This window comes from Glandiceps talaboti, chromosome 5, assembly GCF_964340395.1.
Source record: "Glandiceps talaboti chromosome 5, keGlaTala1.1, whole genome shotgun sequence".
NCBI lineage: Eukaryota > Metazoa > Hemichordata > Enteropneusta > Spengelidae > Glandiceps > Glandiceps talaboti.
Window position 1 is genome coordinate 1,691,608 of NC_135553.1, and position 288,358 is coordinate 1,979,965.

The window sequence follows — 288,358 nt, forward strand, 5'->3', positions numbered from 1 at the left end:
GTTATTCAGACGATTTGAATAATGTACACTATTTAAAGTCGTACAGACTTGTTTTTGAAGTAATGGTGCATATACACTGACGATCTGCGGTTATCGATACTCCAACCACCTTTTAACGTCTTTTCTCAACTACACTAAACAATACTAAAATGCTTACCTCTATACATTACACCTGTTGGCATAGCAACAAATAGCTTTCTGTGTTACAAATGCATCTGAATCATTGAAAAAAATTGATTATTTTATTGTTAGTTCATTACGTAGAATTTATTGCCCGATTACTACCAAATATGGAATATTGAACTGCAACCAGTATCCTCCAGTTCTTTTCTGTGTTATTTTATAACAACGACTACCAGCATCCACGACATGAAATGTATTTATATGATATATTTATATGATATCTTTGTCCTCGATATATGAATGACGTCATAGGCTAGAATTAGTCGTCCGTGGTACACATTGCTCTGACCTGTATGAATATCAATACTCAGAATGAAGGGAGTCACGTGACTAGCCTTCACAGACGAAAACAACATTAGAGTGGAAATATTTTATGGCAAATTCTCCAGTCATAGACTTTTCGTCAAATGGACTCACTATTTAGCAAGAAAAAATGAAAATGAAAAAACTAATGTCTAACAAAAGACGTAATGATCTGACTACTTTCATTACAACTGTTTCATGTTTTAATCACGTGATTGAGGTGTAGAGCTGAGTACTTGGTTTTGCACTATTCTACAATATATTAGTTATTTGTTTGTTTCGAAGACACAGGCATTACAACGCTGTCACGTGACAAGTTGTATAAAAGCGTCCTTTACAAGTGTATGTTTTCATTACTGATTAGGGTCACTAGTCCGAAACGTTTTTGACTGACTGACTTGACTGTCAGACAGACAGTATTTATTCAACAATTTCTTCAGGTAATTAATGACTCGGCAGAATTTATAGGTTTTAAATCAGTTTTGTTGAAGAGTAGAGAATGTTATTAATTATATCATAATTGTTAAGTAACAGGTCAGTTAGAAGCACGTGACCAATTGCGGCCAAGCTGTTTCAGATTTTGTTTGCAATGTACAGTCTGTCAATGGTTGACTGATATGTCAATGTACAGTTTAATGTCAATGGTTGCCTGATATGTCAATGCACAGTCTGTCAATGGCTGACTGATATGTCTTGATTTGATTTGATTTGATTTATTTCAGCACAATAAAATAAACATTCAGTATACAGTTATACAGAAAACAGTTACAACAGACAAAATAAACGTTATTGTGCTGGGATAACACAGAAAAGTTAAAAACTGTGGTCCCACATAGAACAGACAAACTCAACTTTACCAAAATACAGATTAAACTCACAAGAGACAAAACAACAATCAGTAAAAAAGGAAGTCATCCATGTCAATGTACAGTCTGTCAATGGTTGCCTGATATGTCAATGTACAGTCTGATGTCAATGTACAGCCTGTCAATGAGTGACTGATATGTCAATGCTACCGTAGCCGATGACGACAAATCGGTCTTCTAATTCAAGTGTCGGTCTTCTAGTTCAAAAAACCGGTCTTCTAATTCAAGTGTCGGTCTTCTAATTCAAGTGTCGGTCTTCTAATTCAAAAATCGGTCTTCTAACTCAAGTGTCGGTCTTCTAGTTCAGGTGTCGGTCTTCTAACTCAAGTGTCGGTGTATGTGTGTATGCATGTATATATGTATGTATGCATGTATGTATGTATGTATGTATGTATGTATGTATGTATGTATGTATGTATGTATGTATGTATGTATGTATGTATGTATGTATGTATGTATGTATGTGTGTGTGTGTGTGTGTGTGTGTGTGTGTGTATGTATGTATGTATGTATGTATGTATGTATGTATGCATGTATGTATGCATGTATATATGTATGTATGCATGTGTGCATGTGTGCATGTGTGCATGTATGCATGTATGTATGTATGTATGTATGTATGTATGTATGTATGTATGTATGTGTATTATGTCCTCGTGAGCGTGCGTGCATGAAATGTGGGTGGTAACCTTTGACAAAATAATGGCAAAATAATGTTTGAGTTAAACAGTTAACTGAAAAACGGAAAATGACAAAAACGTGATTAAAAGCATTCATAAAAAACTGAATTGTGAATTGTTATTAGTACGACTGTACTTTAGACACGTTCAGTTTATAACTCCATTTACTCACGATAAGTTTGAATGGTACTGTGTAACACAAGGTGACAAATAACCATATAACGAAAGGTTACTGGCGCCAAGCTTTTAATTCTAGTCTCCATGACAACAACTCGATGTGCATTTACTCTTATATCAATCGTACGTCGTTAAAAGTATACGTAGATGTGGTCGAAGACATTGATTTGAAAAGATAACGAGAACTAGCCGTATGTACTGATGCTTGATTACTTAGGGATACGGTGGGGGCGTGAGTCATCGGACTTGATGACCTTTTAATATTGCAAAAGCATTAGATATTTGAGGTAACCTTCAGTGCAGGTTGAATAATGTGGAGACCCGTATTTCTTTTTCAGAACTGTATATTGCTCAGCATGACTCAAGAAGAAAAGTAATTACATCGTTGACATCACCTTGCTGATATGTATATTAGTGAACCTTTGAAGACAGGTGATTTGTTGTATATTACAGTGCGTTACGTTACTCTCAAGATAGGGTGCAGTCAAATCGAGAACGGCTGACCCTTAGATTTGCGTACTTTATCAGTTTTATCGTTTTAGCAATGTGTCACCAAACTGCGATCACATCAGTGTTGTTTATCAAACAGAGCATATGGAAACATATGCCTCATCGATGTAAAATATTAAGTTCCCTTCTTTACAAAATATTTGTAGGGTTATTTTATGTTTAAAACAGGTCCAGTGCCAATCATTTCCTTGACAAATTAGATTATGGTATTATTATTATTATTATTATTATTATTATTATTATTATTATTATTATTATTATTATTATTATTATTATTATTATTATTATTATTATTATTATTAATCTTCAGCAATCTCCTGCACATCTCAGGGCAATTTCTAATTTCAGACAGGTATTAGATATATTATGCGAATACATTTGTGCAAGGATTTTGAGTCATTGTCATTGATTCGTAGTTACTGGAAATCAGTGGCGATGTGATTTCAACTTAAAAGTCGATGTCTCTTTAGATTTGATGAACTATCCAGCAACCAGGCGTTCGTTCTCGTTATCGCCAATGACGTAAATGTAAGGGCAATGCAAAACGAATTGTGGGAATTGTCATAAACTCGAATTGTGTATATTGTCATAAAATTCAACAATCTTACTTGTGAATTTTTATATATTATGAACTCAATAAAATTATCTTATTCTCAGTTTATTAATACATGGAGATTGTCTTTGAACATTTGACTATAATAAAATTGTATGCTTATGAATACGTGGACATCGCCTTTAGTGTAAGTAGTACCTGCTATGAATACGTGGACATCGCCTTTAGTGTAAGTAGTACTTGCTATGAATGCACTGACAGCTGTTAATCTTGCAGTCAAGTGTACGAAGTGTGTGATGTTTAAGAAGGTTATAGAGTACCTAATTAAGGGTGTGGCCTCGCTCCACATTTAATATTTAATGTTGCTGTCTAAAAGGGAATTAATATCGTTCCTGCACTCTAACTGGTTTCCTACACTAACTCCAAATTCAACACTTTATAACTTAAAATCATTATTTTACTATGAGTATCAAGAACTGTTAGCTTTACTTTCATTTTATACGTTTGTCTTTTTTCTCTTGTAGGTTGTTATAATTGTATATTGGACTGACATATAACAGAGCACAGTAACTGGTGTTATCATATTATTGTCGGTGACTACTGGTGGACGCTATCTATAGCCTTCAAGTTCAACCATTTTCAAGAGGATCGTCTCACCTTATGAAATGTCCGTATTCATTTAAACCGATGTGTTATACAGTGCTCTGTTATACAGGCGACACTTATAAAGAACAATTCTGAATTATATTCTTTCTAAGAAAGAACGCAGAACGCCAATTCTTGATACGTGTTAAGCCGATGAATAGACACATTAGTGACGAATGTAAAGCCGGAGCAAAGGGTTGTCTTTGTTCTGCATCAAATGGATAGAAGCAAATGTGAAATATATTCATCAACACCAACAGCCAATTAAGTTTGACGAGCAGATAAATGAGAAACATGAACTATGCGTCGTGCAAACTATCTGATCACGTGTGTGATAAAATGCTAACTTTAATTCAAGTTGATGAGTACTACGAAACTGTCAAAGAGTTGGGACGAGGTACATATGGTCGAGTTGATCTAGCTATATATAAAGAAACGGGGCTGGAAGTAGCACTAAAGCACATGCCAAAGAAGTCCACGAAGTTTAAAGATTTCCAGCGTGAATTTACATTGGGACATTGTTTATCAGTACATCCTAATATCATTAACTCTTATGACGTTGCTTTTGAAACTGCCACTACGTACACATTTGCTCAGGAATATGCTCCATACGGTGATCTATTTGAATCCATACCACCCCAGAAAGGTCTTCCTGAAGACGTGGCTAAACAATGCATACAGCAGATTGCTTCGGCTATTGACTTTATCCATGGTAAGAACATTGTGCACAGAGATATCAAACCCGAAAACGTCTTGCTTTTTAGACAAGACTGTTCCAATGTCAAACTAATGGACTTTGGCATGACGAGACGGACAGGAACACATGTAAGGAAAATTAGTGGTAGTATACCATATACTCCACCGGAAATTTGCGAAGCAGTTAAAAACGAAGGATTTTATGTGGAATGCAGCCAAGACGTGTGGGCATTTGGTGTTCTCTTGTTCTGTATATTGACTGGCAACTTTCCATGGGAAACTGCTGTTACTGACGATCCCTACTTCTTAGAATACTCACAATGGCAAAAGCGTAAAACTAACACCGTTCCTACGCAGTGGAGAAAATTTACTCCCCGACTTATGCGAGTGTTCAGGAAAATCTTAGACATCAAACCAGAAAAGCGATGCTCTGCCAGAGAAATTTATAAATATCTTTCTGACGATTGGATACAAAGGGAAATGGAACCACTTCCTCAGCAAGACACGTTTCGACGTTATAGTAAGTCCATGGATGAATTGAGTGTGCTGTTAGAAGCACATGGTGTTAACACCGCAGCTGATCCCAAGGGTAGAGAAAAAATGACAAGTGAATGGGTGTTATCGACCATGGAAACAAACAATAAACGCGGTGCTGAAAACATTGTAGCCATCGGGACACCACCTGAATATCGTCATCAGTATAGGCCTGCTTTGGCCGAGCTAGACGATAAGAAAGATAGTCTTCCGAGTGAAATGGAAAGAACTGGCCAACCAAATGATGGACATCGATTCGCTAGGAAAATACTATCTAAACTAAGACGATCTAAAGAAATCATATCTCCATCTTGACGTTCTTCGAAGTTATAATTACAGGACCTGTGTTCCACACATTTACTGCCATGTTTAACCATAGTATTGAAATTCTTGGGATGAGCAAGGAATATCTTAACCTTGGCAACAAATTCGAAACTTGTTTTTCTTTGCTACTCGGATGCAGGTGATTAGGGAAATCTTATTACATTTCTTGATCGGCCATTTGAGTATGAACACTGGACAGATGGCATTGGCGTTACCATGTCAACCACATACATCCCACGATGTCCTTGAATTTGCCAAGTTTATATAGTAAAGTCGGTGACTATGTTGTTAGTAAATGTTTACAAGTTAATAAAGCAAAAAATCCAAACTTATCTTGAAATTCTTCATTTATAGTTACTGTACTGATTCTTCTACACTGATATCGTAACCATAGTAACACCTGTGATGTCACTAGATTCCCGTTACTTTCACCAATAATTCATGAAGTGATGTCACCCTCAACATCAATTATAGTTACATTGACTATCTTTGGGGAATACGCTGCTCAAATATTGATAAGATGTAAAGTGCTTTGTCAACTTTGCCTATCTGCACGATTCCTCATACGCTTCTCCACTTTGAAAGACAACTAAATATATATTATGGGAAATTTATGTCAAGTATGTGACCATTTAGATAATTTACATTTCAATGAAAAATACGTTTAAAGTCTCTCTCGCAGACTCATTTACACCTCTTTCCAAAACTAACCAAACACACCATATATAATTTCAATCTCAATCAAACTGTGGATCTAAATAAACGCCTATTCCCAACTGTAGACAAGAAATACATTGGTATTCAATCAGTATGGCGATAATTTCAATTCAAGGTCGACGTATCTTATATCTTGGATTCTACTGACTTTATATCAATTAAGTCAATTTATGTTCATCTATCCTGATATTATTGAAGTATTAAAGTAACCTCTAAATTCTTCATAATGAATCTATTTTGTGATTGCATAAACATCTACTACTAAAACAATCACAATACTGTTGCGGTGGGTATTCATGCATAATGGATGACAGCAATTGACATATCTTCATGACTAAACACAAACACGCACATACACATACATGCGCGCACAGACAGACAGACGGACGTACAGACAGACAGACGGACAGACAGACAGACAGACAGACAGACAGACACACACACGCGCGCGCGCATACATACATACATACATACATACATACATACATACATACATACATACATACATACATACATACATACATACATACATACATACATACATACATACGTATGTACATACACACAAACACACACACACACACACACACACACAAGTATGATCTTGTTAAGTGAGTATGACTAGACTGATCGTTGTATAGATCCTCATCAAACGAACGAATGGTTGTACCAACCTCAACCTGCCTATCTCAGGTAGTTAGGGCTTAAGCAATTAAATAGGAGAAAGTCAAAGGGCGTAGACACTTCACAGTTGTGACTGTGTCGTAATTCGTATTCAAAGGCAATTCATAATCTTTGGTTGCTTTCCGTAATGAATTTATAACAAATTGAATTTAGATTGCAACAATCTCAGTGCGTTCCGATTTGGTCCAATACTGATGACAGTGATTGTCGGCTAAATGTTCAAAGTATATTGGAACAGTAATACTAGACATTTTTAATTTTGATCAATTTCATTAGCGAAGTCATTTCCGTTGACTGCAAACTGATATCTGTCAATGGAGAATATAAAATCATCAGTACAAAAAATCATCAGTACAAATCCACGGAATTTATAACAGGCACGATGTAATCACATGGGATTATTATTATGACATTCTTACGGTAAACTGAGGATTGTTGGGAGGTTTATACTATTTCCGTGAACAACGACAACCCTACTTTTGCTGCAGACTTTGCAATTGTAGTTTCTATGGGCGTATACGTAGTCATAGTTATAATAAACTATCTATCATTAATTAATTAATACTATGAGATCTAGTACGACCTATAGCCAGCCTTGTTCTGAGCCCAACACCCAGAGTTTACAATTGCTATATAATCTATTCGTTATTATCATGTTACGTTTGTCAGGGGCGCGTCAAGATTTTGAATCGCTAATTCCCTAAACACCTAAACATAAAACAATTATCACAAACATCCGTGGTTAACTGGGACATTTCTTCCTGATTTTGAATACTCATTTCCCAAGGCATCCATTTGCGATATTTACTTTGGTCTTGCATTCATCACCTGTACAGTTGCCGTAGGCGTTGTCATGGTCACTATCGGAATTTTTATCACAGTCGAGAGCGCATTTTACATTACACACTCATCTCATTGGTGCTACCTATAAAAGCCCATTTTTGTAGTTTCTATGTGCGTGTTTAGTATCGTGATTTTCAACACTCATATTATATCTGTAAACATAACCCCCCCCCCCTCCCATATAACCCCTTATTTATGCAGTTGACATAGGCGTGGTGATGATTGTCAGAGGTTTTAAATACCATTTCACCGAGACATTTATACCGTGTTTTAATTTGATTTCATTTGTTTTGTTTTAAACCTACCCAGTCATGCTTTAGGCTCATCATAGTTACACAGGTCAAAGGACTGTTACAAAGGACTGCACTAGCAGCAACTGGCCATGGAACGTTTTTTGAAACTGTTTTGATAGATATGACTTTACTCATAATATCGTACGCAGTACAGTAGTATTGAATTACCTGTGGGTAAATATACTGTGCAGCTGTACACAATGTAGTGCAATACAGCCAATCAAATTAATGTTTGGGTCCGCACCCAAAAAATCGGCGCCCAAATGCCATCACGTGATCACGATTTGAACCTGTTACTGTACTACTTATGCATACAGCCAACATATAATTAACATTTACAATGTCTAATTATTGGTATTTTAACAATTTTCGGCGAACAAATTGTTTATTTTCTGATCAACAAAATGATAACCAAGTTACAGCTAGTGCAAGTTTAAAATACTATTAGGTAAGCACAGAATTACTATCAATCCTATTCAATACTTAAAATCCTTGTACTGACAACAATCATCTCAATTATAACACGATTTCCGTGGTAAAGTTTATCTAAATTTGCCATTATATTTGTTGTTCTGACTTGCCTTCATTATAAAAAGCAATGCATATAATGTAATAATATATCTTTGATGAAGTTGAACCCCTTTGACATACCAACTAGTAATCTGACTAAGTCGATCTGTGATAAAATATAACCTTACATACATGTATTTGTCATCTGACAAACGTTGCTGCAAGGCATACTTAGGTTGGTATGACACATTGCTGCAACATATGATCAGATTATTATAAATAGAAAGAACTTACTAGACTGTAGAAAACACAGAAATTCAATCAGAACGCATGAATTATAAATTACATTTTGAACTCATGATATCATTGGTATTTGTGACTGTTCAGTGCCAGACAAATCCCAGTCTGAATTATTTGAGTGAAATTCTTGTTGTTTTGCATCCGTTTGATGGCAAGAATTGAAGAATTCAAGACTAATAGTAGCTTTTCAAAATGCATTTATGTGTAAATTATGAATTGTGTAAAGTTTAACATTTACAAAATAGATCATTATAGATATAAATCGGACCTTCAGATACCTGCCAATTCCCTTGCTATACTGGAAGTGTAAATATATCGACTCTGAAAGAATAAAGCAATGGCTGCAAATTGTACTATTTTGTATTGGGGTAGATTAATACTTTCAAATTGCATTTGAAAGAAAGGTCACTTCATTAATTGAAGGCAAATGAGTATTTCATTGTATTTAGGCAGTAGAAAGCCGATATTCGTTTTATTATAGGCATCAATTATATATGGAAATATCCCAGTGTCAGATTATTACGAATCCAGGAGGACGGGGTCAATTATACAGAAATATCGTGTTCTAACAAAACAAGGAGGGAAAAATAACGACAGATGATAACACGTGATGGCAATCATAAACAGCAATGACAGTATCAAGTGGCGTCAACATAATCTGCCTGTTCACATTAGGATTCTGTGCTGGTCTAGTCTATGATCTAATACTGCCAGCTGTACTTGATATGCTTAGCAGTATTTGATAGTTAACTAGTTAAGTTGAATTCATCACAAACAACATGCATTTTATGTCTCCACGTGTTACTTAAGAATACGAGAATGTGTCCGTGGCACCACTGCCATTGAAATCTCCCATTCACTTATAATTGCCAATTTGTAAGCAATAAAAAATATACAATTTCGCCACATTTTCAATATTACTCTAACAATGCACTGCTGGAGAGACATGTCAAATGTGATATATAAGTTGATTTTGTTGTTGTGGGAAAACGATACATGTCCTTGTTGTAACCTTTACGATTGAACTATTCATCATATGTTTTGTGTTGAAGGTAGTATATACACCGTTGACAGACAAGCCTAATCAAACTCCGAGTAGACCCCCTGTGATTTGACGTGAACTACTCACCTTCTGGACAGAATGCCATTAGGAATTCTACTCTCCTCGTTAAACAAGGGAACTCTACTAAGCATTGAGAATGTTGTTCTATAGTGATCTGTATGCAACATAACACTGCCACATATTCCAAAAACCTTTAATGAATCCCTTCAATTGTAAATATACAAGTAAGCAATACTGACAGCGTCTACAAGTGCAACAAGACATACATACAGGATACTAGCATCTAAAACAACATGATGCACAGCTTGCTAAAGCAAGGTTAATATCAATGACATTTTACTTGTATATCACTTCTTGTGATTGGCAGACTACATAACATTTCAATTACCAGCTTTGTCTAGCGGCTTCACAGCATTTCAATATCGACAATGAATAATACATACTCACATCAAGCTGAATAAAAACCTATATACACATAAAGTAGACTTTATGCAATGCAGTCAGATGAATTAATGTGAAACACTGAAATTATACAAAACTATGACGGCCTCCCTAGGATAAACATCTGATTTAATTCACATAAGCACAACTAGTAAAGTCAAAATTAGAACTCCAAAATAACAAATGATAAATCTACTGTCAATGACAGCCTTGCTGCAAAGATACATTGGTGATGAATAGATTGATTTGTTAGTTTGCAGTTCATCCGGGGGATTGACTGTATGCATAATGTTTACTTAAATGCATTCGGGATTGGACAGCGTGCATATTTCCAGGCACTTCGACACCAATTCTGTTGAGATTTGTAAAATGTACGTGAGAATTTAAGAAGGTGTAGTCATAGTATGATAGGAGTCGGTAAATTTGGATTAATTTTTCATGAGAGTATTGCTATAGCAATCGACTAGTTTCCAGTATATTCAAACAGGGGTAGTTCTCTTTTTGAAATGATGGGGTGTTCTTTAAATCCAGGACAAACCTTTTTCAGAAGTGACATGGAATTATTTTACAAATGGCCTCTGAAGGCTCTCTATTATCATACGACATTTAAAAACAGTGAAGTTGTACATGAATTAACATATAAACAAGCAGTATTCATATGAAATTAACAATTTAAATGGCATTTACGTGTACGTGAGTTTTTAAGGATGAAATTGCTAAAAATGGAACTATTTTAAATTCAATTTCAGCTGCAAAATATTGAAATACTTGAACACAAACGGTTCATAACTGATCAAGTACTATCAATACTGAAGCAAACTGTATTATATTTAATATCGTATAATTAAATGTAACTGATATGTAGAAATAACAAGTACTACCGAAGCTGTAATTGCAGCTGCAAGAATCTCAGTTAAGTTATTATTAGGTTATTAATTTAGAATTCCCCTTTTCTTCTTCCACTTTTGTTCAACATACACTTCCTATTAAACATGGGTTATGAGTTCCTTTTCACTTTAGCAGTGTTTTCAAAACAGTCCCCGAACAGTTTGTAAGCTAGGAGTGTTATGCCTGTAGACATCCTTATGGACCCCCCCCCCCCCCCGCTTCAAGGATAGCACTTAGGTTTATACACAGTCTGTGTTTTATATAACGTATATAACTCATACGCCCACTCTTTGCAAACAGCACTTATACTTGTGGCACAATAGGGAACTTGCAATCCAGACTGAACATGCTCAGATGCAAAGGACTATGGGATTATCTGTGGTTATCGTAGTACCTAATCTGGAGCTACTGATAAAAGAAACCTCCCACAATTGTCAGGGTAACTATGAATTGATTATGTGTGGTTACAAACAATGTATCAACATTGTTTACAATACTAATTGATTGGTATTTATTATCCCATGTCCCATGATGCAACATTCAACATGGTGGGTTTGCAAGTTCCCTATTGTAATAATGCCATGGTATTACTCCGAAGTAATCAATGTGTAGTTCTAGCTAGCTGACTGCTTGGAACTACAGTCGTGACTTTGGAATGTTTGTGTTCCAGGAATGCCTATTGCTACGAATATCTTAACCAAATATTGGCATATTGGAACAATGCCCTAGTAGTTACGAGATATCGTTTTTAGACCAGTAACATTACTTTTTTGAAATATTTAAAAAAAAACACCCAAATTTGCATACCATTGTCCCTTCAGTGTTTTTTCCACATCTGATTCACCTGGGATCATCCTAAATTTATATTGGCCAATGAACAGATACATTCTTAGTTTCAACCTTTTTGAACTGAAGTTCATTAATCACCTTTACTGGAAATATTCCTTCATCTAACAATCTCTGTTAACTTCTCTGTGAAATATCGGACCATTTTTCCTTGGTATGTATTTGAGGTTATGATTTCTGACCAATTGACGCTTCCAATTCTTAGTGTGGGCAAGATCCCCTTACTTAAAGTATTATTTTATTAAGACATTCTCATGGACATCCTTATGATTGATATAGGTATAGGCCCATAATTAAGGAAGTTTTTTTATTGAAGTCTTTTGACATAGCATTTAAAATCACAATGTTTGGCCAAATGTGCATTTCACTGATTGGTTTTTTGGAGCAATTTTTTTCATTTAGATGTACTTAGTAACATAGCAATCAGTATTGAATGAATCAACCCTGTATATTTGTCGTCGTTTGACCTATCCAGTTGTATAACTAAAGATCAAAGCCTGGCTTCTTTTCTTCGACACCTCTAAAAATATGCAAATCAAACATTGGAACATCAATACATTTTAGCCCCCACCAGACGAATTCCAAAAAGGCTATAGGAATAGTTTCCATCAATGTCTGCACCATACAAAGTGGTTACTTCTAGAATGTAGTAATCTTCAAGATTATTGTGAAAATATTTCTCTTTATGTGTGCATGAGTCATCAAATGTTACGTGTTTTGAATTCTGATGTTATACATAAAATATCATTAGCACATTTCGTTTGTAAAACATGCATTTTTATAGCTTGTCTTTTTCATTCTTTCATTCTTCTTCTTATTTTGTCAAGGTTTCACAACTCCACACCTAATGTGACCTATGGCTAACACACACCAGAAGTAAACATATCACATTAAATCATTTTATTGGATACAAAATTTAGAAGAATCACATACACTTGAGCAAGTCCAATAGTTACAAATAAAAGAAAAGATGGTCTTGTCATCCTCTAAAGAGGGCAGTCATTCTTCTGGATGATGTCTCATTCCACTGTCAGTATCAGATTCAATGATCCACCATCATCTACATCTTTTTGACACAATGAAATATTTCTCAGCATACAAAAGGATCTCATCAAGAGCAATTTTTCCTTGAGCATCTTGACATAATTAATTGCTCAAGTTTCATCTAAATCATCCAGATACTATGGTTGCCATGAGAGATAAAAATGGCAATTGAAACAAGATCACATGAGATTCATCTATATTATCCAGATACTGTAGTTTCCATGGTGACTAGAGTCCTAAATTGAGTCAATATCACTTAAGATTCATTGCCATTATTCAGATAACTCTGTTTCCATTGAAATTATATATAGCCATAGATTCAACACCATAAACAATTAATCTCAATCACCCAGGTCATATTGTTGCTATGGGGATTAGATTCAGCAAATGATTCAACATCACTTGAGATTCATCTCCATCATCCAAATACTATGGTTTCCAGGGAGATTTGAGTCAGCAATGGAATCACCATCAGCTTCGAAGGATGACAGTGTTATATGTTTGCATTCAAGCTTCCACTTATTAAGTAGGGATTCAATTGACCAATCAGAGCTGAAATTAGAAATCATGTGATATTCCATGATTCATGCATTAATAAAAATGTTACAAAGTAATATGTCTATTATGATGCACAATGAATACTTTTTCCTGAAGCACATCTGTAATAGAAGACAGGCTGACAGGTTGCCATGGTTACAAACAGCAATGATCACTTGTTTTCCAGGAATATAATCATAGGATCATAGAACATTTACATAACAAAAGAATATATTGTCATGTTAATTGCTTTATATTATTTTCAAGGAAGAATAGGGTGGAATACAATCTAAACATGCCAAGGGAGAATCCTAGTTTGTGCATAAATGAATTACATGTAGTGTTAGTGAATTTAGTTTCAAATTCATCATTTGTATTTCCAAGAATCAAGTAGATAATGAAATATAGTAGAAGGTACACATCAGGAACAATTCATGGTATCTACCAGTGGCACATTAGCTCAGCTGTTTAGAGCATTCTGACTAGTGTTTAGGGGATGTGTGTTCAATTCACGGTATCTACCAGCACTCTGACTAGTGTTTAGGGAGCGTGGGTTCAATTCACGGTATCTACCAGTGGCACGTTAGCTCAGCTGGTTAGAGCACTCTGACTAGTGTTTAGGGAACGTGGGTTCAATTCACGGTATCTACCAGTTGGCACGTTAGCTCAGCTGGTTAGAGCACTCTGACTAGTGTTTAGGGGATGTGGGTTCAATTCACGGTATCTACCAGTTGGCACGTTAGCTCAGCTGGTTAGAGCACTCTGACTAGTGTTTAGGGGACGTGGGTTCAATTCCTACATATGTCACTTTTCTTTCCTCATTTATAACAAATTTAGTTACTTTGGAATGAGAAATTAGAAAACATTGAAAATGAAGGAAGAGATGATAGATAAATCAATGCAGGACTCATCATTGATTTTTACATATTAAAACAAACTTACTTTCGTTCCTGATAGGTACACCAGAATTTGGCTCGAGGGTTTGATTTCAGCAAAAAATTGACGCTAACAATCACATTTTCAAAATCTGAAAGGCAAGAAAGAATTTTATAATGAAATTGACATGTAATGGTTGACAATGATCACTTTTTTCTTGTTGTTGTGATATATATATTTCTTTTAGTTCTAGTGTTGATACTGACAGCAGAGTAATAGTTGTTTTGTATCAACTTATTACACTGTAACAGTATTACCCATTGTAATAAGTTGACACAAAACACTACACTGTATTACCCATTGTAATAAGTTGACACAAAACACTACACTGTACTACCCATTGTAATAAGTTGACACAAAACACTACACTGTATTACCCATTGTAATAAGTTGACACAAAACACTACACTGTATTATCCATTGTAATAAGTTGACACAAAACACTACTGTATTACCCATTGTAATAAGTTCACACAAAACACTAACTCTATTACCCATTGTAATAAGTTGACACAAAACACTACACTGTACTACCCATTGTAATAAGTTGACACACAACACTACACTGTATTGCCCATTGTAATAAGTTGACACAAAACACTAACTCTATTACCCATTGTAATAAGTTGACACAAAACACTACACTGTACTACCCATTGTAATAAGTTGACACAAAACACTACACTGTATTACCCATTGTAATAAGTTGACACAAAACACTACACTGTATTGCCCATTGTAATAAGTTGACACAAAACACTAACTCTATTACCCATTGTAATAAGTTGACACAAAACACTACACTGTACTACCCATTGTAATAAGTTGACACAAAACACTACACTGTATTACCCATTGTAATGAGTTGACACAAAACATAATTGGACAAATTCAATTTATAAAAGGTAACAATTTCATTTGGCAGATAGAACAAAAAACCCTGACTTCAAATATGTTTGATATTGCATTATTAGTAAGAATGAATGTTCCTATAGTCTACAAATGTTGTTGGTTGGTTGGTTTCTACACATGTATATGTGTTGATCATTCATCAATACCAGAGATGCACATGTGCTTACCTTTTGTGTCATAAAAACAGTCAGCAGCTAACAGTAAGTCTATTGCTGGAAGTGTAAACATATTTGGTGAAAACTCTCCCCATGTGATGCCTTCAACAGAAACATCCTGCAAATCATTGACCTCACAACTTCTTTTGCAATTTTGCAAACACTGTGGTAACTGTGCAGCATCTGAGAGAATGACTTTGGCACCACATTTAGCAGCTACAATGCCAGGTAGACTAGTCCCTGCACCAAGCTACAAGGAATGAAAAGATTAAAGACACACACATTTGGTTACTGATGGTTAACATATTTTGGATACATAAATATGATATGTTTTAAGTGATATTTCATTCATCGTAATCAACCTACCAGTACTTTGCATGGCGTAAATGCACTGGCAATACAGGTAAGTAAAACATTATACTTTCATACCATTTACTCATCAGCAAGACATGTATTCTGAATTGTACAAAACATGGCTTTTATACTTCCTGGTCCACTTACAAACTAATAGAAGACCATACTTACCTCCAATACATTTTTTCCAATGACTTGATTTCTATGATACCAGATGTATTGTGCCAAAACAGGTGCACTAGGCCAAACATACATCCCATACTGCCCATCAAGAACCTGCAAATGACATGAAAGTTTCATCACAATGGTACATATACTACATTTTGTAGTCCTTTTGTAGTTATGCATCTCCCATTATTGACGATAAAAATGTACATTTTACAGGTAGATAAATGGCAACCGATAGCGTAGAAAGTTAATGTATGAACTAACAAGTCTATGATGTGATGTGATGTGATGTTAATTGTTATAACATGTATAAAAAAACAGGTGTCATACCTCAGGTATTGACACTTCCAAACACTCTTTGTCACTATCTCCGTCCCCTATACCTGTAAATGTAAATTTTCGGAAACTAATTTTGGTTTCCATTGACGATGACCGCAACCCAACCCATGAACACACATCACAATAAGTTGTTATTGGTTCGCCCCCTTCTCCATCGCCTCTCTTCTGTCTCTTTCCTCTGTTAGACGCTGTGTAAGTTCAATCTGATATTCAAGTTCTTTGATATTCTGTTCTTTTCTCTGTCTTCTCTCTATATCCCTGATGACTCCAGCAAACATTCGCTCCCGTGTTGATGACTTATAATGGTGTACCCCGGCGACGATTCCAACCGAAGCAGCAACAGATAAGACAAGAACAACTTTTGATGCCTTTGACATTGCAATACTGCCGTGGATCGATCAACCTACATCGATTTTCAATGCACTCGATTTGTTTAAACAGCTTACTGACAGATTAACCTTCGAATACGGAGAAAATATCGGAATACTTCAAGAGATCACGTCGTTTTGTAACAAACTCATGGACTGCGCCATATTGGTAAAACAATGCATTATGGGTCAAAACGGAAGCTGTGTTGTTTATCTCCAACATGGCAGCGACGACGTTGCATGTGATATATTTGTTGTGTTTATTGAATTGTTTCAGTCACTGTAAGTATGAATCGTTCGTATTTAAAATTACCATGATATGTTTTATAAAATATAATATCAATACGCTCTATGTATGATATTTCATTCAGAATAACCTAGTCACGTGCTGATCATGAGTATGTGTCCTGTATTTACTGATTTCCAAGTCAGGTAGAGCATGGAGGTATAAAAAAATGTATACCTCCATGGGTAGAGGGGTCAGATATCAATGGACAACGATAGAACATACCGTCTGTACTGCAGTATGATGTACTTTGCTTGCAATTTAGTGTGTTCCTTCATAACATCAGAGTGAAGTAACATTTGCATAACAAAGAGTGTAGTGTTATGTTTATAATTCACATACATGTATATGTATTTTGTTTCTCAAATTGGAAAGTGGTGAAACATGATTATCATGAAAGCCCCATCGAACATTTTCTAACAATGCCATTGGTTAAAATGTTTTCTGTTTTTAGTTTCAGAAAGTGAAAAAGTTTCAATGAGACTAGTTGAAGAACCATCTAATTTTGGGTAAGTATATTTATTTATTTATTTATTTTCTGCATCCCTTTTATATCAGGGGCTCACTAAAAACATTAGGAGCAGCATTTACATAGAAGTCAAATACATACAAAAAATGTAAATATCATGTTAAAATAGCAACTAATAACTTCAAAGAAATAATAAGAGAGAAAGAAAGAGATAAAAAATTACAATTCTCCATCAGGTTAAACATGTTTTCCTATGTTCCATTGCACTAATTAGAAATCGCTGGATAAATTTGTCAATTTTTTGACAAATAAATAAATAAGTATATCATACCAATACAAAATTGCCTTGATTTAGTTTGGCGCTACTAGTCCTCAGTGGTGATTTGTATTTATTATCACCTATAGGTACAATGCAGACACTTATCAGCAACCAACTACCCTTACAGCCAAAGTGAAAGCTTCTAATGTGACAGGTAATTATGTATTCTTCTCTATCATGATACAAATAAAGCACACACAGGTATACACAGTACAGATACAGATTATGATATAGTACATTTTATAGATTATACTTTCATATTGTACACTGTCAATCAATCAATCAATCAATCAATCAAACAATTTATATAGAACCTGAATCCATTACTCAGAATGTTCAAAGGCACTTTACAGGACACTAAAAAGAGTTCACTAGTACTGGCAGAAAGTCACCTATTGCAAACACTGGGTAGTAGTAGAAGTGATAAGTAGTATATTCTCATTTTAAAATGAAATTACAATGTCATTTAGTATAATGATAAATATATCTGATAAAAATTGCATAATATTTTTGTTTGTTCTTAGGACCAGTGTTGTTGAAAAATTTAGCAGGCAAATGTTTTGATATGGTCAATGATCAGTGAGTAATTATTTTTTCTTTATATTTAGCTCGTTCCAACAAAAATTACAGCATTATATACATGGTAGAGTGTATGTATCTGTGTGTGTCTGTGTGTGTGTGTGTGTCTGTGTGTGTGTGTGTGTGTCTGTCTGTCTGTCTGTCTGTCTGTCTGTCTGTCTGTGTGTGTCTGTGTGTGTCTGTGTGTGTGTGCGTGTGTGTAGGTATGTGTGTGTGTGTGTGTGTGTGTGTGTGTGTGTGTGTGTGTGTGTGTGTGTGTGTGCATGTTGATAGGGAAATGTTGTTATAATACAGTATTTTCAAATATTGTATTGCATGCATTGTTGTATAGATTTACAAACTCTATATAATTACAGTTTACTCATAAAGTAAAATCTATCAAAGACTATTTTATCACTAGGTTTGAATATTGTTCATCACATTACTTTATTCTGATTCCATTTTAGGTACAAATATATGTTTTGTCCCTTTCATAATGTCACACAACATGAACAAAGTTTACGGTGGAATCCATACAGTGGTATTTTAGGGTAAGTCTAGTCTTCAAAAACTCTCAATAGTGGGTTGAGATTTGTCTTATGCATAGATGAATATGTAGGCTCTCTCTCAAAATGTTGAGATTCCTCAACATTTGTTTCTAAAGACTTATTTTCAGTATAATGTGTGTGCGTTCATTTGTCTTTAGTGAGATAGCAGCTAAGCCTGGCATGTGAACTAATTGCAGTATCTACCAAATTGATTCACTTGGTATCCCATAATTGTTTACAGAAGTATCAATCATACACCATGTTTAGTGGAACAGGGGTTTTCAGTGGCCAAGTTTGCCTATTACCACTGTTGTCAAGGTTTGAACACATTCAGGGTTTGATTAAATTTACCATGCTGTAAGAGTAAGAAAGAGTGTCATTCAGTTTGACTCTACCAAACAATGCAGGTTTTTCTCTGGGTTCTCCAGTTTCCTCCTGCACTAACACTGAACCTTCATCCTGTTATTGGGCAATGCCTGTTGGCTGGTATAAAAAAATAATAAAAAAAATAAAGTCTATCAGCAACCAAACATTATTTTCATTTCAATTCTACAGTGTTTATCAAGAATGGAAGATTATAAACAATACATTTGTAGCCATGATTTTCAAAGAAGGTGATGCCTGTGGAGAAAAGAAACGACAAGTTTCAGTAAGTTGACAAACTTCAATGTCAATAAATCTATATTTAGACTTTTGAAATAGGCTCATCTTCACATTTTGGTACAGTACAAGTTTAACCACTGTTATCTGTGATGTCACATGGTACAGATATAAAAATTATGATGAAATAAAATGTTGGTACATCAGTCATTAAATATGACACTTTCTTTAGATATTTCAGAAACATAACCAGTGTTACATCGCCATACTTTCTCTTTTTCAAATTTCAAATAAGTGATGCAACTAGATATCTATATCTATATATATATATATATATATATATATATATATATATATATAGACCCCCTATATTAAGTCATAGATAAAGATAATGTTTCATTGCGTAACTTAGCAACAGGCTACTGTAGTTCAGAGGTCATTAGTCTCTATTGTACTTTGTCATGTTCTTAACAATTTGTGGTATATTTTTTGTAGGTATATTTTAAATGTAATGACAAGCATGATTTGCAAAATGTATCCGAACCACAGACATGTGAATACCAATTAACATTTGCTACACCCTTAGTGTGTCATCAGCATTCTATGATTGGTAAGTCAGTCTTTAATACATGTATGCCTTCATTTATATATTTGATCAAAGGTCAAAGGTTATTGAATAATTAAACTTTATAAAGTAAAGTATCACTTAACTTCTAATGATAAATTTCACATATAATGGTAGATTCAATGGTTAGTAACACACATACACACATGCACACACTCACAAGCACACACACAACACATACACACAGAGACAGACACAGTGTAGGCAGTGAAACACATGCTTTGAGTAAAAACAAGGTTTTCTGTTCTTTGTCTTAGTTTATCCAACTTTACCAGAAACACTGCAGCAGAAGTGGGATGAATTAGAAGGAGAATTAGTGGAAGAAGAAATAACTGAACAAGTAAGACATAACTGGTGTGACACTTAGTTTTTTGTAATTCATGTAATACAGAATGATTATTTAATAAGTGTACCAAGTAGTGATTTCATAAGACTTTTGTTTCAGTGAATTGAATAAAATAAATGGCTTGTCATCACAAGTTAAAACCAAGCCACAACATTATAAAGTCATGCAGATTTCTACCAATAATTATTAAATTTATTCTTCAGTAAGAAACGTGTTGCAGATAGGCTTTAATTTAAAACTACAAAAAATCCAGAATAAATGTGACATAAGTGCATCCTCATAAGTGATCATATCATACAATTAGACATTTGTCTTAGCATACACAGTCTTCGGTGTCACTGAAACGCCATATTCTGGTTACTGAAGGTCCAGCCATTTCTCAGGTAAGGCTGGAGTCAGAATTTATGGGGGGGGGGGTTTAAGGGGCCATGAAAAAAATTGAGGGTTCAAGGGGGGGGGGGGTTGAAATATTTTGCTCATAATTTGAACCAAATTAAACCTCAACAGTGGTTATTTACTGAGTAAATTAAAAAAATTCTTGCAGAATATGATGTATTACACCAAGTCCTTGTTTGGTGTACTTATTTCATTGTACTTGTCTCAATAATCTACTGTGCTGTCTTTAATACTTATTTCAGGGTTACCAGAAAAGACTGCATAAAATCTTTGAAGAAGCAGGGTATGTTCTGCCTCCAAATAAAGCACTACAGCCAGCTCATTCTAGTATTCAAAATGAACAAATAGAAGACTTTGATAACTTGGCTACATGTAATGAAGTAAGTAGTGATATGGTTGGTTTGTTGTAGAGACTGTCAAGTCAGTGATTTAGTCAACAATTCTCAGGCTGTAGTATAGTGTCTTATGTACTTGGAATTTTAGAAATACAGTTATGTGTGTGTGTGTGTGTGTGTGTGTGTGTGTGTGTGTGTGTGTGTGTGTGTGTGTGTGTGTGTGTGTGAATAATAATAATACCGATAATGTTTGTTTGTATACAGTGCTTTCCCTCTCTTTGCTCAACTCCCTGGGGAGCATACAGTCCATTACGGCCTCTATATAAGTGCATAGGATTAAAGCATTCACATTATAACCCTCTATCCTATCAAGTCCCCAGTTATACTGCTGGGTTGACTGAGGCACAATCATGGTTCAAATTTTGCCCAAGGATTTTAGTCATTCAAAACAATGAGCCACAACAAGGCTTGAACCTACAACCTGCACATTCCAAGCTGGCCACTTTAACCATTCAACCTTTATAACTCCACAACCAGCAATGTACAGATTCAAAGATGGTTACTCTAACCATTTGACCATCATGACTCCACAACCTGCAACCTGCAGATTGAAAGCGGGTCACTCTAACCATTGGATCTTCATGACTTCACAACCTGCTCATAACCTGCAACCAGCAGATTCAAAGCTGGCCACTCTAAACATTGGGTCTTCATGACTCGATAACCAACAGTGTACAGATTCCAAGCTGGTCACTCTAACCATTGGATCTTCATGACGCCATGCACTCCATGTACTGGTGAATACTTGAATCAGTGCACAACCATACAGAACTGTACAATGTATGGCTATATGTAAATAAATGTGCACATAGTTGTACCATGTATACAAAATCATGTGAATATACAGTTGTATTTTCCTACAAAGATTGCTGTTTTGGATAAACATTTGTACTATGTAATAACAGAACTCCATGGGTATTTTGGGTATCTGCATTCATGCTTGCAGTATTTTCTGCTGCACCACACTTGTTTTGCTCATGAAAGTATGGCCTTAGAGAACACTGAAAGTACTCATGTAAATACCCAAAGTAGGATTTACTAGTTCTTTGTGTCATTGAATTCTGTCATATTACTCTCCATGTAACTCATATAATCTATGTCCTTTATAGGAATTCAAGAAATTAAAGTTAGAATTGGAAAATCTTAAGCAAATGGTACCACATGAGGCAAAACCAGAAATAGGTAAGTTGATTTAGCACAACTGAAACACTGTATTGTAGTGCAATAGTGTGTGTGTGTGTGTGTGTGTGTGTGTGTGTGTGTGTGTGTGTCTGTCTGTCTGTCTGTCTGTCTGTCTGTCTGTGTCTGTGTCTGTGTCTGTGCGTGCATGTGTATGTACAGACAGTTTACAGTTATTGTTAAAAGCAAACTATCATCCATGGGGAACAGATTGACATAATGGAAAGCAGATGATCTATAACATAGCAAGTATTATTACATGTACCACAGATTACTTGCACCTTTGTGCACTCATAATAGTAGTACATGTATTTGCACTGCAGTGCATTATTGCATACCTGCATGCAAATAATGATGTGATTGTTCGTTCTACATGAAATCGTGTGGTTGCATAGTGTCATTTTTATGGAAATTTGTTGTTTTGGATAAACATATGTAAAAACAACAGAACCCTATGCCGCTTGAGTGCTAATATCGGTACTCAGGGGTATTTGCACTCATGCTTTACAGTGTTTCTGATATACTAGCTGTCACAGAGCACACAGTAAGCACTAATTCAAATACCCTGAGTATGCCATGGGGGTTCTGTCATATAACTTTTACTCTATGTGTGTGAAACATGTACATGTCTAATTACCAGCACTGTTGTAACTATTTATTTATGATGTGCTTTCATTTATGTAGATCCCGTCAAAGACGATGACTTTCCATTCAAAGAGGAAGATTTTGAACATTATGCTGCAGCAGCAGATGGAGACCGTCATCCCTATGAAGATATTTATGACTACAGATGATAGCTTAGTTACGAAAACTAGTTATAAGCAGTAGTTACAATCATTACAGCATGAGCATACAGTTTTAATGAAATGAGATATCAAGTACAACGACACTGGCTACTAAGTTTTGTGTTGAGATAGGCACAGTAGAAACACTGGCTACTAAGCTTTGTGTGGAGATAGGCACAGTAGAGAATGCAGAGCTTCACATTAAGTACAGCGACACTGGCTACTAAGCTTTGTGTTGAGATAGGCACAGTAGAGCTTCACCCCTCACTGGTGAAGGTTATTTTTTGCATGGTCATTGTAGATATGGATATTTAAATGTTTAAACAATCTACCCACGTCTACCAAGTGTTTATTGTAATAGTAGTAGTGTGTATACTGTTACTGTTTACATCATTAACTAAATACAAAGTAGACAATTCAGATTAGCATTGATTATGTGCTGTCTACATTGTGATTATTTTAACATGAAACCTTCTTTACAGTCTCACTGAACTTGATAGTAGTATCTTGTCTAGTCCAAACTGCATGCTCATCCTGTAAAGGATGTAACATTAAACCTTGCGGCCAGACTGACTGAACTTGATGTCATGTCCAAACCAAAGTACATGCTCATCCAGTAAAGGTTGTAGATATCACGAACTTTCCTACTTTGGGACATAGACCCTTTCATTTGTCTAGTAGTCTATCCCCATTATTCTACATCTTGTGTACATAAATTGGTCATTCAAGGATTGGATGAGGTCGGGGGGGGGGGGGGGGGGGCTTACAAAATAAATTTCAGTGGGTTTTCATATTTGTGTGATTATTTATTGAGTAAGAGTTATCATCAAAATAATTGATTAAGTGGGAAAAAGAAAAGGTGAAGAACTTTTATATCAATATCACTCTGATAAAAAAACTTTACTCTGGGAGATTAGTTACAGTGATTTGACAAAGATCATAGTATTGGTTAGTAGGTTTGCATGTTTGCATATGACCATGTCTAGTCTTAAACCAATTGGAATGGTGTATTAAAAGTCATGTGATTGATATTATCCAATGACATGTATAAATAATGAGAGAGGGGTGGAAATATCTCTTGTGTTTGTTAATTTTTAAATTGAGGTAAACTGGATAAATAAACTTTCATATTTTCTGGAAAGAAATTTAGCACATGCTTGATCTTATTGGTATGATGCGAGTTGTACAAGGACCAATATGTAAATGTGACAGGCTCAACTAGGTTTCACAGAGATGTAGATAAGGGCCAGTAACTGAAAAAAAAAAACTTGCTACTCCACAATATTTTGTCTGCTACTTTTTAAGGAATTAAAAAAAAATCTTTGTTTCAGCTTGTACATTTTCATTGGTGGACAGATATATGGTTCCTTTTTGTAGATATTACTGCCTACTTTTCGTATTTGACTGGCCACTATAAAAATTAGCTACATCCCCGTTTTATATACATTAATTTTGTAAATCGTTTATCAGAGTAATACTTCAGGTCCAGGTCATGCAATCCTGAATAGGAATAGTCTGACTATTAGAATGTCAAGGAGCTTGTTGGACATAAACGTGGTATTTTTTTACATGTAAATACAACTCAGTAGAGTCATAGTACAAATAATATAGTATCGACTTTTTCTCGTATATGGTATAAAACGGAAAATTTCTTGCTTTTCACAAGTTGTATTCGTGAATTCAGTAAAATGAGATACTTAAACAATTCTGTTTGGTCAAATGAAGAAAATACCATGTATGTTTCTCAAGATTATTCTTTTTTTCAAGTGACTTTAATACAGAACGTCTAAACACTCTTCTCGCACTGGTGTATTCCCGGGGTATAATAATTAATATGCATGAATGTACACAAGAATCTGGGTGTGCCGTAGAGGGCGCGAATATCTAGGGAGTTTTAGGATTCAGACATGCGCCACCAACGATACATCGACCTAACAAAGGTCCTTAGGCTTGAAAGTCTGTGCAAATGTGATGTCCTATCCGTTTCTTTATTTTTCAAAACCAGATGAAAGCCGCATGTATTTACTTTCATGACACTTATTTTGATATCTTTGCACCTTGAATGAGCTGTTACTTCACATAATCAGATTATGTCGGTACGGCTCACAGGAATCAACTTTAAAAATACCAACTGTGCGTTGTCTGACATCACTAAGCTAGAGGTGCCAGTAAAATATTTTGTAGTTGTTACAGAAGCGGCGTTCGTGGTTACAATTTTAGTTGAATATTATTTTTAACTTATGGGTATTCTCATGAATTAACGATACGGGTGTGACTTTCACATTGTGCATTCTGGAAACGGACCAACGGTTATATCTGGCGAAAAGAGTAAAGGTTGCTGTCGAACTTGTCATGAGACTGCAGCTGGTGATTCACTGCAGTGTTTACGTTGATTCAAACGTACGTACGTGAGACCTAATTTAACCCAATTTAACAACGCAAGAACAGAAATGGCAGAAGAGACGTAAGTAGACCGTTCCTTTCACCAGTATGTACCCGTGACAAAATTGGATTTATCAGCTATTGTTTAGACACTCTGTTAACATATACTAGTATATTGTACTGCAGTGAATGATCCTCAAAAAAGGTATCCAGTCAAAACGTCCCCGGGTCAAAACGTCCCCGGTTTCCATAAGTCAAAACGTCCCCTGGTCAAAACGTCCCCGGGTCAAAACGTCCCCGTCTTTCCATTTTCCTCGACCCAAACTATTTGTGTGTGTGTGTGTGTGTTACATTATATCCTTATTTCTTACTATTTCTTACATCACAATACAGTAATGTGACTGCGTACCCACCTCAGGTGCCCAAAATACGTTTATGCGGCTCCCATGGATCGGCTAAGCATCACGTGATAAAAAATCTACGCAAAACCGATACCTTCGTACACTTGTATCGAATTATCGACAAGCGAGCAACTTTACCTTATCTTCCTAAACGAAATTTTCAACGTCATCACTATCATCATCATCATCATGAATACCAGACATATCAACAAACGCCGTTTCGTAGAACCTGAATTCCCGTGTATCAAGTGCAGTTTAGAAGTCACCAAACATCAGCCGGCTTTGGAGTGCGATGTGTGCCAACATTGGCAACACAGAAGATGTACTAAAGGTGACCGTACGCGTGTTTTAGGGAAGGAACGGAAACTGTTACACAGTCAAGTCTCTTGGTTAAATTTTGGTCATACCCGAGGACGTTTTGATCCGGGGAGGTTTTGACCCGGGGACGTTTTGGTCATACCCGGGGACGTTTTGACCCGGGGACGTTTTGACGCGGGGACGTTATGACTGGTAAGCTCAAAAAATACCCCAGTAACTTGTATTGTAATTGAAGTTGTAATATAAATACGACATTACCGTTACTGAGATGATGAACAACAGTTGATGAACGTAATTCTGTTACTGGAAAATATTTAAGGGGGTTGTCATTTTATATAGCTTTTTATAGCTTAATACTATTTTGTCGAAAACATACATGATATTGACGTCACAAACGGTGAAACCATTGAAATAAAATCAGTTATGGTCAAGAATGTATAACAATACACCAACTGTACAATAGACAATTACATTCAGGCACAGACAAGTAAGAAACTTGTCTGTGATTCAGGTTAGTGAGTCAAGGCTATATGTATGTTTTGGACTGGTTTAATTTGACCTGGTATACTGTTTTTGGCAATAGTGGTACACTGTTTATCTCTCAAACCACCACTAGTGCCATAAATAGACTAGTTAGGCCATGGATAGTCTCGCACAAATAGTAAGTAATAGTACGTAATAGTACACACAAACTGAACACAATAGACAGTATATACGAAAAATGGGGGGGGGGGGGTAAGATCACTATAGAAATCTCATGGGAGCCCACAATCTGATTAAAATCCGATGTGGTGAAAGCGGCTAGATGTCCTTATTTACCTCTATTCATCGTGTTGTGACGTTTGTTTTGTTCGGAGTGATCGCCGCCTTCCCAAAAGACTTGGCTGAAATTGTGTACCAGGATGAAAGAAAGTCTGGTCAGAATTTAAAGTTCATTCACTAAAACTTTCAAATGTTTTGATCTCTCACTGGGATCTACTCTCACAATGAGAACAGAATGATAATGGTGGAAATTGCAAAAACTTACTATAGAACAGAAAATGTAAAAAGGGTAAACTAAAATAATGTAACAGGGGCTATTTAAAGAGTGATAAAAAGAAAACACTCTGACATGATGAAAAAATACAGAGGGTAAAACAGGAAAAAATGTGGTTACAGAAAAGCTTATGATTAGATGAAGAGTACTAAAAACCTTAGGGGGTTTGAGAATGGCTATGGTAGAATTATAAGAAAAAATGGTAAACTTGTGATTTAGATTACATTCTCAGGTAGAGAATAATAAACTGGTATGTATCATGTCAGTCAGTCATTTTAGAAAGCTGGTGCTAGTCTCAAATCTGTTTGCCCTGAAAGTTGTTTGGTATAGAAATTATTAGAAGTTCACTTGTAATGTAGCCAAACAGTACTGATAAATTCTTCTGAAAATTTCAGTTTCTACAGTTGTCAAGGTCTAAATACTAGAGTGTCAACTCAGCATTGATCAAACAAATCATCCATCAAAATGTAGAAAAACTATGATATGTATTGGCTCTTCTTGTCAAACCCTTTTGTAAAATTTACCAACAGCAGTGCTTACTGAATTAATGTTAATACTATTTGCACAGAACTTTGGTTGCCAAAATACGAGATAGGCGAAAGAAGCTGAGAGAATCTATGACAGATACAACTAGAGGTAGTGAAGGATCAGATATGGAGTTGACATCCAGAAGACATGGTACAGAGGTATGTTTAACTTGGAATGTTTGTACTATTGTAGGGATCTCTCCATAAGATATGTTTCACATGGAGTTGACATCCAGAAGACATGGTACAGAGGTATGTTTTGTACAATCTAGGGATCTCCCCTTTAGATATATTTCACAGCAGAGATTCAAGACACACGAAAACACCATTTAAATATTTCCACAGCTATTAAAACCACTTTGTAATAACTCAACATACAGTATTCATTATTCGACAAGATGTATGACTTTGACTTTGTGATTTTGAATTTGTTTATGATTCCAGGATACCTTTATGGAGGATAGCACATTGCTTGGTGATCAGGCAGAAACAGGATTATCTTCATCTAGAGAGGTAAAAATATATGTAACACCACTAGCACTATACTACAGTGTCTCAATTCTCGGTACCTGAAATAGAATATTACTGCCCAAGCGCATCAGAACATTTGATTGCTTGGTCGGCGCCATTAAACTTCTGCTCCACATACATCACATGCATTACTATAGGTGCATGCATGAAAATAAGTTGACATTTTCGTTCAGTTCTATTTTGACCCTCTAGCATGAGGTAAAAAGCTATTGCAGGTACCAAGAATTAAACCTTAATATTTGAATTCAACATTTGTTTGACATGAGAAGCTGACAGTGTGTTAATGCATACTTGCTTGTTTGCATAAACTCATAGACATGTCTCTCTCCAGTGTCTATGCATAACTTCTTACCATACATGCACAGCCATACAGTTAAATTTTCATTGAAAAGATAACATCAATGATATTGGTTGGGTAGCTGTAAACATTCACAAAAGATTGAGCATAATTTTTTCTTTAAAAAACCAAACTCCCTATCTTTGATTATTTCTCCAATCACAGACAAGTGTCTATGCTCCAATCTAAATAGAACTTTGACCGTGTCTGATTACACTATCCAGGGGAAATCACCACTGCTTTAATCTATGAGGTAGCAATATTCTAACCATAGAGAAATTGAGTCTATCCCCTTTGTAGAGTTAGACTGGTTATGTGACTCATGGATTGACTTTTCTTTTCTCTTCAAGGCAATTGATGATCTACTGGAAGCACAGAAACTGATTGATGACTTGGAGGAAAGAAGAGAAGAAACTAAGAAAGAGGTTTGTAAAGATACTAAAATCAAATGTGTACCATACAATACCATGGTATTACTTATGACATGAATGTATGCTGATTAAAGGCATTGTTATGTTATGTCTTGGTTTATTTCATTTACATTGATTACTGAAATTGAAATGTAATTCCTACACATAAAATGCAAAAAATTAATTCCAAAAGTTAACCAATAAATGTGAAATACACAATTGTAATTAGTGGGCAAGATTTTGTTAACACATTAAGTCTAGCCACAGTCTACTGTCAGGTGATTCTACTAGGAGATCACCTGACCAAACAGCATAACATCATTACACTGATGATGTCTGACTGATTTGGATAAAAGCTATGTAGTCACTTCAAAAACTAGATTCCAATAAAGTAACTTCACTATTACTACAATGTAAAATGGAGTCAAGTATTAGTTTCTATTCTACTAAATCTAGCCACTTGTTATCCAGTTTAAAAAAATTGACAGTGTCCTGTAAAAAAAATTGACAGAGTTCTATTAGAATAGTCATAATCTTATATACAGGTTGTTCTGTATTTTGTACTAAATATAATTCTGAATTGATTTTGAAATTAGCCGAAAATGGCAATAGGCAATGTGGAATGTGTTTTGAATCATTTGACTGGTATATACTTGGCTTTGCTTTGCACACTACATATCATCATTATACTAATACCCTGTAATTATTTTCTATAGTTGGAACGTACTTTAAAGGAAGATGAGAAACCTAAACCAGCTAAGAGAAGCACCAAACTAAAACCAATAGCTCCACCAGCAGAGGAAAAACCAGAAGATGAACCGGAAGAAAAAAGTAAAAAGAAAAAGAAAGTGAAAATTAAAAAAGATAAGAAGGAGACAAAAGAGATGAAAGAAGAAGACAAAGATGAAGACAAAGAAAAAGAAGATAAAAGTATGAGTTTTGCCATATTTTATTTTTAAATATTATGTCGGGGGTGGGGTGGGGGGCTGGCAGCCTTTTTGAAAATCCACCAACAGGTTATTATTGATAATAATAATATTGTGTTCTTATATAGCGCTTTCCCACACTGTGCTCAAAGCGCTTTACAATTATTACCCGTGGCTCGGATCAGAACGGCACAACGGCCCTTTAGTCTTCCTCAACTCCCCGGGAATCATACAATCCATCACCTTATTATAGAACACTAGGCCTAGGATGGACCTGTAGGATGCATGTTTTGACATTAGTCTGAGAACTAGAATTGTTTCTATAACTGTTATTTATTATACATGTAGGGACTTAATTTCAGTGTCACTGTCAGGAATCATGTTACACGTAGTAGGGATAAACATGACCTTGGAAATTCGTTTCAAAATCAAATAACAGAATCCTGCCATTAGTACACTGCATATATGAAATAGTGGTAATGCATGTATAATGTGTGATTTGTATATTGTTTGTAGAGCTGATGTCAACTGAGGAGGCAGTGTTAGCAGTCTCAGCTGGTACTACAGATACTGAAACTCCTACTCCTGCCAATCTCAACCAGTCAATCAGAGAAAGACTCAGGAAGAAAATGTCACAGATAAAGGTAAACATAGAATTCATTCATTTATAAATTCAGGTTGTCATACTTGATGTATGATTATGATGTGTAAATCCCCAAAACAATAGCAAGGTGACAGCTGATATAGTAATTTTGAGCTAGTTGGAATAACTGAAACTTCAGAAGAACCTTTTATTTCATACCAATGTACAAGTAAACAGTAGTTATTGTATATCTTTTATATTTGCCAGCTTCGAACATGCACAAAAATAATGAAAACACAGTTAGCCTATATGCAACAATGAAAGCTGTATCTGTCAACATTTGATTTTTAAATTACAATGTACTAGCAAACAAAGGCTGTATTGGTACATTTATTTGTCTCCATCTTATCATTCAGGAACAAGCAGAAGAGGAGAAAAAAGATGAAGAAGAGAAAGAAGCTGGTAAGGTGTCTAGTAAACCACCAACTAGAAGACTACGTGGTAAAAGAGGAAGACCCTTGGCTACTAGGTTTGATGAACCAATGGTAAGAATTACTGTGGAGTTGTTTTCTATGTCACTTGCACTCAAGTAAACAGGATGGTAAGAATTACTGTGGAGTTGTTTTCTATGACACTTAAGTAAACAAGATGTTACCCATTCAGAAAATGAGATGCAAACAAGCACAATGGAGATATAGAGCCTTTTTCCTTTCAACTATCATGATTCCATTTGTTTTGTGCCATTCCCATATATGATACTTACAGACTAGTTTTCCCTTTGTCAGTTCCCCTCAATTCTTAGTGTTAAGTTTTGTCGCTTTTGTTTCAGTCTGAAGATGAAAAGAAACTACATGAATCGATAGCAGCTAAGACACAGTGGCAGAAGGCCTTCAAAGCAGCAAAGAAGAAGGTATGCATCATATATAAATTAACCCTCTGTACATTTGTGTTCAGTTTTGTTTGCATGTGCATTTACTGTTATGACTAACCTTGGCCAAGCAAATCAAGGCTGTATGAATGATATGAGAAAACCTAAAGACAAGTGTATATTGTTTGCAAAATGTCATCTCTATTTACTAGAAAAGTACTTGACTTTGATAAATTTCTGTAACATAAGTCAAACTTTATTTTAGGAATCTGCCATGCCATCAGAGGAAGAAGCCCAGGATTTCTTTCTGAAAGTGTATGAAGCTGAACCAGAAATGCCAGGTAAACCTACAAAAGACCCAGCAGTGGCAGGACCCAGTGGAGAACAAGAAGAATCTCAGAAAGAAAAACAACGGCAACAAGAAGATGAGAAGGTTAGTGTACTGTCTGATTATTGTCTGACAGACAAAGAGAGACAGAGTAAACCATGGCTTCCTCGAAAAATGACAATGAAACAACTTTCAAAGCAATTTTCTAACAAAATCAGAAGACTTTGTAGGACAGAGTGGTCATGGGATGCATGCTCTCTATCACCTGGTTTAATTTTCTATGGAGGGAGCTTGTTTTGTTACTGGTATGTTTTACTGTTTGTGTGTATGTGTTTGTCTGTCTCTGTGTGACTGTCTACACACATGACTATTTGTACTTCAGTTTGTGTGTTGTAATGATTTGGATGGAGTTCAGTATTATTTCAACATATTACACTTGTATGATGAATTCTTGCTACCATATTTCTGTTTTCACAGGAAGAGGAAGAGAAGCTTCCAGAAGAAGCTAAGGAAGATGAACCTTTGTTGTCAGATTTCTTTGTTGATCCTGAAGAATGGAAGAGCCAGCCCTATGTGATGTCTCGTGCACAGTATCTACCATATCAAAAAGTTGTCGATAGGGAGCTCACAATCTACTTTCGGCCATCAGTAGCCCTTGGTAGGACAATTTCTATTGTGTGTATCTGTCACATTGTAAACAAATGACCTTATGAATGATGGTTTCATTCAAACACCTATCATTTGTAGTATAAATAATAATAATTTTAATAATAACATTGGTTTTTATATTGCACTTTCGTGCTCAAAGCACTTTACAATTACAACATGGATCTGTAGTGGCACAACAGCCCTTTATTTCCTCAGCACCCTGGGGAGCATACAATCCCTGCAGCTTCTATAAGCGCATAGGATTAAAGCATTCACATTGCAACTTCTATCCTACTAGGTCCCCAATTATACAGCTGGGTTGACTGGGGCACAATCGTTGTTCACGGCAGCGATGGGGCTCAAACCTGCAACCTGCAGATTCCAAGCCAGCCACTCTAACCGTCACCCATCATGACTCCAAAAACCATTACAGAATGCAGTATGTATTGTATCATAAGAATGATGAGGAGCAGAGAATCAATACAGAGACTTCAAGTGTGTCCTAACATACATGTACTGAGTTATGATGACAGCTGACCCAGATTACAATGACAATACAATGACATCATAGTTTGGTAGGGAAACCCAATAAAATATCTTGGGAACTCAGGTAGATTTACCTGCTTACTACTCTTAAGGAAAACAGTTGAGACATTAGGTACTAGAAATGTAACAATCTTTTGTTTGTCTGTAATGGTATAGAGATATGTTGAGTTTTAGCACACCAATTTGAAAATCCCATAGTTTATGCTGAGTAGAACTGTGAGTAGAACTATGCTAGTAGAAATAAAACCTTCATTTGTACATCTAAGCTTACATGACTTTCTTCTCTTTGTCTGTATACAGCCCCAGCTGATAAAAAGATCCCAGAGGGCAGAGAACCAAGGTACTTAGAAGATGAAGGTTTCTATGTTGGTATCAGACCACCAGTTGAACCACGTAATGTAAATATTGAAGAAAATAGACTATTGATGAGAGAAGACAAGGTAAATAGAGTTGAAATAACTAATAGGTTTTATTACTTGAACTCAAATCACCAGTAAAGTCATAACTATTACCAATCAAGAAAGATACAAGAGGTGTATGCGTTGTAGGACAGAGTGGTCATGGGATACATGCTGTCTACACTATTGACCAACCAGGAAGTCCAGGTTGGAAATATTGAAATTAAACCCAAATGTTTGAATCCAACAATATTTGATTACTAGTATTTAATCATCTAGTCATACTGATGAAATAGGATTATTCTTTTGTTCAGGACCAACTTTTTCTATAGCTCTGCAAGACAGCAGTTTTTTCCATGTCCAAATTTTAACCAACATTGGTCTTTACGAAATTAAAATTGTTGTTCTTACAGGGTCATAAATGGTTTGGTGATGATGGCAGAATGATAGCATTACCTGATCCACTTAAAGACAAACCAACTAGACCACCAGTGATTGAACCAGAAGATATTGATGTGTATATGCAAACTGATTTCAAAAAGGTTAGTATTAGTGTCCAAGACAGATTGGTGTCAGAAGTGAAATGTGTCATGGATGTCCTCTTCAGAACATACATGTATATCAACTGTTTGACACCTCCCACATTCAAATACAAGTATGGTGACTCAATTGTCTGGACATCATCCATATTTAGTAGTTACTGGTATCTAACTAGTTTTATATCTCCCAAAATAGCACTATTCTGTGTCGAACACTTGAATCATAATCTGAACTATCTATTACCCAGTATGACAAAGATGTACTGAAAAAGAAATGTTAAAAAGTGTGGTTTTGAATGTTGACATTTTTATTGACATGTTTGTTTTCAAGAATTGATGATGTTGTTGTTGTTGTTGTTGTTGTTGTTGTTGTTGTTGATGATGATGATGTTGTTGTTGTTGTTGTTGAAATCTCAGACAGAAAGACCTTGCTATCATTGTGTTAACCGATGTTTTTTCTCTTTAATCTCTTTACTAGGCGTATGTAGTTGACTTTGATAGTAGATTTATTGATGGGTTAGGTGAATCCTATGGTAATTATCAAATAGACGTTGATGTCAATTCTATTATCTTTACACACCATTCATTGTTCAGTAAAGAACATGTCCTGGCAGCCAAAATACAGCAATTATACAGTCAATATCTGATAAGAAGTCAGAAAGATATGACAGAGTTCTTAACAGACAAGGTAAGGTCTTATCTATTCATTGACACAACTGGTACCCTTCATTATCTCCACTGTGATACAAATAAGAATTTTAGAAACCATAGACGTTAGAGAGAGAGAGGGACAATAAAGTGCAGCATTTCCTTAGAAGCAACGTGGATTGGAATACATTACTTTTTAATCAAGGCCTGGTATTGTATCCCAATTAACACAAGCCAGACTGGTAGGCTGATGTTCAACTGCCCTTGTGCCGAATTGACACTGTGTCATGTTTTCTCTCTCTGTCTAACGTCCGTGTATAAACATGCAATCTTCATGAACTACCTACTCTCTCTTCAACGTCTGTGTACAAGCATGCAATCTTTGTGAATTACCTACTTCATATAAAGTGTATAATATTATCGTTGGATTCCTGTGGTTTTAGTTGTTGTGTAGATGTTTCTGAGATGGTTATGTCTTAGACTTAAGGTGATGAAAACTCAAGATATTTTTGTTATCCTTGTTACACAGTTACATGCATTGAAGGAAGCCATAGCCCATGTAAAGAAACAATTAAAGGTCCATTCTAAAGATACCAATACAAGTATTGGTGAAGATCTCAACATTCGGTATCAAGATTACAAGTATGAAATCAGGTTGGTATACATTACATTCTGTGCAGTATAGTTTGAAATGGGAGCTTGTTGAATTCACTTGTAATAATGACATGATACTATAGTATACTGAAAATGTTTTGAAACCAATCTCACACAACTGCAAATATGAGAAAACTTTCGACTTGACTAGAACCTCTAATAATGTTATATTATGTTCCAAAACTGTGCTCAAAACACTTCATAGTTATTACCCCTGGTACTGATGTATAGTAACATAAAGGACTTTTATTATTCCTCAACTCCCTAGGGAGCATACAGGCCTGCCTTTATTAGTTCATGGCATTCACATTGTAAAATCCTATCCTACCAGGTCCCAATTATACAGCTGGGTTGACGAGGGCCCAATCATGGTTCAAATCTTACTCAGTACTTTAATCAATCTGAAACAAGTTCAGACTTGAACCAGCATTCTGCAGATTCTAAGCTGACTACACTAACCATTCAACCAGCATTCTGTAGATTCCAAGCTGACTACACTAACCTTTCAACCACCATGACTCTCTGTAAAAACTTAATGTTTTTATTGTGTGATTTGTATTTCAACAGACAAACCAGAAAATTGAGGGATACAGAAATGAACTTTGATAGACAACTATTAAAGAACATACTAAACACATGGAAAGATATCAAAGCATTGAGAGAATCACAGGGATGTACCAACACACCTGTTAAACTCAGTGTCAGGAAGTAAGTTACATTTATTGTGAAAACTTGGTGAAATGTAATGTTAGTATTGGATGGAAAATGTTATCCATTTAGTTAGCCTTATATGAAAGGGGGTTACATCATACATGTTGGAGAGAGATCTCCATGGTTACATATGGTTGTGTCAATTTTTAGAAAAGGAGCTAGAATTGCATAGTATTCTGAAATCAGTATTATAGTTACCTGTAAAGCTGAAAACTGACAAAGGTACATAATATTGTGTAACAGTAACACACGATCTCATTCAGTACCTATTTATAATGCAACAGTCCTGACAGGTACAATACCCAGAAATCAATACCTCAACTTTGCCATTATCCAAATATACATATATCTATGTTTGTAATCAGGAAAGTTTCACAGGTGTCAACCTGTTAGCGTATTCTTGTGTAATGCCAGTATAAAGCTGCCACAATTATCAATAGTGTAATATGCTATGATCAATAAGAGTGGCAGTGTACGTCCACATATTGTCAAAGAGTATTCCCTCGAAATGATTGTGAATTTGTACTCTTTAGAAACTGTATTTAAACAGTATAAACTAATCTAGTCTTCTCTAATATCTAGTCCTAGCAGCATTTCAAATTCTATTATATGTTTTATGCTGTTGTAAAATTATTTTGACAATACCCAAATCTTTGACTTGTAGAGATGAGATGGACAAAGATACAGACGTGGCACATTGGAAACAAGATATTGAAGATGAATTAAATGAATACAGAGAAGAATATGAAGAAAAGTTTAACCAACAAATGGCACAGTATAACATAGCCAAAGAAGACTATGACAGACAAAAGAAAATCAAGGTATGAGCTAAAACTGTCTTTTGGAATAATTTTAGCAAGTGTATAGTGTTCACTTGAATGTGGACATTGAGTGACTGTTGGTAACTGTACTTGATTTAATACATTGATTTATTTACCAAATTGTCAATAGACAATCCTATTACATTGACCTGTCCTAAAGCTTGCTGGGAATATTATGTACTTTGCACTAACTGTCACAAATGCATCAAAGATGTTGAAGAAACAAGGAAAATTATTGTTTTGTGTTTTTGAAATGCATGTCTTTTCTTAAAAAGAAAAGTAAATTAGGTTTTGTTGGCAGATGACATCCAGTGAACCTTTCCTTTATTTGGTTTTTCATTCCAAGTGTCATTTCTTTTCCTTTCACTTATAGTCTTTGGCATTTCTTGGTTTAACTATACATGTACTAAAACCTGGTATAAACCAATTACACTTTAACCTATGTAGAAAAAACTCAATATGAAAAACTTTCATGATAATAAAGTGTTCTTGATAGTCCTGAAACATGTATTCTATTGTAAATATGTGTTATGGGGCATGAATAGGTGTTTGTTATAACAGAATGTTCACTATAGCAGAGTTCATTATATGGAGATTACCTTGTATTATTCTTGTAGTAAGACCTCAGATCTGTGCTTGAAAGGTTGCCAAACAAAAGTCACGGATGACAGTACCTCTTGGACAAGCCTTCAACAACACCTTTGGCATTATGTGACCTGTGGTCACTTTTACAGTAAAGTTAATAGAATTGCCCATTATAGGTTAGCTAGACTAATCTTGTATATGCTAATTATATCTAATAGATTCTATGATAATAATTTTTACCTGTAGGATGCACTTAAAAAGAGAAAACTACTTAGGAAGAAAAAGCGTCAAGGATCAAGAGAGAGTCTTACAGGTGAAATGAGTGATGCTGGTGACTCACAGACTGAAGATGAAGCCTTGGCAGTACCACAAAAACCTAAATATGAATTTGATGAGACAGAAGTCAGGAGTAAGATCAAAGAACAAGCACAACATATTAAAAGAAAACCAGGTATGTGATTTGAGATAGAACCTGAATGATAGCTGATGTTGACTTGTTGTGATCTCTGAACAAGGTAATAGAAGCATAGACCATTCAATCTAAATACTCACCTTATTCTATTAGTAATCGTTTAGTTTGTAAATGTTAAAAGTCCTACTCTTGGATTCTTCTCCTTCCCTTGCTCGGAAGCAAACACCATAAACTCTGTTTATATCCACTTAGCTAGGGAGTGCTGTACACCTAAATATCTATATTGACTGAACTAAGTAGTGCTGCAAGGTGTATCTATTACCTACCTGACTAGTGAGTGCAAACCAATGTACTTAATATATGATCATATCAATCAAGCCCAATATTGTCACTTCTATTTTTTTTATCAAATAATTCAAAGTGTTTGTATTTCTATGCCTTGCTTTACTTATTGTGATTATGCTTACTGATTGTGGTTTGACATTAATATTTACTTTACATATAAATCCTTTTTTTGTCACTTTCAGGGGAACCTAAGTTGACACCAGAATTAACCAATGCAGCAGTAATTACACCAACACATAACTGTCCTAAATTAGAACAAGCCAGAAGACGTGATCAACAGAAGTGTCAATGTTTTGTACGAGTTCTCTTCAACAACAAGGAGGTTTCTAGAACAGCTATTAAGTATGTGTAATTAAATTGTACTCCATGTGACACTAACAAGTTTTCAATGTTTCATCAAAGGTTGAACAAATGAGGAGTTTTAGAATGTGTGACAACCAGTACCTGACACAGTCATTGAGCTTTACATCTGTAAAGTTGAACCACAGAAAAGTTACACACATGACCTAGTCCAGGTCAATTATTTGTGTATGTGTTTCTGTTTAAGCTATCTGTTATGTTTGCTAGGTATAACTTTTTCTCATTCTTTGCATGTGAATTCATATCAAAATATTGTAAATAATATTATTTTTCTTGTTTCATTCCTTAGAACTTTGACATCAGATTTCACTGTTCATTTTGGTAATATTTTCAACATCCAGATTGTACAGTGGCCTGAAAGTATCAAACTAGAGGTAAAAACCATCAATGCATTTCTTTATTTAAATCTACACATTATAGCTACTGCCTAGTATCTAGGGTTTGTTGTATTTATACAAACATTGTAAAATTGTAAACTATGCAATTTTGAAATAAGTGTTCTTTCGGTTTGTTATTTTGATGGAATTTAATTCACAACTGTCATTGCAAGTAATTTTTGTACATTTTATCTGGGCTCTCCATGCATTACAATACTGTAACAAAAATATAATCAAAGTGAAGAATTTGATCTCGGTCTACTGAAAAGAATCTGTTGTGAGTGGAGATTATGAGACACAATTTATATTATTTGTTGTAGGTGTATGAGAGTGGTACTTTTCAGAGTTCATTGCTGGCAGAGGTTTATGCTGCAATACCTGAAGCACAAATGACATCATCCAATGTACAAATAGAAGAATTAGATTTCAGTAGTGACCAGAAGGTGACATTTCATCATGAAGGTGTTGGAAGTGGTAAGTGTATTCTTGTAATTGACTCTGTGTCTCCATACTGGTTGTAAGGCAGTAGTAAAAACATATATCTCCACACTTACAGCTAGAGACTTCATCTAACCCTCACCTCCATGCTTCCAGCTACAGAGACCCCACCCCACTTCCCTGCTCACATCTAGAGACTTCCACCACCCTATCTCCAGGCTTACAGTTACAGAAACCCCACTCCCCTCTCATCTCCATGGTTATAGGAGTGCATGATGTTCTTCGTACAATGTCGTGAACTTTGTGAAGGAAACTTTGTTAGTGTGAGTTGATCATTGCCTGATGACATGCTATGAAATGCTGTAAAATGAATCAAAATATTATGGCATTATGTAAAGATGTGTAATTTGTATTTCCAAATATTCCATCTCAGGTTCTAAACATGATCATTTACAATGCACTTTAAATTACAGGTTACACATTCAAGATAGGAGATGAACTCTTGGCTCAGGAATACACCTTATTGACGTCAGGGTGTTTATTAGCAAGTGTAGCTTGGGCTGTGAGTGAAGATGGTAGTACATTGGTACCACCAATATCACAGGGGTCTGGATACACTATGGGGTAAGTCTATCTGTAATGATGGTAGTTCATTAGTTATTTATCTTGGCTCAAAGTGTTCAATTTCATGGAAAAATGCATTGAGTTGGCTATTTAGTATGCTCTGTACCTTGGAAGGTGTGATGGTGGTTCATTTTGTAAGACAATCATAGATACGTTTTGTCAGTAAATGATCCCCATTATTATCCTTTCATTATAACAGTTCAGTAAAGCAGTTTGATGCTCTAGCTGCTATTGGTGCTACAGGTATGGTAGACATGGAGAAATTGTCTTCATGGATTGCTGAATCTAGACTTGACCCCAATGACCCAGCCAATGCAGCATTACTACATATGATCAAGGTAAGTGTATGTGTTGTATATTAGAATTACTTACTACTAAAAACATGACATAATGCATGAAGGATTTTATAAAAACCCAGGTCATATGTTATTTGTATCTTTAATATCTTGTTCTCATTCATTAATGTGGGGTGTTATATATTTATGAATAAAATGGTATGTTGGAGGAATGAACTGTTCCCAATGCAAATTATTTATGGAGTTTTCACCACCAGGGAAAACTTGTTGTCTCAGCTCCCAGGATTTGAAATCACTGTATGTCAGAGTTTGGCTAAGATTTCATATGTCTTGGTTGTTGACTGTTTACCTTCTCTTCATCTTTACCTTAGTCTGTGAGTGGTAGTGATGGACATGGTGGTGATATCAAAATGCCAAACTATTTCAGACTGGAACAACTACAAATGGAATTCAATTTTTGTACTGATGAAGAAATGGCCAAATCTAACAGATTTAAACTGTTGGAGTTGCGACACAAAGAAATTCCTGAGTTCAGAAATTATACTCAAGTACCTATCAAAGATAAAGAAATCTTAAATGATGTGTTTTGGGTAAGTTTTTTTTTTATATCTGATTATGAGTTTTTTGTAAGCCTTCTATGTGAATAAGCAATGTGATTATCCTATTCCTACATTGATATTTCACATACTGTACAATTGCTATGATGGTTGTTTGTTTCTTTCCCCACAATGTTGTCTGTTTTATTACAATCTGTCAGGAATATGAGAAAAAGAAGAAAGCTGAGCAGGAACAACAAATTGGGGAAGATAAAGATCCACACAGAGCTGCTGTAGCTAGGTTCCTTGGCAAGGTAATACTTGAATCTTGACTTGTCAATGTGGTTGTATTATTGTGTTTACCATTTCAAACTAAAAGTAAATAGTAGATTGGTGCCCTGTAATGGATGTTAAGAATTAATAATACCATCTTTGTGACTGTTGTAAATATGCCCTTGTTGAATAAAATGGCTGGAAATGAATGTTATCAATTATCACTTTTTCTTGAAGCATAAAAGTAATATATGGTTTAGGTTGTAAGTTACATAATATAGGATTGAAATGTGTTTTTATTACAAGTGTCTATTCATTCCATACACAAGTGTCTATTCATCCCATACACAAGTGTCTATTCATTCCACACACATGTGTCTATTTATTCCATACACAAGTGTCTATTCATTCCATACACAAGTGTCTATTCATTCTATACACATGTGTCTATTTATTCCCTAGGTACGTGAACAAGTCATGGCTCGTTTCCGTGCAGCTCAACACCAGTATTCACTACAAGATGTCGTGGCAGAAGAACCAGTACCTAATATTACGTAAGTCTTGGTATTTGTATAGCACTCATGTAATCAAGTGTCATCTCAATGAGGTACTGCAATGAGTTTCAACTGTTTGTTTGTTTGTTTGTTTGTTTGTTTGTTTGTTTATGTGCTTGTATACTGTCATGTCAACTTCACTCATCCCAGATTGCATTGTACAAAAGGAAAATACCATGATGGTTTAATACATGTCTCTTTCCTAATAATCAATCTGAGTATAAAATACCTAGTAACTAATAAGATTAACTCTCTTCAGGTCAAATTCTTGTAAAAAATAATGACTGGCTGTGGCAGGATTAGGGGAAGAGAAAGTGGCAATGATTTCACTCATAACTTGTTTTCATAGTCATGTGATGTTAAACTATTGTTATCTGTACATTTACAAAAAGTAATCAAACTTTCATGACAAGTTCTAATATGTTTCCATATCTTCTTTCTAGTGATGGTTAATTATTTCATTGTTTTGGTTATTTATGACTGTTTCATATTGGCTGAACACTGTCATATCTTTGAAGATAAATATACTCTAGTTATGCTTTCCAGACATTCTGTGCAGCTTGACGTCCGTGTATTTAACTTATTCTAAGATAGGTGTGACAGGCACCTATTTGCTAGGAATATTGAGAGACAAAACCGTAACGTAGTCTGACTCACAAATTGTAAATGATGAAGATGAAATGATATTGTAACAATGTGATGAAGTGGAAATCCAGTAAGATTGACACTATTAATAAATCATTAAAGAAGACATTTATTAAATAATATGGTTGATTCTATTGTCATTTTGAAAATATATCCCATCTATTTTCCTGACAGATTGTTGTCAGCAAACTTACTCAAGTTAGCAGAGCCTAGACGACCATTGAAACCAACCAGGAAAGAAAGAAAAGTTGTCAGCGCTCAAAGTTTGGGTCAAGGAGAGGTCAAGATATTGGTCAATATTGAGAGAGCGTTTGATGTTCCAGTCAGGAAGGAAGCCTTGACTTTGACAGACATGACTGCAGCTGTAAGTACCCATAATCTAATTATTACACAATGTACTGACTATTTTGTTACCAAAGATAGCTGACCAAAGTTCTCATCTTTTTGTAAGTTTTTATCACATCTTAACATTCTATTGCACTAGAAATAAAACTCATGGTTGATCATTTCAAGGCAAAGATTTTCATTAAAAGAAATGATCTTAGTTAAAAAAAAAAGTTCATATGAGACTCCGAGGTTAGTTTCAAGTGATTTATACCCACATATTGGGTACCTGTTACTGTCCTTGTGTGAATGTAGAATGAAGTAGTGAGACTGGCAAGTATGTCTAGAAAAACTTTAATGTCCTAGTAACAAACTAACTTGTTAAATCAATAACAAAATACATACACAAACTTTGGCTATCTTGAGGGCTACTCAGCACCACTTGCAGCTGGGAAGATCACCAGCAGGTGTAAGGAGTATAGGCTACCTGGGGAGGTCCCAGCAGATAGGTCCTATGTGTGCTCCTGAATGTAAACATAAGTAAACCGAAAAGATCACCCGGGGAGGACCCGGCAGGTGTCGTAACCATAGCTACCTGGGGAGGACCCGGCAGACATAGCTAGGTGGTGAATTGTACAGGGGTAATTTGCAGTAAGCCGAGAAGAGCACCTGGGGAGGACCCGGCAGGCGTCTGTATACTAGCTACCTGGGGAGGACCCGGCAGACATAGCTAGGTTGAATTTGTACTGGGGAGAATTTACAATACGCCAAGAAGAGCACCCGGGGAGGACCCGGCAGGTGTCTTATCCTAGCTACCTGGGGAGGACCCGGCAGACATAGCTAGGTGAATGAATTTGTATTCGAAATGAGCTGATTGATTAGTTTTCAGCTGACTGTAAACTGTATTGGGGTAATTGAACAAGGGGAAAAGGCCCGTCACTGTGGTAGTGCTGAGTAACCAAAGAAGATTTACAGAACAGATTGAACGTATCTGCAAGAAAACAAATGGTAATAACATTAGAACAGGTTATGTCTGGCCTGTATAGCGCCACATGTTGCAAGGATAAAGAAATGCGATTAACATGTCTGAGAGAACTGCCTGATTTAGAACAAGTAAACGAAGGTGTTGATGGGGATGGTGGGTGGGATTGACTCGGTAGGCAGAGACAAATTTAGCAATGTTCTCCAAACGCAGCTTGAACTAGACTGAGGCTAGAAGGAGCCTAAGTAGAAAATTATGCATAGTACAAACATTCTGACAATTTCCTGTGCTCCCCTTACGTATACACATGTAATCTGGTGATGACGTACATCCTCTGATATTTCCTGTGAGCATATTTGAACACTGGTTTGTGAACTAGATGCCAGGAGGAATGGAATGTTCAGGCTTATGAAAATATTCTGTATAAACTAAAATTAAATAAATTTTTAATTTATACCCACATATTGGGTACCTGTTACTGTCCTTGTGTGAATGTAGAATGAAGTAGTGAGACTGGCAAGTATGTCTAGAAAAACTTTAATGTCCTAGTAACAAACTAACTTGTTAAATCAATAACAAAATACATACACAAACTTTGGCTATCTTGAGGGCTACTCAGCACCACTTGCAGCTGGGAAGATCACCAGCAGGTGTAAGGAGTATAGGCTACCTGGGGAGGTCCCAGCAGATAGGTCCTATGTGTGCTCCTGAATGTAAACATAAGTAAACCGAAAAGATCACCCGGGGAGGACCCGGCAGGTGTCGTAACCATAGCTACCTGGGGAGGACCCGGCAGACATAGCTAGGTGGTGAATTGTACAGGGGTAATTTGCAGTAAGCCGAGAAGAGCACCTGGGGAGGACCCGGCAGGCGTCTGTATACTAGCTACCTGGGGAGGACCCGGCAGACATAGCTAGGTTGAATTTGTACTGGGGAGAATTTACAATACGCCAAGAAGAGCACCCGGGGAGGACCCGGCAGGTGTCTTATCCTAGCTACCTGGGGAGGACCCGGCAGACATAGCTAGGTGAATGAATTTGTATTCGAAATGAGCTGATTGATTAGTTTTCAGCTGACTGTAAACTGTATTGGGGTAATTGAACAAGGGGAAAAGGCCCAAAAGTAGTGGAATGGATGCTGAGCAGTGAATGTAACGAATGCCCCCAAGACAGTTAAAGTTAGTGGAGACCAAATGAAAGTAGATTAGAAGCCTCCAGATGCATATAGAATACTCTATGTGTGTGCCATGCTGACTTGTGCTTGCTGAATGTCTTTCTTAGCAATCCGTATATATCGAGTATAGCAGTTTGATGACCACCTGCCAAGATTCTGTATCATGTGATCTTCGATTCCGATTGCCGCAGCTGATGTAGCTGCCCCAATACGAAATGAGTGTCCACAGAATTTGGACATGTCCAGTCCGATTGTACTTAGTATGTGGCGTAAGTAGCCAATGAATTGTCCTCGAGTGAGAATTCCCTTATCTTGATCAAAGAATAGAGGTGATAAGTTCGTTCCACCTTGACGGCGGCGAAGAAGTAGTAACTGTTTCATATAGCCCAGTGTGTTTAGCGCTGGAATGTTGAATATATGGATTGGTGTCCCATTGCCAAATGGGTCAGTTTTTGACCTCCGCAATATGACTGTATAATGGGAATTATCCTGCGACCACACAATGTCGCACAGTCGTATTACAGATGATGTATCTACCGTGTTCCTGACTGTAAATTCTCCACAGCGTAGGAAACCGAAGAAGGCCATCTGGCATGCACATAGCAGAAGCAGATCGACGTTGAAAGAGAAGACTTTGTTCTGTAGTGCAGAAGTGATACTACATAAGATATTGTATGTGATTGGAAAACGTTTTTCAGTGTTTGTTCCTGTAATTGCTTGACTCCGTTTTACCCCCTTCAATATGTACTCCAACCTCTCTGAATTGGCAAAGGGGTTAGTATTTCCTTCCCGTAAGTAATGGAAACGTATCCCTGCTAGGTACAGCTTAATAGTATTGTATTTCAAGTCGAGATATTGATGACAAAAAGTAACAAAACGTATAAGTATGGTCTCCGATAGGGGCGGAAGTGTGCCCGGTCGAGTGATGACACCACACATAGTGCTGAATTGGATTAATCGTGTCATCGCAGTCTGATATGCTTTGGCTGTCTGGTTGCTAATAGCATACGTCCACAATTTGTTTACCTGCAGGTCTATATCTTGAATAGGTCCTCTGGTGGCAGGATTTGGTGGGGTAGCATGTCTGCTGTAGGCAGCATTCTGCGGAACTTCTGCATCTGAAAACGAGATAATGCATCAGCAATGTCATTACGTACACCGGGGATATGCCGTGCTTGTACTGTAAAGCCATGGAGTGCTGTGCACCAGGTCAATTTGCGCATAAGTTTCATTATTATCTTCACTTTGGATCGTCCTTTGTTGATGATATCGACAGCACTCATATTGTCGCAATGGAATAAAATCCGTCGGCTTGTCCATGTGTGACCCCATAGAACAATTGCCATCACAATGGGATAGAGTTCCCGAAAAGCCATTGATAACTTGTCACCATCTGAAATAAGGTTGTCGGGAAAACTACCTTGGAACCACTTATTGTCGTAGTAACCCCCAAAGGCTTTATCGGTCGCATCCGTGTAAAGATGCATATCTGCTGCAATTGAATGATTGTCATCTAAGAAAAAGGAGATGCAGTTCCACTGTGAAAGGAATTTCAACCACATATGTATATCAAGTCTGCACTCCTGACTTAAGCGTACGTGATGGTGAAGTTCTTTAACTGTAGTAGATAGGGAAATAAGATATGACACGAAAGTCCGTCCTGGGCGTATGATGCGACTGGCGAAATTTAGGTGGCCTAACAAGCTCAGCAGTTCTCGTTTTGTGCATGATTTCCTGTTGAGAAATGATCTGAGAATTTCACAGATTCGATTCACTTTTTCTTTCGGCAGTCTGGCTTCCATTTTGTCAGAATCTAGTATAATTCCCAGGTATTCAAGGCATGTAGAAGGGCCTACTGTTTTGTGTGGCGCCGTAGGGATGCGGAGAGTATTGAACATTAATGACAGCAGCGCCATAGTTTTGTCTGCGTCGGAGTGTGGTGGATCAATTGTCAGGAAGTCATCTAGTAAATGAAGAATGTCACGTATTTCGTATACATTTGAAGCAATCCAACATAGAGCTGTAGCCAGGGTATCAAAAATCTTTGGGCTAGATCGGCTACCAAAGACTAGTCTTGTGAAGAAATAGTATTTGTTGTGCCACTTTATACCATGATAAGGCCACATTTTTGGGTGTAAAGGCAGTAATTTGAAAGCATCTGAAATATCTACCTTGCATAGCCAACTGCCCCGTCCTAATTTCTTGATATGTTTGATTGCCGTATCTATGGTGACGTAATGTAGAGAATATTGGTCTTTGTTTATCAGCTCATTTAACGAAGAGTGCGTTTCGTTGCCGTGGGGTGCCGATAGATCAACGATTAGCCTTTTCTTTTTTGAATATTTACCTTCAGCTATGCCGATTGGATTAATGCGATACACTGCAAATGGTATAGTGTCATATGGGCCTGATAGAAAACCTTTATTGATTTCTTTTTCGATCAATTCTGATGTAGGTATTTGTTGGAGGCGAGCGGAATTGAGATTCTTACATTCATAAGATGTGTCTGGGAGTGGGTGTATTCCAGTGTGAAAACCGTGTCTTAGTCCATCAATGAGGTAGTTAACAAAAACTTTGTCTGGATGATCAGCTAGATTGGTTGATAGTCTCTCAATGTTAATAGGAGTTGTTACTGCCAGGGGGTTAATGACTGTGTTCATTGTAATGTCTTCCCCCTGGCGGTCCATCCGTTTTTTGTGTCATTACACACTGATTTGGGGTGATCTTTTTTACATGTCAAACAAATGTGAAGGTGGGAGCATCTTGAACGGTTGCATCCTGCATTGCTGTTGAAATTGTTACAAATTTCGCGTCCCTGTAGGTACACACGGGCCCTGCCATACGTATCAAGCCCTTTTTCCGGTTTCTTGCCCTCAAGGTTCTTTGGACAGAAATTGGACGTATGGCCCACTGCTTGGCACGAATTGCAACTTAATGGCTTGTAGTTGGCAAATATATTACAAAATAAGGTGTTACTCCTGACGGACCAATCTACTTTGACGTTGTGGTACTTTAGATGGGCTGCGGCTTTGGCACTAAACTGCTTGTGATATTCATAGAAACCTTTACCACCATATCTGTTACCCATGTCGATCAAGTCCCTTTCGTATAGATCTAGTTCTAATCTGCGTTGTGGGAATGCGTCGCTCATCACGTTTTTATAGATGCCGAAGGCTTGAATAAAGTCGCTCAATGTGAGGTCTTTGTTTAGTCTGCCGTCTATCTTATCCGTCTTGTCGTTAGGGTTATAATAGGGAATGAGTAGGGCAGCAAGGTTGACATCCTTACCTTCGATTATCTGTTTACGTAACTGGGGAGTGATGGTTTCGACGAACGGTAGCGATTCAGCTGCCACACCAAACTGTGTTCTTGTACCCCCTGTCGTCATCGGAGTTGGATGTGGAGATCGCATAACGGAATCAAGTGTACCCGCGACACCATCATCGTTGTTATTTGGCATAGGTGCTTGTCCTGACTGCTCCATCGTTGCTATCTTATTCGTCAGGACCGTTAGGTTTGCCTGCATCTCCGTAACCGTAGCGGTCAGACCTTGGATCGCTGACAGGAGGCCGCCATTGTTGTTTACGCCCATTGCATGATGGTTGAATGGTTGTGACCCAGCTTCCTGTTCCGGTAGCTGCGCCCGTGAACTTGGATTGTTCCCTGTCCTGCCACGAGGCGCACGGTCGTTGACCCTTTGTTTGTACAAGTCAATAAGGTGGTTCTTTTTAGCGTTGCTGGGGTACGGCACTTGTAAGTTGGATAGTTCAGAACGGAGTCTAGCATTCGTCCAATTTTCCGGTAGCATGAGATTGTATACTTCCCTGTTGTTTTGTGACCGTGATCGACTCGTAGATCTTCTTACTGGTGGCATCGTGATGTCCGTTACTATGTTGAGGATGGGAGCAGATGCAGTAATGCTTGTCGATCCCTAACCGTGTAAGGGTTACCACGCACAGTAGAATGAACCGTAGGAATAAGAGTGTCGTACGGAGTTCGTGGGAAGTTGTTAAATAAATGGAATAGATTGACTCGGTAGGCAGAGACAAATTTAGCAATGTTCTCCAAACGCAGCTTGAACTAGACTGAGGCTAGAAGGAGCCTAAGTAGAAAATTATGCATAGTACAAACATTCTGACAATTTCCTGTGCTCCCCTTACGTATACACATGTAATCTGGTGATGACGTACATCCTCTGATATTTCCTGTGAGCATATTTGAACACTGGTTTGTGAACTAGATGCCAGGAGGAATGGAATGTTCAGGCTTATGAAAATATTCTGTATAAACTAAAATTAAATAAATTTTTAATTTATGTTGTATAACAAATGTTGACAAAATGATCAGATTTCATGATCATCAAATCTCTGTTTCCTTTCACATAAGAGTGATTGTGAAATGGCTAAACGGCACATTTCTTGGTATGCAATCATAAATTAATCATAATATATATATTTTTCTCTAATAAATGAATTTCCGTAAACGATGTTGGGTCACATAATATTTCATTTCAGGATAAGGAAATGTATGATGCTGTAAGTTGAAATCTTGGTTGGTTTTTATCCAGGTTCTGTCAGAATGTGTGACTAACAAACAGTGTGCCATTGTTTGTACTAATTTAAAGATTCCTGTTTGAAGAGATCTTTCTACCCCCAGTTGAACAGTTTTCAGAGGAATTTCAGGACATTTCATACCATTACAATTTTAGCTATGTTACAGCAGTGTAGAGACAAATGTTGTACAAAGCTAAGATTATTTATAGGTATATCACTTTATTTTGCAACCCGATCAAAGTTTCACTGCCATGATGAGAATTAATTACGCAGACATACTCTCTGTACATAGAAGTCTGTTTGACTGAGAATTTGTGTGTCAACATAAAGGTTATACATTACAGATGCATTGTCTATAAATTGTGGGTTTGGGAAATTACTTTTTTGTTTTTGTTTTATAAATATGTTGTGTCATGTTTGGCAGCTGGTAGAATTCTCACCATGAAGTAGTCTCTTATATAAACATGATGTTATGACTCTCCAGTCTAAGTTACCAATCCTCCTTGTGCATATAACCTTCTCTATCACACAGTCATCTCAGATTTCCTTCTGATAGGTTTTAGTGTATATTGTGTATTTTTGCTGATCAGATGATGCTCTGTTAACAGGGCAAACACTCATGTCAGATTTTTGGAAACTCTTTGAGTTGTGTTGAGACCAACCGGTTTTCATTTGTGTATTTACATTTTATATACTGACTGACTCAAATTGAAAATTAGGCTTCAGTCATAGATTGGACCCCTTTGAATACTAGTGCATACTCTGTACTCTGATAAATTTCTAACATGTTTTCCTTACTGAGGATGTTGTAGTGATGTGTTGCATTTACTAACTCCATTGTTTGCTGGTTTTATGCACATTTCAAATTTCACTACCATGTTCAACTTTAGCAGTATCCAAATATTTCATGATACTAGCAGTTTTGGTATTACACTTCAAGTATCTACCGGCACATTCTCACATTGTTTTATAATGCAAATATGAAGTATAAATAGAGTGTCAGTGCTCAGAAATTGAATAAAAATCTTCTTGATACACCAAAATATTGGCATATGCCTTCTGTGACATGTATAGAGGGATGATAGTTTGTCCACTTCAACCAATATTATGACATAAAACCAGCAAATTACCGTACTATCAAGAGTGTTTAATTTCTCATTAACTTGTCTTCCTTTTCTCTTTATAACTATTTCCATGCACTCCACAGTTGATAACTCCAGGAAAGGTAATCTTGTCTTTATGTACCGTGTAGACTGTAAGCTATGTAATGTCGCTTCACCCTCACCGGCCTCCAAGGGGTTGACTGATGTGTGAGGGTGCCCTGTCATGGCATACTTCATAGACTATGTACCATATTATCCTGGCTCTCTAACACCAAAAGAAAACCTTACACCTCCGACAATTAATATTGACACTCAAATAAAAAAAATGAATGATATTTTTGAAAGATAAAATTGAAACAGTTAAGGAAAAATTCTTATTGCCATGGAAGTGCATGAGATTGAATTTCTTTGCACTACTGACTATTGTAATCAAATTGTCTCTCCTAATGTGTAAAACTTCCATCATATTTCTTCAGTTCTTGTGTCTTGACTCTTGTGTTATGTTGTCTTGTAATAGTCACATATGACTGCTTTCACATCATTGTCAAATTACATATATGTGTCAAACTTATACAACCAAAGAAAAAAACTTCTTAACAACTTTTCCTCTGTTGAGGAAAGTATTTCAAATCACTCCTAATGCAGTTTTTTTGTTTTACCATTTTGAAAGTGCTATTAAAGTGGTTGCAATTATTTTAATAGCCATTGCTTATTTACCATGTTCAGTGTATCAAGTCACTGCCCAGCCATTGTGTTATTACCATGTCCAGTGTATCAAGTCACTGCTCAACCATTATGTAATTAACATGTTCAGTGTATCAAGTCACTGCCTAGCCATTGCTTATTTACCATGTTAGTGTATAATAAAATCACTGCTCAGCCATTGTTTAAATATTATGTCCAGTGCACCAAGTTACTGCCAAGCTATTTTGTTATTCCCATGTTCAGTGTATTAAGTTACTGCCAAGCTATTGTGTTAATACCAATGTTTTGTCCAGTGTATCAAGTTACTGCCCAGCCATTGCTTCATTCCCATGTGCAGTGTATCAAGTTACTGCCAAGCTATTGTTTTGTTACCATGTTCAGTGTATCAAGCCAAGCTATTGTTTTAATACCAATGTTTTGTTCAGTGTATCAAGTTACTGCCCAGCCATTGCTTCATTCCCATGTTCACTGTATCAAGTTACTGTCCAGCCATTGTTTTGTTACCATGTTCAGTGTATCAAGTTACTGCCAAGCTATTGTATTAATACCAATATTTTGTTCAGTGTATCAAGTTACTGTCCAGCCATTGTTTTGTTACCATGTTCAGTGTATCAAGACACTACCCAGCCAATGCTTATTTACCATGTCCATTGTATAAAGTCACTGTCTTTTCATTTACCATGTACATGTATGTATCAAATTAATGCTAATATTGTAGTTTCCATACTCAGTGTATCATGTGGCTCTAATTGACTCCATTATTTCATTTATAACACTCCTTGATTACAGATTACCGTCAGACCATTTGTAGAATGTGTATTTCAACGTAACACCAGACAGTCCAGTATAGCAGAAGGTCCTAATCCTAACTGGAGTGAAGAACTCTCCTTACCATTCATGTATGTACACTTTTCTCATCGTACCAAAATCTCTCCCTTTCCATACTCAAGGTAACATGAAGTAACACTGTAAAACAACCTATTACAAGATTTCCACATATTTTACCATAATCCTACAGAAGCAAAAAACACCAACTTTCTATTTGTATATCCAGATTTCTCCAAACATTTGAAGAAAAATCTTGGTTCTCATATAAGAATGAATTTGATAAATCAAGAACTATTTGAGACATTGTTGATAAAGCATAGCTTTTACTCTGCCAAATAGTGATATCAGCTAAACCCCAGTATTTTAATTTTATGGTGTTGGATTATGGTGTCAGTGGATCATTGCATACATGGGGACTAAAAGAGGATCATTCTTTTAGTCAGGAGGGATTTTTTTTGACTCTCCAGACAACTGTTTCTAACACTCAAAGTTTAATCCTAATTCAAGGTTTGCCTGAAAAGCTTAACATGGCTCTCTTGCATGATTAATGATGACAAGAGGGGGAGGGGAGGGGCATCTAAAACTCAAAAGGTTCCACAACATTTTGTATTTCTTCCAAAGATACTCTATGGATAGAACTATTTGATTAGATGTCAAAATCAGACTTTGAAACTTATCACATTTATATGAACACCTTCAATAACTGTATATAATTCATTTATACTTTTTAGGGCTCCAAACAATGACTACTCATCAGGCTCTTTACAGACATGTAGAGATTTGATATATCTCAACTTATTTGATGAAGTTGTGATTGATATGTTGGATGATGACAGAGCCAGAGCTACTAACATACATCAACGGTTAGAGAGGAAATGGTTAGGATCTCTGAAAATACCATTCTCTACTGTGTACTTCCAGGGCCAGGTTAGTCTAAACACTAGTAGCAAATGATACGTACAAAACTACTTATACTATGACTAGTTCCACACCTCAATAGGGAACAAGCCATCCAGACTGAGCATGCTCAGATGCAAATGACTATGGGATTATCTGTGGTTATCGTAATAACTTATCTGGAGCTACCGATGAAATAAACCTCCCACACTGGTCAGGGTAAACATGAATTGATCATTGGTGGTTATAGACAATGTAACAATATTGTTTACAATACTAATTGATTAGTATTTATTATCACATTTCCCCATGATGCAACATTCAACATGGCAGGTTTGCAAGTTCCCTATTGTTTTTTTCAGACATAACGCTCTTACTATTATACTAGTAGCAACTGGGTAGCAACATACTGTTATTCATGTTCTGATATCTACATAGCAACTGGGGTAGCAACATACTGATATCTACATAGCTGAGTTTGGGCTCATGTTCTTCAAACACTTGTTTATGAACACAAGGAGTTTGTGATAGTTTATAGTATACCATCTCACTATGTGTTAGTGTTAACAAAGTGTATGCTTGTTTTAAGTATGTAGTTTGAATTAATTTCAGTGAGTGCTGACAATCATAATTTATATTTCTTTGAATTTTGAAATAGATTGAAGGTAATTTCAGGCTGAAAGCTCCACCAGTGTTGCTAGGTTACCAGAGAGCAGGACCAATGGAGTCGACCACAACAGCATTTGGTCCAGGTAAACGTGATACAGACAATACGTACCTACAGGTCTTCATAACCATAGAGCCTGCATTGTCTACACCTGACCCTGTCAAAGAGAAGGTAAATCACTACTACTTTACATATAGTGTATACTCCTTGCATCTACATGTATGAAATATAGACAAACATAATTCATATAACATAGAACTGCAATAAAATAAAATCAAATTACTTTCAAACCAAGTATGAGTTCTGTTTTGCTGATCTACATATAATGTATATATGTTGACTGCTTTGTGAAATTGCTGATCTACATACAATGTATATATGTTGACTGCTTTGTGAAATTGCTGATCTACATACAATGTATATGTGTTGACTGCTTTGTGAAATTGCTGATCTACATACAATGTATATGTGTTGACTGCTTTGTGAAATTGCTGATCTACATACAATGTATATATGTTGACTGCTTTGTGAAATTGCTGATCTACATACAATGTATATGTGTTGACTGCTTTGTGAAATTGCTGATCTACATACAATGTATATGTGTTGACTGCTTTGTGAAATTGCTGATGTACATACAATGTATATATGTTGACTGCTTTGTGAAATTGCTGATCTACATACAATGTATATATGTTGACGGCTTTGTGAAATTGCTGATCTACATACAATGTATATGTGTTGACTGCTTTGTGAAATTGCTGATCTACATACAATGTATATGTGTTGACTGCTTTGTGAAATTGCTGATCTACATACAATGTATATGTGTTGACTGCTTTGTGAAATTGCTGATCTACATACAATGTATATGTGTTGACTGCTTTGTGAAATTGCTGATCTACATACAATGTATATGTGTTGACTGCTTTGTGAAATTGCTGATCTACATACAATGTATATGTGTTGACTGCTTTGTGAAATTGCTGATCTACATACAATGTATATGTGTTGACTGCTTTGTGAAATTGCTGATCTACATACAATGTATATGTGTTGACTGCTTTGTGAAATTGCTGATCTACATACAATGTATATATGTTGACTGCTTTGTGAAATTGCTGATCTACATACAATGTATATGTGTTGACTGCTTTGTGAAATTGCTGATCTACATACAATGTATATATGTTGACTGCTTTGTGAAATTGCTGATCTACATACAATGTATATGTGTTGACTGCTTTGTGAAAGTGAATTGAGATAGCGTTTATCTGATAGCCTCACCCCAAGATGACAATAAATTAGAATGACACTATTAAAAATAGCTACAGTGTGTAAAGTTATAGTCTGCACCCAACATCATTGTAAAAATGTACCTTTTTACACTCTTGTACCAAACTCTGAAAAATGATTTAAAAATGAAAATTTTATTACTTTCTACTGAAAGCAAAGTTTGCTAGAGTGACAAATGTTGTTTAACTATTTTATATGATTCTGTTTACAGTTTGATACTACAGAAGACGAAAAGTTGATGTATCATGCAGAAACCTTCCAAACAATGTTTGAGAAGAAATACCCCAAAAGAGAGGTGCTCACGACAGTTATGAACATAGATGGCAAATCAGTTTTTGTAACCAGATACTTCAAACCGATAAAACCACCAGATGAAATTTTAAATACAGAGTCTGACCCCATGAGACAAGCTGTGAGTATTGTTTGTGTTTATGTGTGTGTGTGTGTTTGTGTTTGTGTTTGTGTTTGTGTTTGTGTTTGTGTTTTTGTTTGTTTGTGTTTGTTTGTTTGTGTGTGTGTGTGTCTCTGTGTGTGTGTGTGTCTGTGTGTGTGTGTGTGTGTGTGTGTGTGTGTGTGTGTGTGTGTGTGTGTGTGTGTGTGTGTGAAGACTTAGTCATTATGTATTGATAAAGAATACACTTACCAAGTACTAAGTATCTATTATCTAATCAAACAATACATATATCGTCTCTTACAGGAGCTGATAGCTAGATTTGTCTCCCTCATTCCATTTGTATCTGACAGTGTTGTCTTCCCAGGAATGTGTGATATATGGAGTACGTGTGATGTAAGTATACCACATATGTTACTGACAACCAGTACTGGTGCTTGTACATCTACGATATACAGATATGTTATATAGTTGGCCATATTGGCCATACCAGCATGGAACATTCATTAAGAATTTAACATATCAAATTATGATGTCTTGGAAAGTATCAAGTCTCCCTTCCATTGGATTACAATCTGTTTACCTTTGATCACTCTCTTTCTCTCTCCAGCAATTCCTGCAAATGTTGCAAGGAGATGAGGAAGAACATGCCGTCATGTTATGTAACTATTTCCTAAGCATTGGTAAGAAGGCCTATATACTTGTTGGTTCAGCCATACCAGAGGGTTCTACAACATATGTACTTACAAGAGAAGCTGACCACAATTTCTTAATCTGGAATCCTAGCAATGGAGAACACTATCAACAGTATGATAACTTCTGTCCTTTGAAGAGTGTAGGATGTCTTATTAATCAAGACAATGTAAGTACAAAACTGGTTGTGTATGGACTCACTTTCTACAGTATTTAGATTGGGTAGAAGTCATGTTTTGTTCACTTCAAGTTACATACCATTCTTTGTTACATTCCATGTATGGTTTATGAAAGGAACCGTATATCAGTTTACACATATATAGATTCCATACAACTCAACTGGCATGTGTAATCATAGACCCTCCACTGTCTATGGTATAATATATGGAACAGTTAGATGTGAACTGTTAACCAGTGTTGATATCATATATTGCTTTGGAGTAATACAGACTGTTTCACACAATGTTAGATTTGAACCAGTGAGCCAGAATATGTCAAGTCATGTAGTATATCTTTTTCAACTGTAGCTAAATTATTGTTACTTTGTTTTCAGATCTGGGCTAACATTCAACCCCAGGATGAACCATACAGAATAGAGTTTGATGTGACCAAGACTAACATGTGGAGACCTCTGTTTACAAAGAGTTATCCCAATCCTAACTTAACAAGTGTACAGGTATGTATAGGCCAGCAATCATACTGTGTGTATGTGTATGTCCTCATCTGTCTGTATGTGTGTGTGTATATATCTGTCTGTCTGTCTGTCTGTCTGTCTGTCTGTGCATGTGCATTTGTTTCATGTTGGTATGTTTATGCATATGAGTGTGTCTGTGCATATGTATGTGAATGTGTTTTTCAATGTGTACATATGTATATGTGAATATGTGTGTGCATGTGCACATACGTGTCTGTGTGTGTGTGTAAGTATGACTTAAATGGAAATCTGCTCGATGTATATTTCAGACAAACATATTTGATTGGTCTATAGTGCTAATACCAAATATGACCTATTAAATGAAAGCAGTGCTTGTAAAAAATGTCACTATTTGTCCTGGGTATGAGAGAAAGTTTTAAAAGAGCTAACCCCCATGTATATCTGGTAGTGACATGTCATCTGTTTGAATATTTGTAACTTGTATGTGTTTGACCCCCTAGGTTGATGAACTGAGGTACTACCAGACAGATAGACACTATGTGTCTGATTTAACTGACAAGTAAGTACATCCTACATCTCACCTTCTATATAAAAATGTCAAAGGATATAGTATAATGATGTTTATTCACCGTCATGATAACAAGACCCATAACAACAATGCATACATTACTGTATATATATGTTTGGAGGGATCACGATAGTATGATAAAAGCAGATCTGTGCAAACGTTCAGTCTAAGTTCATAAAGTTAACTTCATTTTGCACCAAGAATGACTAGTAGCTCACCATGATAATCCTGCACTAGACTGACAGATTCATCATTATGTACACATATTTGGTGTACACAATGACAAATCAAATGTATGGAAAACTTAGTAAATTAATGATTCTTCTGAATGTTTGGACTCATATTTCAAGCACTCAACAATCAATGTTGTAAGTGTACATTATCATGACATAGAAAAACCAAAAACATGAAAATATCTAAATCTTGCCATGCACCTGGTATAATGTACATTGTAGTGCATAGCATTGGTATGCATGGGAGATATTCATAAATATGTTATGTCTGTTTGTTTTGTTAACAGAATAGAGAAGAAGCTGAGAGAGAAATTGATGGAGTGGAGACCTAGACATATTACTAGGTTCAACAGATACTGTACACAAGTCTTCCGTACATTACTCAGGAAAATTGAACAAAACAGAGGAAGATCTACGGTTGAAGAACATCGCACTGAATTAGATCAAGTACTGGGATCATATGATGTAAGTAGTCATAAAAGTCCATTATGTCAAATCTATGTTGTAGGAAACATGTTGAATGTTGTCTGCTTATTGAAGGTGATACAATCAGGGTTATGCTAGGGAGTCTAACACTTGTCCTATCCTTAACCTAACCGTTACTGTAACTCCCTAGCTTGAATACAAATGTGTATTGGTTGTACACTGTTGGTACATAGTTCTCTGATACCATCATATACACTGTTCTCCAGATTTGATCCCATCAGTTGCCCAAAACACAAGACAATCTTGATCCCTACAACTCATTGAGCTTATAGAAGTACTAGAATGCCTGCTACAACTTTTTCCACTTCCAAATGTTCTATTTACTTGAGACAAGTTCATTCAAACTTTTCATACCAGTTGATCACCACAAAGTCAATTTTCTATTGTATAAGTTGTTCTCAAATAACTGACACTGTCTTTCTCTTTCAGATGAGTGGATTTCCATTGAACTTGACATACACCGAATTAACACCAATAATTGATGCAGTATACAGTACTGGTGTCCATGTCAATGAATCTCCTGATGTCGAGTTTGCCCTAGCCGTCCATATCCATCCATACCCTAATAATATCCTATCAGTTTGGGTCTACATAGCAGGTGTCACTAGGAAGAAATAGAGAAATTAAATCTCACATCTATCAGTCCATGTCTGTCTGTCTGTCTGTCTGTCTGTCAGTCTGTGTCCATCATGAAATTTCAAATACCTGAATCTTTGTACATATATTTTAGAAAGGATTTGATTAGTTTCTGATCTAGATTTATAAATCTGTCAGCCTTGTTTGCAAATTTCTCAGAAAAACTTTGGCATACTAGTATATATACCCCTGTATATCCATCAGGTCATTTTATGGAAAATGTAGATAATTTTTCTTGGAAACTTATGAATTTTATTGTCTAGAACAGCAGCTTGTGTTTCAGACAGAGAGAGAAATTGATGGAGTGGAGACCTACACATATCAGTAGGTTCAACAAAACATATTTGTATAGATCACTTCAGGAAGAGATATTTATGAAAATCAGTTCATGTAAATAAACAAACTTTATTACAACATCTTATATGTTAGTCTGAAAGGTCCAGCCATTGGTCCACTTATGTAACCACTCACTACCTCACAGGGTGATCTGGATCTTTCAGGCTACTTATATCATGTCAATATCGTTATTTTGTGGTCAGACAGGTTGAAGTGCCGGTCAATTTGCAAATCGTTCAAAGCAAGTCTTCTTATGATATGAAATGCTTCTGGTAGTATTAAATGAAATAGAATTGAGAATCACTGACAATACACCAGTATTTGATTGATTTCAGAGTAAATCTGAAAGATGGATATCTTTTTAATTAGCATCATTGTAGATGTGTGGTATATTTCATTTTGTTGACAAAATGACACATTGGACCAAATTAACCACACATTGTCACAGACTCAATAAGCAGTACTTTACAACTGAAAGGGGGGAGATTTATAACTTGGATCTGGTATTTGATTCAGATTGTACAGCTAGGTACACCGTGTGGTGTATATATCCAAACACAACACCAAAGTCATCCAATCTCCAATTAAGTTCATCGTTGATTTCACCAGTATGTTAGAGGTACTCTTGTCAAATTCATTCTTATTTCTATGTGTAATCATAGCCATGCTTCTTAGTATTAGTACCCATAAAATGAGTACGATAATAAACATTTAATTATTACATGTAGATATATAGAAATTATTTGTTCAAATTTCGAATTGTTAATTTTCCATATTGTAAGTTATAAGTTTTATTTATTGGTACAAAATGAAACAACTAATTGAAACATGATGAAAAATTGATTATTCAGTATTTTTGTTACTTGTACATAGTTCATGATCTATCAGGTCGTTTTGTTGAAAATGTAGATATGAAATGTGTAGTGAAAGATATCAATGCTTCAAGATATTTTTTAATATGTACATGCAAGTCTTTTGAAGTTTATATTTCAAAGGTGTAATTTCTAATGGAAAGCGAGACTTAATTCTTCAACATATTTTAAGTATTAATTATTTTGTATACAAAAAAGGGGATTTTAAAATAATTTTAACTTGAATAAAATCAAAGAATCAGTATTGATGTGAGGTTTTCATTGTTTATCTTTTGGCCATTTGTATTGATTACTGGAATTGATCCCCTCATTACGATGATCAGCACTGTCCATAGACTATAAGATATGTTGTATCACTCTGCTGTCAACGGCCTTCTCTACTAGGGGATGACTGATGTGTGAGGGTGCTCCATCATGGCATACCTTATAGACGGGGTTAACTAGTGTGTGTGAGGACACTCCACCACAGTGTGGCATACCTTTCACACTATATTCTCAATAGGTATTGTGATGGAGCACCTCAAGTCTATGACAGCATATTACAAGTACTGCCAGAATGCGTGACCTCCAACAGGCAATTTTTTTTCTGTTTTAAGTCATGATGATTCTGAAAAAAACCTAGGGTTTCTTACAAGTTATCATATAGTATTAGTAAGGGATAGGGGAACACTACATTTTTATGCATCATAAGAATTGAAGTGTCAGTGACACATCAGATTAGCTTTGAGGCACACTGGTACCATTCTGGTACTGGCTACACTCACAACATGGGGGGGGGGGGGGCACTGAATGCTCTCTTTGGTTACATTGTATCATGCATATCAGATAAAACCAACAATTAGTGGGTTAGTAGGGCGCCCTCAACGTCTTTCTAGAGGAAATACTGAATGAGCATCAATTCAGTTAGTCTATCTGCTAGACCTTGGATGTTCTTCCGATACAATACGACACACGACCGAACATCGCTATCGAGGATGGAACATCCAAGGTCTAGCAAATGTCATCAGGATATAAATAACTGCCAATCAGAGAACCGCATTAGCGACAAGCACAGAGGATATTCATCTTAAGGAGGGGCTTGTAAAAATAACCACCAATGCGTTAACTGAAATGTGTGAATGACAACGTCTACACACTCATCAAACTCATAATTACCATAAACCGATAAGACATAGTAATGACATATATGTGTTTGTCAACACCTGCATGCAGAGATTGAATATATTAAAGTATATATATGCATACATGGCCCAACCCACCGCTTAATGTAATCTCAATGGAATGTCTGGTCTGAAAATGACATTTGCTAGACTGTTCGGGCAAGCCCTCACTGCGAACTTCGATCTCTTATAGTATCGAAAGAAAGCCCGAACGTCTAGCAGCAAGACTACAATTCAGTAAGGTATGACAGTGACTAATGATGACTTGTCCATTGGAAGACATAAATTAATTAAGCTTGATGACTATCATAAACTTTCACACAATGTTTCTGGATTGTACAAAACAGAATATTTATTACAAACTTTATCATATTCATTGAAAACTTGATAACACTTCATATATATATTTACATAACTTTACATCTATGTAGACTGTGCTTGCTACATCTTGCACATTATATCACAGTTGAAACTATACATAAATAACAAACAGCATGATATGGTTACTACGGGTACCTTGTACCAGTACAGTCTCTTTTTTTGCATTATGTATCTATAAACGAGAGTGACACACAATTGAATTGCTCATATTTAGATGCTATACTGTTACAAGATGACATGGTTCATGTACATGTCGTTTTCAGCTCAAAAGCAAACCAATATCAGAACATTATTTACAGACTTGTTTGTAGATGTATGTAATCAAAAACTGTCTTGGATTCTTGGTAGATGATCAAATGTTGAATGCAATAATGGAAATTTGACAAGATTTCCCCAAAGTTCTAAAGCTTGGCAAAAATACTGTACAGTTATTATTAAGTACATGAAAAAGACAAGGTTGATGACAATAGACATGTTGTACTCAATGTAAAGAAACATAATTTAAAAGTCATTATCACTATCATTAAGTTCGTCTTTTCTGATGTCTTGACGTCGCCCTGCATCCACCTCTAAGTCATCACTGCCAACATCATCTCCATCAAGAAGGTCATCATCATCCATGTCTATACTATCACCAGATAAGTCAGAACCACTGTCATCCTGCAAACAACAACAACACATATATGGTGAACTGAGATCTTTTGACATTTACATTTTCATTTCAGTTAGATTAAATCAACTGTAATTGACTACTTCTTGTACTGCCATGTATTTGGTATATGGGACAAACAGCTAACATCATTCTCACAAACCAGAGTTATTATTTCTACCATCCTCATACAACTTTCTACAAAAAAGGCTGAAAAGTCAGTGATTGGGATAAGGCATTTGGCACAGAACAGAGAAAGGTAGTCTGCAAGGTATGCCATGACAGGACGCTTCACACATCAGTCAACTCCTCCCAGAGAGGAAGCTGATGAGGACAGAACAACACAACGTATCTTAGTCTGTGAAAGATATGGCAAGTATACCAAAACATGTTAAGGCACTTGTAATACGCAATGGCTGAAATGACATCAAAATCAAGTACAAATGGGCAGTGAATCATTCTCATTCCAAAGTTTACCCTCTTTCATCAACACAGCCATATCAGAAATCCTAGCAGAAGCCTCTACAGGCAACTATAAATGAACCATACACACCCTAAGTAACCAACTGGTACACCTCAAAGTTATATTTCAGACTACCATATACAGAGTAAGAGTCTCAAAGTAAATTATCTACCTGAATCATCAAACTAACAATAAGATAATACTATGTATATTCAATATAGAAGCACTAATATTACGCGAGGCACAACATGTCTGTTTCTCAATAAAGAAGAGAACTTGTGTATGAATAACAATATGTTTTCCCACTTACGTCATCATCATCATCGTCGTCGTCATCATCATCATCATCTGCCCCCATACTGCCAAACACACGAGGTTTTCTCTCTCCTGAACCAGCTGAAATGTAAATTAATCAAAAAGACATTTAATATCAGGTCATAACTCCCACACACTACAACAGAGTTGAAATAAATATTAGTTACCGTAGCAATAAGCCAAGACACTAAATTATGGGTGTTATTGGGACCCAGTTAAGGTATATTGTATTTATATGAGTATGTAGAGTGTTCAGCCAGAGACACAAATGCAATATAGAAATTTGACTACCTTGAGGCCTGTCATGTTTTTTGATATGTCCAATATCCTCATCACTGGCACTATCACTCAACCCATCATCATCTTCTACATCTAGTCCAGCAAAGTCATCATCTGCACCAAGTACATCTGAACCACCACCCATCTGTAAACGTTTCTCTTCATCTTTCAACTTGTTCTGCATTCGTTTGAGTGATGATTCTGTTTCCTGTTAAGAATGATAGACAAAGATTTGTTTATTTCTGATCTATTGTAGTAACTATCTACATACTCTACATCAGTATCCCGTACTTCATACATGATACCTTAGTACTCCAGATAACTTGGTAGAATTCCTATCAAGCTTCTGTTTTACTGGTTATTTTATAGGAAAACATCTTTCAGTTTTGAGGTAAGCGACTTCCCAATACCAACCAATGATGTGGTTATGCCCTGTCTAATCCCTTGAGCACTAAATACTACTTGAATGACAACAAATAAGATCTGTCTATAACAGGGAACTCCCCATGGTGGACAGCTCTTGTTGATTATTTTCCATGGGTGACGGAAAGCTCTTGTCCACCACTCATGGAAAATAATCAACATTAATTTAATAACAGGCTTACAGCATGTTATGTGAAATTGTCAGAATGTCATTTTCACAGCTTGACATGATTTATGAAATCATCTAATGAACCTTGTCCAACACCATATGTCTGTTTTTGTATGGTTACATCGGTTGATCTAATGACTACATTACCAACTTACCCATGCTATGTATAGACTAACAAGACAATTACTCCAACCTACCTCAAACCTGTCTTGCTCTGCTCTGTTATATTCTTCAAGTTGCTGTTCCAAACTTGTTAAATTACGGAACCGTTCGATAAACAACTGGAAAGGTATAAAACACAGTATTATAAAACTTCGATGATGCCAATTATGGGTAGACTTAGTACATCAAAAAAGCCTAGCTCCATCAAAGATAATGAGATATTGAGTTTTATTCTTGTTAAACAATGGGTAGAACATTTACAGGTGATTGCCACAACCCAAGACAGAATGGCTGATGAAGTTCACAAAGGTCAAGAGAGTATTTACATGATGCTATGTATGATATGAAATGAATAAATTTGATATTGTTTCCAGAGAGTAAACTTCCATTTTTTTCTCCAGTCATACCATAATATTCCATGAATGAATCAGGCCCATGTCATATTCTAGATAATGATACCATAGTTTATTTTCATTTTATCAACTTTATTTGTAAGTTATTGATAAGAATGTAGTCATTCATTTACAATGTCATTGATATTTACCTCATATTGCTTTTCTAGATCTGCTTCAAGTTTTTCATATTCATCCATAAATGCTGGTCTGTAAAATCAAAATAATTTTATGTTATGTATGATGATATAAACAGTTTCATGACATAGTTGATGAAAACAAACTTACAGAACATACCAAGATAATTAAAACATCCAACAATTGAATATCAACAAATCAAACAAAAAGAAACTTTAAAAAACTAAAACAGCTTACAAGACAAAATAATTGCTTAGCCTTGGTGATAGTTTAATTTTCATGGTCTAGTTTTTGATCAACCGTAGATGAAGACACTGATGAAGCATCTTATGATACAAAACTTAGTCTTGTTTTCACATTTATTGTTGATATTGCAGTCAGTTTCTGTAGCACACAGCTATGTATTTATATTATCAGCTGGAGTTTCTACAACTGCCTTTAATAATCTACAGGTTAGTGCTTGGTGGTATTATTGTAAGTATACTCTTTTCAAGTGATAATGTTATTGATTTAATTCACACACACACACACACACACACACACACACACACACACACACACACACACACACATACACACTCTCTCGCTCGCTCTCTTTCTGTCTGTCTCCCTCTCTTCCACCCTCCCCTCTCTTACATATACACACAAGCACATGCACACACATATATATATATATATATATATATACACACACACACACATATATACATACAATATCACAAAAGGAACAAAGTGGAACATTACAATCAAGAAACACACAAATAACATCTAGAATTCCTTGATTGTACCTGACACTTTGTAACGTTCGCAATCTTTTTTGATTTCTCTCTAATTCACTTTTCTTCTTCTCAATCTTGGCTTCTAAATTAGCTTCATCGGATGCTACATTATCTAACATCTGTTGTGTTTTTTTGATCTGATGCTGTAAAAGAAAACTATTGTGTATTAGTGACTGAAATTATATAACTTTCATTCAAAATTGATTTTTTAAGTTTCCATAGAGATGTCAAATCGAGTCAAGTGAATGTTGAACTTCATGGGTTTCGGTGTTAATACATAAAGGCTGTAACTTGGGTACCTGGAGACAGCATGAATTATGTTGCGAGAATGAATGTTTATAGACTCTGGGTTCACACTGAACATTTCTACTCACAGAGTCAATAAAATTCTTGGCAGCAAATCCCAAAGTTTTGCTGACATTTCATCACCATCATCAAAGGTCCATTGTAGTACACCTCTGATGATGCTGACAAGATGGCAATGAAAATTTGGGATTTCACTTCCAAGAAATGTTTTCACTCTGTGAGGAGAAATTTTCATCAATAAGTATAAATTATGTTGTACTTTTTTGGTCGCATCAAAATGACAGACATCCTTCCTACTAATAGCTATTTGTTCAAACCCAGTTAGATATCAGCTGCTTCCAACCCACATGTAGATGTCAAAGATAAATGAGTTATTCTGTATAATGAATTAATGAATAGTCAGCAAGTATTTTAATTTATTTTTAGTTCATCTAGTCAAAGGAGTTCTAACTGACAAACTAAAAATAATCATCTTTTTATAGCAAAAAAAAATTTATAAAGGTATGATGAGAACCCAAGGTCCCCTGTCAGCTAAAATAGCAATAGAAAAAAGACAAGAACACAGGGTTGGTATAATATAATATCATTAACTATGCATGGATGGAAATAATTAAATATCAATACAATGTATAACAAATTGAAATCTAATACAACATGGAATTAGCAGTAAGATGTTTTAGACGTGGGAATACATCTATTGAAAGATGACTTACAACTAGAATAAATATATTCACTGAATTATAGAAGATGAATATTTATCATTAAATAAAATACTGGCTGTTATCAATCATCTGCATGCATGCAATCTCATGAAGACCCCCTAGGCTATCAATTGTTTATATGCATGCAATGCCATGAGACCCCCTAGGCTATCAGTCTTACCTCCACTGCTTTAACACTACCCCGCAATCCTTTTTCAATTTCATTTATCTCCAATGGTCTATTTATGGCAGTTGTTCTGGCTTCCTGCAAACAAAAATAAAATATGAAATGTATACTCAGTGTGTCTGTGGGATAAATCCTGAATGTAATCAGTAGTCAGTGATTATCTATAAATTAGAGGTATGACACATAGAAAGATTTCTACTAGGAATTTATCTAGCCAAAATAGCGATACATGTAATGGGTTACCTACTCTCTATTACTGCAATACAGCCGTTGAAAAATGATGCCAATAAGTGAATCATTCTGCTATATACTTACATAATGTTACACAGTAAAATACTTTTGAACACTTTGTGAAAAGCGTGTTGCCTGCCTAGCCTATGTTATATTTACAGTACTAGAATCTAGACAGACAAGTCTGTTGATTATATTGACAATTGACAGTTCCATTCAGAAAGAAGTCTGAAAGCCAGGTACTTATATATTTTATGTTGTACTGGTATATTTTAATGTTTGCATGACAGTTTTTTCTTTTTCTTTTCATATTTGCTCCCAATACTTCTACTTTCACTATGCAGCAAATCAACAGTTGTGAACGTGTGTTATTGACATGGTTACCATGGGCAACAATTCACGATTATCTTTGATCTCATCATTTGAACTTTGTTTTTTCTGTTTTTATTGTTTTGTCAGCTGTTCTAACATATAGAATGGAAGTGAAATATTATACTTACTCTCAGTTCAACTTCTTTACCCAGCAAATCATACAAAGATGCTCCTTTACTTGTGATCTCTGATGCCAACTGTCTGGTTGCTTTTAGGTCAGATATCTATAACAAAGTACCCATGGGGTGTCAAACAAATATACAATGATGTCACCTATAACTGTGATACTACTGTAGAAACTGAGAATTCAGCTTTACATGTAATACTACAGACAGACACAAACTAAAACTTAGGGATGACTGCACAATGTCACATAAGCTCAATAAGTGAACTTCCTTCCTTTAAGAGGGGTCTGGAATGTAATTGCTAAACTTCATTTTCGCACTTCTAACCAAATTTCGAAAACTTTCACGCCTTCAATGATAACAACTTTTGTATTAACTACTGAGATGTTGATAAGTTGATTACAAATTACTTCTAATGTGAGATATAGTTCTGAGTTCCGGTAGTATTTTGATAATAAATAATAATAATAATAATATTGGTTCTTATATAGCACTTTCCCACCCTGTCTGGGTTCTCAAAGCGCTTTACAATTATTACCTCTGGCTCAGATCTATAGCAGCACAACGGCCCTTTTTTATGTTCATGTAGGGGGGGGGGGGGTGAAGGGTGGGGTGGGTGACCTAAACAAACAATGTTTGTGTGTTGAGCTTGTGCAACATTGTGCAATCGTCCCTTAGTGTTGTTTGATATGATAGAATATATAAGTGGGTAATAGGGATATAATCACCCTGTAATCAATGATAATGTAAACACTGGAAGTTCCCAAAATGTACACTGCAAGATCATAGAAGTCATCAAAACATGTCCATTCAATAGCTTATATCAGCATATCAGAATATTTTTTAGTTTGTGTCTATTTCATTTAGCTAAGATCTGGTTTTCCACTGTTGTATCAGAGTTAACAGAAAGAAAAAATAACACAATATATTATACACAATGTCTGTGTGCTTTCTTTTGTCACATATCAATGCATTATCTTCTTTTACATTCATGTTTCACACACTATCATTTCCCTGTAATGAAAACACTACATGGTGTAAATATGTGCTAGGACCTACCCTTGATGAAATATCAAATGAAATTGAGGCACCACTATCATCATCTTCATTATCACCCGATTTATTAGTTTTCACTGCATTGTACAAGACTGACGTCACTTTGAGTAACTCTTTCACTGCATAACCATCAGCCATGTATAGTTTCTTGGTGTTTAATTTAATATGTGCTTTTACAGCCTGAAATATAACAAGACAATAAATGAGTGAAACACATACATAGAAAATGAAACAAAGATACTAGTTTTAGAGATGACAATACTGTATATCCGATTATATCATAAATCCTTGTTGATAACCTTTCAGGTCTGAGGTGCAGAACTAGTTATAAATTGAACACTGAAACTAAAAGTGTTGCATTCTTACCATAAACTGTGCTACTGCTTTGATGAATATAACTCTGTCCTGTTCAGTATCTGTATCCATAGGTAGATCAGTATTGGGATCATACCTGTAAATATGAAATACCAATATTTGTTAAATTTCACAGTGTGGGTAACCTGAGTTAGGAAGAGTTATTTGAAACACAAATCACAATCACAAACTTAAAGCAGAATACATTGCTATAATGTGAGTTTGACAATTATGTTTCTAATTTGTAGGACACTGTCTCACCAGTTACAAGGTTCTGTTACCAGTGTTCTCTCATCAAAAAATGTTCACAACGACTGTTGTAATGACCTGAAAGCAGATTCTTGGGTCTATGTTGCTGTGTTTTGATATAATACAGGCATTTCTGCATGAAATGAAAAGGCTTGTTGCATGTTTTTCAGTATATGAAAAGGGTACTCAGAAATTACATGAGAGCTCATTATTCCACTTTGTTCCTGAAGGGAGAACACTGTAGGATGGATACATCTATTCTCAGCTACAATATACATTGCTATATAGTATTCATTCTATTTCATTCCTAAATATGCAAATATCCAAATGCTAAAGTCAACTCACCTCCTCACTAGCCATATCAGAACTTCTGCCACCAAAGCAAAATTTGGTGTTCTGAAATTTTCCATTGAAATGAGGCGTGGATAACCCAACGCCCTCATCATTTCAGTGAAATCTGCAGAAAACAAGAAAATATATCTAAAGTATACACATGATATGCATCAAAACATCCTCAACTTCATATAAATTTGAATAAATGTCATATGTTTACTAGTTTGTTTTTAGCACCAGATACTTATTGCAGAAAATCCAATGAATAAATGCAGTTTTCTTGACAGATGCAATAAAGATTCTCATTTCTATTATATTTTATAATATCAGACTGAGAGCTACACTCTTCATCTATAATTAATTTTCATATTGTTTTAATGACACATGCTTCACGACAATTTCCAAATTCTCTAATGGCTAGTAATTGGCAGACATCAAATCCTTATGTATTAATACATAAATGTGACATGAAATAAATAAAATTATATTAATTATAACCCATTCACACCTCACTGTCTTACTAACTGATATTGAATATTGTTTCTGACATAGTCTTAATTTGTCAATTGCTAATGGAGAGCTCAAATGGTACCTAACAAAATAATTTGTTGTTTACTAAATGTGATATATAATTAGAGAGGGTACAGTACAGCCAGGTAAATAACATCTTGTTGGCATGGTACATATTGTTTGTTTTCATTAAAATAAGTGTAAATTCGAAATACTTTGTGCACAAAATTAAAACAATCATAGTTTAAAGAATTACAATTCTATCAGCAAAACACAAAATAAGACGAGATTTAGTCGACTAATTATGTTACACTACACTATCTTGTTTACCCCGGCGTTGTTAAAAAATACATAATTACAAATATGAAGGTGACACTGACACAGTGACGGTAACATTGGGATGTCAGATTACCCGGCCATGTCTGTATAATGTCTGTTATCTACTTTATCCAACATTGCATGATTGTGAAGTGGAAAGTTAGGACCAATGTCTTTCAGATGAGTCGAAAATGACATAAAATAACACCTATATCACTTACTTCTTAGATCACGGTACGACATCTTTTCGAAGCTGATGCGGAAAAATGTCCGCATGCGCAGTTGATTTAAATGCAAATCTCACTGATTCTCGCCAGATCTCGTAGTTACCAGGTGACGTCGTCATGGGTGGAGCGTTCCACGATGCCCATGGGGGAGGCGGAGGGGAGTCAAACTTATTACATCGTCGCAAATCAAGCCTCTTTTACGGCACCGTCCAATACGCACCGCCAAGAGAGGTGTCGCGGAAGAAATAACAGCTCAGAATGACTGTTTTCGAATTCGTCTTTTGTTTAATAATAACAAGTGAATAGATGAAGGCCTCTCATTGATCAGTCTATAATAATAATAATGATAATAATAATAATGATAAGTAATAATTTAATTTCTTTAAAAAGCGCACTAAACTGCGTCTCAGTGCTCCTTACAATACTCAAAACGTGGTTAAAAGGTAAAACAAAATATTACAAAGTAAACAAGGCTAAAATGGCAACTACATGTATAACGTGAATTTACGTCCAAAAAATGATAAAATTACAGTTTTCGTTGCACGATCGTACGAAAATCACACATGGTAATAAGTTGAATCTATGCTTTTGTCATAACTGTGTGAAATAAACTTAATGTAAAGTGATCTTCTCTGTGTTGTAGCGTCAGAAGGTTTGTTTTTCTTTGGACCGATCTAATCCGTAAAACTCAAAAAATATTAATAACGGTCAATTATTGAAAGGGCAACTTTGCGTTGGGAAGTAGGACTACAGAAGTAATCAACATTGATTGAGCTGACAACTAGAGCAAATAAATAAACTTATCGACGAAGAAAAAAACATTTCAACACATACTCAAACCCCGACACAGACACACCTGAAAGCATGTTTTATCACCTTGAACTTTCATAGAATATCAACATCGACCTTTTTTGAACTGATGTATTAGTTGTGATTTGTTTGATTCTGCTGATTAAAACATATTTTGAACATGTTGCTGAGCAAGAGAAATGTGACGTCACACAATCTGTAATTAATGTCATTGGTCATTGTATATAGGATTGACACGACCAACCTGGGTTGAGAAAGACAAACATGTAACTTCCCCTACAGCTAGACTGAAAACTTTGCAAGAACGTATGAGCATAAGCAGAGCTGAGCATAAGCTTACTTTTAAGTCAAAAGATTAAACTGCAAGTGACGTTTGAATGGGCTTTGTTTACGTATAGTATATTATAACAAAGCCTCATCTTACTCATTAAAAAAATACAGTGTATAGGTACACGATTTCATTGTATAGGTTGCCTGACTATTTACCTGACCCGTCACTTTTATCTTAATACCCCTCTCCTCCTTTCGCGCTGCATTATAGGCCCATGTGTATACTAGTACTATATAACGCAAACTCATACCAAATCTCTGCGCGCAGGCCTCTGGTGATGGTGGTAGAGTATAGTAGAAAAGCTGAAGGCGAAAACATTTATTATAGCACAATGAAGACCAATCCAAAGTACCGTCGTATATATATGTTGGTCAAATGAAAAGTAAATCTGCGTGTTCGTATAGTTAATATAAATATAGGCCTATATACTTTGATGTTTAAACTATGATGTAGACTGTACTGTATGTATGTTCTATGTAGTATATACTAGTTATTTATTCTATTGTCAGTGTGCTGTCCAGAGATTGTATGTTGTCCAAATACTGAAGTCAAACATGATAAGTTTATACATTCATTTCATACATGTTCAGTAGTGACGAAATCTGACTACTTTACATTTTAGTTACGTTATTTCTACACACCATGACATTTTCATAGCCGATATACAAAATGTGGATGTGGATTGCATGTACGTACGTCCTATTATTATTTTCGACATCGGATATGTGTCTTTCACTTCACCCTAAGACACAAAAACACTATTTGGGGAATATGGTGGAAAATGAAACTGACACTAAAAGTGATTCATGATATAATACATTAAATACATAATTTATTTTAAAAGCCTTCCAATGGTTATTTGTAGGGGTTTACGATCCTGAACTGACAAAAGTAGTTCCTGGCTTCTTTTTTCCTCCGGTATCAAAACCCTACACTGCCTTCCTGTAGGCCCATCCCTAGGCCTATTAATTACATGTATTTATTTATGTGTTCTTCCAACTCCATGTAGATAAGTTTACAGAAATACTAGTATATTGGCTTTCAACGTTATATTTTGGCTATAGCTGTATTTTACGACATCCCCCGGCTTACAATCAACCTCAGACCACTTACGGTCTATTTAGTGGTCTGAGAATGAACTTTGTTCAAAGAATAGGCTATCGACGCATAGGCTTAGAAACATTATTACAAGTAATAAAATGTTTACTATTCAATCACATTATTGGTAAATTACCACGTTGGGCACTTATAAATAAGGTGTATATCCCGTTGTATACATTTCTGTCATCGTCAAGATCATGAGGATGGGTGTATACCGACGGAAAGTTAAGTTCAAAGGCCGAAAAATAAAACTCGTATTTTACACGCATGCGCACAAATTACTACCAAAATGGCGGCAATCCCACGCGTAAAACCAGTGGTGGTCAAATTTGGTTTGAAAACTCAGTGATGTAAGTTGGCAGAAGGTGTATGGCCACTGACGGAATACCACAACATCTGTTAAACGTGTACGGGTAGGTGGTGTTACAATGCTTGCATTAATATTGGTTTTCAACATACATTTTTGTAGGCTGCACCCGTAGCGCAGCTGTCATTTCTCATTTTGTGGAATGTACAAGGTGCGTCCGCCCAGTCCCGTTCTGTATCGTATAGCACTTGAAGACCCAGAGCTACTGTTACAAAGTTTACTGTTATCTGCAACTAAAAATAGGTATCACATCAGATTATATCTAATCGACGCAATTAGCCGAAGCCACCGAAAAGGTAGGCCGCTTGCAACTTTACAAAGTTAGAAATACGTACAACACATTTAATCTTGCTCTTGGTTGGTAACTTGGCAGTGGACACGCCCAAGTTACTATCTCGATCTGTTGTAATAGACAAGATAGGTCATTCGTACCTATCAAAAAACGTCTTCACGATGTAATCATGACAGCAGTAGGCTTCACTCTGTTTAAATATCTGTCGTTTTATAGACATGGACGAGATTTTGTGCAAATAGAATATCCCGTGTAAATTGTAATGTTTACATGCTGTTGTACGTCGTGTGAATGGTAGTAAAAAGTAGACAATCGTCAACATTGCATTCAATGGCATTTAACTGCAAACGAGTCCCAAGTGGGGAAGGGGGGTGCAAGACAGTCGTGTAGTACACTGTATTGTTTATATTTTTGTAAAATCTATTGTCGTATATGATCACACAGTGGTGTTCTGTTGTGTTGATGTTTCATGACAAGGTGCAGGCATAACGCTGACATGTATGTATTGTATACATGGGGTATTTATATTGACAGGGTACACACATGAACCCCTGTAATAGAAAACCTGTATACAATCTCTCATCTCCAATCTCTTAGATTCATAATGGTAACTCCAATGACATTTAAATAAATAGTATGCAATATGAAATATGAGTTTGTCATTGAAATTTGATAACACAGACATGGTACATGGTTCTTGAGAAGTTTACATGTAATATCAAAACAAGCATGTATATTTTGTTATGTAAACTGTATACACCACAAGTTAATTGTTTTAGTTATATGGTTGTATCTAGTCTTACAAGTCACTCACCAGTTTAGTCTTCTTCATTGTCTCATTTGCATGTTTCATGTGTGAAATTTTTAAGAGAATAATTCAATATTGTTGTTCTGATGACAATCTTTGTGACATAATACTGGCATATGCTATAGGGTGATTTACATATTGGCCTTGAAATGTTACCTTATCTCTCAGATAACTTGCATGGTCATGTGATTAAATAATAGAATGTTTAACACCCTGTGATTATGTTTTAAGTTCTCAGGTAAGTTGGTTTCCTACATGTATTATAGGGTCTCCTAAAAGTTATGGTTAAATAAGTTCAACATGAATTTTTAACAGATGTGGATTCTAGTATTATACTGTATCAAAACCGTGGTAACATATCATTAGACATTATTTACATGTAATGGCTAAATAGTTAACATGAAGTATAGTAACTGTAACATATACTGTAATTGGATATGACAGATTTCTGTGTGTATTCAACATTTAATGTTTACAAGGAGAGGCATAGTTAACTGAAATCTAGACTGAAATGAGAATGAATGTTCATAGATTCTAGGTTTGTATTTAAGAAATAAATTTTACACTCACAAACTGAGAGACAATTTTTTAGGAAAAACAAACTCTAACAGTTGAACTCTCAGCTGATAATGTTGGTGAAACTGTGAAAAATTGGGATTCCTTTTCTGCAAACTGTTTTGAGTCTGAGTAGAAATTTCCTTTGATAATGATATATGGATCTTAGCAACCTTTAAAAGAACTCACTGTTAACAAAAATTATAATGTTTGAAAGATCAATGTATTGAAAACCCTATTTATATTCAATGTATTGTTAGCATGTCAGAGCTATGCTTTTCTGTCATAACTCTCATGATGTGAATGATGACACTACAAATTACAATAGAAATCCCTTCCCTTGATCATGGATTACTACTATCTTATCAGTTGAGCCATACATGTAGGATAGATCATTCTTTTGTTCACAACCAACTTTGTGTAAATCTGTCAGATAACTATTTTTTCACACACAGGTTACTCTATATCTGACATTGGCCTGTAAATTAACATGAATGAATCAAATTCTATAGATCTTTCATGCTTGTGCCATGCACACTGAATATAAGAGTTTATCATACAAAATCCTCATTTTGTATTTATCAGTAGAATATCAATGAAAATGTAACAGAACTTTGTATTTCTAAAATACTATTTTACCTGTCCAGATATGTTCATTCTATAGCCCATGTACATGTGATTTGGATACATGTACAGTTCCCTTTATAACAAACCACCATATATTATAACCTTACCCCCTATAAAGATAAACATATTTGTACAAGAAAATTATAGCTAGCTTGTGGTCTCAGGTATGCAATTACACTCATATTTAATTGTGTTCTCTGCTATTAAATTTGATAGAACTTCAGGCTAATCTTTTGATTGATGTAGGACTTCTCTATTAGTAACTTGTAAATGAATAAAATGTTGGTTATGTAAGTTTGCAATAATTAGTTCTTGTATCACAACTAAAGGTTCTAATTAGTTCTAATTAATATTTATTGGCTATGTTGTTGGACCGTTCCATTCATTGCAATGTTTTTAGTGAGTAAGGTGTTAAGCGATAATGTAACTTCTTAGCCCATCAGAATGAAGGTAACACTCCAAGCCATTTCATTTTATGTGAAAATTTCAAAACAATCACCAGACCTCAGGTAATCATTTGCTGTGTTACACTAGCAACTATTGAAGGTGTTAATAGTTTCTTATGAAATACAAAATCAAAAAAATATTTGAGTTCATATGTTCTAGTGTAGAGCAGTCATAATTTCTGACTTGTGTGTCTGACCACATGTTCAGGTATAAAGAATATTATATTATATTTGTGTTTGTTTGTTTGTTTGTTTGTTTGTTTGTGTGTATTTGTCTGCATTACAGAAAATCGCTGGGAGGAATTCCCAGCACAAAAATTAAAAAAATAAAAAAATAAAGAATATTACAGGTGACTAGAAAACAGTCTTCCAGTTACATTTATATTGAATAAAGAATGTGGTATATTACCACGGTGTACATGCTGTATTATCTTAAGAAATGTTTTGTAGTACCATGTGGGTTCCAAGATTGTGTTCATGACTGAGTAGAAAGTATAATCCAAACAATAAATAAAAAAAAAATAATAATACACTTTCTGAGCATCAGAATTAAATATAAACAAGGCTTTGCTACTTTAGGAATCCAGTAACAGAGGACAATTTAATAAAAACTTGTACTACACTGTAGTGTACATGTATATAGATTTCTGTGTTGCATAAATTGATGTAAATTACCATAATTTGATGGCAAACCTGGATTTTAACTTCTTACCAACCTTATCAAATTGTTAAATACACAGTAGCTATAAAAGTCACATGAATTTTCAATTTGACAATCTACAAATACCCACTGAGTGGGATTACTACCATCATTGACATAAACAGGTAAAACTGTGTGTATTTAAGGAGGGGTCTCTTTTCAATTCAGGTTTGTTTGACTACTTGCTCCCCAGTAAATGGTATTTTAAACAATTAGTTTTCATCTACCTGGACTGTGATTTCAGAATGTGTATGTACATACAGACATGCAAAGTGACTAGCAGTGTCAGACTACACCTACAGTAATAATGTCACCTGATTGGTATTGTTTTATCCCTTCTTCCTGGTACACAATAGTGAACTAAAAATAGCTAACATTGTTTTCATGCAATAGTGAACATTGTATGTAATACAAATATATATGACTGTATAGGAATGTGTAGTGACAGGTCATACAAAGACCTTATTCAGGGTAAAATCAAAAGTTGTATTTGACAAGTGATAACTATAGACTTGTCAAATGCTATTATTTGATTTGATACTTGGGGGAGAAGGCATGTTTTTTGACTACTCAGTGAGCTGTGTGATACTAATAATACATGTATAAGCCCATTAGAAGATGATGATAGATCAGTTAATATACACTACAATGTATTGGGTCATTATTGCTAATGGGTATATTTTGAGTGTATAAGCTGTGGTTTTACTTTACAGTACTAAAGGTAAAATCTAATAGCATTCCAAAGTCAATACCTAGAGTTTTGCATTGCCGGGGTTGCCAAACACAAGAAGATGTTATTTGTCACTGCTGATACTGTCAAATGTGACAGTTTGAGTTATTTATTGAGAACAAATGGTACTACAGTACAGTACAGACTGAGACTCAGACAAGCTGTGAAGTATAGTGTAAAGTAGTAGTTAATATAATTGCTATACAAACAAGACACATCCTTAACAAGTTTATGTAATGGACAGAAAATTAACTATGTCACCAATTTATATCAATTATAAGTGTACAGGTACTGTTTATTTATTATGTATGCACTATACTATATTTGATGAGAAATATGATTGAATTGTCAATACAAGTACAAAACAAAAATGAGTGTAGTAGTTGTTTTGTTGATACTACAAGAAGTGTCTTTTTCCCCTGATGGTTGTACATTTAGAATACATACAAAACTATTTGAACTTGTGTTACTTGTAAATCTCTACTAGTAGTTTGACACACAGTGTAACACACAGTTGACATACACAGTGACAGGCAGACATACATACATACATACATACATACATACATACATACATACATACATACATACATACATACATACATACATACATACATACATACATACATACATACATACATACATACATACATACATACATACATACATACATACATACATACATACATACATACATACATACATGATACATGGTACCTTGCATTACATATACATGATACTGTCACACACACACACACACACAGACACACACACACACACACACACACAAACAAACAAACAAACAAACACAAACACACACACAATGACATTGGCACACATACATCCATAAATACAATATAATACTCACATTCCACAAGTAAATCAAATGTTCATGATTTGATAATGTTGTCTCATCAACTTATGAAATCCACCACTTGAACTGCCACCACAAAACCACAATGATACAATGTACTACATACGCATACATATCAACTCAATGGACATTGTTTGTGTCAAGGAGGGTGGGGTCAGACCAATCAAGTAAGGTTTCTAACTAAAGCTGATTTTAGGACCCCTAGTAACCTTGGTAACATGGGAGAAATCTTGTAAATTTCATGTCATTTCTTATTTGTTAAACCATACTTTTGATTCATACACAAGTTTTCTTCCCATTTGCTTTAGAAACAGGCATGTTTAAAACAAATCACATCTCTTTCTGGATCTGACAATGATTTTGATGATGAACTTGTAAGTTCAACAAAAACGAAAGATTGAATGCAGGTAATTTTACCAAGTACTTACTGCACTGATTGGTGCATGATGTTAGTACTAAGATGGTGTGGTAGTAGGACTAATCAGTAAGCTAGAAGGATATATAGTGTTAGTACATGTAAGTACAAAGTTAGAAAATGTAATCCAGTTATTAAATGTTATTTTCATTTCAGTCAAATTGAAATACAAATGGAATCACTTGTCACCTCAAATTCCATATCTAGCTAACTAGAATTCAGTTATTTGTATTTTTGCTGTAGAATAAATTAAATGTTGATATATATTTAATCCTCATTATTCCTGTCTATCTTTCCAACCTTAATTTTATGCAAGCTTTTCACCCAATCCACCTCCACTCCCAGCCCAATCTGAAAGTGTTTTTTTCCCACCTCTCTCAGTTACCAGGGTTCTATCACCTTAGGTCAAACACTGTGGTGTGTCTCAACACCATGTAGGGAACATTAATTTTGTGAAGTGTGACGATATTGTAGTCCAAATAGATGAAATGGACCATGAGGTAAAACTACTCTTGGTTTGATGCACCATTGCACACACTGGTGGCTGCCCTTAGTATACTTGCAATCCAGATACAGGTGTGTTTACTTGATTGTGCTGTGTAGGAATGAGACATGTTTCATACAAAGCGGCATAAAATGTCATTAGTGTTGATAACTTATCAAAGCATAAAAACCACAGAAGCCGGGATCCCATAACTGTGTTTACTGATGGAATGCTACATGTTAGAATGATAGAATATGATAGTGTTAGTAGTGTTGTATTATAACGTCCACAGATATAAACCAACTGATGCATGAACCCACATGTACATCACAGGCACCAATTGTTGTTATTGTTGTTTTTACCCATTTTCAATGTTGTATGAAATCTTTCCTTAGCGCTTGCGTGTTCCCACAATAGTGGGAATCAATGGTGAAAGGGTTAAGTTAGTTCACTTCATTCAAGTAAACTCACCATTGCTTTTTCAAGGGTTGTATAAGACACATACACATATTGTCCACAGACCCATGAGTACTTGTACATTATTCACTAGTCTAGTTCCTAGAATGACGCATTACGATTACTACAATCATCTCCATTCACGTATAGGGAAAGTCCTTATTCAGGCACAAAAATCTGTGCTACTCCCACTGGGCGAAGGGTAAGTAACACATGTCAGTAGTAATCCGTCAAAAATTGACAAGCAGTTGCAATTGGTTAGTTCCTTTTTAGACAATTGCTCATTAACCAAACTCCACCTCTCCAGTCTGGAACTAAAATCACATGGGGATGCGATAACACCATCACGTTTATATGAATGTAGCACAGATTAGATTTCTGTGCTAGAATAACGACTTTCCCCTATACGTGAGTTTAGTAATCGTAGTAATTGTAACAGTTGTAACATTATTTACATGATACATACATCATGTATAGTATGTACCAGTAAATGTACATGTATTTCTGTCATTCTAGCAGATTGCAGCTCATTATTAAGTATGTAACTGAAAATGAACATTGTTAGCCAGACTTAGCCAACCAGAATTAGTTATTTCATGTCTACCTAAAATGAACAAATCATACAATTTGTCTATTTCACACAAGTTTTCTGTTCCAAAACAAATCCATACAACTTCCAAACTATAATCACTACATTGCATTTGTCAGATCACTGTGATATGAAATTCAAAATAAAATTATATAATGTATTGGGGTAAATTTAGACAATAGCCCTCTATTCTTTACTGTTATCATTTCATCTCTCACTCTCTCTGATAAAATGGTTGACAAAAGTATTTTGTCATTCTCAATCTGAGACTTGCCATTACAGTTTTTTGTTGAGCGTCAGCAGAAACACTACACTTGCATCATTCATATATACAATATACATAAATTCAGATTTTGACAATATGTCCACCCCAGTCTTTGTTAAAATGACTTTCCATTTATATAATCTTTTCAAATGTCATATATGCTACTGTTAAGTTGTTAAAATCAATCTGATAATCTCCATGGAATCATTTTATCATTGTTCCCCACTTATTGTAGCCTAGAATACAGGCGATTTTGAATTTTGATTTCGGGAAATCAAAATGCCCAATCACCTGTATTCAAGGCTATTTAGATTATGATACAACATGTACATGGATATGATTTTGGGCATCATGCATTGCACCAGGTTTCTTTACTTTCTCTTTTGAGGGTTCCCTAACTATGTGATAATAAACAATATCAGAATCTCTGTCAAGACATATCACAAATGTCATTATTACAAATTCAAAAATATATTTGGTAACCTTTGTGATCCTTGTAATAGAAGGCGAAATTCAGTAAAACTTGCGTATGTTTCGTACCTTGTTCGATAAAGTTGGTGGTGAACGCTGGTAAAATATTTGGGTTACTCAGGTAGAGTTTACCTACATACCACCCTTAGCAAAAACTCTTTAAACTGACAGTCTGTGGGTAACCATGATTTACTGTATGTTTATATACTAACTAGTCGGCTCCTTATCCAGTAGCTTGTCAGACTCTATAAGGAACAGAGGTACTATGTAGAGGACTCTTATCAGAGTCAGTTTTTATTGAATGGTCAGTGTAATATAATTGTTAATTTTAGGATTTCCAGTCATATCTGATAAAACTACCACATAACTGTTCAATCAGGTTTCCATCTATTCAGCTAGGGTGGTATTTCTAATGTCAATAGAAACAAGTCCAAAGTACATAGTCCAAATTCACCTGAATGTTATCTTGTAGGTTATGTTGTGGTAGATAGAAAATATACCTTGACCTCTCACCTCCTATTGAGTTCTGCCATGACAAGTATTCAACCAGAGTTTTGAAGTGAGGCTGTTTTCAGTTTACCCAGTCAGTCTCAATGAGTTTGTCGTAGTCAGAGAGTGGTATTTTTGCATTCACTCAGTTAGTACTTCTTTAGGAAATGGTGAGCAGAAGCACAAACTATGATATATCTTAGCCAAGCCTACAACCCATACAGCCTATGGTAGAGGATATTTTGGGTAGAATGCATTGAGATGGATACCATAGTTGGTTATCACTTAATGCCTAGTGTGATCTCCAGGTAAAGCCAATGAGATTGAAGCCACAGTAACTTGTGGGTAAGCTTTTGGACATTTGGGTCAGTAATGAACAGTAACTAAATGCTATGGCCATGAGAGTGAAACCACAGTACTTTGAGGATTAGCTTGGAACATGTAACTTGGTCAAACCATTACATTGTCACTGAGATCAAAACCACAGGAACGTGTGGGTTAATGTGGAAAAGTCAAAGAAATGCCAGTGAGATCAAACCACAGGAGCGTGTGGGTTAATTTGGAAAAGTCAAAGAAATGCCAGCAAGATTGCAACCTTTAAGTTAGTAAATAGTGGATTGGTTATCTTGGAATAAACGTCAAGACAATGCCAGTAGGATTGAAATCACAGTAACTTGTGGGTTAGTTTAAAAGACAAAGTCAAAGTAATGCTAGCACTAGTAGTTAGGATGGAATGAGATCTATGTTGCAATTTACAAATTTGCAATGTGTAACAATATGTTCTGTTTCTGTTTTTTTTTCTCCAGAAAATGTCCAAAGGTGTATGTGGTGAGCAGAAAATAGAAAGCCCACCCAAAAAGAGACCCAGACTATCATTGAAAAGTAAACGACGAGATACAAACTCTACAATGCCATCACAACAGAAGATTACCCCTATGTTTAATAAGGGAGCTGGTTCTAAAGAAAACCTCAAGTAAGTTTATACCACAGAGGTCGCGTTAACGCGTTATTTGTGCGTATTTGACGCACTATTTGACACTTGGGATGCCTTTTTTTGGATGTATGCGTCACTGGGGACGCGTCATAAACAGGGGACAAATGGAACTTACTGTTGGCAAACGTACGGTTATCATCTTTGCTTCGAAGTTGTAGAACAGACATCGTGGAATTAGTCAGTTCTGATAGTAACTATTTATATGTGCAGTGTGACCTGTGAAATTTGAATATGACCCATCGTATATAAAACGTTCCAACAGTTTCATGTGCCCCATGACCATTTCCTGACGTGCCGAGCACGTCTTGGGTAGTTTAGAAACTACGTAATATTATAATTACTTATCCACGTGATTAGTTACTTATTAACAGACATGGTTTGGCAGAGTTTCCATCGATAGCACGGCCTTGAAGCATCTTTCCTCACGGGCGAAGCGATGATTAAATAGACCACAGCGGTGGACAGTAATCTATGCTGAAGCCTTCACGTTGATAAATTTATACTGCCACGTCACCATTTCATTCTCATTAAAACTGAAAATTATTTTGAGCTTCGTTACGGGATCGAACGCATTACGTGAATTTACAGTGAACACGGCACACGTAAAGGCGTCGTTCAAGAATAAACGATTGCAACGTAGCGACACAAAATTTGTATCGAACTTTTACAACTGTGTCTCTGTCAAATTGAAGTTCACGCTGTCGTTCATACTTCATCATTCATGTCATGGAACTTAGTTTATGCATTGCGGTTTTGTATCATGGGGTAGTTTTATGGTCCGACTCCAAGAACCGCCCTACCATTAGCTCTGGATTTATACGCTATGGGGTTTCGACACGTCTTCTCCCACTCCGGAGTTCTTTCTCGGAGCACATATTTTTAGAGAGTGATTACCATAGAAAATCGAAAGTCGAGAAAGATGAAGTTAAACCTCTGTATAGCGTATTCTTGCATATAAATATTTTCTTTTTGGAAGTACAAACTATGTACTTGTAGACAGTGAGCGGGAGAATGACACTGATGTGTTCATGTACATGTACAATGTATTTACATTTGTAACGTATTTAGTGTACATCTGAAAGACATGTAGTGACTGTGTGCATGCAAATTTGGAAAAGACACACCGTAATAGGATTTTGACGCTAATTTTGGCAGGAACGCGTCCCAGCGACGCATCAGAAAAAAAGCTACCGCGACCTCTGTACCAGCAGTACATTACTGTTAGTGTAAGTTTATACCAGCAGTACATTAGTGTAAGTAAGTTTATGCCAGCAGTACATTAGTGTACGTAAGTTTATGCCAGCAGTATACGTACTTCTAAGGACTTGCAACCCTTGGTAGCAGAGTGGATGAAATCAAGTAACTGCTGTGTAGTGCCCCAATTCATGAAATAATGATTTTCACAGAGAACTACAATAAAATGCCTAGGGAACAGGAAAACCTATTGCTTGAGAACTGCAATAAAATGTCTTAGGAACTGGCAAATCTCTTATTTCCCAAACAAAACCATTGGACCAGGTGTTTGCTACAACTTATCAACATTTAGAGTAGCCAGCCAAGGTTTGTTCTTGTATTTCATGACATTGAACTCAGAAACATATAAAAGAGATTATTATCAGGATAGAGGAATACATGAATGGGATTTAAATAACAAAGGTGTGTAGACTTAATAGGGGTCAGAGGGTCATTTAAAAAAAGAAACAGTGTACCCAGTTTTATATGCAAAACTTTAATGTGAGCTATAAATTACATTAGTCACAATTACTTGTCTGATGGATGGCTTTCCTGTAAAGGTCATTGACCTTAGTAAGGCTAATGTTGGATGAAGTCTAAACTGTGAGTGTTAAAAATAGATGTCTGGTAGAGCTGTAGAAGAGTTGGTCTGGAATGAAAGGGTGGTTGTATCTAATCCTTATAATGAGTAGTAATCCATGGCTGTAGGATTCAAACGTTGGGGTTTAAACCTGACCAAATTTCTATTATAATACTTGAGTTCCATGGAATTCAAACATTGGCTTTTACTGCACTAACATGGCTGACTTTTACTGCACTAACATGGCTGACTTTTATTACACTAACACGGCTGACTTGTGTCCATTCACAGAACTGATGATGAGAAAATTATTAATACAGAAGAGAATGGTGAGAGAAGCAAGGAATATGTTCCTCCTTTCACTGGCCTGTACAACTTAGGCAATACTTGTTATCTGAATAGTGTGATTCAAGCACTCAGATACTGCCCTGAATTCAGTCCTGGTATCATGCATCTTGGCAATGACATTGACAAGTATTACGTCAAAAGTGATGACAAAACACAAGACAAATACTGTGGCAAAGGGGATGACAAAACCCAGGATGCTGACAAAACAGAAGCAAGCCCAAAAGATATCCCAGCTCATTTTCATCTCGTAAAGAAAACTAAAGAGGTAACAACCTTCTGTTCTTTGAATCAGGAATGTTGTTGTAACTTGACACTGAGCCCATTGTCATGTAATATACAGCTTCATACAGATGCTAGAAAATAAACTGTGTTTCACACAGGATATCCACATTTTGTTCGGTAAAAACTAGCAAATGCCATAACCACAACTTAAGTAAGTCAAAACATTTTATATGAGTATCGCCTGACACAAATTTCGTGTAGAATTATTTTAACATAACTCATAATGTTTTTCTAATCCATTCTGCCGAATCAGAAAATACCCCCAGAAAAAACTCTTGCTTAGTATTGTAGTTGGTTTCAATATTTCTGACATAATGATGGTATCTGTAAAGTACAACAAATCATTTTAATGACACATTTCACAATTTTATTCTTCAAATTTTCAGTGGAATGGTGACAATATGATGGCACTTGTGATACCATTCAAATAAAACTGTCATAACCATATGCTGTGTTTAGTGTTTGACCTAGTTTTGGTACTAAACACTTTTGTTCAGGTTATAAATGAACTTTGGCACTGTTTGATCAGATGAATTGTGAGGCTGATTAGGTGACCCTTGACACTGATATTACTTTATTCTTTAGCTACTGGATTGCATGCTGAAGAGTGAAGACACTTACACAGCTAAACCAGAGGTTGATGTTGATGTAGCTGTCAGACCACATGAATTATTGGAAACACTCAGGTAGGTGAACAGATACAGAGCTTTCTACTTGTAGTTGTGAGGCTGTGTAATCCTGTTACAGCCAGAGTTGCAATAGATTTTGATAATACACCCAAGTACAAAAAGACTATACATAAAAATAAAATTATGCATGTTCAAAAGATCACTCCATTTGACTCAGAAAAAATTGTATTTATTGATGACAAGGGCAGTCAAATAATTGAAATATGTACTTACTATTTTGTCATGATAAAGCAAGCCTCAACAAGCAGTGTATTTACAATATAGTGAACGAACATTTTTACTCAAAATGAAATGTATTTATTGATTGAGTGAGGGATTGATTGATTGATTGGTTGGTTACAAAAGCAGTGAAGTATTTGAAATAGTTAGGTGAAGTTTTGTCAGGATGCAAGCAAGTCTCAATGAGCCATTTATTTGTGAAATAGTGACCTATATACTGTGTTTACAGAATCAAAGTAATCATTTGAACTATGACCTAGCAGTAAGTCATTTGTTCAAGTCACATAATACAAATAATACCATGTGACAATGGTGAACTGAAATCTTGGAACAATGAGTCAAAGAATACAACTACATTTGTACTCTGTGACTGAGCACTCTAAACTACCTACTGTGTAGTCAGATATTTCATGTACAAGTATAATTTCAGTTTGTGTAGCTTTGTTGAAGTTTATAATTTCTGTGTTTTGGTAGGGATTTGAATCCAATGTTCCAAGGCTATATGCAGCATGATGCACAAGAATTATTACGATGTCTGCTGAGTCACGTACAGGACGCAAGTCAACATTTGGGAACCAAACTACAAGAAGAAGCCAAGAAAGCCAAACAGTACCAAGCAGGCAGTGTCAATGGATTCAATGGCCATCGACTAGAAACAGTCAATGAGGATGGCAATGTTTGCAGTACAGACAACGTTGAAGAGAACGGATACTGCAATGGAACCGAGTCTGTGTCTTCATGCAGCACATCGGTCAATGGTGAAGGCAAGGAGAACATACTGAATGGTAAAACCAGTAAAAAGAGTAAGAAACAGAAAAAGAGCAAATCATCGCTATCTAAGAAGGATAATGGTGATACAATATCGTACAGCAGTAGTGCAAGTTCACCAACAAACACAATCAAATCAACGAAGAAGAAGAAAAGACTTGGCCTTGGTCGGATCAAACAGGCGTTCTTTGGTAAATCCAAGAATAAAAACAAGAATGGTGAGGTTGAAGGAGTGAACGGAGAGGAAGTGGTCAATGATATGACAGGTCGTGATGATGTCACCAGGATTTCAACATCTGGAAAAATACTACGTCATGCCGAATGTCAGACAACAGACGAGGATGAACCACTGGCGGAGAAACCGGTGACAAACGGTGAAATGTCTCTCCAAGATGTCAATAAACTCAACTTTAACAGGAACAGGTCACGCAGTAGCAGTTGTTCTTTATCTGAAGTTGATTCTCTTGTTTCCATGGAAACTTCAAAGACAAGTGAGTCTGAGACCATGGAGTGTGGCAACTCAGAAACTGAGACTGAATCAAAGACGACAGTAGTTGACATTGTAGATAAACTGTTCCAAGGTTCTCTTGTATTACGTACACGGTGTTTGGAATGTGAGTGTTATACAGAAAGACAGGAAGCCTTTCAGGATATCAGTGTACCAGTGCAGAGTGACAATGGCAATAATGACGAGGATGATGATGAAGGTAAGGAACTGTCACATGTAAACTTGACATAAGTATACTGTACACTAGCATTGTCACATATACTGCTCAGACTAAACTGGAGGTGTAACACAGTTTCATTTCACCAGAATTGCTCGTCACTTGTGGAATGGAACAGTAAATAAACTCTTATTCATTACTGTTCCATGTCATCAGTACATGACATATTATCTACAAATCAATCATTTAAAAAAAGAACATATATAAACCTAAGTAACAAGATACATGAAAACCTAAGTAAACAAAACTATTCACCAACTTAAAATTTTGTCTCTTCCAAAAATAATACAGAAGCTGTATTTTCTTGTCAAGTATTCATAATTGGAAATGAATGTATGTTTCTTTAGATGTATTCAAATTACATACACCACCTGTCTTGCCAATAACTTCATAAATATTCCGATCTTTGTAGAATGTATGATTTCATATTAATTTCTGTTTTCATATACAGGATCTCCCAGACCCTCTAATTTGTCACTCAGTTGGGCCATATCGGAATTTGCTTGCAAAGAAAGGCTAACAGACAACAACAAATACTATTGTGAGTCTTGTTTAAGGCACACAGAAGCTGAAAGAACCCTACACTTTGATAAACTACCTCAGGTGTTCACTGTTCATTTGAAAAGATTCACAGCTACATCTAATGGGTAAGTACCAGTCGTTTAGTGTGTGTGTACATAGTATTAGTAACTACAGTACCATACTGCAGTGCAATTCCTGAAACATTAGATTCACTGCTACATCTAATGGGTAAGTACCAATGATTACTTCCATTAGTGTGTGTGTACATAATTAATATTAGTAATTACACTACCATACTGCAGTGCAATTCCTGAAACATTAGATTCACAGCTACATCCAATGGGTAAGTACCAATGAATACTTCCATTACTGTGTGTGTACATAGATAGTACAAAATGTATTGGTAATTACACTACCATGCTGCAGTGCAAATCTGAAAATATTGTTAAATATCAGTATGCAAATGAGCATGGAATCATTCGATATGTACCAAAGCATCTGAACGCGGTTACATTTTTATGAACTTGCAGTTTTGGATAAGCATATGTGATGGTAACAGAAGCCCATGATCCCTGAGTGCAAGGGTACTAACATGCATATTTTATGGTGTTTTCAGCTTTCACTTACAATACTATGAGAACACTACAAGCACAAGCAACTTGTCTCACTCCCTTTCAAAATCACATAGTAAAGCAGTGTTCTCCAAGAAGGGTTTTTGAGGGGTGCACCACCCCTCTGTTTGTAGGGCAACCCCTCTGTTTTTGCCATGATGATTTATGCTGTTAGTTTAAAATTGTTAAACTGAAAACAGTATTCAGCTTGTAGCGGTATTTATTACATGTAATTACTGTGCACACAGTTTACTAATCACTATTTTTCTCTTCATTTTTTGTCCAGATGTTATCCAAACGGTACTGTCTCTAAAGTGAACAATCCCATCGCCACGCCGACGGAATTGAGTCTAGAACAGTGGTGTACAAAGAAGTGTCCTCAGAGTCAACAAAAGTACCAACTATTTGCTGTTGTTATGCACAGTGGTGTATCAAGTTCAAGTGGTCATTACATCACCTACATCAAGCTGCCAAGGACAGAAGTACCAGTCACTAAACAAAGCAACGGAAAAAGTGAAACCAACAGTGTGTTTCACAACGGACATGTCAATGGTATGGTCAACGGTGGTGTTCATGATGATTTATGGTATCAGTTTGATGATGAGAAAGTACTACCAATGACAGATGACAAATTTGAACATCAGATGTCACCAGCTACTATCTCAACCTGTACACCATATCTCTTATTTTACAAACAAATCGATGTTTAGTATGTCAATGCAGGTACTAAAAAAAAGACAGCTATGCAACATACACTATTGATTGTCATTTGTTATTCAACAGGGTATGTCAGAATTAATGTGTATGAATTCAGTGTCATCTGTGCAGATAGCACCACAATTAATTGTACATATATAAATATCTATAGATTTATCTTTCTTGTCAACATTTATGGGGAGGGGGAGGGGGATGCACCTAACCTTTGTATCTACTGTGAATGCCCCCCTTTCCTGATAAAATGAATACTTCTAATGAAGCAAACTTAGGTTAGTAGTCACCAAACTCCTGAGGCCACTGAAATGTTGTTATGTCAACCTTCTAAGGGGGATCCACTTCCTAGTCCTACTTGGTCTCAGACCTGAGGCCACTGTAATGTTGCTATGTCAACCTTCTAAAGGGGATCCACTCCTAGTCCTACTTGGTCTCAGACCCGAGGCCAATGAAATGTTGTTACGTCAACCTTCTAAGGGGGATCCACTCCTAGTCCTACTTGGTCTCAGACCCGAGGCCAATGAAATGTTGTCATGTCAACCTTCTAAGGGGGATCCACTCCTAGTCCTACTTGGTCTCAGACCTGCATCCAAGGAAGTTGGTATTGCTCCTTAAGTAAGCCCTTTCATAAATAAAACAAATTCCAGGGAGAACCTTCTTGTGCCATCATCTCCCAACATATTAATGTACAATTTAGAAAGTACTTGATGACTGAACATTTCATTTTGTTTTATTTGTGGTGAATGAACTGTTATAGTCAATTTTGTCATTTTTTCAGACTGAATTTTGTAAATTGAAATTTTTCTTTGATATTGAAGAATGATTCATTGTCACACTTTTAGCAAGTAATTGACTCAACCTTGCTAATAGTTCTGTCCGGTTTGTCACCATAGTTTTCCATTTATAATTTAAACTTTATAATACATAGTAGAATTCTCATGATGTGCTGAATAGCAGTATGAAACATAACTGCAAAATTTGGCTTACTTTGATTTTTATTTTGACCTTCCTTTCTCATCACCATAATTTATTTGTCATTAGGACAATGTGTATGTATGTATGTGTATGTCTGTCTTTGTTTGTTTGTTTGTTAAGATGTCAAGTAAGGTGGGGGGAGGAGCATTGCATATCTCTGATACTGATCTGACAATCCATATATGTTCTAATAATATATCAAATTCACAAGATAGGTATAGAAATCCATTAAAGTACATAACAAATGTGGAGTCTGAAATTAATGGACAAACAGCTTCGGTTTAGGGTCAGTTTTTACAAAGGATTGCTTGGAATTATAGACCTTGTTAACTCCAGTGTCCGTACTTGAAGACAGGGAAGCAACTTGTCTAGTGTATGCAAATTAAGCATACAAAGGTAAGACGCTTGGCAAATTTTATAGCTAAAAAAACTTCCATAGCATACCCTCAGTTTATATATTTGGAGTAATCATTGGGACATTGGAACTAGAAAATGATTCCATGGCAAAACTCTGTCCATACCTACAATCACCACAGAACATTGATTGTAAATAGCCCTAGCAACCATGAACTAGCCCCTAACAACCAAAACACTGACTGTGCAGACCCAAACTCACTGCAAAACATGTGAATGATTGTAAGTAGCCCTAGCAACCATGAATTAGCCCCTAACAACCAAAACACTGACCGTGCACACCCAAACTCACTGCAAAACATGTGAATGATTGTAATTAGCCCTAGAAACCATGAAAATGCATGCACACCCAAACTCACTGCAAAACATGTGAATGATTGTAATTAGCCCTAGAAACCATGAAAAAACCCTAACAACTAAAAAACTGACCACGCCTAATTCATGTACAAAAAAAAATTATTACAAAAGTCGATAAATTTTCAGTTATTTTTCAGCTTATTCCCAGCTGGTATTATGAGATACATACTATTGAGTACACGTCTGAAACTGAATTTTGTAGTTTTTACGTTTTAATTATTTCTTGTCTGGGAATGTCACTGCCTTTGTTAGCAATGTTTAGGAAAACAAATACTAGTTAGGGTACATTTTGATTTGTCTGCACAGTTTGTATGATTCACAGGAATCGGAATAGTTCATCCCAATTTGTAGTTTTCTCAGAAATTGAAAGATTAATGGTACACCAGGTCACGGAGACCCTTATACCTCCATGACCAGTCGTACCAGATCAAGATGGCTTAAAACGAACTTACCTTACTTCAGAGTTGAAATGAATTAGTAATGATAGTAAACCCATAAAAATTGAAAGAACCAGATCAACACAGCTGAGAAGGGATGTACCTGACATCAGAGTTGAATTAAATTTGTAATAGCCCATGAAAACTGCTTTTTCTATCACGAATATTACACATTTGTTAATCAAGAATGCTATAATATTACTATCAAAGCTTTCATTTTATGATAGTGTGAATCTAAATGTTAATGATTATACCATACACAAGCCAAGTTGAACAAAAAATATGGAATTTATACCCTGGTTGTTCTATGTAACGACAATGTTCATCTACATGTTTCTGCTATGTTTGAAATACGAGTCCAAATGTTCGCAATTGCCATTAATTTTTCAAAAATATTGCTTGCACTGGTATAATTATATTATTCCCCCATATTTTTCTGCATTCAGACAGAAAATACTTGTGACCTAAGGGTTTTGTCTCTACTTGTCTATCAACTCATAGTGACAAGACCCCATAGGTCACTCATACTTCCCATAGCTGAACAAAGATAGATATTGGGGAATAATTTGTAATTGTCGTGGATTTAGAAGATTTGAATATTGGTATTTGTTTTTCTTCCATTATATTATTGTTATATGATGTCCACCATTGTAACTCATTTATAGAATATTTTCCATTGTGTAACATTACATGTAAAATTGATGAATTCAAGTAAATACTTCATTAACTAAACTAGTCCAACTCAGCTCCAGATGAGAGCAGCTGAATCGTATATCACAGTTTTATAATCATATAATCCCCAATATCCAATATAAGAAGAAAATTTGCACTTTCCACTTGTCAGAAATTTTGTTTTCACTTGAATTTAAAAATTATAGTATGTATTGGAAAAAAACAAAAAAGAAGTTTTTTTGTGTGTGGATCTTGTGAGGAATATGCATATAATATTAGGATATGTAATCACTGTGCTCAGTTCAAATGTTGTTATGAGTGACAAAATTTTGATAGTACACAGTTCAAAGTTTTGCACTTTTTGTCTGATTTCTCACAGAGTGTGGGTACTTGCAGCAAGAAAGTCTTAGTGTGGGTACTTGCAGCAAGAAAGTCTAAAGTGTGGGTACTTGCAGCAAGAAAGTCTAAGTGTGGGTACTTGCAGCAAGAAAGTCTTAGTGTGGGTACTTGCAGCAAGAAAGTCTAAAGTGTGGGTACTTGCGGCATAATCTGTAGTGTTACTGCTGTATGTATAAACTTACAACTCGGTGACTCTTCACACCATAAAATATCAATCTACAAACAATTCTTCTTGTACAACAGTTAAACTTAGATGCAGGGACACTGGGAATTCTGAAAAGCACTTTCAAGGGGATGCTTGGGGACTATTAACGCACTTACAGAGGGAACACCTTGGAAATGTAAAACATTTACAAAGGGAACTCTTAAAGTTATATAAAGCACTTTGAAAGCCCAGGAACACAGACTATATGATGCTCACTGAAAGAGAGTACAACTTGGCCACTATTTAGCACACTTACAAGATTTCTGATTGGAAAAGTATGTAAACATGAACTCATGAATAAAGTTAAATTCACATGTAAAACAGACACAGAGGCAAATGTTAATAACCAATCAGTAGTAATGTTGTAAGTGCTTCATATCTAGCGACCAATCAGGCTGAACCTTTTAAATGATTGACATGTTTTTAACATTAAATATGTAATTAACCTTTGACCCTTGTACATATTCCTATGAGTACACATTTATACAAGAGGATGGTATTTGTAGATCAATTTATCTTTCTCAACTACAGTCTCTCAAATTGTTTGTTGAATTGAATGTTTCAAAAAAAAATTGTTGGTTAACTCTACATTCTGATGTCATCATTACAATAGATTTGCTTATTGAATTAAAGTTTGTCATAATTTTCAAAAGGAAAAAGGTTCAAAGGTGAGAAGGCTACAAGTAGGAGTAAACTTATAACATTTTTGTATGTTGGTTAGAAATCTTTTCATATTTGTATAACATGTTTATTGAATCATGACTTATTCTTCACTTTATTGATATATGTATATATGAATGTGAATGTCTCTTTGCCATTGGTAAGAGTCAACACGAAATGTCCTTTCTAAATTGAAGATTTTGTGATTCGCACAAAAGCAATAAGAATGTTTTGCAAGTATTGTTTTGATTTGAATGACATGCTTGCAGTTCACAAAGTGGTTGAACTCACTATGGAGTTTAGTATGGCATGAAGACAATTGTGTGTATCATAGATTGAAAAGTGATGACCATTTTGGATGCTGTTGAGACAGTTAGCACACTCATACATACATACATACATACATACATACATACACACACATACATACGTACACACACATACAGACAGACATACATACGTACATACATACATACATACATACATACATACATACATACAGACACATACATACATACATACATACATACATACATACATACATACATACTTACATACTTACATACAGACACATACATACATACATACATACATACATACATACATACATACATGCATACATACATACATACATACATACATACAGACACATACATACATACATACATACATACATACATACATACATACATACTTACATACTTACATACAGACACATACATACATACATACATACATACATACATACATACATACATGCATACATACATACAGACATACATACATACATACATACATACATACATACATACAGACATACATACATACATACACATACATACATACATACAGACACATAAATACAGACAGACATACATACATACATACACATACATACATACATACAGACACATACATACAGACAGACATACATACATACATGCATGCACGCAGACATACATACATACATACATACATACATACATACATACATATATATATACATACATACATATTACATATATACATACATACATATTACATATATACATACATATGCACACATACATACACACACATATACAGACAGACAGACACAATACATTAATGCACACATATTTCTCTGTTCTTTACTAAAGTTTGTTACAAATACATAAAGAGTGTTATTCTAAATGTACATTCTGATCAACACTGGGAGTGTGTTCAGTTTGTATCTATATGTACTTTTAATAGAGCAAAGACTTGCTTGGTTAGACATATAGCATTTACCTTCCAAGTACTGGGGAGAGGGTTTTGTCCAAGAAGTTGATCATTTTAATAGTTCATTTACAGTTATTGTTTAAACTCTAACATCTTTTTGTTTCCATTTTGAATTTGTGTCTCCACATAGTTACCATATCAGGTACTTGGCAATATGAAGATTAGTAGTGTGATGGATGCTATGATGGAGTGTTTTCAGAGTGGTGTGTAGGTCATGTGACTATCATGTGACCAATGTTGACAAGTTAAGAGTAAGAATGGTACTAGGTAAACACATCCATTGATGTCAGTGCAAAGAGTATTCAACATAGATGCAGAATTGATGAGTTCCTGTATTTTCTGTAATTTGATATGTACTTACAATTGTAATAAAAAGTTATAATATGAAACCAATACATTACTCGTGAAATGTTCTGTTTTATTGAGATGGGAGTACAGGAGACATTCATGCTAATTATGCCAGCATTTCCATTTATCAACATTCTGAAAATATAGACAGAGATTCAACCCTTACTCAAAAATTGCAACTCTTAGTCTTAGTCCAGTAGATATATGGAGAAATACTAGTATACCTCGGTCTACCATTGATTGCAACACAAGGTCTAACTGTGATCATGTATTCCTTGGATACCATCCCTTAATAACATACTAAGAGTAAGATATTTTACATTTTTGTAAGCACACTTTTTCTTAAAAAAGTCTGCCTGGGTTTTCTTGTCGAGAGTTACAACTGCATTTATAGGCCTATGCAGTTATATTTTTATACATCTGTCAAATCTGAATAAAGATTTCGTGATTTGGAAATTATATTTTACATTTTGTCTCCAAATATGGTCTTTGCCATGGAATTGGAGTTGGGGTGTGGGTAATATTATGAATCATACCTGTACCAATAACATGAGACCACTATCCCACTTTTGTTAGTGCCCAGATTTGGACAGTGAATGGCGCCCTCTATGGTCAAGGACGGTGTCTGTATACAGGTACTACACTCTGGGACTACAATATGTTCTTGCAAACTCCATTGACCAGACTAAAATATCTGTCATTGTGTATATATTCTTGCAATCACTGGTTACACCCAAATAATTATAGGTGTGTACACAACAAATCTATCCATCTAATTCATTTGCTTATTTGCTTCTAATAATGAGTTCACCACTCAAAATAAGTAGTTTGATGGTATTTTTTGGTGTAATTTTCAATTAATTCATACAATATGAATATTGTAATACCCTGTCTAATTGTTGTGCCCAGTGCATTCACACACAGTACGTACATGGATATGTATGTACGAACATACCCTAACCAGGCCTTATACAAACTTGTACACACCACAAAACAAATGTAGTATAGCCCAAAGTGTTCAAACACACCTTAATAAATAAAGTGAGATAAACCAGTCAACATTTTCAACATGTTTAATGCTTACATATTACAAACAGTCCTCCAATCATAACATGATATAAGTTTATATTATTACATGATTCAATTACATTACTAAATTTGTGTACAATTCATTCACGACACAGCATGAACACGTGACATGGCTTTGTGTAGACTGGCAATACAACAGAATGTATCAAACCAATTATATAAATGCAAACAACATAGCTTTGGTCCAAGTATTGGTAATGGCTCTGTGATGGACACAGACAAAACACATGAATATTTACATAATTTCCTAATTTTAGCATCACAACTGTTGTACATGTAATAACCAGGATAATTTTAACATTCCTTCTTCCACACGCCTGTTGTGAACTGGAATAACATTAACCAGAAGTACTGAATCAAAATTCCAGCTAATGTTACATCAATGGGCTTCATACATGTACAATGACATTCACCACATGTATTGAAATCTAAGCATTAAAACTACTTTATGTGACAATCACAGAACTTTCAACATCAAACACTACATTTGAAGTCGTTTACTTATTTCATGTAATACCATATATGGAAATGAAACAACACTACATTCGAAGTCATTTACTAATTTTATGTAATACCATATATGGAAATGAAACAACACTACATTCGAAGTCATTTACTAATTTCATGTAATACCATATATGGAAATGAAACAACACTACATTCGAAGTCATTTACTTATTTCATGTAATACCATATATGGAAATGAAACAACACTACATTCGAAGTCATTTACTTATTTCATGTAATACAGTATATGAAATAAAACATAACACTACATTCGAAGTCAATAACTTATTTCATGTATGAAACACAACACTACTTTCAAAGTCATTTACTAATTTCATGTAATGGGGTATATGGAAATAAAACACAACACTACATTCAAAGTCATTTACTAATTTTCTGTAATACCGTATATAAAATGAAACACAATCTTTGATTTGCAAGCAATACATGACATCTTTAGGGAATTTGTATTTTCTTTAAATTTACTTGGCTAGTATTTGATCAAATGATTCCTTTCAACAGCATAGAGTATTTAAGAGGAACTGAGGTAGGTAAACACTATATGTAATTTGACATAACTTTCAATCACAACCTGACATATGTACGCTACTTGACAAGCCTGACAACCAGTGTGGCATTTACCCCAACTTGACATGACATGTAACACATTGCAGTTTCTTGTGACAAACCAAAATTTTAATGTTGCCTTATCTGTTACTGTGTGTTGTCTCAACTTTATCATTTTGGCAAAAGTAGCCTTTTATGACAAGGTGTACTAATATACATATGCTATGTGACATAAAAGGACCCCTTATCAAGGCCTGGGATAGGTATGCAGCTAGAGGTAACCACATGGCTAACATGTGTATGCTATCTTCCCAGGTAACATGATGGAGTTATCTATGATAGGGTCAATGGCAGGGTAAAAGCACATCACTCATTGCAATATGATATATAGAAATTACCCTGTAAGTCACAAAAAATATGTCAGTTGCCATTTGAATACAACAATATATCTAATCAACATTTCATACTTCCGATTAATTTAAATAATAAAGGTATAGAGTTAACAGACTTGAGGCCAAGGTCAACATGAGGTCAATTCAAACAAGAAGTAAGGCTATACAATACCCATCATATACTATGTTAATGTTTCAAACATGTTGATCTGTTAGTGTTTTAGTGAAGTAAAGCCCATGATAAAGCTTTCAATAAAGAAAGTTAACCAGACTTAGAGATCTGAGTAGACAGAGTCCCAGTCTGTCTGTTTTGTTTATACTCGGACCACCAAACAATTGGTGAGGTTTATAGTAAACTTTAAAATGTTGTTGCTCTTCTTAGTCAACAAGTTTGGTTGTATCTGAAACAATATAGCATGATCATGATGTAACTGCTAAGATGCAATACATGGTAAATACCTGTATATATGTCATACTTGAAATATAAATAGGTGCTTTTAAGTTAGGTTTAAGTAAAGATTTTGAGAGATATACTGGCAGTGACAGGGAAGGAGGTATGTTACTTTACAAGTTTATAATTCCTGCTCAAACTCTGTATGATATTTTACAGGCCAAACTCTCTGTATGAGGTTGTATTGGTCAAACACTGTGAACTGGCCAAACTTTTTACAATGTTGTACTGGTAAAACATTGTATGGTGTTGTACTGGTTAACTCTAGCTCTGGATATTATACTGGCTTCACATATCTCAATGTTGGGATTTGATTCAACTACCAGGTGCTATAATCCTACAATCATCGTCTTTTGTTTATATTTCATCCGTCCACCTTCCATCATTGCCAAGAGTTTAGATACCGTCATTGTGTTTCTGTAAGCTCATGTTGGTGAAGCCAACCAACATCTCTTGGATTTCATCCACCTGGTAAAAAAATGATAATCAGATATAAAGATATGTATATGTACAGTTTACACATAGACCCTACAAGAAAGAGTTTCGTGTAGGATCTATGGTTAACAGGTCTGGTGGCTAACAGCAATGTAATAACATTTATATCATCCATTTGTAGAGTTTACTAGAAGGCTGGTGGCTAGTAGCATGTATTGAATAACTTAACATATTCATGACTTCTGAGTGCTTTATTGCTTTTACACAATCCAAATTATATATCACTATTTTTTTGGCTATTGTATATGACTCCCACACTGAACAATGAAAAAGGGACAAGTTTCAACTTTGTCCTTTGCAATCACACTAATGTAGTAAGTGAAGTGAAATCATGAAATGACACTATCGAAACCAAAGTGTACAAAAATGTTACTATTTCCTGGAGTGGTGTTCACGCTTTAATAACAATATAATACATACTAGTATGGCAGTAAATTACACAAATACAGCGTACAGATTTAAAGTACATGTAATAGCAATGACTTGGTACACTTCTCACCTCAGCTTTGGTACTTGTCTCTTGTAATTTGACACACAGTTTTTCTAACTGATGTACTTCACCACTTCGTCCCATGCATGACATATACATCTTTAGCATCCCTATAATCTGTAAAATCATAAAAATAATTGTTTAACTTTCCCACAAAAATAAATTTAGAATGGTACAATTTTAGTTTGTTTTCAAGAGCTTAAAGGTAATAGGATACTACTCAGTTTACACTGATTAAGAGAGACTGTTTATACAAAATCTACCTAACTGGCCATAGGATACCGCTCAGTTTACACTGATTGAGATAGTCTGTTTATACAAAATCTACCTAACCCATAGGATACCGCTCAGTTTACACTGATTGAGATAGTCTGTTTACACAAAATCTACCTAACCATAGTCTACAAACAAACAGTGACCTCATTTGTATATCAAAATTAAATTGTAATACTTAGATTCTAAAATTTTATAAATTACATAAACTTTGCACGTCAGAAGTGAGTTTGTTAAAAGTCTTCATTTCATTTCTTTTGTGGTGTTTTGTTGTAGCATTCTTTTTTAATTTTAAGCACCTTCAAGAACATTTTAGAAAATAAACTAGAGACATGCAAATATTGACAAACCTCTGTGACTTCCCTCCTCAGTTGTTGTGAGGTATAACATGTACATTCTGCATCTCTAGTTAATCTAGAATGTGCCAAGTGTAATGGTGTTCTTCCATTCCTGTCTAGTGCATGTGCATTGGCTCCTCCTTTTAGTAGCTGTGTTACCACACCGATATGATTACTGCACACAGCTGTAGACCAAGGAAACACAGAAAGTGGCTGTATGCATACACTGGCAGTTATGACAGATACCTGTACATTTTCACTTTCAGATATGCACTTAATGAAAACATACATACAGATTTAATTTGAATATGTCCCCATATTGTCACATCCATGCAGAAAGGTCGTATCTGCTACGCAATTGTATAGGAAGGTACGACCTTACTGCACTGATGCGACGATATACTAAGAATGACAATCTCAGTCCTTCATAGTTGTAGACATAACTCTAAAAAAGTCTCACATATGGAAATGTATAAGTGGTGCTTCCCTTCAAAGACACCTGCAAAGCACTTGGTGAAGTGTAAGCAATTCAACAGGATAGAACTTTAAATTCACCGAAAATTTTGCCATTTGTACACAGAAATAGTACAGAAATGGTGGTGCTATTCTACATTACCCTTATCTTCTACCTCTTTCTCTCTGCCTCTTTCTCCCTATCGCCATCACCTCCATTTATCCATTTCTTTATCTCTCCTTTCCCCATTACCTTTCCATCCTGTCATCTCTAAGTCAACACACCAGTCACTCTCTAAGTCTCCCTCACATGCACACATGCATGCACATACACACACACGTGCACACACACACACACACACACACACACACACTCACACAGTCACACACACACACACACACACATACATGTAATATTCTACTGCTGTCACTGACTATATAGTTATACATCTAAACAGTGGTATACTAGCCTTCCATACTAGCCTACCTAAATGTAATGCAGTGTTTCCTATGACATCTTTCAAATTTGGATCAGCACCATGACTTAGCAGAAGTCGTACTGAAAGAAAACAGTAAAATATATATTATTATGCAAATTACTCTAAACAATATGCAAAACATGGCCTTTCATCATATTGTAAACAAATGTAATGGTACAACCAATTTTCTAACTAAGTCATATGAAATTCAGAAACAGCATTACTGAAATAACACCAGTATTGTACCACGATTCCTGGTTTAGAATATATTTATGGTGACAAAGAAAGTGGGCAAGATTACGGTACACGGTGCAAAAAGATTTTAAAGTCAGATTACAATATCAACATCTCAAATTATTTATTTGAAAGATGTATCTTACTCCTATTGAAAAAAAATCGTTGAGAGACAATTTTTTTTCCACAACTTGTGCAAAGAAGCCTCAAGAGTACATAGAATTGACATGATATAAACCCTAAAGTTGCCTTGTTCAGGGAGACTAATGTATTACACCATTATTTATTTGTATATATGAAGGTTATTTTATCACAAGCAGGAAATGTCACCTTCCTTGTCCAAATATTTTGTCTAGACTACATTGATAACATTTTCTGCTTGTGATAAAATAATCTTTAATCATGAAACCAAGCTGATGAATGTCTTTGGATCCATGATTTGATTTACCCAGTATATGAAATACAACACCATCACAAGGAAATGATGCTGTTCCACACATTTCATTATATAGAGAGAAGTTGTTTGACTGTTACTGTGTTTAATTTGAAAATATCGATATCAAGTTTGACATTAGTACTAAAGCTGAAAATTGTGCTAGCCTCACTGATTATGAAATGACAATATTTGATACACAGACTCTTACCTATATCTTCTACACCCTTGGCTGATGCAATATGTAATGCTGTTCTGTGTTTATCATCTGCAGAACTTGGATTCACCCCATCTTCTAGAAGTTTACTAACTGTAAGATAAAAGATTGGAATTTCACATCACATTATAAATATGATTTATTTTATCATACTAACTTTGTCATACTTGTTTAGACATAACTCAACTCGGATGGTTTCTAAAAGTACTGACAAGTTTTCACCCTGTTACATGTAACAGAGTATCGGGTCAGTAAATGAGAGAACATATATATAAATACATATATACATGTATGTATATATACATATGATATACTTATATATAATCTCCCAGTATTTGGAATGAGTGCTACTTCATCGAGGATGAATGATTCCCCTCATGTCGGCCATATCTGTCCAAGCCAATAGACGAGGATGGATACAGACATAGGGGAATCATGAGTATGAGATGACATAGCATGAATGAGAAATACCGGGAGATTATTTATTTATTTTATACATAGTCCCACTATTTTTTTGACAATTTTAAACTAAAATATTCTCAAACTTACACTGAATACACATTAATTTTAGGAAGTGATGGGGCTACAGAGCTCAGCTGTTATGTTCATTCAGTTTCCAGAATGTAGTCACCATTGAGTGCCACATCATCAATTTTCTTTTCAATGTGATTTAATTTGTACAATATATATATGGGACGACACACACGGAATCTACCAGTTGATATGTTAGCTCATCTGGCTAGAGCACTGGCTAGTATTCAGGGGACGTGGGTTCGAATTTGACATTTATAACTGCAGCCACTTATTTCAATTCAGGACAGCAGTATGAAAATATCACTGACATTAGTGATACTTCCATTACTGAACTGAGGCTATTTCATACAAGTTGGTGGGTCTATTATCTCAATAATAGATAAACGGTGTAGCGCCAAACCCAATGTATGGTCAGAGGTTCTATTGAAAGCCACAATAAAGTTAGGTGGTGTAAATTTAGGTATGAAAATAATCAAGTATAATAAAAGCATTTAGATTTGCAACTCTTCCAATAGCAGCATGCATTGTGATGCACAAAAGACTGCAAATGGAATTCCTTTACCAGTGGAAACATTCAAATAAAATAATAAATTAAAAATTAAAAAAAAAATCAAAATAAGAAAATGAAGATAATAAAAAGACAATTACCCATATTATAATCACCAGCAGTGACTGCACTGTGTAACTTCTTGCCAGCTTGCCACTCCTTTCCAAGTGGATTCGTGTGTAACACAACAGCACCTCGTCGACACACTAACCTTGACCTCCGACTTGTCTTAATTTTACTAGTATATTGTTCATGGCCAGGTGCAAATTCATGTCCAGCCCCAAAATAGTCGAACGGTACTACACTCAAATAATTTAGTCCGCTAGGTGTATCTCGTGTCCATGAGCTAAAATCGATGCGAAAACCTGCTTCATCGGCCTCGCTACTTGCAGAACATGCAGATACTGACAAATTGTACTCCCCCTCCTCTGAACTACACGACTTTTCAGGACTTTCTTCAACTACTTCTGAGTCCCCCATCCTACTATCCCATTCCTTTCACTCTTTCAAAATCAATATTTCATCAAACCCCTACATTATTGACTAAGCTTTTCAAATGGAAACCGAAAGTGTCCCTTCACATATGCCTTCCCTGGGACAGCGTTAGTGTATTACTAATCAGATCGGAGTGGATATGTCATCAACAGAGAAACGCCATATTAGGTCAATCCTCAGGTCACTGTCCACGTGTATTCTGGGATAGCTGTTTACATTTTGGAAGATGGCCGCTGGATTCGCAGACCTTCGCGAAAAACTAGATGCCCCTCATCGGAAAAGTGACAGTAAGAAGCGCTCTTATAAGGAAGATCATGACGAGGCCGAAAAGAGGCACCACATGTCATATTCGAAACAGTATTATTCGAGGAGAAGGCCCGTTAGTCGAGAAGAGGAGTTAAAATTAGTCCATTCTGGAATCAAGCAGAGGCGCCTGTTCACTTCCGAAGAGTGTGACGTTATCGAGAGAAAGATCGACGAAGTTGTAGCGGAAGCTGACGGTGGAGCATATAAACGGTATACAGTGGACAGGGCTCCCCTGAGGAACAAGTATTTCTTTGGGGAGGGCTACACCTATGGTGCACAACTCACTAAACGTGGTCCTGGACAAGAGAGGTTGTATGCGAAAGGCGAGGTTGACGAAATCCCGGACTGGGTAAATGAACTAGTGATCAAGAAATTAGTTGAAAGCAACGTTATCGAGGAAGGGTTTGTGAACAGTGCTGTAATCAACGACTATCAACCCGGTGGTTGCATTGTATCTCATGTAGATCCTATACACATCTTTGCCAGACCAATTGTATCAGTCAGTTTCCTCAGTGATTCGGCGCTTTGTTTTGGTTGTAAGTTCACTTTCAAACCAATCCGTGTATCGAATCCTGTGTTAAGCCTACCAATATCTAGAGGATGTGTCACTCTTCTAAGGTACTAATATGTCTTATATCTTTGCTGTATGTTTTATGTAATAATCAAATATCAAAATATTGCTTGCTTGTCAATCTATGTGCATTTGAACACCAATCTCATCATTGCCTGTAGTTGCTAATCACAAATTACACAATTACAATTTACATGGATTTTGTAAATGGTGTAATATATACATGTAGTCTATAAATAATGTAGCCTGTAGGCAAGCACTTGTCAATAGCCATTTCTTATTTCAAAATGGCTACTGACAGGTCATTTTCAGGGGAGGCAGTCATATTCTTGATAAGTACATTCAACTTTTAAATTTGGTTATATTTCCACCAAGTAGCACACACTACATATCCTATTCAACTCTCACTTTGTCCTGTATAATGGTATACATAAAGCAACTCTAACTTGAGTATGAGATCAAATATTGTTGGTCTACATGACTCTGTTCTTAGTTGGACATTCAAAGGCCCAACTGACACCTTTGGTGCATTAATTTTCACACACAATGGTATTTTGAATCCTTGTACACTGACAAACATGAAGTCTGCACTGACAGTGACCTGTCTGACAAGGTCACATATGTGTCATGTACCAGTAAGGGCACAGTGAAGCAAACACTTTCAAGTTTGAAATCGTGTTTGTGACGAAGTGGTATCTTTATTGAGCTGTGCAGTTTTTTAAGAAAATGGATGGAGATCAGTTAAGAGTTGATATTTGAAGATGACAGGCAGTTCATCAGACTTATTGACAATTTGAGAAAATCTGAGTCAAACAGCATGAGATTCAGGATTTGGGTACATCAAACATATCTGATTCTTTGGATAGCTGACTGAGAACAGCCATGTCAACTAAATATACTTGACTCCATAGTGAAGTCAGAGTTGCCTTGGGAAGAGTGTATTATACTAGTTGCATGGACTATAGACATGTCACATTTAGAAATAGCCATTTGAAGTAAAATAGATGATCAAATATTTAGATATTACACTTTTGGGCCTGATCTCCCCAATGCATCCATGACTAAACCATCCCTTTTATTATGAGGAAACTTGTCCAGGACAAGGCTGTTCAAATATTTTCACCGTTGTTCTTTCACTAAGCCAGATGAATCTTTTTGTGTTATCCTGAACAAGATGGCCATAATGTTACACCCTTCTCCCCACTGCCCCAATGTTATTCATTTGTTCAAAATAAATGTGAAGCCATTGACGTATTAGTGTAATACTGTAAGTGAACATCTGTGTGTGTGTGTGTGTGTGTGTGTGTGTTTTGGAAGGTAAGATTTACAAGTTAGTAGTCATCAAGTCAGTATGAAATATTCAGATTTGAAAATGAGTAATCACTATATAATTGTCTACAAGTGTACATACAGTTGATGACACAACATCATTTCTATTACAGTGGCTATGCTGCTGATGAGATAACACACTGTATCAGACCACAGGATGTTAAAAAAAGAAGAGCCGTCATCATTCTTAGAAGGTATGTCATGTATGATTTTAGTAGTTTTGATTACATCATCAACTGAGTAATAATTGTCCTTGAAACATTTCATAAATCCATTGCAACCATATCAGTAGTCATGGCAACCGCTTACTCATTTACTTGTTCGCTAATGATTCCATGGAGTGAGGAATGAAGTGATTTCAGTACATGTAGAGATCATTGTATTTGAATGCTATCAATGCTGTTTATAATTACAGGGTACGTGATGATGCACCTCGTTTGGAAGAGACACTAGCAGTGCCAGGTAAGCTCCTTCCAGTACAGACGAACAAAGAAGGGAAATACGATGAAAACAGTGCGTCAAGTCGGATGAAGTCAACTGTGTCAGTACCTGGAACACACAGGAAAACAGAAAATGGGTCAGGATCCCAGAAGAGACCTTATTCTAGTGAAGAAAGTGATGGTGATGACGAAGACCCTTGGGAAGGTCGTTCTAAAATGTATGCAGATAGGGAGCCTCAATATCAGAAAACATCATTACTTAGGCGTTCATCTGAAAAGTCTGAAGCACAGAGGGAGTCAAGAAAATATAAGAAAAGTAAAATGATGGACTTAAAAGATGACCATAGAAATGATGTCTAGTAATATCAACGGCTTTCTGTAGTTACATCTATTTGAGTTGACTTTACTGTACATACAAAAATAGTAGCTTTTGTTTATCTAGCTAAGGAGACTTTGTATAAATCTTAACAGTACACAGCATTCTACATAGGACCACATGGTTGGAACATGGAGCTTGACCTTTGACCTTTGGAAAATGAAGCGATGGCATCTGGTGATTGTTTTAGTACAATTTTGAAGTCATAAAGAAAAGTTATTTTTTATTTTTTATCTTGGGGGATTTTTGCCATTGTCATCTTTTGAAGGAAACACTGATTTATAGAAGTACTGGTACATAGCTGATTTGTTTGTCTGGCTATGGACACTTTGTAAAAAGTTTGGACTTTTGTTAGCTGAGACAGAATCATGGTAAAATAACCAAATCTTTGTAGTAATTTGACCACATGTTCTCAGTTTGACTTTTTGTGTCAGAATAACTATAAAAAAGGAGAAAACTGATAAAGAAGATGTTTAAACACGTGAAAGGAGGAGTGTTCATGACATGTGACTCTTTAGTTGGTTTTGAGTGAACAAAGAAATCCTAAGTTACAGGAGAAATGAAGTTGCCTCGGTGTTTCACTCATGGGACATGATTTTTGTTACACACACTCAGACAATTTTAAATGCACAATAAAACAATTATAGATGTGTGTCATGCACATTGAGAATGCGGAAGTAGACAGGTTTAATATCCTGTTGATTATTACATATGTACCAGAGAATACTTGCACCGATGTGCACACATACTAGTGGTATTATTACATATGTACCAGAGAAAACTTGTGCACACATACATGTACTAGTGGTATTTTCACTGCAGTGCAACACTGAAAACAATTTTGCATACCTGCATGCAAATGATATGTAATGAGGATGCAATCGTTCATTGTACACAAAAGCGCATGATCGCCTAGAGTCATATTTTATCGAAATGTGTCATTTCACATAAACATATGTAATAATCACAGAACCCCATGCCATGTAAGTTCCAGTGTGGGTACTCAGGAGTATTTGCACTTGTGCTTGCAGTGTTTTTTACTGCACTTTTACTTACTGCGCATGTGAAAGTACTGCCTCAGAGAACACTGCAAGCATTTGTGCAAATACCCAGAGTACACCACACTTGTACTCGCGCATCATGGGGTTCTGTCATATCATCAGTTGGAAAGTAAACAATTGAAGCCATTAAAATCATCAAGTCCATGTAATATTTTTTAACAGAAGGCTGTTTGTACTACACTGTTAAAGAATAGCAATGTTTTATCACTTTCAATGTGATTGGGTAGACATATTGTATGTGTTATGTGTGTGTGTGTGTTGTTAGTCCCCACCAGACGAAGTCCGGGATGGCGACTTATGGATTGGGTTCCGTCCGTCCGTCCACAGCCGTTTCTTGGAGATGCCTGGACCGATTTTTTTCAAACTTGGTACAGGGGCAACATACAATGGCATACATATGCACATCAATTTGTTTCATGATACGATCCAATATGGCTGCCTAGCAGCCATTTTGTTTGCAAATTTTCCCTGTCTAAAGCCAAAACTCAGACATGCTTGAACAGATCTCATTCAGAGTTGGTATTAGGACAGTGTTCTATGACATACGTGTGTATATTCATTGTTGTCATGATACAATCCAATATGGCTGCCTAGCAGCCATTTTGTTTGCGAATTTTTCATGTCCAAAACCATAACTCAGACATGCTTGAACAGATCTCATTCAAAATTGGTATTAGGACAGTGTTTTATAACATACATGTGCATATCCATTTTCATCGTGATACGATCCAATATGGCTGCCTGGCAGCCATTTTGTTTGCAAATTTTCCATGTCCAAAGCCATAACTCAGACATGCTTGAACAGACCTCATTCAAAGTTGGTATTAGGACAGTTTCTATGACACACATGTGCATATCCATTTTGGTCGTGATACAATCCGATATGGCTGCCTGGTAGCGATTTTGTTGGTGCAGTTTTCATGTCCAAAGCCATAACTCAGACATGCTTGAACAGGTCCCCCCCCCCCCCCCCCACCGATCCTTTATTGTTGAAATGTTTATTCTATCACGTCATCTTGAAGAGCAGGCATGTCCCATGTCCAACGAGCAGACACAACATATCTAAGTCTGTTTGATTTAGGTTCACAAGTGTTGTTGCGTGATCAGAGTAGTGATATCAAGATAAACTGCCAGTTCCTTAAAACCCAATGGCAATCACAGTGGGGCTATGTCATTGTCAATGACTTGTTAGTGTACATTTGAGTTGGGTCTACCTTTGTGTCAACAATGATATATATCTCATGAGTGGAACACCAAGACAACTTTATTTCTCCAGTGAGTAATATGGATTACATTCAGTTGATGATGCCTGTATAATGTTTATGTTTTTCATAGTTATTGATCAAGTGGTTTTTACAGGTCAATTTCAGCTATTTCAGCCATTGTTTGTTTTCATATGTAGATGAAAGAGGAAAGACTTTTAATGGACATAAACTCAAAATAGTTATTTCCATTACAGGAATTGTTCATGTATTTTATTTCTCCAGGTTTATTTTCACAATGATATTTATCCCAAAGGATGGATAATCATTGATTAGAAGGGTTTTTGTTCATAATGATAATTATAGAGTTCTGGTTCCTTTCTTGTTGAGTATAATTCAGAACATAACTTACCCAGGAAAAGACGTGTATTTATTGAATCTTCTCCAGTAAAAGTGATCATTTTAGTTCCACTTTAACTGAGATACAGAAGTAGTATAGGCATGGTAAAGTGTCTGTCTTGCTCTGTGTGTGTGTGTGTGTGTGTGTGTGTGTGTGTGTGTGTGTATGTGTGTGTGTATGTGTATGTGTGTGTCTGTCTGTCTGTCTGTCTGTGTGTGTGTGTGTGTGTGTGTGTGTGTGTGTGTGTAACACAACTGAAAGTCTTCAAATATTGTAGCAATTTCAATGATAGTATAGTCAGGATGTTACTTTGGATGCCTTGTTAGGAAATTGTTCAATGCAAAGGAGACACTTCAGTGATGTACATACAGGTGTGAGAAAAAAGAAAGTATGTTTTGATCAAAAGACTTTAAACTCCAAAACTACCTGACCAATTACCCTAGTGTTTAGTTTGGATGTGCCTGAGGTCTCAAGATGACGATTTGGTCAAAGGAAGATGTTCTGATTCTTGATATGCAAATTAGGTTTTGAAATGTAACTTTTGGTCAAAGATTTAATGTTAAAAATTTGCCAATAGACTAAGCTGACATGGCAGACTTATACTTTAGGCTGGATAATTCTTTTGGTGTGCCGATAATGCATTTCTATCCGAGATGTAGGGTTTCAATTTTGGTTTTGAAATTAGGAAGTTATTATGAGATTTTGGTGGAAAGACAGAAAGATGATAAATAGTTTTAACATGGTACTTGGTGGAGATATGACTTTGATATCTAGTTCAGGAATAGTTTAAAGGTGAACTAATCTTATCATTAATACAGAAATGAGGTCATGAAATGTAATATTGGTCAAAAGCTGTAGCTGGGCAATTTGCACTAACTACAGGCTGTAAGGCCAGTTTTTGCCATAAGAAAACACCATATAGAGAATTATTTTGTATTTCAAAAGTTCCTTGTACACATCAGTAAGATATGTTACAGTGGGTTGAGTTGCGCTATAATACCATTGGTATTATTTTCAGTTGTGCGACAAAGACCATTCACTGCATTGGTAGAAATATGTTGTATTCAGTTAAGCTACAATAGATATTTTTGTTCACTATTTGAATGGTTACTAAAGTATGTCTTAATATCACATTTAATAATTCAGATATGATACATCTCACAGCTACCAAGTGTGTTGTTGTTATTACACTCTCCTGCCTGATGTGCAGATACCTATAAAAAGTAGTTGCAAATACCGGTAACGAACAAGAAATGCCACCATGCACAGTATATGATTGATTTAGAGTGACTGTCTTCTTCATTCACTTCTTGCGAAGGCAGACTGTCTTTTGACCTGGAAGTTATTTAGGCAGCAGAGGTCACCAGTACTTTGTATCAAATTACTCGCCTAATGTACAGACACATCATCAAAGTCATCATCAACCCCCACATACAAATCCTGACCTCTGACCTCTGACCTGTGACCTCTGAGCTGTGACCATGCATTGTAATGCCCATAATGCATCACCCATATTAAATACTCTAGATCTCATAATGTGCCTAGTGCCTACACCTACCCAACCATTGCAAGCTATTACACATCTCCTATTGATTAAAGTAGGACCGATACTATTTCTTTTTTTGTGCCTGTCAGTGATCACTCTGGCATTTAATTTCAAATGCTAAAACCATGCCATTGTGTGCATGTATTACACGACTGTCTATTCTATACGGTATGATATCGGTGTTTGATACTGATTTTCTTTGAGATTCATCAATGACTTAGCCCAAAGGTCTTTCATGTAAGTTTGTATGGAAAGGGGGAACAGAGACTGTGTCATGCATGAAAGAAATTCATTTGCATGGACTTACATTACATATAGACAATATATTTATATCTAAGCATTAGTGCCAGGGTCATATTAACAGCATTGTGTAATTATGTGTACATTTGAATGAGTTCTTTTTGCCACTGGAAATCACAATGGAGATTTTTTTCAGTTATTGGTATGAGCTGGCAAAAGGCACTGTAGCCGTGACTGTGCTATAATTTTAAGTATTTCTGTTGTTGTTGTTGTTGTTGTTGTTGTTGTATTTTATAAGACATGTTATGACCAAGTGATTGTGCCCACATGTTTATCACAAATATTCTTTTGTTGTGAAAATAGTATAAGTCCTGTTCGGGAAAGCAAATTGTAAAACATGCATGTATTGCTGAATACATATTATTACTTACTTACTCTTTTTGTTCAACTTACTCAAGTGTGTGATATTGCCCTGTGATGACACTCAAGTGTGTAATATTGCCCTGTGATGACACTCAAGTGTGTAATATTGCCCTGTGATCACACTCAAGTGTGTGATATTGTCCTGTGATGACACTCAAGTGTGTGATATTGCCCTGTGATTACACTCAAGTGTGTGATATTGCCCTGTGATGACACTCACGTGTGTAATATTGCCCTGTGGTGACACTCAAGTGTGTAATATTGCCCTGTGATGACACTCAAGTGTGTAATATTGCCCTGTGATGACACTCAAGTGTGTAATATTGCCCTGTGATGACACTCAAGTGTGTGATATTGCCCTGTGATGACACTCAAGTGTATGATATTGCCCTGTGATCACACTCAAGTGTGTGATATTGCCCTGTGATCACACTCAAGTGTGTGATATTGCCCTGTGATCACACTCAAGTGTGTGATATTGCCCTGTGATTACACTCAAGTGTGTAATATTGCCCTGTGATCACACTCAAGTGTGTGATATTGCCCTGTGATCACACTCAAGTGTGTGATATTGTCCTGTGATGACGTTCATGTGTGTGATATTGCTCCGTTCATTGTGCTCAAGTGTGTGATATTGCCAAGTGATCATGCTCAAGTGTGATATTGCCCAGTGATGACACTCAAGAGTGTTATATTGTCCTGTGATGACACACAAGAGTGTGATATTGTCCTGTGATGACATTCAAGAGTGTGATATTGTCCTGTGATGACACTCAGGAGTGTGATATTGCCCTATTCATGGTGCTCAAATGTGATATTGCCCTATGATGACACTCAAGTGTGTGATATTGCCAGTGATCATACTAATTTGTGTGATATTGTCCAGTGATCATACTAATTTGTGTGATATTGTCCAGTGATCATACTAATATGATTTGTGATATTGCCCAGTGACAATACTAATGAGTTATTACACCTCAACGTTCTTACACAAGCTGTCATTGGTCAGAATCGAATCACATGACCTACTTTAAATAGACTATTGCCCGTGCGGTGATATTGCCCGCGCGTGCACAGACTAATGCCCGGCACTATTGCCCACTGGATTTATTTCGACCATTGCACATCTATTCTGCACATGTTTTCCAGTTTTATGCACTTGAGGTGGCAAACTGACTACAGTAAGTCAAACAAGCTTCCCGACAAGCTTATTTCTTGCAGAAATTTTAATAAATACAATTTAAATAGCTCCTACAAATAATGCATGCCATGTCTGTATTGCAAGTACAATTTGGAAATGCACCTTGAAAGGGAAACTTTTCTATCGATGACAAATGATGATGAATGAAGAGTAGCTATGTGAATGGTTGGACGAATGATGAGTGGACGGTGTAATAAAATTAATAACACATGCGCTCATCACAATTTAATGCCTGCCCTCGGGCTGGCACTCTTTACAAAATTTTGATGATGTCCTTGACTTCGGCTTGGGCATCATCAAAATCTTGGTAAAGAGTGCCAACCCTTGTGCAGGCACTAAATTTTGATATTGACCTTGCTGGCATGTGTTATTATTTAAATATTGCCCAGTGAGCAAATTTAGCAAATGTTGAGCACGCGCTCGCACACAACGAATTATCCACAAGTTAGCCAAAATTCGAAATCATATTAAAGTCACGCGATCGCGAACAGGCAGGCCGTGAAAAACAGCAGGAGTCAATAGTATGGCCGTGTATGGCGCTAATCAATCTGCTTTCAACATGCGTGACACATTTTTACAAATGTATCATGAATATACACACATTGTCATTGGACACTGTGCGTCAAACTGGCAAGCTAAATCGAAGTATTATTCTAAAGAGTATTTTACTAAGGATATTATATTTCTTTGTGCATTGAAATTATATATTTAGTATTGTGCCAGAAAACACTACACAGATTGTATTTCTCGATGCCATTGATCTGAAAGCCATGATATAGAAGTCTCCTTATACATGTGTACCTGGCCATTCTACAGATATTTATCATGTATCACGATGCCATAGCAAAATTTATGCTATCTTTGGGAATTACTTGTATTGTCTTCGTGGTTTTTTTGTTTGTCTTTATTTAAATGTTATTCCACTGTTGATATACGAATTGTTGCCCCATGCCCTTGCACCGCACCGTCCTGCGAAAAGCAAATTAATGTAACCCGCCTATGTCGAGTGCGAAAGTAAAAATGCTTTCGCACCAATAACAAAAGAATTACATACAAAGCTACCAAATATGTACTCGTTTTACATCACTTTGACGATAGTAGTCGCTGATAAGATCCAAAAAAGTGTCGAAATCGGAACTTTTCCAGTTCCAGTTGTAATTTCAAATGTCCCACCTTACAAACGCACCATATTTGATCGGGACGTCTAGTTGGGCATCTGGAACACAGGGGCGTGTTTCATAGATTGTTGTTTTCTTATTGCTTAGAATGTCGTTTTCTTAGGAAAATATCGTACGAATCTTGCTGCTACAAATGTATCAATCTCTATACTACAAAGAAATATTATCTTCCCTTACATGTAGGAATATATATTAATCAAAATGTTGTTATATTTAGTCTGTAGACCTGGAAAACAATGAAATATTACACGCCCCTGTGATCTGGAACCCTGAACTTACGGTTGAACTTGTGATTTCGGGATTTTCAGTCCTCCGAACTGGGACTTTTGTAGCCACGGTGAGGTAAAATTACTAAATAGTATATATTGCTAATATATTATAACCACAGGGTGCGTTAATTCTTTGGTTACCAGCATTTCTGGTAAGCCCAGGTTTCACGGTTGAAGTTGCAGGACGGAGAAGGAAGGGACGACTTACTCCGTATGCAAGGAGAAGGAAGGGACGATTTACTCCGTATGCAAGCAGGACTAGTCTATGCCTAACTGTATGGCCAACAGTCCCGTATATCCTAGCCTAGCTGTGGATATATCGTCGAGACGACGAGTCGGAACCCCGCAGGGTATATATCCAGAGCTAGTCCTCGCCCGTGCACTGTATGGCCAACACATCCGTACGGAGTCCACACCCTACTGTATATGCCCAACACGCCTGTCCTCCAAGCCATAATTAAGTAGTGAATGAAACGGAGTCACGTGATGACAATATAAATTAGCTTTTACATTTGTTACTAGTAACATGGTTGGTCCCAAAACCTTTCGAGAATTTATGTCTATAGTATTTTTTTACATGTTTATTTCTCCGTCAACAGTGTCATATGGGCATAGGGCAACCACAAAATTCATTGTACATACGAATACCTGTCTCACCCCCCTTCTACACTGAAGTAGATGAAAGTTTCACCTCCATAGGGGAGATTGGCTTTGTTGCATGTCATCGGTTTTATCCTCTATTCCCACTAACAATCGATGACAAAGTTATGTATGGATGTACAGAACTTTTCAAGACCAGTTTTGTTTGGCTGTATTTGGGTGATAACAGCGACTTTCACATCACAAAGTCTTAACAGCAACACAACAGAAATGTATGATACTTAGTCAGAGACAAATGATGCTAAACCGTCATTGATTTGTAGGTAAAACATTAATTTTGAACTTCGCGAAGTATCGTCAAATCGTACATTCTTTGTAAGCGAGAAGTCATGGGAAACCGCGCCCATTCAATGACAAAACCAATATGGCACCGCAAAAATGAATTTGTCAGTCAAGTTGCAATGTGTGTGAATCGAACTCGGGTGACTATAGAAGCATTATGTAAAAGACATTATTTTACATTTGTGAAAAAAAGTACATTTTCATTTTTTTTGGAATGTGACATGTTTACCTTCAAATTATATGCTGTTTATCTCAGATATGTCCCTATACATTCCATTACTTAGTTATTTACTGTCGGTCAGAGACTAAACAAAATATAATTAACAAAATATAGTTCTTTAGTTTTAAACAAATACTATTTTTGGTTTTCTGCATGATCACTGTCTGATTTTGACTATTCCACGCAGGTCAGGACAAATGTCTGGAAAAAATCCAGAACTCTACAGCACACCGCAATGCAACGAAGATTTGGAAATTATTCAGATATACAACACAATGATTGGGGATTTATTTCAAGAAAGACAAGCCCAGAGTTATTTCACCAGAATTTATATATATATAATTATCTATAAATTTATATAAACTACCCGACGTTTCGGCTGTTATGTTATACCAAGGGCTGAACTATTAATTAGAATATTGGATTTACTTCACTGACCAAAAACAGCTATGCAATTTGGTAGTCTTTCGATATTGAGAAAGACAAAGCTCACATAGTCGATTACAGATTGTCAAATGGTTTTCATTGGACATGTAAAGTTGATCCAAGCATGATCCAAGAATCATTGGATAAGAAGTTTAAACAACTCACGCCCAACGTAGAGACAGCTTATCAAACAGGGCATTGTGTGGCAGTCTATCTGAACTCAACTTTTAATTTTGACCCCGACTATTGACATGTCAATGAACTTTGAAGTAAGTACTGTAAGTCGCACTATAAAACCGTAATAATCATAAACTAGTGTAAGTAAATTTTATGTTTTTAATGTAAACGTGTCCCTGTATATTAAAACAGTCGTCGATGGTGTCAATTTGCCAACTTTTTGTTAAGTCGCACATTCAGTGTTTTTCTGTGTAATTATGTTGTTTATGGGTTTTTTTAATGTACAGTGATTCGTCTGTGACTGTCTTATGACAATGTTGTTGGGAAAAGGATAAAAATGCCTCTAACGCGAGTCTAAATGAATAGCCACTATAGAACATGTTTTTTTAGTAGTGGTCTGAGATTCCAAACACATTCCACTATCTATTAATAAATATTGGTTGTGGTCAAACCCCTGAAGAGCTTTCGGCGGAGCCGATGTCTATATTGTGGTCGTCAGAATACTTAACAAGTATAAATTTATGCCTGCTTATCTGTTCAATCAGCGACAGTTCCGATTATGAAACCTTGTTTTTTATAACATGGTCCAACCACATTCCCTCTCTCACAGTAACTCAACTATCAGTACAAACATAGACCCTACAAGAAAGGTCTATGGTATTCATAATAGTGCGTACTCCAAGAAACACAAGATACAGTAATCGCGGGTGCACGGTGTTGCATGACTGTGTTCCGCTCAATTTTACCCGCGATCTTACTTGATGATTTTTTTTCAATTACAATTACCTAAATCAAATCCCGTGCATGATGTTTATTCGGCGATGTATGATGATAATTACATTGGTTTTCATCGTTTTAAGTTCCCTTGTCGCTGGTAGTGTCGGCACCTCGGTACACCTTCGGTCCCACCGATGTGAAAGTACATGGCTTACGAGGTATCAACACGATAGACGAGGGGTCTATAGGGAGACTAGTACACATGGCATCGATCCCTACATAAATGACTTAAAGAAATACACCGATTTAGCGATACCTGCGGAAGAGATGAAGAAATATGGTATACCAGAGACGAGTTTGGGTAAAGCAATGGATGTTGATAGAATTATTGGTATTGCTCCTCGAAGATTATCAGGTGAGGGAATTGTCAAATTGGGGAGAGAGAGAGAGAGAGAGAGAGAGAGAGAGAGAGAGAGAGAGAGAGAGAGAGAGAGAGAGAGAGAGAGAGAGAGAGAGAGAGAGAGAGAGAGAGAGAGAGAGATTGAGATTTATATTCTTTTGCTTTTGAAAAGTTTTAAAACCAGTATACATTTCACAAACATGTCGTCTAGCAAAATAGCAATAGTGAATGTGAGCATTTTGAATCACCTTTAATATTTTCCAGTCATATTCGCGATGTACTGTTTTAATTTGTTAAAGATAACTCTTTTTATCGATACAATATTAAACGATACGATTATTTCATTCCTCTAAATGCAAACTTTACTTTTCACAATTTAAATATTCAAGAAGATGAATGGGCCATAGCCAACATTTTAATCAGGTGCAGCCAACGAAGCTGTTCGTGGAAAAAGCTGTTAGTACACGATTTTCAGTGGGCGGGCTATTTCCAAGCTTGGCCAGAGCGAGGGGAAAAATGGCCCGGTGTTTCAGCGGGCAACATATATTTCAGCTGTAAGATATGGGGGAAAGGGGAAGGCAGTGGACAAAGCGGGCAGTTTTCGATATTTTTTCAGGAAGTTAGTGAACAAATATTACTATTTTTTTTACAATATTCACAAGATGTAAATTAAATGTGTAATACAATATTAATTTTTGACCACGTGTGTCATCCAAACTGGCGAGGCTAGGCAGTGCATTGAGATTGCAGTACAATCTAATATGTCAACTGACAACTGTCAATACGTATTTATTAGAAGGAGAAACTGTTTTTTGGTGAGTATACCAAATAGCATCCTGAGTAAATTTAACATTAGGGCTTCAACGATTAGTGGACAGAGGCCATATGTCTGCTGGTAGAGAGTAGCGGAGAGAGGGGAAATCTTGGCGAAAATTGCGGGGAGCGGGCAGTGGGCAGGCAAATCTGGCGGGGGGACAGGTCGTGTAATATCGCAGTGGAAGGGCAGATACGAACAGCTTTCACTTTCCCATCCAATCTTGAATCAAACGTAAAATTATGTAAAAAGTGTTTATTAGCTATGTTTTAACTTTCTGTAATAATTTCAGAAAAATGACTCATTGGCTGCACCTGTTTAATGTGCTCATTAGGGTGACAATGGAATCTTAGTTGCAAAGTTTCAGTGCCTAACATTTTATATACAAATCATAAGCTATACCGTATGAATCCTCCAAGAGTTACCACTGTATAGTTTCTACCTTTTTATAACAAAATCGATGCCCCCCCCCCCACCCCCGTTCATCTTTTGGTTGATGTGAATGTATTTCTATTACAATATGTGGAACAGTTTCACCACTGAGGGGTAAAGCCCCGGAATCACCACGAACTTTGTCAACAAACAGATTTTTCTGGGCGATATTTCCTGTGATAATTTTTAAACCACAAAAATTGCAAATTAAATTCTCTCATTCAATCTTGTTATAAAGGTGAACGTCCGTGTAGCAAAACAGAGTTTTATGTTTCAAAAAGAAAAGACAGATTGCGCGACATACTGTGCAGAAATTGGAAAATGTTGGTATTTAAATATTTATTGAAATATTTTGCTCCCTTTGTATTTGTTTTTTGTGATCCCACTGTGTTATGCTCTCTTTTGTTTCTCCTTGTACAAAAATTTGAAATAAAAAAAGTACAATTTCGCCCCAATACGTTTAAAGCGGTTTTGTTACCTATGTTTGGACAGCAAAATTTCTGACATTAAACCAAAAATACGTGACACCACTCCAATTCGTACGTTTTAATACAAACAAGTTGCAACAAAACATCATTGATAGACAAAAAAAGATATTTTTACATTTCAAAATACTACTGGAATGTTCTTCGATGTAAAATTTAAACAGTTTATGGAACAGGACTTTCATGAAACTTTGATAAGCTGTCCTAAAATGTGACGTAAGACAAAACAACGTCATTTGACAGACCCTGTAGTATTTTGTTTATATATGTTTACCATTTGTATATAAGCAATGTTTACGGTATGGCTTGCATTTGTGTACAATAGCCATAATATTATCAATACACAACCTATAAAATAATCATTTCAACTATAGGGTTTAGGGTTGTTGAAGGCCGAGCGGTTAATGTCTCTTGCGACTCTTATCACTGCAGTCTGAGTTCGAACCCGCCCAAAGTCAGCCAAGTTGATCAAAAAACTGTGTAGTGTAATTCTAGCGAACAACGCAATTTCCCCCGGATACTCTGGTGTCTTCCTACTTGGTAGAGTACATAAAGTAGAAAACAACCACACAATCCCATCATTTTAATTTGAAAGACATGTTTAAACATTTATCTACATGTGACACAAGTTTTACTTAATGATTTTCAAAAAAAAAGTTAGGGTTTGAGTATAGATTTGCCATTCTGTACGTGAAGAAGAGTACACTTTGACTTTATCGAACGCAGTTCCCATGCATTCCTGTTTCCACCTGCACTAATACTGGACCATGAGGTCCAGCCCTCACTGGACTTTATCTCTTTGTGTCTGTCTTTTTTTGCAACTTTTTTTTGCATCGATATCAAAACCTCTTACATGTAATTAAAGTGTTTTCAAGCAGTTGGTGTTTAATCATGAACACAACCACCTGTTATACCTGCTGTCACTTTCGTCCGTCGACATTCACTCACTCGACACTGGTAATTCACTGGTAATATATGACAATTTACTAAAGTTATACTTAAATTTTTCTAACTCTTATAGCCTGCAAAAACATTTTGCGGATGACCTTTGACCTCGAAGGAATAGCTGAAGGTTTCAATCCATTGGATCATTCCGAACTGATTCTCAAACTGCAAAATCACCAGGCTGAAACTTTGGTATCTATGGATGACACAGAAATTCTGAATGCAACTCTACATTTATCTGTACACAAATCTAATATCAAGAACAGACCAATAACATGGGTAGGAAAACATCTCTTATCTCATACTATGCCTAGTGCATAAAATGTCATGTTTATGACATATAATTAATGTTATGATATTTGTTTGTTTAATGCTTAATTTTATCTTTTAATGTTGTGACATTTTCCGCTTATTTTGTCTGGTGAGTGGTATATCAGATGGCGGGGGGTGGGGGTAGGAGTTTACATATCTTACAATTTTATTTTGTTATTTAACAAATTCAAACTATTCTGTACCTTGAAGCATTGGGTGTTAAGACTTTCTCTGAGATCAAATATTTTGTGTCTTTTGTGTCAGATGATGTGTCAAAGTAACTTTCTCAAATCAGCTTAAACATATATTACCACATTTTACTCCTGGATTGTATCCATAACTTGTCCTTGGACAATTTGGTTTCTGAGAGCATAGGGGTGCGTAGTATTTCTTACATTGTTGTTTTCCTAGTCTACAGTCTCACTATAACAACATTTTGACATGAATATATTTCCCCTACATTTGTGGAAAAAACAAATCTTGTAGAGCGTATATTGATACATTTGTAGTAGCAGGATTCGTGTGATATTTTTCTGAGTATACACTATATGGGTAATATCATGAGCCTTCTCGTTGCCGTACTGTTGCTTTGCTTGCAACCAGTTTATCAGAATGTTGCTTTATATTTTATTTTAAATATGACGAAGGCTTTTAACTATTTCACTTTTACAGACAGAGTGTCTTGGAAGAAAAAGAAAGTTTGTTGTTTTCGAGATCAGCAACATAACCATGAAATATCGAGAGCTGGACATCGAAATTAAGCTAATCCGTCCTTTCCAAGGGTCACTTTATCGATTGGTTTCTCTGAACGGTTCTACCGAACACTTGCCTTTACTTGTCACCTACATGAACAGACAGATACATGAACATGGTAACATGGTGATGTCTAGATACTTGCAGGGCCAAATGGAGGACAAGACTGAGGTGGCATCGACCCAGGTTACTATGGATACAAGACACAAGCGGTCGAGGTTGCCAAGGTTGAAAAAGAGGCCCATACCGAAAACAGATCGAGAGCGTGCGCTCAACCGCTCGACAGATTCAGTTGCCCAACCCAGGAATCGCACAGAAGCAGAAATGCTGGCTTTGAAATTGAAGGGCAAAGCCACGAATCAGATAGAAAGTCCGGCTTTGAACGGCAAACCCACGAATCAGCCGACAGAAAGTCCACCTTCGAATGACAATCAATGTCGTCAAGAGTCACTGCGTGTGCATTATCAGTCACTTTTCAAGGATTATTGGTTGGTCAGTCCCGAATATATCGACGCCAGGGTATGTATGGGTGATTGTCAATTTCCTTTGTCGGCCCACATGAACGCAACTAATCGCGCAGTGTTTATGTCATTAGCACGATTCAGCCACGGTGAAGATAAATACCCACAGCCATGCTGTGTACCCACTAAACTGAAACCCATGAGCGTCATATACGTTGACACCGGCATAATTATAAAGGAAAACTATAGAGACATGATAGTCGAAGAGTGTGGATGTCGTTGACTATCTCGATATCAAAAACAGTAGATACCATCATACAAACTGAGAAGTTCAAAGACCAAATACATGGAAACACAGATCTCGCATGATGCATCCACGGTAATACTAATAATGGTTTACAACCCATCTCATTCTCGCAAACCAGAGTTGATATTTCTTCTGCGACATTGTGAAATACGTCTTGGACGGTGCCGTAAAAGAGGCCGTGGTTTACGACGATATGCATGCATCGTAAATATCGTAGTTTGCAGCAACAATGGACAGACATTAGTAGTTGCCTGTACATAGTAATTAAAAAGTGCATGTATGTTTTGTTTTTTTCACTTTCACCTTGTTATTGTTTTCAATATCGAACAAAAAAATCAAACCAAAAAAAAAAAGGTTTATCATTATTCATGAAGGACATAATGTTAATATTGATTTGAGGAAGTGCACCTATTCGGCAAGTAAGACTTATAACTTGTTATCGTTGTACGACATAATTTTAATCTTGATTTGAGGAAGTGCATCTATTCGGCAAGTTAGACTTATAACTTGTTATTGTTGTACGACTCTTCGAGTAGATTAGGACACGTGATTGAGTATACAATCAATATGTTATAGTCTCATATTTTGCATGAAAACTTTGTACGTAATCAATTCTATTTTTTTAAACGGCAGAATATTTTGAAAAGAATAATTGTAGTAGTTATAGTCTTAAAAACCAGAATTAAGAATAAAAGCAAATGCATGATATTACATAGTATAGAAACTCAACGTGTGGCCTCATTTTCTATGATTTACATGTAAAAAACTAACCAACAACCAGCTGAATACTACACAGACACAGACACAGACAGATTAAGGTACACCCATCATCAGGCCATTTGACTCTTGACTAAGACAAGTTCCCACACTGTATCACCCGTCGTTTTGTCGATTTAGTACATCTTCAAACACAGTCACTTGAATCAATCTGTATGGAATTTTCAAAGAGCTTTTTACTATAAAAACAAATTTCCGTACAGATTGAGCCATGGCCGGGCCATATGACTAAAATCACATGCTAAATTCACAGATTATTACTTCGAATCCAAAGTGACATGCGCCCTCTGTCGTTAGTGTTATTGTGACCCGAGTTTGACCTTTGTAGAGCCAATCAGCGAGCTGCAGTGCAGTGCCGTGTAGTGCTAGCTAGTGGTATCCATCCAAGAAGCGTGAGTGTCTCATCCCGACGTCCCGATCCCGCTGCCCAGATGTGAGATTCATGTGTAGTGGTATCAACTGAGTTGCTTTCATTTATAAAAGAGAAGTCGAAAGAAACAACAAGCTTCGGATACAACCATTTACTATGGCTCTTCCTAGCGAAAGTAAGTACTGGTGCAGTGGTGGTGATTGTAGTTGTAGCGTGTATCCTCTCAGGTACTTGTAATGATGCACAACTATCAATATTAAAGTTTCATAAGTTTGATTGTGTTCTTTTAAGTCAGTGCATATATCTTTATCAGGCAGTATAAGAGCAGGAAAATCCTCTGTACAATGAAATAGGAACTGTAGAAGTAGCTCCACAAGGGTGGGAGACAGCAGGCCAGACAAGACTCAAGAACAATGCGGCTGTCAGTGTTATTTACAATGAACATATTGAAATGTGGGTTGTACCATGGATGTATTAGGGGAGATCCAGAGCTAGGGTTATAGATGCATAGATAGACCGTACATGTGGTTATACTTCTATGATATCAAACAAATAATACCGAGATGTCCAAACACTATATTTCTATGTCAATAATTGGTATGGTTAATCATAGCATTCATGGTGATGCAAATCAAATGATATTAGAAAATCACAATAAGGCCAAAAAAAAAAATATCTGGTTCTGGTCAGGGTAAACTTTCTAAAGTGGTGCGACGACGCGAATTTTTTTTTTTTTTTTTGCAAATGCAAATTAGTAAATACACATTTTTTTGACACTTTACATACTCTGTTCTATCATATTTATCTCTTGAAAAACTTCCTTTTTCTTCGAAGCAGTTTAGGCTTTGTATTTAAGCAGTCTTGGCATGTAGGGTAGATTTCAGCTGCTTGTTCTCCTGATATCAGGAATAAATAAGGGAAACGGGAAAGCAAAAATTATCGGGAAAAAAAGGATCGACGCGATGGTATTCAGGGCATGCACGCGCTGACCAGAACCAGATATATATATTTTTTGGCCTAACTTGTGTTTTATCCAATCATAAAATTAATATCTTTGGGATTTTATATTAATATAGATCTGTCTCTGGGTGATCGACGATTGTCTGATACCTTACCAGAACTCCAAGCTTCACTCAGCAGGATTGAATTTCCACAGAGTGCTAAGGACTTACTATTAATGCTGAGTTCTTACTGTAAATCTTATGAAGCTGGGAAGCAACCACAACCACTTGTAAATCCAGAAAATATAGTAAAGATTGTTGATGAATTTATCTTCTGTTGTACTATCAATTTCAAACACCTTAGAAAGGTAAGTATGACAGAAGTATATCATAGCCTCGAATACATACTCATATTACTGTCCTGTTCTACAGTATAGCATGGCTATTTGTAACCTGGAATCCATACTGTCCTGTTCTACAGTATAGCATGGCTATTTGTAACCTGGAATCCATGCTGTCCTGTTCTACAGTATAGCATGGCTATTTGTAACCTGGAATCCACACTGTCCTGTTCTACAGTATAGCATGGCTATTTGTAGCCTGGAATACATGCTACAGTGTAACATGGCTACTTGTAGCTTGGAATCCATACTGTTCTACAGTATAGCATGGCTATTTATAGCCTGGAATCCATACTGTCCTGTTCTACAGTATAGCATGGCTATTTGTAGCCTGGAATCCATACTGTCCTGTTCTACAGTATAGCATGGCTATTTGTAGCCTGGAATCCATGCTGTTCTGTTCTACAGTGTAGCATAGCTATTTGTAACCCAGAATTCATGCTGTACTGTTCTACAGTGTAGCATAGCTATTTGTAGCCTGGAATACATGCTGTCCTGTTCTACAGTATAGCATGGCTATTTGTAGCCTGGAGTCTGTACTGTCCTGTTCTACAGTATAGCATGGCTATTTGCAATCTGATTAAAATCCGATGTGGTGAAAGTGGCTAGATGTCCTTATTTACCTCTATTCATTGTGTTGTGACGTTTGTTTTGTTCGGAGTGATCGCCGCCTCGATCACTCCGAACAAAACAAACGTCACAACACGATGAATAGAGGTAAATAAGGACATCTAGCCGCTTTCACCACATCGGATTTTAATCAGATTGGGCTATTTGTAGCTTGGAATCCATACTGTCCTGTTCTACTGTGTAGCATGACTATTTGTAGCCTGGAATCCATTTTTCTGTACAATGTCTAAGTTTACATTTCTTTTTACCATGCACTTTCCTTCCAGAGATTAACAGCCAAACAAGAACTTCAACTTCTGGAACTGTTATGTGGTTATTTTGAAAACCAATCGAATGATGCAACCAGAAATGCAGTCTTTAACATCTTGTTCAGTTCAGCATCATTAGATCAAAATGAGGAGTATAAACGAAATATTTTGTATAAGTTGGTATCATTGGCCATAGCAGTTCGATGTACAGTAGTATTGAATTGTACAGCTATACTGATGACTCAACAGGTAAATAACTGTAACTATTGTCTGATGAGGAAGCACAGTTTATGTTATCAATGCGTTTTTTAGGGTTACCAAAATATGTGGTAAAAGTCATATTTTGTAAAAGCCATACTATACTGTAGAACAGGACAGTATGAGCTTTTATATGAAGCTTTTTTGTCTCAAATTTTTCAGATCTATCACATATGTCAAACATAGTGTTGATGTAAGTATAATATAATAATGATAGTAATGTTGAGTTCATATAATATAGCATTTCCCACGCCATTTATTATCCCTGGCTCAGATCAGAACAGCACAACGGCCCTTTAGTCTTCCTCAAATCCCCGGGGAGCATACAATCCATTGCAGCCATTTCAGCGCATAGGATTAAAGCCTTTACATTGCAACCTACATCCTATCAGGTCCTCAATTATACAACTGGGTTAACTGAGGCACAGTTGTGGTTCAAATCTTGCCCAAGGACTTTAGCCACTCAGAAACAAACAGCAGGCAGCGACAGGGCTCGAACCTACAACCTGTAGATTCCAAGCCGGCCATGCTAACCATTCACCCATCATGACTCCACAATATAATTTCTATTATGGTAGTAATGATTCTTTACATTTGGTTAATTATGATTTTTAAATTCATTTTTTTCATCCTAGGTATCGAAGCATTGGTTAACAGATTTAGCTTCAGCCCTCGTACATGACTACTGTATGCTAGTACCAGGGTCATTAACAACACTGCACACTGTAGCCAGCTTTTCACCGTTGTTTGCCTGCCAGTTCCTGACAGCCCTTACTCAGCTGTACAAACCAAGTACAAGTAAGTTGTCATACTTTAGTAATGTATGCACTTGACAGTAAATTGACTTTGTCTTGTCTCACCTGGTTCATCACCCATTGGATATTCATTACATGCACAAACTATATGTAACAGAAGACTGGGAATTGGACAGCAACAGTATATTTTGTCTGACTTCAGAGAATCATTCCAGAGCCAGGGTAAAGTGCCCCCCCCCCCCATACAAATGGCATGTTTGGCCAAATTATTATTCCATGTACCAGTGTTTTGCACCACTGACTTCAGAATGTCCTACCTTGAGGGTAGCCAGGTCAGGTAAACTGTAATACAAAGGATAACTGAAACAAAGATAAAGGCAAATGCAATAAGATTGAATTGTACAGCTAACTGTCCAAAACTAATCTAAACTAAACATAAGATTTGAATGAATTGTATTTGTACTATGTCATCTTTCCATAGGTTTAGCCAGGCTTTCATCTATGCCAATAGCACTACTTGAAGCGATGACTGATTGGGTGTGTACACAACCAATGTTGTGTTTATCACATATAAACCATCACTTAGTCAGTGGTTCTCTACAGTCCTATCAACTACATACCAAGGAACTTCCAACTGATATTTTGACTCCCATTGCTGGACTAATCAATTGTTGTGTATTGGCACCCATGATGGAAGCAGATGTTGAATGGAAGACACATTTAGTGTATTCCAACTTACACTTTGGTGTGTTAGAGACAATGATTGCATATGCCACTTTACTGCATGATCAAAGATTTCATTCTGCCATGAACTTCAATCGAGGTTTACTCAGTGTAATGGATATAAGGAATATTTGTGACAAAGTCAAAATATTTGCAGAAAATTCACATCCAAGTAAATATGAGACGGCAGTGGACAGACTTGCACAAGCAACACAGGTAGCTCTGTCTACTGGTAGTTTGCCATGTCATAAAGGTAGGTAACTGAATACATGATATTTTTAGATTACTAGCCATGAAAAGAACCTATTGAATTAACTTATTCTCATAATACTAAATCTAAATGGTGACCAAGACTACAGGATTATTTTTTTAGTTTGATATATGGAAGTAGAGTGTTTTGGTAACACACAGATTTATGATGTATCTACCACAATGTTGGCTACATCCCATCACAGGGACATGTAATCTTGCTTAGGTGCATGAGAATGCCAAAGATGGGTAGTGGTGGGGTCTCCCACCTCACAATCTGTGCCCCTTCTACCATATCGAACAAGTCTCATCATGTTGAACATCACAGATTTTCAATGGCCTATTTGCATAACTTTATTAATTTTAGATAAAAAATAGTAATAATAATTTATTTATATAGCCTCACTATCCACGACAGTCAAACATGTGATCATTTTTTGTGACTCACCCACCATAGTAAGAACACCAAATGTTGGTGGGTCAAATGTAGTTACTGTGCATTAGTGGCATGTTAAATTTACTTAGAGCATACACTAGTAGATTGAATGAACAAGTTACCACACAATTGCATTCATTGTATGACAACGATTTGTGATAAAATGATTCTTGATTGCCAGTGTTGGATTCAAAATGAGACATATCAACATATGTTTTATCTGCAACATTTGAAATATTTTTTTTTTCATTTTTTATTTTGTTTTTAGATGACCTGAAAAATGCTTTTGTGGGTTTGCGTCAAACCAGGTAAATATCATGATGTTTGGTCTTGTTTTACCTCTATCAATCCATGAGATGTTTTGGTATAATATGAACACAAACCAAGTTATTGTTATCATGTTTGGTCATGTGGTATTTCCCTCGCTATCAATCCATGACATATTTTGACATACATAGAACTGTGGTGTGTGTCAAAATCTAGGTAGTTGAGAGAGTATGGCATATAACTGTGGTGTGTGTCGAAATCTATAGGTAGTTGAGAGTATGACATTGAACTGAGGTGTGTGTCAAATTATCAAATACATTATGTTGTCTTTATAATATTTTGATCTAATTACAGGCTACTTCAGATAGTGTTAAGTCACATGGATGCTGGTCAAAGGATTGGAAGTTCAGTAGAGAGTATGCCTCCTGTCAGAGCACCAGAGTCAAACATACCAATGCAGTATTGAATACTGTGTAAATACATGGCTGTGTGCAGCTGGCGTTGTAGTAACATTGACTCGTCCAGCTACCTGCATGCAGACATCATACAAATAGCAGTGTGGAGGAAGTGATGTTTCATTTCAAATATTCACTTAGCTTTGATATAATCTTATCAAACAGCTGGTACATTGCATAATTGACAGCTTACTAGTATTTCATTCTATTATTCATTCATGTGTATTTTGAACAGATTGATATAGAATGGGGTTTTTTTTGTTAATCAAGAACCAATGTCTCCAGTGTACTGTACAGACTTCTTATAAACATACATTTATACCAATAAAGGCATATTTGTGTATTACTAGTACTTGTGCTCTGACAAAGTTCATACTCATTATTGTGTGTTGTGTAACTTGCTACCGTGCATGTATTTACTGGTACTTCCCAACTGGGTAACTTACTACAGTGCATGTATTTACTGGTACTTCCCAACTGAGTAACTTACTACAGTGCATGTATTTACTGGTACTTCCCAACTGGGTAACTTACTACAGTGCATGTATTTACTGGTACTTCCCAACTGAGTAACTTACTACAGTGCATGTATTTACTGGTACTTCCCAACTGGGTAACTTACTACAGTGCATGTATTTACTGGTACTTCCCAACTGGGTAACTTACTACAGTGCATGTATTTACTGGTACTTCCCAACTGAGTAACTTACTACAGTGCGTGTATTTACTGGTACTTCCCAACTGGGTAACTTACTACAGTGCATGTATTTACTGGTACTTCCCAACTGAGTAACTTATTACAGTGTGTGTATTTACTGGTACTTCCCAACTGAGTAACTTACTACAGTACATGTATTTACTGGTACTTCCCAACTGAGTAACTTACTACAGTGCGTGTATTTACTGGTACTTCCCAACTGGGTAACTTACTACAGTACATGTATTTACTGGTACTTCCCAACTGGGTAACTTACTACAGTGCGTGTATTTACTGGTACTTCCCAACTGAGTAACTTACTACAGTGCGTGTATTTACTGGTACTTCCCAACTGAGTAACTTACTACAGTGCGTGTATTTACTGGTACTTCCCAACTGGGTAACTTACTACAGTGCTTGTATTTACTGGTACTTCCCAACTGAGTAACTTACTACAGTGCGTGTATTTACTGGTACTTCCCAACTGAGTAACTTACTACAGTGCTTGTATTTACTGGTACTTCCCAACTGGGTAACTTACTACAGTGCTTGTATTTACTGGTACTTCCCAACTGGGTAACTTACTACAGTGCTTGTATTTACTGGTACTTCCCAACTGAGTAACTTACTACAGTACATGTATTTACTGGTACTTCCCAACTGGGTAACTTACTACAGTGCGTGTATTTACTGGTACTTCCCAACTGAGTAACTTACTACAGTGCGTGTATTTACTGGTACTTCCCAACTGGGTAACTTACTACAGTGCATGTATTTACTGGTACTTCCCAACTTAGTAACTTACTACAGTGCGTGTATTTACTGGTACTTCCCAACTGAGTAACTTACTACAGTGCGTGTATTTACTGGTACTTCCCAACTGGGTAACTTACTACAGTGCGTGTATTTACTGGTACTTCCCAACTGAGTAACTTACTATAGTGCTTGTATTTACTGGTACTTCCCAACTGGGTAACTTACTACAGTGCGTGTATTTACTGGTACTTCCCAACTGAGTAACTTATTACAGTGTGTGTATTTACTGGTACTTCCCAACTGAGTAACTTACTACAGTGCGTGTATTTACTGGTACTTCCCAACTGGGTAACTTACTACAGTGCGTGTATTTACTGATACTTCCCAACTGGGTAACTTACTACAGTGCGTGTATTTACTGATACTTCCCAACTGGGTAACTTACTACAGTGCGTGTATTTACTGATACTTCCCAACTGGGTAACTTACTACAGTGCGTGTATTTACTGGTACTTCCCAACTGGGTAACTTACTACAGTGCGTGTATTTACTGGTACTTCCCAACTGAGTAACTTACTACAGTGTGTGTATTTACTGGTACTTCCCAACTGGGTAACTTACTACAGTGTGTGTATTTACTGGTATTTCAAAGTAAAAATTACAATTATGAAATGATACAATAAGTATAAGTACAATCATACTCACGAAAACACACACATAAAATAATACACTCAAAATTAAGATTCAATTTTTTATTATCTTTACAGAATTTCAGTTTGACTTAGTAAGGTTTAAATTTTCTTGCTGACTTCATGCTGGCAATCTTCTGTTTATCTTCCTCAAACATCTGTCTTAAGTTGGCAATATCTACAGGACAACAACAACAATAATAAAGTTATTAACCAATAGTCTTGACTTTTCACATTGGACTGATTCACTCAATACCAGTGTTAATCTACAATGTACTATTAAAATCAACACATTTTGAAAATATTTTTCCTCTTTCAGCCAAGGAAAATATGAGTGAACCATAGGGCCTTGTCATTCTGAGTCAATAGACAAATATTAGCTAAAACCCTTTAAGTCACAAGTCTGTATAAAGACAATATTGGGAAATAACATTATTACACCTCCTTATGCTGAGAAAATAATTGAATTTTATTTTGAACCCCATAGAAGTTAGAACCAGTGACATAGACACACTGTGACAGATTATGATGTCATAATATAACCAGGGTATAAAATACATGTACTTTGTAAAAACATGTTTAATTTCACATGTGTGTGTGTGTGTGTGTGTGTGTGGTATAATGTATACTAACATTGTCAAAACTGCTCAAATATATACTGTACCATCAACATATCATTTATGCTAGGATTTAGTTGTGAAGATTGAAAAGTACTCTATACATGTATGTCGTCAAACACACTATTGAGCTTTCCATGGACATTGATGATGTTATAATTTTATGGTACATAGTGATAAGGTAAACTGTTCTAGTGTTTTATTTGACAGTGGGATGTAATAACTTATGCTGATAGGAGTATTCCATCAAATCAGAGCAATCACTTTTATCACAAGATGTATAAATTATGTTGATCAAATAATGTCATACCATGATATAGACATCAATAAGTGACTGTCCACATTCTAAGATCAAGCCATACATATGAATCTAGTGTTTGCATGTTCCGGTTCCATAAGTATTGTGTAAATTTAAATGACGGTTGTCATCAGCCTGGTCTCATATCTCTACACTTTGTCAACATTTGCCCCCTCCATTCTCACAAACCAGAGCTGTTATTTCTTCCGTAACACTGCGCAATGTCTTTGGCAGTGCCATAAAAGAAGCTGTGGTTTACAATGATGCCCCCCCCCCCCCCCCCCATATCAGATATGTTAAAATCAGAATTATTGCTATGTATGGACGTGACCCCCAAGTACTCAAGGCATTTAGTTCATTGACAAAATAACTACATTTGTACATTACTTACGTTCTCTCCTTGATTCTCTATACTGGAATCGGTAGAAATTCATCAGTTCCTGTTTTTCTTTTTGTTTCTTTTCCTTTTTGATTGCCTTTTGTTGGTTGAGTTCTGTTCTAGCTGTGCCAGGATTACGGCCTTTCCTTGTTACTGTCACCCAACCATCCTCATCAGCAACACCTTCAGCTTCTGCTTCTTCCTCCTCTTCCTGTACAAGATAGCAGTATATCATGGTGATAAACAAAGTCTATGCTACCTATGTCAGTTGTACAAGATAGCAGTAAATCATGGTGATAAACAGAGTCTATGCTACCTATGTCAGTTGTCTGTAGTGTACAACATTCTTCAGTCATTAAGATCTAGTTTCCATGCCAATATTTATTTTAGGAATGGTAACAAAGTAAAATCTACCTACAATATTATTCACATACGTTTTACCAGCGTTCCTCATAAATTGTGCAAGATACCTGCAGAATATTGATTGTATGCTGTATTGTATTGAGGTATTGCTGTTGTGTCGCTATTGATGTGTGCCAGGTAATAATTGTAAAGTGCTTTGAACACAGAGTGGGGAAGGTGCTATGTATATAAAAACCATTAACACTATAACAATGATAATTATAATATAGGAAACTAAGCATCTGCCAGATCTGTCTGTTACCATACAGTGGTTTTTAAATCTTTTTGAGATGAAAATGACTGACCTGTAGTTTCTTTTTATCATATTCTGCCATGTATTCATCAATTTCTTTTTGTAATTCATTCACATCTGGTATGCTATCATGGTAGTCTTTACACCATTCTGAAATTGTAATACAAGAACGTCAGCCTGAAATTGTAATACAAGAACGTCAGTCTGAAATCGTAATACAGGAACTTCAGTCTGAAATTGTAATACAAGAACGTCAGTCTGAAATCGTAAAAAAGAACGTCAGTCTGAAATCGTAATACAAGAACGTCAGTCTGAAATCGTAATACAGGAACGTCAGTCCATCCAAGACAATAAAAAGTGTCTATGATCACATAGCACTGTTTTGTTAAAATATATTGAGGACGAATCATATTTAGTGTAACTTGCACATCAAGAATCTTATCACTTTACGCTGAAGGAATTTTCATCAAGAAAAATTTACAAATATTACCATTGAATATATGACTAACTGACTAAGCTGTTTTGGAAATCAAGTCTTTTGAACACTTTCCAACAACAAGACGCCATAAATAATATTCCCATAAAAGTATTACTGCAATCAGCAAAACAGTTTGGCTTGCTGGTGTTACTGGTATCCACATTTTATAGGAAGGTAAGATGCTGACCACAGGACATGTCTTTCCACTGTAAAAACTTGGCAAAATGAGTATGTCATGTTTTTGGCAATTCTCTATGGTATATTGTTTGATTACCTCATCATGTATGAAAATGTACACAGTATTGTGAGAGTTACTTACTTTTCATTCCAGATAAGATAGGATTTTTATTTGTTGATAAACACATTGGTTCTGTAAATTTGATGGTCTTTGCTTTTTGTAGTGATTTTTCATTTTCAAAAATAACATATGCCACTTTGTAACCCTAAAATAAGAACAGAAGGAAATTAATCACAAAATCATTTGTATCTCAATGTCACAAACAAACAAAACAAACAAACATACACACACACACACACACACACACACACACACACACACACACACACACACACACACACACACACATACATACATACATACATGTCATCAAAACAAGTTCAAATGTTGGTGTAACTGTATGGCATCATTTGACTTGCAGTAGAAAACATGAACTTGTGATTTGTACTAGACACCATGGTGAGACCATAAATGACATCTCATTTAGACTAAAAATGAAATGTGATCATGTGACTGATTATGGAATCCCATATTCCACTGTACTTGTTTTCCATGTCCAAAGATTTTCACAAGTTTTACCATTCCTTTGATGATTTCTTTACCAGCTTACACATATAAATTACAAATTCATATCAAACAAACCTTTATTTGATTGCCTGTTTGAAAATATTTCGATGTTTCTTTGTCTGATGAACTGTCTGTGTGTCCTTCTCTTTGTTGGAATAATACATGTTCTACTTTACCACAGCAGCTAAATAATCGTTGCAGACATTCCTGTTAAGAGAAATAGGATTACAAAACTTTGGTATTGATTACATGCAGTCAAGACAACAGCAAACTGTCAAAGTGTTATCTAAAGACCTGATGATGAGTTAATGATAACTCAATTATTCTGTGTTCATAACAAGTAATAAATGCTGTGAAAATTTCATTGTGTGAATATGAACAATCTCTATGGAAAAAGTATGGGAAAGTATAGTCATGATGTACTAGTATATTGATATATAGTAAATAGTTTCCTGGACAATAGGAAAGTATGTTGTAGACCACACTCATGTGTAATGCTACAAAGTATCTTGTACTAACAGTAATTTAATCATATGTACTGGTGGTACTATACATTGTATCTTTGGTGGGCTGACATTGTATCAAAAGTACTTAGTTTTTTTCAACTTACTTCATTGCAATAGGGTGGTATGTTTATAACAAATAGTGTTCTCTTCTCTGGTTTGTTAGGGCTTTTCTCTTTCACACGATGTTCTTTGAAATAGAAATAACGAACAACTTCACTTTTTGCTTTGACCTTGACTGGCATCACTGTAAGGGATAAAATAGTAGAATTAGTCATAATGTCATTAATCTAACTACCAACAGTATGAGGAGAATGCAACTGTTGCAGCATGTCTTAATATACATGTACCTGTTTTGTTAAATTGTTCAGTTTGGATCAACTTGTGTTAATCATTTGCCAAAATTTCAAGGGAGTATTACTCAGTAATGAATCTTTTGGGCTAGTAAATATCGCACCGCGAGTTATCTCTGTAAAACATGTATTCAGTTCACAAGCTAAGTTTAAGTTTAAGTTTATTTATTTTCTAAAGTGCCTTTTCTATTTAAAATATTCAAAAGCGCTGCACATAAAATACAAAAACATAAATAAGGTGAATGCTACAAAAACAATTATACCTTTAACACCCTTAAAATGTCAAATGTTAAAAGGATAGTGAATGGTCATTAAAATTATAGACTGAGACTTGTTATGAAAGCCTTAAAAATGTCAAATATTAAAACGAATGTAAATGACCACTAAAATAATATAAATTTTGTAAAGTTGTCACATATGTACTATTTTGTTGTAAAAATAGTACACTTTCGTTTCCTATCTGAATGTGAACATTGTCAATATAGTCTGATATTGAATGTGGACATACAACATGATGGGAAAGTTAATTCTTTATTTTCTGTCATTATGGTAACCAGGAATGAGTACAGAGTTTATTTTTCATGAATTTTGTTATTCATGGCGGTGGAAGAACAAACACGTGTCATGGTCGATTATTGGATGATAGTACTACGTCCATGGTTTATATAGCGTAATAATTTCAACAAAACTAACCGTGTATCACATAAGTACCTCCATCTCAAGAAACCATAAGACAATAAAGAAAATCACCGAAACTATTTTTATTGAAAACAATAAATGTAAAGCAATGCATTTGTAACGTTTATTTATGATGCGTTTGTATTTACATCAGAAATTATCATCAACCATTCAACGCGTACACGCATGCACATTATCTATCATACTGGTTATGGTTGTCTGTTTCAGATTCCTAAACCAATTTAACGTGTGTGAACCTTTCTTAGTGATCCCAAAGACATTCCTAAATTTTTCAAGCGTTTCAATGAAATGCAATACTGGTAAAGTACTCGATACTATACCTCGAAAGCCGGAAATGTTGTCAGTGCTAATGGAGGCAGCCATGTTTCATTTATTCCTGCTGCAAAGTTGCCACTCCAGAGGGCGCCATGCATGACAAAACTCAAGTGTTTCGACATATTTATTTCATTATCATACACGTTGCAATGTAATATTTTGACTTCATGTCAACTACGTGAAGTAAAATTTCGACGTGTACATAGAATTAATAAGATGAATATTTTACGAAAGGTTCCTGTCTGTCGGATTATTATTATTTCAGCGCAAAACATCACGAAAAGAATAATTTTACATACGCTGAAAAAAAACAATCCGACAGACAAGAAACTCTTCTTAAAAGCAGAAACATTCCTTCAGACGCCGTGTATTATTATTATTATTATTGTGCAATACGGTTTATGCCTTCACAACAAGTAACAGTTCGCTAACACATTATCACATAAGTTGGACGGTGATCAGCCTCGCACCTCTAACAGTAGACTGTCGACAGTCGCTTGCGCTTTTTCCCCCCTGCGTTTTATCTAAACTTACATTGTAAGTCGTTGCCGCGCTCCGATCCGGCGCAATACTACTTTAATCGCATACTGATATCGAGGCTCGGGCCTTCGGCTCTCGATATCAGTATGCGATTATAGTAGTGTTGCGCCGGATCGGAGTTTAGATAAGACGTATGAAAAAAAGGCGCGAGCGACTGTCGACAGTCTGCTCTAACAGTTCTATTTGAAACTATGGGGTTGTATGAGGTCGTTATGATTTATTTTTTTAGAAAACATTTGATTTGACGTTACAGTTGCTTGACAATTCTATGAAATCAGATATACATAAGTTCCATATCAAACACTTTAAAATAACACAACATGTTGTGGGAGAGGGAGACAAAATATACCCTCTCGCCATGATAACATTTAATTGTAACTCCGTATATTTGATTGTGTATAAGGCATATTTCACATAAATATCAACAGATGTTTGTAGATTACTCTGTTGACTGTGAATGCTCTGCGTTCATTCGTCGATAGTCAGTCTTAAAAAACAGAGTGAAGACAATAACAGTCACTGCTAACAGTCCACCAACAAACAGCATTGAAACTGAAATCAAAATCACAATAAAGAGAACAGATTAGAATGTAAGCAAATGTATAATGTGAGCCATGTGAGCCATTAGGGTTAACATCAGAACGAGTTTAACACAAGTTTACGAAAATCTAAAAACAACGTAAATCGAGACAAGCGTTCATACGGTGACTTTTATTTCTATAGCAACCTTAAATGTTATACTTACTTGTCATATCATCAACCTCCTTGTCTACTATTCCCGTGGTATGATTTTTACCAACACACGTTTGAATTTCCATCGTGTGGGGTGATGCAGGTCTACCCAGCGTCTGCATTATCAATGTGTATATAATACCTTGGACATGCCTTGGAATGCATACACAAACACCCAGTTACCAGTATGATCATCATCAAGATCACCACCATGAAAAGGAAATAAAAACCACATTGTTAATATTCTTAGTCCAGATTTGTAATATTTTGTATATCTTTATTATTCAATCACCAGTTCCTAGACTGTTTATGCATGTGATGTGGCCACTTATCATCATCATGTACATACTTCCAACTAAATATGTGTACATAACGTCTGCATAAATGACTGGGGCATTTTACCATAAATAGTAGTAAGATATATTGTGTACCCTGAGATTAGAATTAATCCAGCCGATGTAGCTTGTGCTATTGGATACGTTGCCTCTACACCTAACTCCAAGAGAATGGGATATGCTCCTAACATACAGAAGCCAGATACCGATGCTGCTATGATCACAGCTATAGTTATGTCAGGAATACTGGTCACCTGTAATATTCAAATTAATCCATTTATCATCGTCTGTGTACAAACATACAATGAAGATTTGTACTGGAATCTCATTTACAAATAATGATCATGTGATGATGATAATAATGGTGGTGGTGGTGATGGTGGTGGCGCTGCTGGTGGTTGTGGTGGTGGTGGTGGTGGTGGTGGTGGTGGTGGTGGTGGTGGCGCTGCTGGTGGTGGTTGTTGTTGTGGTTGTGGTGGTGGTGGTGGTGGTGGTGGCGGCGCTGCTGGTAGTTGTGGTGGTGGTGGTGGTGGTGGTGGTGGTGGTGGTCACAGGTGATGATAATAATAATGATGATGATGATGATGATGATGATGATGATGATGATGATGATGATGATGATGATGATGATAATGACGACGACGACGCAAGAAAATGACACTGTAAGTCTGTACAAACAAAGATCAATAGTGTATTCTGTATAATTCTCATCATTTGTATATGTAAGCTTACATCAATTTACAGACCATGAATGAAGAGAAGGACTGTCTAGCAATGCTACTTACTATAGCTAACATAGTGAGGAAGACAGACCCTAAACATAGATTAACTACTTACTATAGCTAACATAGTGAGGAAGACAGACCCTAAACATAGATTAATTACTTACTATAGCTAACATAGTGAGGAAGACAGACCCTAAACATAGATTAACTACTTACTATAGCTAACATAGTGAGGAAGACAGACCCTAAACAGAGATTAACTTTGGTGATCTCTTCGTATAGTTTGGTTCGATCGAGGAGAACACTTGAAGAAACTGCCCCGATAAAACCAACACCAATAATCAATGCTCCACATATACCTGAAAAAGTCTAAAAAGAAAGAGAAAACAACAACAACAACAACAACAAATTTAAATCTTCAACCCGGAATTATGATTAGAAAATAGTATGTGACAGGTTATATTATCCTGTAAGTACTCACTGCTGGGTATCCATGCGGACACATGACTTCTTGTAAGAGTAAAGTGACAGCATTGAATAAACCAACACCACAGCCAGCTAGGACGACAAGCATCCTGTACGGACCAATTTGGAGAACCTGTACCATGAAAGTAATTTAATTGAAGGGAAGTAAATATACAGATAACACAATCCTGAATTTAAGTTTAAATGTTTTGACCATAGACCGTCCACTGTCTATGGTTTGGCCGTTTTATCTAGATAGACCGTCATCGAAGTTGAATACATGTAAATTATATGCAAGTTTACGCATACGATTTTCAATGTGGATAGGTAAACTTACCACGAATTTCAATACTGTACTTTTACTTTACACGTATTAGACCACACAAAATATCCCTTGTTGATATTGGTTTGCAGTTAAGAAAGTAATGATTACACACATCCATAACTATACATTTTCTGAAAGCTCTTGATCCACTCTTTACAATGAAATTAGTAAAATTTGGTTTTATGTACTTCCGGTCACGTGACCTCTACATACGTGATAATTAGCATTTTTCGTTCAACAAAAATTAGCTCCTTCAAATTTCGACCAACAATAGAAAACGACGCACAATGTTTATCACCACGTACTTTTTACTCTTTCTCCAATCCTGAGATCAATGAAGTTTCAGAAATTTTGTAAACACTACACGTTACGTGTTAGTCCTGCTTCCATGACGGTGCACGAGTCTGTATTACTGACTTGACTCTAAACACCGGAGGGACAGAATCGAGTCCCGAAATTCCTCCGTATGCAAGCAGGACTAGTTACGTGTGTATTTCTACTTTTTTGAATTTGCACTATGTAACAGTAGATAGTAATCTCTATATGTATCGTGGTGTTTAAAATACCAAATAATCCCACCCCATAAGCTACAACGTCCTCTAGAGTTCTGTAACAGAAAGCGCCACGGTGTTTTACTATGTGATACAACTAATGAAATAAACAACAAAGATATTCAGACCTCTTTGACGCCAGTCCAGAATGGTTTATCTTCTATCTGTGCACCAAGTGACGGTGGTGTTGGTGGCAGGCTACTACACAAACCAAAGGTGGTTAGAAGTGTACCAAGAACGGCTGGTATAGTGAATATTATCAACTATAATAAAAAAGATTTAGGACAAAAATAAACACGAAATTTACTTGGTATGTACTTGGTATGTATGTATGTATGTATGTATGTATGTATGTATGTATGTATGTATGTATGTATGTATGTATGTATGTATGTATGTATGTATGTATGTATGTATGTATGTATGTATGCATTTTTCATATATTGGATTTCATACTCGACAGAAGTATTGCTCGAAATTTACACGTAGCCATTTCTACAAATATGTATTTGGACTGAAAACGTATTTATTATATATATTGAGTCGTTAATTTTTGTGTAGGGTTATGTCAATGTTAGTAAATAGTCTAAAAACATGGTGACAATAAAATGTATAACAAAATGTCCATCCTAGTCTAAGATATTTGACAAATGAATACATACCATGAACTGTATGTTACTAGTTCCATGTACATCTTCATCTATTGATATCAATATAGGTGATAATAAACTAGCCAATAAGTAACCTAGTGGAAAGGAAGCTATCATAGTAGCTACAGACCGTTGTTTCTCACTGAACCATTTATTGGCAACTTTGGTTGGACATGAAGTAAACACTGGATAGGCAGAAGCTGCAATCACCTGACCGATCATAGCCAATGGAAATCGAACAGACATGGGCACTACATGGACAGTACTTAGTATCCGTAGAACAGCACCGATGGTATTCACCCAGGAAGCTAGCACCATCTGTTAAAGTTATACAGAGACAATGTATGGTGTGAATTGTAGGTATGCATTTATAGACCAATGTTTATCAATGTACGTACAGCAGTTCATAGGGGCGTGTAATATTTCATAGATTGTTGTTTTCCAGGTCTACATACTAAATATAACAACCTTTTGACTATATATTCCTACCTGTAAGGAGATAAGAAAATATTTCTACATAGTATAGAGATTGATACATTTGTAGCAGCAAGATTCGTATGATATTTTCCTAAGAAAACGGCATTCTAAGCAATAATACATGCCCCATGTACAGCAGTTCACCTTTGGGATTGGAAAGGTTGGTATTGACAAACAAGGCATATAGAAGAAAGTGTGTACAATCGGGATGTCACTGGTATATATTGAGGATCGACAAGTATCATAAATAGATCAATAAGGGACTAACACAAACACACACACACACACACACACACACACGACAAACAAACAAACACAAACAAACAGACAGACAGACAGACAGACAGACAGACAGACAGACAGACAAACAAACAAACAAACAAACAAACAAACAGAAGCAGGCAAGCAAGCGAGCAATCAACATTAGGGAACTCGGAGGTTGCGCTTGTGATAATTATTCAACGAATGTCCGATTTTATTTGGACGATTATAGATCATAAAAAATGTATTCTGACAAAAACATGCATGCACACTAATGGTATGCGGTAAACCATTCAGAATTGAGTGTGTGCCATGTATATACCACATTGCGTTATCAATTAAAAAAAACTCCTCAGATAACAGTTCAATCCCTTGAAAAATACATTTTTTTCCACGACCGTTACTCGTTTTCACGTACTAAACTAATAAAATAACCTTTAATTTCCAGAACAAATGACACGTATGGTAAACTTAGTCTTTATAAGAATATGAAATTAGAGTCTGCTAAAATATTTAATTACTGCTCCTTTTGAAATCCTAACCTACCGAAACTCTGATTCCAAAGGTATCCAATAACCAGGCTGCAACGAAACCCATGGGGATGGAAAGAATGAGAAAGATCAGAGAAAACAGGTTGATATGAGATAGAGGTACGTCATAGTAAACAGCTGCCTTTGTTGCAATCGGACTGAAGGATAACCAGATCTGTAAAAAACACGGATATTCAGATGAAATCATGAAACTACTTGACATAGATAGATTGTACATGTGTATAAATGAGATACAGACAGACACTCCTAGGGATTCAATATAAATCTGTATGGTTTCATCTTGGCTAGATGAATTCGAAAAGTACCCAGTCGTTTAATCATTTACTAGCAACAGACAAGAACAGTTGAAAAATGTTAGATATAGAAATAAAATGTGTAAGTGAGGATAATTGTGCAACGACATTTTGTGTCAAATAGAGTGACGTCTTTCATTTTTCCTGTCAATGGAGACAGGTACCAGGTGGAAATTGCGGCAATTACTTGAATACACGATTCAGCGTGCTTTGCAAATTAACAAAACTAAAATGTTAAACTATGCCCTTTAAAACAAAACCACGTGAATTTGTTAAGCTTACATTTCAACACGTAATTTCCGAAGCTGTGAATCTATATACAACATGTAGATTTAAATGAACTTTTATATACGTAGAATAAAGAAATTATTTGCACGAAGTGCTTATTCTTCATTAATATAAAAGTCGTTACCATGGTTATTACCCATGTTATTACATCAAAATCACATACAATTTACACTGAGGTATTTGTGCCCATTATTTAGTCACAAGCCTTTGCTTGTATCCCTAAAATACTAAGATCTAAGCTTATTGCACTTTGACTGAAATAAAAATAATTACCATTTGGCCCGATGTACTGTGGAGGGTAACCAGAAATAGCACAAACCATCGTCTCTTGTACACTTTGAACTCTTCTTGTGAAGTCCCAGTTCTGACTTGTACATTTTGTTGCCCGTCGTCTGCTTCCTTCAGTAGACTTTGTTGTGATTCATACAGATCCTCGTCCGCCATATTCGTGTCTTGTAGCTAAGGATTCAAATTGTCATCATCTCATAGGTGTTTGTCTTCATTATAATATCTGTGTTACTTCCATTTGACATAGCTTGTGTCCTATCGGGTCCATTACCTTCAAGGGTTACTTACTTCCACCTGATGTCATGTACTTTGGACCAAAAGGTTAACTTTGCCTAGTCCAATGAACTGTCCACATTTCATTCATTTCTGGTGCATTGTTTCAATGCATTAAACACGTTTCTATAATTCTATTTGGCTGCCTCTGTGTTATAATACTATAGCTATTTCTACGAGAAAGTTTCTTCATCGTTTATATACCACATCATCTGTTCAGCCCGCAACAATAGGTCTGAAAAAATGCTCATATTGAACGTCATAGCATTCGTTTACAGCACAGTGAGTTATTATGTAAATTTAAAAGTTACCACTTGTGTCACAAGTGTTGGACAGTCTGGAAGCATGGAATCTCACCTAATAGGTTGCTATTGAACAATTGAACATATCATGTCAAATTCTATGACAGTTGACAGAAAAGGGAGCGTTACAATTGTTTGAAAAGGTCAAAAGTATTAATGTAGAATTGATAATTTTGTATGTATAAATACTACCAAATACCGGTCTCAGTCGGATGTGCGCATGATCAGATGGAGATAACATTATAAACGTTGGGAGGGTAAGATGAAGTGGTAATGTATTGTTCGTTCATGGTTGCCATGTAGGAGCATTTCGGGGTAAGGACGAAGATAGACTTGGAGATCCTCTGCTATTGCATTACATGTCTCTGTCCTTCTGCCAATCTGTAATTTTAGAAATTATCAAATGTAATTTGGCTTTTTCTATCATTTTAACTGCAAAACAAACTCGAAATTGCTTGAATTTATTTTCTCAATGTAGAAAACAAAAATACAGCGAAAGTAGATGAATCCGCCATGTAAAAAATGTGCAATTGAAAAATATACCTAGACGATACTCTCTCTCCCATACGATAGTCTAACATAGCCACTACTAAAGAATCTGATTTCCATGGAAACTGTCACAAAGAGGAAATACAAAGAAAATGAATAAAAAGGGTATTTACAAAAGATTGAACGAAAATATGGTAAAATATTGATACAGGTCAAAGGCAGGTATTAAATTTCATTTTTAATCTGATTGAAAACGGGTCAAGGAGAATACTCGATTCATTTGCATTTATTATTTGTGTCCGATGTATACAGAAAGAGAACACGGGGCACAAACATGGTAGTCGTGAAGTACCATAAATATAATGACTCGAGGAATTCTCTGATCAGATTTTAATCAGATTAGTTTCATCTTATACATACTTAGGTTGAAGGCTAAACTGAATGTCGACGGGTATGAACCCCAGCAACGAACAGACTCATTGAGACTAGGCGTAAACAGAAACGTTGAAAAACAACTAACCAATGTTTATGAATATCTAGTTTATTGATCATCTATTGATCATTGACCCCCCCCCCACACAGTACGCTCTCTCTCTCTCTCTCTCTCTCTCTCTCTCTCTCTCTCTCTCTCTCTCTCTCTCTCTCTCTCTCTCTCTCTCTCTCTCTCTCTCTCTCTCTCTCTCTCTCTCTCTCTCTCTCCTAAGTCTCGATAATTGTCAGTTTTAAGTTTTAAATACTAGTAAGTTACTACTCAGCAGGCTTAGTATCGATACTTACGATATTTGAAGCCCCCTTCAAAAATATGAACACGTTTTATACATCTTGTTTGTTATTTTTCAGTGATCAATAAATCGTTTACTTGGAGAGACGATATGTTGAAGTTGAATAAAAAATGACACGTTTCCGTATTCCATTGCCTTTAGATCAAAGGTCTATAGATTTACAGTTAGAATCTCTATTTGTTATCTATATCATCGACCAATTCATGTTGAAAATGAACACCTAGGCGAAAATAGTGAGAACCTGGAATATTACTTCCAGCAATTATTAACCTTACAAAATCTGATTCAAATTAAATTAGAAATTATTTAAAATCGAAAGTGTTCACGGTCGAATAAATATCATATGTTTATTTTACAATGGTCAGTAAACACTGTAATACGTATTTTCGCACTTATTTTAATACGTTTTGTTTGTGTTTATTGCCCATATGGTTTGCTTGTTTGCTATTTAAATGAAAGATTACCACCGTAGCGTAGTAACACATTGCCGATATGGCAAGTGGTGGCAGTCGCTGCTCGTAACGTGAAAGAGAACGACACATACTCATGCGCATTTTTTTTATATTACATGTTAAAAGTCAGAGTAAAAAGTGAATGTTCCAAGGTTATTCTTTATATATATAAGCTTAGACAATGTCACATGGGAATGTTCCTGGATCGGTTTATGATGATATTGAATATTCAAGGGTAATTTCAGACCAGGCCCGGGTTTTCAGATAAAATTGAGCATTATAGAATGTCTCTTGGTCATTTTTGTTTTAATCAAATTGAATGTTCCAGGATCATTTTTATGCAATGTCACCTGAGAATGTCCCTGGATCATTTTTATTCAATGGGATCATTTAAAAAAAAAATTGAATATCCTAGCATCATTGTTAGACACTGTCAAAGTAGAATTTCCCTGGATAATTTTTTGATAAAATTGAATGTTCCAGACAATGTCACATGAGAATATTCCAGGGCCATTTTTTCAGATTGAATTGAGTCAGTGTTCTCGTCGTTTCTCGCCCCGGGAAATACATACACAGAGTAGAGAATCATTTTAAAGTCACGAGCTAGTCGCCGCGTGGCCTCTATTAAAAACTGTTGAGTTACGTAGTCAAAGGGTAAAGGTCACAGATTCTGCGCTATAGAGATTCTTCTATTTCGGTATCGTATTCTACAATTTGTTGTACACTGACGATTTTACCAGTGAAATTTTCTTATTTCACAAGTCATTTTTCAACCTGTCTCCAGAAGAAACAGGACTTCAGTCTATGGGAAGGGAGTCAGTGGTCGTTAAATGCCTGGATCGCAAAGATTTTTACGTAATTTCTTGTCTGACCACAAAGGCATTTGTTTTGTAAAAAGGAGAATGTGAAAGGTTGGCGAAGGTCGTCGCAGCTTCATCACCGTACAGTGGTAAACATGGAGGTGTTGCAAGTATTTACAGGTACACTATGCTATGTGACCGTGTTTCCTTACGTAGATCGGGTTATGTCTACGGTATCTTTTCTGTAGCAGTGGTCACAACATAACTAGTGACTAACTGTGTTTTAAAAAAACCTGTATAACCACAATCTCTCAGAGGTACTGTTTAAATTTGTGATGTTGATGTAGGAAGACACAATGAAATGCATATCCAAAACTGGTAGTGCGAGTATCTGTGACCTCCGAAGCAATCTAAGTGTTCATCTTCGTTTCCTATGCCCAGAAGACCTTGGCGAAGTAAAACGACTGTGTAGAGACTGGTTTCCAGTAGAGTAAGTAAAATTAGCTATTGTTTTGTTTTTGTCATCAGTGAAACTTGTATTTACACGAAAAGCGAAAACAACAACAGTTTTCCACCGACGTTTATGATAATTTGATGCAAAGTTTGTGAGATTACTGTTAGAAGATAGTGGAATCTAAACAAACATACTGTCAAGTTGTGTAAATAAACAACATACTTTGAAATATCTCCATCTATATATAAATTACAATTTTTCTACATTCGGAACACTCATGAACCATATTCTGTAGCTTTACATGTATAATAGTCAGCACAATTTTGAGAAATATTATTTATCAGGGTTTTTTTATTAGATGAGAGATGATCATTTGGACTTGTACACTAGACAACATACTATCAGGTGATGATTTTCAATGAGACAGATAACACATACAATATTATATAACAATCACTGCTGTTGTCATTATCATACAATGGAATACATTTTTTCTACCATGCCAGCAAATGAACATCTTCATGGCTTGGAGAGGGGGGTTAGGTGGTTAGGTTGAATTTAGCTGAGCAAGTCATTTGTAACCTATGATATATTTAATTTCATATGAACATAAGAAAGCATACATACTAGTACATACATACATACATACACACACATACACACACGCACGATCGCACGCACGCGCGCACACACACACACACACACACACACACACACATACATACATACATACATACATACATACATACATACATACATACATACATACATACATACATACATACATACATACATACATACATACATACATACATACACACATACATACATACATACATACATACATGGGTTGTAATATTGATAGTATTTATTTGTTATAATTGTATACATACAGAATGACCATATGTAAAGAACAATGTCTGTGGTGTCACATTGTACTAATTCTCTTGTATTCCTGCCTGATCTAGTTACACATACTAGTTGATCATCTTTTATCTTTGGTATATTTTTGAAATAAGTCTATATGAAAAATGCTGTCTTGTGTCTACATGTTGAACATGTATGTCCATGTATCTGATATTATTATCCAAAAGATATGATTACACAACAAGAGTGGAGAAATAAACCTTATCAATGGTAGGGTTTATGCAACCAGCAATGCATAGTCTGCTATCTCTCAGTTGTCAATGTTTAGCCATCTTGACTCAGAGATAGTTCTTATAGCATTTCCATATATATTTCTCAAAGGAAGACCATTTCATAATGGAATCTTACCTGATGCCATGTTGGTTACTACATGAAATCTCTTGAGTATGCTAGTGTTAGTTTTGGTTGAGCCCATTACTACCAGTATAACTCCAGTCTCTTCCAGCTTGTCAACAAGCATTTCCTCACTCTGGTTGCTTTGCTACACCAGTATTTTGAAAGTGAATGGCAAATATGAATCAATTGATGTAGTAATAATTATATCTTTATTGGTCCAAATCACATTGAGGAAGTGAAATATGTTAGCCACTTGTGAAGCACTGTAATGTTAAAACAGGAGAAAAAATAGAATACTGGAATACATTGGGACAACATGTGTTATCATAGGGTCAAACTGAGCAGCACCATTCTTACATACAGATGTCTGGTTTAATTTTAATCAAACACAACCAGCACTTAGTTTGTTTGAATCCAACCCGCAGTGTTAATTAAGAGGCACATGAGCTAACTGTCGGACCACCAACAATCCAACCATAGCTGCAAGCATTGGATCAGTTTTACCTTTTACCTTTTACCTCCCTATACCACTATATTTAATATTAATGCCAAATATGAACCTACAGACAAGAGTATCACTTCCCTAACAAAAACTACATTACACATGGAAAATGATAACACTGCAATGTATGGAAAGTTTAGATTCCACTTTGTTATGATTTTATCATTAATAAAAGATAATTAACACTCTTTTTGTAAAACAGAAGATGATGTTTAGTGATTGACTTGTTGCTAAAAGTTTCCCACATAAAGACAGTTTACTGAATACAGGATACAGGACTACAGAATCTGTCACACTGACCTTGGTTTTCTCTGCATTTTATTTGTATTTATAATATACTTGGTATACTTGGTAGTTGGTACTCTCACAATGAATATCAATACCATGTATTTGTCTACTACTTGTACATGTTAAAGAACCCTGATAATGGAAATCACATAGAATCACATAGTTTTCATTGTGCACCCTAGCAAAGAAAAGGACTTGATGTATGCATATGTTTTGGGCATAGTGTGATAGAAATTTTGTCAGTATGCTTACTAAGTAAATAAATGGCATGGTGACATATTGGTAGCATATTCATCAACAATGGTTATTTCATAATATATAATAATTTATTTCTGTACTTTGGTCACCAGCCTGTTATACAAATAAGTTTCCAATAAATGTACGTCAACCGAGAAATGAAAAAGATTTATGGAGTACACTGTGTACAGGGTGTAGAAATGTTGAAATCAATCATATCAGACCATTTGTAGTCTGCTTGGGATGATTATGTTTACATTAACCATAACATACTGCTAAGTTTCATGTTGTATAGCATGTTATCTCACAAAATACATTATGCAAGAAACCAGTCTTCACATATTATATGACATTGTGACAGAGCAAGTGAAATTTAGGACATGCCATGATACCATAATTTCATCTTGCTATGGCAGTATTTAGTGTTTATGTTATGTTCACCTTGCTGGCCAGGAATCTATATTGATGCCCAGTCATTCCAAGCCTTTCCATCACTCTCACAGTGACACTATAGTAAGACAATGGGTTATTGTTGTTGATTGGTGACACCCACTTGTAGCATGGTTGGTAATGCACCTGTTTAACAGTAAACTACAACATTCATGAAATCAAAACATAAATTGGCTATACATGGCAGATTGTATGTATAACTTGAAGTTGGATATACATGGCAGATTGTATGTGTTAGATGAACTTTTAAAAGAGAACAGTCTGAGTCTGAATGTTTTTCTGTGACAGTTTTGTACAAATTATTTGTGATATTTTGTACTTACTGGTTTCATAAGACATCAAAACTCTGGTTACAGATGTCCACGTTAATCAAATCCTTGGAAGTCATCAAAAACAAACTCGATGAAGCAGACAACACACTGAAGGAATTCTTAGAAATATTTGTATAATTACAGTAAAAAAATGTTACCAAGTTATTTGAGCTTTGTGTGAAGATCACACATTATTACAGTGTAGATGATAGTACTTTTTACCAGCAATCCCATGAAGTTGCTATGGGCTTACTTTAAGTCTCACCCATAGTTGCCAACCTATGTGCATAACATGAACTATTTTGAAAACTCTGTCCTGTCTACATATCTGCACCTTCCATCACAGTGGCTCTGCTGTGAGAATGCCACATTTGTCAAGACAGGTGAACTCTTTAAAAGATAATTTTATTACATGTAATCGAAATCGAAGTCAGAAATTAAAATATGTTGCGACTTATTCAGTGCCCTAGTACCCGTAGTGTTGATTAAAGCAGGAGGAAACCAGAGTACCAAATGAAAAACTGGCAATTTTTGGTAGCATCACTCTTCATTCATACAGATCTGGTTGATTTTCAATCAAAACCTACATGCTACATGTATAGGTTTCAACCCAGACTGCAGTGGTAAGAGGTACTGGAACTAACCGCTTTGCCATAAACAACCCAAATGACCACACACATCAATACTATTGACCTCGTTGAACCAGGAACAAACAATGAAAGTGTCATACCTTGATCTGTGTGTGTCAACATCTTGATGACTGTTCAACTGATATCACCATCCAGGATTTAAATTTAATTTCTACATTTGGTTGTCAGATTTAGCCAGGTCAATTATTGCAGGGCCCACACTTTTCTATTGATTTCCGATGGGCTGACAAACTACCACCTTATAATTTCGATATCCTAGATACAACATTCAGTACCAGTAGTCTGTAACCTGGAGTACTGCTAATTTCAAGCCCTGTCATCTACTGACAGCCAACCCATACTGACATTGACAACTACCTCAGTTTCACGTTCTCACCATCCCATCTGCAAGTGGTTCATAATCTGCACTTTGCCCTCCTGTATGTGCTATAGTGCTGCAGATGCCAGAGTCTGAAGAGCCGAATAACAAGTTGTCCACCAAGCATTGAGAGTGAATGAATAAGAGGAGTTGGCCCTCAGCAATGTAACAAGAACCAAGTCATCCACCAACAACGCCTCTAATAATAAACTGTCTTGACTCATTGTTTTTGGACTACCATACTTGGACTGTTGTAGGGACTGAACATCTACATGATTTTAGGCATACAACATTAGCCTATAACAACAACCCAGTAGAACTCTACATGCATTAATAGTACATTCTTTCTTCCTTGTCTGTGTATACCCCAATGGAAAACATCTATTATGACACCTTGTATGATAGTATCATAATTCATTAAACTTGTGACAAGGACAGCAATCACACTTACAGTGTACATAGGGGAGTCCTGGAGACCATTTAGTGAGTGTATCACACTAACAGAGTGGGGCACAACAACTTGAGCCCAAGGCTTTTACAATGCAGATAACCTATATTGCTTCATGGGATAATACAAAGGTTCTGGTGAGAGAACAGGACTGGCTGAAACGCAAAGTCAAGGAAGCCATGATATTTAATGCATCAAACAAAGGAGACCACATTATTAATAGAAACCAAGGTTACCATTTATAGTATAAATATACACAGGCATTATTATAACACCAGGCTCACACACTTTTTACAATGACAGTATGATATATACTAACATCATTGTTTGATCAAGGCTGATGCAAACTGATCCAAACACCACAATTGTGTCAAATATACTGCTGTAAAGGGATTCTTACACACGGTCCGTATGCCATGATACAGGGACTGTACTCGGTAGAAATATTTAATGATCATTAGTGACATAGAAATATATAACATTATAATTAGGGTAAATGAAATGGATGATTTGGTAACATGAATTTGTAATGCATGCATGGGGAATTTGTAATTCACATCAGGGTTATAAAAAACTATGCATGAGTAATTCTGTCAATACCATGATATTCACAAACACATGCATGGTACAAATGTATGTACTAGTCAGTGGGTTTAAAATCATGTACACTTTTGTTTACATTAAAACAAATGGTGACTATACCATTCTAACATGGCATGCTGTCTGTGGTCAATTATATAATCAATGTCACTGTAAATATCTATAGCTTAAGCCTGTTTGTCAAATTAATGTCCACCTTTAAGTAAGTCATATCCCTGTATTTGTTATTGGTGCTATGGTGGTTGGAAAAAAAATTATGAAAAAGTTCAGATGGTGCAGCATAGAACAGGACGGCATGTATTCCAGGATATAAATAACCATTCTGTACCTATTTCTTTTCTTTTTTTTCATTTGTGTTTTGTAACCTTTAGTAAATCCTTTGGGAATTGTTAAGTGTTTGAATAAATTACATGGTACATGTATACTAGAACAGGACAGCATAGATTCCAAGCTGCAACTATAATAAGTATTAAATGCTAGTTTTTATGTAGCACTTTCTCACACTGTGCTCCAAGTGCTTTACCCCTCTGGCTTGGATCCCCCGGCATGGACCTATAGCGACACAACAACCCTTTCTATTTTCTCAACTCCCTTGGGGCAGACAATCCATAGCTATGCTTCCCTGTAGAACAGGCCACACAAATACTTTAGAACAAGACAGTATGGATTCCAGGCCTTTTAATTCAGTATCCTTTAATATATATGAACTTAATAGGGTCAGACAGTATTACACACATTATGATGTATATACACACTGTTCACTAATCTCTGATAATTTTCATTTACAGATATCCTGAATCATGGTACGAAGACATCACCAGCAATTCCAAGTTTTTCTCTCTCGCTGCCATATTGGATCGTAAAATTGTTGGTTTGATTGTCGCGGAAGTAAAAGTGAAGAGCCGCATTCATAAAGAGGTATTGTCAGCAAACTATACTAATGTGTTGAAGGGTGAATACCATTCACCATTGTATTAAAGGGGTTGACTTTCTATACAGACATACATAGAAGTCAACCTCAACAATGTCCCAGTGTCATATATCCCAGGGACATCGGCGGCAATGGTGAGAAACCATATAAGCATGCACATTTTTTGATGAAATTGAATGTCCCAGTATTAGTCTTTTGATAATGTCATAAGAGAATGTTCTAGGATCATTTTTTATAAAATTGAATATTTCAGGGTCATTTTCAGATAATTGAATGTGCTACTATCATTGTTAGAGTTAGACAATGTCAAAGTAGAATATCCCTGGATCATTTTATGATAAAATTGAATGTTCCAGGACATCCTTAGGCAGTGTCACATGTGAATATTCCAAGGTCATTTTTAGATAAAAGTGAATGTTCTTGTTGTTTCTTGCCATTGACCCTGGGACATATGATCCTGGGACATTGCTGGGTTTCACTCCTCCTAGTCATGAACTAGAACATCCTCATACCATGGAATGATGTGCTGGGGGGTCCTGTCATACCATGGAATGGTGTGCTGAGGGGTCCTGTTCAGTACTTCAAACTTAGCACTGGATACAGCTATTGATTCCATGGCAAATATGCACTCCATTATGAATATGAACTTTGTGCAAAGGACTTATTTCCAACTGGTTGTTGAAAAATGTAGGAACACCTGCATAGATTTTCATATATATACATAGTTTGGTATGGAACCCTGGTACAATACCTAAAAAATCACTTGCATTTTATCAAGACCCTACTGCAGAAGATACTTTCGATTGTTACTAAACAGGGCAGTCATTTTATCAATATTTTTATTCATTCATTGACAGGATGCAGATATTCTAGCTCACAGCTTTCCAACTCACACCCAAGTTGCCTATATTTTAAGCCTTGGTGTTGTTGAAAGTCAGAGGAGACAAGGAATTGGTAAGTTTGTCATTTCTTATCGTGTACATAGTAGTCTCTCAAAGATTCAAAAAATGTCCTACTTTAGTTAGATTTTGTAAAATGCATTGTTACCCTTACAGAAAATGTAACACAACCACAAGTAGTTTGGTTGCATGTAGTATTCCTAGTTTAAAAAAAAAGTTTTGACAAGAATTTGCTGATAGAATTATATTTTTTAATCCTTTTTTCTATCACAATATTAGTTTTTAAACAAAAAACTACAAGTTGGGAAAAACTGGATTGAATTTTGAAGGGAATTTTTATGGTACACATGTATTATAAATTGTTTAATGAAACATCTGAAATCATATTTTTTTTTATATTCCTTTATACCTATATAAATACATTCACATATATTTGAACTCTTTGTACAGATGCAATCAGTAAGAGTGAAGATTTTCAGTTGAACTGTGATGTTTTTTTGTTTCTTTTTCAGCATCTTTGTTGTTAGACAGTTTGATATCATACCTAACGTCTGGTGACAAGGCCAATGTCAAGGCTGTTTACTTGCATGTGTTAGCCAGCAACACAACGGCCATCAAGTTCTATGAACATAGAAATTTCAAAAGACACAATTATTTACCGTATTATTACTCAATACAAAGCCAACCCAAAGATGGTTTGTCCTATGTGATGTATATCAATGGAGGCCAGCCACCTTGGTCACTAGTATATCCTTTAAATATGTCTGTGTGTGTCTCTGTGTGTGCGTGTGTGTAGCCAGTGTATGTGTGTGTGTGTGTGTGTGTGTGTGTGTGTGTGTGTTTGTGTGTGTGTATGTATGTATGTATGTATGTATGTATGTATGTATGTATGTATGCATGTATGCATGTATGTATGTATGTATGTATGTATGTATGTATGTATGTATGTATGTATGTATGTATGTATGTGTGTGTGTGTGTATGTATGTATGTATGTATGTATGTATGTGTGTGTATGCATGTGTGTATGCATATGTGTCTGTGCAAACCAAGTTACAAAACTGTACAAAGACAACTATGTCAGCCATAAACTTTGCTAAGAATAAACTTGACAAATGATCAAGTCACAAATTTTACAAACACAAAGTTTTAAACTTTACAAAAACCACACCACAAACTTTACAAAGACAAATTTGTTTTCCTTAACTCATTCTTACTGATTATATCAAACATTTTGGATCTCAGTTGTCCTCTCAGTTATCCAGGATACAACCAGGTCAGTTCTCTAATGCTGTAGCCAGACGTACCAGAAACTGGTTTACTGGTTTAATACCAGCAAGGTTTCAACATTCTAGTAATGGCAATGGCAATGGCAATGGTAATGGTAATGGAGTCAGTGGAGGTGCAACTAGCAGTGGTGCAAGTGCAAGTGGCACCAGTCAAAGTTTGCAAGTTCATAATTTGTAATAGGCAATGACCTTAAACTTGAATACTTGCTGCTGTACATGTGATAAACAGTACACTGGAAATGACCATCAGCATGTATATAACTCATCAGGGTAACAGTGCCCATATACTCCAAAAAAAAGAGAGAGAAACTCTGTGTACATTCCAAACACTGTAAATAACTATGGAATGATACACTAAGATACATGTAGCTCAAAAAGTATCCGTGTCCTGTCTATTTCATGTCTACATTTTATTTCTTTTAGTTTTTAAATCATTTTTGAATGAAATGAGTGGCCGTTGTAGATATTGTGATATGTGTGAGAATGACCATCCTGTTGAATGGATTTGGAAAGCTGCACAAGAAGAATGATTAAGTTGATAAAATCAACATCAAGATGAACTTATTATGGAATTCTGATGTCATACAAAGCCAGTTACCATGGAATCCTGACATTTCAATACCAAGCTGTGTTAGCATGGAATTCTGACATGATGTAAAGCTAGTTACCATGGAAATCTAACATTGAGATGCCAAGCTGTGTTACTATGGAAATCTGACATGATGCAAAGCTGGTTGCCATGGAAATATGACATTAAGATGTCAAACTGTGTTACCATGGAAATCTGACAGTTGCCATGGAAATCTTAAATTCAGATGCCAAACTGTATTTTACCATAGAATTCTGATATCATGATGTGAAGCTGGTTACCATGGAATTGTGACATCAGTATGCCAAGATGTGTTACCATGGAAATGTGATCCTAAGGTGTCAAACTGCGTTATTGTGATGACAGCTGTAATCAAGTAAAGGAATGAAATGTAGAGCAGTGAGATATGCTAATTTCAAGTCAGTGTAAATTTGAATAGAGGAAGAGTTGTCTACATAGTAGACAATCAAGTTTATACTATCTGTCAAGTTATAAATACTGGAATCGATTGAAATGAAATTGTCAAGTCAAGTCCATTTAATGGAGTAGTATTATAACACCAAGTTATTGATATGTTTACCACCATTTGCAGAAACATTAGGGAAACAAATTCAACATTGTCTTATTCTAAGTAATCATTTTAACAAGTTACTAGTTTTTGTCATGCTGTGTATACTGCTTATATTGGGATAGAGAACATGGCCAGTAGTGATACATCATTCATTATCATATAATTACCCATATTATGGCCTGTTCAAGTCATCATATTAAGATTTTGTGTGGTTTGAGTAACACTTAACATTGACCTACTCCCCTAAATACCTTATTTCAGTTACCAACTTTGAGGATGCCCCAGATTAGCACAACTGACAGTTAAAAAATTCACCGTAGATACCAGTGGTAGTATAAAAAATGTTCTATAAAGTGTGTCACAGTAGTGAATATTACTCTTCCCATGCTTCCAGATGGAAATCTGCTTCTGAATAGCACCCCTAGTGGCCAAAGTATGCAATCTTTTATTTTTCTGATAAAGTGTCATATATTGATGTTAATCAAATTATTCTTTTTCAGCAGTATGATTTAATTTGGTAATGTTCTGATGGGATTATACATGATCATTGAATTATTCCTAGTTAACTTTCCAGTAATTAATATTCTTCCTCTAATTCAACCAGTCACTACTTCAGAAAGCTTACTGTAAGTGTAAACAAGTTAGGATAGACATGAACTAAAACAGTATTTTAATATATTGATGGTTACTTAACAGTGGGCTAGGGGTGCCCTAGTGGTTACTGTTGATAATGTTATGATGACCTAGGTATGGTAATTACTGAAAGAAACCATGCAGACTTGGTGTTAAATGAGGCTACCTAACTGTGTGTGTAATTATCTCTGTGGAGAGATGGAAATATCAAGATGTTTAATATTGTTTTTAGGTTGTGTAAATTTCATATATCGACAGTAAGCTTTCCACAGTGGTATGTAAAGATGAAGGTTTATAAGCATTATGGTGATCAATTTTAGCTTGTCTATAGTAAGTTTTCCATGGTAGTATGATGATATTGTAGCACAATGGAGTGCAATGTACAGACAACTGTCCACCCTCGCATGTTAAGACAACAAATTAAGAGTTTTATAACTCAGTGTCATCTTAACTACAGTAAGCTTTCCACAGTGGTATGTACAGACAATGGATCATTATCATCTTTTCTAGAGTAAGTTTTCCACAGTGGTATGTTTAGACTACAGAGTAACTGCTGTGATTGTCAATTTCACAATTTGCCTTAGGCAATTCACTTTTGATGATATCAGGTGAAAATTGAGATCTTGAGGGTTTTCTTTCTTTTTTCTAGAAGAACAAAACTATTTGAAAATCACCTTGTCTACACACTAACCAACCATTCCTTTATCAATTTCACCCTTTCTTCACAAACCAGAGTAAACAGATCAGGTAGCAGTGAGATTTTATATATTGAGATATCAGCTAAAGTTGTGTGTGTTTTCTACAAATACCAGTAGACAAGCACTTTGTAGATTGAGTAACAACATTCATTGACTCCTAGCCTAATTTAACTCATTGTATAGTACCTGAGTTGTCAACCATCCCAAATCAGGGTATTGTGTGTCTTCGCATGCGTACATGTGTGTGTGTGTGTGTGTGTGTATGTGTGTGTGTGTGTGTGTGTGTGTGTGTGTGTGTGTGTGTGTGTGCATACATGCGTGTGTGCGTGTGCGCGCATGTGTGTGTGTGTGTATGTGTGTGTGTGTGTGTGTGTGTGTGTGCGTGCGTGTGAGTGTGTGTGCATACATGCGTGTGTGCGTGTGCGCGCATGTGTGTGTGTATGTGTGTGTGTGTGTGTGTGTGTGTGTGTGTGTGTGTGTGTGTGTGTGTGTGTGTGTGTATGTGTGTACATATTCCATGTCATCACTATCTTAGATATTTTTACTTTCAATCCATAACAACTTCTCTAGCTAGTAAGACCTAGATCTCATTAGTTTTTTTGGCTCAATTATTTTGTGATAAGATCATTTACAGTTTGAATCACCAAATAACATACTATGAAGCAAAATACACTTTATATCCATAGAAGTCTGTGATTAGTAGACCTTGCTGAATGATTGATTTATGTAGTTCTTGCAAGTTACTTGTGACATCATGATGTACCAAAACATTTTATTCAATACACTTTAGCAGTGTTGTGTGAGGGCGCACCACAGAGTAGAAAAAAATGAAGACTGAAATTGTTGTTTATAGATGTCAGTCACATTACAGTACAAGATGGAGCTGACAAAATGTGAATCAGAGAACTTTATGAGTTAGTAGAAGAGTGAAAAAATAATATCATTGAGAACAAAAACTTATATAAACAAAAAACGGATTACTACTTGAACTGGCCAAGACTTGTGAATGACCCAAGTCTGATAACACTGAGGAAAAATGATTGATATTCAGAATAGTAGAAGTCTCACACAGATGTCAACTTTATTTATGGCAATGAGTAATGAGTTAAAGCTAGTCAGTCAGAAAATCCCCAGCTATATGTGTTTTACCAACTATAATGTAACTGTATAATGAGATGAATGGCTTCACCACTATACCAGTTTGCTACAGTACTAATCCCATTCTGGCCCTCATAAAGCCTAGAGTATAGGCAAGTTGTAAATAGCACTCCTAGTGGTCAAACTACACAATTGTTGATAATCAAGTAGATTGTATTGTCCTGTTACCTAACTCAGACAAACAGATGTTGTTGATTTGTTTAGAGCTGTTATTTGTAAATTAATCATACTTTGAGTATTGTTTGACATGTATGTAAAACCCCAGTAACTGTAACATGTGGTACACTTTTTCCTTAATATGGCATAAAATCTCTGTTTTCGTCATACCAAATCATATGTTATACAGCAGTGATTGTGTTCAGTATGCTTCTAACAGGCTGCTTTAGGGTAACATTCATGACTTGGTGACAGGTAGAACAGATTTGATTGTCATGACTTGAAAAGTGTACAGTTACAGCTATTGAAGCTTTACTTTGGCCATATTTAAATAGAATTGGTGTTAGTTATCAAACTACCAGTATTTAACCCTTACAACGCCATGTATGCATATATTAGTATGCAGACAAGTTTACTCATTTGCATAAACCCAATTTTCACCTCTTCACCTCATATCCATGTAAATTAATATTCATTTGACAATATATATGTAATGGGTGGATAAGGAAAAATAGGATTGATTGTATGTTTTATTATTCCTTTCAAGTTGATAAGGTCATCCTCCATAGTGAAAAAAGTCTGTGGCCTAGGGAGTCTTTTGCATGAAATGTTTACAATGCTGAGCTGAATATGTCCATCTCTTAATGTTCCCATTCACCCACCTAGCCACCCCACCCCCACCCACCCACCCATTCATCATTAATGTATCAAAACCTATTACTTTGAAGTAATTTTACCAATTGTTCTGTTATAGAAAATATTTAATTTTGTGGACAGCCTGATTTTAATTTTATTGAAGACTCTGGTAGGCACCAAAATATGCAAATAATTCTGATAATCTCAAAAGTAATCATGAAGCACTCACTTTCTGACAGATACAAAGGTATAAGAATGTCTGAGTATTATGTAAGGTTTAGGTAACTTGTAGTCATTGAAATGCTATCTACAAAGGTTTTATTAAGTTCTTGACAGAATGACTTGCATAATTGGTAAGTAACATATTCAGTAATTATGTTTGATAGTAAATTTATGCATCTAAAAGGTCAGACAGCAATTGTAGAATGAAGTTACAGAGAGAATGTTGGGGACACAGGTGTTTTTGATTTTTGTTTTCCTGTAGACAATTATTCTGAGAGTGTATCAAGTAGCAGAGTAGAATTGTGAAGTGTGTAAATCAAAGCAGAGCAAAATGTTTGTAGGCTAAGCCTTACAGAGGAATAACATTGTCAGAAAGACTGACACCAAGTATTCGTAACAAACTGCCAATCAACAGAAATTCCTAAACAGTATCAAAGTGCTTTGGTGACTTTTTCTTCACTGCCAGAGTAAGCAGAAGTATTATGATCCTAGGGCCAGGCAAAGAGTGTGTGAGATAACCATGGAAACACCAACCTATAGCAGTAACTATGGTAATTACATGTATGATGCAACCATAGCTGTGATTATGGCAATAAAATACCGTAACAGTGAGTGTTGTTACCATAGCAATGACTGTGATGTAACCATAGCAGTGACTATAGTGTTACCATAGCAGTAACTATGGTGTTACCATAGCAGTGACTTGTGTTACCATACCAGTGACAGTGGTGTTACCATAGCAGTGACTGTGGTGTTACCATAGCAGTGACAGTGGTGTAACCATAGCAATTGTGATGTAACCATAGCAGTGACTGTTGTGTTACCATAAGTGACTGTAGTGTTACCATAGCAGTGAAGTATGGCATTACCATGGCAGTGGCTGATGTTACCATAGCAGTGACTGTGATGTTACCATAGAAGTCACAGTGTGGTATTATCATCACATTTATTGTGATGATGACCATAGTAATAACTGTTTGGTGTCAACATCATAATGACTGGGTGCCAATACCATATAAGTGTATGAAATATACATGTAACGAAGCACCACCCTCTTTATCTGGTCTGAACTCTACTTGAAATATTGTGATTGTCATTATTTTATTTCTTCTATTTTACTAAAATGTAAGTTAGAAAATTCATTGTTCCCAGCTGTATTCAGTAATGCAGTGGTATTGATAAGACTGCTTGAACAGTGCTTTGTCAATTACAGGGAATAAACTAGATGTTTTATTAAGTGCAGGGATTATTCTGATAACGTAATTGCTGTCTTAGAAATTGTTGCTAAAAAATGGACCAATGTGCATGTGAAGACAGCGATAACCACCCCTGATAGTATAATATAGCTAGTGTGCAATCATTTAGAGATGAATTATTTATTAATTTGTTGTCATGCTCCAACTCATCATGTAATTATGTATAACAATGAAAGAAAGAAATCATATATAACATTGGATAGGAATAAGATTACACATATTATCGCATGAAAACTTATAGGTTAATGTCAATATCATTGTCAACTTTTCATTTTGCAAATGTTACATTTCCTTCAATTGTTATGTATTATGTAGATTTCAAGACTGCCACATTTGTTTAATTTAATATTCATGATTTTAACAATATTTTTGATGGGTTTTCTTTATATGTATCTTATATATGTTGAAGTTAAGGTTTATATGTTAAGGTAAGGTTGACAGTATTGGTGGGTTCTAGATCCATACAGATATTTTTGTTTTTATTGTAATAATCACGTGTAATGAAAGATGCTAATCATGTGAAAGTCCTGATAACACAGTTTTATGTGTTTCCCTCACTAGATTAGTATCAACGAAGATAATGTTTTTTCTTCAAAACATGAACATCAAGATGCGACCTTTGAGAGGACAACTTTTGTTGATTTGAATGGATGTAAATTTTTAGGTTTCTGTTAGTTTGTTACCTGTTTGCTCTAGAGTCTTAAGGGATTGTGGTATGTTATATAATGTATAGAAATGTTGTACACTCTTTGATCACTCCAAACTCGGACCACCAACATCCAAATAACTACATTTTGCAATGACACATAACATCTTTATTATCATAAGTTACACACAAGTTGACAGGGTGTATATGTATTTAGAGCAAACCTGAATATAGACAGTGCCACTATGGATGAACTATTGTGATTGTGAAAATAGATGACAAGTCCTAGATCTTGGAGTGGACAAACTCAACACGGTGTTTGCGAGGTAATAATGATAATTTGTGATTGAAAATTAGAGTTATATTGGAGAACTTTATTCCATTTAAGTTTATCACTTTCCCACTCATATTGAATTGCAGAGCTAATTTCCTGTTTGACCACTCCTGTTATTAGGGGTATTAGCTGACATATTTCACATCTCCCATTGTAATTGTAATTTTTGATATGATTATGGAGGCTAAACAGTTCTTAATATAAAAATGTATGAACAGACAATGTGTTAACATGATCCATGTATTTCAGGGACAATTAAATGTCTTATCTGATTAGCATTTTGTTTTCACAAGTTATCCACCAATGTTAAACTATCAAGGGTGATACTAGTGGTAGATATAGTTTCAAATTATCAGAAGGCATATCCAAAGTTCTCTGATAATTTCAAGCTTAATAACTCCCTTCAAGCTTGGTATTGAAGTTTTGCCCAAAAGCGTGGATAGATAAACGTGTGTATTGGTATTATATTAGTAAAAGAAGTATGACCAATGTTACTTTTAATAGCACACTATCTTACTCTGAAATAGATTTATTGGACAGAGTTGTATCCTTACCTAATCTGAAGTTTTGAAAGCATACATTTTCTATTTTATGAAAACTCTTTTATTTTGAGTGGCACTCCTGAGTAATTGATTTGCAATAAATATGTGATGGTTAAGAGTAGTAAATTGAGTTATCTTCCAGTTTGTCACGGTTAAACTCTTCTACTTGTGTCAAATCATAGACAATGGAGAAGACCCCACTGTCTATGGTCAAATACGATGCAATACCTCTGTTTTGACACTTAATAACTATAGTTTTCCCCCTTGAAGTCACCCATGGACTTGACGCTTACTTCCATTAGTCTTTGCTGCATAATTTGGAAGATGTCTTCTTTAGTAGAATTTTCAAGATTTACTGGTATGTCAGGCTATTAATATGTATTGCTAATTTTGTAATATTTGTAACCATGGTAACAAGTCTATTATTGTTCAATGTGTATGGAAATCAGTGTAAGTTTATCATAAGTTGACATTTATTCAAGTTTTATCATTTTCTTCAAGAATTTTTATGGTTTTTTACTGGGTCATTCAATATAGTATTCTCCTTCAGATTTGTAAGTGTACACAGATTAACATACACACAGGAAACCTTGATTGTTTTCAATGACTGTCCGGTGTAGTCTGCCTGCTTCATCGAATTGGTGGCTACAAGTACAAATAAGTGTAAAGTACTTCATTTTTGATGAAACCATCATTAGCAGTGTAGCTTTCATTTTATTTACACATGATTCAAAATATAATATGAAGAGAGTGTTTGTAAAAAAAAAATGTATAAGTACAACACTAGGACTGTATTTTACTGGGAAAACAAGGCATTGGAATTAGCAAATTTAGCTTCCTAAGGAAAATAAAAAATGTACTGTTTACAGTAGAGGTATAGCAATCTCTCACTTTATGTATGTGTGTATAGTTAGCTTGCATGCAGATGACGTTCATGATGAGAACGTAACTTGGGAATGTATTAATGACAAATTTTGATTGGCAGGTCATCACATGCTATATTTAAATCATTACCGATAGAATAATTCAGATCTAGATAATATCGTAAAAATAATGATATTCAGACATAATTGACCCAGTCAACTAAAAAGCAAATGATGCTAATGTTGATTAATTTTGACTCATCGGTTTAAATCCAGTGTAAAAATTTCCTTGAAATCTACAAAAATATATTTGAAAACTAGTAAAGAAAGATTAACGTCAATAAGGATACCACTATCAGTACTATAATGAAAATGATTAATATAAATGTCACCATATATTTTAGCATGTACATGTATAGCATTAACAGGGTATATGTGTACTGTCACAGTGTACTGCAGTGTATGTAACTGTCACAGTGTAATGCACTATATGTAACTGTCACAGTGTACTGCAGTGTATGTAACTGTCACAGTGTACTGCAGTGTATGTAACTGTCACTGTACTGCAGTATATGTAACTGTCACTGTACTGCAGTGTATGTAACCGTCACAGTGTACTGCAGTATATGTAACTGTCACTGTACTGCAGTATATGTAACTGTCACAGAGTACTGCAGTGTATGTAATTGTCACAGAGTAATGCAGTGTATGTAATTGTCACAGAGTACTGCAGTGTATGTAACCATCACAGTGTACTGCAGTATATGTAACTGTCACTGTACTGCAGTGTATGTAACTGTCACAGAGTACTGCAGTGTATGTAATTGTCACAGAGTAATGCAGTGTATGTAACCATCACAGTGTACTGCAGTATATGTAACTCACAGTGTACTGCAGTATATGTAACTATCACAGTGTCCTGCAGTGTATGTAACTGTCACGGTGCACTGCAGTATATGTAACTGTCACAGAGTAATGCAGTGTATGTAACTGTCACAGTGTACTGCAGTGTATGTAATTGTCTCAGTGTACTGCAGTATGTGTACTGTCACAGTGTACTGCAGTGTATGTAACTGTCACAGTGTAATGCAGTATATGTAACTGTCACAGTGTACTGCAGTGTATGTAACTGTCAGTGTATGTAATTGTCACAGTGTACTGCAGTATGTCACAGTCTGCTGCAGTATATGTAATTGACTGCAATGCAGTGTACAAGTAACTCAAGCTGCACTGCAGTATGTGCTACTGTCACAGTGCAGTATGTGTTCAATTACTGTCACAACTTGCTGCATTCTGTGTAACTGTGTTAGTGGAATGCAGCATGTATAACAGACAATGCACTTTATTACATGTACTTGTAATTATGACATTACTGCAGTATATGTGACTCACTGTATTACAGTATGTATAACAGTATATGCGACAGTACTGCAGTATGTATAAACAATGAAAGTATGGATGATACTTCCATGGTATAATAGTGGCAGCATACTGCAGCAAAAACAGTGTATCAAAAAACAATAATGTTTACCACTGTAACTGCTATCCTTTGTGATGTCTGTATGAAATGTATGATGTTGCATGTACAATGTGTAAGTGTTTGAAATGTGATACACAAACTTAGGATATGAACCCATCCATAATTAGTGTGCAGGCCAATATGACAGTGTAACTGGTCCACAGCCTGCTTGGTGACTTCAAATCCCAGTTTTAACTCTAATACATGCATGTATCTTGATCAGGGTAAGACTTATAAATTAGAAGTGTTTGGGATTTCTTTTCCCGTCTGGTGCATTTATACTTTAATTAAAATGTGTGGGATCATCTTCAGAGTGTCTTTATTTTGTAAAGACTTGGTAGTTTGTGTATACCTAAAAGGCTTGAATATTTATGTAACAGTTTCCACTGATTTTAAAAGAACTCAGTGTGTGTAAATACATCTAGCCTAGAACTCCTATGTGTACCATATTCTTCTATGGGCATTTATGGAAAGGTGATCTGAGTGTAAACTATTGTGAGCTTTGAAAATGAAGGATTGTTCTCATTTATGAAAATAATATGTTATTTTATGTATGGGCAATAATATCACCACTGTCAATATCAATTTCAATTTAATGCTACATTTCTGTATTTAAGACTGTGAAGGTCAAAGTTCACATCCTTCAACAAGGTTCTTAGAACAGAAAAGTATGGCTTTCGGGCTAGAATATTTCATCCATGCATACTTGTTGACCAAACATTGTATGAAAACCACCTTCCAAGCTAATCCATAGATACACTGTAGTACACACATAGAGGTTTTACAAACATTTTTAATCTTGAAGTAAACTTATTGTAATTTTAAGGGTTTCATTTTGCTGAACTTTATATCAGGAATGAGAGAGTTTACTCCATGTTATTGTCACTATGTAGTCCAATTATCATACAACAAGGCAGTCTTTTGCTGAATTTGTGTCATAGTCCCCCCCCCCCCCAGTTATAATAAATCTTTCTGATCAAATATATAAGTATTTGTTATTGATATTGATTTCTATGGTTGTAGTTGAGTCTGTGGTTGTATTTGTTTGTGGTTGTGGTTGTGGTTGTGGTTGTGTCTGTGTCTGTGTCTGTGGTTGTGGTTGTAGTTGTGTCTGTGGTTGTAATTGTGGTTGTGGTTGTGGTTGTGATTGTGATTGTGGTTGCGGTTGTGGTTGTGGTTGTGATTGTGATTGTGGTTGCGGGGTTGTGGTTGTGGTTGTGGTTGTTGTATTTGTTTGTGGTTGTGTTTGTGGTTTTCTGATTACAGAGACGATAGTTTCATAACATTTTTGCCCAAAAAAGAAGATATGCATGTCGTACAATTAAATTATTAAATACAAGTACTATATTTTACGTGCACGTGGAAAATTGTACTTTTGGATAGATGAATGATTAATAACTACTATATCGGTGATTATCTAGTACAACAAACATCAAATTACGCTTTTACGATGTATGAATTTGATGTATTACAGTTTGCGGAAAATAAAAAGGGGGCGATTACGAGTTACGAAAATGTCCCTTGTCCAGCGTCAAGGATATATGAAACAATAGTTAGAGGCCTGTATAACGTGGTGAGAACCATAAAGTTAGAGACTATGTCCCATCAACTAGGTGTATATTAACGATGTAGTTAAACTTACAGTTATTGTGGAGGATATTTTAAGTATCCAAACTGACATTGTAACTCCAAAATGGAAGGAGGTTTGTCACAATGCTGATGACGTCTTGGAGATACAGACAAAGAATCTTCTCTAGCTTAAACCGACCCCGACAAGGTACTAGGTAAGTAATCTCATAGGCCGATTATTTCACCTGAGTGTCTAACCATTTAATCAAATTTTTGCTAGAAATGGATCATTCAAAGCCGTTGTTATGGTAAATTTCGTGCCAGGTATGTATACACGAAGAGATAGATTCATCGATTGCAGGTATGGAAATGTTTATGATTTGTTGGGCGGAGTGATCACCGTGCGAGAACCTTGGATTCAATGATCTTTAGATATTATTATCTCACTGGTAGTGTCTGCAGTTTAGTTCTATCTGACATTAAACAGTTTTGCCATTGCGTTTTATATATCAATGACCCAAACAATTGAATAATCTAGGGATAAATAGGTATAGGTATTGGTTGTTACAAATGTCATCTTGAATAATCAAGAGATTCTGACTATGCCACATCATATCTTGTCTAGAAATCCTTTTGTTAATCAAGGTACACCAAAATAAAAAACTTTAGCTATGAACGTCGCATAACTTTTAGAAGAAATTTGTATTCACATATTTCAACTCCACGTAAGATATTACGTAGATTCACTGTGCGCTAGATTATGGAGTGAACTTATCAAACACTATACATCGTGTGTTATATATCATGGGGGTGTTATTTGATATGCATCATGGTGGGGTGTTTCTTGTTTCGATTTTTTAAAAGAAAAAGTAGGTCCAATGAATGCAGAAGTAGACAAAATGTCGCAATTCAAATTCAGTATCAACTGTAAACTGATAAATCTTTAATTTATTTTTGAATATTTCCGTTCATATATATCTGTATATTTCCATTTGTCACTACACACTGTTTATAATCCTTGTTTCCTATTTATTTGATTTCATTAGTATTCTATACGAATATCTACTAATCCTATAGTATACCTGTGAAGTCTATTATGGTGTACCGTTTCAACAATGATATTCCTCCGCAAGGACTAACACTCCTTTTTTCAAGATAATGCTAATATATTAATCTGGGATATAAATATAATGAAAGAAAAATCTTAAGGTCGTAAATCGATATAAAAGGCAATGGGGTGCACAAATCTAGAGAACGTGGACAGTTGACTGTCGGAACTACTTTTTTTCTGCGAACGCATAACATGTTGATATCTAATACGATTGTGACGCGACTGTGACTAATCCAAATGGCTTCGATACGATAGCGGACGACGCAAAGTCTTGAGATGTGTATGTATAGTCGTGTTTTTCCTGCCGTCCAAATGATTTCGTGGCATTTATGCCACCTTTCACTGATATGGCCGTGCCACAAGATTTGGACAAACAACTGAAATTAGTGTTCGATATATTTGATGAAGGAAAACGGGGATTTATCAGTAGCGATCATTTCGTCACTCTCGCTCAGCAACATTTCACTGACGGCACTTACACCAAGAAGGAGGTAAATCATGATAAACTAGTATATAATTTATTATAATGTTACATACAGATTAATACATGGTTGAATTTTAGAAGAGTGTGGTGAAACATTTGTCGAAGCGTGAAAGTAAATGGAGAATTTAATAAATAATCGCAATTTATTAGAACTCCATTCATGGGTTTACCTGTGAGGCGGTTTCATGCATATTTCCTCGGTTTGTAATTGTATACATATCACATGAAAACACGGTAGCCGGATCTCGTAGTGAGTCACATAATAGAGCGGGAAGCTTGGTCTTAACCTTCCGGTACTGTGTATCACTGTAAGGGATTGTTTTTATTTCAACAGGAAACCCCAGAAATATCATGACCGGTATGCGACGAGAATTTTATTTTCCTGTGCTATCAATGACAACAATGTCAAACTTCATAATACCGCTCGCTCCTAAGATTTGAGATACCATACAACTTTAATACAAGCAGTACCCGGCATTATTAATATGGGATATTGTGTTTTTTGAAGAATGAATAATGTGCAATGATTTTATTGAGTCCGATGAAAGTACACATTCGAGCAGGGGGAGGGGAGTTTAAACTTTTAAATAAGAACAATAGCGTTGAATACAACAATAAACCGTTACAGAAATCGACACTGTTCTATTGTTGCACGGGTTATTGTCATGAAGTACCTGTACGCAGAGAAGCAGGTTGTATGACGTACATATTCTAAAGCCTACTGAAGAATAGAAGTTTTGTTGGCTTGTGTATGAAATCCTACCAACCTAGTAGGCAGCCAAGAAATACCATGATCGTTTTTATTTTGTCATTGTGTCACAGGTGTATAAAGTATTGATTAAACAATTGAGAATTAAAAGTGAAAGATGTATTGATTAAAAAGACAAGGTTAAATGGGATATTTTACAGGGTCTGTCTCTACTCATAACAGATACTAACAGCCCTTATGTTTGGATAATGATAAATGTGAAATAAGTGAGCACAGTGCCACAGTTTGAAATTAGGTCAGATATATTTATTGAACTATACCCTTGACTGGTATATTGTCACTAAAATGGTCCAGTGAAAAGTGGACAGTATCATGTTGTTGTTTTTTGGACGTTTGATTGTTTACATTTTGAAGGACGGTATAGCCTTGAATTTGTCATTTTGGTTTATACATAGTGATGATACAGAGAAAATGTAGTGAAGTTGTACTTACAGGAAGTACAAAAGAATTTAGCACAAGTTATACATCCACTCATTTGGCCATAAAGTTGGCTGTCAGGTGTGAAAAGAACATTTACCACATCTCCATTCAGATATTGAAGTCTCAGCTATTTAAGTAGATATGTGATGTACTACATGATGTCGATTTGTGTTGTTGTTTCTGTTCTTCTAAGTGTATATTTTGTGGTATATTACAAGGTGTTTGTGTGTTTCTTTCTTTCTTTGTTTATATGTGATATATTACATGGTTTGTTTGTTTGTTTGTTCTTTTGATGTTTTTATATTTACCTGATTTTTTTTATTTTGATGTAAACAGGTGATATGTACATATTTGTCTGTTTGTTTATTTGTCAATTCTACTGTGATTTGTTTGTTTTTGTTTGGTTATCCATGAGATATAATGTTTGTTTGTTTGTTTTTGTTTATGTGACAATTCTACTGTGATATGTTTGTGTTTGTTTGGTTAACCATGATATGTACTGTATGTTTATTTTTGTCACTATGCAGTATATATATATATATATATATATATATATATATATATATATATATATATATATATATATATATATATATATATATATATATATATATATATATATATATATATATATATATATATATATATATATATATATATATATATATATATATATATATATATACATACATACATACATACATACATACATACATACATACATACAAATAAACAGTAAAGTGTAAATTGTCTTGGCCAGAAGCACTTTACTGTTTATTGTATAAATTGTATATATAGAGTTTGTTTGTTGATCCATGAGATATTACATGTTTGTTGGTTTGTCAGTGTATGTGTTATATTACATGATGTTTGTTTGTTTGTTTGTTTGTTTGTTTGTTTGTTTGTTTGTTTGTTTGTTTGTCCATTTCACAATACATCTGATATACAGTATTGCATGATATTTTTGTTTGTTTTTTGATATAAATATTTCTGATATATTATATGTTCATTTGTTTGTTTGTTTGTTCTATTCTCAGCATATCAGTGATATTTTACACCATTTGGATCCTATGAAAACCGGTAGAATCAGTTTTGACCAGTTTGCACAGGGAGTGAAACAAATTATTGATAAAACAGAAGGTAAGTACTTCAAATCAATTTATTCCATGTCCTGATATCATTAACAATAATACTAACAGTGATACAGGTATATACTTCACTACTTCTTGAATTAGGAAATTGAAATACTGTCACTTCTACTTGTGTAGCATCCAAATGCCCTAGTATTAACTTGATTTAAATAACAGTATTATAGTAATTTGAGGTGAGATATTAGACAGGAAGGTACTTTTTCCAGATTGAAGAATGGCATAAAGATATGAAAAAATACATATTTTGATATCAATCAGACTTTGACAGACATATCTAGCTTTTTATTGTTGTAATAATTTGACATTTCTACACGGACTAAAATTAAATCGCTCAATCCAAACTCAACTTTTGAAACAAAAATTCATAATATTAAACATCCTTCAATATTCCAGTACTTTACTACATACATTTTGACTGTCAAACATAGTTTGAATCAATTCTATATGGCCTACATACTGCACAAAACAGCATGGCTGGGATTTCAGATTATTTTCAACATATCCAAGATAAATTGCTCCAAAAAATGGCAAATCTTTCAGAAACAATTCACACATAACTAGATTATTACGTAAAATACATGGGGCAGAACTCAATCCTGTGCCAAAGACCAATCAAAATGAGAGAAGTTGGTGGCAGCCTTGTGTCCCAGGTGAGCCTAAAGTTGTGACCCAGGTGAGGCCTCAAGTTATGTCCCAGGTGAGGCCTCAAGTTGTGTCCCAGGTGAGGCCTCAAGTTGTGTCCCAGGTGAGGCCTCAAGTTGTGTCCCAGGTGAGGCCTCAAGTTGTGTCCCAGGTGAGGCCTCAAGTTGTGTCCCAGGTGAGGCCTTGTGTCCCAGCTGAGGCCTCAAGTTGTGTCCCAGGTGAGGCCTAAAGTTGTGTCCCAGGTGAGGCCTAAAGTTGTGTCCCAGGTGAGGCCTCAAGTTGTGCCCCAGGTGGGATTAGGAAGGCTAGTAGTAGTAGTACATAAAATACAAACTTTGAGTAGTTGGCCTATAAAAGTAAAAGATGGATAGCATGACAAGAATAGAAATTAAGATAAAAGAGGAAAAGTTGTAAATGATTTATGTAGATGTTTTACCTGGAAGGTATGTCTGTGTATGGAATTTTAATATTGTATTGTGTTGATGAGGTTCAAGTTTGACATGATAATGAGACATGATGAATAGGTGGTACATGAAATGTAACCTAATAAATAACATACCAATATGACAATAACTTGCTGACTCAGGAATTTCAACCATGTCAGGTAAACTGGATTGATTAATTAGTATTTGTCCGCCATATTCAGTGAGTTTCTTGTTGCATGACTACATGACGAAGGGTTCATTATTACCTTAAATATCTTGCATATTTAGCTAGATCCTAAGTTTTCAGGGATAAAGAGAGGCCATTAATTATTTACATGATCTTAGATCCATCTTGTATTATACCACACCATCTTGAGTATAAAGTAATATTGATTACATTACAGAATTGTACACTAACTATTACTTTGCACTTTTTAGTATACATGATTTTCTTAATAATCATTATATTAATATAATATCTATATTTTCTATTGCTGTGGTTGTTTTAGAGTATTTGAATAATATGAATGTTCAAGATAGACAATTTTTTGTAATGACACAATTTTTCAGAGAATTAAAAAAACAAAATATTTCTACAAAGACCTTAAACAAACCAGACAGACTGTGTTTTGCATAATTATGATGTATGAGGCCTCACAAAAAAAAGACTGTCTGCTGTCTTCATAGTGATGACGTTGTCCTTGCCATGCTCCCTTGAGACTCAGTTTGTGGATTTTGTGAGTTGTTGACAATTCTTTCTCTGTCAAAACCACCAATATAATCTCTTTATTGATTATAGCCATTATATATAGTGTATAAGGACCAACTATTAAACTTGTCATGGAATCTCTCTGAATACCTTGTCAACTTTATAAGATAAAATAGATTTGTGGAGTAAGCATGTCAAGTTATAAAAAATGTTCTGTTATAACTATAGAGTTTATGAGATGTGTAAAGATACAGATATAATAGACTTAAAAGTCATCAAACCCTTGACTGGGTGATTTGGGGGGTTACGTAACAGTTTAACATTTGTAAACAATAGTCTGGATAACAAAGGAAGACAATAGCTATAGATGAACACCTGACAACAGGTAGACAGATAAAGTAAACATTCTCTGATAAGCTGATTGTTACTTTCCCTGCTAGCTATCTTCAGACTTAGGAATTCTTGTTAGGTCCTGCAGGCTTTTCAGACAAAGTCATTACTCCATGACTAAACATGCTATGACCTATTTGAATATGAAAACAGGTATACAGGACATTAATTTAAGGATCGTGTTCGGTCAGTGTAATAACATTTTAGATAATTTCCCTAGAGAGTTGTGTTATTATATTAGAAAGGCTTTTAATATGACTTAAGTGAAGTGACGACATGTGACATTTACAAAAAAGACAACATGTATATTTATGGATGGACGTTTAAAAGCTGAAACAACTATATGGATATTTCTTCCACAGAATTAGCATTATTTCTTGCCTATTTTGTATACAGAACTTGTACAAAAGTGTGTACATTTGAGTAATTCTATGTATAACAAAAAACAATGTGTACTCCATTTGGCTTTCCACATCTACAGGGACGTGTCATAAAATATTCTCTACAAAAGCAAATTTGAACATTGCATTAGCTTGAAGTTAGTATATATGTTCACTTGATTGTACAGCACTTGCGTTCTGTTCATTTTATCAAAGTTTGTGTAACTGTTAATATCCAATTAATGAGTTTATATATTGGTATTTCAACTGATGATACATGTCATACTATGACATAACCCCATGACACGTGAGTTCTCAGTGTAGTGTACTTGGGGTATTTGCACAAGTGCTTGCAGTATTATCTGCATCCATAGTTTTGTTAGCATAAAGTGCAGCAGAAGACATTGCAAGCACAAGTATAAATGCCCATGAGTACCCACACTGGAACTCACATAGCATGGGGTTCTGTTATTATTACGTTATTATTATGTCTTTATCTGAAACAGCAAAATTCTATAAAAATCACACGATTTCATGTGTAGTGAACTAGTGTATCCTCAATTGCATATCATTTGTATGCAGGTATGCAATAATGTTTTTGGTATTGCACTGCAGTGAAAATACCACTGGTATGCACACATGCACCAGTGTGATGTAAGCAATCTCTGGTACACATGTAATAAAGGATATTACAAATAATAAACTTGATTGATTGATTGATTGATTGATTGATTGATTGATTGATTGATTGATTGATTGATTGATTGATTGATTGATTGATTGATTGATTGATTGATTGATTGATTGATTGATTGATTGATTGATTGATTGATTGATTGATTGATTGATTGATTGATTGATTGATTGATTGATTGATTTATTGATTGATTTATTTATTTATTTATTTATTTATTACAAAGGTACCAACCAACCAAATATTGAGAGTAGTGGAAGTAATTACCAAAGCAATAGTATTAGTGAAGACCTTGGTATTGGTATTGGTGATGACGATACAAACAGCTGCGGAGTAAGTACGATTTCAAAGTCTAATATTTATTGTCAGTTGTTGTATATTGTTTTAAACATTCCCTTGATTTTAAGTCATTTAAATATTCCTTGCTATATACTATTCTCAGTGTTTGTGGTGAGAGGCAAACAGTTGTTGACTTGTCATGAGGACAACATCATACTCTGTTCCCTAGAGGGACTGTGTCACCCCATACATAGTTTAAATGTCTGGCCCAGGGGCATGTATTTGTTAAGGGTAGCAAATAGGTCAAATCTAATCTAGTTTCCCAAGTGTTTTACCAATGCAAGTTTTATCAGGTTTCCTCTCCTGTGTAACCAGGTTTCCTCTCCTCTGTAACCAGGTTTCCTCTCCTCTGTAACCAGGTTTCCTCTCCTCTGTAACCAGATTTCCTCTCCTCTGTAACCAGATTTCCTCTCCTCTGTAACCAGGTTTCCTCTCCTCTGTAACCAGATTTCCTCTCCTCTGTAACCAGGGTCCTAAAACTTAGCAAAAACACAAAGACACTACCAGGGCAGCTACCCAATCAGTACCATATTGTCTTGTGTTGTTCCTGCAAAGAAAAGTTGACTTCTAGTTATTTGCATAGCTGAATTCGCTAAGAATACAGCCCACTGAGATATACAAAGCCTATATAGTGCTGCAACTTGGCAAGTTGTCAGTTGTAATAATAGTGTATTGTATAAATGTGATCTGCACAGTGTCAAATCAGATAGATTGTGTAGTAATCAATTAAGCTTACAAATCAGACCCTTAATACACTTTCTATGAATAGTATGTATGGAAATGTTGTCTTTCTAAGACCTCTACCCCAGGCTTCAGTGTCAACTCATGCTATCTTTGTATAATATACATGTGTACAAGATTCACAAAACTGCTGCGCAATTAATGGACTTTCTACATTTGCTAACAAGGAAACAGATCATACAGGCAAAGAAGTGGGTGTTTTTTATATTAAAAATACCAATATATGAAATTATACATTAATATTAGATTGGTGACAGATGAGGAGTGAAAATGAATTAAAACTTATTGTAATTTCTAGAGTACTTATCAATATTTTGCTTGAAATGGAAGTCATTGTGACCTTGAAATAAGACAGGTGTCATAACCTCTGTCTACAGTAACAACCTGGGGAAAATACACTGCGTGGTCTGGGTTGCATGTTCACTGGTCGTGTAATAGCGCCCTCTATCGCCCAAAGTGAGATATTATGTCATTGGTTACCATGACAATATTATAAGTAGTAATCTTATTTTCATGTTTTGTACAGTGACTGTTTTAGAAGGTCATGAAATAAGGAAATTCATAATTCACCTTTTCCATATCATTCTGGAGAGAGAATGGCGAGCTAAAAATACCAAATAGTAGATAGAGTGATATTGAATGATGAAACAAGAAATAACTAGATGACTGTGGAGATGAAAATAACTGCACTGAATTTCTTCCATAAGTAATTATTGATGTATATTTTATGTAACCATTTTTCATTTACACACTGTGTGTCACACATTTATGTTGATTTAAATATGAAATATCATCTGCTTCACAAAATGGAATAATTTGAATTGTTAGGAATAGAGGCAAGCATAGGTTGTTGTACACATGACATAATCACTTTCATTGGATGATTTGAAAACCTTTCACGTGTATGTTTTGAATTCTTGTTATCTATGAAATCTATAGATTAATTGATCTCAAGCAGATGACCTATAAGAAAAATGATTTTGATAAAAATACACTTTTTTTAACACAATTGAATAAATTTTCATCAATATGATAGTCATGATAATGTATCTGTGGGTGTATATGTGTATAGGTTTAATGTATGAGTATGTAGCCAATACCAGGAGTAGGTAAGAAATCTTAGCGCTGATCCAAAATATCGCTAGCTGTATTGATGAAACAGCTACTAAGAAACAAATTCTCTGTAGTTGCGATACTAAAGTTATGTCATGACAAAATGATGACATATTCAACATGGCGACCTGTCACTGATGTAAGGATTTTTTTGAGTCGTTACTCAGAGTTTCACACTTCTTCTGTGATCTCCAACAACAGTCTAAATTGAGATTGTCAAGGTAGGATATATGATACAAATGTAAGTATGTTTAATTTGACTTAGAATTAAGTGTAATAGTAACAGATGAATACTATATGCTTTTAATAAGACAACATGCTGAACAATTATGATGTAAAGATTTATTGGGCACATACCTTGGTAATGCTCACTAGTGATTTTATATATACAAATGTAGCTATTAACAACATCGTAAAATTAACTTTCTTAAAGAAGTTGAACAAGTCAAAAGATAAAAAGTATTACATTCTTGGATATTAATTTGGTCACACCATCAATATTACTAGTGTTCATTGCAACCATTATAAAATAGTACAGAATGAATAAACAGAATGGGAAGACCTAAGACTTGTGCTATCCATAGCATTAAATCTCCAGATCTCACTGTACTTCGATACCACAGATAGATTTATCCATACGTATCAAATCTCAAGATCTCTCTTTACTTTGATACCACAGATAGATCTGTCCGTGGTATCAAATCTCAAGATCTCTCTTTACTTCGATACCACAGATAGATTTATCCATACGTATCAAATCTCAAGATCTCTCTTTACTTTGATACCACAGATAGATCTATCCGTGGTATCAAATCTCAAGATCTCTCTTTACTTCGATACCACAGATAGATCTATCCGTGGTATCAAATCTCAAGATCTCTCTTTACTTCGATACCACAGATAGATCTGTCCGTGGTATCAAATCTCAAGATCTCTCTTTACTTCGATACCACAGATAGATTTATCCATACGTATCAAATCTCGAGATCTCGCTTTACTTCGATACCACAGATAGATCTATCCGTGGTATCAAATCTCAAGATCTCTCTTTACTTCGATACCACAGATAGATCTGTCCATGGTATCAAATCTCAAGATCTCTCTTTACTTCGATACCACAGATAGATTTTTCCATACGTATCAAATCTCGAGATCTCTCTTTACTTCGATACCACAGATAGATCTATCCGTGCCATCAAATCTCAAGATCTCTCTTAACTTTGATATCACAGGTAGATTTAGACAGTGGAGACCAAGTGTACCATAATCGACCTCGTCTACATGAAGTCAGATATTTATAGTTAGTATGTTAGAGGGTCTAATGCTAGTGTTGTCCCTAACCTACCTGGTAACTCTAGGTTGGTCATCATTTAGTGTATATGAATTACAAAAGGTCATAACACATATATAGATAAACCTTATTTGTTTCTCTGGTAGTATGGAATTCTTTAGACTCAATACTTATATACTTCTGCTTCCAGTCTACATCATACCACTGGAATCAAATAGATCTATGGTTTAACTTTAATTGTGTGTATAATTTTAGTGTCAATTTATTTAAAAGGAAAAAAATGAAGTTAACTACAATACATTGTAAAAGTTAAGAACTGTAAATGCAAAAGGGTGTATAAAGGTAGGAATCCTAGTTATCTGATTCCCAACAAATTGAAAACAGAAAAATTGAATGAATTTCAGAAGTGTTACACATGGGAAGTCATCATGTAAGTGTGTGACCTCATGAAGGACACCATTCAGCCTGTGTTGGCTTTGTTTGCTGTCTACATAGGTCCAGCTGTCTTTTTAAATTCAAATTCCAGCCCTTTCACCCCATTGGATAATAGCCAGACCCACAGCCAGCCATTCCCTATGCATCTCATTAAACCCCTTTGTTATGCTAATTACATTCTCTAATAGATGAGTCATTGCATAGGTGAGCTATATTCAGCTGAACAAAACACAGGGCACTGCCGTAGATAAAAATTGACAACACCCACTTTACAAAATGAACAACTAGTAGCCATTTGAGTAGTGAGGAATTATTGATGTCTAGAACACACTACATTGAAATTTTTTAGAGAACTGGGTGAATTGTAAACTGTGAAATTGAAATTTTTTGACCATTGCCATGGATGACGACAGTAGCTGCAGTCAGGTATTGTAACAATATATCCAATGCTGTACTACTATAGTACTTATTCTTCAATTCATTTCCTGCTTTAGTTGTTTTTACCTTCTACTAGAAAACATCCTCTTCCTATAAGGATGTAGAATTGTATTTTTATTGAGTTGTATATGCTGAATTTGTAACTATGAGAGAGTATTTACAGTTAGTATTAGAAAGGTGTCTTTGTGGTGTTGTGTTGTTGTATTCACAATACAGCTGTTAGTATGAATGTTATGGAAGGCCATACAGAGGTGTTTATGTAACACTGACATTCAAAAACTGACTCCTAAGCCAATATTTCTGTAATATTGAATCTGATTTGTATTAATTTATAAAGAAATATGTGATACTTTACCTGATATGTTCTAGTATGGTTGCCATAACTACACATTTCTATCCATGAACTTATTAGAAGTCAATGACATCTAGGACGTGGGTAGGTCAAATTGATAGTGAACTGGACCATGTTATAGATCACTATAGTATAGCTGTCTTGTTCATCAAGATTTGAGTGCTAGTATGTATGTATGTATGTATGTATGTATGTATGTGTAAGACAATACTGTACAATTCATAATGCTACCAGGAAGAATGTACGTGTGTAAATAAATCCAAAAATCAAACTGCTGGGTAGGATAGCTGAAATAGAGTGAAGTGTATGTATAGTGTTAGTCCTTCAAGACTACAATGCTAATAGAATTTGATAATTAATGTGTCTCTCATTTGATGAACTTTCAACACACACGCACACACACACACTTAGCCCAGAGACTTGGCTATCTGACAAAGTACTCGCTTTTCAGAAATTTTTTTGAGGAACGATATTGTCAAACTGGAGAGCCAAATCTTTGGGCTAACACACACACTGGATGTTTTTACTGTATATCAAGTACTATTCAGTTTTCATCATTGTCATTGACAGGCCTGCTTTCATATCTGACCAACTTACAACTTACAATACTCATTTTGTTCATTGTGTTATCTGTTATCTGTTTCCTATCTTCATATAATATGGAATGTGTGATGTAATTATGGAAGAATGGAATTAACCCAGCAGTCAGAGAGATTTTCCGTAGCCATACATTAACCATGGATTTATTAGCGGAGACAATAGATTACATTAACCAATGTAATACTAGTACTTACCAGTAGTTATAGAAAATTCAGAAATTTCTAAAAATGCATGTTTTTGTTAGTACTGTTTAGGACATTTTGTCATCTGTGGTAAAGTTCACGAAGTTAGTATCTGATATAACATTTAAAATATATTGAAGTTCCACATACATTTTATTTAGTTTTTCCTCTAAAATTTTAGCCAGGAATCAATACAGATTGGATTTTTTTTTTACATTCGTCCAATTCATCATTTCAGTATAGTGATAATGGAAAGACAAATGTAAAAAATCCAATCCGCATGGAGTCCAGGCTATTAAAATTTCAACATATAGGGAAGTATTCATAGATATATCCCCATTTTGTCATCATGTTCTCATAGACATGTTGTACATATACAGTACATACACCATAGATGTTGTAGGGAAGCCCATACATATTTTAACACTTCTGTTCAGATCAATAAGAGATTGATAAGGATATCTGGATGTAATAACATCCCTCAAGAGGTCATTTAGGAGAAGACGTGTTTATCTTTACAATTATACAATTATTGACATCAAATGAAATTCAAAAGTGTTCTTTCTAAGTTTTCAGTGCTCTTGATACATTCAGATATTGAAGGATTTTGTCAATTCTATACAAAAAATTCTGTCATTTTTGGTTTTCTGGAAAAAATGAGTTGTACAGTGTATATTGAATGTGAATTCCACTTCAAAGCTGAATGTTATGCTAGCTGTCAAAAAGTGAGAGAAAAGACCTGTTATTAGCGTGGTTTGATGACAGTGGCTGTTGGTGTGTCATGAAAGTTTCTCGTTTTAACAATGTAATGCACTGAAATCAACTATACATTGTATTCATTTGTGGTGTGTTTGTACTACATACATTTTGTATGCAATAGAATGTGCATAGATACTAGTACAGTATTTTAGTTCAACGTCATACATTTTACAACTCTAACTATTTGTTTGTATTTCCCATGTATATGATTTGTAAGTTGTCGGGGTCTGTGCCAGGCCTTTCTCACAAACAACTAAATAAGCTGATCTACCTGCATTGACAAGACAACAAACACCAATGAATAATTCTATTGTACAGTATAAACCTCTAACAACACAAAGCTGTAACGGATACCTTCTGATATCTATAGCCAAAGATTCACAGGGAGTTATTAGAAATTATTTCCCCTTGTAAATTTAATATTCACTTTTTCTCTAAATTTGATCAAAATGGTATCAATATAATTGAATAGATTGTATTTGTATCATGCCCACTCAGGACATACACCATAATGTGTTCAGAGGCCCTAAATTGAAAGTCTGTCAAGTTGTGAATTAATAATTTCCCTTGTTTTCCCTCTTAATTCTTCTCTCAATTGTATCGAGTTGACACCCATTGGCAGCCATGGTAACAAGGCATGAACAACACCCTGAAGAATTTATGTATCAGATTGCCATTACTATCTAAGAAAGAGATTAAGATTGGTCAATTTCATTTCATAGTAACTATAAAAGTCATGTGTAGATTAGTTTGCATAAATCTCTTGTGACAATGAAAGTAGCATGGTATTCACAGTCATTATTCACATCTGCAATAAAACAAGGTAACATGTTAGTGAGATAGTTTAATAATACTTTGTACTTACCATGTTACATATCATGTGTATTGAGTAAAAGAATTTGTGAGAGTAATAGGTAAGTACATCCGATAGAGAAACCTAGCCACAAATATTTTTAAAACATCTTTCATTTTAATTGCTACTTTATTATATCATTATTAATATCATTCTTATTGAATGAGTCAATAAAAATGATATTAATTATGACATAATAAAATATAAATTAAATGAAATATGTTTATATTGTAAACTGACAAGATGATATTGATGATAGCAATTATTGTTATGATAATGGAAGGAATGTTGTACCTCATGATTTTGAAATAGATTGCCTTTACAAGTCATTCACATCATGATAGAGCAGATTTGAAATGTTTATATACTACATGATATTTTGGTAAACATTCATGTAGTTTGAAAAGAAATGTTTTATTTTGAATTGACTATGTGGTGATTGCAAAATGATTTACATTTTATGAAGGTTAAGAGAAATCAAATCCAACAGGTGGTTAGGTTATTGATACACTGCAGTATTAAACATAATGTACATGTAGTAATCAGTAATTCAATGTTTTCCCCATCATTGTCAAATTCATATTCAAGTCTCAACGGACTCAGATACATAAAGTGACCACAGTAATTATATATTTTATAAGTACAGCATGAATTTGTTGATTGTTAATTTATGAATTTTATTTGTCAGGGTAGACTATGCTTGTCTCCTAGTCAAGTATAGCATTTACACGATACAAATATGTGTGATTTGTGTGGGTGAGTGAGACCATAGACAAATTCCCCTCCTCTATCTATGGGGAGCTGTGTGTGTGTGTGTGTGTGTGTGTGTGTGTTTCACAGTGTGTGTCTCACAGTGTATACAAGATGGGATATTGAGTGATGTGTTAAATTAGACTACATGTATTGTGTCTCAATATGAATAACACAACTTACAACAACATTAAAATATCATTTATGCATGTAAACATAATAAAAAGCACAACAAGTATATAACTTACAATATCATATAATTTAAATGATATATGATATTATTTCCTGACCATAATATTAGTATAAATATTTGTATTATACATGTAATAGGGAAATGGGTGGTGGGTCCTATTTGTGACTAATAGAAATAACAACACATATCACTTCAAGGCTAGGAATGTAATAGACAACAAACAATAACCTGATTAGTCATTATGTGGAATTCTTGGGATTGACCATAGTTGTCCCATACTTGTAATGTAACTAATTATATCAATATGTAGCAGTATCTGTGCATAAATTAGTTAATTTTTGAACACATAAAACATGACACCATTGTGTTTATTAGTTAGTCTATCTGATAGAGACAGTATCTGACCTTATAGATTATAGTATATTGTATAAGCTGTGCATTGTACGACTAACGTCATATATCATTTATCAATGTTAGGTAAGTTACTGTCAAGCTATTGATCTGTTTTTCTTCTCTGTTTTTATATCAGTAGACTTCAAAAGAGACATTTTTTTTCACTAAAATCTGTAAACCAGAAAATATTGATAGTTTATCTGTAAATGCATAATGTCTTTGTATATGTTGATGTATATGTCAGAGTTCAACCTTGTGAGATATTAGGTCCTGGCTAAAGTCCTATAGTAAATGACATTACATTACAATCACATGACGTTCACAACTGCCCAACTGCCAGTTTTTGACTACCCACTTCTCTAAAGCGTAGTGTCTTGTTTCTTGATGTATATGCTGTACTCTAAGTATCAACAACAACAAGTTTTAAGAAACCAGACAACTTCTTTGATCAATCCAGCAAGTGTGAACAGAATTTCCAGAAAGGTATAGATTTCATGTTACGTTTTGTTTGTACTAGGTTGTTGTATATGGGTGGGTGTAGACTTGATGTTCAGAGTTCACTTCAAATCAAACACTAACTCTATGCAATACCTAGTTACTGTACAGGGTTATACCACCTACTAGTCTAAGCTAGGAATAATAATAATAGTTCTAAAATTAGTGGTTTCCTTGACAACAAACTAATTTTAGCCATCTATTAACATATTTAGATGTTGCAAGATTTGGTAAAATATACGTCGTTGATGTGATTGTTGATGAGATGTGTTTTACTTTACATTGTTCCTTTTTAGTGAACAAAGCAAAACAACTTATACAGTAGAATAATCAATATGGATATTTACTTACTTATAACAAATTGTCACAAATAGAGAGTTATTATTTATTACAGTAATGGAGGACTTGTGGTATCACAGTGTCTTTTACCACTGGTTAAGTTTAAATGAACAATAGCAATTAATTATCATGTAATGGTTGATAAGTAATTTACTGGTATTTATGATCACATATCCCCTGGGGGGGGGGGTACTCCCATTAATTGGGTATACTTATACGTGCTGCCCTTTGAGGTAGGGTTATTTGCCCTTTGGTCTAAAATGGGTACTGTCATTTTAGAGCTAATGAGTCTAAAATGGGGTCCCCATTTTCACATTTGTTGGCATTGTGGTCTAAAATCTGGTCCTCTAAAATATGGAATGGTCTAAAATGGGGTATTGGTTTTGGGTCAAAATTGGTCTAAAATGGGGTCTGGGTTTAGCAGCATTGGTCGCACACCCCTACTAAAGCTAGCCAGGGGTAACCCCCCCCCCCCCCCCCCCCCCCCCTTCCCAGGACATACCCGTAAAGGATTTACATGTATTTGCAAAATGTAAGATTGTCATTATCGGTAATAGTGTAACTTTTTATTGTAAAGGGTGGTATTAAATCAGTACAATTAATCTACCTAACTTCTCCTGATTTGGGGGATGGGTGGGGTGGGGATAAGTCTGTCTGTGGTATTACATTCATGCCATGCTATCAGCTATCACTCAATAATGGTTTAGAAGCCTGATAGGGCTGAACAACACAACATATCTTACAGTGGTTTAGAAGTCTGATGGGGCTGAACAATACAACATATCTTACAGTGGTTTAGAAGCCTGATAGGGCTGAACAACAGGACATATCTTACAGTGGTTTAGAAGCCTGATAGGGCTGAACAACATGACATATCTTACAGTGGTTTAGAAGCCTGATAGGGCTGAACAACATGACATATCATATAGTGGTTTAGAAGCCTGATAGGGCTGAACAACACGACATATCTTACAGTGGTTTAGAAGTCTGATAGGGCTGAACAACACGACATATCTTACAGTGGTTTAGAAGCCTGATAGGCTGAACAACACGACATATCTTACAGTGGTTTAGAAGCCTGATAGGGCTGAACAACAGGACATATTGTACAGTCTAGGGTAGGGATTACTTACCAAAATTATATTTGACAGTTTTGCAAGATTCCTCTTCCTTAACATAAATCCTTGTGGATTATGTCTAAGCATTGATGCAGAGTCTATGGTCTAAGTAAGGCATGTATTTTATACTAAACACCATTGTTATTGTTGCAGGTACTGGAGTTTTTCATTTCAGTTAACAGGAAGAACGTACCCCTAAGAGTAGCTGATAGGTTGTGAAATTGTATAAATCTGCATAATCGTCTGCTTCGTAATCACATGATAGATAACAACATTTTACAAGCATTAAGTCAACTGTTTCCCTTTGACATGTATGAAAAAGACAAGTCAGGGACGTTCTCATACCCCCAAATTTTGATTTCTGATTAATAATTGATTTCTGTGACTGTAATTTTTCAACTTCTGTAATGAAAATTCACACTGAGAAGTAAATGTATGTATTTTGCATTATGGGTAAGATTTCATTGACTGTAGTACTAGTAGGCTCTTGTCAATACTGACAAGACATCAGTGAACACCTGGCATTCAATTACTTCCCAGAAAATATTTTGACTCTGTGAGTATAGAAGTTTTCATTTGGTTCGTCTTATTATGTTACAGACTTATGAAACCTCAGAGGGTACATTTAATGAATATGATGAAGTGAATGATGACAGTGTAATGACTGATGCCACAGATGAGGATGCAATTCCAAACTATTTAACAGCTGGAACCGACGATACAGACAGTGCCTTGACGCCATCACCAACAAGCAGTACAATGAATAGCTATACATCTACCATTAGGAAAAGGTAAAGACACTTCATCAATCAATCAATCAATCAATCTGTCAATCAATCAATCAATCAATCAATCAATCAATCAATCAATCAATCTGTCAATCAATCAATCAATCAATCAATCAATCAGTCGGTCAATCAATCAGTGAGTCAGTCAATCAATTTTTTTAATACAAAAGTTTGTTTATTGATTTTGTATATTAAATTGTTGTGCAATTTCTTGTGATTCTATCATTAATTGCTGTGAAAAATATGGATAACATGAGTGTCATAAAGTACACTTTTCCTGTGTTTGATGCAATTCAAATGTGTAGATACAGGATGGATATTGTGAGTTGGGTGAGAGCTTCAACTACTTTGCCATTTAACCAAGTGACTTTTAATATCACCACATAGAGTAAGATAAAACTTGGTAATTGTATATGACAGGTTTAATAAAAGGTACTGGGTTTTTTCTAATTACTACCGTACTATGCACTTTAAGTGCCTTTCATTTTGCCACTATGATGAGCAGAAGAAGGGTCGCATTTTGGACTCAAAAGCAAAATGTTTTACTTTTTAAAATGTTTAAGAAATCCTGATAGTGTAGAGTATTATTCAACCAGTTACACTACCACACTGAAATGACTGTTTATTTTCTGATCATATTTTTAGAATTCATCACAGTGTATAGATTTATTAATAGATCTCAGTCTGCCATTTAAAAGTACCGAAATACACATAGTCAAATTGATAGTGGTTTCTTTTTTTTAACAGACCAAAGAATGACTATCCTTTGATTATCACTGGCAAGTCAAGTACAAGTGATGAAGAAGAGAGATATGAAGACTTTGGAGAAGGGGATGATATGGACGATTCAGACACCGACATCCCCGATTATCTATCGGACTCCAACAGGCAAACACCGACTACACCTACACAGAAGTAAGTGTATATTGACTCACATAGGTGTACAGTGTATCAGGTCAGGTCAGCTCAGCTCCGGTCAGGTCAGGTCAAATAGGATGACTACATATGCACAACAAGTACTGGGTAGTTAGGCGTTGTCCTCAATCACTTTATGTTCTTCTATATTTTAGGAAGCATTTTCCATATTTTTCCTGTCTTGTTTAAGACAGAATATATGGAGACGTTGAACAGAATAAAGTGCACAAAAAAATTTTTTTTTGACTATTTTATTGATTGTTTATTTCATTTAATGCACAATTCTCAAAAGTACAAATTAAAAAATGAGAACACTGAAATACAAACCATAAAACTACAACACAAATCGTATGAATGAAATGAAACAAATACAAAATCTTAGTAATTGTAAAATACAGAACATAAGAAATGAGATAAATCAAGGGAGGAGTTATAAGAATTAGAGCTCTTCTCAAAGCTGTATATTTTTAGATATTATTTCCAAATATTTTTCTTAATTTAACCTAGGAAAATAGAGTGACCTAAGGGGCCTTATTGTGACAAAACCCTTGGGTTATTATATTTTCTGGCAGAATGAAAAAAATATTAGGAAATAATATAAATATACCTTCTCAAGCATAATTTATGAAAAATTGGGTGAACTATAAATGTCAATATTGAACGTTTGACTGATATTTCAAGCCTTACAGATGTAAATATGAGTGTCGTGATGTAGAATAATGAGACCTGGGTATAAAAACCCATATTTTGGTTTGAACGTGGTCTACTTGGTTTGTGTTTGGTATTAATATTGTTTATAAATTGTGAGTATTACATTTGTAGTTGAGGAACTGATTATAAGGTGACCTTAGTACCATGGTAGTTGAAATTAATACAAACACTAATACAACCATATTACTGTGACCACACCCACCAATGCACAATATTCAGTTAGTAAATGCAAATATGCTCATATGTGTTATGTCTCCAAACATGTCCCTGCTATCACTTTTAATTTTAATGTTACTAGTATATACATGCATTTACCATCACAATAGATAGTATATGTCATACAGATATCAATATTTAATAATTCCAGTCTCTCCAAGGAGAATGACACCTTTTAGTTGCCATGGTTTTTAATCTGACGTGTGACAGCCAGGAAACAGTAATTGATGAATTAATGTTGATACTTGAGAAGCTGGCTACCTGTTAGTGGATAATGTCATTTATGTATATAATGTATGTATGTAGAGAATATATCAAAATAATAGCATATATTTTGAAATCTTTAGTTTTCATCTTTCTGTAGAAGGAAGTGCGACAAAAAATGATTGGATGTGTTTATTCTGTGTGTGTGGGGGGGGGGTGTATGTGTGTGGGTGTGTGTGATTGTGCCAAGATAATCATATTTCACTAATTGTGTTGTAAATAAAATGAAATTTTGGTCAGCCATAAGTCAGATAATTACCATCCAGAGTGTCTACATGTATTATAATATATTGTCAATTGTTAATTATGATTTACATGCTAACTATCAAATTACTCCAGTGTCAAGTATATTTCATTCTCTGTATTAATTGTACATGTGGTATGTAAAACTGTCACTTTGATCAAGCATAGCCTTACCATCTTGAATGTTACTATATTATATCTACTAGAATAGTAATTTGTACATGACATGCATCTATCAAATGTGTTGATTAATCACCTCTGTTCCATGGTCTAGCATACTTCATTCTGTGTGTTAAACTGGTAATATGGATGAGAAATAGGTATTTATTTTGGATATTAATTAACAAAACAACTTTGCTATGTTTCTTTATTTGAAAAAAAAAAGTATGTGAAACAACACAGACAAGTCTGTTTTTTAATTCATTAATGAAAAAAAGTATTATAGTGTAAAAGTTTGTTATTGTATGCACAGGAAATCATTTACTTAGCTAAATACACGTAATTGTTTGTTATCACAAGTAAACACAAATAATGAAACTATAATTTATGCATAATGATGTTTCAATATTTGAAGTGACAGATGTATGAACAGACTGGATATGAGATACTAATTACTTTATAATTAAAAAATCCAAAATAAAAATCCATTTCTCATCCATATTACCACTTTAATTGACTAACATCACCAGTATGTGTTTTCACTCTGTCTTTCTCTTCCAGTCTCTCCATGTCCTTTGACAACAGAAAGACAATCACTCAAAAACGAGATGTATGGGGCCGTGTCAGACAACTTAGCTGGTACCTATAATATATAACAATTAACTTACCCCTTTATATAACTAATGTAAATCTTGTAGAGCATGAAGCATATATAGTACTTGAACTCATTTCAAATCTAGGGCTGCATGTTTTGATAAGAACATTGCATGTAATGTAGATCTTTGAGAAGTCCTTGTACTACTTGCTAGCAATAGAATTATCTCCTTTTAATTCACACCCTTAAGTCTTGGACATAGTACAGTTTAGTTTATGATATTCCAACACAAATATGTAGATCGTTGCATCTGTGAATTGTTTGTATGATTTTAGACATTAAGAATATAAAATACAGGTTGTTATTTTACTGTTTGTTTAAATTCTTGTATCATTTCAATGTCTGTCAACTTGTATAGAAATTTAGAATGCATCCTCTTGAAACAATACTAATAGTTTGTTTAGTTGTCGACTAATGATATACATTGTGTGTGTTTGTAAATTAATTCCTTCAAAAAAATTAATTTTACTGTTGTCTTTCAAGTGTTCTTGATGTTACCATGACAACCCATCTCTGACACTTTCCCTAATACTTTTCTCTTTTTCCTGCCAAGTTCCAAGTGTAGGTCCAGATTATATGTCGGGTAAACCAATTTACCAATATACTCAGTTGATTCACTTTTACTGTCACAATTAACTAACACAGTTTTGAAAATGTTGGGTGTTTCATTTCTTTTTGGTTAATTTCTTAACTCTTTATTACTAATACTTGTTTTCATACCAAAGTGGTAGAACTGTTCAAAAACAAAACAAAAACAAAAACAAAAACAAATTAATTTGTAATCCAGTTTTTATATGAATTACTCTCACACTTGTCAGTTTTCACTAGATATAAATGTAATGTGTACAGTATACTTGTATTAGTTCAGCCCCAATTGAATCAATGAACAATTCTATAATTCTTAGAACTCTTCAAAACAAAAACAAATTTTAATTTGTAACCCAGTTTTTCAGTTCAGCCAGTTTTTATATGAATTAAACTGACATGCTAAGTCAGGTTTCGTGAAATGTTGATGTAATACTACTATGTATATTACTGTATACTTGTATTAGTCCATCCCCAGTTGAATGAACAATTCTACAATCTTAAGTACTGCAACACATTCATTTTAGTTAAAATACAACTAATACCTAAGATACACTGTTTCATCTTATAACTGCTTTTCAATTAACTGAACTGAATTTATTGTTCATTGTAACACAGTTTTGTTTAATGATATTACATTTGGTAGGACAGGGAAGGGTAGGGTAGGATAGCTTGGCTGGGTAGGGTTGGATGGGGTAGGGTAGGGATTGTGTAATTTCCACTGAACAAACCATTATGGGGTAGGGTAGAAACAAAACAATATATTGAACCATTTAAGTATACCATGGGGGGGGGGGGATAAAACAAGAAATATGTAATAACCACAGAGCATTTGTTGGGGGAGGGGGTTTGATGTAATCTAAGATAACCATAGTGCACTGATATCAACCACACCTTCACTATTGTTTATGTCTGTCAGACATATCGCCATGTCATATATTTGTTAACATCAGTTTATCACACTGTCACACATAATTGAAAAACTCAGATTTATATGAGCTGTTGCAGTGATGTGCATCATAACCAATGTATTGCAAGTTATGTGTCTGGTTTATCAGTGTCATATGGTTTGTGTTTGCTACAGTGTCTTGCATATTAATGAGCTGTGGTTTGGCTACAGTGTCATGCATATTAATGAGCTGTGGTTTGTCTTTCTTAATGTGATTTATTAGTTGTGATTGTGGTACCTTTGTATATTGATGAGTTATGGTTTATGTTAGCTACAGTGTCATGCATATTCATTAACTGTGATTTATGTTTGCTACAGTGTCATGCATATTGATTAGCTGTGATTTATGTTGGCTGCAGTGTCGTGCATATTGATGAGCTGTGATTTATGTTGGCTGCAGTGTCATATATTCATGAGCTTTGATTTATGTTTGCTACATTGTCATGCATATTGATTAGCTGTGATTTATGTTGGCTGCAGTGTCATGCATATTCATGAGCTTTGATTTATGTTTGCTACATTGTCATGCATATTCATGAGCTGTGATTTATGTTTGCTACGGTGTCATACATATTCATGAGCTTTGATTTATGTTTGCTACATTGTCATGCATATTCATGAGCTGTGGTTTGAGTTAATGTATATATATTAGTTGTGATTTATGTTGGCTACAGTGCCATACATATTTATGATTTGTGATTTATGTTAATTACAGTTTCTTGCATATTGATGAGCTGTGGTTTGAGTTAATGTATATTTATTAGTTGTGATTTATTTTGGCTACAGTGCCATGCATATTTACGATTTGTGATTTATTAGTTGTGATTTATGTTGGCTACAGTGTTATGCATAATTGATGATCTGTGATTTGTGTTGGCTACAGTGTCATTCATATTACAATTTACATTAGCTACAGTTTCATGCATATTAATGAAGTCTTGTTAAATGCTATTGTAACAATCATCGTTATTACCATATTGCTTACCTCTTTATGGCTGATAAATTATGGTGTTTGTACAATGGTTGTAATGTGAATGCAGCTCTCTCACGTAACTCTCCATTTTGTGGAAATAATATGACTGATTTGCATATTGAATTGGACTGCTAAGAAAAGTAATACAAACTGTAGACTCAGAACTAACCACTAACTTTGTTTTTATTGACTTCCAGTCCTGTTAGAAGACTCACAACCAAAGAAATAGCCAGGTAAGTAAACAATGCGACATGTAGCTATAACATTTTGTTGTGCTTCTCTCCTGATGGCACAGTTCCAGTTGTTAGTGCTGCTTAAGGGTGTGCTAGAATTATACATCACTGTATGCATATACATGTACTAGTAGATGTACTGTTGGTCTTTGCACTGCAGTATAGTACTACCAGTAGATACCTGTATGCAAATGACCTTGCAATCATTCTGTGTACACACAATCACGTACATTCATAATGTTTACAAAACATAGTTGTGTTTGTTGTTAACATATATAATGATAACAAAACCCTGTCACTTTTGAGTACTGTGTTTTCTGTTGCACTTTCACTCACTTTAAATTTGTTCATGTAAATACAGCTGCCGAGAACACCGCGAGTATAACCCTGAGTAACATGCCACTCTCGCATTAACACATCATGGGGTTCTGTCACATTATAACCCAATAGTTTAGACTCTGAGTATACTCCCAAACAGGCCTACCACATTACTGATTTACTGTAAACCTGGTAAAGACTTATTTTCACTTATTTCACTGGAAAACACGTTTAATGTAAAAATAAGTCGTGATTAAATGCCTTCTTGTACATGAACACAATGTACCAGTCTGGTAAATTAGATGTTAGCAGGATTTATTACTTCAACAGAAAGAGTTTTTGTGCATATTATTCAGCTAAAATCCAGTACCAAAACACATTTGATTTCAGTACTTTATAAAAGTGTTGAAAACCAGGATAATGATACACACTTGTTGAGGTTTTGAAATTCTGTCTATTTTGAATAACTGGTGTCTATTTTTGTTTAACAGTCACCTGTACAAGAACTCCTCATCAGCTACTAACAGTAGACGTGGAAGTCTTGAAGATATTTATGGTGAATGTGCTGCGTCTGACAGTGATGTCACAGACCTCAATGACAAAGTAAGATTGTTATAGTCTGTTCCCTATCATAGTTTAACTGTTGAAATTAACACAGTATGGCTGTCAGCTTGTCACCCAAAATAAATGTCACATTTCTCTTGGTTGGACATCAAAAATCAGTTGTTAGGTTAAAATTTATGGTAAATTCAACCATGATAACATATTGATAATAAAGGTAGTGCCTTCCTTGAAAAAGCCCACTTATAGATTGCCGGTGGCCGAGTGGTTAGCTTGTATGCCTCTTACCACTGCAGTCTGGGTTCGAACCCACCAAACGTCGGCTGGGTAACCAGGGTTTGATTAAAATCTAACCATGTCTGGGTGTAAGAAGGGTGATACTCAGTTTGACCCTGTCGATCAATGCAGGTTTCCCTGCAGGTATTCAAGTTTCCTCTAGCATTAACATCAGTGCAATTGGACACTGCACAAGTGATGGCTGTATAATTTGGATAAATAAAGTTTATGTTATCATTATTACTAGAATCTTGTCAAAAATTCCAAACTATTTAATATCTAATTATTGTAAATAATAAATTCTTGTTTTGTTGACAGGTGAGAAAGTTGGAATCACAGGTGGACAGTTTACAAGAAGATAAAGCATCTAAACATGATACACACTACAAACTGTCCAATGAAAATGCCTTTCTTTTAGAGAAGTAAGTCAACTATTTGTATCCATAGTAACAAAATATTTTACTGAGTCTGATCAGTTTAACACAGTGAGCAAATGGTTTGAAAATAGCAGAAGTTCATGAGATGTTGAGGTAATATCCTAAATAGTAAAAACAGTTCTAATTATTGTCAGAATTCTGAACAGAAGTGAAGCATAGAGTAACTATCTTTTCTACCAGTTACTATAAATACAGTGGTCCACTTCTGGTCAATGCAGTACATTGCTAGGATTATAATCTTCATGATTTCTTCTCTTAGAACTAGATTTTATGAAGAACAACTCAGTGATGCACAGACCCATAATCAAGAAACACTAGAAAGAGAAAGAAGGAAACACAGAGAAGCCATGGTGAGTCAAGTATTTCATTTCATGTCAAACTTTCTGAAGATGTCAAACTAAAGTTGATCTGTGCCTGTCCTCACCACTTACCATTATTGTAAATATTTGTTTTCATTCATTCATTCCTTCATTCATTCCTTTCATTCATTCATTTGTTCGTTCCTTCATTCTTGGTTACAGGTACGATTAGAAGAAGAAGCAAGAATCGAGAGTGAACTATTGACTCAAAGGTTGGTAGTCTCATTTAAACCCTGTTTTGATAGATCCTGGCTTTCATCATACAATACATGGAGATCCATGATTTCATTGACAATAGTGTCATACAGTTTTCCTATTTGAAACATGTGTTACAATTGTATCCTACAGTGTTTATGTTATTGGACTTGCTGAGGCATTTAAGATTACCTTAATAGTGATCATATTCTATCAACGCTTCACAAATTAATAATTTGTCATGTAGCAAACTGTCTGGTCTATATAAGATTCACAATTGTTTACATATGGACAACAAACCAATGAACACACAGTATCTTTAGTGAATATACATGAGATAAGTCAGCAATTCAAGCAACTGCTTCTAGTCAAGTTTTGGTGATTTTAAAATTTAATCCCCAAAAAGCCAAGTTGCAGTGATTGTTTCCTTCTTGGTGCTGATCAGTATCTGAATGAGGTGATATATTGTTAATATTGTCTTTGATTACTTCCACAGAGTTACACAGCTAGAGGACGAGACAAGTAAACTGAAGATAGATCATTCTAACTTTAGAACAGAAGTTGACAGGCTAAAAGGGGTAAGATCTCTTTATTCTATCATTTGTATTAGAAAGAGGACTATCAAATATTGGCAGACTTTTTGGCATATTGTTGATCAAGTGATACAAATGATCACTCATGTAGGCAAAATAAATATTAATGTTCTTAGTTTTGGCTGTTGCCATATCAACAACTATCATGTGTCATTTGTATTGCCATTGTAATGACTGTGGTAATATGTTTGATGTATGTTGCATTGCCATAGTAATGACTAATTTGTCTTACTTATGTTGCCATAGTAATGACCATGTATCACTTGCATTGCCATAGTAATGACTTACATATGTTGCCATAGTAATGACCATGTATCAGTTGCATTGCCATAGTAATGACTAATTTGTCTTACTTATGTTGCCATAGTAATGACCATGTATCACTTGCATTGCCATAGTAATGACTTACTTATGTTGCCGTAGTAATGACCATGTATCAGTTGCATTGCCATAGTAATGACTAATATGTCTTACTTATGTTGCCATAGTAATGACTATTATGTGTCACTTCTGTTGCCATGGTAACGACTAATATGTATCACTTGTGTTGCCATAGTAATGACTATATATATATCACTTGTGTTTCCAGGAAAACAAAAGACTTTCAATAGATTTACTTGATAGGGATGAAGAGGTTAGGAAGGTTTCCCATGAATATAAAAGATTCCAGGATCAATGGAAAAATGAAAGAAGGATGATGAGGGAAGAGATTGAATCCAACGCAACAGTAAGTCAATCAGTCAATCCTTCATAAAGCTCAGTTTTCCAGGATAATAGCTCATTTCCAGGATTATTACTGTAGAAGACGACATTGCCCCCCCCCCCCCTCCCTCCCTCAAATACTCCTGTGTGACTGATGGATTAATTTTGATTTGTTATTACAATATTTTGTTAAAGTTTGACTCACAAGGTATAGTTCAGGGTCAAATATACTGATACATTATGACTGGAAACTTGACCTCTCACAGCAAGATATGGAATTGTTATGTACATCTGTTACTACATATTTTAGATGTGCTATATTATACTGTGTTCCTTTTATTTACATAATTATGTGTACACTGACTTTAGACTTTATATAATGAAAGTACAAATTTTATGGTCAAACTGTTGTAATGACATTTTTCAATTCGTTACAAATACTACATTTGAAGCAGTTTTCTTATATACTCAGATGATCTTTATTTTTTGACTTTTATAGCTTGTGGTTGAAATGTCCAAAGAACTAGAAGATCTTAGAAGATACAAAGCAGAACACGAAAGAATAGGAAGGTTTCGAATGTTAGATTTACCAAGTCGTTGTGCTGAATTAGAGTCAGAAGTCAAGTCATTACGCCAGGTATGTTAGATTTACCAAGTCATTGCACTGTCAGAAATCAAGTCATTACGCCAGGTATGTTAGATTTACCAAGTCATTGCACTGTCAGAAATCAAGTCATTACGCCAGGTATGTTAGATTTACCAAGTCATTGCACTGTCAGAAGTCAAGTCATTATGCCACATATGTTAGATTTACCAAGTCATTGTGCTGTCAGAAATCAAGTCATTATGCCAGGTATGTTAGATTTACCAAGTCATTGCACTGTCAGAAGTCAAGTCATTATGCCAGGTATGTTAGATTTACCAAGTCATTGCACTGTCAGAAGTCAAGTCATCATGCCAGGTATGTTAGATTTACCAAGTCGTTGCATTGTCAGAAATCAAGTCATTACGCCAGGTATGTTAGATTTACCAGGTCGTTGCACTGTTAGAAGTCAAGTCATTATGCCAGGTATGTTAGATTTACCAGGTCGTTGCACTGTCAGTAGTCATGTCATTACACTAGGTATGTTAGATTTACCAAGTCGTTATGATGTAAGAAATCAAGTCATTAAGCCAGGTATGTTTATCAAGACTGATTTTGCAACATAAAAACTGTCTGAAATGTAATTCCCTCTTCTAATAGTCACTAGAATGTTAGGAGAGTTTGGAGAGTGTAGTCTGGTATTTAGGAACACAGTGATTAAAAAAAACTACTCCCTGTACAAGTATAGTAACTTTTCTGTGTTGTGGTTTGTAGGAAAACAGTGCTTTAAAAGAAACTAATGAGGAACTGAATGCCCAGGTGATTCACAGTGGTTTACAGCTTGGAAGGTCATTACTAGAGATTGGACCATGTAAATCAGATTCATTTGCTGCTGAGATTGAGGCCGCATCCAAAGATGAAGTAAGTTATCATGTTATGGTAATACTGTTATGACAGAGTGCCAGATTTATCTCTTTTTGTGTTGCATATTTGATTAAATAAGTTATCATGTTATCATTTGTGGAAAAAATTGCTAGATTTGTCCTTTTATGTCCCAAGTAATCAAGAACAAAAAAGTGTATTCTAATGGCAATATTATATATTTTGAATGAAAAGTAAATTGTGTGAAAAATTTTCAAATTTAGATATAGTCTACTGTTTGTTTGTTTGTTTGTTTGTTTTGTTTGTTGTAATGATGCCATTTCCATAGTTAAACATTTGGTAACTGATGTTCTTACATTGTTAATTATTACTTTATAGACGATAGAATTTCATGTCCTATGTACCAGTAACCTGTATATAGGAACAGCTAACAAAACATTAAGCCTAAAAAAATAATTTTTTGGTTCCAGTTATCTGACCCCACATACTTTTTCACACCCTAAACTTTTTTTTTACGTATTCGAGAAAAAACAATTGCGAAAATTGTGAAGTCTTGCGAGAAATAGTGGATGTGGAAACTGACATCAACATAAAAAGACAATATAAAACTGTTCTTCCAATCTGTAATGGCTGTACATCTGATAGGAAGAAACCAATAACACAGAGACCATATGGAAAACAACGGAAAATAGAACTACCTGAACTAGACATTCACATTATATATATAAAAAAAAAAGAAAGAATAATCTACCCTCTCCACCTATTCTAAAATTGAACGTAATCGGAACCACACAATTTTTTTTAGGCCTTAGTAATGATTCTCGGTACCTGCAACAACATTTTACCTCATCCTAGCGGGCCAAAGTAAAAACAAGAATGTACCTTTAAACAAATTATCGTCACGTGTGCCAACCGTAATGTATGTGTAGCATGTGAAGTTATGGTGTTAACCAAGAAATAAGTAATTGTATGATGCACCTAGGTAGTAAACTTTGAACACCTAAGTAGTAAACCTTTAATACCAAAACTTACGTAAAATTACACACCACATCTGTTCAGTATGAATACTGTGTATAACAAAATATCTTTCCATTTCTTTCTTCATTTTGTTTTCAGATTATGAAAGCTCTCAAGGAACAAGAATCATTAAACAGAGATTTAAAAGAATACATAGACTGTATTTTAGTACGTATCATAGAAAATAACCCGTCCCTGCTGGAGAGAAAGTAAACCAGACATGCATCAAGGCCGGTTACTATTTGATGGTTTTTGTGCAATTTACCTATAACATGCAAGAGACTACTAGTAGTACTTTACTGCCACAATTCAGGATCAGATTGTGGAATTGAACTGCAGATAATACAGACTAAGTGCAGTTTGTCAGTATTCAAACAGAGAGAGAACATACCCTTTCAATTGGTTGGTGAAACAGCTGTTTTTTGCAAAGAGCAAGGACTTTGCCTTTTTATTGGTTGGTGAAATAGCAGTTTGTTGGTATTCAAAGAGAGAGGACTCCCCCATTCTATGATCGGTTGGTAAAATAGCAGTTTGGGCAACAAGAGAGTACACATACCACTTTCCATTGGTTCATGAGCTTTACTGTCCAGACTTCATGTGTGGAGAAGTAGAAGTTTAACAGACAATAAGAGAATGGAGAATGATGAATTATCTCATCATAAATGGCTGAAGAATATTAGACCTATTCATTCAACTCTACATATAGCAGAAAGTATGCTTATCTATGATGCTAAAAACAACCATGATGGCTGCAGTGGAGTTGGATCTATGTGCTAAACTTTATTTTACAGTAATTGTGATTGGTGGGATCATCCAACCAACCAACCAACCAACCAGCCAACCAACCAACCAACCAGCCAAGGACATATAAACAAGTTTATGTTGACTGTTCAATGATTTGTCAGGACATAAACTGGTCTTTGTTTTTAACTAAAAGTTAGTTTTTAGCAAAGCTAACAGTTTTTACAAATCTTAGAGAGTACTGTGATAGGATAGATTTTAATTTATTTTATTGATTTGTTTAAGTCTAATGTTTCTAACTCAAGACACTTTACCTCCAAGTGTGTATTGTGTTTTAAATATTGAGAAGTCTTTAAAAGACATTTTTGTCCAACAAGATCTTCAGTGTGCTGTGCTTTGATGGAGAGAGCCATTATTTGTAGATTTTTAAAACTCTGTCAAGCTCTCTGAATGACAACTTATTGCCAAGAGAGGGCGCTGTCAGAGTTATTACATAGTAAATAAATTATTGCAAGAAAGATAGCAATTATATTGAATAATGATACAGACTTTCTGATGTTGTAAAATATTTCTACAATTATGTTGTATTTGAAAGAGATTTATTTTTTTGATAAACAGTAAACAGTATATTGCCTATTTGCAACTAATAGTGTATTCGAAGCAGTGGGAGTGCAGAAATAAATTCTTTCAGAGTCCATTAATTTCTATGAACTTTGCTAATGTACAGACAAGAGTCACTTTAGTGTGTCAAACTTCAAGACTACAGATTAGTGATTGTAACTAAAAATGAAGAACCAAACCTAAATTGATGATATATATATATATATATAAGTCACCAAACTTTATAGCCATCTTTAGTTGTCTGTTTGTTATTTAGTTCCTTGTGTATATGCTAGCAATTTGTACACAACTATGCAGAGAACGTCATTGAGAATACATGTATGTAGTTATTTGTATGCTGTGTAGAACACTTCCATGTGTTTACATACCTTTCTTTGTACACTAGTTGCTAGCTTGAGATGGGAATAGTAACGATGAATTTACGGCAAGTGCACATTGGATGCATTGTAATGCTTATCTTTGTACAACAGACATGTACCTTTTGATGACTGTATAGAACCAGGGCATTTGACTACATATTACAATCATTAGAGTATTAGTACTGTATACTGTTGAGGGGTTCATCAGTCAGGAGGTCACAGACAGGTTAGAAGAACATGCAAAAAAAGGTGACAGTAATATTAACAATTATAATACATTTTGTAATAATAATGCTGTTGTTAAGACCTTGGACATCTACTAGGTTCCCAGAAAGCTAGTGTTATTCAGTGGTACACAACCTTCAGTATATACTGCACCCATTGTCACACAACCTCCACTGGAGTAGTATGTGTTGTCCATTCCCATATACAACCTCTGAATATTAAGCATTTCAACACAACTTCCAATCTCTGACCATCAGTGAGCTCCATTGTAGTGGATATATGTGTCAGCCATTCCCACACAGACTCCAGTAAAGTTTACTGTTGCCAGCTACATATTCACACACAACTTCTAAATGTCACCCATTCCTATCATGTAGTGTATCCATTATTTCCCATACAACCTCCAGTAGAGTACCGGTACTAAGTGTTGTCCATTCCCGTACACACAACCTCCAGTGGACTTTAGTGTTGCCCATTCCCATACAACATATGCCACCCATTTCCACATCTTCTGGTGACCCAGGGCAACCATACAGTGTTAGTGACATCCATTCCCACACAACCTCCATGAATGTATACCAAGTGTCACCCATCCTCATACAACCACCAGTATAGTGTTCCCATTCCCATACAACTTCTAAATGTCACCCAGTCATGTTCACATTGAACCCCACCATACAGTGTAAAGTCATCCGTTAATGGGAATTCCCACACAAATTTAAGTAAACTGTATAGTGAATATACTAAAAGTCACCTTGTCTGTGCAGTCATTTTATGTAGGTCAGTTCACAGTGATTTCAAAGAAATGACATGTCATTGCCATGGAAACAACACATGATGTCAACAACTAAATGATACATGCATAGCTGTATAAATGCAGCATGTTGATTGGTTGTAAGATATAACATTTGTATTTGTATTTATTGATTACACATAACAAAACCCTGGGGATTTATACAATGGTGTAATATGTCAGTGTTTTGATCTTTTTTCTAATATATAAATATCTGAGTAGCTTACTTGACAAAGTAGAATGTTTCAATTACTAGTTGTAATCCAAAGACTTTGTACCCTGTTGTGAAACAGTTGTAATTATGCACACAAACGTTAATTATCAAAATGTGATAATTTTGTTGTCCTGTATGACATCATGCCAAGACAGTACAATTAATGACATGCCATGGATGTCAGTTGTACAATTACACAGACCGTATCATTTCTACATGTGACTTGAGAAGATATTGCTAGACTTAAAGTGGATCACAAAACACATTAGACAGTCGCAGGGTAGTCTTCTATCATAACACAAGACTTTGAAAGTTGCAGAGGCAACTGTTTCATGACAATATACAACTCTATGTACGTTGATTCATAACTAATCTCACTCATAATCATAAACCAATTTTATTCTGCTTTGTGGCTTAAAAGTTCTACCTGTATACACAAGATGTTACATTTATGCTATTTTATGTCTGAACAACACAACTTATCTTATAATACAGTCTAATCTCTGACTTAAAAGTTCTACTTGCATAGACAAGATAATACATTTATGCTATTTTACACTATGTTCTCTGTTCAATCTTAATGTTTACACAAGATAACATTGATGCTTTTTTATGTTGAATGTTCTGGCTTAAAGTTCTAGCTATGTTACACAAGATATGACATTTAATATGTGCTACTCGAGCTCTGTATTCAGTGTTGTTGCTTTCAGAGGCTCATTTTGTGTAAACACTGTGCTATACTTATGTTTTATCCAATATTTTTGCATCACTAGTATATTCATATGACGTAAGACATGGAAGTCTCAAGTTTGTTTTCCACTGTGTGACTGTCACGGTGTCCAGTTGATGTGACATGTTGTCTCCTTGGTGTGATGAACCACTGGACAACTTTGACATCACTGGTGGTTGCACAATTCTATAACTTCCTAGACAGAATTAGTTTAATCTTAGGTGCCTGTACATTAAAATTTGCCACCCTTACAGTACTCTGTCTAGCACTACTCTGCATTTTTACAAGTTTTTGTTTTTAAAGTGGTACTGTAAATTGTCTTATTTTATGAAAAAGTAAACTTATCAGTAATTATTGCTTTTAAAACCGTGACTATAGGATTGTTACTCATATTTCTTTTGAATTATTTTAATTTTTGTCATGGTCAAGGTTCTTTTATACAACACTTGCAATGACAAAGTCAGAAGTGTTGTAGGATCATTATATGATTCTTATTTTATTTCTGCTTGATAAGAGCACAATATTGTGGTTATGTAAGCACTAGTCTGTGTGTGTGTGTGTGTGTGTGTGAGGGGGGTCTGTGTGTGGATGGGTGTGTATGTATGTATGTATGTATGTATGTATGTATGTATGTATGTATGTATGTGTGTGTGTTTGTGCATGTGTGTGTATGTGTCTGTCTGTGTCTGTGTATGTATGTGTTTGTGTCTGTGTTTGGGTGTGTGTATGTATGTGGGGGTGTGGGTGTGTGAAAGTACAATTGTGCATGCAAAAGTGTCTGTGTGTGAGAGAGTGCACTGTGAGAGTGAGTACATAAGTTGTACATGTATTGCAAGTGTGTGTGTGTGTGTGTGTGTGTGTGTGTGTGTGTGTGAATGTTTGTGTGTGTGTGTGTGAATGTTTGTGTGTGTGTGTGTGTGTGTGTGTGACAGCTGTAAGAGTGAGTACATTTGAACATGCGTTGCAAGTGTGTGTATGTATGTCTGTTTATGCATGAGTACATGTATGTGAATGTGTGTATATCAATGAACTGGATTAAGTTTCAGAATTTGTCATATGTTAATTTTACATTCAGTATACAGATATCCAGGCAATTTTGTGAAAATTTGTTTGAAAGTGCTGATATTTATACAATATTTATTAGCTGTGTATTTTATTGTACTTTATGAATGATAACAATATGTTCAGATCACGGTGATTTTGGTCAGTATTTTGAATTGTTTGTTTGTTTGTTGTGAATACCATAAAATCATACTAAGTTGTTATATTTACTTCATCAGTGCCATTACAACTGTTTTTTTTTATTTACTTTTTCAAACCCAGTTCCACTCCAACAAGCCAAGAGTAGCCATAGTCTTCATATTTGATCAATTTGTGTGTAGTTATAACATAGTACTAGTATTTGACACCAGATGGATTATTTTATCACTGAAACGATGTTTGCTGCAGTTTTGTAATTTTGTACTGTGATGTAAAATTTTGTTCACCTTTCCTAGAAGTGCCAGTGTTTTAATGCAACATTTTTCATTGGTGCTATATCAGGAGTTCCATCCCATTGTTTTGTGATGCAAATAAGTTACCAGTTGTTTTCTGTAATATAACTTCATAGCTGGTTCAAACATGAATAATAGTAGACACTGTTTTAGGGCTAACATTTTGGCTAATTATTGCATCTTTTTTATGTATACATACAGTATACTGTACATTTGAAAAATTGTTATCCAGTGGAAATAGAAATTAAGTGATGTCTGATGCCACAAATTAAACATTTTAAACAATATAAATTTACTGAGTACAATCAAAAATCAACTATCCCTCTGTACTGTGTCACCCAGTATATATAGAGAATTGGTTGTGTTGTACTGAGACATTGTTATCCAGGGCATCATCATCATCATCACCACGGACCTTGCAATAAGTCTATTGTATAATACCTTATTTCTCTTACAGCTTCACTTAGTTTGATAAGTCAACACCTTTTAAGTGTACATGTATGGCTTTTATGTGATTTCTATATTCTTTATGGACTTTGAGCAGCTCAGCAAAATGATAGTAGAGGGAGACCACCACAGTGTGTGTGTGTGTGTGTGTGTGTGTGTGTGTGTGTGTGTGTGCAGGGAGATGGTGCCATCACAATGAGTGGCAATACACCAACACTCTGTATGGAGGGAGACTGCCATAATGAGTGGAGGAAGACCACCATTCTGTGTGGAGTGAGACCACCACCATGAGTATATGGCTACCACCACCCTATGTGGAGGGAGGTGACAGTAAACCACCACCCAGTGTGGAGGGAGGTGGCAGTAAACCACTACCCTGTGTGGAGGGAGGTGGCAGTAAACCACCACCCTATGTGGAGGGAGGTGGCAGTAAACCACCACCCTGTGTGGAGGGAAGTGGTAGTAAACCACCACCCTATGTGGAGGGAGGTGGCAGTAAACCACCACCCTATGTGGAGGGAGGTGGCAGTAAACCACCACCCTATGTGGAGGGAAGTGGCAGTAAACCACCACCCTATGTGGAGGGAAGTGGTAGTAAACCACCACCCTATGTGGAGGGAGGTGGCAGTAAACCACCACCCTATGTGGAGGGAGGTGGCAGTAAACCACTACCCTGTGTGGAGGGAGGTGGCAGTAAACCACTACCCTGTGTGGAGGGAGGTGGCAGTAAACCACTACCCTATGTGGAGGGAAGTGGTAGTAAACCACCACCCTATGTGGAGGGAAGTGGTAGTAAACCACCACCCTGTGTGGAGAATTTGATTAGCTTGTCTCTTAATGATTTTGTAAAGCAAGTTTTATTCTATTGTAACTTCTGCATTGATCATATTGAATGTTTGCATTAAACAACTAATATGACACATAATTCTCTATTGGTACATAGTATTTTATGCTAATATGACACATAATTCTCTATTGGTACATAGTATTTTATGCTAATATGACACATACTTCTCTATTGGTACATAGTATTTTATGCTAATATGACACATAATTCTCTATTGGTACATAGTATTTTATGCTAATATGACACATAATTCTCTATTGGTACATAGTATTTTATGCAAATATGACATAATTCTTGTACGTAGTATTTTATGCTTCACATTCTTCCTGTTTCTTTTTACCCCAGTAATGATGTTGTTGTCATAGTAACAATGATTCTATGGTTTTTACTGTAGTATGTCAAACCATCTCAAATTATGCCAACTTCTTCACCTGTTATATTTGTTTGGATTGACTTGCAATGCCATAAATGTTCTTTTGACATAAATATTTTGTTTAATCCAAAATGGGGCATTGTAAAACTGACAGCAATTATACCAAGAACATAATACAAATAATATAGATATACATATGGATGTAAAACCAATTCTAACAAACAAGTGACAAGCAGAGGTTCACTAGTGCTACTCATGGTAACGTGTGTGTGTATGTGTGTGTGTGTGTGTATATGTATGTATGTATGTATGTATGTATGTATGCATGCATGTGTGCGAGTGTGCATGCATGTGGTCAACAATGGTTGCATAGTAGTATAGTACATGTACTTGATTGTATGGATATAGTAGAAATATTCCCCCAACTACAGAATCAACAGAAGATTTACATGTCATTAACTGACATACAAAATTATTGTTCCCTAACTACTGTAATGTTCAATTAGTGGCTGTACAACCCATCCCCTTTCACACCCACAGACAATTTCCAAAATACCATACCATTTGCACAGCTTTTAACCCCCTCCAAATATTCACATCCCAATGAAATTTTCCTACGAAGTTTTTTAAAGAACATTTTTTTTGCTGAACCTGATAGCGTGTAGAAAATGTCACTCACATTCCACTGTCTTTCCTCAATTATCAATAATGTAGATTGTAATACTTTGATCCATGTCCCAGCAATCAACCGCCTAAGGTGGTGCGCCCTCATCGGTGACATGCTCAAAGCTGTGGCCAGCAATTAATTTACAACTAGTGTGGCATTTTCCAAACCTCAAGGCTACTAACAGTTCCCTCAGGGGTTTTTACTTTTAACGCACGTTGTACATTTCAATAATGGTAAATGTAGAGTTGTTTTCTTTCAGTATTGTTTGCATCGATTTAGGCCTCCTACTTAGTTCTCCGAATAGTGGCTACTAGTATCTCCCAGGGGTACTGGTGTGGGATTTCGCATTAAACTCTACACACGCAAGAGACAAATAAAAAACATACACATTTAGTTCATTAGAAACACATGAAAGCAATCTATGTAGCTGTGTCTATTGATAAAAGTAGGCCTAAGTGTAAACAGTTTTAGCAAAATCACGTGACTGTGAGAACATCCAATCGAAAGTAAGCTAATTCACAAAAAAGCGAAACATTTCGCACAATTTTTTTAACTTCATAGTATTTACCCTAGTAGGGTACAGAGTTTCACGCTTAAACTCTTGTTTGTTTGTTTGTTTGTTTGTATGTATGTATGTATGTATGTATGTATGTATGTATGTATGTATGTATGTATGTATGTATGTATGTCTGTGTGTCTGTGTCTGTGTGTGTGTGTGTGTCTGTCTGTCTGTGTGTGTGTGTGTCTGTCTGTGTAAAATCAGTACGTTATACTTAGATATGTTAGTTTACACTTGCCTCTAAATAACTTTTAAAGTGTTTTATTTCTCAAAGTTATCTTTGTAAGAACATTAGTATTACTTACTCCTGCAATTTATATATATGAAAAATTATGTAATAAAAAATGACCAGAAATTGTACGATGACGTTCAAACCATACCGACGAGTATAATGTATGCAATTTTTTGAAGATAATGATAGAATCCATTAGAGAGGCGATCTTGTGGAAATCGATACAAATATTTACATATATAATATATAGAATTTCCAGGAAACAGTTGAACATGAATGCTATAGATCTTTTAGTGCGTTATTCCAATCTGCGTACAAACCGATTAATGTCAAAGCTTTCACGCAGCATTTATGTTGAATTAAAAGTCTTAAAGGTGAAATTGTGCTATTATTACGAAACTCAAATAAGTATATATTCTTTGTAATTAGTTGTACTTTCATGTTGTGGTTCGTTAATTAAAAAAATTACCATAGCCTTATGAACAAATGACTCGTGACGTCATATACCTTGGTCCTATGAGTAGTTACCTTTGCTCTGTCAAAACTCACCCCGATCCTCTGAACTGTTCTTTGTTTTTATGAACAGTTTAAGTTAACGTAGTTCTATGAACATTTACCATATCCTTGTGAACGAATACCTTAGTCATTCATAGTGCATCGCATAGTTGTATTTGGATTACAGGCTGTAAAACGAGTTCGGTGCCTTACATTTCGTATTTGACATTATCCCTCTGAGCTGACATAGCCTGGCATAAAATGTATCTGTAAAACTTTTTTTTTTAAATTGTTAGTTTTTGACATTGAGATATTTTATGTGTGATGTTAATTGCCCATGTAGGCAATAAGTTTATTGTCACGTCTTTCTATACAATTTTAACTGAAGAAGACAAACTAGATTAGTGCATTCAGATTTTCCATACCCGGTGTAGTCATAACATTCAGAATGTTACCCTTCCCACCCCATTCCTTAAAACGAAATTTTACACGTCAATTCAAAAGCATGGATATATATAAGACTTATGCCATATAGAATTTTCTGTGTCTCTTAACTAGTTTACCAACCAACGACCCAGTTTACTGACAGAGTAAGCGACCCCAGCCAGGACAAAGAGTCAACAAACTTTCCAATAACACAGACCTAAATATTTTTTTTTTCAAAACAACAATTACTTGAACAGCAACGTATTGTTCTTGGGGGCGCCCTTTCTCACGCTTCGTTGGTTCAAGTGAATGGGTTGGTAAGTTGTTGCTGAAAAGGAAGCAATAGAGTAGAAGTCCTATATCATTTGAATCACAATAACCGGATGGAAAGTATTGTCTGTGTGTGTAAGAACACTGTGAATTTATTTGCAGAGGAGCGCAAAATCGTGAGAAAAGTCACTGATGCTTGACCAATTTCTGGTCGAGTCAAAGTTTAGTACACCTCCATGATCGTTTTTGTCATTATTTCATCGGAGTAAAAAAAGTAACTTTAAATGCTATAGAATCAATCTATTAATTAAACAGTCATTACACGTCTTATTAATAATAAAAAATATTTCATATCATTTATTAATTTTGCCCATCCGTAAGTATTACAACGTAGCAATTTATAATAATCGAGTAAAATCATGTACGTTAGTCACGTGACCTAAATAGCCATTCAACGTGTTGCAGTCTTGTGATCAGTACGACATTTATCACAACACTGTTTCCGACTTATTGATGGAGTGTTTTGGCCAACTATTCTGTAACGATTATATATCATCTAAGGTAACAGATCACAACGATTATAAATAGATAGACTGTCATTAACCTGTGTAGGCAAGCTTGACTTACCAACTGCTAGCTCCCATTCTGTGGAAAAGAAACCCATCAAAACTATTATATATTATAAAGACAATGACATTTGAGATGGGGAAACATATGACATAATTACAAATTTAATATGATAAATGATATGGCAAGTAAAATAATTGGTCGAGGCATTTCTTATATGACATTTAACTTTAATGATTGCATATTTAAATGAACTATATATATACATCATGTTAATACACACCAAGGAACCAAGTGTAGAAATTGTTTGATATGTTTGTATGTGTTTGTGTGTTTATTGTGTGCTGTGTCGACTTTGCCCTATGTGTCCTGACGTCATCAAACTAATAACAAAACAGACTCGGTCATTGACCTTGCCCATGCTAATTTGCATAACGATTGGTAGTGAAGATTTTAGGTATCCGTACATGATACACATATCATAAAATCGATGTACAAGTTACCGATACAATTTTACTTTAGTTAGATAATTAATATCATAACGTCTATTCCTTCGTTGAAAGATTGTGCAGTTTCACAGAAGGCCAATTGATCCGATCGGGTGTGTTCTAAGCGTTATCCACATTCTAAACTGAACTGACTTTCAAAGTTTTAGTAGGTATTTAATGGGTAAACCACAGTCTCATGTGAGCTAGTATTCTATTCAAGGGTGTTCGTGATCTGATACAAAATAATGATGTTTTTAGGTATTTATTTTTAAAAATACCGTCAACGGTGTTTGCACTAAAAACGATATCGTAGTATAGAATATTGTAGCTCACAAGTGACGGTGGGGTGAACTATTCATAACTGATAGGTAGAATGCAACCGCACCCCACCTCCATCCTCCCCGCCTGGGTATTCCGTCAAATTAAGAATAGCGCCCCCACTTCTAATTCAACATGGCCACATGATTTTGTGATACGCCATTACAATGTACATTTTCTAAATATACATCTACTTTTGGCCTTACAATTTTTCATTAATATTAATTAATTAATATTAATATTAATACTAATATTAATATTAATATTAATTTCACTAATATCCCAACTCGTAACGTTTACTTGTTATACTAAGCTTAGTATGCAATCATCCGTAACCGTGTCACATAATCATGTTCCCTACACTATACTTAAAGACCAGAGAACTAATCCCAGGTTCTTGCATTAGTGTTATCTGATCAGTGGAGACTTAAAGGCCAGTGTTTCAATCCCAGGTTCTCACATTAGTGTTATCTGATCAGTTGAGCCATGAGGATTACATAGGAATATTCTTTTGTTCTGGACCAACTTTTTCTATACCTCTACCAAACACCTACATTTTAATCCCTAATTATGTCAAAAGAATTCATTGTAGATGAACAAAAGCTAAAAATACTAAGCAAGCCACCACGTTTATCCATGTTTTATCTTTTTCATACAAAATTAGGTGGAATTCATAAAAATTGCACATAACAATGATACATATATGAATATAAATGAAATAAAAAAAATATTAATAAATTAAGGAGTACATCCCAACTTTGTTATGTCACGGTGTCTTGTCCATTCAAAAACCGGTGTGTCGGAGTCACAGATGCAGACAGGCTTTGCTGTGTCACTAGTTGAATGGAATATGTCACTTATGTGTATTTGTGTATGGAATTGAGATTGATATCAAATATTAGTTTGGGCATATTTGAACATTGTAATAACAAATACTGAGTTATTTTTGTTTGCGATTAGTCTAGGATGATAGCATTGATTGAAATGATGGGTGTTTAGTACGCTATAGAGGTTGCATTCGTTTTACTAAATACATATACATATTCGGATAGAGTTGGACAGGCGGTGCGGTGCATAAGTCGTTGCACCCCTCTCCCTTTCTACCTTCCGGTCCTAGCTACAGGACAAATTTGAGGATCTCGTATTGTTTATCTTATTTACGAATTAGAGCATGTGCTATGATTATATCGAAATGGAATTTCAACCAAGCAAAATACGTGAACGTTTTATGAAGTTTCTTCTCAGAAATGTGGGGTCTAAAACAAATATTCGTAGAAAATGATGACGATGAGATGGAGAAGTCACAATAATAAGATGGAGGCGACAAACAATAGTATTCGTCAGCTGGCGATCAGCCTCGCTAGTCTACCCTTATTTGGTGATCAAAGAGCTATATAATATAAAGTTAACAGCTATTTGTGGTAAAATGTGCTAGAGTGGGTGAGCGCAAAACAATGCGAGCATTATATCAAATTGTTTCTTTACAATTCGTGCCTTTCACTTACACACCTAGTTAGACTTGGATTTTGAACAAAGGGCGATTCAAATACTATAAGATGGAAACGCATATGGCGTTGATATATCATCGCCTATGGTACAGTTACATCATCTTAATTCTTAAAAATGCGTACACAATTCTCATTACACTATTTAACAACAAATGACGTCAAAATTATTGATTTTGATATTGTCTGTGTAAAGTTGGCAGAATGCCAGCGCGTCCCTAAATTCAATGGAAAGTGCGCATTCCTAGATTATGAGGTAATGGCGTGGGTAGGGTGTTCCTGATTTCAACAACCCCCTCACACTGTAGCTTAGGTGTATAGTTGTCACGCACGTGTCCTATTTATGAATATATGGCAGACTATACATGGTATGGGGCTATGTCTGGTAGTGAATATATTAAATTCTATATAAACGGGTATAAAACGATAGAGGTATTTTCAGTGGAATATTTGGAACCATAGGCAGTTTTGAAGACAAGACAAAACACTACTGTTTTCCCCCAGCTAGTAAATACCAGATCCTGAACTGGTGTCGCTTTTAATAACGCTTACATTGTAAGTTCATATGAAGGTGACGTAATGTGCATGCATGCCCGGATCTACTTTTATGTATACCTGTATTTCCAGTATGTTTTCACATCTGAAACATGTGTGTAAATACGGATATGGTATATTTTATATATGCAAACATTGTTTTGTCTATTTTTGCATATGGTTGCGATCATAAAATGATCAAGTTTGGAAAATTAGTAATTCATAGACAGTACAACCCCTGACTTGAGTTGATTAACCAAACCACCTCTATCCTTCAGGTTGAAGGACACGATATTAGTCACGTTATTAAATGTAATAAGTGAGGACATGACCTCGTTATTAACTAAATACAATTATACTTGGTGAAAACAATGTGTTTACCAATGCTTTACGATACGTCCTCTCTCAGCGTCTAACCTTGTGACCTTTGGCAGCCCGATACGCTATGTCAATGAACGCCAATGACTGGTATGGTACATACATGTATTGCATGTATTGAGGACATTGATACATATCTCACATTATTTGGGTAAACAGAGTATAGTTGAATGTGAGAGTGTCATTGGCAGCTGTAAAATAACATGTCAGGATATAGTCAACCTTCTGCTTTGTCACAATGTATTACTGAGGCGCATTTAGGACAATGTGACCCATGCAATGACACCAGGACCCATTAAGTTTACGGTGTGATTTTAACTTCGTTCATGAAACAAATTGCAATAACATATCACTTAAAACCCGATCTTTGTGCAAATTAAAACTGACATGTAACCCTATAACAATACATGTACACTATGTACATATATCAAGTTTAGTTTAACTCCCCTCCCCCGGGCCCCTCCCCTTTTCCTACGTGTTGAAATCAACTTCATGCAAACTAAACGTGTCACCTGTCTGTAAGACAATGCGATATGATTATGCGATAGCATTATACGAATGTAGGATTTTGACCTGCATGTTATCAACATTTTTATGTGAATTACAAATTTATTTTTCTCACCGCATGAATCTTTATTGCCGACATTACTTTGTTTTGAAATGCTACAATCTTTAAATGACTTGCCACCGGAAACCGTTGTCATTCATTGTCAAGCTCCACTCAAGCTTGTCATTTACTTTGTGTCACTTCCCCAAGGACATACATATTTGCGATAAATAAAATGTTTAAAGTCGAATCTCGTGGTACAAATAGGGTTGTGGTTATCGTTGTGCGGGGTATTCTTCTAAATGATAAATTCATGCGTTTCGAGTTTTAATTTGACTGACATGTTAAGATAAAAAAAAATAATAATGACCTGTAGTCGTGCATGCGTGAATATAACCAGGTTTATGATATAACACAGATACTACGTATTGTGTAATCGCTTTTCGTCTTTTATTTGGATAGTTGCGTCCATTTCTTTTATCATCACAATATATACTATTACCGTCTCTGTATACGATACATTAATTGGCGAGTTGTGTCATTTTATTGTTTTCAGATTGATGTAATTAGTGGAGCATGACTAATTATCAAGGTAACAATAGATGCAAATTGAATAACAATGGAATTGTCATGAAAGGCCGCACAGCGGTAGATCGATCGATGGCGATATGGTATATTCATTCCATTAATTTTACCATAGACAAAGACATTCTAATATTGACTAATATCACATTTAATTTCAATGATTCAGTAGACCTATAACTTAAAAACTTTCAGGTAATTTCACAGAAAAGTCTTTCCGTTCTAAATAATTGTAATAATCAATACATCCTTGCACGTGCCCGTGAATAAATAGTGTTAAAAACTTGCCATGAATTAATAATTAGCACCTCAGAACAACTATAGTGATGTGAGTCACTGAAGTAGTATTAAAGGTAACACTTCACGATACCATTAACTCAATCAGGCGGCACATTATGAACAGCCTGTGAACAGCATGTATTCGGAGCATCGAAGGTATCTCAAGCTCTATTGTCTATACTTAGAGTGATCATGTGTTTCTTTGATGACTGTGTTCACACGCTATACTCTACAACAAATGCATAAATAAATTGGCTCCTACATTTAAAATTCCGTTTTCAGGGAATCGTGTTTGTACGCAGACATGAGATATTAGAATATTTATTACAGAATACAAGACAGCCTTTGACGGAAGGAAACACTTACGCACCGACGACACACACACACACACACACACACACACACACACACACACACACACACACATACATACATACATACATACATACATACATACATACATACATACATACATACATACATACATACATCATGACACTAGCAAGTGGTATTCCTCGGCCATCGTCAAATAACAAGCGAAAGCACTTAACTACCTGGTGTGACACCTACTTGAATTACACACACAAAAAATAATCCGCATTTAAAGGCAAAGTATCTCGTAAAGAACTTTTGTTTTTGGCTTTGGCCAATCTCTCACCACAATAGTGTCTGAAGGTAAATGAGGCGTGAGAGCACGTGGCTGGGAGGCGTAGACAATACAAAAGTGTTAGGTCACATGACCGACACTGAATAAATTTATCGATTTAGAATATGATCATAATTATTTGTTGTCGACACTTATAGTAGACAGTCTTTCAGTTGTTACTGCTAAAAGTCATTATCTAAGTTATCGGAATATTGGTGTCAAAGGTCATTATAGAGATATACATTTTATTTTCAACCAATATCCAAACCCACATTCCTATGTTTATTAGTATGGGTGTTGATACATCAAATATAATTGATGACACAAATTCACTTATACAATGCATGAAAACCTCCACAATATGGTTATCAAGGTGAAGAGTGCAATGGGTCCGAGGCCTTCCTTGTCAGAACATCCCTACAGACTATGCATGCTGTACAGGTCCCGGGTATACGTAAAAAAGTACAACATACAGCCGGACAAACTTGTCAAACGCAAACCTCGGAGACTGGCATATATTTATTGTAAGGACGTTAACACACGTACAGTCGATTCAATCATTACACGTGGCAATCGACCAATATACGGGAATTATCTATTTGATTGAGGTCGTTCGTACCTGGAGTGGTTCACCGGTCACTCACCTAACCTAGAGAGATAAATGGATGACCTTAAAGCTTTGTGAAGAGATATATTGAATGCTAATCATAGACAAATATATGTCTGTGATGTTAAAGTGTCCTCTTTTTATGAGTTCTAAGGTATATTTCATGTTATATCTTATAAAATATATCGCTTCCCCCCCATGATTATAATCGTGTTAGCAGAGAGAATATTAATCGCTATGTTCTTGGATATTTTGATTGTCCATGATTTCAGTGATATTCTAGTTAGTCTGTCATACCTGACCTATGATACTTGTTGTTCCATGCCTGGACATGTGAGTGTCATGTAATTCGGTGGCGCCAAATGTCTCACACTGTGTTAGCAGTAAGGTAGAGTCTAAGGGGCCCGCTATACACAACAACACATCACTATTAACCAAACCTTCATCGATGACATCTCTATGCACAGATCCCTACCTCCCTACAAACAATGTCATGTCAAACTATACTGAATCGTAAAATTAAAACATGGCTCTAGCCAAACACTGACTGTATTAGTAACAAATATATTTGAATGTATTATTTGAACATGTATTGTTTGTTTTTCGTTTCCCTCCTCCCTTTCAACCCTAAATTCGCTGGAAAAACAAGGAAGAGGGCACAAAAACAGGAAGTACGAGAAAAGAGGAAACGGAAAGTTTCTTGGTCGGATATAGATTCGTTTATTGAATGTTAGGTTTGTTGTTTTCTTACAAAATAGAATATATATACGGAATAAGGAACTTCAAAACAATTTTCACAAGACATCAACATATTTCTAATAGAAGGTGCAGGCTGACAATGTCTTGAGTTAAGTTCTATTGAATTGACAAGTGAAAACATATGTTTAAGGAGTGTGTCATTTATTTGGGATTATATGATAATTTTTATTTCCTCGCATCGTATGGAACATCTCTCTGTGTTACTATTCTCAACACCATGAAATAATGACCCTGTGAAATATGCGACATCACTGAAAGAAGAACGTTACCACCACATCAATAACAGGGGGAGAAATGGAACAGAAAATACGGTTATTAAAGTTTTTAAAAAAAAGTAAAAAAAAAGAAGATTCTGAAGAAGAGCAGGAGTCTCCGCGCTGCAATGTCCGGTCTCGGTCACAGCGGTATCATCACTCCAGCCATACATAACAGTGTTCTCCCCTGAAACAATGATAGAATGGAAACATTTACATAACGGAAGGATTAACGTTATGTAAACCATTTCCAATTGTTTTAAATAAACCATATGGAGATTTTTAAATTACTTTATAACTTGGCAAGAAGCAAATATATCCAAATAAAATATCAAATCTCGAAACCCTTACCACAGTTTGATATGAGGAAGGTCCAAAATACACGATGAATGCCAATAATAACACGGTCAGAATGCATTTATTATTTGTGTATTACAAATGCCATATATTCAAACAGTATTTGTGATAGCTTGAAGACGTTGCCACACGAGCCAACATAGTGTGGAATCCCTTGAGTTCCGTGCACAATATCTTTCCCGATGGAAAATACACCACGAGTTGCAGACAACCATACTATGAGTACTGTACCTACCTTGTACAACAAGTTGTAAAATCCGTTGTTTGTTCCTCGTTAGATTCACAACTAATACCTCCTCCAGATTGGAAATCGTCACACAAAATATTATGATTACTTAAGCCCTTAATCCCAACAAATAGCCAAGTATCCATAGTCGTGGAACATGCTAACACAGTGACGACATCCTTTGCCATTCTCATCTGATCCTCTCGGTAAATTGTCCAATCCCAAACGAGGTGTAACATGATGAAGTCGGCAGACTGGGAAAACCTCACATTCAATAGACGTAATTATTACACCCATTTCCATAGTCTTGGTTACCTGTAATAATATACTAGGTAACGTTAACTTCAAACTCTGGTTACTCTGAATTTGTGAAGACGCGTACATTTTCTCAGTTCCTCCTTGTACGAACTCTTACTGCGTCACAACACTTGTAATGACATACCTCTTGAGCGGCACTTGTTTCCAACTTGGTGTACACTCAACTCTCAGTACTTTTAGACCAGCGAAAATTAATTAACTGTGCATCGTTCTTCGGTTTCAATTTTGATTGACGAGTCGCTTTGAAATTCATCCTTGATTACCGTTCATTCTAAGGAATGGGTTGTTTTCTGTAAAGTAGTTCAGGCACCAAGTAATGTTTCCAACTTGGTGAATGACCTGTCGGTCATCTACCCTTTAAGAACCTATAGTAAGTGTCCCGACGACGCGATTTGATATTGTGCCAATATTTACTACTTCGAGACTTGTTGAAGTCTTTTATCATGTCATGTTACGTAGTCAATATCACCAACCTCATCTGTTTCTACTCGATCTGATAGTGTAACTGGCCAAATTACCGTTACCATGGCAATATGCAATTTCGATTCGATTGCAGGTAACTAGTTAAAGACTTGTGTTATTTGAATTAGCGACAAATTGCTTATTGCCTGTGGTATGCCGTATGAAATTATCATGTGATCGTCGATAGCTGTGATGGATGAACGATTCAATATCCGTTTACTGTATTTGATCGAATTATCGAAAACTAAACAGCGAAGAGGTACATTCCAAGTCCACTCACTCTGTCAATGTGGTCAACTTTAACATTTGCATCACAGTGTATAGGTGCACGTGACGCTAGACACTTCTAGACGGAGCCTAGGGGATAGGGTGAGTGAGAGTGGAGTGACATACATGTTTGAAATATACTATTTTTACTAGACTCTGCATATTTGTTCTTTGTTTCATCATACTGTTACCTTTGATAATCCGCGATATATTATGTGTACTAAATCAATAAAATAACATGTTGGTATTGCCATACCTCCCTTTCTACTGCTTCCATTAAGTTCCATATGTTTATTATCACCAGATTATAAACATTATGATTGTGAACAGACATACATAAGACAGGCTGACGTTGTGTGAAATTCAAAGATTCAAAATTCAGTTTTGTTTATTCTGGGTATACCGTTAATATATCATACATCCCTAGCCCTCTTCCACTTTGGCAGTTTAGATTTGTAAGTTACTAGTTCGTATTTTTATTATTAAACTTTACTAAGGACCCATAGTCCAGAGAAGAAGAAAAACACACTACAAAACCGTTTAAATTATATTACATAACATCAAAATACAAATACACGTCTTATTTCCACACATTCGTCATTTGTTTTACAAGTAAATATATCAGCAGAATTCATATCCGGGATGTGATGAATAATGTATAATTTATTTTGAGGATAGACATTGGAATAAATTGTTATTCCGAAATAGTAACATACCTGTTCATATAAAACAAAGCAAGAACATACGAAACATATGTATCATATTATATATATACATATACCCCCCCCCCCGCTTTATTTCAGGATTTATTCTGACATACACACTGTGTACACCTGCTATGATCAGTGTTCATCAACAGCTTGAAAAGTTGTACTATTCACACTTGGAAACTTAGCTGAAAATATTTATCTTGGGATTGGAGGTAAGTCCGATTTGGAGTTTTTAATTGTTCATCGCGTCATTAATATATACATTATAGTTATATGTGTACAGTGTAGTTGTAGATGAAACTAGTCTCTAAAATTGTCCAATCACCGACGGTATGCTTGTATGCATAACATAATCATTTGAAAAGACTAGTTTCGTTTTTACTACATTAATGTGTTTTATTTCTTTTGTATGAAAGTTATTAAGAGTAGCACTTTGTTGAAATGTAATATAAAAGTCGATATCATGTAACGTGATGAAATATAGATGAAGACCATGGGATTAATTGCATATCAAATTGCGAGAATCTCCTCAAACTTGGGTACCTTAGTATTTGAGTATGTTTTGTCGGAATTGTTGATATAATTAAACCATTGATGTATTGTCACACTTCTACCCTCCATGGTTTAACTATAAATGTATAGGGTAAGAGTTGGTACTCAAAGCCTGGTGTAAACATTACTTCTACTAGTTCTTGAACTAGGCTAAGAACCGAAAGAAATGCGGTTTGAGATCCACTGAATGTGTGTACGCCAACCACTTTTATTTCTGAACAAATGGTAAAACATGCCAACTTGTAAACAACAACAAAACCGTAACGACATTGGCCTGTATTTAGAATGTAAAAACGAAGGTTAAAACTTTTGGAAGGAGCAAAACACTTTGTGTCACGGTCCTTTTGGACACGGATATAGAACAACGTGCTTGCAAGCCATGAATATAACTTTGGCGACATTGGTCGATGATAAACAAAAGGTTGCATGGTCTGGCTATAAGCAACAAATATTGGCGTAAAGGCTAATCTATTAGAATACCGATTTGTTTGTGATACATTGCTGATTGGATCTGTAAAACGGCCTCGTCTAATCTTGCCTGTAAGGTCGTCAGCATCAATAGCATGTCAATTACTTTACAAATGTAACGGTTAAAATTTGTTGTGAATTGGATTATTTTACCAATTGATAAACAATAAACATTCATGCGATTGTGTTCCGTCTATTCAGTGTCAATCACTTTACTTGTAAAAAGGTGCGTGTGTTCAGAACAAATTCAGCAAGTTTACGTGCGACTTATCTATAAGAGACTGCTATTATCATAAATAGTTCGATGACTTTACCGTCTAGCCTATACGTCACACAAAATTTACCTGTTCCCATTACGTCAGAATATAGTTATCTTTGCTGGGGGTTGGTTTTATTTCGAACACGCCCATCGTGTTCACCGATAACATTTTGTCTTGTCTGAAAGTGATAATGTTTACTTTCTATAAGCCGTAAAGGTCTTCAATACTCAAACTACATGTGCTTTGTGCACGACATTTTAACGACAGTATTGACAGGTAATTATTATTCACTTTTATGCAAATTAGTTCAGGTGATCATGTGATTCGGCTCGAGTGTGTGAATAGAGGTGTGCGCTGGTCTTAATTGATAGACCCGACGAAAAAAAGGCCGTCGTGTTTTAAGTGATATCGCTCACATTATACGTTGACAACCATCCTTAAGGTCGAAAAACCGTACCTCTGTATCGATTCATCAATAGCACTTATAATATTTTAAATTCGACCAATTTTCCCAAAGACGAATTGGCGACTCACCGGGGATAAAAGTGGCGGTTTGAGCGGAAGGAGACAGGATCAACTTACAGTACAGCACTGGCTTTGGTATAGTAAGTCTTCTGCGAGTTTGGCGCGATTTCCCAAAAAAAGTGAGTTACCTTTTGCACTTTGGTCGTGCAATTTTTTTCTGTTTGATCATTCCTTTTCCTCGGGTAAATTTTCTTGAATTTACACCTAGTATTTTTTTAGTTTGAACAATACTAGATGTAGTAACAGCTTACTTGTTGCATAGCATTAAATTTGTGCGAACACTGCACTGCGAGTGACAAGCACTATACACCGGTAGTTCTTTTTGTTCACACAGCGATAGGAGCGCTGGACGGGACGTTTGATTTACATCACTCTAGTTGGATTACTCGTCAAGTCAGCATCGTTTGCATACAGCCAACATGTTAAGGTTCATTCGTAGAGGCGGGCAGCATAGCGCTGAGAGAGAAAAACAGAAGAAGGAGTTATTCGCTTTTAACAAGGTAAGGATTGAAAGTAGTAGCCATTTTGTATGTGTAGCGTTTTCAAATACAGCGTGAGTTCACGTCTGTAGATGTAGCTAGATGTACATTTGTGATGATGTATTCCACAAAATTAGCCATTTTTAATGAATGCGTGACATTCCTACCTATAAACATTATGCCAGAGTTTATATTTCTGAAGTGGTAATTTAAGTTGTTATCAGACGCGACGAGATTTAGTGAGTACATGTAATTTGGTATACAACCATTGTTTCAGGCTTGCATTTACTTTGATGTAGTACTAGTAGTAAAGCGTATGTCCAATGCCGAGAAGGGTCATACAAAGAAGTCTTTTGTATTCTGTGTTCACCATACCCCGTAATTTATCTTTGCTAGACGTGTTTAACGTGCAAATTACCGGGCGTTGAACAGTGCTGCAGTGTACGGAATATGGCGCTATTCAGAAAAAAAATGCGAGGAAAACGGACACAATTTTGATGTAATTTTCTCGTGTACTTATCATCAGTCCAGACGCCAGGCCTTGAATATGTATGCCATATGACTAAGCAAACCTATTAAACAAATGAAAACATTTTCTTTGAAAATCATAGCACGTGTCTGACTTGCGTATGGTAGAAATTATGGCTACGTCGAAAATCGTTCCTGAAAATACCGTTAAATAGACTATCGATTTCAAGCGAAGCGCTTAATGTCTGTCCTAACGGAAACCCGTACACACAGAAGGCGTCAGTGTCATGCCCTCGGCACGCATATGTAAGCTTGACCTTCTCGTGTAAAAATCACGTAAAATATATATGTAACCGTATTTCTCTTTCCTTCTTTTGAAAGACCGTAGAACATGGATTTCCGAACAAACCCAGTAGCATATCGTTTGACCCCAAATTGAAACTGCTTGCCATTGGTACAAGAACAGGAGTTGTGAAAGTGTATCCTTTTCTTTTGAATAGCTGTTTTGCCGTTACGTGAGTATTACTCAATATATACATCAATTGTGATGTAAAAATGATATACATACATGTACATTTCAAAGTAATTGTTGCAATATATATCTTTGTGCAAGTTCGTACGTATATACTGTTCATTGTTTAGCGTTTCAGCGATGTACGTTTTACCGTATGCTATTTGTGTTCAGGCGAGTCGGCGACTCTTGGTTTTATTGTTGCATTGTTTATTCCCATGTCTGGCCGCCCATATTAGCAGTAATAAAAATGTTGGTTGTAAAACAAGTTGCTGTAGTGAAGAGTTGATATTGGCACTATTTGTGATCGATATCCGTAGTATATGATGCATTGTATGGCTTCCTGTTTGTGACCTTGGCTATGGCAGATTGGAGTTCTATGTCCTCTTCCTTTCTTTGTTTCCATTTTTTTGCGTTTCTCACAGAATTACACTGTTTACAGGTGCTGTATTACCAATGATTAGCATTTTGAAGTGTTTATGTTAAAAGCTGAGTGAGTCATCTGTTGTTGGTGTTTTACCTGGCATTGAATACCTGGATCCCTTCAACAGTAGCAATGAGTAAAACTTCCAACCTTTCAGATAATAATTGTCGGTGAATTAATCATAATATATATATAGATACATTATGAGTCATATATATTAGTCACTCTAATCCAGGCCAGGAAATGGAACAAAACATTGACATTGTGAAAATAATTCTTGATTTTGCAGTGTTTGGTGTAGTGTTAAAAACGTGAGTGAATTTTGTTAGCAATTAATATCTTGATTTTTATATATTGACCAGTGTGATAAAAAATGAGATCGGGAACAAATTTTATTTAAAAAAAGATGTAAGCATCATATCCATTTGCACCACTTTAATGGTTATAGTGCCTGTAGAATAATGTGTGTAGATTTGTAAGATTTGCTGGATCAAAAAATATGAAACATTCTGAATCTAGATTTTTGAGAATGTGTTGTCATGTGATCATGTTTTGGCCAATCACTGTGTTCACATACTTAGAATTGAAGTTGTGGGTTTAATAAATGGCAGCAGCCACACTCACCCAGAAGCCCAAAACAGTGGTTAGCCATGTCCATATTATTTAGGATGAGTTTTTCGTGATGGTGTTGTGCATGTATATTAGGTAACCCTAATCCTGCCATGGCCACTGTCTTTTACATGGACTGGAGGGGCTGAATCCACCATTGTTTTGATCAGCATCTTGATGGTTGTGATAGCTCTGTAGAATATGACACTGATCCCCAGAGTACTCTGTTTACATATGTCAGCAAGTTTCCTTTCACCTTGTGAAACTCCATATTTTGGATATGACAAAGATCTACACATGTGCCTCACTTGACCTCTTCTCTGAGTTCAATTTGTTGAACCTGTGCCAAGTAATGTAAATGACTTGGGAGTGGCATCCTCTACCTGGTCTGGGCTGGAAGTTATCTTCTAAGTTCTACTTGTCACATACAACTATCCCAGCCAAATGGAGGTACATGTTGAAATGAATAGTATTGGTACATGGAAATCATTGGGTATAAAGTTTCTTCATTGATCTCATATTACTAAATTGTTACAGTGGTATTTATAAGGGCGGATGCCTTTTCCGTTCAAGCTGCGTTTGTAGGAAAACAAGTTTTGGATTTTGAGGGATATATGATCCCAAATATTAGACTGCTGACAGACTACTGGTGTCTCTTTACACAAACATGGCCAAGATTTCAATGTGTGAGAACTTTGGGATTTATGTGTAACATGTGACAACACTTAAACATTTCACCCTTTGCATCTACTAGCATGTGTTGAAATTTACTGCATCAGGTAGTATGCAATCAACACCAAATCATCAAATCAATATTTCATAGTATGAAAAAAATGCCATATATTGCAAATTAAAGAGCTAAGTATTTTATTTGAATGTGCCTTCAAATATTTACACTCCAATTTATTTACACATATTTCCCCTGATGGTGTCTGATCTTCAAGTATTTTTAGGTGGAGTGTATCTTTCCCCAGAGGTTAGATTTATGGTACTTCAGTGTGTAGAAATAGAATACACTATACTGTAATATAGATTTTAAAATGGGTCGCTGCAAGTAGGTTGACTGGGTAGTAGTATTTGGATGTTATTTATGGTTATATGGTTGGAATGTTAGCATACATATTGGGTAACAAGTTCAGTGGTTTTCAGGTATTTAGAGCAATTTTATATTTATAATTAATCAAGTGGATGTAAGTTAATTTCATGGTTGCTATGTGTATTAACATTGTATGTGTAATTTTATTTTTAAATTCAAAGTAGAACCACTTTGTGCAACCTTGATAAAGGATTATGGTTTGTTTTTTCAGCTTGTTTTCTTCACCTTGATGTTGTAGTTTCTTTGATAGTCCATTTCAAGGTCAGTTTGGGCTGTCCTTGAAAGCACTTTGAAATTTACTGCCAGCCTATATCCTTCTAGCTTAACCATCAAGTCACTATGTATCTAGCTAGCTAGCTACATACATTAACCAGCTATCTCAGTGGAATGTCTAACTGGTACTTTCAGTACATGCCTTGAAATCAATTGAAATATTTGCACCATTAGTGGAGCAGGTGATGATATAAGTCATACATAGACATGTGTTATTGTAGTGGACAAGCAGTCATTTCCGGTTTCATCTTTTGTTCAAACTATACTATCATTCCATTGATTGCATCCAAGCAGATTAGTAACTCTTTACTCTGTTGTCTGTCATGTCCCACCTACAGACTGTGTTTTAGTTGGCACAGTTCAGCTTTGTTACATAATACACTTCAATTAAATCAAACATTGTCAAAGTAATCAAGATGTGACAATGCCCAAAATTGAGTCATTAGTCAATAGTCTTTGTAAAGATTGAATAATGTAGGAGAAATGGTATGAATTACATACTGTATCTACCAGTGTTAGCAGATCACCACCCACACACATGCTACATTATCTCGTGGACCTATGACAGCATTTCCAACCAATCAGATATTTGAACAGCCTGCATGAAGACCTTTTGTGAAAAAAATTGTAATATCAATGAGTGTGAGTGGCTGAGCTACTCAGTATTGTTTTGTTATGTAGATTCAAAGAGGTCAAAGGTCACAGTATAGTGGCTCTTCCAATGGCCTTGAGTTAATAGTGCATGTAGTATGTTAACTTTTCAAAGAAACGTCCGGATCACTTTTGATGATATTTAATTATTTTGACATTTATAGGATGTAAAGACCTTGTTGTTGGCAGTGTATTTTAAAAGTAGTATTAAATGGAAAGTGCAAGTCATTCCCATCAGTTAAGTTTCTCTTTGCAGAGAAATAGGAAAATGGAGAAACCTGTATGCATACTGAACATGAGAATTGATGATGGATAAGTAGAAGGATATAACAGATTAGTGGTTTTGTACTTTTTGTAAGTCAGCAAGTCCTCCAGACAATCACATCTGAATACAATTTAATGATATGCTTTGTATTAAATTATGTAGGATCCTGTATATCAAAGATATCTATGCATTATATGTATTTCTATGTTATAAAATTTTGATATTTTGTATGTTTTCACTATATCTGACATTTTGATCATATAATGTTATTATATTGATTCTTATTATGACTATTAATGACCATGCTATGATTGTCTCCTCGATGTGTATATTTGTGTGAATTTTTCCCACGTTTGTATAGTTTTACTGTCTTTTTCCATATACACAAGTTGGTCTGTCTGCTGTGAGTCTTGCTGTGTTGTAAAATGTGTTGAGAGGCTCTGTAAAGGTGTTTTCAGTGCCAATAATGGCCATCCTATCAGCTTCCCCCTGCTATTGATACCAACAAAAGACTACATTAGCGTGTACAATGTTTGGGTTGTAATAGGCAAGGCCAGTGGACAGCCGAGTGCCTGGGATGTCGAAAGGGGTAGTGTGTTTTCGTTGACAGTCTCTTTCTGAATAAAGTGTAGGTGTTGTCATTGAGAGGTGACTACGTGCCATGCACAAAACCACTCGTCTGTGTCTGCTGCATTCTGTAAACTTTAAATATTGTAGAAAGGTGAAAAGAAAGATACATATTTCATTTCCTGATATCAGAGCTTACCACATTTATCGATCAAATAAATGGATATTACTGATTGAGAGTTAGATGATAATAATAAGGAAAATGGAGAGTTTTCAATGGTGTGTTTTACTATGTAAAGATTTTGTCGAGTGATGTCTGGGTGCGGATAAACAATTGCTGAGCGACTAGCTTAGAATATTAATGAGAATAGTGCACAGGTGGTGGCGGGTAGAACTACTCGGATAGTCTATTTTTGGTGGGTATGTATAAAGCTGGTTTGTCTGAAGACTTGGCTAATGTATTGTAGGGGAATAGTAAGCTCAGTGTGTTCATAACTATAATTATTTTGTAGAAGATTGAGAGGACTACAAAGAATCAGTAGATTTACATTTGAAAAGCAGCAGACATTGATCAATGAGATGATTATTATTTGTGTCATTTTATTTTTGTGCTTCTTGGAAGTAATTTTGTCTGTACTGAAAAGATGTGAAGTAAATGACTAGTGCAGACACTCCTGTAAACGGATAATCATCAAATGAATTTAACAAATTTGTAGTGAGATCCAAGTTAATTTAATAAATAGGACAAAAGATAGATAATACACTGGTCAAATTAGGAAGGCACATGGGACTCGGTTATTGAAATACTGCAAGAATTCAAACCATCTAATTTGTTTAGAAAGGAGAATGTGAAATTGATAGTTGATGTGATATAGTATATATTTGAGAGATTTACCAAGGTATATCATTTACATGTAATGATTGCAGGACTAGGAGTCTGATTCAGGGATATTTTTTTGAAAAAATTGATATTTCATTAAATTCCAATTGTTTACTGGTCAGTGAAGGGAAGTCAACTCCTTGTTATTTACAAGCTGGGGTCAAAGGTCATGGTCAGTTGAAATGAGCAAAGTGAAAGTAAATGTATGAAACCCAATCCAAAACAGGTAACAAACAGATAACCATGGAAGACCCATGTATCTACTATTGTAGATATTGACATAAAGTGTACCATGTCTGGTGCAAGAAACACCACATCACCTGTAACTTAAGATACTGGGCTTGGCTTATAAAGTGAGAACAATTTGGCATTGAATATAGCCAGGAACAACCAATATACAAAAATGTATCTTCCAGGGTCCCACACATTTCCAACTGGGATGTCACATTTTCCTCCTGATGGATTGGGGTAAACAACATATGGGCCCAGTGTTCATCAAAGTGATGCATATTAGATTAGGCAATTGTAACATAAGCTATTATGTTACTCATTATTAACACATAGGAATGGGAAAAACTGAATCTAGTAATAAGTGAATGAAATAGGCAGACAGTGTGGCATAGCTGACATAGCTGGACTGTATTACTGTATCAGTCATGTATTCCCCCATACCAGTGTAGTCATGCTAGTACCAACTGATGGACAGTTGTAAAACATACCATTAGAGTTAGTTATACCTTGTGATACATGTCACTATTTACTTGTAGTGTGTACCCAAATATCATCATTCTAGCATAGATAGTTACCATATGTGTTGATGTCTACATGTATATTACCCTGTACTATGCAAGTGTTCCAGTGCATATTTACACTATTTATGTAGTGCCAATATCTTATTTCACATGGAAATTTCGTGTCACTGTAGTTCAATTTATTAGCAGGAGAGTTATGAAAGATTATAAGTCTTTGAGCAGATGTGGTACAACTCAAGACTGCTAGATGTAAAGATACATGAAGAGAAAATAATTGACTTTGGCCCAACCATTTAAGGAAATCAGTCTTTTCAAAGGCTCAAATTCTTGTGAGTTATAATAAAATTACGCCAAAAACTAGTTTACTTCCATTTTCAAGATGCATCTTGTTTATCACTGACTGTTCACATCTCCATTTCTTAATTCACTCAACCTCAAAATAAAGAGAACCGTTTTGCTCTTATGATCAGAATTCAGGGCTGTTTCTGTGATGTATCTCTATATGCATGAGTAGATGTGATGTGATGTGTCATGTCTATTTGCATAAGTAGAATGTATACAGGTATAATTAGGACTGACACTTACAAATAACACAACAAATTACATTTGATCAAATTCTCAAAGTTGATAGAGAAAGGATTTTAATTGTCAAGTAGGGTTGATGAGGAAAAAAAGAGAGAGAAAGAGAGTGACTTTTCAGTTCAACAAACTTACATGCATTGAAAAGGGTTTCTAGGTGTGTCCGATTCCCAGTGTTACAGGTAGGCATCATGGGATTGCATTGCACACCCGATGAATAGGGTATATTGAGTACATGTATTTGATTTGTGAGAATTGATGCCAATCGGTGATGGATTTCAAAGTATTGCTGTGTAGGAGTATAGGGGAAAGTTTGCAATCACACTTGGCGGTAGGTGTATAGTATGACCTCACAACTTTCCACAGTGTCCTTGTGTGCATTTAATTGTGATGAATAAAGCGTGTACATTTGTTGTATGTCCACGGAAGGCTTCCATATTGATTATGTTCTATATATTTATGTAGCACATTGGAAATGTGTGAATAATTTCAGTTTCTATTATACTTGTGTCCTTGTATGAAGAAATGCTGGTTTAGGAGTATCAGTAATGATCAACATACACAATGGAGATGTTGTTCAGAGCTCAGATGATGAATGGTGTAAGTAAGGTCACTTAGATTTGACTCCCTTCTTTTCTCTACATGATGTAAGTGGATGGAAAGTACAGCTGTGTCTATCTCTTTCATATAAACTTGGACTTCTTGTAGTTGTGTAAAGGTGATAACTATCCTAGCTTAATTTAACACAATGGTTGTCGCACTTCATACTAACTTATAAAACATCTCAACTGTTTAACTACTAAATTACAACAGACAGTGAGTATATCAAAGTCACTTTCACAAAAGCCATGAAATGGTGCATAAATTGTCAATCCATTCTTGTGTATCACTTGTAATAAAGATTTTTATCATCAAACATCTAACATTTCCCCTTATGCATCTGAGTCAATGATATTAAAGAAATACTGGTCGAGGATGTTTTTTCTCTAGGTTAGGAAATTAACAGCCTAAATTAAGTTATTACATGATCTTGTCCCATAGTAGATAGATAGAATTATTGCATGATTTTCCCATTTAGTACTTGATGGTTTCTTAGTGTCACTGCTGTTACATCTATATATCTTTCATTACACTTCAGTTTCATTAGTCTTCTTCTTATTTGTCTTGACTAGACATTTAGATGTTATTCCCAATATTTGTCTTCATTCAGCCTAGGAAAATACGAGTGATCTAAGGGGCATTTGTCACTATGAGTTGCTAAAGGAGTAGTGACAACCCTTAGGTCATGAGTATTTTCTGATTGAATGAAGAAAGATATTGGAGAATAACATAATTATACCAGTGCCTGTAATATCAAAGAAAAATCGGGGAAAGTAATAGCAATTTTGAACACTTTTACTCGTATATCGAACACACATGCATTGTTGTGATGTAGAACGACCAGTGTATATTCCACATTTTTTGGCCTGTGTCATGGTGTAATGTATGTTATATTGAACTTGTCTGTGATTTGAGTCCATTTGGTGCAATGGTAGTAGGAAATTTTTTAAAAAGAGAGACAATTAATATACCATGAAGAAATGATAATTAAAATATTCGTTGAACACCAATAGGTGATTTTTTTTTCACTAAAAGCTCAGGTGACCCGATTGAACCACCCAACCAACCAATCAATCAATTAATTATCTGCTCGAACAGATTGAGTTGATTTACCCTCTCTGTATTGATAATGTTGTACAAGCTGACAAATATTCACATCTCTAAACAAATAATCTATCAGGTTATGTTGCCACACAAACATTTTGGAACTTAGTTTTTTTGATATTGTAGATTATTCATCATTTAATTTTATCCTACTGACCTGGAAGTTGCAAATTAAATTGGACGTCCCCACCCTAATGGATAGTTAGTTTAAAAAAATGCAGAAAATGTAGACTGATAGCAATGGTCCTTGAGATTTTGCAATTTTGATAGAATTGGCTAATAATGACATAAAACATGACCATTGCTGATTTGTCACCGTATCTCATTTAGAAAATAATAAATGGTTTTACTGATTAGGTGCTACAGGATTGAATTTCAGTGTGTGTTTGAAAAATGGAGAATATATTTGAGGGGTTAATTGTGGAAGGCTGCTAAATGGATATAATATAGACTCCGCCACATGTTACTCAATGAATAATGCACACTTTTTATATGTAGCCACAGATGGCAGATCATGTGATCTTTGGCGGCCATCTTGTCTGTTCATTTCAATTCTCAGACCATTGTCAATCAATGCATTTTACAGATATAGACAAGAGATGATTTTATGAATTTTATTTTAGATGCTGAAGTTTAATAAATGATATTTTAAATGCTGAAGTTTAATAAATGATATTTCAGATGCTGCAAATACTCATATATAATCATTAGTGTTGTGTATATGTTAAAATACATATTTCATTTGCTGTAGTAAACCATGTGTTTTTTAGAATCCACAATGGGGGAGAGGACTGTCTAGGATGTAGTATTCTGAAAGCATTTTTGTAGGACAGTCAGTCAGGATACTTATTGATGGGTTTCTTTGATATTGTACCATTTGTGTACATCAATTGAAACCATTGAAGTATATTTCTGTATTGTATGTGACCCCATCACACACTTTTTCATTTCATTTCAATTCATTTCAATTCAGAAGATATGAAAGCTTACATGATGTACTTTATTCGTGAACCTTGCACCTGCTGCCAGTCATTTTATGACTAAAATCTCATTTCATTGCTATGCATGTGGACCAATATTTACATACAAATTTGACCATTCTCAATAATGAGATAGCTTAATCATTCAAAGTTAAACAGTATGACCTTATATGGGCATGCATCTCCAGCACTTCCTCTAATTAGCAGTGGAATGGAAAGTAGCTGATAATTTATTCATATATCAATTCAAAAGATAAACGATTCCACAAACATTGATTACCAATAGACATGGTGATTCTAAAGAATTGTTTGTTATACTCAGTTTACTTGTAATAATTCCATTGATCATTAGACATAGAAATGAATTATTGAATTCAGTTCTTAAATCCTCAGTTCAGTAGAGGAAGTAAATACACTTGATATAGAAATGTACATCAAGGGGATTTAGGCTAAATATCCTCCACTGAGGCAATAGTCAGGAAAAGGTATAATATATCAAGTTTTACCCAAGAAATACATAGTCAACTTAAAATTTGGTTCTCTATCATAACACTTATCTTCATCTGTATGTAGCTAGCTTTTTCATTCCTTGTTAATTTATAAAGATTTTTGCTAATGAGAATGAAGTGGAAAACAATATTATGTAAAATGATAGTGTCAGTTGTGCAAGCACTGGCGAGGATGACAGTGGATACTGCTACTGCTGTGAGTGATTGTCAGTGAGAAAGAACGACAGTGGATACTGCTACTGCTGTGAGTGATTTAGATAAAGATGTATTTTGTAAATGTCAACCTATGCAATCATGTCAGCCTATGCAACTGATGATAATGTAGTGAAGTGACACATTTCAATTGAAACGTGCACATGAAGTCTCCGTGGAGGTGGTTTGTTACTTCTAGTTACCATGGTTGCAGACAGGAGGTAGGCATAGCAACCAGCAGGCTCGTACTTAAGACATTGCTTCTTTTCTTTTAATTTTCATTTCACTTAAAACACACCATGATATTTTGGGATGTCAGTCAGATGTTTTCTAAAAAAAATTGTGATAATATGCCGTGATGTAATTTAGTACTTCTTCTCTCTTTAAATTAATTCTTTTGATGTTGTTAATGAATATTTGATGCGCGCATAAAAAGGTGTGACTTATTTATTATGTTGTATTCAATGTCCTATTATATTGTATGAAATATGAGTATTGTAGATGTATTTAATAAGAAATAGCTTCAAAGTTATGCAGGTTGTCAATTTTCTAATTTCACCTCATAATAATGTCACAGTTCTTAAAAATGACTGACTTTCTAATGACTTGTATTTTAATATGTTGTGGTTATATTGTAAGAGACATTAAAATGGATCATCACTTCCAGATTGATGGAGAAGTACAAGTTGTGAGAAGAATTCTAGGTTTTCATTCTGGATTCATTAAATTGATTTATTTAATGGCATGTTTAGCCTTATCAAAGAAATGTTGCCTTTGTAAAAGGAAAATGGTTGTTATGTTGTTCTTCAAGGGAGTGGTTCTTGGTTGATATCTAAATGGGAATGTAAGTTGCACTGGTTTGTCTCTTGATAATTGGGGCGTTGATATAGGTGGGTGTGAATGGCAGCATTGTGTCTATGTGGTCGATGTAGTGGGGTGGGGTGGTGTAAATTGCGATTCTATCAGTGAGTGGTTCTGGTTTATGTCATTAGGTGAGGGGGATATACAGTGATAAGTTTGACCCTTCATGTGTAGAGATGTGAAGATCAGTTGTGTTTTGAAATTGTTTGAAGTACTATAATGAGGAGATAATATTTTTGTCCAATTATTGTTAACAAACACTTCAAGCGGCAACAGAAATATATCCGTTAAAATTGAAACAGACTGTGCATGAAAAATGAACACTTTTATATTGACACTAGCAAAAAAAGCAACAAACCTGAAAATATGATGGTACTGTACATAACATGAATGCATCAGGGTTTGAAGTCATGTGACTTGGGTACCTGGATTCAAATGAGGAGGCAGTGTAGAGTTGATGTATGTATTGTATAGTATCTAGTGTTGTATTCAGCACGTCATATTCAGCTGGATGTACCATCATAGCTGCTGTCCACCACACTAAGTAGCTTGTCCCTTCTTAAGTGAAAGTACTCAGACAGTGTTTATGTAGTGATAAAAAAATAGACTGACACTTTCTACATGCTGTAACATATAACATCTGTATGGTGTGTTTCATCTCCAACTATTAAAGTAACATTCATTGTAGTTCAGTTTCATAGAACATTACTTTGTGAAGGGATTTTGGCAATTGATTGAGGTGTTGTCATGACAATGGTTCTTATATCTTTCATTGCATATAAATGAAGGGAGTCTGGCATTACATTTATCAAATTGATGGCAAGTCTTTCATATACATGATTAAATATCTCAGTTTTATATTTGGTAATTGTATGCCATTTTATTGTAAAATAGAAAGCTCATGAAATATTCAGTATGATGACCTTGCAGACATCTGTACATTTGTAGACTGTAGCTTTTACAGGAATGATAAGATACTGAGTCCCTCACAGTCAGTATGAGTCATGTTGGAAATGAACAATATTGTGTTAAATGAAATAGGATGTGATAGACCACTGGGACTCGTAGTGTGTATCCACCTAGGCAAAATTGTCAGGTGTTCATATAGCAATAGACCACAGGGACTCGTAATGTTTACCCAGCAAAACAGAATTGTCAGGTTCACATATAAACATATGATAGACCACAGGGCCTCGTAGTGTGTATCCACTTGGATAAAATTGTCAGATGTTCATATAGCAATAGACCACAGGGACTCGTAATGTTTACCCACCAAAACAGAATTGTCAGATACACATATAAACATATGATAGACCACAGGGCCTCGTAGTGTGTATCCACTTGGATAAAATTGTCAGATACACTTATAAACATGTGATAGACAACTGGTACTTGTAGTATGTATCCACCTTGACAATGTTGTCTGGTATGTATGATATATATATGTTGTGCATACCACAGGAACTGACTGGATGGTTGGTGTCTGTAGCAAAACTTCAACATTTAATCTTCACTGCAGCTGCTTAGTAGTATGTGTAATTTCAATTTTTATGGTCCAGAAACACAGTAGAAAGTTTGTTTGACATTTTATGGTCCAGAAATGTAGTGGAGGTTCTGTTTAATGTTTTGACATAGCAAAGTATGTAGGCCTTTAATAGTTGATAGAACACATTTTAATGTGTAACGAGGGTTAACAGACGTGTGTGTTGGGGTCAGTTCAGGAAGTGAATGTCTCTTGAAAATGGTGGACTCAAGCCAGAATTTTGTCTGTGGTTTACTCACTGAGCATATGCAAAAACTGGGCTCAATTCCAACCAATTATCAAACCTTGCGATCATGCATTTGCTAACATACACCGTTTGTTTAAAATATTGTGATATCTGTTGTGGTATTTGTTATTCTAGAAAAGAACTATGTACCAAAGGATATATGAAATACTTGGTATATAAATATAATATGTTGCGATAAAACGGTGTTACAAATTTACTGTTGAATAAATCGATGTAATTTTTCTAAACTGCCAGATTTCATCAGAGATTACACTACCGCTCCTTGTGTGATGATGTATTAGCATGTCTGCATCATACATGTACATTCGTGAATGCTCAAAACAGGTTGCTGGGCAACAAGATACTACTGTCTGATTTTCCTAGACAGTTGCATAGAAAAACACAAATACAGTCTTTGTTCAAAAACTCGGATTCTTTAATACTGTATGAAATGTTATGTTCACAGTTGATATTACCTAGTATATGTGTGTGTATGTGTGCTAGAACTCTCTGAATTTTTCTACAACCACCGTGTTAAAGCTGTCAGTCTTTTGTACTGTATATGAAATGCTCTGTGTGTAGAGTTGATTTTCTCCAGTAGAAGTGTCAAATCCTTCGTACCATGTTTGGAATGCAGGAGATGTCAATTTTTTCTGTGTTAGAAACTTCAGTCTTTTGTACTCCACATGAAATGCTGCGCATGTCATTGATTTTCTGTGTTCAAGTCTTCAGTACTGTCCCAACATATGAAGTACAATATTGTTAGAATCCTTGACCCTAGCTCTACAGTTATGGTGGACCTGGAGTAGAATTTATTGGTGTGCACAAGGAAGAAAGTCCTGTCTCACAACTATTTTTCCTGCCCGATCAGGTAAGTGTCATTAAATGCACAACTTTCGTATTGTGGATTGTTCAAAATTACATGCAAGTATCCGAATGTAAACTTTCAAAAGTGTGTAAAAGATTAGGTATAATTTAGATTCTATTGTTCATATTTAGTCAGGATGTTTTTACAGCTTTCACTTTCATTTGTAGTTCTTTTTGTGACAGGATTTAAATGTCAGAAATTTTAGGGGAAAATATTTTGTTTATTATACAATACAAGTTTGGATGTGATTTTATTGGACTGATCAAATGTTGTAAAAACTATTAGTTTGAAAATGCAATGAATTTGAATAAGTTTCAAGATCATAAACTATTGAAATTATATAACTAGAAGAATGTCTGACTTGTAGATGTAAAACTGCTACTAGTAGCATTGTAGCATCCATCTACTAGTCACCTTCACCCCATTCTTTGTGTCCTGACATGGTAATGCTGGATTAGAGTGATTGATTGAAACTCGGCTTGTCAGTGCTTATTTCAGTGTAGTTTTGTCTTCACTTAGCTAATGTTAAAAAAGTGATGAGTTATGTCTTCTTTAATGTACATTATATAGGAAGTACCGAGGGAAGGCCATGTATCATATCAATTCTTTTGAAATTTAGTCTTAAAATTTACATATAAATCATTTTTGTTGTACACCTGAATCTTGGTTCAAAATATATAAAAATAGGACTGGTGAATTGGTGCTGTTAGATAAATAAATCAGACCTAACCTAGGTGAAAGTGGTGAAAATAAAGGTTAACGAGGAGAACAAAGATTGGAAGTCATGTCAGGCCGATTATAAATGTTTAGCAAACACAGCCTGGTAAAATACTACATGCATTGTGACATTTATCGCTGTTGAGATTAAAGTCTGGAAAAAAGAGGTGTATTGTATGTAAGGTATCAATGAAACCATTGTTACCTGGTGCAAGAAAAGGCACCTTTGTTCACCTGTACACATAGTTGGAAAGTCAGATACCAAGAATGTTTGGACGTGGGGAGGGTGATTGTTAGACCGTTGAAATTCCCCCTCAGACACTATGATTAAAGACTTCATTAAGTCATTTAGTGAAAGGGGATTTTGAGACAAAGTTGAACTCACCCCAGACTTTGTTATGTAACGATGTCTTTGTTATTGCAGACATCTTTGTACTTTAATGGCATTTACAGCTGTAGACAGTGTATCAGCTGTTCTTGTTTATGTTGTATTTACAGACTTAATTAGTGGTGATTATGAACTAGATATTGCAAAACAAGACAGTTGTAAATTTTTGCATTGGGATGGGACATGACCTCGAGCAGTGTTGGCTGTTTACAACAAGGCAATGAAAAAAAAAAAACGGTTTCTGTAATGCATTGTCCAATATGTACCCTGTAGTTGTATAGCATAACAGACACCCTTTGTTCAACAAAAGTATTCTTTGAGACTTAACAATATACTGAATTTATCATGAAGAGCTATACTTTATGTGAAAACTACTATTAATTCTTGGCCAGAATATTTGTACAATATTGAAAAGTGATATGTACAAATGTTATACGTTTGAATTGGAAATATTTATGTGCATTTTAGCAGTGAAAAGACTCCAGTAGCGATATATAGCTAAATTTTAAGTGAAATGAAAGCTTTTCACAAAAAGCCATAGAAAGCCATATCATATTTCATATCATTCTGTGAAACATACATTAGAAAATACCTGTACATTATGAGTTGGTATTATAAGCAATGTAACTGAGTCAATCATTGAAGCCATGTATAGTTTTGTAGAACACTTATACACTAATGATATATCAAATTTGCCATGGCTTTTAAGTGGCTAGAAACCAAGAATGATAAATTCTAATGGATTAAAAATTGATTTGTGGAATCAGATGTCACATTAAGGTTTCTATGACTCTAAACAAGAGATGTAGATACACATTGAGAAAATTGTCAGACAAAATTCACCATTTTGCTGATTAAATGTGTCAGAATAGTTTCTAAATGTGTCTTTTCAAAAGACAAGGAGACAAAGAGTTGAATTAAAATGAGTGGATTGCCATCAAAAATTAAATCATTTGAAATACTAGTAACAGCCCACGATATATATGTACAGTAGAGAAGTATTGTTAAATATTATGGGATACAACAAGGATTTGAGAATTATGCCATCCATAACGTTCATTTGATGTCTTCCTGTATGAATTTTAAATCGTAACTAAATCTGTCTGAAGTGTGTTTGTGAGGGTGGCCAGTAGATAATCTCAACATGAATAATGGCAAAGACTTTTTACCAGGGTTTACATTCAAAAGTACAGTGGTATTATTTTTAGGAAAATTTGATGAGATTTCTCCCCTCTTGGTCTTCAGATCTTCCCTATGGTTTGTTTTATTGCCGGGGTTCAGACTTTAGCAGAAATTAACATCTCTGATGAAAGTATTCATATTAAGTGTTAAATTCTGTGTCTAGGTGTTAGTCTGACAGTCTGCCAGGGCAGATGACGCCCAAGATGTCATTATAAATGTAATTATGTTAATGTATATATTTCAGAATTTCATTAAATCTAATATTCTGTCTCTTGATTAGCAAATGAAATAAATGTTAAGAGATAGTTTGAATAAATATAATGACAGACTGTTACATATGCCAACATGGCAGTATATGGATATCTGGTACATAATTTACCAATATTATAATGTTATCGGATTAAAACGAGGATGCCACAGCCCACCCATCCTCGCTATGGCCTTGGCCCCTGGGAATTTTGTGAAGAGAATCCAGGGCTTGATAAAAACAGGATTGGTGTGATGGCTGCGTGTCTGTAGATATGCTGAATTTGAAAGCAATGGATTGACTAGTATAGGGAGGAAATGAGTTGAACCAGTTAGTAGAGTAGGAAACCGATACATGGCTGATTAGTACTTGAAGTATAAGGGTACAATCACATGAAATTAATCATCTCAACTAAAGCTGTCAAACAAAAGGATGAAACTTGATAGTTGTATAAATATATGTAGAAATTCTAGCCCCTGATTTCAATGAGTTTTCACCTATCAAATTTAAGCGGTTTGGTGAATATCACAGGACAATGTCAGGTCATGCTAGTTGAATGCTATGGTAGTCTAAGAAGTTGCTTGATATTAGAATATGTGTTTTGATTGATATGATATTCATAATGGATTGTTTGATGGTGGTTGCGTGGTTAATAGTGGTCGGCTTCGAATCTGCAAGTTACATGTTCAAGCCTCACTGCATTTGTGTGTTTCTGAATGGCTGAAGTCTTTGGGTGAGATTTGAATCACGATTGTGTTCCAGTCAACCCATCTGTATGAATGGGAACCTGGTAGATAAAGGAAGGATTTAATCCTATACACTTACAGAGGCTGCAATGGATTGTATGATCCCAGGAAGTTGAGGAAGTTATATAGGGTTGTAGAACCAGTACAGGTCTGTGTCAGGAGAAAATAATTATACAGTGCTATGTGCTTATGATCATGAACTTGTGGAAAGGACTGAACAATGCTTACCATTATTATCATCCTTATGTCTGACAGGGTCGTATTGTTAGTTTGTTGGAAAATAACACCTTGCATCTCTGGGAAGTCAATATCAAGGATGGTAATTCTGTGTTGGAAGAAGTCAAAGAATTTTCCCTTGAGGGCAGGTAAGAAAATATTAGATAGTAATTTGTTTTATAATGTAATATGTTACAATTTATATATTAGTAGGCTGTCAAAGCTATGGAAATAGTTGGCAATGTCTGTCATTATGCTATAACTTGAAGTACTTACCATAACAGTGATTTGGTATACTGTGAGACAGATTTGAAAATAGGTTTAGTAGATTTAACATAAGTGTAAGTGATATAGGGGTTCATTATTCCATAAGTACAATGGTCAATGTACAAAATTATTGTTTTGTTTTTTAATATAATTTTTCAATTTCTTGTTTTGAAATTGTGTAGACTTCAGCAGATCACTGTATGCTGCATGCCATCAGATTGCCAGCAACTTTTCCTAGGAACTGAAGGTGGTAACATTTATGTGTTGGATGTTGTATCTTTTGAACTACTGGAACACATCATTTACCAAGATGTTGTCATACAGAAGTAAGTAGAACCAACACCACCAGTCTGTTGTCTTGTAACAGACATGACATTACATTCAATTGTCTTGTGACGGACATGACACTACATTCTGTTGTCATGTAACAGACATGACACTACTATTGTAACAGACATGACATTACCATTGTATGTAACATGGATCATAGCTAGCATCAGTCAACTTTCTTGTAACAGCCATGGGACAACCAATCAGCTGTCTTGTAACAGACTTGACATTACCGTTGTAACATGCATGATAGCAAGCATCAGTCAACTTTTGTGTAACAGCCATGGGACAACCAATCAGCTGCTTTGTAACAGACTTGACTATCCTGCAACTCATACTTATTTCACTTCTTTGTACAGTGTGTCAGATGATACCAAGTCTAATCTTGGTGCTGTTGAAGGAATTGCTGCCCATCCCACTGAACCCAATAAGGTATGTTTTTTGATAGTTTCACTATTTAGTTGTCATTTCTTGAAGGTTGACAGCAAAGTCTATGCTAAAATAAATCTGATATTTTGTTCAACATTTGACATGCACTGTGTAATTTATAAAGAAACTTCTCTGGAGGAATGATGGTTAATCAGTATTTTTTGTTGGGTTGGGGGAGGGGTGTGTTTGTATACCAGTATTGGACCCAAAGATACAAACCAAGTTGTAATTCCGTGATTATTTTATGGAGTCCTGTAAATAAATACAAGTTGACAAGGTTGTCATCATTGATAATACAAGTTTAATCTTTGTTGTTTGTACAGCTGCTGATTGGTTACAACCGTGGATTGATAGTACTGTGGGATAACAAGACATGCAATGCAGACCAAACCTATGTTGGCAGTCAACAACTAGAGTCACTGTCTTGGCACCGCAATGGTACTCAGTTTATGACAGCCCATAATGATGGCAGCTATGCTATCTGGAATGTCGATGATCCCACCAAACCTGAAAAGGAACCCACCATTCCATATGGTTAGTCAGCTATACATTGTTCTCTTTACTGTTTTCTATGTGGTGTGATGTCATGTGATGTACTGTACTGTATTGTACTGTACTGTACACTGTACTGTACTATACTGCCCTGTACATTTCTATTCTGCACTTCACTTTGAAGCCAATAAAGGCCAATGTCAGTATATGATTAGAATTTGATGTGATGAATTTTGTAGCAGAACTCAAAAACTTCAGAAGCAAGGAATGACCCTATGGTAATTCCTATGGCTTTACTGATAATACAGTATTAATCCAAGACTGTTGGATTCAAACATTGGGGTTTAGTGTGGTTTAGTGTAGTGTACTGTGACGTACCTGTACCTGTACGGAAGACGGAAGACAATACATCTGTCAAATACTGATATCTATGATAAATGTTAAGTGCTGAACAGTGTCAAACATTCCATTTAGCATTGCATACATTGTTAAACAAAAGTTACGATTTGCTCATTCACAGTGCCCAGAGTAGTAAAAGGTTATACTTACCTGCAGTGGTCAATAAAAGTTTGTTGTCTCTCAGCCCATTAGTGTGGCCAATGAGGCTGACCAATGATTTATGAATTTGTAGACTTGACATTTATCACTGAGGCTTGATTTTTAGTGTGTCATGGTCACTATTGTGTCTAATCAAACACCTGATGTCATCCTATAAGAATGCACGTTTTAGTCGTTATGCTATCATAGATGACTAGTTTTATTGTGCCAAGTTTTGTCAACAAATGTTCTTATTTTGATGGTTCACCTGGAACTAGTGATGTGTGAAGGGGTGGTAGATAGATGTTTCAGTACCAATCTCTATTCCCTACCTCAATTCTGATGTACCAATACCATCCCTCTCCGCAACACTTAATTCAGATTTACAAATGTGTAAAATCCCAACCTAAAACACTTAATTTGATGTACTGATGCATATTGCAGCCCCTTATGCTTTAATTCTTACTTATAAAAAACATATCCTAACCCAAAACGTTGAACTTTGAGTTACTAATTCATATTCCCCATCCTTAACAATGAATTTTGATTTACCAATTCTTATTCTAAGTACAATATTGTCAACTCTAACAGAATAAAGTGTGGGAACAGTAGGATAGTTTTACATGTGTACACACACACAAATACTCCAGGGTACATACACACAAATACTCCAGGGTACATACATACAAACCCTGAAATGAGTAATTATTTGCAGCAGTAGGCATATTGAATGATGAATACAGATATTCCAAATATGTGAATTTATTATCAGATCAGCAATGATCTCCTTACTCTGCCGCTACAAATGGCTAACATTAGATACAGTTGGTAACAGTTGTCCACTTCACTGCAGTGTTCAATTAATTTGTAATTAAAAATCAACTACTCATTACAAATATTGGTACATGTCAACAAAAATCAATTAGCAGTAGGTAAGTGGAAATGGAAAGCCACAGTAATATGTGATAACTAACATTGGAATAATTATATTGAAATAACTGACTTGGTTAAGTATAAACAATGAAAATTTGTTGGAACTAGATAATTGAACATTTATCAGGATATATATATATATATATGCCCCTCTCGAATTATTAATGTAAACTGTAGATAGGTATCCAGATAAAACAAATTAAAGTGAAAGTATATTTTGTTGTCATCATAGTAACTTTTATAACACTGCAGTCAGATATTTGAATACAGCTGTATTTGGTTTGGCAGTGAGGTAAAAAAAGATGGATGGGGTAACTGTGGTAGCTATGTTAGGTTGACCTCAGGGTGGGTGGTTTGAGTAACTGTATACCAGTTTGCATTCCACTGGCTACCCACAGCATTAGGAACTGGTGCAATCTTTCAATGGCATTAGTCATTTTAAGATACAATAATCAAAATATTACTGAATATGATGTATGAAAACTGCACAGTAGTGTGAATGTATGTTGACATAGTAATGGGGATGTTTAATAGGAGTGGGTGGGATGGGATGGGATGGAGAGATTGCTGTCAACTAGTAGTATGTTACTATGGAAGGAAGTGAATGGAAGGAAGTGAAGAAAGATACTCCGGGTAAGGTCAGGTCGTGTGAGACTACAGGAAAGCATATTGACAAATGGCTGAAGTAGAGTCTACAAATATGATGGTGGACATCGGACAATGAGTACATTAGACAGCTGAACTTGACCTGTCTACTGGATGATCAGTCTCTAAAAGTACTCTGTATAAATGTTAGGATTTAGGATTATCCCTTGTAGGTTCAGAGATGTTTGCATTTTGGATTAACTGCCTATATTTGTCTTTTATTGGCCTCATGAATTTCACACATAGTACAGTTTCAATGTCATAGTATAGCCATCAGTAGCTGATGGTATGATTTGTTAGCTATGTATGGACTATATGTTAGTAATTATCCAGAATGATTGGTGACATTGTAACATTACTTGTTGACCTGTGGTAATACAAGTAGCCATAAAACCTGCCTGTCATATCTTATCAATCTACAGAATGGTCATAAAAGTCTTCTCCATGACAGCTCTGCATCTCTTGCATCTACAAATACGCTTATCTCTCACAAAAGTTGCCATCCCCTTGTTAGCCCAGAGATTTGGTTATGGGACTTGATAATACTGTTTACTCCATATAAACAGAAATGGCAGCCAGTGATACTGAACTAGTGGCTAGGCAATCACCTACTATTCTCTCTCTCAGTCTCACAACAGTTGCCCATCTCCTAGTACTCCAAGACTTATCTTTCACAAAAGTTGCCATCCCCTTGTTAGCCCAGAGATTTGGTTATGGGACTTGATAATACTGTTTACTCCATATAAACAGAAATGGCAGCCAGTGATACTGAACTAGTGGCTAGGCAATCACCTACTATTCTCTCTCTCAGTCTCACAACAGTTGCCCATCTCCTAGTACTCCAAGACTTATCTTTCACAACAGTTGCCTCTCCATATAAACGGAAATGACAGCCTGTGCTAGAGGACATTTACAGCAAGGCTCTGTGCTATCATCCCATATTACACTTAGACCATCTCTCATAACAGTTGCCATCATCCTATTACCAGCAGCATGGAATCTCAAGATCTCTCTTTATGTGAAGAGATAATTTGATTCCATGGGTAGTTTTAGATTACATCTAGTAGTCCAAGACTATTTCTCAAAGTATTACAATCTCCCATAGCCCAGAGACTTGGCCCTTCTTCTTAATGACAGGCCATCTTCAACATGTTAGTTCTGTGGCATGACAATTTTGTTTGTCAGAAGTCAGGCCAGTATATTGAAGCAGAAAGCCAAGTCTTTAGGCTATGTCCAGTCACTGCCCCACACAAAGAATACTGCCTATAGTTCTTTTTAGGCTATGTCCAGTCACTGCCCCACACAATGAATGCTGCCTATAGTTCTCAATTTCAGGATCACAATGCATTACATGTCAAGTATTTGACTCTCAGCGCTAATTAATGATGATATTTCAACAATTGTTGAATAACTCCCTGTTGTTTTTGAAGGTTGAAATCTATAAAGCTGTTAAAAAGAGCAGATCTGAATGACAAATACATTGTAGTTTGTAATATGGCTTGCTGTACGTGTTGTCTTTAGTGGTATTTGAAGGTAACTAGTTCAACTATTCCCACAAAATGTTGGTGATTATGTCTTTTGAATTCCTTTCACCATTGAAATAAACCAGGTTGCCTTGAAGCATACAAATGTGAAACGTTATTGCTTTGTTGATTGCTACCTGACATACATACCAAGAGTAATTTGGAAAATGTGACCTTGTTACAATATGACCAGATTTCAACCAGGCAAACACACCCATCCCAAAATGTGTAGGAAAAAATATATCTCAGTTATAGAATTAGTATTTGCTATTGTAAATGTCTGTATTTGAAAAATGAAATAGTGGTATGTTTGTCCTTGATTGTTTTTGCTGACATAGTTATGGTAAGATAAATAGAATTTGTGTTCTAAGTTCCTCTTGACTGGACTGTAAATGAACCCTGACTTACATGTAGCAATCACTGTCTCTGTCTCTGACACATATAATGGACATGCACTCTTAAAATTTAACAATAGATTGACAAACAGTATGTACACACACACACACACACACACACACACACACACACACACACACACACATACACACACATTCATAGTCTGTCACAACTCACCCAACATACATGCATGCATGCAACATGTCTACACATACATGCAACATGCCCCCCCCCCCCCCACACACACACACACATATTCAGTCTCGCCATCACAGACCCCCTCTCATCCCACCTACACACACACACACACACACACACACACACACACACACACACACACACACACACACGCACGCACACACACACACACACACACACACGTACACACTCACACCTACCCACCATACTGAATGAGTCATAGGGATATCCTGACACTGTGAATTGTCAGTCACCTAGTAGGTACTTGACTGATATCTGTTGGCTCTTTGCCCAGTCTCGTCGTATGACAAAACACTGAATCACTTGTATGAAAGTCATACAATCCGTGTCTTGTCATCTATACCTGTAATGAACATATCAGAAAGTAAGACTTGAGTGTTGGTCCATGGCATGCCACCAATCTGTAGACAATCACATGTCCTTGTTGTAAGTTTTGTACCAGTACAGATGTTTGTATAGAGTAGAATACCCTGCATTGTGTCTGCTCACCTCAATGTTTGCTCTATTTGGTGCCTTGTTCCATTCCACAGTTGAGAAGCTTATCTCCCCTACTCTACCTAATACCTAACCTAGTAAAAAGACCTCAATACATGTAGTTAGGACTACACACACTGTGGTCTTCACTTTTTATCTATATGTTTACTGAATTTTGGAATTCAGTCAATGTAAAACACTTTCATTGTCAATTTTACTAAAATTTTCAAATATTTGCCAACCTTTCATACAGATTAATGTTCAAGGATTATTTTTAGCATTCCACAAGGAAAAGAAATTTACGTTTATCCAAATTTTAAAGGAAAATCAGATTTTAGCGTATAATTATTTGGTTCATAGCTAACATGTTAATTAAATTAAGAAGTAAATATATTACACTGAGACAATGCAATATCTACGACAATTACAACAAGTAACAATTTTTTCACAAGTGGACTCTGTGAAGAAAGCCCTCCTATTTGATACTTGGAAGAGGGGGATCTTAACCCAGGGACTTCGCTATTAGGCTTGCAAACCTCTCATTTGATACTTGGAAGGGTGTATCTTAACCCAGAGACTTGGCTTTCTGGCTTTAAAATATAGTTGATATGTTAAATCAATCTCTGGGCTAGGTGTATGGTGTGATGGCTGTCTTGATACTTTTTTATCACAATGAGTACCATTCAGATTGATTTTCATTGTATCAAGAGGATGTCCAGAAATTCCTTGTCACCCTTGTAACCTTGTTCAGTGAAAGCACGACAACAAAATGAGTTTCTTGATGGCTCTGTGGAGACGATACTGAGAAACTGAATAGAAGATGTATTGTGTATGCGAATCCAGTCTTGTACGTCAGCGATTAATGGTATGCCATTGCAAATGCCTGACTCTCATTAAGAAATAAATTAAGCAAGTATAAATAGCAATTTTTATGGACCCATTAATCTTTCTTTTTGTGTCAAGGTTAAGACTTTACTGCATATTTTATTACCTGTGATGGTTGTAAGGCTGTTATGTGTATTGTGTTTTAATGGTAGCTAAATTTAAAATATGTTCCACGGGTTTTCACGTTTTGGATCTTGTCCAAAATAGTACTCTCTACAGATTCCTCCTAAAATTTGCCAGAGTGATGTCTAAAATGGTAATATGAACTTGATACTCACTGTAGATTCCTAACTCAAATTTGTTGGAGTTTGTGTAAAATTAACAATTTCAGTGTCTTCAGATTTATAGACTAAAATAATTGAAAGTAATTAATTTCATCATAGCTATGTTATACCTACTGTTACTTCTATATGCATTTGAAATACAAAACACATAAAGCAAACTGAAATGAAATATGAATAAAATGATAACTAAAATGAATGTGTCAAAAAATAAGTATTTAATAAAGGGAAGGTGTTAGTATGCTGCACTGATATGTAAGGAGTAGCATTGGTTCTAGACTTTATAGTGATGTCATTCTAGTTGCCATGCCCACCTTGTATAGAAAAATAAGGTATCCGTATCCACTGTAGACCACCATTGGTACTACTGTAGATGAGGAAATTTTTATCTTACCTGCCACGCCCACCTTGTATGGGAATGAATGCTATCCACTATCAAGTATCATTGGTACTACTGTAGATGAGAAATTTTCTATCCATCTGCCACGCCCACCTTGTGTGGGAATGAATGCTATCCACTATCAAGTATCATTGGTACTACTGTAGATGAGAAATTTTCTATCCTACCTGCCACGCCCACCTTGTGTGGGAATGAATGCTATCCACTATCAAGTACCATTGGTACTACTGTAGATGAGAAATTTTCTATCCATCTGCCACGCCCACCTTGTATGGGAATGAATGCTATCCACTATCAAGTATCATTGGTACTACTGTAGATGAGAAATTTTCTATCCTACCTGCCACACCAACCTTGTGTGGGAATGAATGCTATCCACTATCAAGTACCATTGGTAGTACAGTAGATGAGAAATTTTCTGTCCTACCTGCCACGCCCACCTTGTGTGGGAATTGCTATCCAGTATTGAGCAACATTGGTACTATAGTAGATGAGGAATTTTCTATCCTACCTGCCACGCCCACCTTGTGTGGCCATGAATGCTATCCACTATCAAGTACCATTGGTAGTACAGTAGATGAAAAATTTTCTGTCCTACCTGCCACGCCCACCTTGTGTGGGAATTGCTATCCAGTATTGAGCAACATTGGTACTACAGTAGATGAGGAATTTTCTATCCTACCTGCCACGCCCACCTTGTGTGGGAATTGCTATCCAGTATTGAGCAACATTGGTACTACTGTAGATGAGAAATTTTCTGTCCTACCTGGCACGCCCACCTTGTGTGGCCATGAATGCTATCCACTATCAAGTACCATTGGTACTACTGTAGATGAGAAATTTTCTATCCTACCTGCCACGCCCACCTTGTGTGGGAATGAATGCTATCCAGTATTGAGCAACATTGATACTACTGTAGGCAGGAATTTTCTGTCCTACCTGCCACGCCCACCTTGTGTGGGAGTATGAGTGTAGAGTAACAAAGCTTTCATAAACTATTGACAGTTAAATCTCCGCTTGCTATCTCCATCTCACACACAGATTTGTAAATCAGATCAGTCCTTTTGTCAAATTGTTTTTGAAATTGTCCAAAGTTGCTGGCAAAAATTAAAAAAAAATTACATGATTATAAAACGACATCAACCCATAAGGTCATTATTAAACTACAGAATGTAAGATGTAAAAATCAAGCTGTTGATATGCAAGTAATTTTGAATAAAATGATAGAAATCCTTGATACATTAATTTCAAATACTGCAATTTTTTTCATTGACAACTTTTATAAATATTATAAAAGTTGCTGGCAAAGAAACCATGCAAATTTGATTATAAATTGAAATCACCCATATGGTCTCTATTGAATCACAAAATACAATGAAACTGTATAATGTAGAATAGATACATGTAGCAATTCAATTGTCCACAAATAATAAAAAATCATTGACATTAATTTTGTATAAATTGTCAACATTGTAATTTTTTCATTCATAATCCATTATTTGTGTAATTTCTACATGGTGAAAGCTATCGCTTAATAATGTTTAATTTTCTCCATATTGCTGTCTTGTTGGGAGGAGACAAGGGTCAACACACTGTCACGCAATCTCCTTTGTTGGCCACTAGGTGGCAGTATAATAAGGTGTTGGTTAGCATTATTCATGTTTTTCTATCTTGTTCTATTACAGGACCATTCCCATGCAAGGCTGTCACCAAAGTCCAATGGCAGTCCACCAAAGCGTAAGTATTTTGTAATATTTTCAGTGAGCAAGCTGTTATTTGACCATAGCAACAGTTTTTACTAAAACTTAAACAAATACTTAGACAATAGGTTGGGCGTTGCCAAGCACAATTATGAAAATGATGTAATGTAAGAAAATAGATAAAACTCAAAAATGAAATCAAATTAGGTCTTAGCCCGATATTAACATATTACCACAAGTAATTCACTTCATTCATGTCATATTAATATGAAAAATAGTGTTTGTAAGTTGAAATTGTTGCATTTATTTGACTTAATGTCAGTATATCTATTTGGGTATTTAAAACCTAAGGTATTTGCATGTCCTATTCAAGCCCAATACATAGTTTGAGTGAAAGAAAACCCCACAAACCCCAAGGATAATCATAAAGGAAGACAGAAACTTGCTATAGATTTGTCAACAAATAATTTACTTTTGTTCCCTTGTTTTTCAGCGAACCATTTATCATCTTTTCTGGTGGTATGCCCCGTGCCAGCTATGGAGACCGTCACTGTATTACAGTGATGCAAGGCAAGAAACATGTGGTGTTTGATTTCACATCTCGTGTGTTGGATTTCTTCACCATCTCTGACACAGATGATGAATGTGAATTTGATGATCCTCATTCACTGGTTGTCTTAGTAGAGGAAGAATTGGTTGTCATAGATCTACAGAGTGAAGGGTAAGTACATTGACTCCATTATCTTTTTTTTTGTGCTCCCTCTAATCAGTCAAAAGTCACAACACTTGTGAAAACAAACTCCAAAGATTTCTTTTAAAATTTTGGTGGCATTAAATTTTCATTCATAATTTTGAATCCAGAGTTCACTAACACTTGTACAATGTTGTATAAGTGTTATGCAAAACAAAATTTCATCTCAACATAAAATTATTTCATGGTCAGAGTGGTAACATACCTAGTATTAGTAATAGGCATATAGAACTAGTCTTACAGGGATCACTTGTCTATACACCTCTGACAGGTTGATTTTGAACAAATATTTTGTTAGGACTTATAGCATTTGATATGTGATTTGTAACATTCAATAACTGTTTGATTGTCTTACATTACTAGGTGGTTGACATTCAACAAGCCTTACCTAGCTTCCCTACATGCCTCAGCTATCACCACATCAACACATGTCAGTAACATCCCAAGTGATGTCTGGGACAAAATATTGAAAGCTGGTGAAGCACAGATGGCAGAAACATTCTCTCAGCGGGTGAGTCATTTGTTATCTTTTATATTTAGAGAAACATAAACTCCATGTCATGTGGTACAATTCAGTTCAGTGTAATGGAGAGTGGCCCAAGTCAGATTTCTGGTTTGCGTGGTGATGAAATCATGTGGTACAATTCAGATCTCTCTATTGGATGGTAATGAAATCATGTGACTTCAGTGAGTGTCATGTGATATTATAATTCAGTTCACAATATTGGAGTGTAGGATCACAGTATATGAGCAAATCATGCGACTTCAGTGAAAGTGTCATATGGTCCAAGTCAGATCCTCTCTATTGGGTGGTTATGAAATCATGTGATTTCAGTGAGTGTCATTTGATACAAGTTTTATTATGTGGAAATTTGATGCAGTCATTACAAAAGAGTAACACAAGATATCATGCAACCCATTGACTAACCATGCACATTTTCATGTTTTAGGAATGGCCTATCGCAGGAGGTAAAAACCTTAGTGAAGAACCTCAGTCTAAAGATCTACTAATGACAGGCCATGAAGATGGCAGTGTTAGATTCTGGGATGCATCCTCATTGTCTCTCAAATTGCTGTACAAACTGAACACAAGCAGTGTATTCTTGTCTGAATCTGAACATGCTGAGGGTAATGCTGGAGGTGAAGGTGATGAAGACTGGCCACCATTCCGCAAGGTAATATCAACACCTCCTTGTCTTTTCTCATTCAATTTACGCCAATGTTTATCAACACCACCTTGTCTTTTCTCATTCAATTTACGCCAATGTTTGGTTAAATATAGCTTTTATTTCTTGGATTCCTTTACGAGATAGAATTTATTGTTGATAGAAAAATGCCATACCTGTCTTGGACAGGTTATCAGCAGTTTTCAGAGATGAACTGATACTGCGTGAGAGCATGTTAATTTCAGCTAGACAGGAAGTGTGACATCTCATTAATAATGACACAATTTCCCAAGTTCTACTCCCCATCAATTGTCTATGTGGGATGAATAAAGTAATTCTAATTCTGATTCTATATATAATATTGTGTTGTAGGTTGGTACCTTTGATCCATACAGTGATGACCCACGTCTTGGTATTCAAAAGATCACAATGTGTGCAGTCACAGGTGATTTGATTGTTGCTGGTACAGCAGGACAAGTCTTGTCTCTGAAACTGGGAGATGAGGAGGTTGAACAAACCATTGAGGTATGTATAATCACTTGATAACAAACACCTGTGTGGTTATGTACTTCATTCAAAACAATGTATGCCAACAAATTTTGCTGAGGGGGATTATATACTGATTATGGCAAGATTATGTTTAGATGTAAGTTAGTCTAGAAGGCCTACTGAATTTGTTGCCATAGAAACAGGTCAAGTTTCAGCACCCTAGTAAGATGGTAATAGTGTTGATAGAATTGTTGCCATAGAAACAGATGATAGTTTAAATAGCACATAAATAGGTTGTCAAGGTAATATCTTACTAAATGACCTGTCATTGTACAGTTTACCAGGTAGCTCAGGTATGATGAGCTGTTTGTTGTGTTCTTAGTAAATGTTACAAAGTCACTACTTTATCCTGATATTGAATTTCTCTATGTGTTCTTTCAGACTCATCCAGTCAATATTGTAAGTGACCGTGATGAGTTTGTGTGGAAGGGCCATGAACAGCTAAGTGTCAAGACTGATGCAGTCAAGATTGCACCAGGCTTCCAAACCAACATGGTGGTACAGTTAACACCACCAGCTGCTATCACTGCTATTGCCCACAATGTGGAGAGAGGTTTGTTAGCTGTCGGTACCAGCCATGGTTATGCTGTCTTTGATCTTGTCCAAAACAAAGTAGTGGCAACCAACTGTACCTTGAATCCCAATGATTTGTCAGCATCAGGTGAAACTCCTATGTCTCGGCGTAAATCCTTCAAGAAATCGCTGCGAGAGTCATTCCGTCGTCTGCGCAGAAGGCGTTCACGAAAGGAGAAGACTGAGAAACCACGTGTAGAAGCTGTTCCTACAACAGATCTGGATGCTCCTACACCAGAAAAAGAAGACTCCCCTGCAGCAGAAGAAGGTGCAGAAGAACCAAAGAAGGAGGAACCCAAAGAAGAAATAGAGGAGAAGAAAGAGGAAACCAAACCTGAAGAACCAGAGAAAGTACCTGTTGAACGCAAAGTAGAAGCTCGTTCAATGGATGATTCAATGACCAGTATGGTTAGATGTTTGTATTTCGCTTCAACCTTCATTCGTGATGCTACCACTGAGACACCAACATTCTGGGCTGGTACAAATGCTGGTATCATCTATGTCTACACACTCTCCATTCCAGGTGAAGAAAAGAGGTCTGAGGAAGATGTGACTGCCGAGTTAGGTAAGTTGTTTAGCATACTGTACATAGTGTCCTTCAATCTGTGGGTGTAGATACATTAAGTAGAATACCCAGACCTCGAATACCTCATAGATCCTTGACTTTTGATGTCCTGACACCAGAGAGAGTGCTTGTCAATGAATGGCTGCCTGTTAGATTATATTTGCATTGCCACTTGTTCATGGCTCTTGTGTTTTCTTAGAATTTTTCAGAAGTAGGCTCAGATACTGATTCTGTACTTGCCAGTACAAGAAAAGGAAGAGAAAATTTTGGGTCTGCTGGCTGTTAATGCATAAAATAGAGTGGTATTTAACATGATTTTCATTTAACAATGGGATACGAACATTTCCATGTACAGGTAAAGAGATTCGTCTGAAGCATCATGCACCAGTGGTAGCAATGTCTGTAGTTGATCATGATGGATACCCAATACCAGATCCAATTGATGTCAAAAATGAAAGAACTAAGGCTCCAAACATGGCTGGTGGTCATTCTATTGTAATCTGTTCTGAAGAACAATTCAAGGTATGTCAACTAGAAATATAAACCAACATTTACACCAGTTTCATGTTTAAAACTATCGTAGCTTGTCAGTATGACAAAGTGGTTTGAGAGCAATCATAGTTAGTAGTGTTTCATTAGAATTGGTACAGTTGTAAAATGTAGATGCCGTCATTAACACAAACAAAGGCAGTATTTGAATGATTTCCACCAAGTCCCTAGCATATAACAACTCCAAGTAAAGAAACTTTATAGCTACTAGCTACAAATAGTAATGTATTAGTTGTTTGGCTTTAACTCTTATGAATATATCTATGTCACAGTGCACCTGGCACCATTTTAAAATTTAGACAATATAACTAAAATATAGGCAATGTTAAACGATTTACAATTTGGTTTTTGTCCATTCTTGTCCAGGTATTTTCTCTGCCTAATCTGAAACCCAAACACAAGCATAAGCTGACAGCACATGATGGTTCACGTGTGCGAAGAGTTGGCTTCATTAACTACAGAAGCAGAAGTGGTAAGTATAGAATTTACATTTAGTTGTATGCAATTTTTGCAGGTTGACTTTACCACTGTATAACAACTCTTAAGTAAAGAAACCCCAATCACCAGTAGTAATGTATTAGTTGTCAGGATTTGATATTAACAACACAAAGATAACACTGAATGGTAAAAAAAACTTATTCAAGATACTGTACCATTAAGAAAATATAAGTTAAAAAATTGAATGTAAAATGTTCAACCAGTGTGTCTATATCCCTTACTGTAACACAATTGATCAAAATCTTGTTACTTCTGTAAGAGTGAATTAAATCAAATCACCATCTCCTACTAAAACAGATGTAGAATTTTAAGGTATTATAAACAAGTATGTGAGTGTTAGTTGGGATAATATGACAACCAGTTGAACACACATTGTTGTGGCATACAAGCTTTGTGCTTTACTTCCATCATACCTTTGCTACAAGCGGATGCAGTCAATATAATATTGTTACAAAAAGTTACAAGCAAACACAGCTTCATGGGTACTGTGTGTAAAGAAAACATTTTGTATTGAGTTTTGAGTTCTTGTCTTTGATTTGCCCATAGATGACAATTATTCTGAAAACTGCATCAGTTGTTTGTCCAACCTGGGTGACTTGAGTATCTATAGTATTCCACAGTTGAAAAATCAAATCAAGAAATCAGCAATCCGTAAAGAAGACATCACTGGTATCAGTTCCTGTATCTTTACATCTCTTGGTGAAGGTTTCTATCTCCTTTCACCTTCAGAGTTTGAAAGGTAAGCTGTCACATCAAGATTTGGTCTTAGGTGAAGTGTATGCTGTCAACAGAGATAGTACTGTCATGCTACATCATATGCCTCTTCTCAAAGTTGTTGTACAGAAATATTTTGGAATATACATACTGGCCTGCACACACAATGTAATGTGTACACACACACACACACACACACACACACACACACACACACACACACACAGCGTCAGTGCAGTAAGGTTGTATCTGCCTATACAATTGCATAGCAGATACAGCCTTTCTGCACTGACGCGACAATATATATGCACATGCACGTACGAACACACACACACAGATGCAGATTATATGCACCCACAACACATACAAACATATATACACATATGACTCACACAGTACAAGCATGTATGCAGATATGCAGGTGTATATGCACACACAAACATCCACCATGGACATTGAAACATAGGAAGACATGTAAAGGATGTTAGTCTCTCACTGTGCTGTAGCAATAGATGACATGGTGATTTAGCAAAGCAAACAACTGAGAAGCAGTTGATACAACTAAGCCATGAATTAATGAATCACGTATCTATATCAGTCATATTTCGTCACCTGGAAATTGAGGAAGAGGCAATGAGCTATGAACAGAAAGTAACTTTGTGGAAAAATGTTCACTTTACAGGTTCTCCTTGTCAGCCCGGTACATCAAGGAACCTATGTGTATGTTGGAATTGAAGGAAGGAATGAGGCCAGCCCCACCAGAGCCAGAACCAGAACCAGAACCAGAACAAACTGAAGAAACCAAAGAAGAAGATGGTGGTGAAGCTAAGGAAGAAGAAAAAGAAGCTGAAGGAGAAACTAAAGAAGAAGAAGGTGGAAATGTTGATGCTGCTGATACAGCAGCAGGAGCTACTGTTACTACTGTTACTACTACTACTGTTACTACTACCACTGTAGAAGAACAAAAAGAAGAACCTGCAGAAGCTGCAGAAGAAGACACTGCCCAAAAAGCTGACGGTAAACATACTCATCTAACGTACTTTGTGAAATAGTGAAGAGATATAGCACGTAGTAGACCAGAATTGTAGACAGAATAGACTTGTAGATAGAACAGAATTGTAGATGGAATATGGGAATTGTAGACAGATAGATCATGTTCAGAATTAGATATATACTAGATAGACCAATTGCATAATTTGATACACAGATAGACAAAGTACCAAGACACATAAACCAAATTAAGAATTTTAGACATGTAGACGAAGTACCAAGTTGTAGACTTGGATGTACAAAGACAGATAGACTAATGACAGTAAATACAAATACATATATCAAGCATAGAATTGTAGACATGTAGACCAAAATGGAATAGAAAACAGTTAGACATATACCAGGTAGATGTATGCACATACAAACACTACTAGATGTACAGTTAGACATATACCAGGTAGATGTATACATGTACAAACACTACTAGATGTACAGTTAGACATATACCAGCTAGATGTATACATGTACAAACACTACTAGATGTGTAGTTAGACATATACCAGCTAGATGTATACATGTACAAACACTACTAGATGTGTAGTTAGACATATACCAGCTAGATGTATACACGTACAAACACTACTAGGTGTACGGTTAGACATATACCAGGTAGATGTATACATGTACATGTACTACTAGATGTGTAGTTAGACATATACCAGCTAGATGTATACACGTACAAACACTACTAGGTGTACGGTTAGACATATACCAGGTAGATGAATACATGTACAAACACTACTAGATGTACAGTTAGACATATACCAGCTAGATGTATACATGTACATGTACTACTAGATGTACAGTTAGACATATACCAGCTAGATGTATACACGTACAAGTTACTAGATGTACAGTTAGACATATACCAGGTAGATGTATACACGTACAAACACTACTAGATGTGTAGTTAGACATATACCAGCTAGATGTATACACGTACAAACACTACTAGATGTACAGTTAGACATATACCAGGTAGATGTATACATGTACATGTACTACTAGATGTGTAGTTAGACATATACCAGCTAGATGTATACACGTACAAGTTACTAGATGTACAGTTAGACATATACCAGGTAGATGTATACATGTACAAACACTACTAGATGTACAGTTAGACATATACCAGCTAGATGTATACATGTACAAGTTACTAGATGTACAGTTAGACATATACCAGCTAGATGTATACACGTACAAGTTGCTAGATGTACAGTTAGACATATACCAGCTAGATGTGTGGACGTACAAGTTACTAGTTGTTTGGTTATGAGAATGTAAATGTGACATTGATATATTTAATGGTAATTAATGATTTTTTTTGGAGTAATGCATCATGAGATAGTTGGTTTGTTTGTTTGTTTGTTTGTTTATACAGTTTGACTTTCTTCATTCAAAGCTGTCGATAAGGCCATTGCACATGACTTGCCTAGGGTGAATGCCATGTGTATAGAGTTACATCATATCTTAATGACAACTCAACAACCCTTCAAGTTTGGTTGCAAGTTGTCAGCATTTGTGTTCATTGAAAATCTAAAGCAAAACAAATGATTAATTTAACCTAGTTATGTCTACATTGCAATGTTTGTTTTGAGAGCAGGGAAGTGTGAATCTCTGGACTACATTGGGATAAGTTTTTACATTTTGATGATGATCTTGTGAGGGTTGAGAAAAGACTTGACAGTGCTTTTTACTCCTCTTAAGAATTGGTGTGCACGGCATGTGGTCATGGGATGCTTCAAATATATGCCTACGTGTAGAAATATGAACATTGTAGTAAAGATGGTTTCTTGATAAGAGTTGATGCACAGTTTGCTGGTAGTTTCATCATAAGAGATGCACTGTTTGCTGATCAATGTAGTATCTTCACAATATGCATTGACTGCCTGGTCATCAAAATTAAAAGAACAAGCTCACACATCTGTGGAATGATTTGCCTTGTGTTTCAATTATTAAAGTGTACACCCACATTTGTGAAATGATTGCCTGGTGTTTGAATTAAATGTACTCTCACTTCTGTGGAATGACTGCCTGGTGTTTTGGTCTGTTTGGTGTCTGAATTAAATGTTGTACACTCACATCTGTTGAATGATTGCCTGATAACAAACTCACTTCTGAGGTTAAGATGAAGACACAGTGTAACTTTTAATGGTGTTGGTACTAATCTTCTAATAATAATATGCTTGCTTTTCTGGCCAACAAGGTAGCTAAGAAGTTAACCTTTCTTCTTAAATTTCTCTTGGTGATTACTAATATGGTAATTTTGCTTCCTTTCCAGACCCCCTAGTTTTTGTAAATATGGAATATCCAGGAGTCCAGTGAACCGTCATTATTCAAGTCTTTTCTTCATAAATGTACTAACACTGACTTTTCCCCTTTCTCTCTCTTTCTCTCTTTCTGTGCTGTCTGTATACTAACACACACTATCATTGGCATAGACCAACACAAACGTGAAATCACTTCTCTAGTAAGCACCACTCCAGGACAGACTGTGTATGAGTTCTCCAAGGTTGCAAAGACTGAGTCTGGAGGTGTTGTCCGCCATTCACAAACTAAGGTTGTTGAGTCTTCTAAGTTTGAGACTCATGTAGAACGGAAAACGCAGACTACTGGCTATCAACATGGCATGACATGGGATATAGTACAATCAGTACTGCCAGATGAAAACATGGACAGTAAGAGTCAGTTAGATGCATGATATTGCAACTTGTACTAACAGTAATCAATATGTTTTTATTAAGGGCAATAAATAGAAATCTACCACAGCTTTCCTGCTATCCAGGTTCCCTACAAATATAATGGTGAAAATTGTAGGAAATTGAATAAAGCATTGCAAAATTAGATTTGCCCATTCCTGTTACTCAGTTGGTACATGTGTCATATAAGTGAAAACCTTTCATATCAAGCATGGACATGGAGATGAAGCTGTAAGAATTAATTATTGTCACCTGAAAATATGGATGATATTTTTAGAATTGTAATTTTATCCATTAATAAGGAAATGAGTAATTTGTAAGGAAAACACCTGTCATATTAGGCATGGACTTGGAGATGAACCCCGTAAGCATTAGTCATTGACACCTGAAACCTGAAATATGGATGGCATTTTTAGAATTGATGTAATTTTAGCCAATAAAGGGTAATTTGGTTAACTACCTGCTGTAAAATATAGAATTGAAGTGCACATTCCAGACCATAAAACTGATATATTTCACACTATAAAATTTGTGTTTTATGTTAAATTTGTATGTCGGTTAATATTTGTTAAAAAGCTAATGTAAAATCAAAATTATAGAATTCAACCATGGCTATTTGGTAACTGGTAATATGCAAAGATTAAATCATAGACTAAGAGATTACATAAAATAATCACAGCTGTGTGAAGCACTAGTAGTGTGTTGATGTATATGTTATTGGTGTGAGGGCTATGGTTGCCATTAAGATTTAAACTGCCTTGCTTTGCTGTAAGTAACTCTTACCGGGTGTCTGTGCTTGATTCAAGGTGGTTGATCTTCATCAAGCTGAGACTTTCTGTCATCACAACATTGTAAAACTTACATTGAATGTTTGTTTGTTCTTTCATTCTCTTCCCTTCATATCTCTGTGTTAACTTTTACTGGTACTCCTTCGACATTCTAATGACCTAATTCTGTGTTTCTTGTTCTCAGGAAGCATGTGATCTTTCCAAAAAAAAAACAAAAAAAAACTATAAAAGCATTTTGACTTTGAGACATTCCCTAACTAATGTGATTTTTTCCCTGTAACAGCAGACTGTAGTGATCAGTGATAAAAGCATGGGTCCGTATTTTTTATTTATTCACTCACTGGGTCTTGTCTTGTTTACTTCCTGACAGAATGAGACATGGACTCAGGCATGGATGGCGCTTTGTGCGGTGGCTGGCTGGTTGACGGTAGAAATATCAACAAAAGGCAGTAAAGCTGCACTGCATGTCAAGCTCAGATCAAATTGACTTATGTCTGGTGTTTTCATTTCTTGTTAACAGAGTTAGTAGAAGAAGTGGATCAGTTATTGGCAAAGACTACAGTTAATGATACTGTAGATGGCGATGAAACCCAGCAAGATATCACAATAGATGAAGTTAAAGACTATCAAGTGTAAGTAGTAATCACTATCTTGTCGCAAACGCGAACTGATGTGTACTTCTACTCATTTCACCTGTGGATGACCTCGCAAGATTTGCATCTGTAGTTTCATCAGTTTTGAACATTCAAACTGGTGTTTTGCCAAACATGAGCTGATGTGTACGTTTACCATTTCACCTGTACATGACCTCATATGACCCCAGAATAACCTATTGCATGTCTGAATGAACAACTAATGTAGTTGTTATTCAAGTGATTGATTCTATGTTGCTATTTGTAGCCACTGTACAATTTATTGGGTAGTTCCCCACATCTTTACAAAATATTTTTTTAAAAACAATTTTGTTGTCTTTTGCCCTTGTGTTTGCAGTGAAGGAGAAGCTGAAGGTGAAGCTAAACCTGAAGGAGGTGAAGGTATGAAATAAACTTTTATCATATTTTGTCAAATTGAAAGTAGTTAGTATGATATACAGTATAGCCATCTTTACTTAGTTTGAGACTATTGTTAGGTTGAAAAATGGTTGCCATAGCAATGATGTCAGTTTGGCAAGATTTGAGGATAAATCATGAACAAAATGCGAGACCTAAAAGTTGACAGCATGAGTATTATCTGAGTGTGTGTACGTACAGAGTCACAATATACAGCAAACATTGAAGTAAAAACGATATTACTAAGGATAGTGTATATAGTAAATGTTGACAATGAGCTATGAATTGTAATTTTGGCAATTGTGAATCGTTACAGTAATTAATTAATGGGCAGCAAATACTGGTTGGGGGAAATTATGACATGTTGTGGACTGCTACTTGTGAACGTAGTGTGTAATTAATTGACAATAACTGTGTAAAATGACTAAGTATTGTTCTAGTAGCTACTGGAAGATTACAATCTGTTACAGGTGTTGTTGATTTTGTGCTGAATGTTGCATAGTTGCTTATGCTGCGATAGTAGCTAATACTATTGAAAACCAAGTGTTAGCACTCAAATCAGTTCACTGGGCATGCTGCATGTTGTAACTTGGATCATTATAGAGACGGTCATATGTAAATCTATACTTAACATATACCCACACACACACACACACACACACACACACACACACACACACACACACACACACACACACACACACACACACAAACTACCAGTAAACTATTTGTTATTGAGAATCATTCATTAACTTCATTTTCTCTAATTTGTATTCCATTTAATCATTTAATTATGTAGTAGTATTGTTTTCATCTTGTGTCTACGACTCCTAGCATGTCACTGTTTTCATTGCTAACTGTTGATCAGGTCAAAAGTTCATTGTCCCCCACCTTTCTCTGAGTTCATAGTGTCATTTAAAAAAAGACTGACAGACAAAACACTGAGTCCCAGTCAGTTTTGCTCTGTTGCCATTTAAAACAAGAGTAATAGTGCAAAGAGTAAGTGCTCCACCCCGTCTTTCTTTGGTTGTGTTGTCACAAAAACATAGACATTGAAGAGTAAATGCCCCCACCCCCACCACGTATACACCCTGTTGTTTGGTTTACATGGTTATTTAAACATGGGTAACATGGGTAAATCTGTCAAAATGTTACCCTTATTTCTAGGAGATTAAATCCACCAAAACTTCATTGGGAATGTGCACTGTAACAGATACCTTACAACCAGCTGTGTATACCCAAATCGTGGTCAATAATTTCCACTTTCTGAATTCCTGTATACATTCACCAGTGTCTGATCAACCTCTGGCATGTTTACCTGGCTTCCTACCTAGCTCCAAACCAAAGAACATATTGCAGCAACCCCTAACTAATGCTTGCTTGTAGTTTGGATACTAAACTAGGGGGTTTGAAACTTTGAAACTACTGTATCTTCAGTGTGTCAACTTTACCGTTTTCAGTGTAGCATGCATAAAGGGTCCTTGCCTGACCTGGTCTGACCTGACCTTATTTGACCTGACCTTTTTTTTTATCATTTCTCTTTTTGTGGTGGTTGTGGTAACATTATAATATTTATACTCATCTGCATAACATGAATACCCAAGTAGCAGGGGACGATAAACAAGAAGCAACAAACCAGCAAACAGTTGACAAGTCGGCCAATGCAGAAGAGGTCAGCGAACTCTAGTCTTTAGTGCCTTAGTTATTTTCTCTTTGTGTAGTTCTCTGACTTAAAAGTGTTAAGTTTGTAAACATATTTGACCTGTACCAGCAACTAACAACAGATTACATACATTGTATAAAGTTGCAGCAAATAAAATCTAAATGCTATAAAAATGATAATGTTGTTGACTTCTGACTTAACAACTTTCCCCTTGCCATATGACTTATAAAGACGTGAAATCTTCATCGACATCCTCCTCATCATCTTCATCTTCATCATCTGAAAGTGACCAAGAGTAGATAGAAATGTACAGTGAGTATATGGAATATATTCAAGGAACCTTCAGCTTGCAATTCTTTTATACTTAAGGTGATATTTGCTTAGGGTATAACTGATATGAACCAAGAAGTCCATGTCCCATCTACTTACTTTTCTAGTATTTACAGTCATCTCCAACTGTACCAGTATGCATTATTCTGTCAATGACTATCTAGTCAAACTATCTTGTCCTCATCCTGTCATTGCATCCAATCACTTTCACTGTTACATTCATTCTATCCCAATCAATCAATTTCATTGGTTCATCACATCATTCTGTCCAATTAACTTCTCTGTAACATCTTCCCTTCATTTCATCCAACCAACATCTTCATTTCATCCAACCAACACCTTTGGTTCATCTTCCCGTCAAGCTGTCCAATAAACTTCTTCATTACATATTCCTATCATTCAATTTCTATCCAATCAACTTCAGTGATACTCTATCCAGTCAGCTTCTTCATTACATCTCCCTATCATTCTATCCAATCAGCTCCTTTGTTACATCACTCAATCAAATCACTTGTTACACATCTTCCTAAACTTGTCTCCAATCACCACCCACCACCACTTCATCACCTACTCCATGAATTAATCCCTTTCCCATCTTGTGAAAGCCATCAATTGCAATGCCAAGGCATAAATCATATGTGATTAATTTGCTAGGCATGATAAGTGATGATATACTTTCTGCACCTCCTATTTTGTTTTTAGATCCTCTACAAATGCTCATGGTGTTCATGTCTGACCATATCTGATCGGCTCAAAGTTTTGGGCTACTGTCTCCTTATTATCATTTTTTATATCTTTTCCCTTCTCATGCTTGCCTATTTATGTTGGATGAAGTAAGTAAATGACCATCCTTGCAGTTGGCATAAGCTAAAATCAAAAGATTGTCTGCCCCATTGTGCTGGCTTTCCCAAGGATACCTTTCTGATTTCCTATTCCCTACTAATCCTGGCTTATCCATCATTTCTGAGCTTCGTAACTGTGGCATAGTTATGTCATTGTGGGCTTCATAACCATGTCAGTGTCAAGTCAATATCCTCATCCCATTTAACTTTCCTAAAAATCATAGTCGCCATCATACAATCAGATTGGGAACCCCTTCAACACTTTTTTTATGTCAATTAAGTTTATTCCCTCATTTACAAATTTAATGCATGCTACATAGATAGCCTCCAGCTCTCTATTAAAAGACTGTCATTTACACACATGTTCCTCTGATGAATGAATGCAGTTCTTTGAACAGACTATATCACTACACACATACACATGTCCCTTGAATGACTAGTTGTGGTGTCTGTTACTGTTGGGGAAAGGGGAAACAGATCAACTTGCAGCATGCCCAGGTCTGAGTTGGTGCAGCAATAATAGAATGCGTCTTCAAAGTTTCCTATGTGGTGTTCCGTTGTTAAGATACCAATGAACATGTCATTCTCTCCAAGTACCTCAGTAGTACTGAATCTGTCAGGTCTATGGCATGCACGTGTCGCTGGGTCCAAAATTTCAATATTCTGTGCATGTATATAAATACTTCAGATGACATTTTTGAATAACATGATATTGTACTAAACATGTTTTGACCTTTCATGTTACAGAGCAGTGAACAACGAAGTGAAGAGTTAATGGAACTTCAAATCAAAGAAGATGCTGACTGACATGGAGCACAGTTTTAAAAAAATACTTTGTAGACAATATTCCCTTATAGAAAGCATTTGATAGAAGAAACAGTAAGACGGACGTATTGTGAACACTTTAAAGAAAAATTTGTATACATTTCAGTCACAATCCTATTCATTGCTTGATTATAATGTAGACTTTGTTGCTGAGATCATTTTGGCTTAGAATTTAATGAATTGACTTAGATAAATCTGATTGTATTGGAGGCTGACAAAAACAGCACATAGCAGTGTAGTTTTCTTGACAACTTTTATTTTCAAGAGCAAACTGTCATGCTTTTTAGAAGTTAAGAAGTTTGAATCATTTTCATCACCCAGTTCAGAAATGTTTTTGTTTTGTTTCCTTTATTTGGTTGTAGAACCATTTAGACGTAGCGTGAATGGCAAGTTTTTGAGGTTGTTGGAACTCTAGAAACTGCTGCATGGCTAAAAGAATGTTTTGAGGATATGACAATATGGAACTAAAAAATAAATAACCCAAACCAGATATGATTACTAACCATCAAGCTAGCAGATGTAACCTATATACTGTTGAAATACTCGAGATGTAAATTTTTCCAACAAAAACCTTGTATTAAGGATTTATTTTATTTTTCTCCTCCTCTTTATGTAAGAATACAAAATGTTTAGATATTCCTGGGTGGTTTCTTTCTGCATATTTGGCTTGGATTCAACTTAAAGGAAAAGTGTTGTTTTTTTTCTACTAGATAACCATGTGGTTAAAGTTTTGTAGCCTCTTTTGGGGTATGTACACCCTTAATAAATGCCTCTTATCTTGCTATCTCTGTTGTACTTAATCATGTATTTGTCATTCGATTTATTAAGGAGGCTGTTTATATTATGTCAGGGTATAGTGGACAAAAGACGAAATATTCTCAAATTTAGATTAATATACCTTAAGAAAAAGGCTTAAAAATTGGAATTTGCAAAATTGATGAATCACATTTAAAAAAACAGGCATGAGTATATCATTAAGTTTATTGTCATGGTTTTAAGATAGTTGTGAGCTGGACACATCATTTGGATGTTGATGTTAATATTTCTAGTTGGCTCATAATAAATGACTGCTTGATAGTCCTGGACGTTAACCTTTTTTTGTTGTTCATTTCCCCGTATATAGCAAATAGTGCTATTCAATATTCACTTGTGTTTATATAGTCTTGATAGTAGTTGTAGTATTTCATGGCCTCATTAATACAAGCATTTTTATGTCTTTTTTCAAGAAGGTATAGTAAACGTATATTTCTTACTGGGCTTTGCCTTGCCATTGTCAGGGTCATTGTTTGACAAAAGGAAGTTTCTTGCTTTCTCTATCTTATCTTGTTTGTTGGTGTAATGTGCTAAATCTGCATATGATAATAAATTTTTATTCCCTTGGAAGTGGTTGTGTGTGCTTCTTTTGTACTCCCTAAATTATCGATGATCACACAAATTTCATTCGTTTAGGAAAACCCCTCCCTCCTCCCCTCCCCTAAACGAACGTTGTAAATTGTGTGTTGAAAACTGTGGCTGATGCATGTGACATAACTCCAGCTACTAGTTAGTTGTATGAACAGTTTCTCCAGGGTTTTCCTGGAGTAACATCACAAACTGTCCATTGATATGCAAATGAGAAGTACTTTCCTGTGGAACTACAAAGGGCTCCATCCATCTGTATGTAATACGGCATTTCACAGACGTGCAATATCCGATTTCTTACACAAAGGTGACATATATGGGACATATGCACTTTAATTTGATTTTTGATATATGCAAATTTGACCGAATGAAAATCAATATTTACTGCATAATTCAAAAACTGTAATACAAACATTCCATTCAAGTGTCTGCCCTCATATTATCAGATGCAAGCTATCTTTTGAGACTAATCTTGACCTTCATGGTCAATTATCAAAATCAAACCAATTCCTGCCTATCACAGACACATTGTAGTGTTTACACATTGCCAATTTCTTTTAAGTCATGTTTACAAGTAATATGAAGAAAAGAACTATACACAAGCATTACTTTTTATGCTCATAATTTTTACTGAATGGTATTTATTTGTTACGACCAATTTCTTTTAAATCATGTCTCCATTCAATCACATAGAAGTAAAGTATTTCTAGGGGTGTGGGGTGGGGAACGTGTTTTCTACGAAGACTTGTTCACTCAATTTCTCACTGAATTTACGGGGGGGGGGGGGGGGGGGTTACCATAAAACTTTTCTGTATTATTATGGCAAAATAAGCTAATACATATCGAGCATTTCATGTGCATTTTAAACACGATTCTAAAGAAGCAATAGTAGAGAAGATTCCATCAAAATCCGTTTGTGTAGCCAAAGTATATAGCTCAGGTCAGATCAGTTATTCTTAAATTAGTTTCTCACCCAGGTATACTCCTTGTTTATTGTCTACTACTTCAGTATCTACAAATCTACAAATGGTAGATAGAGTGTATGTAGAACTGATAGATAACTGAATGTATCAATGCAAATAAAACGTGAAGGTTATCACTTGTCTTTGGTTTACAACCAGGACTATCTTTTACCTTGTGTATATGCGTTGAAGTGGCCATATGCATGAGAATTTGGTATTTATTCTGGATTTTTATTTGATAAAACAGCTCCACTATGTTTTTCTAATTGAAAAAATAATGTGAAATAACATATACCAAGTCTATGTTCACAACTCAATAAACGGCAAAACATTAAACAATGTGTAAAATGTTTGTTATTGTACGCACAATAACAAACTTTTTACACTTTTTGCATCTTTTTGCAATGTATTGAGTTATGAACATGGACTTAGTATATGTTATTTCACATTATTTTTTCAAGTAGAAAAACATAGTGAAGCTGTTTTATCCAATAAAAATCCAAAATAAATACCAAATTCTCATCCATATGGCCACTTCAAATCTTGAAGTTCACTAAGAATAGTTTCGCTTTCGCTTTCTCGGTATCACCATGGTTTGGTAAATATCTGAAGACCAATTGTCTTCATTAAATGCATAATTCCATGAGAAATTTTCTACATTGTCATATAATTCCCCCCTACATCTATTTATTCATTAATATATGTAATAGTTCGCTGACCTTTCACTATGAGACGTAGGCTAGACAGTTCATTCTGTTCTGATTCTGCTGTAATAGTATATCAATCTACGATCTCTGCATGACATCGACTGTTGTGTGTGGAATTCTTTGTGTACTAAGAAAGAACCTCAGTCCCGTATCTTTTTCATTTGAAAATTGCTCTCAAAAACAATACTATGCTTAGTTGTACAGATAGAAAACCTCGCATATATTGTACATGTATTTTAGTATGTTAGTGAATTTTGTATTGTAACATTCTATTGGCAGATTCAGCATCTAGTAATTCGTTCAATACAATTCTTAAGTACTGTATCTAATATTTAACACTGTCATTTATGTGTACTACACTTTGTGATCAGAGGTAGGGGCTGCAAAACACCCTTTTTGTGTTTTGACCTCCGTTGACCATTGTCTTAGTACATCACAATAATACCAATGATTCACCGTTTACATTTAATACTCAGAATTTGTAGCATGTCTATTGTCTGGAAACGTATACAGAGAAACAGAAAGGTAGTATGTCTTCTGCAGTAGGTCTATGAAATTTATAGTATGGGTCTAAACTCACCCTCAAGATATACAGAAGTCTGTATTTATTGTAAGGATATATACGCCTGCATTCGTTTATATGCATTACTATGATAAATACAAACGACAGCATACACCTGTCCAGGAAAAGTGGGTAAGAGGTAGATCTTGGTCCAACATCTGTAAACATACTTTTTTTCAAAACAAAATACAAAATCGTAATTTTGGACACTGTTCCAAAACTCTGAAATAACTACAGCTAACCGCAATCAATGATTTGGCGTTATTATTTTTGTTTTTAAAGTGTTTTTATCCGGGGTTTGTACGAAAGATAATGAACTGTTTTTGAGTGCAAAGACTCCGGAACGATAAAAAATCAAAAACAAAAAATCAACTTGAACACACACAAGCTAAATAGTCCTGCTTGTAGACAGGGAGTAGATTTGCCAGAATCATTTACAATTATTGTTTACTAGTATTTCAATAATAAAATTATATTCATAACTTCTCATGTCGTTTGCGTATTGATTAATTTTTATTTTGAATTACAAAAGTAAGTCTAGTTTAGTACCCGGGGTCTAGTGATATCATTCATCGACCCAGAATCTTACAAATTGACTGAGATCTTGTAATAAAGAGATCTCTTTCAGACGTAACTTGTATACCTTTACACATTTACATGTACCACCTTCCATTCTCAAGGGTCAGAGGTTGAATTTGATCCTTTCCTAGACCCTACACGAAAGTATAGGGGCTATGGTCGATCCTTCAAGTTCTAAATATGTAGTAATAAGCAAATATCCAATATCCACATCAGACCACAGGGCACCGAGGAACCGTGTGACAAACAAAACAAAACAAAACAAAACAAACAAATAAATAAATAAATAAATAAACTATCAAATAAATGACAAATGAACAAGCAAACGAACTACAAGTAAGCTTATAGGGACAAATAAAATAATTAAATAAACCAGCAAAGAAACAGATACTCATGGGGTATAACTAGATACGTTTTTTGTACCCATCACTATACAAAAGTGATGGGTACAAAAAACGTATCTAGGTATTTGTCATTTGTTTGATAGTTTAGTTATTTGTTTTGTTTTGTTTTGTTTTGTTTGTCACACGGTTCCTGGTTCCTGGGCAGTGCCCTGTGATCAGACTATTCACATCGACATGCGCGCGCATGGAGGGGAATCCCCAAAAGTATGATGTCATGGTATAAGCTATTTCCGGTCAGGCCGAGCTGCGAGACACGTCTCGCGTCTGTGGTAAAATGAAAGTGGTGTCTAACACCTTACATATATAATAAGTCTACCATCGTCTGGCCCATACTTTCTTCATATGTAGTGTGTTGTGACATGAATACACCTGTATGGAAATGAGTTATTTCGACGGGATTTCCCAGACCCGATTCGATCGGTGAACGTAAAGTCCCCTGAGGTAGCTTACTGTGGTACAATAGTCGTTTACCCATCGTCACCAACTAAAACTGACGTAGTGGAAATAACCGATGATAAGCATTTCGCTGAGAACACATAAATGCTGATGCGATAGATTTATACACACCAGTTGTATTCAACGAACGAGTAACGACCGAACTGTTTTATTCACCACAAGAAAACGGACACTGTGCAGTCTTGTCACGACATGGCGAAAGAGGAAAATAACGGATTCGGTCCCATTCCACGTAGACGGGGTACACAGTTGGTGAAGGTGTGCTCTTTGCTGTTCGTGGCGTTGTTCATGATTCTTGCTCTTGCATTGGAAGACGTGAACAACGATGTTGTGTTAAAAGAACTGCATATTAAACAACGTAGAAGTATAAACGAAACCGTCATCGATGCAACAATAGATGAACAAGTGACGTCGTTGTTAAGTTTGGCAAAGATCATGTACGTGTCATCGGCATCCATCATCATTCTTGTTATCTCTGAGGTGATTCGTAGATTTTGCCTTTTAACAGAGGAACTCCGTCATTTTCACGACCGCTATGACGGAAAAGTCTCGAAAATTCTTAAAGCAACTTACAGAGTTCGACAATACCAATCGTTGTCGGTGTTATTTATTTTGGCATTAGCGGTTTTGTTGATCCTCTGGTGGTATACGCCTGCCATATTCTCAGGATATTTTTATCGCTATCGTGACCTAATGCTAGTTAACATGGCAGTGGCCTGTCTCACTAATGTATTTCTCAGTCTGAAGGTAGGTACATACTGTGAACCGGAAAATTATTGCGCAGTCTTATTTTCGCGCTTTGGGAGATCACGGTGATTACGCGCAGTTTAATTTTCGCGCAAGGCCGTCAGTGGATTTTTTGTGTGAACATAAACAATACGTTGAGCTGAGAACAATGAAATTTGACACTGATTGATGGGCAGTATTGCTCTGTCGGCATCCGTCAGTTGCAGTGCTCTATTGTTTCCAACTGCGAAGATACTGTGACACGTTGACTTGTGACAAATGTAGGTGTTAATTTGATCACACAATACGAAAGTTGGGTAGCTCACAGCCTCAAAGCAGGAGCCGTCAACACACATGCGTCAATATGGTACAGTCACACGTTTGGTGAAACACTAATCAAATCACGTCAGTGTCTCTGTTTTGCGTCTTTTTGGAATGAAGTTCAAAAGGTCACGTTGGTTACATTTTGATACTCAGTATCCGAAGTCACAGAAAATGATCCGATTGCTACACGTTACTTACAATACTGTATATGATTCTTGTATCAATAAAATGGCATGAACAACCATGCAAACAAAAATACAACTATGGAATACTGTATAGAGCGTTGCGGTTGCTTGCATGAAGTGAGCTTCAAGCAGAGACAATTTAGGTAAAGACAACAAGATAAGTGACACAAAACAACAGCCGGTGCCTCTGATGTCGGTTGACGGAAAGCTTTATGACTTTGTTTATATCTGTCATGTTCTAAAATAAACTCCCACGGTGTTCTAGGACTGTTCATGCTGTCAACGTGACTTCCTTTATTGCTGATAACATTAGATAAGATTGTACAAGACGCACCATAGCACATACCATTTCTCCGTAGGGTTGGTCTTTGAATTTTGAAATGTTACATCTTAATGTTGGTGAAATGAAACCGAGTGGTGTGTATTTTTGATTATGGAATGTTTAGTCTATTACAAAATAATTGGCAAGAAATAGCATTTATTACTTAGATACACGTACATTAGTGTTATCAATGCCGACACAACACACAGCCAAAATGGAATGAGCGATGGGAAGAGAGATACTGTTAACTTACGTATACTGACAGCAAACTAAGGCCCGTACACCACACACGTGTTTGTACAGTCACATAATGTGTCGACCAGAATTGAAGTCATCTTTTTGCAAATCAGAGGTAGCAAAGATGTCGGAATTACATGTACCAAGCGAGGACAACAGTATATGATTTGGTATAGCATGTTTACAGAAGGCATTGTTTACCCTTGCATGCCGATGGGAAAGCCAAAGTCAATTATCTACATGTCGAGGTGTGTGGTTGTATACGGAGTGATTGTAACAAAAAAGAAAGAAGTTAAATACTTGCCGCACACAAGTACATCCGCGCAGTTTTAATTTCGCGGTCACGGTCGAGCGCGAAATTGCGCGAAATTAAAAATGCGCGAATAATTACCCGGTTCACAGTATATACATGTAGTTTGTGTACACATTGTACTAGTGTGTATTAGCATGGCGATATTAGTACTAGGACCATGACTGTATTTGTGAGATTACTAATACACTCATACCTCTATAAACAAACAAGGAAACAACCGTCTGTTTCCATGACATTAGTGTACTGTTTTTGGCTTCATCAACATACCTGGCCTGAACATACTGAATGGAGCAACAAGAGTTATTTTCGTAATGTTTTATTCCATACACATTATAATAGTTTTGAACATATCACTTTGTACAAATAGGTGATGTTGAAATCAGTGTATGATATACTCTACTATAGACATCTTATCATCATCTATTGCTGTATACTTGATTTTATAGACACCATCAGATGTTGAAATCAGTGAATTCAGTGAACAGGATCATCTCAATGTTGCCCATGGTCTGGCTTGGTCTTTCTACTTTGGTTATCTGAATATCATCCTACCAGGTAAGCAGATGCTAGATTAACTATATTTTAACAAATATTCACAGATTTCAAGAGAATGTGCTGTATTGTTGCCATTTATATATAGTTCATGCACATCTTATATGGTTGGACATTCTTAGTTAAAGCAAACTAACATACAGTGACATTACTATCATACAATGAAACTTATGGATATAGTGTTTGTGCCAGGAGTAATCACTTATACCAAAATATAGACCACCACCATAGAAATGTGCATGTGGAGTCATGATGGTCAAATGGTTAGAGTGGCTTGTGTAGAATCTGAAAGTTGTTGATTTGAGTTGTGTTGCTGCAATTTGTTTCTGAATGGTTACAGTCCTTGGGAAAGATTTGAAGTGTGATGTCCCAGTCAACCCAGCTGTATATTTGGGGTACCTGGTAGGATAGATGTTGCTATGTTGCTATAGGTCCATGCCAGGGGTAATAGTTGAATTAGCTTTGATCCTAGTAAGGGGATAGAGTTGGTCGGTGAGGCTGGGTGACATAATGTATCTTAAAGTCTAGGGGATAGGCTAATATAATAACTAACATTATTACAATGTAACAGTGTACTGATTAATTTGTTGCAGAGTTGGAGAATACCATTGCTAAGTCAGAATGGAATGATAAGATGAAAGATGGTGATTTACCAGCTAAAGTGTTCATTGTTATCCCAGAAAGCTGTGTTATACCATCAAATATTGGTGAAGATCATCCCAATGTTATATTTCAAAACAAATTACCACCTGTGATAAAACACAGAGCAGGTGTTAGAGATCGCCAATATGTTAATTCAGTTTACCAGGTCACTGATGTCATCAGAGGCTATGTAAGTGGTATAAAACTTTTCAACATTTATAGGGGAACTTCTGATATTACTGTGTAAAGGCAATAACATGTGATTTGTTCGCTTAAAAACAAAATAACATCAGATGCCTCTTACATAGGTTCATGCCATGTTTTATCAGTTTGTTTATGTCTGTTCAGTTTGTATATGTCTGTGAAAGTAAGTCATATTGCCACATACATATATAATGTGACTAACTTTCAAAGACATATTAAAACAAACTGATAAAAGCATTGTAGGGGTCTACATCTGAGGCACCCACTATTATTTTTGTATCAATGTACGTATGTCAGTTTGATAGTGTGATACACAGATGACATTTTGGCACCTACAAAGTCCAGTTTTAATCACCCACCACTGATAAAATGGCATTCTGATCAGCAGTATTTCTTGACAGCTGATACAAGGCTTGTAAAATATTTTATGCATAATTAACTGTTATATAGTATCAAATATTATAGAATCAACTTAACCAGATGTTTAGTTTGAATGACATAAAAGTTTGTAAAAAGGAACACCAACATGAAATGAGAAGGGAAATAAAATATCATACATACTTTTAAACTTATTAATATTCAGTTTGTTACATTTGTACTGTACTATACTAACTGAACATCATGTGAACTAAAGTTGATTTTGTTATATTTTCAGCCACAATATATCATGTGTACTAAAGTTGAATTGTGTTATATTTTCAGCCACAATATATCATGTGTGCTAAACTTGACTTTTGTTATATTTTCAGCCACAATACTGTATTCTGGAGTATGCCACTCCTATAGCCTCTTTGTATGATATGTCAATGCATCCTGAATCTGGACTCAATGCTGAAGACAGACACCAACAAGTACAGATATTTTTGAGAACTCTACAGAAAATTCTTGATAGTTCACCAGAATGTCGTAAACGATGTGTTCTTGTACCGATTTCTGGTAAGCAACATAAAATTATAGATTTAGTTTTTGATTTTGTTTTCTGAGAATATTTCAGACAAATTTTAGTAACAAATCACTTTCTTGTCCAATAAATCAATACATCAATACATCCATATATCCACCCAACCCGTCATTACCAGCCAGCTACCCATCAAGCCAGCCACTCAGCCACCCATCCATCCAGCCATACATCTACCCACCCATCTATCCACCCTCTCTCCATCCATCCACCCTCCCACCCACCCACCCATCCATCCCTCCCTCCCTCCACCCATTCATCCATCCATCCATCCATCCATCCATCCATCTCTCCATCCTCCATCCATCTCTCCATCCATCCATCCATCCAGCATCCATCCATCCGTCCATCTCTTCATCCATCCATCCATCCATCCCTCCATCTCTTCATCCATCCATCCATCCATCCATCCATTCATCCATCCATCCATCCATCCATCCAGCATACATCCATCTCTCCATCCATCCACAGTAGACCAACCACAACCTTAAAATTTCATTGGAGTTTTTTTTCTTTGCATTGATTTGTACTCATTGAAACTGATTAACTTTGTATTATCATTTTGTACTTCTCATCACCTAGGGAGTGATTATGGCAAATATCCACTGGCTAGTGTAATTACCAAGACAATACGACAAGTAAAAGGTGAAACCTTTGATATTGATGAGGATGGAATAGAAGAAGAAGGAGAAGAAGATGACAATTGAAACAGTGGAAAGTGGAAGATTTCTTGTTTTGGCATTTAGTAACTGGTGCCACAACTGTTGCCAAGTTTTGTGGTAACACTATGCCACAACATTAGTTCTAACTATCACCAAGTTTTTGAATTGTGGTAACACTAAGCCAGAACAGTAGTTTTAACTGTTGTTAAGTTTTTGAATTGTGGTAGCACTATGCCACAACAGTAATTCTAACTGTTGCAAAGTTTTGGAATTGTGGTAGCACTATGCCACAACAGCAGTTCTAACTGTTGCAAAGTTTTGGAATAATGGTAACACTAAGCCACAACAGTAGTTTTAACTGTTGCAAAGTTTTTGAATAGTGGTAGCACTGTGCCACAATAGTAGCGTAGTTAATACTGTTTTACCTTTCTATTCTATTTCCTGTGTACTATAGCAGACTCTGAATCAAGTAAACAAAGACTGATTAAATCATACTGTCTCTTTGCAGTCATAGTCTTGTACAGTTGATTCTCTGGCACTAACTATTTCTGTCCTGTTAGTTTCTCCATTTTGTCTTAGACAACAGAAAATATCAAATCCATCACTGAAAAAATATATTGTCATTGCACATGTACAGCATAGACAGTGTAGAACTAGTTAACTATTTGTAGTAGCTATGACTATGAGTAGAAGGTACATGTATGTGTGGCTATGAAATACGATTATTTGTTCACCCATAAAAAACATATAATTATTAAAATTAATGTTTTAAGTGTTTCAATTGCCTGTTAGCCTCCTTTTTGTCTTAGATAACTGAAAATACCGAATGAAAGGGATTGGTCTATGTGTGAGGGCGCCCTGTCACGGTGACAATAAGTGAATGAATAAGCTTTTGCTGCACTGTAAAAGAATACCCACGCTTGGGCACTTTTCAGTGTGATTCTGCTGTGTGTGTTGTGTCACTTTTAGTCTTGAGTTGAAATGAGTCCATCTTTGTGTGTCAAAGACATGTCCCACGAGTGAAACACCAAGGTAACAGCGTTTATATTATAAGTAAATTATGGTATGCTGCCATCTGACGTAAAAAGACAACCCATTATCTTGTGTACAGATATATAACCAAAATTTATTTAGAATTGCAGCATTGAAAATATAAACCAAAAAATGTGCATCTTATAATGGAAAACACTGAAATATTTGTTGACTGTTGTCGATTTAGTGTGTGTATACAGAATCTTCATCGGCATGAATATAATATAGTCAGTGATTGATATACTAGTATTCACTTCTATCAAACATATACACACTTAGAAACAACCCGATCTGGGATTTCAGTTACTATGTCAAGAAAACTTACAGTTATAAACTAGATGGTTCATTAAACTCAGAGGGGTTCGCTTAGCGTATCTTTGAAGTTGATATTTGGGACGTTTTGGAGTTAAATAGTATTCAATATTTTACATTCAAATTAACATCCACGAACTGGAAAACAAAACTTGCAAAGTTACAGTGTAGACTAAAACACAAATTGTAAATGAACATTGTTTAGAGATGTTCTGTCAATCTATGATATGTGTTTATTTCAAGCTCAGATTACTATAGAGAAGTCTGAGCGTCAAGACAGCTTGGTGTTAGTTCATGAAGGAACGTATATATTGACGTATCTGTATGGTCTCGGTGGCGGACATACTGATCAATCTGGACTTGCTAAACTCTTCAGGATTTTTCATTCTTTACTTAAATAAAGTGTGAGTTTTTTTAAAAACCCACACAAGTGTGTTCTTTTGTACGAAATGATAAGCTGACAGTGGTTGTGAAACAATCGAGAGAGGGCGTAAAGAGACTACTAGTAAGTAAGGAAAAACTTGCAGACATTTTCCTGTACAAAACTAAATGAATAACGGACTCAAAACATTTCAAGATTGTGAGACTTATAAAACTCACTGCCAATTTGGTCAGAACAAAAGTATTTCATATAGTAAAATTTACACAGTAAAACAATTGGTCGAATCACAACTGGTCAGAACATGAAACAGTTACAGAAAGTGGTCACTGTAAATAAACACTTTATAGGTCACGTGTGAACTAGATATACAGTTATCGTTGGGATATTGTTGGTGTTCATTTATCGCCATGTGACCCTGTCTTGACAAACAAAAACTTTCAGCCTGTTTAACCCCAGACTGCTATACTGGTCTATAGTGGTCTATACTGGTCTATAGTGGTCTGAGTTTTAACGCAAGAGAACATCAAAGAAGGCCATGATTTCTACCAATCTCTGGTTTTCTTGGGATTCTACTTGGTGATTACACAGAGGACATCGGTTTGCTTCTTTCATCCAATAAAGAATACAGTCCTTGTGAAACAGGTGTTTACCTGAAGGAAAAAAACAACATCGTCATATATTTAAAAAAATATTAACTTGGCGTCTTAGGACTGCTTGAACTGTACAACTATACTCTTTCAAAACTATTTACAACAAAGATGAACTTATATGTATTTGTCGACACTGTTGTCATGGTAATCAATTTTGTATTATTTGGCAGTTTAATAATGACATTAATGTTCATGTGCACATATAACGTGCATAAACCATTTGCGAAATATTTTAGACAAGACTGAATATTACGATATCCCTGAATAGAATATTTATCCCTCAAGCGACTGTGTCACACGAGAACACAGTTCGTTATTTAGCTACATATCTTCCTTGTCTGTGTATTAGCGGAAATATAAATCTTGGCTTGCAAAAATGTTTTGCATTGTCTACACATTGTAACCTGTAGAATTACTACCGAATCCGCGCCGTAAATTTGACCGAAAGCTTGATCGTGTTAGCTCTCCACAATGCCGGTGTTAACGATGTGTAGCGCCCCCATCGACGGAGCTTTCAGTCCAAGATGCACGTCTTATTATTCTATTATTTTTGAATTGCAATTATTACTACTGATCTTCGCACACAGCTGATAGACCAAGTAATAACGCCCGAATCATATCCGACTCAACTTCTGTATGTACGTACCAGGATCACACTTGAACTTTAAAGGGAATTAGCTCAGACTACACAGTTTGTGTGTAAATTTACACTCGAGACGAAGGCAAACACCCAGCATAGTGCCTCGTTCGTTGACTTCCCGCGAAGCCAAGTCCTCTTGCCAAATCTGAGCTGAAGTGCCTGTCTCAGTGTGCTTTATTGTGACGTCCTTAAAGTCTAAATATACATAACGCATGGCCAATGGCCAAATAATTATTTCTGGGCGTGACTATGCCCTAAAAGTAATTTTAAAACATTGATGAATGATCACTATGAATCCTAGATATTTATGAAATGCAGACTGTCGTCTCATGTATTCGAGTATGCTTGGAATCCTGTGTGGTCTAAATCCAATATCCTTGAGACAGTCTATTGACCTTTCAGTCAAACTAGGCCATGCGATGTTGTTACAATATTCAGTTTACTGAAATATAAATATGTCATCTGTGACACTTTCCCCTCTTTCCAAAATTTGTAACGCCCTCGTTACAGACTAAAATACCTAAAAAAATAATTTACCCTTCATAAATGAAAATTGAAAAGTCTTAGAAGTAATTAATGCTGTTTCGTATGAAGTGTTAGAAATGTAAAATTTATACGACCCTTGAAAACTAAGATTGCTAAAATCTCAAATTCCGAACCAGATATACTTATTTCGTCAACATGTACTTCAATGAATAAATGACATCAAAGAGAGACATCACAGATAATTCGAAAATTGAATCGTAGAATAATTATATCCTGAGTTGGCTATTGAATTGTGTACTTCTCAATCACATCACAAACATACGTTCGACTGGCCAGTCTTTTTCAATCATTCACACAATCATACTGATAGATATGACCATCCATAACGTACTGTTCGGGCCCCCTCTATTTTCATTAACACTACCAGACAAGTACAGTCATCAATAGAATTCTCAGGTCTAAAGAACTTTGCTAGGAATTTTATATTTGCAGCATTTAAAAGTTGAACATAAAGAAATATAAATAGGAGAATGTTTTAATGTTGACCAAGTTATACCCGATTCATCGTGTACATAACTAAATTATAACATAAGTATTCCTATCTGAAAGGAATGTAGGTATCTGTCTCGTAAAATCAAATGATGACATTAAATATCTATGCTATGAATAAATATTAACTCTTAAATATTTCATCACGCCAATATTGAAAATTGTCACTGACAAATGGTCAGCATGCCATATTCGTGATCATATTCCAAATTGAATCTTTAACTGCAGACGAAATCAATATTATGAAAAAATGGTGTATCATAAAAGTGTGTGATAAACTATTTATGTCATTGACGTCGTCTGTGTTTAGTGAAGTCAAAATTAACCAGTCAATGTTATTCAAGTAATCTAAGTCTAGTAACTTGTGATTTCACCCTGATATCAGCTATCAAGAACACTGACCTAAATGTATTGTCTTACAGCTATCCTTAAGTTACACTAACTAATCAGCTGTTACAGTCATCAAGAGAAGTCAGTTGCGCCAACACAATCATTGTCGTGTAAGAAACCCTACGTCATTATTTAAACATTACAGGCATCTTAGCTGTTCATCCATGTTTAAAATTTGACATCTTCAGTATGTTAACGACTTATACAGAACTATTAAGACCATTAATATTAATCCAATAAGTCAATTTAGTTTTCATTACAAGTAACCTGATTGACCATAAGTAGGTTGGCAATTTTCTCATTGCAATTCAATATACCCTTTGAATCAATACCACTAGAAATTATGCACGCTGCTCAAGTGAAAATAGTCCTTTCTCATCGAGTATATGGGTGCAATTTTCTTTGTATCTATAAATGATTATGGACATTTTTGTTTGCCCTTTGGTGACCCCATAATTGGAACTGGTGCACGTTTGAGGACCTCTAATGCAGCTTTGTTCAGATTCTGACTAGGTTCCCATGAGTTTTTGTCGGATGAAAATCCAGCCCACTTGATTAGATATTGCAATCGACCATTTTTGTACCGTCCTTTCATAATTTTCTCTATACCAAAATAGTTATCATTGTCGTCTTTATCAGTATTTACATCAGAGTCATTCTCAACACTCTGTTCTAACCTCCGTCTCTCAGCACGTGTGCGTACATTGTTACGCCATGTTTTAGAGGCTGTAGTCTGTATTTGCTTGCTTCCTGTTTCAGGAGCACTCTGGTCCTGTGGGATGCTATACAATTCTGTATCAGATTGTAAATGGTAGTTTGTACTTTGTGTTCTTTGGTTCACTAACGGATCAATGCCTTGGCTATCTTCTACATCGTCTGAAGTGTGCATGTCAGTATTTCTGCCACTTAGAAGATGGTCTGGCCGTAAACGGGCATGTTTTAACCTATTTGCATGAATCACCTTATTGTATTTCTTAGAACTGTCAATATATTGAAGTTTGAAATTGACAGGTGAGACTTGTTCCTTGATACGAAAAGGTCCCCGAAATGGATGATGAAACTTTGGACTGCATCCAACTTTTACGGCTGGATGATGAAGATACACTATATCACCTACTGTAAACTTATGTGATGTATTCGCTTTTGCATCATAACGCAATTTCATATCTGCTTGTGCCTTTGTTATGTTCTCCTTTGCTAACTGTATCGCCATGTTTCTACATCTTGCCATTTCATGAAGATGAAAATCGACATTCCTTGATACACCTAGTCGCGGTAATATTTCAGCATCAACCGGAAGTCTAGGTTCAGTACCGAACATCACTTTGAAAGGTGACATTTTCGTAGTTTCTTGGGGTGTGGCCCTATATGCAAATAACACAGATTGGAGATATACATCCCAATCATCAGATTCGTCTGATGTATACATTGATAACATATCTAAAAGCGTACTGTTCATACGTTCAGTGAGCCCGTTGCATGCTGGGTGATATGCAGATGAACGTGTCTTTGTAATATCAAAAAATCTACATACTTCCTTAATAAGATGTGACATGAACGATGCTCCTTGATCTGATAACAAGGAATTTGGGAATCCATATACACAAAAGATATCCTCAAATAATACCTTAGCGACTGTTTCCGCCCGAGTATTCGGAAGAGCGAAGGCCCATGCAAACTTGGAAAGATATTCTGTAACTACCAGAATGTAACTGTTTCCGCGTTTCGTAGTCTTTAATTTGCCTAAGAAATCAAAACCAATGCGGTCCATTAAACCATTAACAGGTATTGGCAATAATTGACTTCTATAACGACACCCTTTTTTTCTCATATGACAATGAGAACATGAAGCTACATAATCATTGACGTCCTTAAGTAGATTATCCCAATAGTATTTTGTTCTGATCGCATGTAATGTCCTTGAAGTTCCCAAATGACCTCCTGTGACATCATCATGAATTCGCTTTAGTATGTAAAGTTGTAATGTTTTAGGCACGACAAGTTGTCTAATACAATCTTTCGCCTTGTACGACTTTCCTGTGGGGGACCAAAAATGGTATAGGACATTGTTTAATAACACATAATTCGCATGCCCTTGAATTAATTTTTGTGCATGTTTTGCTTCTTTTGGTAGTTCACCATTCTCCAAATAAGCTATAATAGGCTTTATGTGCCGGTCTGCTCTTTGCAATTTTGACATGTGTTCCGACCTTATGTCGAAGTCATCAACATCTATAACGTTATTAAGTGAAGAATTAATCTCTGAGTTTCGCGAGTTATTTTGCCGGCTTAATGCAACTTCACTATCAGATTTCTCATATAAATACCTTATATCAACAATAGAATCATCAGCTGTGTTTGTCTGCATATGTGCAATTTCAGGTATGATAGTATTGTCTGGTATCTCCAGAGTTAACACTGAGGGAATGACATCGTCAGTTTGAGTGGCCTGACTTGTGCAAGTATCAGATGTACTAAAATCTGAATCTTTGTATGTCTCTTTTGGATATTTACGTCTTGATAGACAATCTGCATGTGGAATACTCAAACCTGATCTGTGCTCGATATCAAATGTATATTCCTGTACTTTTAATACCCATCTGGCTATACGACCGCTAGATGTTTTTGTTTTGAATAGATATGGCAAATTTGCATGATCAGTAACTACTGTAAAACGGTTTCCACGAAGATATGCATCACATTGAGCTAAACCATGCAATACTGCAAGAGCCTCACGTTCAGTCGTTGTATAATTTCGCTGCCCACGGCTAAGCGATCTTCCTCCATAACAAATTGGATGTTCTACATTGTCCTGGTTTTGTGCTAAAACATAGCCAACACTATACGCAGATGCATCGGTATAAAGGATAAATGGCTGTCCATATCGTGGATAACCTAATAGCGGAGCATTGACCAGTGCATGTTTCAATGTATCAAATGCCTGTTGACATTTATCATCCCAGACGAACTTTTTGTCCTTTTTGAATAGATCATATAATGGGCCCGCAATCTTGGAAAAATCCTTTATGAACTTACGATAGAAGCCGGCTAAGCCTAAAAAGGACTTTAACTGTTTCACATTTTTCGGGACTGGAAAGGTTTTGACGGCTTGTATTTTATTTGGGTCAGTTGCAATACCATTCTCATTTAAGATATGTCCTAGAAATTTAACTTCTCGTTTGGCAAAATGACATTTCTTTGGACCAAGTTTGAGATTAGCTGAACGCAAACGTGTGAGGACCATTTCCAGGTGATCTAGGTGATCACTAAATGTTTTGCTGAACAAAATTAAATCATCCACATATATTACTAAGTTTTCCCACAGCATTTTTCGGAACAGAAACTGCATTGTTTGCTGAAACGAACAGCTACTATTGCGTAATCCCTGTGGTAAAGTCTTCCATTCAAATTTCCCATCAAGACTAACAAACGCGGTTTTGTACGAATCTTTGTCATTTATAGCCAATTGCCAAAATCCGCTTGTCATATCTAATGTAGTAAAGTATTTTGGAGTCTGACTTCCCACCATATCGATTGCATCTGTTACCCCTGGCAACGGAAATACTATCGGTACTGTTTGTTTGTTCAATTCTCTATAATCAACAACTAAGCGCCACCCCGCCCCTGAAGGTTTCTTAACGAGTAGTAATGGTGACGAATATGGTGATGTGGAGGGTTTAATTATTCCTTGATCTAGCAAATTATCTAATTGTCGTCTAATTTCATTTCTTTTCTCTGGTGAAACACGATATGGTGGTCTAGATACTGGTCTAGCATTAGGTTCCAACTCAATTCGATGTTTGATCAAATCACAGTACCCTAATCTACCAGATTTATCTACAAAGGCATCCCTGTGCTTCCAAAGAATTGAGCGAAGGTCATGTAGTTGTTGGTCTGTCAAGTCATCCTCATTGAGATTAAATTGTGAAAAGAATTCGTCTTGTCCTTGTGTAGTTGTGGTGTTACGAGCTGTCCGGTCTCTGGTATGTAGGTCACTGTCAAAATGGTATAGTTCAGTGTCATTTGGTAGTGGTGAAAATGACCCCAAACGAGTATTCCTTCTGAGAATTATGTCTTTGTCATTTGTGTTGACTATTCTAACAGAAACCAAATTGTTGTGTGTTTTGGTTAACACTCTTGCTGTAGCCAAACCTAAATGACTTAATGAACTTATATTCGGTGTTATACCTAAAACACCATTAGGATAATTTTTCCTAAGTCGCGCAGTTATAATGCATTCTGAATTAGCAGGTATCAAACATTTCTCATTTGCGCGCATTAATAATGCTGATCGCAGTGACAATTTTCGACTGGCTATGTCCACAACAGCTTTGTGTTTAGTCAAAAAGTCCATCCCTATAATTAGATTCTTGTGTAAATTTCTAATTATATGGACTGGCATATTGATACAACGGTTCCCAAATCTGACTGGAATTACAATAGTTCCAATAATTGGCAATTGATGACCGGAAGGTAAATTTATAGATCGATGTTGTGATTTCGAAATTCGTAAACGATTTAATTTAGGTATCTTTTTCAACAAAGTAGTACAAATAACTGAATTTGTTGCACCTGTGTCAATCAGTGCTGGAATTTTGTGGTTGTATATGTCAACATTTATCATGTTATTATTTGAAACTTTAAAGTCATCAATTTCCATATTACTTAAAGAAGGTTTATTTAGCATGCTGGATGTATTTACCTTGATACCTCCTGCATGCTTTACAGTAGAGTTAGAAGTATGAAATGGTCGCTTTTGTCGACACTTACTAGCAATATGACCATGCTTCTGACAGTTATAACATTTTCGTCTTAAATGTTTAGAAGATGATCGACTAAAACGATTTCTGTTATTACAATTGTGGTGTTGTTGTCCGTCACAGCTTGGACATTCAAACTGGTTCGGATAAAATGGCTGAAAGTTAGAGTCAGATTGAAAATAATTGTGAGGAATGTATTCCTCGCTTACTTTGTCATTCAGGAATTCCCGTTCATCCCATTGAGTTAATGAACGTTGCGGCTGCACCTGTTGACTAATCAATGTCTGTTGCAGCTGTTCAACTGTCTGTCCGTATTGTATGTTGTCCACAGAGTTCACAGAGGTCAAATGTTTATCCTCGGAGGTCACACTGTCTTTACTACTGTCACAGTTGTTCTGTACTGTCTTCTTGAAATCCTTGGTATTTCCATTAGTGTCAGACAAACTGTCAATAATTTCAAATCTTCTGGCAAAGGCACATGCCTGTTCAAAGTCAACCGGATTGTTTGTCACAGTAAACTTCATAATCGAGGGACATAATCCTTGAATAAATCGACTTAATAATTCATCTTGATTCCGTTGGCATTGATGACACATGTGTTTCACACGAATAGCATATTCCTGTACAGATTCACCATGCTGTTGACGTAGAGAGTCTAATTCATTGTCAAGTTTCCATCTAGGTTTGCCATGATGAAATTGTAGCAAAAATGCCTCCACTAAGTCATTCCAGTTCTCTAGGATATCATCATGTAAAGTCGCAAACCAAAGTTCGGCATTGCCTTTCATAAATAAACCAAACAAATTTCTGCGTTGTCTGTCATTGTATCCTTTGAATGCAACATATGCATTAAATTTGGGAAGCCATAAATCAGGACTGTCATTCCCACTGTATTTTGGAGGAACTATGTCGGAAACAACATCTATTGTATTTATCCTTTGACGCAGATCATTAATAACATCAGCAAACTCATGTCCATGTTCGTTTTGTTGATTCAGTTCATCCATTTTACATTTGATGTAGTATTTTTTTGTTACTCACCCAATGGCGTTACGTGTTGTCTTCTTATCAGGTTTCGGTAAGTCTTCGTAAGGTTCAAACTTGATTCATTATACACACAAATGGTTGTTCAAGCCCCGGATCGCCACCAATATTACTACTGATCTTCGCACACAGCTGATAGACCAAGTAATAACGCCCGAATCATATCCGACTCAACTTCTGTATGTACGTACCAGGATCACACTTGAACTTTAAAGGGAATTAGCTCAGACTACACAGTTTGTGTGTAAATTTACACTCGAGACGAAGGCAAACACCCAGCATAGTGCCTCGTTCGTTGACTTCCCGCGAAGCCAAGTCCTCTTGCCAAATCTGAGCTGAAGTGCCTGTCTCAGTGTGCTTTATTGTGACGTCCTTAAAGTCTAAATATACATAACGCATGGCCAATGGCCAAATAATTATTTCTGGGCGTGACTATGCCCTAAAAGTAATTTTAAAACATTGATGAATGATCACTATGAATCCTAGATATTTATGAAATGCAGACTGTCGTCTCATGTATTCGAGTATGCTTGGAATCCTGTGTGGTCTAAATCCAATATCCTTGAGACAGTCTATTGACCTTTCAGTCAAACTAGGCCATGCGATGTTGTTACAATATTCAGTTTACTGAAATATAAATATGTCATCTGTGACACAATATCATACCACACTCTCTGATAGTGTTAGTTGAGTAATAAAAGAATTGATATATAATCGATATACACGTCGATAACTACAACCATTTACCTGGACAAATGAACCTAGTGACGTCATCATTCATTTCCATATCTAACAGGCAGATAGCACACCTGTCCCCATCATCATCATCATCTTTACCACTGCATTCATACTTATACGAATTTTTAGCAAGATCGTCGATTACCGATTGCTTGGCTGGACGTTTACCGTCTGAGACAGGCGAGAGAAAGAGAGAGAAACTATTATGAAATATTAAAGCTCAGATCCCAACAATTTAATCAAGAATGTGTTTTTGAGACAATATAGATAACATTTTTCATGAAAAGTGACATATATCGTTCCACATATCTCAGGAAGTTCTTTAACTTATCAATTGATAATCAGGACTATGTGATGATATTGTGATTCATATATTTTTGAATAATTTCCTTTGGGCGTTTTTATACCATACACCATTATGAGTGTGGCCGTGGGAATAAACTATATTATTTTGGACACGTATATCTATACATACCAATAAAGTAATCATAGTATGGGAAGTATTAATCATTGATAAACTTAATTTCATTTTTTATAATGTTTACAACATTTCACCTGACTCGATGACGTTCACTAAGAAGACTCTGATAACCCTGCGTTGCTCCTCCAACTCTCGTTGGCGCTCTTCTTGTCTTTTCCTGTCGTACTCCTAAAAAAAACAATATACACAATGATATGGAAAACTAGACACTTAAAATTTTTTTGCTACAATGTCACGAATACTTTTCGATGTAAATACCAGTGGTCTGATCACTTTATTGCTATACCACATCAAAAAGAATACTTGTTTTAGATTCAAATGATATCGTCAACTAAACGAGTAAAAACCCAAGAGCGAGAGAGACAGAGACAAAGACAGATATAGACAGAGAGAGAGAGACTGATAGACAGACATAGACAGAGAAAGGGGAGAGAGAGAGAGAGAGAGAGAGAGAGAGAGAGAGAGAGAGAGAGAGAGAGAGAGAGAGATAGATAGACAGACAGAGAGAGGGAGAGGGAGAGAGGGAAAGGGACATACAGACAGACAGACAGACAGACAGACAGACAGACAGACAGACAGACAGACAGACAGACAGACAGACAGACAGACAGAGACAACGCCAGAGAGAGTGAGAATGAGAGACTCATTATTACTTACATGAATTTCTCTCCTACGTCGCTGAATTCGGTATCTCTCCTCAGCAATTCGTTCCTTTTCTCTATCATCAAATCTCGGTGAACGTTGTCGGATCTCCGCGTACAATTCTTTCCAATCGGCCAATGTACAACGGAACGAGATGTCGTACCTTCCGTCATGTTCATCTTCACAGGATAACATAACATAGGAACTAATAAACTTCATGTCTTGTACGTGCTCTACCCTGACCACCTTAATATCAGTGCTTGTATTATTAAGATAAACTATGAATTCATTGTTGATGTAAAATTTGTAACCTCGAAACGTATCATTCAGCAAACGATATTGGTCCCTTTTAAACGAAGCATCGATTTTTGCTATTATGGTCGTTAATTGTTTCCTCCAATCACTGTGGAACTCAGGTGCAATGTTCTCTCCGACAGTGTTCAACAATTCCATGTACATATGTTTCGCAAAGAAAGAAGGGTAAATACAAAGACCGGACTCAATTTTCAACACTAACACCTTAAAACCATGGAAGGATGTCTTCAAAATAAAGTAAAAATATATAGCACCTATAATCCAAAACCAGAACGGCTCATAATAAGGTTCTGAACAATCTAGCAGTAATGGCATATATCTGTATCTCTGAGTGATTTTAACACCAGAGAGGGTCAAATCGGTCAAATAACCCACGAACATCCGGGCACGTGAATTAATTTTATTCAGTTCTCCCGGGTTTTCACGGTATGAGTTTGATACTAAGGTAACGAGGTCAGGTTTCTCCGATACATATTTCATGGACTCGGTCTTGTTGTATACCTCAACGAGTTTCTTCAACTTGGTGACTGACAGACCATCGAATTTGAATGGGTGAACGACATTGTAGTATGGGTCATGAATGCTTGCTGGTAACTTAAGCAGAATATGATCAATACTGTGTTTATACGAAGAATGACTTTTGAATCCAACCACTTTTACTTTTTTCACTGATCCATCATCCATATCTGCCACTACTCCCTCGTTAGTAACTTTACCAGAGTGAACCTAAAGTAGACAGTATAAAATTACTCGTTAGTAACTTTACCAGAGTGAACCTAAAGTAGACAGTATAAATCTACTCGTTAATAACTTTACCAGAGTGAACTTTCAGTAGATAGTACATATTCTCTCTTTTAAAGTCCCATGATTCAATCCCAGGTTATCACACCAGTGTCATATTATCAGTGAAGCCATAAGAATTATATAGGATAATTTTTTCACGTACTTTTCATCTTAATTTGACCTCAGGCGGGACCTTTGATAACATTACCAGGGTGGACTTACAATAGACCGTTTAATAGATTGTAATTAATTTTATAACTTCATTTGCAACTTCCACACGTCAATATAGAAACACTTGCTTCCAAAGACTGAAAAATAAGACACTTTTTACACTGACACACACACACACACACACACACACACACACACACACACACACATACACACACACACACACACACACACACACACACACACACACACACACACACACACACAAAGCAATATAATTTAATTTACCTGCACATATTGTTTCCACACATTGTCAGGTGTGGTATCTAGTAGTTCTTGTTCAGTGATTAGGAAAGGACCATATAAGACATTGTAAGCGTATCGATGCCATTGTAGAATACACCCACAAAACAACGTTACCATGGCAATTAGTACTGCTGTATAAACCACGTGTTCCCAAACTTCGGATATTTTTCCCTTACGATACTCCTCTTCAAAGCTCCCAAAAATGGTATTTGTAATGTTAAATGGGGTGTCTTGCAATTGGTCATTCTCGATCCGATCGTTACCGCGCCCTCTGTGACGTCTTCTACTAGTTCTAGTGGCCATCTCTAGTCAGGATATTACTGTAAAAAAATAAATAAAAGCTACTCTGTATAGAGGCCGTATGGATGAGAAATGGGTATTCATATTTGATTTGTAATTTTCTAAAATATTTTTACTATACATTTATATATTTACATGTTTTATACTATTTCAAAACAAAAACAATGTGAACATCCTTAGTGAATTTAAGCTTATTATGCAACTCAAAAAATTGAACCCCCCAAAAAACCCAACAAAATAAAAACAAACCCTCGAAGCCTGTTTACGATGCTGTCGAGATAGTCGAGATACGTCGTTTGCTAGTAGTTCCTCATAGCCCTCGTCTTCTTCGAGAGCTAACGATGTATCTCAATTAGTACTAACACGATTTACACGTGACACTGAGCACAAAAAATTCTCCCATTATTGGGAAAATTGCAGGTTGGCCTTGAAGAGGAAGGTCAAGGTGAAAGGTCTGTAGCTGACTGGAATAAATGTACCGACTGTACGAAGTGAATATGGCATCTCTTGGTACAAGGTCATGGTCTAGAATGGAAAGTTTTCTTTCGATAATGTATAAGCAAGTCTTCAAGGCATTTGAACGGAGTCTCTGTGTACTTGAAAACATTATTTTTTTTACGACAACTATGCCCACAGCTCGGTCACGATCGGAAAAATAAGTGTATTTAGGTCTTCATTCGTGAAAAGTGTAAATGTCCAATGTCAAACATTGGCTAATGTCTTATACAGGGAGCTTTCGAACGATCAGTAGCAGCACTTGATGGCTTTCAACTTTTTGACTTTGTAAGTGTAGATACAAAAAGTAAAATAGTTTGTGATCTATGTATATACTGGTATCAACAAGAGCTCCCGACGATATTAAAATATGAATTGAGGAAGTAACGGAATTATATACACTCCCTTTGAATACGTATCTATGGCAATGTAAACAAAAACGTGAACTAGGTTTTTTTTTTTCATTTGCAAAGATGCTCTACAAGAAGTGTTGGCAATCTTGTCACAAAGTCTGTCATAGATCACAGACCATACGTCACGCTATCCTTAATAACACACGTAGGTAAATGTCCGGTAAATATGTCAAGTTAACGTTTCCGCCTTCTCTCCGACGTGTATAAAGGAGAAACGTGTGCACGTACTTCTAGTCATAAGTCTGATGACAAACTACAGAATACATATCTAGTTCTTAACAGCTTTAAAGTGTAACGCCAGACCACGCAATACATTGCTGTATGAGTTTGAGTACCATATGTGAAGAAGGTTAGAATGAGAATACTTCAATACTTCGAGTCTATGCTATATTTAAGCTTTATGGAATTCCCCAACTTCCGTATACGAAACTTACCTGTCAGCTTTCAGCCTTCCGAAGTTGCAATATACAATGTACAATTAAATGCAATTTGGATAGGTTGAGACAAAATGTCGGTCGTGTATTTCTTGGTAACTTTCTCGCTCCAATCAACAAGTATGACGTTGGCCCTCGGTTGGCTAATTATTACGGAATATAAAGGTGCACTAGCTAATTTTGGCGATGACTGCACTGGTTCGTTTGGCCTGCGCCTGTGGGTTGGCAATGTTCCGAATGGTCGATACTATTCTTCAATAGGACAGCAACACCTCGCGCACGCATACGACAAAGAAATAAAAACTTCCCACGTCTCGTAAAGAAATCTTTAAAAAGACGTCACCCTATCGCATTATATCGTGATCGCATTAAAATGTGTGCACCATATCTCCCAAACTTATTCCGAGTGAAAAATTAGCAGTCGTATCACGTGACTGACCCTTTTCGAGCTATTAATATTTAATAAGATCCGTGTGAATTAAACACCTTTGTGAAACCACGACAGGTTTCGAAACCAATGTAAATACAAAGGTCACATGAGGACAATGTAGCACGATGATAAATAAATACCTTAGGTCATGGACGATCATGGATCTCCCCCTTATACCTCTACGCTTAGATAAATTCTCCACAAGGGATAATATGTATGTACATTAATGTAAGTGGGACAATGTATACATAGGAATGGCGATAGAGAATACAGTGTACATGTTGATAGAGCATAATGTACACATAGGAATGGTGATAGAGAATACTATGTCCATAGGTATGGTGATAGAGCACTGTGTATACATAGGTATGACGATAGAGAATACTTCTGTGCATAGGTATGGCAATAGAGAATACTATGTACATAGGTATGGTGTTAGAGCACAATGTATACATAGGCATGGTGATAGAGCATAATGTATACATAGGTATGGTGATAGAACATAATGTATACATAGGTATGGTGATAGAACATAATGTATACATAGGTATGGTGATAGAACATAATGTATACATAGGTATGGTGATGGAGCATAATGTATACATAAGTATGATGATAGAGAATACTGTATACATAGGTATGGTGATAGAGAATACTGTATACATAGGTATGGTGATAGAGAATACTGTATACATAGGTATGGTGATAGAGAATACTGTATACATAGGTATGGTGATAGAGAATACTGTATACATAGGTATGGTGATAGAGAATACTGTATACATAGGTATGGTGATAGAGAACAATGTATACATAGGTATGGTGATAGAGAATACTATGTACATAGGTATGATGATAGAGAATAATGTATACATAGGTATGATGATAGAGAATACTGTATACATAGGTATGGTGATAGAGAATACTGTATACATAGGTATGGTGATAGAGAATACTGTATACATAGGTATGGTGATAGAGAACAATGTATACATAGGTATGGTGATAGAGAATACTATGTACATAGGTATGATGATAGAGAATAATGTATACATAGGTATGATGATAGAGAATACTGTGTACATAGGTATGATGATAGAGAATACTGTATACATTTACATAGGAATGGTAATAGAGAACAATGTATGTATGTATGTATGTATGTATGTATGTATGTATGTATGTACGTACGTACGTACGTACGTACGTACGTACGTACGTATGTATGTATGTATGTATGTATGTATGTATGTATGTATGTATGTATGTATGTGTGTATGTATGTATGGATACCTTTTACAAGCCAACATTGTAACTGTTCTGGTGCAGCAGACTTATTTATTATCATAAAAATACATTACATAACAGCTGGTCAGCATTAATGTAAAGAAATGAATTAACACATAATAAAATAATCTTTGTTTTCCCAGGATCTGAAACATTGTATATAGGGATGTTAATTTAGAAAACACCGTTCTGTCAAATTTCTACATGATTCAGTGCAAACATTTCATATTTCTATGATGACTGAAGTCCATCTGTTCTTGTTATCAATGGCAGTTTAAGTGTCATGTAACATCTTCCAAGTCTTGAGGTGTCATCTTCATTGTCTCTTACTTCTTGACAATCCTTGTTTCCAGTAGCTAACACTAGATACAAAGACTTCATGGGTAATGCATCATAGACATGTTTTACTCTCTTATCAAGTCGATGTAGAGTATCCTATAATGTAATAATAAAGTCAATATTAAAATTTTCAATCAGTGTTTGCAGGAGAGAAAAGACTTTGACCATTACAGCTTTCAAGTATATTACATAAAATCCCCCCCCTCCCCACCATCCAACCTGTCATGTCTTGTTAATCCCCCCTCCCCACCATCCAACCTGTCATGTCTTGTTACTTGCCCCCTCTCCCACCATCCAACCTATGTCTTGTTTCTTGCCCCCTCCCCATCATCCAACCTGTCATGTCTTGTTACTTGCCCCTCTCCACCATCCAACCTGTCATATTTTGTTACTTCCCCCTCCCCACAATCAAACCTGTTATGTCTTGTTACTTGCCCCCTCCCCCACCATCCAACCTATTATGTCTTCTTACTTGCCCCTTCCCCCACCATCCAACCTGTTATGTCTTGTTACTTGCCCCCTCCCCCACCATCCAACCTGTTATGTCTTGTTACTTGCCCCCTCCCCACCATCCAACCTATCATGTCTTGTAATTTGATACACACAGATGAGTTAGTATGATTGGAAAAACACTATTTATGTTGAAATCTTTGGCCTGTATTCTGTCTCTATCTTTTGACAAATAGGAAGCAATAAACATGAACATACTGTAATGCAATTGGTTGTAACTCTAGCTTTTCAAAACTATTTTGTTTACATATAATGATTTACTCTTCATACCGTACACCATGAAGTGTACTGAATCACCTATAGGTAAATATATGTCTGTTATTTTGTATACATCACACAGTATTATAATGCCACATTATTTACTTGGGATTCTAGCACCCCTAATGACTATGTCCTGAGAGAAGATGGTACAGTGTTTTTTAAGGGTGGTATCTTCCCGAGTTTCCCTGTCACTTTACAAGGGTTCCCTACCAAAATTATAGTATAATGTATGAAAAATATGTAAATATTACCAGATATACCCCATTTTGTTAACAGAGTTCCCAAACTTTAGCAAAAATGTCTAAAACGTCATGGTAACAGATTGTAAGATAAATACTTACAGATATTGTTTTCTTGTCTTGAGATATTCCTTGTAAAATTGTACTCAGTGAATGAAATTGAACCCATACAAATTTCCCAAGATGCAGTGCTCCAGGAAGTTTACGTAATGTCTACATGAGGTAAGAAATAATAAACATCAGACATGGAGTGGTCAGTGATCAACAGTTTGCTAGTCTCTGCATACATTGCGTACAAGTACATACACAGGTAACTAGTAATTGCATCTAGCACTCTCATCGGCTGAGATGACCAACCACATCTAGCACTCTCATTGGCTGAGACGACCAACCACATCTAGCACTCTCATTGGCTGAGATGACCAACCACACCAAAATACCGTAAAGGATTGTGGGAATGTATACACTTCCCCTGGTTATTCAATATTTCAGATTGCAAGATGTCGATTACTAGTTACCTGTGGTCTCACACAAACTCATACTTCATGTGATGACGCAGGGATCAGTGAAAGATCAATAGATGCAATTATTAGACAATGTATGATTACTGAGACAGGTCCTGTATGAATGTAATTATGTTACCTATTATTGCCTGAAACCATCAACATCCTACATATAGCAGAAATTCTGTATATGAGGACAGCAAAGCTTTCCATTGCAATACATTTACAGCATGAGTTTGTAAAATAAAATGAAGTACACAAGTTACACATACTTTCTCTCACATTTGTGCCAGGTTTGTGTGTGCATTTAGCAGCAATGGTTGTGTATGGAAACATATTCTGTCAGGGAAACGACTCTTTCAGATAGATACACTTGTTCTGTTTTAATTTATAAAGGCTATAACAAAAATAACTGGATTTTGTTGGCTTTTGGACTTTTAATACAGTGATGATGAATAGATTTTGAATAATTGTGAGAAAATCTACAACGATACTGTACAGATTAATGATGACTAGGATTTGGAGAATCCCTTAACAGAATTCAAAGTTACAATAACTTAGTTTTAGGTTAGAATTATTTGATTTACCTCCTTGTCATTCAGACATGGTATACTGTTGACAGGATCATTCTTGAACAGTCTGACATTACTCAGTGTGTCCAGCATACTTCCTTCAATACCTTCATTTTGAATTGTACTGAAAAAACTAATCAAAGGTCAAAAATTGTCAATAACTTCACTATGAATAGTTGTGACAAAAAAATATCAAATCAAGTCAATGATAATGAAGCAAAACTGATTGTAATCGATACATTCAATAGCAACTATTGCTGGAACAACAATTGCTGTGTTTGTAATTGCTTTGGGCACAGGCATGGTTGCTAAGGAATTGTTAGCTACATCCTCAATAAATCTTATTTTTAGCCTGAAATGTCTGTATTGTACAGTTGCTATGGGCATGGTTGCTAAGGAACTGTTAGCTACATCCTCAATAAATCTTATTTTTAGCCTGAAATGTCTGTATTGTACAGTTGCTATGGGCATGTTCATGGTTGCTAAGGAATTATTGTTAGCTATGACATCCATGGCTATTCTTATTTTATTAACATTTTAACATTTTGTAACTTTTTTTGCATATCACAGGTTATTCCACCAGTAAACACTAACACAGTGTGAAAGTGTATGCATGTACCACATTTTAAAATTATAATGTCAGTCACCATTATCACACACTCACCTTTCAACTTTCTTTTTGGCTAATAACTCATGGTATGATTGCATTGCAGGTCCCTTTTCAATCTTCAATTGTGCCAACTTCATGGCAGCGATGGCATCTTCTACTGAATCATGGCCATCATTGCCAGTCTGGATAAATTCTCTGTACACAGTACACAATTTATAGTGAGTAGTTGAATTTGCCACACAACACACCAAGATTCCCCATTGTTATCGTGTGTTACTACTTATACAACTTAAGAGTCGTCTTGCTACTTTTTATACAAAGTTAAGTAGTCCACTAGCTACTATTTCTAGGAAGTTAGGAATCCACTGTTTTTCCCGAATATGTCTGATTTTAAAGTCCCAATATCACTAACCATGCACTTTTCATGATAAAACTTTATACACAGCAGACAAAATGAAATCATCAAGAAATACTTGTCAGCCATGATACTTGTCACACACACAGTGGTAAATGAATAACTGAAAGGGTGACATTTTTTTTCAACAAGAAAAGACAGAAAGTATCAATAACTAGTTGAAAATTAAACAATAAAATAAGAAATACAAAATATGAAATACAAAATTTAATTCAAAATTGATGAAGCTACTCCATTCTGCATTCCTACAGATCACAAAAGTGTTTCCAAGGTTCTGTTAACTGAAAGCTTCCACGTGACACTGCAGACTTCTCCTAGTTGACTTTGCCTCCATCATTTTGCAGTCAGTTCTACAAAGGTAAAGTGTAAACATGCTCACACGGAGCCCGCAGGTGCTATGTTTGCCGGGCCTGGGTGACTCTGGGATAGCCTGTGGACTGACTGGGAAAGCCTTGACAGTTCCACAGCAACGTGATATAGAGCGTGCAGCATAGCCCTGTCACGTAGTCCCAAACCCGGATGGATCTCTGTAGCATTTGTGTTTGTTTGTTTGTATTTGTCTGCATAACAGAAAATCGCTGGGAGGAATTCCCAGCACAAAAATTTAAAAAAAAAATGAAAAAAAAAATGTGTAAACATGGTATACATGACATGTAGTCATCTTGTGTGACTTA

The 288,358-nt window shown here is 35.7% G+C and overlaps 17 protein-coding genes and 1 long non-coding RNA gene across 23 annotated transcripts in view; 10 read left to right on the forward strand and 8 right to left on the reverse strand.

Moving 5' to 3' along the window:
- LOC144435562 (serine/threonine-protein kinase SBK1-like) overlaps positions 1-5,839 on the forward strand; it is a 16,457-nt gene extending 10,618 nt beyond the window's left edge. Inside the window, exon 3 of the mRNA XM_078124148.1 lies at positions 3,797-5,839. Coding sequence (XP_077980274.1) covers positions 4,203-5,462 — 1,260 coding nt within the window. The 5' untranslated portion in view covers positions 3,797-4,202 and the 3' untranslated portion in view covers positions 5,463-5,839. The remainder of the gene's footprint in view (positions 1-3,796) is intronic.
- A 7,224-nt stretch (positions 5,840-13,063) lies between these two features.
- On the reverse strand, positions 13,064-16,704 carry LOC144435167 (histone-arginine methyltransferase METTL23-like). The gene is made up of 5 exons (XM_078123736.1): positions 16,493-16,704; positions 16,166-16,270; positions 15,653-15,890; positions 14,580-14,664; positions 13,064-13,652 (listed from the first exon to the last, which is right to left on the reverse strand). Exons 1-5 carry the CDS (start codon positions 16,583-16,585, stop codon positions 13,499-13,501), a joined length of 675 nt encoding a protein of 224 aa, XP_077979862.1. The 5' UTR covers positions 16,586-16,704; the 3' UTR covers positions 13,064-13,498.
- A 329-nt stretch (positions 16,705-17,033) lies between these two features.
- Positions 17,034-24,110, forward strand: LOC144435166 (N-acetylglucosamine-1-phosphotransferase subunit gamma-like). Of its 2 annotated transcripts, XR_013480884.1 has the most exons (12): positions 17,034-17,151; positions 17,610-17,664; positions 18,030-18,097; positions 18,468-18,522; positions 18,969-19,052; positions 19,605-19,698; positions 20,145-20,259; positions 20,532-20,614; positions 21,259-21,396; positions 22,521-22,593; positions 23,275-23,507; positions 23,550-24,110. XR_013480884.1 is itself a non-coding variant. In XM_078123735.1 (11 exons), exons 1-11 carry the CDS (start codon positions 17,091-17,093, stop codon positions 23,382-23,384), a joined length of 936 nt encoding a protein of 311 aa, XP_077979861.1. In that variant the 5' UTR covers positions 17,034-17,090; the 3' UTR covers positions 23,385-24,110. The 2 variants fall into 2 exon arrangements, 1 of the variants encoding a protein (XP_077979861.1); XM_078123735.1 differs by having other exon boundaries at positions 23,275-24,110.
- A 1,464-nt stretch (positions 24,111-25,574) lies between these two features.
- Positions 25,575-59,752, forward strand: LOC144436021 (coiled-coil and C2 domain-containing protein 2A-like). The gene is made up of 38 exons (XM_078124694.1): positions 25,575-25,839; positions 28,081-28,198; positions 28,499-28,552; positions 29,258-29,332; positions 30,034-30,247; positions 30,760-30,887; positions 31,243-31,371; positions 31,656-31,736; positions 31,960-32,127; positions 32,500-32,680; positions 33,517-33,656; positions 34,028-34,156; positions 34,632-34,841; positions 35,331-35,455; positions 36,023-36,163; positions 36,831-36,987; positions 37,819-38,023; positions 38,512-38,671; positions 38,979-39,063; positions 39,387-39,540; positions 39,978-40,128; positions 40,328-40,466; positions 40,796-41,014; positions 41,182-41,274; positions 41,696-41,787; positions 42,607-42,800; positions 46,603-46,622; positions 50,672-50,689; positions 52,062-52,171; positions 52,832-53,027; positions 53,656-53,835; positions 55,172-55,372; positions 55,658-55,747; positions 55,962-56,213; positions 56,598-56,720; positions 57,200-57,258; positions 57,788-57,965; positions 58,416-59,752. Exons 1-38 carry the CDS (start codon positions 25,826-25,828, stop codon positions 58,602-58,604), a joined length of 5,172 nt encoding a protein of 1,723 aa, XP_077980820.1. The 5' UTR covers positions 25,575-25,825; the 3' UTR covers positions 58,605-59,752.
- Positions 42,561-49,183, reverse strand: LOC144436022 (uncharacterized). The gene is made up of 2 exons (XM_078124695.1): positions 48,200-49,183; positions 42,561-46,029 (listed from the first exon to the last, which is right to left on the reverse strand). Exons 1-2 carry the CDS (start codon positions 48,783-48,785, stop codon positions 44,972-44,974), a joined length of 1,644 nt encoding a protein of 547 aa, XP_077980821.1. The 5' UTR covers positions 48,786-49,183; the 3' UTR covers positions 42,561-44,971.
- Positions 59,753-61,379: 1,627 nt separating the features above from the next.
- On the reverse strand, positions 61,380-70,160 carry LOC144435278 (clusterin-associated protein 1-like). The gene is made up of 12 exons (XM_078123867.1): positions 70,104-70,160; positions 69,067-69,178; positions 68,485-68,569; positions 68,122-68,298; positions 67,066-67,161; positions 66,329-66,412; positions 65,150-65,283; positions 64,376-64,433; positions 63,867-63,950; positions 63,090-63,285; positions 62,794-62,879; positions 61,380-62,031 (listed from the first exon to the last, which is right to left on the reverse strand). The coding sequence occupies exons 1-12, from the start codon at positions 70,156-70,158 to the stop codon at positions 61,873-61,875; spliced, it is 1,326 nt and encodes a 441-aa protein (XP_077979993.1). The 5' UTR covers positions 70,159-70,160; the 3' UTR covers positions 61,380-61,872.
- Positions 70,161-72,641: 2,481 nt separating this feature from the next.
- On the forward strand, positions 72,642-88,600 carry LOC144435911 (ubiquitin carboxyl-terminal hydrolase 1-like). Its single transcript, XM_078124553.1, has 7 exons — positions 72,642-72,764; positions 81,726-81,892; positions 84,018-84,339; positions 84,942-85,042; positions 85,739-86,739; positions 87,209-87,404; positions 88,177-88,600. Exons 2-7 carry the CDS (start codon positions 81,729-81,731, stop codon positions 88,598-88,600), a joined length of 2,208 nt encoding a protein of 735 aa, XP_077980679.1. The 5' UTR covers positions 72,642-72,764; positions 81,726-81,728.
- Positions 88,601-95,417: 6,817 nt separating this feature from the next.
- Positions 95,418-102,756, reverse strand: LOC144435150 (ankyrin repeat domain-containing protein 54-like). Its single transcript, XM_078123717.1, has 6 exons — positions 101,929-102,756; positions 100,741-100,839; positions 99,871-99,942; positions 98,943-99,115; positions 98,329-98,436; positions 95,418-97,802 (listed from the first exon to the last, which is right to left on the reverse strand). Exons 1-6 carry the CDS (start codon positions 102,305-102,307, stop codon positions 97,731-97,733), a joined length of 903 nt encoding a protein of 300 aa, XP_077979843.1. The 5' UTR covers positions 102,308-102,756; the 3' UTR covers positions 95,418-97,730.
- LOC144435149 (RNA demethylase ALKBH5-like) lies at positions 102,538-108,138 on the forward strand. Its single transcript, XM_078123716.1, has 3 exons — positions 102,538-103,246; positions 104,642-104,722; positions 104,944-108,138. The coding sequence occupies exons 1-3, from the start codon at positions 102,549-102,551 to the stop codon at positions 105,326-105,328; spliced, it is 1,164 nt and encodes a 387-aa protein (XP_077979842.1). The 5' UTR covers positions 102,538-102,548; the 3' UTR covers positions 105,329-108,138.
- A 13,324-nt stretch (positions 108,139-121,462) lies between these two features.
- On the forward strand, positions 121,463-127,045 carry LOC144435851 (integrator complex subunit 15-like). Its single transcript, XM_078124487.1, has 7 exons — positions 121,463-121,577; positions 122,479-122,711; positions 123,641-123,871; positions 124,516-124,678; positions 125,117-125,611; positions 126,312-126,351; positions 126,665-127,045. The coding sequence occupies exons 1-7, from the start codon at positions 121,559-121,561 to the stop codon at positions 126,774-126,776; spliced, it is 1,293 nt and encodes a 430-aa protein (XP_077980613.1). The 5' UTR covers positions 121,463-121,558; the 3' UTR covers positions 126,777-127,045.
- A 1,947-nt stretch (positions 127,046-128,992) lies between these two features.
- On the reverse strand, positions 128,993-134,058 carry LOC144435878 (ribosomal RNA-processing protein 7 homolog A-like). The gene is made up of 7 exons (XM_078124517.1): positions 134,015-134,058; positions 132,750-132,889; positions 132,215-132,346; positions 131,654-131,777; positions 130,909-131,006; positions 130,214-130,412; positions 128,993-129,085 (listed from the first exon to the last, which is right to left on the reverse strand). The coding sequence occupies exons 1-7, from the start codon at positions 134,055-134,057 to the stop codon at positions 129,000-129,002; spliced, it is 822 nt and encodes a 273-aa protein (XP_077980643.1). The 5' UTR covers position 134,058; the 3' UTR covers positions 128,993-128,999.
- Positions 134,059-134,988: 930 nt separating this feature from the next.
- LOC144434846 (solute carrier family 49 member A3-like) lies at positions 134,989-140,646 on the reverse strand. The gene is made up of 9 exons (XM_078123360.1): positions 140,476-140,646; positions 139,617-139,775; positions 138,345-138,650; positions 137,811-137,945; positions 136,823-136,939; positions 136,558-136,710; positions 135,713-135,870; positions 135,295-135,434; positions 134,989-135,101 (listed from the first exon to the last, which is right to left on the reverse strand). The coding sequence occupies exons 1-9, from the start codon at positions 140,644-140,646 to the stop codon at positions 134,989-134,991; spliced, it is 1,452 nt and encodes a 483-aa protein (XP_077979486.1).
- A 2,873-nt stretch (positions 140,647-143,519) lies between these two features.
- LOC144435095 (N-alpha-acetyltransferase 60-like) lies at positions 143,520-155,021 on the forward strand. The gene is made up of 5 exons (XM_078123652.1): positions 143,520-144,078; positions 149,938-150,067; positions 150,938-151,034; positions 151,492-151,726; positions 152,197-155,021. The coding sequence occupies exons 1-5, from the start codon at positions 143,945-143,947 to the stop codon at positions 152,444-152,446; spliced, it is 846 nt and encodes a 281-aa protein (XP_077979778.1). The 5' UTR covers positions 143,520-143,944; the 3' UTR covers positions 152,447-155,021.
- Positions 155,022-165,020: 9,999 nt separating this feature from the next.
- On the forward strand, positions 165,021-198,112 carry LOC144435091 (rab11 family-interacting protein 4-like). 5 transcript variants are annotated; one of them, XM_078123645.1, is made up of 17 exons: positions 165,021-165,262; positions 167,482-167,584; positions 171,062-171,168; positions 181,827-182,017; positions 182,762-182,929; positions 185,084-185,161; positions 185,731-185,760; positions 187,882-187,917; positions 188,727-188,838; positions 189,391-189,494; positions 189,769-189,859; positions 190,031-190,080; positions 190,560-190,641; positions 191,246-191,383; positions 191,858-191,995; positions 192,716-192,862; positions 193,940-198,112. In XM_078123645.1, exons 1-17 carry the CDS (start codon positions 165,101-165,103, stop codon positions 194,051-194,053), a joined length of 1,851 nt encoding a protein of 616 aa, XP_077979771.1. In that variant the 5' UTR covers positions 165,021-165,100; the 3' UTR covers positions 194,054-198,112. The 5 variants fall into 5 exon arrangements, with proteins under 5 accessions (XP_077979771.1, XP_077979772.1, XP_077979773.1 ...); XM_078123646.1 differs by lacking the exon at positions 185,731-185,760; XM_078123647.1 differs by lacking the exon at positions 185,084-185,161.
- A 12,395-nt stretch (positions 198,113-210,507) lies between these two features.
- On the reverse strand, positions 210,508-212,113 carry LOC144435761 (uncharacterized). The gene is made up of 3 exons (XR_013480903.1): positions 211,822-212,113; positions 211,389-211,694; positions 210,508-210,983 (listed from the first exon to the last, which is right to left on the reverse strand). It is a non-coding gene; the product is annotated as an uncharacterized LOC144435761 (long non-coding RNA).
- Positions 212,114-214,785: 2,672 nt separating this feature from the next.
- On the forward strand, positions 214,786-258,382 carry LOC144435623 (lethal(2) giant larvae protein homolog 1-like). The gene is made up of 24 exons (XM_078124217.1): positions 214,786-215,060; positions 215,276-215,441; positions 216,270-216,367; positions 229,300-229,381; positions 232,914-233,023; positions 233,324-233,467; positions 233,831-233,903; positions 234,224-234,434; positions 242,371-242,422; positions 242,879-243,106; positions 243,500-243,647; positions 244,087-244,311; positions 244,675-244,827; positions 245,233-245,989; positions 246,345-246,511; positions 246,905-247,010; positions 247,583-247,775; positions 248,433-248,767; positions 251,245-251,481; positions 252,811-252,922; positions 253,281-253,324; positions 254,944-255,011; positions 256,035-256,165; positions 256,922-258,382. Exons 2-24 carry the CDS (start codon positions 215,361-215,363, stop codon positions 256,947-256,949), a joined length of 3,783 nt encoding a protein of 1,260 aa, XP_077980343.1. The 5' UTR covers positions 214,786-215,060; positions 215,276-215,360; the 3' UTR covers positions 256,950-258,382.
- Positions 258,383-261,852: 3,470 nt separating this feature from the next.
- LOC144435124 (stimulator of interferon genes protein 2-like) lies at positions 261,853-267,983 on the forward strand. Its single transcript, XM_078123683.1, has 5 exons — positions 261,853-262,817; positions 264,624-264,732; positions 265,323-265,561; positions 266,325-266,511; positions 267,116-267,983. The coding sequence occupies exons 1-5, from the start codon at positions 262,263-262,265 to the stop codon at positions 267,238-267,240; spliced, it is 1,215 nt and encodes a 404-aa protein (XP_077979809.1). The 5' UTR covers positions 261,853-262,262; the 3' UTR covers positions 267,241-267,983.
- A 16,342-nt stretch (positions 267,984-284,325) lies between these two features.
- LOC144435691 (RNA exonuclease 5-like) overlaps positions 284,326-288,358 on the reverse strand; it is a 12,416-nt gene continuing 8,383 nt past the window's right edge. Inside the window, exons 13-16 of the mRNA XM_078124299.1 lie at positions 287,324-287,464; positions 286,675-286,792; positions 285,687-285,797; positions 284,326-284,670 (exon numbers count right to left, since the gene is read on the reverse strand). Of these exons, the coding sequence (XP_077980425.1) occupies positions 284,467-284,670; positions 285,687-285,797; positions 286,675-286,792; positions 287,324-287,464 (574 nt within the window). The 3' untranslated portion in view covers positions 284,326-284,466. The remainder of the gene's footprint in view (positions 284,671-285,686; positions 285,798-286,674; positions 286,793-287,323; positions 287,465-288,358) is intronic.

Bases quoted from the DNA above. Each gene is read 5' to 3' on its own strand.
- LOC144435095 (XM_078123652.1), top strand. From the start codon at position 143,945: ATGAAATGCATATCCAAAACTGGTAGTGCGAGTATCTGTGACCTCCGA. The intron at 144,079-149,937 runs GTAAGTAAAATT...TTTCATTTACAG, and splicing joins AGAGACTGGTTTCCAGTAGA to ATATCCTGAATCATGGTACG. The intron at 151,035-151,491 runs GTAAGTTTGTCA...TTTCTTTTTCAG, and splicing joins TCAGAGGAGACAAGGAATTG to CATCTTTGTTGTTAGACAGT.
- LOC144435851 (XM_078124487.1), top strand. The intron at 122,712-123,640 runs GTAAGTATGACA...CTTTCCTTCCAG, and splicing joins ATTTCAAACACCTTAGAAAG to AGATTAACAGCCAAACAAGA. The intron at 125,612-126,311 runs GTAGGTAACTGA...TTTTGTTTTTAG, and splicing joins TAGTTTGCCATGTCATAAAG to ATGACCTGAAAAATGCTTTT.
- LOC144436022 (XM_078124695.1), bottom strand. From the start codon at position 48,785: ATGCCACCAGTAAGAAGATCTACGAGTCGATCACGGTCACAAAACAAC. The intron at 46,030-48,199 runs GTAAGGATGTCA...TCTCGTTTTCAG, and splicing joins ACGTAAACAGATAATCGAAG to ATGCAGAAGTTCCGCAGAAT.
- LOC144435167 (XM_078123736.1), bottom strand. From the start codon at position 16,585: ATGGAAACCAAAATTAGTTTCCGAAAATTTACATTTACAGGTATAGGG. The intron at 15,891-16,165 runs GTAAGTATGGTC...CATTCCTTGTAG, and splicing joins TTGGAAAAAATGTATTGGAG to CTTGGTGCAGGGACTAGTCT. The intron at 13,653-14,579 runs GTAAGTTTGTTT...TTCTAATTTCAG, and splicing joins TGTACCTATCAGGAACGAAA to CTCTGATTGGTCAATTGAAT.
- LOC144435124 (XM_078123683.1), top strand. From the start codon at position 262,263: ATGGCGAAAGAGGAAAATAACGGATTCGGTCCCATTCCACGTAGACGG. The intron at 264,733-265,322 runs GTAAGCAGATGC...AATTTGTTGCAG, and splicing joins TCTGAATATCATCCTACCAG to AGTTGGAGAATACCATTGCT. The intron at 266,512-267,115 runs GTAAGCAACATA...CTCATCACCTAG, and splicing joins TGTTCTTGTACCGATTTCTG to GGAGTGATTATGGCAAATAT.
- LOC144435623 (XM_078124217.1), top strand. From the start codon at position 215,361: ATGTTAAGGTTCATTCGTAGAGGCGGGCAGCATAGCGCTGAGAGAGAA. The intron at 246,512-246,904 runs GTATGTCAACTA...ATTCTTGTCCAG, and splicing joins GTTCTGAAGAACAATTCAAG to GTATTTTCTCTGCCTAATCT. The intron at 253,325-254,943 runs GTATGAAATAAA...TGAATACCCAAG, and splicing joins TAAACCTGAAGGAGGTGAAG to TAGCAGGGGACGATAAACAA.
- LOC144435091 (XM_078123645.1), top strand. From the start codon at position 165,101: ATGCCACCTTTCACTGATATGGCCGTGCCACAAGATTTGGACAAACAA. The intron at 165,263-167,481 runs GTAAATCATGAT...TTCTATTCTCAG, and splicing joins GCACTTACACCAAGAAGGAG to CATATCAGTGATATTTTACA. The intron at 167,585-171,061 runs GTAAGTACTTCA...TTTATTACAAAG, and splicing joins AATTATTGATAAAACAGAAG to GTACCAACCAACCAAATATT.
- LOC144435278 (XM_078123867.1), bottom strand. From the start codon at position 70,158: ATGCGGACATTTTTCCGCATCAGCTTCGAAAAGATGTCGTACCGTGAT. The intron at 66,413-67,065 runs GTAAGTATAATA...TTTTGTTTGCAG, and splicing joins GTAAAGAAGTTGAACTGAGA to GAAGCCAGAACAACTGCCAT. The intron at 62,880-63,089 runs GTAGTCAAATTT...TTTACATTTCAG, and splicing joins AAAACATGACAGGCCTCAAG to CTGGTTCAGGAGAGAGAAAA.
- LOC144436021 (XM_078124694.1), top strand. The intron at 28,199-28,498 runs GTATGTTTAACT...ACCTTTATGGAG, and splicing joins CCAGAAGACATGGTACAGAG to GATAGCACATTGCTTGGTGA. The intron at 39,064-39,386 runs GTAAAAACCATC...TATTTGTTGTAG, and splicing joins CTGAAAGTATCAAACTAGAG to GTGTATGAGAGTGGTACTTT.
- LOC144434846 (XM_078123360.1), bottom strand. From the start codon at position 140,646: ATGGCGGACGAGGATCTGTATGAATCACAACAAAGTCTACTGAAGGAA. The intron at 137,946-138,344 runs GTATGTATTCAT...TTTTTATTATAG, and splicing joins CTAGTAACATACAGTTCATG to TTGATAATATTCACTATACC. The intron at 136,940-137,810 runs GTCTGAATATCT...TTCATGGTACAG, and splicing joins TCTGGACTGGCGTCAAAGAG to GTTCTCCAAATTGGTCCGTA.
- LOC144435166 (XM_078123735.1), top strand. From the start codon at position 17,091: ATGGCAGCGACGACGTTGCATGTGATATATTTGTTGTGTTTATTGAAT. The intron at 18,098-18,467 runs GTAATTATGTAT...GTTTGTTCTTAG, and splicing joins GAAAGCTTCTAATGTGACAG to GACCAGTGTTGTTGAAAAAT. The intron at 21,397-22,520 runs GTAAGTAGTGAT...TGTCCTTTATAG, and splicing joins ACTTGGCTACATGTAATGAA to GAATTCAAGAAATTAAAGTT.
- LOC144435911 (XM_078124553.1), top strand. From the start codon at position 81,729: ATGTCCAAAGGTGTATGTGGTGAGCAGAAAATAGAAAGCCCACCCAAA. The intron at 86,740-87,208 runs GTAAGGAACTGT...TTTCATATACAG, and splicing joins TGACGAGGATGATGATGAAG to GATCTCCCAGACCCTCTAAT. The intron at 87,405-88,176 runs GTAAGTACCAGT...TTTTTTGTCCAG, and splicing joins TTCACAGCTACATCTAATGG to ATGTTATCCAAACGGTACTG.
- LOC144435150 (XM_078123717.1), bottom strand. From the start codon at position 102,307: ATGGGGGACTCAGAAGTAGTTGAAGAAAGTCCTGAAAAGTCGTGTAGT. The intron at 100,840-101,928 runs GTAATTGTCTTT...TTTATCTTACAG, and splicing joins TGCTGGTGATTATAATATGG to TTAGTAAACTTCTAGAAGAT. The intron at 99,116-99,870 runs GTAGGCTAGTAT...CTTGGTCTACAG, and splicing joins AAACACTGCATTACATTTAG to CTGTGTGCAGTAATCATATC.
- LOC144435149 (XM_078123716.1), top strand. From the start codon at position 102,549: ATGGCCGCTGGATTCGCAGACCTTCGCGAAAAACTAGATGCCCCTCAT. The intron at 103,247-104,641 runs GTACTAATATGT...TTTCTATTACAG, and splicing joins GGATGTGTCACTCTTCTAAG to TGGCTATGCTGCTGATGAGA. The intron at 104,723-104,943 runs GTATGTCATGTA...TTATAATTACAG, and splicing joins GCCGTCATCATTCTTAGAAG to GGTACGTGATGATGCACCTC.
- LOC144435878 (XM_078124517.1), bottom strand. From the start codon at position 134,057: ATGGCTGCCTCCATTAGCACTGACAACATTTCCGGCTTTCGAG. The intron at 132,890-134,014 runs GTATAGTATCGA...TATCCCTTACAG, and splicing joins CAACATTTCCGGCTTTCGAG to TGATGCCAGTCAAGGTCAAA. The intron at 132,347-132,749 runs GTAAGTTGAAAA...TTCTCTTAACAG, and splicing joins TACCACCCTATTGCAATGAA to GAATGTCTGCAACGATTATT.